The 245,978-nt window shown below is 42.1% G+C and overlaps 15 protein-coding genes, 1 long non-coding RNA gene and 1 pseudogene across 47 annotated transcripts; 6 read left to right on the top strand and 11 right to left on the bottom strand.

The window, feature by feature from the left end:
* Positions 1–47,717: 47,717 nt before the first annotated feature.
* On the bottom strand, positions 47,718–55,974 carry tsku (tsukushi small leucine rich proteoglycan homolog (Xenopus laevis)). Of its 2 annotated transcripts, none has more exons than XM_053423167.1 (3): positions 55,715–55,974; positions 50,639–50,950; positions 47,718–49,867 (listed from the first exon to the last, which is right to left on the bottom strand). In XM_053423167.1, exons 2-3 carry the CDS (start codon positions 50,942–50,944, stop codon positions 49,127–49,129), a joined length of 1,047 nt encoding a protein of 348 aa, XP_053279142.1. In that variant the 5' UTR covers positions 50,945–50,950; positions 55,715–55,974; the 3' UTR covers positions 47,718–49,126. The 2 variants fall into 2 exon arrangements, with proteins under 2 accessions (XP_053279142.1, XP_053279141.1); XM_053423166.1 differs by lacking the exon at positions 55,715–55,974 and adding an exon at positions 51,535–51,685.
* Positions 55,975–61,876: 5,902 nt separating this feature from the next.
* On the top strand, positions 61,877–72,244 carry gucy2f (guanylate cyclase 2F, retinal). The gene is made up of 18 exons (XM_053423136.1): positions 61,877–62,618; positions 63,942–64,243; positions 64,713–65,067; positions 65,156–65,240; positions 65,985–66,081; positions 66,201–66,326; positions 67,039–67,119; positions 67,586–67,762; positions 67,867–68,023; positions 68,425–68,574; positions 68,668–68,816; positions 68,905–69,068; positions 69,158–69,350; positions 69,624–69,798; positions 70,675–70,773; positions 71,232–71,326; positions 71,411–71,496; positions 72,163–72,244. Exons 1-18 carry the CDS (start codon positions 61,877–61,879, stop codon positions 72,242–72,244), a joined length of 3,315 nt encoding a protein of 1,104 aa, XP_053279111.1.
* Positions 72,245–74,363: 2,119 nt separating this feature from the next.
* On the bottom strand, positions 74,364–87,046 carry LOC128440438 (von Willebrand factor A domain-containing protein 5A). Of its 4 annotated transcripts, none has more exons than XM_053423145.1 (19): positions 86,754–87,046; positions 83,798–83,842; positions 83,398–83,600; positions 83,079–83,301; positions 81,827–81,993; positions 81,624–81,738; positions 81,348–81,523; positions 81,171–81,259; positions 80,919–81,063; positions 79,815–79,894; positions 79,620–79,734; positions 79,365–79,523; positions 78,842–78,945; positions 78,061–78,281; positions 77,796–77,864; positions 77,325–77,411; positions 76,230–76,393; positions 75,714–75,837; positions 74,364–75,576 (listed from the first exon to the last, which is right to left on the bottom strand). In XM_053423145.1, the coding sequence occupies exons 2-19, from the start codon at positions 83,835–83,837 to the stop codon at positions 75,497–75,499; spliced, it is 2,361 nt and encodes a 786-aa protein (XP_053279120.1). In that variant the 5' UTR covers positions 83,838–83,842; positions 86,754–87,046; the 3' UTR covers positions 74,364–75,496. The 4 variants fall into 4 exon arrangements, 3 of the variants coding, with proteins under 3 accessions (XP_053279120.1, XP_053279121.1, XP_053279122.1); XM_053423146.1 differs by having other exon boundaries at positions 77,325–77,390; XM_053423147.1 differs by having other exon boundaries at positions 77,325–77,387.
* A 250-nt stretch (positions 87,047–87,296) lies between these two features.
* Positions 87,297–105,965, bottom strand: LOC128440433 (von Willebrand factor A domain-containing protein 5A). 11 transcript variants are annotated; one of them, XR_008338524.1, is made up of 22 exons: positions 105,665–105,965; positions 105,391–105,443; positions 104,549–104,593; positions 104,149–104,351; positions 103,830–104,052; positions 101,835–102,001; positions 101,630–101,744; positions 101,354–101,529; positions 101,177–101,265; positions 100,925–101,069; positions 100,077–100,156; positions 99,882–99,996; positions 99,627–99,785; positions 99,098–99,201; positions 97,744–97,964; positions 97,495–97,563; positions 96,711–96,773; positions 95,928–95,990; positions 95,145–95,207; positions 88,487–88,627; positions 88,088–88,211; positions 87,297–87,980 (listed from the first exon to the last, which is right to left on the bottom strand). XR_008338524.1 is itself a non-coding variant. In XM_053423137.1 (22 exons), exons 2-22 carry the CDS (start codon positions 105,437–105,439, stop codon positions 91,583–91,585), a joined length of 2,517 nt encoding a protein of 838 aa, XP_053279112.1. In that variant the 5' UTR covers positions 105,440–105,443; positions 105,665–105,964; the 3' UTR covers positions 90,217–91,582. The 11 variants fall into 11 exon arrangements, 6 of the variants coding, with proteins under 6 accessions (XP_053279112.1, XP_053279113.1, XP_053279115.1 ...); XR_008338522.1 differs by having other exon boundaries at positions 88,487–88,616; XR_008338523.1 differs by having other exon boundaries at positions 87,297–87,977; positions 88,487–88,616.
* Positions 105,966–110,330: 4,365 nt separating this feature from the next.
* LOC128440437 (von Willebrand factor A domain-containing protein 5A) lies at positions 110,331–121,832 on the bottom strand. The gene is made up of 19 exons (XM_053423144.1): positions 121,764–121,832; positions 119,532–119,614; positions 119,087–119,289; positions 118,134–118,356; positions 117,331–117,497; positions 117,126–117,240; positions 116,850–117,025; positions 116,673–116,761; positions 116,421–116,565; positions 115,700–115,779; positions 115,505–115,619; positions 114,958–115,116; positions 114,760–114,863; positions 114,125–114,345; positions 112,230–112,268; positions 111,511–111,669; positions 110,997–111,151; positions 110,592–110,715; positions 110,331–110,482 (listed from the first exon to the last, which is right to left on the bottom strand). The coding sequence occupies exons 2-19, from the start codon at positions 119,575–119,577 to the stop codon at positions 110,409–110,411; spliced, it is 2,394 nt and encodes a 797-aa protein (XP_053279119.1). The 5' UTR covers positions 119,578–119,614; positions 121,764–121,832; the 3' UTR covers positions 110,331–110,408.
* A 1,433-nt stretch (positions 121,833–123,265) lies between these two features.
* vwa7 (von Willebrand factor A domain containing 7) lies at positions 123,266–139,092 on the top strand. 4 transcript variants are annotated; one of them, XM_053423133.1, is made up of 18 exons: positions 123,266–123,744; positions 125,810–125,928; positions 126,274–126,532; positions 126,970–127,203; positions 127,442–127,538; positions 129,847–129,981; positions 130,053–130,248; positions 130,683–130,852; positions 131,558–131,670; positions 131,781–131,897; positions 132,262–132,492; positions 134,882–135,014; positions 135,630–135,782; positions 135,894–135,986; positions 136,102–136,394; positions 137,284–137,420; positions 137,626–137,785; positions 137,862–139,092. In XM_053423133.1, exons 3-18 carry the CDS (start codon positions 126,311–126,313, stop codon positions 138,408–138,410), a joined length of 3,033 nt encoding a protein of 1,010 aa, XP_053279108.1. In that variant the 5' UTR covers positions 123,266–123,744; positions 125,810–125,928; positions 126,274–126,310; the 3' UTR covers positions 138,411–139,092. The 4 variants fall into 4 exon arrangements, with proteins under 4 accessions (XP_053279108.1, XP_053279109.1, XP_053279107.1 ...); XM_053423134.1 differs by lacking the exon at positions 125,810–125,928 and having other exon boundaries at positions 137,626–137,662; XM_053423132.1 differs by lacking the exon at positions 125,810–125,928.
* A 123-nt stretch (positions 139,093–139,215) lies between these two features.
* Positions 139,216–147,549, top strand: LOC128440441 (sodium- and chloride-dependent GABA transporter 2). Its single transcript, XM_053423152.1, has 14 exons — positions 139,216–139,547; positions 139,628–139,762; positions 141,080–141,220; positions 141,971–142,058; positions 142,194–142,326; positions 142,399–142,533; positions 142,615–142,718; positions 142,905–143,029; positions 145,140–145,252; positions 145,336–145,473; positions 145,597–145,699; positions 145,830–145,930; positions 146,034–146,204; positions 146,932–147,549. The coding sequence occupies exons 1-14, from the start codon at positions 139,292–139,294 to the stop codon at positions 147,037–147,039; spliced, it is 1,851 nt and encodes a 616-aa protein (XP_053279127.1). The 5' UTR covers positions 139,216–139,291; the 3' UTR covers positions 147,040–147,549.
* Positions 147,550–147,938: 389 nt separating this feature from the next.
* On the bottom strand, positions 147,939–152,542 carry LOC128440453 (uncharacterized). The gene is made up of 8 exons (XR_008338529.1): positions 152,431–152,542; positions 149,849–150,175; positions 149,492–149,559; positions 149,323–149,389; positions 149,037–149,193; positions 148,613–148,721; positions 148,431–148,480; positions 147,939–148,099 (listed from the first exon to the last, which is right to left on the bottom strand). It is a non-coding gene; the product is annotated as an uncharacterized LOC128440453 (long non-coding RNA).
* Positions 152,543–154,209: 1,667 nt separating this feature from the next.
* si:ch211-132b12.7 (uncharacterized protein LOC564531 homolog) lies at positions 154,210–162,178 on the bottom strand. Of its 4 annotated transcripts, none has more exons than XM_053423156.1 (6): positions 161,899–162,178; positions 160,388–160,612; positions 159,723–159,807; positions 159,167–159,349; positions 157,370–157,563; positions 154,210–156,748 (listed from the first exon to the last, which is right to left on the bottom strand). In XM_053423156.1, exons 3-6 carry the CDS (start codon positions 159,772–159,774, stop codon positions 155,744–155,746), a joined length of 1,434 nt encoding a protein of 477 aa, XP_053279131.1. In that variant the 5' UTR covers positions 159,775–159,807; positions 160,388–160,612; positions 161,899–162,178; the 3' UTR covers positions 154,210–155,743. The 4 variants fall into 4 exon arrangements, with proteins under 4 accessions (XP_053279131.1, XP_053279132.1, XP_053279133.1 ...); XM_053423157.1 differs by lacking the exon at positions 161,899–162,178 and adding an exon at positions 161,540–161,891; XM_053423158.1 differs by lacking the exon at positions 159,723–159,807.
* Positions 162,179–163,096: 918 nt separating this feature from the next.
* On the bottom strand, positions 163,097–168,606 carry ccnp (cyclin P). The gene is made up of 9 exons (XM_053422137.1): positions 168,553–168,606; positions 167,427–167,546; positions 167,189–167,264; positions 166,759–166,937; positions 166,057–166,155; positions 165,007–165,162; positions 164,766–164,924; positions 163,609–163,787; positions 163,097–163,425 (listed from the first exon to the last, which is right to left on the bottom strand). Exons 1-9 carry the CDS (start codon positions 168,604–168,606, stop codon positions 163,257–163,259), a joined length of 1,191 nt encoding a protein of 396 aa, XP_053278112.1. The 3' UTR covers positions 163,097–163,256.
* A 1,208-nt stretch (positions 168,607–169,814) lies between these two features.
* Positions 169,815–185,035, bottom strand: akt2 (v-akt murine thymoma viral oncogene homolog 2). 3 transcript variants are annotated; one of them, XM_053423153.1, is made up of 14 exons: positions 184,610–185,035; positions 182,593–182,760; positions 182,213–182,344; positions 181,995–182,106; positions 180,253–180,406; positions 178,685–178,816; positions 178,501–178,566; positions 178,350–178,418; positions 176,408–176,530; positions 176,056–176,184; positions 175,452–175,666; positions 174,232–174,319; positions 173,112–173,214; positions 169,815–172,989 (listed from the first exon to the last, which is right to left on the bottom strand). In XM_053423153.1, exons 2-14 carry the CDS (start codon positions 182,636–182,638, stop codon positions 172,910–172,912), a joined length of 1,449 nt encoding a protein of 482 aa, XP_053279128.1. In that variant the 5' UTR covers positions 182,639–182,760; positions 184,610–185,035; the 3' UTR covers positions 169,815–172,909. The 3 variants fall into 3 exon arrangements, with proteins under 3 accessions (XP_053279128.1, XP_053279129.1, XP_053279130.1); XM_053423154.1 differs by lacking the exon at positions 184,610–185,035 and adding an exon at positions 184,337–184,481; XM_053423155.1 differs by lacking the exon at positions 169,815–172,989 and having other exon boundaries at positions 173,104–173,214.
* A 1,203-nt stretch (positions 185,036–186,238) lies between these two features.
* On the bottom strand, positions 186,239–193,515 carry dhx40 (DEAH (Asp-Glu-Ala-His) box polypeptide 40). Its single transcript, XM_053423148.1, has 17 exons — positions 193,201–193,515; positions 192,224–192,369; positions 192,012–192,131; positions 191,689–191,925; positions 191,049–191,115; positions 190,368–190,499; positions 190,168–190,267; positions 189,961–190,047; positions 189,285–189,467; positions 189,104–189,184; positions 188,856–189,013; positions 187,759–187,873; positions 187,529–187,637; positions 187,199–187,293; positions 187,017–187,086; positions 186,662–186,890; positions 186,239–186,448 (listed from the first exon to the last, which is right to left on the bottom strand). Exons 1-17 carry the CDS (start codon positions 193,373–193,375, stop codon positions 186,327–186,329), a joined length of 2,226 nt encoding a protein of 741 aa, XP_053279123.1. The 5' UTR covers positions 193,376–193,515; the 3' UTR covers positions 186,239–186,326.
* Positions 193,516–194,138: 623 nt separating this feature from the next.
* Positions 194,139–199,269, bottom strand: LOC128440451 (zona pellucida sperm-binding protein 4). Its single transcript, XM_053423181.1, has 7 exons — positions 199,043–199,269; positions 197,144–197,232; positions 196,690–196,823; positions 196,274–196,430; positions 196,021–196,159; positions 195,884–195,947; positions 194,139–195,782 (listed from the first exon to the last, which is right to left on the bottom strand). The coding sequence occupies exons 1-7, from the start codon at positions 199,154–199,156 to the stop codon at positions 195,691–195,693; spliced, it is 789 nt and encodes a 262-aa protein (XP_053279156.1). The 5' UTR covers positions 199,157–199,269; the 3' UTR covers positions 194,139–195,690.
* Positions 199,270–200,314: 1,045 nt separating this feature from the next.
* LOC128440450 (uncharacterized) lies at positions 200,315–205,004 on the bottom strand. 10 transcript variants are annotated; one of them, XM_053423168.1, is made up of 11 exons: positions 204,868–205,004; positions 203,994–204,341; positions 203,735–203,818; positions 203,549–203,608; positions 202,668–202,721; positions 201,597–201,623; positions 201,286–201,465; positions 200,816–200,863; positions 200,687–200,749; positions 200,577–200,603; positions 200,315–200,495 (listed from the first exon to the last, which is right to left on the bottom strand). In XM_053423168.1, exons 1-11 carry the CDS (start codon positions 204,926–204,928, stop codon positions 200,440–200,442), a joined length of 1,008 nt encoding a protein of 335 aa, XP_053279143.1. In that variant the 5' UTR covers positions 204,929–205,004; the 3' UTR covers positions 200,315–200,439. The 10 variants fall into 10 exon arrangements, with proteins under 10 accessions (XP_053279143.1, XP_053279145.1, XP_053279146.1 ...); XM_053423170.1 differs by having other exon boundaries at positions 200,816–200,860; XM_053423171.1 differs by lacking the exon at positions 200,816–200,863.
* A 571-nt stretch (positions 205,005–205,575) lies between these two features.
* Positions 205,576–218,098, top strand: LOC128439747 (P2X purinoceptor 5-like; annotated as a pseudogene).
* Positions 218,099–218,622: 524 nt separating this feature from the next.
* Positions 218,623–229,567, top strand: LOC128440446 (P2X purinoceptor 5). The gene is made up of 12 exons (XM_053423162.1): positions 218,623–218,907; positions 220,478–220,628; positions 221,239–221,310; positions 224,740–224,815; positions 225,044–225,140; positions 226,347–226,427; positions 226,572–226,713; positions 227,165–227,301; positions 227,471–227,564; positions 227,693–227,758; positions 227,834–227,916; positions 228,876–229,567. The coding sequence occupies exons 1-12, from the start codon at positions 218,660–218,662 to the stop codon at positions 228,946–228,948; spliced, it is 1,320 nt and encodes a 439-aa protein (XP_053279137.1). The 5' UTR covers positions 218,623–218,659; the 3' UTR covers positions 228,949–229,567.
* Positions 229,568–234,296: 4,729 nt separating this feature from the next.
* ly6d (lymphocyte antigen 6 family member D) lies at positions 234,297–235,166 on the top strand. Its single transcript, XM_053423182.1, has 3 exons — positions 234,297–234,438; positions 234,685–234,789; positions 234,911–235,166. Exons 1-3 carry the CDS (start codon positions 234,387–234,389, stop codon positions 234,988–234,990), a joined length of 237 nt encoding a protein of 78 aa, XP_053279157.1. The 5' UTR covers positions 234,297–234,386; the 3' UTR covers positions 234,991–235,166.
* Positions 235,167–245,978: the final 10,812 nt, after the last annotated feature.

Here is a 245,978-nt window from a genome sequence, read left to right as displayed (position 1 = left end):
CAAAAAAAAAATGAATTGTGTCATTTATCATGATAATTCCTGATATATCACCTAGCCCTTGATCTTTAGTGGGCAAAGTCAAAAGACAAAGTTGGCAAATAGTACAGGGAGCTAGATACAAAAATGATATCAATAATTAACGTAATATAATTCTCATCAATAACTGAATAACTAAAGACATTCCCTTATATCTTTGTCTTCTGACACTGGGAAAAGATACGGTTTTGATGATGATGGTGGAAGAAAAGAAGCAGGAGGGAACTTACAGTTGGGTAAATTACCAGATGATGCGTCTGTCGTGACTGTAACAAACTTGTGGTTTGTGAGTAGATGTCCAGCAATGAGGGAGAGAAGGAATGACTACAAATAAACATCAAAGGAATAACATAGCACATTATAGGACAAAGAAAAATCTTCCTTTAAGCCGAGGCGCATCATGGACAAAGAAAAATCTGCCTTTAAGCCGAGGCGCATCTTGGACAAGCTGCAGTTCACTGGGTGGCCACTAGTGGCGGGCTCCAAGAAGGGGTCAATTCCCATGTTAATGAAAAGAAACTCACTGTAAAATAATGTTATGTGTTGTGTATGTTCCATCTGGTTCTTATAGTTTATTCTGTGTTCAGCAGGTGGAAGCACCACAGATTTTCAAACAGAACCGATGTACTGGGCTCTGGGTTTGTATCCTCATGGTTAAATGCACATATTGTAAGACACTTTGGATAAACGTATTGAAAGAAATAAAACATTGTACAAATAGATAAAATGTCTTTCTACCTCATCTGTAATAATCAAGGTGATAATCTCCCACAGAGCTGTTGATAACAGTCCACATCAAGTCTCTCCACTTCTCTCTGAAGACATAATTATACACTTAATATTAGAACGGTTTACAACACCGGTGTGTGCAGATTATAATCATATCTAAACTGTAAAAGTAAAGAGGGGGATGAGTGTGGCGGTGACAGGTCACATGTCAAAATCACGACTGTTTGCTGTCCTGGCTCCTAAATGGTGGAATGAGCTCCCCATCGACATCCGGACACCAGAAAGTTCACACATCTGCCGCAAACTAAAAACTTACCTCTTCTGACTATACCTTGAATAAAAATTTGAAACTAACAATTTAGTAGCACTTAAAATGCACTTACTTATAGCACTTTGTAGTTTTGCTGTATTTTTGAAGAAATTGTACTTTCTTGATTCTTGTTGTTCTAGGTTTGTACCCTCAGGGTTGAATGCACTTATTGTAAGTCTGTTTGGATAATAGCGTCAGCTAAATGTAATGTAATGTAATCTTGTGGAAATGCAACGCTGCGACCATGAGGAGCAGTCTGCAGTTATCCAGCAAAGGTAAGGATCATATAAACATATAAAAGTGATATCAAAGTGAAATATCGCTGTGTTCCGAGTTGACAAACTCGTTCTCTGGTTGAGACTCACTTTCTTCTCTGTGCCCTTTCCTTCCTTCTCCTCCCCGGCTTCATCATCGGCCTTCTGCTCTCCGTTATCTGTGGGCCCTGCATCGCCTGCCGCCGCCTTGCTGTCACCCTCCTTAATCTCTGCCTCCTTGGTTGAAGATGCCACCGGCTCCTCCTCAATGGCTTCGGGCTCTGAGGGGGAGACAAGAATGAGCTGCCCTCTTTTTTTAAACTTAAATTATAGTTAATAGTGAACAGAGGACCCTTTAAGTATTTTTGTATCCACTGGTAGAGATGTTCAGTTGTGACAAAATGAGATAATTAAAGACGTCATCCAGTGTTTTCACCGCTGTCAAATTACTCAAGAACAACTGCAAAGGGGGAGCAGCACACTAAGTGGAAAGAAGCAGATAAGAGAATATCAGAGAAGAACCAATTACATTTGGAGCAGATCTGATTTGGGGGGGGGGGGGCGTCTTCTCTCATGCATACTACTTTTACCACCTAGCCCATATTTTGCAACAAGAAGGGAGGCCACACACAAACCTCTCAAGCCAAAAGTAAATGTATTTAACTCCAAATAGATAGCTCTAACTACGTAGTGGGATGTGTAAAATATGTTACGTGTCAGTGGTGTTAACAGTGTTTGGATGTGTGAAAATAAGGTGTGATGTATGTTGTAAGGTGCAGAAGCAAAGAAAAACAAAGGCTGAGGGCCCCATGCCCCTGGAAGCAGCCTTTAGATCTGCAGCTGAAGCCCAGCCCAAAAGGGCAGGCCCAGGGTGACGCCCCTGCCAGCTCTACCTGGGTCTGGAAAACAACTCCTCAGGCTCTCACATGTCAAGTGGTCAACCTGAGAAGGACGTGGATACATTATAATGTCTCTAATCATCACAAATTAAGTATGATTTCAAAAAACATAAAAAATGATAAACTCACCAGACTAGAGGAGACTCAACAGACAAACTTTGGTACAGTGAAGGCAGAGAGTGGAGGCAGACAGAGAGCAAGTCCTCGAACATGGACAGAGGGGGAACAACTCCTCAGGCTCTCACATGTCAAGTGGTCAACCGGAGAAGGACATGGATACATTATAATGTCTGAAAAATAAAGAAAATGTTTTCCTCTGTCCTGCACCTAGAGTTGAGAACTTTTTGGATGTGTGTTTCTTTTAAAACCTTTTGAAAATTATTATAATTATGAAGTATGAATTTATACATTAAAAAATACATGATAAACTTACCAAATTCTAACAGTGGTCCCAAATGTCCACATATAAAACAGAGGGAGAATGACTCCTCAAATATATCACAACAACCTGTATTAATTGATCATTTAGTGTACATGATCACACCATTAAGGATCAACACATAACTCTCATCTCTATTTACAGCTCAGAAAGTTTACTGTTGCTATGGCAACAGTAAACGACGTTAGCAGCTCTTAGCTAGCTTAGCTAAATCATCTGAACAATAATAACCCATAATATCACATTTCGGCATATTAAAACAAAATCAAAAACGTTTTCTACTTTGTTTTGGACATGTCTCAAAAATGTTACTTACCATGTCGGCCTCCACTCGCTCATCATGGTCGAGTCCTCCTCGCTCGTCTCCCGGCACACCTGCTGCTGCTGGGCTGTTGAACCCGGCACCAAATAGGTCCGTCAGTTTGGCACATCGAGCAGCCTCCACCTCCAGAGACTTCAGCTTTTTTTTCCGATGCTTCTCAGCGCCACCCGGGCGTTTTTTACTCTTATCATCCATTTTAAGTTTCTGTCTCAGCAGCAGCCCGTCCCGCGACTCCCCCCGCCAATGCCGTGAGGTCCCGCCCCACCCTGGTTTGTGTTGTGATTGACAGCACTGTCAGGGCTCTCTGAGCCTGTCAGCCCATGACTGATTGACAATGACAAATAATAGACCAATAATATGTGTCGATGCTGCCAACACACTGCCAGCCCTCTGTAGCCAATTGGCCGGCCCAATGGGAGGGAATTTAGAGAGGAAGAAGTGAAAAATAACAAGAAAAAAAAAACATAGCGGACCAGACCGGCCCACATTGGGTCAACGGCCCACCGGGACGATGCCCGCTATGCCAGATGGCCAGTCCACCCCTGTCTGTATCTGTATAGTCGTTTTCTAGTCTTGATGACCTCTCAAAGTGCTTTAGTACTGTTCTTGCCATTCAACAATTCACACATAAACATGCAGCACTTTCTAGATGAGAAGGTGCAAATTTGGGGATTTAGCACCTAGCCCAAGGACACTTAGGCATGCAAATGAGGAAGACTGGGATTGTACTGGTAACCTTCTGGTCAGAGGACGACCAATCTAGCCCGAGATATTCATCTGTTGACAGTCTTAGTGTTTTCTCAGGGGATAACTCGTGGAAGTTGATGAAAGGAGGGCTCTGGAGCTCAGGTAATGGTCGACCCCGGGGGCCTCACCTTTCTCTGCGGCAGTGGAGGGGGCCTTCTCCTGGGTCGGAGGCGCTGCTGCTCGGCGTATCGGCATCACGCACACGGGATGAATCTGCATGGAGGAGAACAATCAATCAATCAATTAAATTTTATTTGTATAGCCCATATTCACAAATTACAATTTGTCTCATAGGGCTTTAACAGGGTGTGACATCCTCTGTCCTTAACCCACAGCAAGAGTAAGGAAAAACTACTAAAAACCCTTTTAACAGGGTAAAAATATGTAGAAACCTCAGAGAGAGCCACATGTGAAGGATCCCTCTCCCAGGACGGACAGAAGTGCAATAGATGCCACGTGTAGGAAAACATCATCAAGATTAAAGTTTTCAAGATTAAAGACTAAAGTCTCTAGCAGCATTTGATGAGGGTACACATCCCGAAGGACAACCCCAACATGACATGCCAAGCAGTTCCGCTGCGATCACAGTCCATGGTCAGCAACCAGCAGGACCACGATCCACCATCCAGACCAGAACGCCACTCCAGTCCTGTCACCGTCCACCGTCACCCACCACGAGCCGCCGCTGCGGTCCTGGTCCAATGCCCGTACCCGATGCCAACGCGACACAGGGTCCGCCACCAGCACCACGATCAGCCCACACGACACAGAATCCGCCACACTGGGTCCACCACCACAACCCCCGGTGCGCGATCAACAAACCGCAATCCATGGTGCGGCCACAGAGGCCCTGGATCTGCGGGTGATAAAGCAAAGGGATTCCGGGGAAGGGGGATAGGGATGAAGAAGAGGAAGGAGAAGCTGGAAAGAGAAGCTCCGTGTGTCATAAAATAGAACAAGTAATGTTCTGCCGCACTAATTAGCTCTAACTATAAGCTTTATCAAAAAGGAAGGTTTTGAGCCTACTCTTAAACGAACAGATGGTGTCTGCCTCCCGAACTGAAAGTGGTAGATTATTCCACAGCAGAGGGGCTTGATGGCTACTCTACTTTTAGAGACTTTAGGGATGACAAGTAGGCCTAAATTCTGGGAGCGGAGTGTTCTAGTGGGTTTATAAGGTACTAACAGCTATTTAAGGTAAAAAGGCGCTATATTATTAAGGGCCTTGAAGGTGAGGAGGAGAATTTTAAATTCTATTCTAGATTTAACTGGAAGCCAGTGTAGCGATGCTCATACTGGAGAAATGTGCTCTCTTTTCTTTGTTCTCGTTAGGACACGTGCTGCGGCATTTTGGACAAGCTGTAGAGTCTTTAACGACTTACTGCTGGAGCCTGATAATAATGAATTACAATAGTCCAGTCTCGATGTAACAAAGGCGTGGACTAGTTCTTCTGCATCTTTTTGCGAAAGGACATGTCTGATTTTTGAGATATTAAGCAAGTGGAAAAAGGCGGTTCTAGAAATTTGTTTTAAGTGACTATTAAAGGATAAATCAGGATCGAAGATCACTCCCAAGTTCCTGACTGTTTCGTTGGAAGCAAGGGCAATGTCGTCTAGCGCAGCTATATCATTAGATAATGTATCTCTAAGGTGTTTGGTGCCAAGTATTATAACCTCTGTTTTGTCTGAGTTTAATAAGAGAAAATTGTGGGTCATCCAGGTTTTTATGTCCTTGAGACATGCTCGAAGTTTAGTTAATTGATTACTTTGTTCAGGTTTTATTGATAAGTATAACTGGATAGCAGTGGAAATTGACCTTGTGTGTCCTGATAATGTTTCTGAGTGGAAGCATATATAATGAGAATAAAATTGGGCCGAGCACAGAGCCCTGGGGAACACCATGGTTTACTTTGGTGCGCACAGATGACTCATCATTAATTTGCACGAATTGGGAGCGATCAGAAAAATACGATTTAAACCAGATAACCCTTGTGTTGTCCCAGGGTCTGGTTGACCCAGCATGTGTTTGTGTGTGTGTGACAGTCTCCCGTCTTTGTGCGTGGCGTGCAGCAATACAAATTATTTTTAGAAAAAAACGTGTGCCACCTCATTTTCTTCTACTACTTCTTCTTCTTCTTCTTATAATTATAATTTTTATTATCACCGAGCAACAGCAGGGGCTCGGGTACGGCACGCTGGCAACCGGGGACGCTCGCGGTGCGTGCCCTCGGGTCACCGGGACCCCGGCCGACGTGTTACAGGCCCTACGTCTAAAAAGAATAAAAATGAGTTTCCTTCTTCCTTTATTATTATTATTATTATTATTATTATTATTATTATTATTATTATTATTATTATTATTATTATTATTATCATCATCAATGAGCAAGAGTCTTTTTCTTCTCCTTCTTCTCCTTCTTCTCCTTCTCATCACCGAGCAAGAACAGAGGGACGCCGATGGGAGAGATGGCGAGCAGCCGCGCAAGCCCCTCGTCGCGAGCCTTCGGGTCACAGAGACCCAGGGCGAAGAGATTCCCCGACCCGGGCATCCCAGGGGTCCCACGATTCACCGGCCCTACGTCTTTGCGTGTGTCATTCAGCTATAAGAGAAATAATAAAAAATAGTTTCCTTTTCCTCTTCTTCTCCTTCTTCTCCTTCTTCTCCTTCTTCTCCTTCTTCTCCTTCTTCTTCTTCTCATCACCGAGCAAGAACAGAGGGACGCCGATGGGAGAGATGGCCCTCAACGCGAGCAGCCGCGCAAGCCCCTCGTCGCGAGCCTTTGGGTCACAGAGACCCAGGGCGAAGAGATTCCCCGACCCGGGCATCCCAGGGGTCCCGCGTCACACCGGCCCTACGTCTTTGCGTGTGTCATTCAGCTATAAGAGAAATAATACAAATTAGTTTCCTTTTCTCCTTCTTCTCCTTCTTCTCCTTCTTCTCCTTCTTCTCCTTCTTCTCCTTCTTCTCCTTCTTCTCCTTCTTCTCATCACCGAGCAAGAACAGAGGGACGCCGATGGGAGAGATGGCCCTCAACGCGAGCAGCCGCGCAAGCCCCTCGTCGCGAGCCTTCGGGTCACAGAGACCCAGGGCGAAGAGATTCCCCGACCCGGGCATCCAAGGGGTCCCACGATTCACCGGCCCTACGTCTTTGCGTGTGTCATTCAGCTATAAGAGAAATAATAAAAATGAGTTTCCTTTTCTCCTTCTTCTCCTTCTTCTCCTTCTTCTCCTTCTTCTCCTTCTTCTCCTTCTTCTCCTTCTTCTCATCACCGAGCAAGAACAGAGGGACGCCGATGGGAGAGATGACCCTCAACGCGAGCAGCCGCGCAAGCCCCTCGTCGCGAGCCTTCGGGTCACAGAGACCCAGGGCGAAGAGATTCCCCGACCCGGGCATTCCAGGGGTCCCACGATTCACCGGCCCTACGTCTTTGCGTGTGGCATTCAGCTATAAGAGAAATAATAAAAATTAGTTTCCTTTTCTCCTTCTTCTCCTTCTTCTCCTTCTTCTCCTTCTTCTCCTTCTCATCACCGAGCAAGAACAGAGGGACGCCGATGGGAGAGATGGCCCTCAACGCGAGCAGCCGCGCAAGCCCCTCGTCGCGAGCCTTCGGGTCACAGAGACCCAGGGCGAAGAGATTCCCCGACCCGGGCATCCCAGGGGTCCCGCGTCACACCGGCGCGCAACTTGGAGCGTGGCGTGCGGAGAGTACCAAAAAAAGAGTCAGACGCTTTGCCACCGCATCGTAATTTTCTTTTTTTTTGCAACGCTCACCGAACAAGAACAGGCTCGGGTCCCCGTGACCCGAGCTGGTCCCTCGGGTCACGGGGACCAGCTCGGAGAGAAGGCTGTTACTAACAATGCATCCGTGGTACAAGTCGGTACAACACCATGCCGTTGTCCCTGACGAGGTCACGCGATGTCACGTCAAGAGCGTTTCACCAGAAAACAGGTTCTCGAACAGCTGTTCTCCTCGAGACAATCCTCTGAACAGGCAGAGGACCAAGACGAAGAAGACGAAGAAGAAGACGAGGCAGAAGACGAAGAAGACACCGACGACTGCGTCGACGAGGACTACGACCCGGTGCGTGACACCGCTGCTGCAGTGTCCTCATCGTGCACATCCTCGGCAGAAGAAGAAGAAGAAGAAGAAGAAGAAGGAGAAGAAGAAGTAGAAGTAGAAGAAGAAGGAGAAGAGGGAGAAGGAGGAGAAGGAGAAGGAGAAGAAGGAGGACACGTGGAAAGAGAGACCTTCCTGTCCAAAAACGGAGAAATATCATGGTCCTCGACGGCGTACCACCGAGAGGACCGCTCCGCCTCCGCCTCCTCATCTACGTCCTCCGCTACGCCCGTCGGGGTCCCTTACCCGGGTCCCACGACGCATGCGACTTCCGGCGTCAGCGACGCGGTCTCGACGTTCGGCCTGTTCGTCACGCCGACGGTAGAGAACATCGTCTTGGAGATGACTAATCTGGAGGGTCGTCGGAAATACGGCGACGGCTGGAAAGGGATGGACGCGACCGACCTGCGCGCCTACGTGGGGCTGCTGATCTTGGCGGGCGTGTACAGGTCCCGGGGCGAGGCCGTGCGATATTCCGCGCCTCGATGCCCCTGAAGGTCTTTCACACGTACTCCCGACTGCTGCGATTCGACGACCGCGAGACGAGACGTGAGAGACGCGCCTCCGACAAATTGGCGGCCGTGCGAGAGGTCTGGGACGCTTGGGCGGCGAGGCTGCCGCTCCTCTACAACCCGGGGCCCGAAGTGACCGTGGACGAGCAACTGGTTCCGTTCAGAGGTTATTCTTTTTGTTATTCTTTTCTTTACAATTCTTTTTTTGTTGTGTATTCCTGGTCACTGCCCGGTTATGTTACGTGGCCTCGTCGGTTGTCCGCCGGTATGCACCTGGCGACTCTGAGCTTCCTTCTTCTTCTTCTTCTTCTTCTTCTTCTTCTTCTTCCCTGAAGATATTGTCGATATTCATGTTTCGATATTCCCCCCCCCCCCCCCAACACGCTCACACACACGCGCCAGGCCGGTGTCCTTTCCGACAGTACATGCCCAGCAAGCCGGCGAAATACGGGATCAAGTCGTGGGTGGCGTGCGACGCCAGATCCAGCTACGCTTGGAAGATGCAAGTCTACACCGGAAAGCCGAGCGGCGGGCGTCCGGAGAGGAACCTGGGGCTGCGGGTCGTGCTCGACCTCACGGAGGGACTGAGCGGGCGCAACGTCACGTGCGACAATTACTTCACCTCCTACGAACTCGCGCGGCGTCTCCTGGAGAGGAACGTCACCGTGGTCGGCACAGTTCGGAAGAACAAGCCCGAGCTCCCGCCCCGGCTGCTCGCGGTCAAGGGACGAGCGGCGTTCTCCTCCGTGTTCGCCTTCACGCCCGCCGCCACTCTGGTGTCGTACGTCGCGAGGAAGAAAAACAGGAACGTGGTGCTCCTGAGCACGCGGCACTCGGAGGCCGACGTCAGCGACCGCGCGGACGGCAAACCGGTCGTCGTCCTGGACTACAACCGCAACAAAGGAGGCGTGGACAACCTGGACAAGGTGATCGGAAGGTACAGCTGCAGGAGGAAGACCGCGCGCTGGCCCCTGGTCGTCTTCCACAACATCCTCGACGTCTCTTCCTACAACGCCTTTGTGATATGGCGAGAGGTCAACCCCGACTGGATGGCGGGCAAGCGGAACAAGCGCAGGGTGTTCCTCGAGCGGCTGGGAAAGGCTCTCGTGGCGCCTTACATCGCGCGGCGGGAGCGTGTTCCCCGCACCGAGGCGTCCGACCCGAAGAGACTCCCCAACGCGGGCATCCAGGGGGGTCCTAGGTCACACCGGCGCGCAACTTGGAGCGTGGCGTGCTGAGATTACACGGGACCTACGTCTTTGCGTGTGTCGTTCAGCTATAAGAGAAATAATAAAAATGTGTTTCTTTTTTATTATTATTATTACTGCGAAGGAGTGGTTGTCGCGGCGGTGGCCGCAGCCTCCGTGGCAGCCCCGCTCGCCGCGAGCAAGAGGAAGAGGTGTCAGATATGCCCCAGGAACAAGGACTGTAAAACTCACACAAAGTGCCGCGGGTGTGACAAATACATCTGCAAGGGCTGTTCCCTTTTCTATTGCCCTTCTTGCGCGAGCTGATGTGTGGTGGGCTGTGAGTGTGCACGTGTGTGCATCTGGGTGTTTGTGCGTTTGTGTGTTCAGTACCCAAACGCTCACAGTCAACAATAAAGTAGCATGGGGAAGGAGGGACAACACGAGGGATAAGTGAAATAATAAAAATGAATTTCTTTTTTATTATTACTGCACAAGAGTCTTCTTTTTCTTCTCCTTCTCCTTCTCCTTCTCCTTCTCATCACCGAGCAGGAAAAGGCTCGAGTACGCGACACTGACAGCCGGGTCGGTCCAGCGTCGCGAGTCTAAGGGTCACAGGGACCCCGACCGACAGGCGACCCGGCCTCGTGTCACACCGGCCCTACGTCTTTGCGTGTGTCTTGCAGCTACAAGAGAAATAATTGAAATTAGTTTATATTTTATTATTATTACTGCGCGAGAGTCTTCTTTTTCTCCTCCTTCTCCTTCTCCTTCTCCTTCTCCTTCTCCTCATCACCGATCAAGAACAAGCTCAAAGACACGACGCGGGGAGCCGGACAGGCCCGGCTTCGCGAGTCTCAGGGTCAGAGGGACGCCCATGGGAGAGATGGCCCTCGTTGCGAGCAGCCGCGCAAGGCCCTCCTTTGCGAGCCTTGCGGTTTCAGAGACCCAGGACCCGAAGAGACTCCCCAACGCGGGCATCCAGGGGGGTCCTAGGTCACACCGGCGCGCAACTTGGAGCGTGGCGTGCTGAGATTACACGGGACCTACGTCTTTGCGTGTGTCGTTCAGCTATAAGAGAAATGAGAGATACAAATGTGTTTCTTTTTTATTATTATTACTGCGCAGGAGTGGTCGTCACGGCGGCGGCGGCGGAGGCGGTCGCAGCCTCCGTGGCAGCCCCGCTCGCCGCGAGCAAGAGGAAGTGGTGTCAGATATGCCCCAGGAACAAGGACTGTAAAACTCACAAAAAGTGCTGCGGGTGTGACAAATACATTTGCAAGGGCTGTTCCCTTTTCCATTGCCCTTCTTGCGCCTGCTGATGTGTGGTGGGCTGTGCGTGTGCACGTGTGCATTTGTGTGTGTGTGTGCGTTGTGTTCAGTACCAAAACGCTCACAGCCAACAGCATGGGGAAGGAGGCACAACACGAGGGATAAGGGAAATAATAAAAATGAATTTCTTTTTTATTATTATTACTGCACAAGAGTCTTTTTTTTCTCTTCCTTCTCCTTCTCCTGGGTCTCTGAAACCTGAAGGCTCGCGCCGAGAGGCTTGCGTGGCTGATCGCGTTGAGGGCCGTCTCTCCCATCGGCGTCCCTGTGACCCTGAGACTCGCAAAGCCGTGCCTGTCCGGCTCCCCTCGTCGTGTACTCGAGCCTGTTCTTGCTCGGTGATGAGAAGAAGAAGATGAAGAATGAGGAGAAGGAGAAGAAAAGAAGACTCGCAAAGCCGTGCCTGTACGGCTCCCCTTAACGTGTACTCGAGCCTGTTCTTGCTCTGTGATGAGAAGAAGAAGATGAAAAAATTAGGAGAAGGAGAAAAAGAAGACTTGTGCAGTAATAATAATAAAATAGAAACAAATTTGTATTATTTCTCTCACAGCTGAACGACACATGCAAAGACATAGGGTCGGTGTAATCTCAGCACCCTAAGCTCCAAGTTGCGTGCCGGTGTGACCTAGGACCCATGGGTTGCCCGCGTTGGCGAGTCTCTACGGGCTGGGTGTCTGAAACCCAAAGGCTCGCAACGGAGCCTTGCGCGGTTGCTCACGTTGAGGGCTGTGTACACGACGAGGGGAGCCGGAGAGGCACGGCTTCGCGAGTCTCAGGGTCAGAGGGAAGCCGATGGGTTTCACTTGCGTGGTTGCTCGCGTTGAGGGCTGAGTACACGACGAGGGGAGCCGGACAGGCACGGCTTCGCAGGTCTCAGGGTCACAGGGACGCCGATGGGTTTCGCTTGCGTGGTTGCTCGCGTTGAGGGCTGTGTACACGATGATGGGAGCCGGACATGCTCGGCTTCGCGAGTCTCAGGGTCACAGGGACGCCGAAGGGAAAGACATCCTTGTGACCCTGAGACTCGTGGAGCCGAGCCTGTTTGGCTCCCCGCGTCGTGTCCTCAAGCCTGATGTTGCTCAGTGATGAGAAGAAGAAGATGAAGAATGAGGAGAGGGCGAAAAAGAAGACTTGTGCAGTAATAATAATGAAATAGAAACAAATTTGTGTTATTTCTCTCACAGCTGAACGACACATGCAAAGACATAGGGTCGGTGTAATATCAGCACCCCAGGCTCAAAGTTGCGTGCCGGTGTGACCGAGGACCCATGGGATGCCTGCGTTGGCGAGTCTCTACGGGCTGGGTGTCTGAAACCCCGAAGGCTCGCAACGAGGGACTTGCGCGGTTGCTCACGTTGAGGGCTGAGTACACGACGAGGGGAGCCTGACAGGCACGGCTTCGCGAGTCTCAGGGTCACAGGGACGCCGATGGGTTTCGCTTGCGTGGTTGCTCGCGTTGAGGGCTGTGTACACGACGAGGGGAGCCGGACAGACACGGCTTCGCGAGTCTCAGGGTCACAGGGACGCCGATGGGAGAAACATCCCTGTGACCCTGAGACACGTGGAGCCGAGCCTGTTTGGTTCCCTGCGTCGTGTCCTCGACCCTGTTCTTGCTTGGTGATGAGAAAAAGAAGATGAAGAATGAGGAGTAGGCGAAAAAGAAGACTCGCTTAGCCGTGCCTGTCCGGCTCCCCTTGTCGTGTATTCGAGCCTGTTCTTGCTCGGTGATGAGAAGAAGAAGATGAAGAATGAGGAGAAGGAGAAAAAGAAGACTTGTGCAGTAATGATAATAAAATAGAAACAAATTTGTATTATTTCTCTCACAGCTGAACGACACATGCAAAGACGTAGGGTCGGTGTAATCTCAGCACCCCAGGCTCCAAGTTGCATGCCGGTGTGACCTAGGACCCATGGGATGCCCGCGTTGGCGAGTCTCTACGGGCTGGGTGTCTGAAACCCAGGGGCCCGCGCCGAGAGGCTTGCTTGGTTGCTCGCGTTGAGGGCTGAGTACACGACGAGGGGAGCCGGACAGGCACGGCTTCGCGAGTCTCAGGGTCACAGGGACACCGATGGGAGAGACATCCCTGTGACCCCTGAGACAAGTGGAGCCGAGCCTGTTTGGCTCCCCGCGTCGTGTCCTCGAGCCTGTTCTTGCTCGGTGATGAGAAAAAGAAGATGAAGAATGAGGGGAAGGCGAAAAAGAAGACTCGCGAAGCCGTGCATGTGTGGCTCCCCTTGTCGTGTACTCGAGCCTGTTCTTGCTCGGTGATGAAAAAAAGAAGATGAAAAATGAGGAGTAGGCGAAAAAGAAGACTCGCGAAGCCGTGCCTGTGCGGCTCCCCTTGTCGTGTACTCGAGCCTGTTCTTGCTTGGTGATGAGAAGAAGAAGAAGTAGAAGGAGGGGAAGGCGAAAAAGAAGACTCGCGAGGCCGTGCCTGTGCGGCTCCCCTTGTCGTGTACTCGAGACTGTTCTTGCTCGGTGATGAGAAAAAGAAGATGAAGAATGAGGGGAAGGCGAAAAAGAAGATTCGCGAAGCCGTGCCTGTGCGGCTCCCCTTGTCGTGTACTCGAGCCTGTTCTTGCTCGGTGATGAGAAAAAGAAGATGAAGAATGAGGAGAAGGCGAAAGAGAAGACTCGCGAAGCCGTGCCTGTGCGGCTCCCCTTGTCGTGTACTCGAGCCTGTTCTTGCTTGGTGATGAGAAGAAGAAGAAGTAGAAGGAGGAGAAGGAGAAAAAGAAGACTTGTGCAGTAATAATAATGAAATAGAAACAAATGTGTATTATTTCTCTTACAGCTGAACGACACGTGCAAAGACGTAGGGTTGGTGTAATCTCAGCACCCCAGGCTCCAAGTTGCGTGCCGGTGTGACCTAGGACGCATGGGATGCCCGCGTTGGCGAGTCTCTACGGGTCCTGGGTCTCTGAAACCCAAGGGCTCGCGCCGTGAGGCTTGCTTGGTTGCTGGCGTTGAGGGCTGAGTACACGACGAGGGGAGCCGGACAGGCACGGCTTCGCGAGTCTCAGGGTCACAGGGACGGCGATGGGAGAAACATCACTGTGACCCTGAGACACGTGGAGCCGTGCCTGTTTGGCTTCCCGCGTCGTGTACTCGAGCCTGTTCTTGCTCGGTGATGAAAAAAAGAAGATGAAAAATGAGGAGAAGGCGAAAAAGAAGACTCGCGAAGCCGAGCCTGTTTGGCTCCCCGCGTCGTGTCCTCGAGCCTGTTCTTGCTCGGTGATGAGAAAAAGAAGATGAAGAATGAGGAGAAGGCGAAAAAGAAGACTCGCGAAGCCGTGCCTGTGCGGCTCCCCTTGTCGTGTACTCGAGCCTGTTCTTGCTTGGTGATGAGAAGAAGGAGAAGTAGAAGGAGGAGAAGGAGAAAAAGAAGACTTGTGCAGTAATAATAATGAAATAGAAACAAATGTGTATTATTTCTCTTACAGCTGAACGACACGTGCAAAGACGTAGGGTCGGTGTAATCTCAGCACCCCAGGCTCCAAGTTGCGTGCCGGTGTGACCTAGGACCCATGGGATGCCCGCTTTGGCGAGTCTCTACGGGCTGGGTGTCTGAAACCCAGGGGCCCGCGCCGAGAGGCTTGCTTGGTTGCTGGCGTTGAGGGCTGAGTACACGACGAGGGGAGCCGGACAGGCACGGCTTCGCGAGTCTCAGGGTCACAGGGATGGCGATGGGAGAAACATCCCTGTGACCCTGAGACACGCGGAGCCGAGCCTGTTTGGCTCCCCGCGTCGTGTCCTCGAGCCTGTTCTTGCTCGGTGATGAGAAAAAGAAGATGAAGAATGAGGGGAAGGCGAAAAAGAAGACTCGCGAAGCCGTGCCTGTCCGGCTCCCCTTGTCGTGTACTCGAGCCTGTTCTTGCTCGGTGATGAAAAAAAGAAGATGAAAAATGAGGAGAAGGCGAAAAAGAAGACTCGCGAAGCCGTGCCTGTGCGGCTCCCCTTGTCGTGTACTCGAGCCTGTTCTTGCTTGGTGATGAGAAGAAGGAGAAGTAGAAGGAGGAGAAGGAGAAAAAGAAGACTCGCGAAGCCGTGCCTGTGCGGCTCCCCTTGTCGTGTACTCGAGCCTGTTCTTGCTTGGTGATGAGAAGAAGAAGAAGTAGAAGGAGGGGAAGGCGAAAAAGAAGACTCGCGAGGCCGTGCCTGTGCGGCTCCCCTTGTCGTGTACTCGAGCCTGTTCTTGCTTGGTGATGAGAAGAAGAAGAAGTAGAAGGAGGAGAAGTAGAAAAAGAAGACTTGTGCAGTAATAATAATGAAATAGAAACAAATGTGTATTATTTCTCTTACAGCTGAACGACACGTGCAAAGACGTAGGGTTGGTGTAATCTCAGCACCCCAGGCTCCAAGTTGCGTGCCGGTGTGACCTAGGACCCATGGGATGCCCGCGTTGGCGAGTCTCTACGGGTCCTGGGTCTCTGAAACCCAAGGGCCCGCGCCGAGAGGCTTGCTTGGTTGCTGGCGTTGAGGGCTGAGTACACGACGAAGGGAGCCAGACAGGCACGGCTTCGCGAGTCTCAGGGTAACAGGGACGGCGATGGGAGAGACATCCCTGTGGCCCCTGAGACACGCGGAGCCGAGCCTGTTACCCTGAGACTCGCGAAGCCGTGCCTGTTTGGCTCCCCGCGTCGTGTCCTCGAGCCTGTTCTTGCTCGGTGATGAGAAAAAGAAGATGAAGAATGAGGGGAAGGCGAAAAAGAAGACTCGCGAAGCCGTGCCTGTCCGGCTCCCCTTGTCGTGTACTCAAGCCTGTTCTTGCTCGGTGATGAAAAAAAGAAGATGAAAAATGAGGAGAAGGCGAAAAAAAAGACTCGCGAAGCCGTGCCTGTGCGGCTCCCCTTGTCGTGTACTCGAGGCTGTTCTTGCTCGGTGATGAAAAAAAGAAGATGAAAAATGAGGAGAAGGCGAAAAAGAAGACTCGCGAAGCCGTGCCTGTGCGGCTCCCATTGTCGTGTACTCGAGCCTGTTCTTGCTCGGTGATGAGAAGAAGAAGAAGTAGAAGGAGGGGAAGGCGAAAAAGAAGACTCGCGAGGCCGTGCCTGTGCGGCTCCCCTTGTCGTGTACTCAAGCCTGTTCTTGCTTGGTGATGAGAAGAAGGAGAAGTAGAAGGAGGAGAAGGAGAAAAAGAAGACTTGTGCAGTAATAATAATGAAATAGAAACAAATGTGTATTATTTCTCTTACAGCTGAACGACACGTGCAAAGACGTAGGGTTGGTGTAATCTCAGCACCCCAGGCTCCAAGTTGCGTGCCGGTGTTACCTAGGACCCATGGGATGCCCGCGTTGGCGAGTCTCTACGGGTCCTGGGTCTCTGAAACCCAAGGGCCCGCGCCGAGAGGCTTGCTTGGTTGCTGGCGTTGAGGGCTGAGTACACGACGAGGGGAGCCAGACAGGCACGGCTTCGCGAGTCTCAGGGTCACAGGGACGGCGATGGGAGAGACATCCCTGTGGCCCCTGAGACACGCGGAGCCGAGCCTGTTTGGCTCCCCGCGTCGTGTCCTCGAGCCTGTTCTTGCTCGGTTATGAGAAAAAGAAGATGAAGAATGAAGGGAAGGCGAAAAAGAAGACTCGCGAAGCCGTGCCTGTGCGGCTCCCCTTGTCGTGTACTCGAGCCTGTTCTTGCTTGGTGATGAAAAAAAGAAGATGAAAAATGAGGAGAAGGCGAAAAAGAAGACTCGCGAAGCCGTGCCTGTGCGGCTCCCCTTGTCGTGTACTCGAGCCTGTTCTTGCTTGGTGATAAGAAGAAGAAGAAGTAGAAGGAGGGGAAGGCGAAAAAGAAGACTCGCTTAGCCGTGCCTGTCCGGCTCCCCTTGTCGTGCCTGTTCTTGCTCGGTGATGAGAAGAAGAAGAAGAAGAAGAAGAAGAAGAAGAAGAAGAAGAAGAAGAAGAAGAAGGAGAAGGAGGAGCAGGAGAAGAAAAGAAGACTCTCTGCGAGACTCTCTGGGAGCCTTCGGGTCCCAGAGAGTCTTCTTCATCCAGGCACGGACAAAGCACACGGATTACAGATTACAAAGCTCAAACCAGCAGTGCTGATGTAGTGTCTGCATCTCTCCCAGAGGACGACGGCCAGGCAGCGACTCTTCTTCCTCCGCAGGCTGCCGAGGCTCCACGTGGACTCCAGGATTCTCCAGGCAACTTACACTTACAGGTGCACCACAGAGAGCATCCAGACTGGCTGCATCACCGACCGGTGCGGCAGTTGCACCTCCCTGAGCCGTAAGGCTCTACAGGGGGTGATGAAGTCCGCCCAGCACATCACCCCCTGTACGGTGCCACCATCCATAGAGGACTTCTAGAGACAGACCCCTTTCACCCCAGCCGTACACATTTTTGCTTGCTGCCATCTGGCCGACGATACCGCAGCATCAGGGCCCGCACCACCAGGCTCAGAGACAGTTTCATTCCCCAGGCCATGAGATTTTTAAACTCCTCTGAACTGCAATGACTCCCGAAAAACCAGCACCGTGACATATTTGCATATTTGCATCATCGCACAAACTTACCACTATTGATGTTTTATTTTCTCTTCAGCTGTTAACAATATATATTATATATATATATATATATACTTTATTTTCTATTTTAAATTTTGATATTCTATTTCATTCTATTTCAAAATATTTCTATTTTATATTTTAGGTTGTAATTACGTGAGCATTGCTAGAAGAGAGCCTGTGACTCAAGCATTTCACTGCCAGCGACTGCGACAATGTGATTGTTGTGCATTTGACAATACAAAATGTTGAACGTTGAATGTTGAATCTTGAAGAGACTCCCCGACACGGGCATCCCAAAGGCCCTAGGTCACACCGGCGCGCAACTTGGAGCGTGGTCTTTGCATGTGTCGTGCAGCTATAAGAGAAATAATGAAAATGAATTTCCTAAAAACATTACTTGAAAAAATGGACAATGACAAGTGTAGCATTGATAAAAACACACACGGTATGTATCATCTTTTCAACCTAACCCATAAACTGCTGGAGGACCTGCCTTTCTTTTGGTGCAGGTACGTCCTTATGAGTTCCTTATGAGTTATGGGGACCCCGACTTACAAGCGACCGGCATCATGTCACACCGGCCTACGTCTTTACATGTGTCGTGCAGCTGTTGGAGAAATAATTAAAATTCGCTTCTTTTTTTTATTATTACTGCCCAAGAGTCTTCTTCTTCTTCCTCTTCTTCTTCTTCTTCTTCTTCTTCGTTGGTGGAGGTGTAGTTGTGAAGACAGAGGAGGTGAAGGAAAGCGCGTTCAAACTTATTCAGATTTCTGTATGTTTATTGTATGTTCATTGTTGTGTAGTGTTTGTGTACGTTTAGTGTAGTTTGTCTGTGTGTTTGCCGTGTCTGTGGGGGGGATGGCGTCCGCAGGGACGCCGCCGATGTCCCTGAGACATGGCGTCAGGCTGGTGCCTCAGCTCAGCTCCACGGTGGAGCAGGTGCTGTTGGCTGTGGGGGAGCAGGTGGGACATGAGAACATCTCTTACGCTTCCAGGATGAACAAGGCGCTGGTGATCTTTTTTAAAGATCCAGACTCGGTCACTAAGCTAATTGAGAGCGGTTTAACTTTAGAGGAGGAGTTCATTCAAGTGTCCCCGCTAGCGGTAGCTTCCACCCGGATCACCGTGTCCGGTGTCCCCCCGTTCATCCCCAATGAAGCTCTGGAGAGAGAGCTGAGGAGGTTCGGGAAGTTCGCGAGTGGTTTCCGCGCGGTGGCTCTGGGGTGCAGAGACACGAAGCTGAAGCACGTCCAGTCTCTGAGGAGACAAGCCTTCATGTTTCTGGAGAATGAGTCTCAGACACTAGACGTGTCTTTCCGGGTTCGCTACGAGGAACAATTCTACATGGTTTATGCGAGCTCGGGGAGCATGAAGTGTTTTCAGTGTGGAGAAGTGGGACACAAGAAAGTGACGTGCCCGAACGGGAGACGGGCGGGGGGGGCCGCTGGAGCGGAAGGAGGGGAGGGCAGCGCTGGGGTGACTCGGCCTGCATGGGGCCGGTCGGCCGGTGCTGCTGCGTCCTCTGCGGCTACTGGTTCTGCTGCTGCGGCTCCCGGTGCCGCGGATGCGGTTCCGGGGGCGGCGGCTCCCGGTGCCGCGGATGTGGTTCCGGTGGCTGCGGCTCCCGGTGCTGCGGATGCGGTTCCGGGGGCGGCGGCTCCCGGTGCCGCGGATGCGGGTCCGGTGGCTGCGGCTCCCGGGTCGGCTCCGGTGGTACTGGTAGTGCCGGTGGCTGCGGTGAGGTCGAAGAAGAGATGTGAGAAACAGGTTGAAATAGAAAAGGTGGTTGTTGCCGAGCAACAACAGGAGATGCAGTGTGGTCCTGCACAGCAGGCAGAACCACAGGCTGAAGTAAACAACAGTCAGGTTAGTGAGATGGATGTGGAGGAAGATTATGAATCTGATAATGTGTCTCTAGCTGACAGCATCTCACTAAGCGCAGAGTTATATTCATTAAAAGAGGTCAATGAGTTTCTGGATGAATCATTTGGCAAAGCAGTGGAAGTAGGGGAGTACTTCCCAGACGTAGGAAAGTTCATTCAGACAGTCAGTACACTGCAGAAGGTGGTGGGGACGGATGTCCTGGATGAGAAAAGAAGGTATAGGCTCAGGAAACATGTCACTGCGGCTAAAAAAGGTCTACCATGTAATATACGGTCAAAGAGAAGAAAAAGTTGTAAATAAAATTGACCATGACCATTCATCACTGGGTGTTTTCTTTCTGCTGTGTGTACCTGTTTGTCTTTTTAAGCTGCATTTTTTATCCTCTCATGGCATTACGGGTAGCCTCATTAAACATTAACGGGGGTAGAAGTGCTCAGAAAAGGTTTTTAGTATCAGAACTTTTTAAAGTAAAAAAGCTGGATGTCCTTTTTTTACAGGAGACACACAGTGATTGCCTGAATGAGACAGACTGGGGAGTATGGTGGGGGGGGCAGCACATACTCAGCCATGGCTCTAACCTGAGCGCAGGAGTCGCTGTGTTATTTTCTCCCTCTTTAAACATGACAATTCTATCCAGCACAGAGAGCGTGGCAGGCAGGTTTCTGACTATAAGAGTAGAAATACACAGTATTATTTTTAATTTAATCAACGTGTATGCACACAACCAAGGTCCTGAACGGGTTACTCTTTTTAAATTATTAAAAAACATGTTGGGTAGTGTTGGTCAAGGGGAATGTATTGTAATGGGGGGGGGATTGGAACTGCTGCACGGATGTCAATCTGGACCGAACAGGACAGGAGCTCCATCCTCAGTCCTCCTCTTTCCTGGGCCAGACAGTCAAGGAGGCAGATCTAGTGGACCCGTGGAGGAGGCAACATCCTTCGGCCAGGCAGTACACCTGGATAAAGATAACAGACGGCAGGATCCATGGTGCCCGGCTGGACAGATTTTACATATCCGCTCCTTTTATTACCTGTGTGACAAACTGTCAAATTCACCCGGTTGGCTTCACAGACCATCATTTAGTTCTAGTAGATCTACTTTTATCTCCTGCTAGAAAGCCTGGATCCTTCTGGCATTTTAATGTTAAGCTTTTAAAGGATTTAAATTTCTGTGGGAATTTTAAGCTGTTCTGGGCCAACTGGGAATCAAAGAAAGAGTTGTTTCCCTCCCTGTGTCAGTGGTGGGAGGTTGGCAAGGGTCAAATTAAGGTGTTCTGCCAGCAATACACTGCGTACTTCTCAGGGAACATTAAAAGAGCAATGGAGCAGCTAGAGGCCGACATAAAGGAGCTGGAAAGTGTACCTACCAACACGGAGACATTAAAAACTAAAAAACAACAACTAAACTCCTTTCTCCAGGAGAAGGCCAAAGGAGCTCTGGTTCGGGCTCGGTTCCAGAAATTAAAAGACATAGACGCACCCACTTCTTTCTTTTTTAATCTGGAGAGATCCGTGGCCCAGGGGAAGCAGATGGTGGGTCTCCGGCTGCCGGATGGGAATATAACAGCAGAACCAGCCGAGATGAGGAGACACGCAGTGGAGTTTTATTCCGACCTGTTTGGGGCAGAGGAGTGTGACGCTGAAGCTGTGGCCGAGTTGCTGCAGGACCTCCCACAGCTGAGTCCAGGTGAGAGGGACATCCTGAGCTCGGACATCACTCTGGAGGAGCTGACCACTGCAGCTTCGCAGATGGCTGCAGGCAAGTCACCAGGTATGGATGGATTACCGGCAGATTTTTTAAAACATTTCTGGAACATTATGGGACAGGATCTGCTGGATGTCTTGAAGGAGTCGTTTGGGAAGGGGCTTCTTCCAGCCTCCTGCAGACGAGCTGTAATATCACTCCTGCCGAAGAAAGGGGATCTGACCCTGCTGAAAAACTGGAGACCCGTCTCTCTTTTATGTAGTGACTATAAAGTTTTATCTAAGGTTTTAGCAAATAGATTCAAGGTTTTTATGGAAGTGTTTATTGGTGCTGACCAATCCTATTGTGTACCAGGTAGGTCAATGCAAGACAATTTGTTTTTAATGAGAGACATTTTTGATCTGTGTACAACGTGTAATATTAATATTGGCATTATTTCCATTGACCAGGAAAAAGCATTTGATCGTGTCGATCGTTCATTCCTGTTTTCCACACTGCAGGCTTTCGGTGTTGGGGAGCATTTTCTGTCCTGGGTGAAACTATTATATAATGATACGTGTTGTGTTTTGAAGGTGGGGGGAGGGCTGAGCAGACCTGTACCAGTTGAAAGAGGGATAAGGCAGGGATGCCCCATCTCAGGCCAACTTTACAGTGTGGCAATCGAACCGCTCCTGTGTCGGCTCAGGACTCGGCTGAAAGGCCTGCGTCTGCCTGACCTGGCTCACAGCCCCCCAATAGTAATATCAGCTTATGCGGATGATGTGAACATCTTTGTCAAGGATCAGGCAGACATACAAGAATTAGAGGGCAGTCTGTCATTGTATGCGAAGGCTTCATCGGCAAAAGTTAACTGGGGTAAGAGTGAAGCCTGTGTGATTGGTCAGTGGGACGCAGGGAGAGTACCCCGTCTCCCTGGGAACCTGACATGGGGAATTAAAGGGTTAAAAGTCCTCGGCTTGCATATCGGCAGTGAAGAGATAGAGAGGCAGAACTGGGAGGGAGTGCTGGGAAAGGTGCAGGTCAAGTTGTCTAAATGGAAATGGTTGCTACCCCAGTTGTCCTACAGGGGAAGAAGTCTGATAGTCAATAACCTGGTTGCAGCATCCCTGTGGCACAGACTCTATGTGCTCACTCCTCCACCGGGACTCATGGAGCAACTACAGAGGCTCCTGGTCGACTTCTTCTGGTCGGGTCACCACTGGGTGCGGGCGTCCGTGCTGTACCTCCCTGTGGCAGAGGGGGGCCATGGATTAACCGACATCATCGCCAGGACTGCTGCCTTCAGACTGCAGGCAGCCCAGAGGCTCCTGTACGGCCCCACACTGTGCTGGTCGGCTGTGGCACGCCTGCTGCTCTGGAGAGCCGGGGGCCTTGGTTATGACAAACAGCTGTTCCTGTTGAACTCTCCGCAGCACAAACTAACTGGACTCACGCAGTTTTACACCTCTGTGATAGATGCCTGGAGGACACTCAACTTCACGAGACCTCCTGACCCCGCGCCTGGGATGTGGCTATTTGAGGAGCCACTGTTTGATAATGGTTTCCTGGTCGCTTCAGTCCTGACATCCACACCCACTTCAACAACGGTAAAAAACAAGTTCAGGGAGGCAGGAATAGTGAAGCTGGGCCACCTGACCCGGACGTCACTTGAGAGGCTGGCAGAGGTGACGGGAATTCGATCCACCAGAATGCTGCGGAGCCTCGTGGATGAGGTGTGGCAGGCACTGCCCCAGGCTCTGCGGACCTTCGCCCAGAACAAAAGTCAGGCGGACCAGTGGACCAAAACACAGGAATACGTGTTCCCTATCCTGAAGGTGAGTCCTGCAGTGGGGGAGTGGACAGAAGAGAGCGGCCAACTGCTAGCCCTCAGGACTCCAGCACTGGGCACCTTCAACAACTCTGGAGGGAAACAGCTCTACCATAGCTGCGTGAAGGTCCTGAACTGTCGCTCTCTTGAAGGAGTCAGGGAGTCGAAATGGATTGAGGTTTTTGGCTCAGACTATTCCCCTAGTGGCAGCTGGCGGGTCCTGTATAAACCTCCGGTGGAGAGACGGATGGCAGACATCCAGTGGAGAATTATACATGGAGCTCTAGCTACAAACAGATACAGAGCTCACCTGGACCCAAGCACTGAGGGGGGGTGTCCATTCTGTTCACTGCCTGAGACCCTGGAGCACTTAGTGGTGTCCTGTCCCAGGTTAGCTGAAATATTTAAACAGCTGCAGGAGTGGGTGGGGGGGTTAGGAGAGGTTTTCTCGTTGCCACTTTTTGTGTTTGGACCCAAGTACACAGCAAGAAAAAAACATACTATGGTTTTAATGAATTTTCTTTTTTCTAATGCAAAGATGGCAACCTGGATTAGTAGAAAAAACAAAATGGCTGGGGGAGGATGGACAGATCCACTGCGCTGTTTGAGGGGGTTTGTGGCAGCTCGGCTGAGCATTGAACATGCGTATTTTACACTTACTAGCAATTTGGAGGGTTTCAGGGCTGTGTGGGGGGTGGGACAGGTCCTATGCTCACTGGGGGAGAACCAGTCTCTGGTTTTAACTTTTTAGGGTTGGTTTATGATGTGTGCGTGTATATAATGTTTTCATCCCTTGTCTTTTTCCAAAAAAAAAAAAAAAATGTGAGTAATTAAGAGCTATTTTGATAATGTCTCTTAAATAAAGTTATTTAAAAGTCAAGTCTTCTTCTTCTTCTTCTTCTTCTTCTTCGTCTTCGTCTCATCATCTCCTCCACATGAATCCTGCCTCTTCACTCTCTCTGCCATCTAAAGATCTTTGTAGACAGCGGCCGTGTTGTTCTGCCTTCTCTGTAACATCGGCTCGAATGATCTTAGCTTGACAGCGTCAAGCAATCCTGCATTTTTATATATTGGCATTTTTATACATTGGCTATAGCAGTATACTTTACCTTTCGAATCATACACATACTCATTCCATACTCTTTTTTCGCAACACACAGCAAAATGCATGATTCATTATTACAGCGATCAGCTAATAAAACTGTACTTACTCACCATGTAAATATCTTATTTTGGATTAAAAAACAGAATAAATTATCACCCGGTGATACGGCGAAGGGGCAACAAACTTAACACCCTTGTGTTGTCCCAGGGTCTGGTTGACCCAGCATGTGTTTGTGTGCGTGCGCGTGCGCAAGAACAGGTTCAGTTCATTCCGGTCAATAGATACAGGCAGCCGGGCAGGCTCGCTGCGCGTGCCCTCGGGTCCCGCAGACCCCCGATTGGAGACACTGCCCTCAACGCGAGGGACCGTGCAAGCCCCGCGGTTCACATCCTCGGGTCGCTCAGGGAGACTCAGACCGGAGACACTCCCCAACGCGGGCTGCCGACCGGCCCCACGTCACACCGGGGCGCAGCTTGGAGTGTGGTGTGCGGAGATAAAAAAAAAGTCAGCTGGTGAAGTGTGTGTGTGTGTGTGTGTGTGTGTGTGTGTGTGTGTGTGACATGTGAACATCAGAAGCGGCTGATGATCCAAGAGCGCCATTCACACAGAGTGAGAGAGATGTGTGCTGCTGCAGTGTATTGTAATTTTGTTTTTTCAACGATCACTGAGCAAGAACAAAAGGTTGGATAAGTGATCATCGTAGCATCTATTTTCAAAAAACATAACGTAAAAAAAATTGACAATGACACGCTGGGAGCTGGACCGAGCCGGCATCGCGAGTCTCAGGGTCCCGGACCGACCCCCGATCGGGGATAAGGCCCTCAACACGAGCGGCCCCGCGGCTCACGTCTTCGGGTTGCTGAGACCCAGACTGGAGACATTCCCTACCGCGGGCGCAACTTGGAGTGTGTGGCGTGCGGAGATAAAAGTAAAAAAAAAGTAAAACACTCTGCCCCTGTATCGTAATTTAATTTTTTCAACGATCACTGAACAACAGCTGATTTTTACTCACCCTACGATGGCTTCTCTCCTTCGAAATGAATCCTGCCTTTTCACTCTCTCTGCCAAAGACAGCGGCCGTGTTGGTCTGTCTTCTCTGTAACTCTGAGCTCGAATGATCCTAGCTGACAGTGTCCAGCAATATAAAGTGTGTCTGATGGTGAAATACTGTAAGTCAGGTGGTGAAAGTGGGGGTGAGTGTGTGAAGTCTTATGACTCCTGAAAGAAGAAAGACTCCACAGTGAAGGCACATGACTGACATGTGACCACAGGCAGCTATGTTTTTCCTGAAGCTGAACTTTTATAAAATAGACAGTGATACTCTGCATAGCCTGGATTCAAATATGTGCACAGAGTAGATTTTAAAATTTGCCAAAAAGAAATCCACACACGCATTTATTATTTTGTATTTATCCTTCTTGTATTTCATCCTGATTTTTACCCACAAACTGAATGGACATCTGACAAAAAAAAAAACATATGAATCTAAGCCATGATCTTATAAAAAGGAACATAATATTAATGAAAATATAACTTTTCATTATATTGAAAAGCAATGATTCACCTTATAGATTTGCTGTACATGTAGTAAATACATCTCACCACCCACTTCAGTATCTGGTGTTCGGTTTATGCGGCATATGAACGTAACTGATAATGGCTAGACCAGTATACTTCCCCTGTATTATTTTATGTGCTGCTGCACTGTATTGTAATTTTGTTTTTTCAACGATCACTGAGCAATAAGAAAAGGTTGGATAAGTGATCATCGTAGCATCTATTTTCATAAAACATAACGTAAAAAGAATTGACAATGAGAGTGTAGCAGGGATAAAGACACACACTTTATTTATCATCTTTTCAGCCTAAACCATAAGCTGCTGGAGGGATTGTCTTTCTTTTTATGCATGAACGTCCTCATGACACAATGGTGTGATAAAGAGTTTTGCAACGCACCCATGTGGGGGCCGGAACAACCTCGTCCATGTCATCTAACTTCACACACATGACTCCAGAAGAAATAAAGGCCCTACAATGAAGCGAAAACACTGTCATGTGAACATAGTCAGCTGATGATCACAGAGCGGCCAGTCACACAGAGAGAGAGAGAGAGAAAGAGGGAGAGAGATATATATATATATAGAGAGAGAAGGAGATATATATATATATAGAGAGAGAGAGAGAGAGAGAGAGAGAGAGAGATTTGATTTTTCACAAGCACTTTATTTACATTTTTCTCATTTTACAAAACACTTTCCTGCAACATTATTCAAATAAATAGACAAAGGTGCTGCTGTTAAAAAACCTTAGTCTGTTAAAAAGTGTGGAAAGGACAGCTCATTGTTGGTGACGGTGCAGAGGATGTCATTAAAACACCAAATTCTTTTAAAAGACTCGAGATCAGATATCATTGTGTAAAAACTGAACTCGAGTCGGAGTCTGGCCCGGAGGTTTACCACCCACACCGCCGCCGCTTCCTGCCCGTCTCTGTTCTCGACCCTGCTCTTCCTACTAATGTAAATGGCCATCTTGGCCTCACCTGAGAGGTGGTTCAGGAGCTGCCACTTATCTTTATCTTTTTTGTTGTAGGCAGCTCCCATGATAAAAACCTTCTCAGTAAAAGTGACGTTAAAATCACTAAAAACCGCAGTTAAAAGAGCGAAGAAACTTGTCAGTCTCTTGCACTCAGTAAAAACGTGATAAATAGTCTCACGCATGTCGCAGAATGGACACTTGTTAAGAACGGTGGGATTAAGAATAGAAATAAAAGCGTTGGAAGCGACGGCGCCGTGTAAAATTCTCCACTGGAGGTCGCCTGTTCTTTTCTTAAGGGGAGGTTTGTATAAAATCCTCCACTGCGGGCAGGGTCCATGATCCCCCCACCTCCGTGACCACACAGTGGGGGGTCTGTTGCTCAGTCCGGTCTGGTGGATGCTTTTCACACAGTTTCTGTATATTGTCTCTTTGTCTATTTTGTGTATTGTCAGTTTGTGTGTGTTTCGGTTAGTAGGGGGCCGGTCTTTTCTCCCAGGCCTGGGCTCAGGATAATATCTGGATAGGGGTCTGCAGCCTCTGGTGTGGTTTCCCCCCTCTGGTAGGCCCTCAGGAGGTCCTTTTCCTGGATGGAGAGCCTCTGGGTCCAGAGCTCCAGGATCCTCTGGGCCATCCGGGAAGACTGCAGCCCCAGCAGGGAGCCCAGGGCCTGGGTGTTGTTGAGTGCCGGCCCCACTGCATCCACCAGCTGCTGTAAGGTCACCGTTCCAGACCGGGTCAGCGCCGCCATAAGGCCGGGTGTTGTTGTGCCGCTGACGTCCAGTCTGGCTCCATTCACGATTGGTTCTCTCAACAACCAGTACAGAGAAGCTGCTTTTTGACACCTTTTTTTGTTAAAAAGGGCCCATGATTTAAAAACACCTTGATAAAAAGGAGGCAACCCACTTAATTTTAATAATTTAGAATCTGTTAAAAACAGAGCATCATCCAACCCCAGGTTATTTGCACGCCTAAGGATGCTGCTGGCCACATCTCTCCACACCAGATCTGCTGGACCTGTGAGATATTTTTGGATGAATTGAATTCTAAAAGTTGCAGTCCGGCTGGCCAGGTGGACGAGGCCTTGTCCCCCCTCCTCCCTGGCTAAAAACAGCACCCCCTGTGGCACCCAGTGTAGACCCCCCCAGAAAAAATCCACCATTTTCTTTTGTACATTGGAAAGCAAGCCAGGGGGGGGTTCCACACACATCAGGTGGTGCCACAGTTGGGATGCCACAAGATTATTTAAAACCAGTACCCTCCCTCTAAGAGACATCTTTGGGAGCAGCCATTTCCATTTTAACAGTTTGTTTTCTATTTTTTCTGTTACGTTCTCCCAGTTCTTCTTATGTATATCGTCATTTCCTAAAAACACCCCGAGGTACTTTATGCCCTCCCTCTTCCATTTCAGGTTTTGGGGGAGAACTGGGAGACCTCCAGGCCACTCCCCGACCGCGAGGGCTTCGCTTTTTTTCCAATTGACCCTCGCGGCCGATGCCACGCTAAAATCATTTAAGATTTTGGCTAAAACATCTACATCCGTCTGGTCTTTAATAAAAACAATAAGATCGTCGGCGTAAGCTGATAAAATCATGTTGCCACTAAAACCAGGATAAAACACACCTTGCATGCTAGATCTTATTCTGCGGAGGAGAGGTTCCAAGGAGAGTGCGTAGAGCATCCCCGACAGAGCACAGCCCTGCCTGACACCTCTACCTACCCTGAAAGGAGCACTCAGACTGCCGTTGATCTTTAACACGCTCTCAACGTCACGGTACAGCACCTTGATCTTAGCTATGAAGCCAGCGCTGAACCCAAACTTCCCCATCACTTGCCACAGGAAGCTGTGTTCAACGCGGTCAAAAGCTTTTTCTTGGTCTAGGGAAATCAAGCCTATATCTACATCTAATGAACTGCAGACATCCAAAAGGTCTCGAATGAGGTGGACATTTTCCACCATGGACCTGCCGGGCACGCAGTAGGTCTGGTCCCTGTGAATGACCTGCTCCATAGCCTTCCCCAGCCTGGAGGCCAGTGCTTTGGACAGAAGTTTGTAATCCACACAGAGCAATGACACAGGGCGCCAGTTCTTGATGTCCTGCAGGTTGCCTTTTTTTGGGAGCAGTGTGAGGACCGCCCTCCTGCAGGACACTGGCATGGAGCCAGACGCCAGACACTCATTAAAAACCTGTAAAAGATCGTGCGATAAAATGCCCCAGTAAGCTTTATAAAACTCCGGTGTCAGTCCGTCAATGCCAGGAGCCCGCCGTCCCTGCATGCCTTGCAGGGCGGTCAGCAGCTCCTGCATCCGGAGGGGGGCAGCGAGCTGTGAGTTGGACTCTTCCGAGATCTGAGGTAGTTCTTCACAGAACTCCTCCCTGCCTGCGTGTTCTTCCTCGGAAGAGTACAGCGCTTGATAAAAACTCACAGCCCGCTCTCTGATCTGGCGTGGCTCCATCAGCTCTTCCCCTGTGTCTGAGAGCAGGGTGTGGATTACTCTCCTCTGCCCGTTCTTTTTCTCCAGACTGAAGAAGTAACTCGTTGGAGCATCCATTTCACTGATGTTCAGGAACCGAGACCTGACTAACGCGCCCTGTACTTTACGTTCTAACAGGTCGGCTAAAGCCATTTTTTTTTCTTTGAGGCTTTCAATATAACCTCGATTTCCGGTGGACTCACTTAAATGTTCTAGTTCCACTATGTCGGTCTCTAGATCTTTCATAGATCGGGTGGCGTCTCTTGTGACATTGAGGGTGTGTTGTTGACACAATAGGCGTATTTGTGTCTTACCGTGGTCCCACCACTGCCTAAGATTACTAAAATCGCCCTTCCTCTGTCTAAAAACACCCCAGAAATAAGTAAGAACATCTGTAAAACTCTTATCAAATGTTAAAACAGAATTAAAATGCCAATAGGCGCTCTTGGGTAAAACATTCCTGATAAACACATGACATAAAAGCAGGGAATGATCACTAAAACCAGCCGGCATGATGGCGCAGCTTTTAAAAATGTAAAAATGATGTTTAAAACAATAAATCCTGTCTAACCTGGCTGAGGAGATCCTACTCTCTCTGATGTGGGACCAGGTGTACTGTCTGCAGTCTGGGTGCATCCTCCTCCACACGTCCACCATGCCGTGAGAGCGGACCAGCTGCTTTAAGGCGTGCTGAGAGGCTGGATGAGGCTCTGCGTGGTTGCGGTCTAAAATCGCATCTTCAGTGCAGTTAAAATCCCCCCCCAAGAATAAAAAATCCTCCATGGCACAATCATTAAGAATCTCACTTATTTTTAGTAAAAAGGGCTTCCTCTCTGCACCGGTTGCTGGAGCATAAACGTTAATAAAAACAGCAGTGAAATGGTCGAACTGAGCTTTGGCTAAAAGAAGCCTCCCCTGGATTACATGTTTGACCTCCAGCGAGTTCGGTTTAAAAGCCGTGGAGAAGAGGAAGCCCACTCCTGCGCTCAGGGAAGTGTTGTGACTTAAAATGGCCTCCCCTCCCCACTCCCTCCTCCAGTCAGACTCATTATTAAAATCACTATGAGTTTCTTGTAAAAACATGACATCAATTCTTTTCATTTTCATAGTTTCATAAATACCGGTTCTTTTCTTTTGATCTCTTGCACCGTTCACGTTTAAAACCCCAACTTTAAAAACATCCATGTTGTTTAAAATGTTAGAGACAAAAACAGAAAACAATAAATTAATTAATACAACCATTGCTGTCCTTTCCATCACTGCTCAGTTGTCTCTTTGCTCTGAGCACAAGTTTTTTAAGTCTAAAAACTTCCTGGTCTGTGAGGCCAGACTCCTCCCTCTGGCTGACGTGGAGTCTGGCCGAGGAAATAAAAAGACCGAGATCTGGGAAGTGTTCTTCGAGTATGAGTTGCTGATTTTTTGTTTGATGTAAAAATGATTTAAATTTATCTACACTAAGGGTTTTCTTCTTTTGGCTGCTGTTAAAAGGCGGAAAGTCGCTGGTGTCAGACACACCCTCACACTCACTCACATCACTGTCCATTTGCACTTTACTCGTCTTTGCCTCATTTAAAACTGTCCTAGCTGACCTCCTACGTTTTACTGTTTTCTTTTCCTTTATTGATTCTTCCTCCATCTCCTCCTCCTCCACCTGCTCACTCCACACCATCCTGCCCTCAGCTGCTTCTCCTCCTCTCCTTCCACTGTCCCCTCCCTCCTGCTCAACACTTTTTTCTTCACCCGTCACCTCCTCCACCTGTTTGATAACTACACCACCCTCTTCCTCCCCTTTATCTCCCACCTCCTTTTCCTCTACCTCACCCACAACATCCTCCACCACAACATCCTCCACCCTCACACCCGGTGTATTAACAAAACTCACCCCTGGTGATGGCTCGGTCACAGCATCGCTCCTCCTCGGAGATGTTGGAGGAGAAAACCGTGGTGCAGCGACCGGGCGCCCAGATGTGACGGCCAGCCCCTCCGCGGCCGGCCCCCCGGAAGGACCGGCCAGCCCCCCGGAGGGACCGGCCAGCCCCCCGGAGGGACCGGCCAGCCCCGCGGCCACCGTCCCCCCAGGGGGGTCCGCCGGCGCGGCGGGTCCCCGCCGCTCCGGTACCGGAGGAGCTTCGGGGGCCCCCGCACCAGCGCTCGTAGCCGCATCAGGACCGGGCGGAGCCGGGTCACTCCGCTTCGGACAGGCTCTCACCGTGTGTCCCTCCTCCCCGCACCCGAAACACTTCATCACCGATGAAGTGGCGAAAATCACGTAGTCGTAATCATCTACTTTAACATGGAAGCGGAGGTTGAGCTCCTCGTTCTGGTTGTTAAGTATCATATACAACTGTCTGCGGTGGGACACTACGTGCTTCAGTAACGGAGACTTACATCCAGACAACAACTTCCGTATGGGGGACGCTACCTTCCCATGTCTGGACAGCTCTCTACTGAGAAACTCATCGGTGATGAACGGAGGGACATTGGACAGGACCACCTTGGTAGCGGGTTGGGACAAAGGCAGTACCTGTACAAAACAACCGTTCACGGTGATACCTGTCTCGACCACAGAGTGCACCTTCTCCACGCGGTCCAGGAACACGACCACGGCGCTGTTCATCCGAGCCGCCGACACCACGCAGCTGTGACCGACCTTCTCCCCCACAGCGAGCCCGATGCTTTCCACGCTGCAGGGGAAACTCACACATACCCTAACCCCGTGTTTGCGTGTAAGTGATTTAAAATTACAGCCGGCCATGGCCGCTGCCACGACACCAGCAAGAAGCTGGTGAAGTGAAAAACACCCACAGCCCAAACCACCAGAAAATAAACTACTGTGACTCTAATGTGATATGTGCTTGAAAAAAATATAACATTTAACTACAAACAAATAGAAAGTGAGAAACGAAAATCGCACTCGCTCCGACACTCGCTCACGCACCACACTCCCAGCATGCACCGAGAGAGAGAGAGAGAGAGAGAGAGAGAGAGAGAGAGAGAGAGAGAGAGAGAGAGAGAGAGAGAGAGATTTTGATTTTTCAAGTCACTTTTATTTTCTCAGTGAAGTTCCAGAGAGAGACAAGATACATGTATTGGTCCCACACACATGCACACACACACACACACACACACACACACACACACACATACACGACATGCAAATGGTGGAACATTTGTTCTCTGCTTTTGTCCCATCTGATGAACACAGGAGGACACAATGGTGGAGCAGTGGGCAGCCATGCACAGCAGAGAGAGAGAGAGAGAGAGAGAGAGAGAGATTTGATTTTTCACAAGCACTTTATTTACATTTTTCTCATTTTACAAAACACTTTCCTGCAACATTATTCAAATAAATAGACAAAGGTGCTGCTGTTAAAAAACCTTAGTCTGTTAAAAAGTGTGGAAAGGACAGCTCATTGTTGGTGACGGTGCAGAGGATGTCATTAAAACACCAAATTCTTTTAAAAGACTCGAGATCAGATATCATTGTGTAAAAACTGAACTCAAGTCGGAGTCTGGCCCGGAGGTTTACCACCCACACCGCCGCCGCTTCCTGCCCGTCTCTGTTCTCGACCCTGCTCTTCCTACTAATGTAAATGGCCATCTTGGCCTCACCTGAGAGGTGGTTCAGGAGCTGCCACTTATCTTTATCTTTTTTGTTGTAGGCAGCTCCCATGATAAAAACCTTCTCAGTAAAAGTGACGTTAAAATCACTAAAAACCGCAGTTAAAAGAGCGAAGAAACTTGTCAGTCTCTTGCACTCAGTAAAAACGTGATAAATAGTCTCACGCATGTCGCAGAATGGACACTTGTTAAGAACGGTGGGATTAAGAATAGAAATAAAAGCGTTGGAAGCGACGGCGCCGTGTAAAATTCTCCACTGGAGGTCGCCTGTTCTTTTCTTAAGGGGAGGTTTGTATAAAATCCTCCACTGCGGGCAGGGTCCATGATCCCCCCACCTCCGTGACCACACAGTGGGGGGTCTGTTGCTCAGTCCGGTCTGGTGGATGCTTTTCACACAGTTTCTGTATATTGTCTCTTTGTCTATTTTGTGTATTGTCAGTTTGTGTGTGTTTATCTCGGTTAGTAGGGGGCCGGTCTTTTCTCCCAGGCCTGGGCTCAGGATAATATCTGGATAGGGGTCTGCAGCCTCTGGTGTGGTTTCCCCCCTCTGGTAGGCCCTCAGGAGGTCCTTTTCCTGGATGGAGAGCCTCTGGGTCCAGAGCTCCAGGATCCTCTGGGCCATCCGGGAAGACTGCAGCCCCAGCAGGGAGCCCAGGGCCTGGGTGTTGTTGAGTGCCGGCCCCACTGCATCCACCAGCTGCTGTAAGGTCACCGTTCCAGACCGGGTCAGCGCCGCCATAAGGCCGGGTGTTGTTGTGCCGCTGACGTCCAGTCTGGCTCCATTCACGATTGGTTCTCTCAGCAACCAGTACAGAGAGTCTGCTTTTTGACACCTTGTTTTGTTAAAAAGGGCCCATGATTTAAAAACACCTTGATAAAAAGGAGGCAACCCACTTAATTTTAATAATTTAGAATCTGTTAAAAACAGAGCATCATCCAACCCCAGGTTATTTGCACGCCTAAGGATGCTGCTGGCCACATCTCTCCACACCAGATCTGCTGGACCTGTGAGGTACTTTTTAATGAACTGGAGTCTAAAAGTTGCAGTCCGGCTGGCCAGGTGGACGAGGCCTTGTCCCCCCTCCTCCCTGGCTAAAAACAGCACCCCCTGTGGCACCCAGTGTAGACCCCCCCAGAAAAAATCCACCATTTTCTTTTGTACATTGGAAAGCAAGCCAGGGGGGGGTTCCACACACATCAGGTGGTGCCACAGTTGGGATGCCACAAGATTATTTAAAACCAGTACCCTCCCTCTAAGAGACATCTTTGGGAGCAGCCATTTCCATTCTAACAGTTTGTTTTCTATTTTTTCTGTTACGTTCTCCCAGTTCTTCTTATGTATATCGTCATTTCCTAAAAACACCCCGAGGTACTTTATGCCCTCCCTCTTCCATTTCAGGTTTTGGGGGAGAACTGGGAGACCTCCAGGCCACTCCCCGACCGCGAGGGCTTCGCTTTTTTTCCAATTGACCCTCGCGGCCGATGCCACGCTAAAATCATTTAAGATTTTGGCTAAAACATCTACATCCGTCTGGTCTTTAATAAAAACAATAAGATCGTCGGCGTAAGCTGATAAAATCATGTTGCCACTAAAACCAGGATAAAACACACCTTGCATGCTAGATCTTATTCTGCGGAGGAGAGGTTCCAAGGAGAGTGCGTAGAGCATCCCCGACAGAGCACAGCCCTGCCTGACACCTCTACCTACCCTGAAAGGAGCACTCAGACTGCCGTTGACCTTTAACACGCTCTCAACGTCACAGTACAGCACCTTGATCTTAGCTATGAAGCCAGCGCTGAACCCAAACTTCCCCATCACTTGCCACAGGAAGCTGTGTTCAACGCGGTCAAAAGCTTTTTCTTGGTCTAGGGAAATCAAGCCTATATCTACATCTAATGAACTGGAGACATCCAAAAGGTCTCGAATGAGGTGGACATTGTCCACCATGGACCTGCCGGGCACGCAGTAGGTCTGGTCCCTGTGAATGACCTGCTCCATAGCCTTCCCCAGCCTGGAGGCCAGTGCTTTGGACAGAAGTTTGTAATCCACACAGAGCAATGACACAGGGCGCCAGTTCTTGATGTCCTGCAGGTTGCCTTTTTTTGGGAGCAGTGTGAGGACCGCCCTCCTGCAGGACACTGGCATGGAGCCAGACGCCAGACACTCATTAAAAACCTGTAAAAGATCGTGCGATAAAATGCCCCAGTAAGCTTTATAAAACTCCGGTGTCAGTCCGTCAATGCCAGGAGCCCGCCGTCCCTGCATGCCTTGCAGGGCGGTCAGCAGCTCCTGCATCCGGAGGGGGGCAGCGAGCTGTGAGTTGGACTCTTCCGAGATCTGAGGTAGTTCTTCACAGAACTCCTCCCTGCCTGCGTGTTCTTCCTCGGAAGAGTACAGCGCTTGATAAAAACTCACAGCCCGCTCTCTGATCTGGCGTGGCTCCATCAGCTCTTCCCCTGTGTCTGAGAGCAGGGTGTGGATTACTCTCCTCTGCCCGTTCTTTTTCTCCAGACTGAAGAAGTAACTCGTTGGAGCATCCATTTCACTGATGTTCAGGAACCGAGACCTGACTAACGCGCCCTGTACTTTACGTTCTAACAGGTCGGCTAAAGCCATTTTTTTTTCTTTGAGGCTTTCAATATAACCTCGATTTCCGGTGGACTCACTTAAATGTTCTAGTTCCACTATGTCGGTCTCTAGATCTTTCATAGATCGGGTGGCGTCTCTTGTGACATTGAGGGTGTGTTGTTGACACAATAGGCGTATTTGTGTCTTACCGTGGTCCCACCACTGCCTAAGATTACTAAAATCGCCCTTCCTCTGTCTAAAAACACCCCAGAAATAAGTAAGAACATCTGTAAAACTCTTATCAAATGTTAAAACAGAATTAAAATGCCAATAGGCGCTCTTGGGTAAAACATTCCTGATAAACACATGACATAAAAGCAGGGAATGATCACTAAAACCAGCCGGCATGATGGCGCAGCTTTTAAAAATGTTAAAATGATGTTTAAAACAATAAATCCTGTCTAACCTGGCTGAGGAGATCCTACTCTCTCTGATGTGGGACCAGGTGTACTGTCTGCAGTCTGGGTGCATCCTCCTCCACACGTCCACCATGCCGTGAGAGCGGACCAGCTGCTTTAAGGCGTGCTGAGAGGCTGGATGAGGCTCTGCGTGGTTGCGGTCTAAAATCGCATCTTCAGTGCAGTTAAAATCCCCCCCCAAGAATAAAAAATCCTCCATGGCACAATCATTAAGAATCTCACTTATTTTTAGTAAAAAGGGCTTCCTCTCTGCACCGGTTGCTGGAGCATAAACGTTAATAAAAACAGCAGTGAAATGGTCGAACTGAGCTTTGGCTAAAAGAAGCCTCCCCTGGATCACATGTTTGACCTCCAGCGAGTTCGGTTTAAAAGCCGTGGAGAAGAGGAAGCCCACTCCTGCGCTCAGGGAAGTGTTGTGACTTAAAATGGCCTCCCCTCCCCACTCCCTCCTCCAGTCAGACTCATTATTAAAATCACTATGAGTTTCTTGTAAAAACATGACATCAATTCTTTTCATTTTCATAGTTTCATAAATACCGGTTCTTTTCTTTTGATCTCTTGCACCGTTCACGTTTAAAACCCCAACTTTAAAAACATCCATGTTGTTTAAAATGTTAGAAATAAAAACAGAAAACAATAAATTAATTAATACAACCATTGCTGTCCTTTCCATCACTGCTCAGCTTTCTCTTTGCTCTGAGCACAAGTTTTTTAAGTCTAAAAACTTCCTGGTCTGTGAGGCCAGACTCCTCCCTCTGGCTCATGTGGAGTCTGGCCGAGGAAATAAAAAGACAGAGATCTGGGAAGTGTTCTTCGAGTATGAGTTGCTGATTTTTTGTTTGATGTAAAAATGATTTAAATTTATCTACACTAAGGGTTTTCTTCTTTTGGCTGCTGTTAAAAGGCGGAAAGTCGCTGCTGTCAGACACACCCTCACACTCACTCACATCACTGTCCATTTGCACTTTACTCGTCTTTGCCTCATTTAAAACTGCCCTAGCTGACCTCCTACGTTTTACTGTTTTCTTTTCCTTTACTGATTCTTCCTCCATCTCCTCCTCCTCCACCTGCTCACTCCACACCATCCTGCCCTCAGCTGCTTCTCCTCCTCTCCTTCCACTGTCCCCTCCCTCCTGCTCAACACTTTTTTCTTCACCTGTCCCCTCCTCCACCTGTTTGATAACTACACCACCCTCTTCCTCCCCTTTATCTCCCACCTCTTTTTCCTCTACCTCACCCACAACATCCTCCACCACAACATCCTCCACCAACACCTCCACCCCCACACCCGGTGTATTAACAAAACTCACCCCTGGTGATGGCTCGGTCACAGCATCGCTTCTCCTCGGAGATGTTGGAGGAGAAAACCGTGGCGCAGCGACCGGGCGCCCAGATGTGACGGCCAGCCCCTCCGCGGCCGGCCCCCCGGAGGGACCGGTCAGCCCCCCCGAGGGACCGGCCAGCCCCCCCGAGGGACCGGCCAGCCCCGCGGCCACCGTCCCCCCAGGGGGATCCGCCGGCACGGCGGGCGCAGCCCGCCGGGCAGCGGGTCCCCGCCGCTCCGGTACCGGAGGAGCCTCGGGGGCCCCCGCACCAGCGCTCGTAGCCGCATCAGGACCGGGCGGAGCCGGGTCACTCCGCTTCGGACAGGCTCTCACCGTGTGTCCCTCCTCCCCGCACCCGAAACACTTCATCACCGATGAAGTGGCGAAAATCACGTAGTCATAATCATCTACTTTAACATGGAAGCGGAGGTTGAGCTCCTCGTTCCGGTTGTTAAGTATCATGTAGAGCTGTCTGCGGTGGGACACTACGTGTTTCAGTAACGGAGACTTACATCCAGACAACAACTTCCGTATGGGGGACGCTCCCTTCCCATGTCTGGACAGCTCTCTACTGAGGAACTCATCGGTGATGAACGGAGGGACATTGGACAGGACCACCTTGGTAGCGGGTTGGGACAAAGGCAGTACCTGTACAAAACACCCGTTCACGGTGATACCTGTCTCCACCACGGAGTTCACCTTCTCCACGCGGTCCAAGAACACGACCACGGCGCTGTTCATCCGGGCCGCTGACACCACACAGCTGTGACCGACCTTCTCCCCCACAGCGAGACCGATGCTCTCCACACTGCAGGGGAAACTCACACAAATCTTAACCCCGTGTTTACGTGTAAGTGATTTAAAATTCCCACTGGCCATGACGGCCATCGCTACACCAGCAAGACGCTGGTGAGGGGAAAGACACCCAGAGAGAGACCCAAACCACCAGAAAATAAACTACTGTGACTCTAATGTGATATGTGATTCAAAAAATATAACATTAACAACAAATAAAGAGAAAATAAGAACGAAAAACGCACTCGCTCCGACACTCACTCACGCAACAATCTCCCAGCATGCACCGAGAGAGAGAGAGAGAGAGAGAGAGAGAGAGAGAGAGAGAGAGAGAGAGAGAGAGAGAGAGAGAGAGAGAGAGAGAGAGAGAGAGAGACAAAGAGGCCCCAGCATCCCCAAAGGCAGTCAGGGGATGTTCCCTCATTTTTCAGAAACGGGGGCACATTACATTTGAGCACCTTCTTGACCGGATCGGCCAGGGACAACAACAGGTGTGAAGGAGCCCTGAGTCACCACTCCCCTCTCAAGTAGCTGGTTAACTTTTTCTATGCTATCTACAAACACCACCACAGCACTGTTCATACGTGAGGCAGACTTCACACTGTCATACCCATCAAAACTTCACCCACAGCCGGCCTGTCCTCCTCCACCGAGCCGTCCACAGCTGGACACAGTTTGATGCCGTGTCGGCGTGTAAGCTTGTGGACGCCGGAGCCTCCACCTGCAGCAAACTTTCTTCAGCTCACTCACCACACTCACTCCCAACATGCACACTATAAGAAATAAACAAATAAAAAGTAATTTCTTTTGTTATTATTACGCAGCAAGTCTTCTACTTCTTCTTTTTCTTCTTTTCTTCTTCTTCTTCTTCTTTTTCTTCTTCTCTTCTTCTTCTCCTTCTTCATCTTCTTCTTCTTCTCATCACCGAGCAGGAGCAGGTTTCGATTACACAAACGGATGGAGCGTGTCAGTCAAGCGTTGCGAGTCTCAGGGTCACGGGGACCCCGATCAGAGTGACGGCCCTCAACGCGAGCGGCCGCGCAAGCCCCTCAGTGCGAGCCTTCGGGTCTCAGAGACCCAGGCTACCCAAACGCTCACAGCCAACAGAATGGGGAAGCAGGGACAACACAAGGGTTAATGGTTTTAAATAAGCCTGATTTATACTCTTACTTTATACTATTTTATGGCTAGATTTTGAGACAAAATGTAGTTAGGTACACTGTCCACTAGAGGGCCCTCTTGTCACCTTACAGAAAACATAAGTTCCAGGGCAGAGTGTTGAATTGATTATAATCCCGATCCTGACACGGGTATAGTTAAGTGTTATAATGAAATTATTTTCAAAACCATATGCTTCACACTCTGAACCATGAGGTGTCTGGCTCCATGTTTGGGAGGGAAGAAAATGTATGTGAGCTTCATTAGCACAACAAATGTTAAGGAAAATCTTTGGCGCTTGCCACATTAAACCTCAACATACCACACATTAAATAGACTTAGCACTGATCACATTAATAAAGGACCATTAAACAGAGTATCTGCATGCAGCCAGCAGCAAACTGCAGCAATACATAGCCACTTATCTGAGCAGGAAGTGAAAGGACGTGTGAGATGTTTTGTGAAAAATAATAATTGTTTGTTGTGTGCAGTCCAGTTTTGAAAAGGTCAGTAAAGTATCTGTAGCTGAGGTTTAGGAAACAGCATAGCTGGAGCCAAGCAACTTAATCCACAGGCCCAATCATGTGGGTGTAATTATAGTGCAGTGAAGCAGTCACCTCATTTGCTCATTTCCTAGATATTACGTGGAGGAGGCTGCTTCACCGGCAGCTCACTGAATCTGTTCAACCCCGATCTTAGTTCTGAGAGACTAAACTCTATAGTGCAAAAAACAGCAATATGCATTTTATTGTTATAGATATATATATATATAAATATATAAACACATCATATGTAAACATTATTAGATACATATAAACTCAGATTATCAGGACATTTGTATCTATCAGATATAATATTATATGTTTTTTATCTATTCAAGCTGTAATATGTAGGTCTGCAGTGAGAAAGAAAGAAAAAAGACAGGCTGAATGAATGAGGGAAGGAAGAATGGAAGAATGGACAGACAGACGGACGAAAGAAAGAAAGAAAGAAAGAAAGAAAGAAAGAAAGAAAGAAAGAAAGAAAGGCAGAAAGAAAAAAGAAAGAAAGAAAGAAAGAAAGATAGAAAGAAAGAAAGAAAGAAAGAAAGGAAGGAAGGAAGGAAGGAAGAAACAAATGAAGGACGGAAGGAGACATTTAATAAACAACACTCAAATAAGACAGACTAGAGGAAGGAAGGAAGGAAGGAAGGAAGGACGGAAGAAGGCGAGAAAGACAGAATAAAATGAAGGAAGGAGACATCTAATGAGCAGAGCTCAAACAGGACATGCTGAAGGAAGGAAGGCAAAAGAGAAAGAAAGAAAGGAGCTAACTAACCTAAGCTGCTCTGACATTTCTCGGATGTGCTGTATGTGTCAGACATTTTCCAGAGCTTTTTCTGCCAGCCCTCTAGTAAAATAAACGTTAAAACGGCAAATGTCTGTGGGAGCCCATGTGAGAATACAGACGTTTCTCACGGACGTGGAAGTGGAAGAATGGCTATAATGCCCTACAGGTAGAAGACGACAACGAAGATTTCAACTTGGAAAGAGAAGGAGATTCAAGAGCTTTTGGTGATCTGAAGCCAATGTTGATATGCTGTCAACAAAAAAATGTGATTTCCACAGTGGAACTTAAATATCATATCGTGCCTCCTGTTCTACCCAGGTGCCACACCTCGCCTGAATGTTCTGGACTGTTTCCTGTTGTTAATGTGACTGTAGCTGCGTTCTTCCTATGTGAAGGCAAACTCCAGAGATTGTCCAGACCCAATATTTTTTTACCGTGGGTTCATGTATGAAAACAGCATTTGCTTTCTTGCACTTATTCCTGTGTGATCTGCATATTTTGAGCAACTTTCCTTGCCGACTTGACCTTTGACCTCTGCAGAGGCAGTGCAGCTGAGGAACATAAAACACATTTAGCCCATGTGGATTTAGAGGTCAAGTGAGTCTCCTTTCATTTTTTATCCTTTTAGTCCAGTCACAATCGTGCACCTTTTCCCTGCTCCTGCACCAGTCGGGACTCATTAGCTGACTCTTTGAACTCATTGAGAATGCAGCAGGGAGGATTTGATGGTGCCAAACGAAAAGATCGTTAACCCTGCATTTTAATGCCCTTGTCTTTTTTTAATATCTGGTTACAAGGTTGTGAATTGATCTGAGCTGAGTCCTTGTTGGGCTACATTACAGGGCAGTTAAGATTCAGATCCTGCTGCCAAGACTTGGAATAAGGTGGTCGTGCTCCCATACTGGAAGGAGCTACTGGCAGCTACACCACAATATTGTTTTACCTCCTTTTATCTTTCTTAATGTTAAGATCACTTTATTTCTGTTGAAGCACTTTGAAGGCAAACAAATGTAGCGAGAGAAGTAGGGGTGAATGCCAAAAATGGAAGGATTGGAAGGAGAAAAAAAGATGGAGGCAAACCTTTGCAGGCTGCTAATGCAAACCAGATGGAGAAGAATGACGGGGCAGACAACAGGATCAGGATATATCCCCTTTTTCCTCTGGGAAACTCCCTCCTTACACCACCAGTATAAGACGGGGTGATGCAAGATCCCTGCTGCTCTTACACTGCTCTGAGGGAGAAGTTTACCAAACGAAAAGAACCAGCTTCTCCACTTTTATTCAACACAAATATTAAGTAACTTCAAACTGCTGAACTAAAGATATAACATGTAACAATTCTTCATTAAAATGTATAAAAACAACCAGATACAGTATGTTATATATTTTGTTGACATGCATCTAAAATGTTTCCAGCGATGTTGAAAAACAGAGGAATCCCCAATTTTATTCAAGGTAACAGAATGTTTAATTTAAGTTGCCTTTTATATATGTCACATCAAGTTTACCTGCAGATTTGCTCGTCTCTGCTACGACCTCTGGAGCAACACCGTATGTAACACACAATTCTAACCAGTCAGCAGTTTTTTCCTTCCACTGTAGGTATTGGTCCCTCGTAATGGATATCCCGATTACTCATCGTCCTTTGCTGCGTAATGTTATAAAAGCTTTAACACATCACCTCGTCAGTGAACATGGTTTTCATCTGAGGCGCGTCAGGTAGATGTTCATCGACAATGGTGGTGTTGACATCAACTCCCATCATCCCATGCTGCTTCACATGGTCATCAAACTAGGGCTTTTGCTATTTTTTTCAGTGAGAGACCCCTAGTGGTTACATATTGTACGTTTGAGTATTGGATCCGTTTATTTTATTCATCTCTTTCTCCTATTTTCTGTCTTGCTTTGTGCTCCCTAAAACACACACGCACACACACATAGATCAGCTTTTTAAATAGTGTGATAGTTTCTATATCCGTACGTATCTGTATCAGCTCAGGTTCCACATTGATCATTGTCCCTTGCCTTCCATGTACTGCTCGCTCTTATCTTGTTCTTCATATTCTTAGTTTTCCTCTGAGTAAAATAGAAAACAGCTGAAGTTTAAGTGTTTACATCTTTGCTAAAAAGCCATCCACTGTGTTCCTTCTTGCGAGATGCTGGAATGTGGAGAAGGTCTGCATCTGTTTTGTGTTGGCCCATACGTTTAGATAAATGAGACCAGATATGACCCCAGGCAGCGTCATAAAAGTGACCAATAAATTCATTAAGCCATGTTATCTCTGGAGTAGCAACGGAGCTTGTAGCAGCTTTCTGAGATTAGATAACATTATCAAAGGGCTACAGCTTGATGGCACGAACTTTAAACACATACTGGTACTTAGTAAACACAAGTATAAGCATGGCCTGAGGAGGAGGCAGAGTTTATGACCTATTCTGCAGTCAGCCACCAGGGGGAAATCAAGATGCTTTGGCTTCTCTTTTGGGGAGCTGTCATGTCCACCATCTATCTTTACAGTTCAGTCGGCCTTGAGTGGGACAGAGTCTCGATGCAAATTTCAGTGCACTTCTCTTAACAGTCATTGTCTAAGAGACGACACCTAAAAGCTAAATGTTATGTGTCGTGTGTTACATTTTTCCTGTCCTTCTTAACAGGCCTTCAGCCGGAGGGGACAACATGCTGAGGGACATTTTCTCTTCTTTTTGTTTGTATTATGTATTGTCTGAGTTGCTTCCTTATTATTTATGAGCTGTCTCACGTACACAGCCTGCAGGCCAGAGGTTCCCCACCCCTGTTTCATTATATCAGCTAGGGAAAAAAAACAAACTTAAAGCACAGTGGACCAGTTTAAAAGTCAAATTTATGAATGTGGACATAGTCTTAGCCCAGTGGGTGTTTTCATTTCATTTTGGATGATTATACTAAATCTCAGCCAAACTGAAGTGAACCATTTGTCAGTGAGTAACATGATCAGGAATTTGCTCCTTGACAAGCAAAGTCATGCTTTTCTCTCACATACCTGTGTCACATGCTATAGATTCAGCAGCTGATAACTTGAAACTGGGTCAGGGAACATGGTAGTTACTGTTGTACAGTGCAAAAGACATTACTTTGTGAAGAGAAATAATGACCCACATTATTTAGAACATAGCTACTGATATGTGGATGTGTCACAGTGTCGCTGGAAAAATGAAGAAGTGAAGAAGTATTTGTCATTAACAGTCCGGGTGAGTAAAATTCACATGAACACGTTTTAAAAACACATTAGTTCCTCCTACTCCTAGTAAGACAATGGTAGATCCTAGGTTGGTCAGGTTCAGTCTTTTTGGGAGCAGCGTTTGGAGTGGCTCAGCAGTCAGCAGGAAAAGTTTGGATAGTTTTGTCATGTACAAGTTCTTACCTTCAGTGTGAGGGGCTTCTTTTTACAAAAATACAAGAATCAGCAACAATCAAATCTGAAATAAATCAGCAGTACTGACTTCACATGCTGAGTCATGGTACAGTTGTTAAAATTGAAGGGTCAGTTTGTATTTATTCTGAAGTGTTTGAGGTTTAGCTGATTTGAGATTGTTCAGTCAGGCCGCAGTTATGCCAAGTTCGGTACGAAATACAGGGAGTTTCGTGGGGGGGGGGATCTGAGACCCCTTGAATGACACTTGGCACCCCCTGAAAGCCTCTACTGAAAAATGATGGGGGGGTCTCTAGAAAAAATCTTAAAAAAATTATTTGTCACTTGCAATGATCAATAAAATGTCTTTAAAAAGCAGTCCAGTATTAGTTGGGCAGGGTTTCCACTACGGTTTTCAGAGGATTGGCACACACTCCTGCAGATAGTCATTTCCGCATATTATAACGTGGCGTTTTAATGATATTGTTGCTAAAGAAGCAACACCCCGCTTATCCCAAAAAATAAATATGTTTTTTATAAAGATCAGTTCTACGTGTGAGTGATTAGAAAACATCAGAGGAGCAGAGAGACCTGTTGACCAGCGGGCCATCTGGATAGAGTTTTTCACCACAAAAATTGAAGTGCATTCATGTGGAGAGCATCAAAATAATCTAAATGTTATCATCACTGTTGATTTATTTATCATGTATTTATTTATTTACAGGTTATGATCCGGGAGTACTTCAGCATAATACTGGAGCACAAAGTAAGGGGACCCCCTGGGTGCACCTGGGTAAGTCCCACACTACCTACAAGGTTGTATTTCCATTTAAATTTGTCTGTCTGTTAGCAGGATTACACATAGAACCCATTACATGTTGGTATGGATCTGGATGAGGGGAGAATCCAGGATTGTTTTTTCTTTTCTTTGACATTGCAAGATCTTTTTTTGACATTTATTTTATTTTTCAGAATAATTCATGGGTCTTGATATTTTAAAAAAAACAGGCACATTAGGAGAACTGATATCTATCAGTTTGTGAAATTTGATACATCTTGAATATATCTAAGGTGACTGTTGGATCTTGGCAGAGGTAGGTGCAATTCTAGTTTGGACAGTGACCTCTAGAAACAAAGCCAAATTCCAATGAGGTTTTAGACTTTATATATAGATATAAAACTTGGGTGTTTGAAAACCTACATACATATGTAGCATTTTCATAATTCAAGCCAAAATCAAAGTGTGAACTCTGAGCAACAGCATTCAGATGTTGACAGAAGGCACAGCAAAGCCTTTAAAGTGGCACCACCTTCCGCAGCTTTTTAGTGCTCCGAGGAAAACAAACATATCTTTGTAGACTGTGGAAATTTGAGCTGATCTTTTGTTTGTCTGAAAAACAAAACCCCTGCATGTGCTGGGCTGCATTATGCTGACACGGTGCCTTGGCGCCTATTGTCACGAGGGCACGACGAAGCCAGAGGCCATTCGTCAATACGTTTCAATAATGCTGTCGTTAAAAACTAACCCTTATATTCTACCACAAAAGCTTTAGGGAATGGCTCCTAAAAGAACAAACACTTCAGTGTTCTAGGCATGTATTGTTTAGGTAGAGGGAATCAGTTGCTTGGATAGCCTGATCCTCCAGAGGATCTTATGCGGGAAGGTCAAATTACATTAGTTTGATAGTTGCTCAAGCAAGAACACAGCCCTTAATAAAGACACCGCGGTTCTGCTTGCCTGAATTAATTATACACAGTTCAAAGCTTCCCTCTGCTTTGAAGTAATTGCATCTCGGAGCCAGACCACTGCAGGGAAGCAAGTGATTACCTTTTGATTTCTTCACTCACACATTCCTAAACACCAGCTTTATATAAACAGCAGGCGCAAATTGTTGTTTTCGAAAGTAAAGATTAATTATGATTATATGAAAAGAAAACCATCAAAAGAACAAGAAAAACAAGCTGGTAGATCAGTAGAAATTGACACAAGAAATGAATCTTGTCATATCTTGTTCAGACTTGAATGAATTGGATTTATTTTTTGGTTCAGTGAAAACTGCACCACAAATATTTGCACAGACACATGGATATACTCAATAATCAGCTGAAAGCGTGACTGAAAACATGGGTCGATTTCCTAAAGTTTGTGTTGACCAAGTTTTAAACAGTTTTCTCTATAGTGTCAACCAGTTAGATCAAATGTCAATGGATCACGTTGTCAGTCCATCTGGGTTTTTTTCTCTCTCTCGGCATCGAACAGACATGTCCCCATCTCTGTCGAAATTTTCATGGACTCCCGGTCTGTGGAAAAACTTTTTATCGCTCTTTAAAATGTAGAGTACAAAACATGTTTTTAACTATCAGTCAACTATTTTATGTGAGTGCATGTTTCAGACCTGACAGAGAGACATTGGCAGGAGCAAAACTGAAGGTAAATAGATGGTGGCCCCTTTGTGTCCCTGATTCAGTAAAACCCTTGTTAGATGTCTTTTACTTTTTATTATTATGATTTGGTAACTTAATTTCTTCTTGCCCTAATTTCTGCTGAAATTCAGCAATATCTAAATACGTTAAACACATTTTTTCTATTTCTTCCTCACACTTGACTTTAAGAAGAAGATTTACAAAAGCAGGAAGCGAAACAAAATCCTTCACTTCTGATTTGTAACCTGATTTGTTGGGCTGCTGCATTCCCTGAATGTCTTTGCCTTTTCATGCTGTTGAGTGTTTGTCCCGGTGCAACTGAATGAAGCCCTTTCTGATGGATGTTTTACTTCCTTGGGTTTCAACATGCCAGCTTTTCAGGAGATGGACAAAAAAAGGACAAACATCTGTAAGTACTTTCTGCAATGGGGTCAATTCACCGAGGGCTCTCAGGCAGCCCCCCCCCCACAACCACTTGAAAAGAATAGAGTCATACAGACACATACATAAAGTCATGTACAAGACAACTGGAGGAGTTTAAGCTGGTTTTAAGTTCTACAATTGATTGTCTATATTCTCAAGCTCACTTTTCAGGATGTAACATGTACAGGCAAACCCTGATGCAATCTGGGAATACCCTGTTTATTCAGCTTTTTTTTCTCTCTATTAGCTGTTTCCATGCGTCTCTGGCATAATCTGACTGTTTTCTGTCTCAAAGGACAAACACTCAATGCTGGACACACACATACACACTAGACCAATAAGCAGCTGGGACCAAAACCCAGCTCTTTCTTCTTCCTTGTCCTTTCTCCTCTTCCCAGTCACCTCCTTGGCGGGTTACCAGCCCGGCGTAGCATGGTAACCCGCCAAACGCTGGCGTGTCTGCCCACACACAAGTGTTTATTGAGGACCATTCAAGACCACAGGCTTGTATGAGTCTGTGTATCCCGACACTCACAAGTAAACAGAGCAAACATAAAAGCTTTATAGATGGTTGAGTGGTAAAAAGTGAAGAAAAAGCTGTGGGGGTGAACTGCTTCTGAGAGTTTCCTCTTGTCCTGTAGAGTCACACCCTGCTGTGAGTCAGTCAGGATCAAATTAGTGAGTGCTATGAAAAACAGGGAATTTCAGTCAAATGGTAAATCCAGCCTCCACACCGACACGATCTTTTCTTGTATTTGGCTTTGTTACCTTGGCAATGGAGGGATTTTTTCTGAGAGTGTTTCTCTGATAGTCAGCAGCACTACACAAAAAGGATTACCATAACACTTGGGGAAGGTTGCATATGGGTCAGAAAGAGCTGGTTGATGGATTAGTGCCATTTCATGTAGATGAAAACATGAATCTGGATCTACTGAATTGTGGTTGGGTAACAAATAGGGGTAGAAATCTGTAACTACCACTTGGATGTAGTTGAGATGTAATGTGGCCTCAGACTTATTTGAATTGAAGGGGGCTGTTAAGGTTATGCCTTGGTGGAGGTATGCCCTCTACTGAGTGCAGTTGTAATGTTTCCAATCGCCATTTGTCTGTCTGTGTTAGCAGGATTTATCAAAAACTAATGAAACGTTTTCTCTGTTTGTGCGACAAAGTGGCTCCAGTTAAATTGGCAGATCCTGCAATATTTGTTTCTCTTTCTTTAGGGGGTTCACAATCCTTTTCTGTAATACCTTACAAATGTTGCCATCCTTACATCATAACACACGACATGAAACAATAATGTGAGAATAGTCAATGTATTACACATACGTGTCATATATTTGAAAAGTTATATACAATATAATTTCAAACAGTACATACACAATATAAACTCCTATAAAAAAGTCTGGGCTCATCTGGATTTCCATTAACCAACTGACGAAGGTGGATTTAATTTTAAAACCTCAAAAACACTCAAGCCTTTCAAAATGTCACAAATCCTAAAATGCAGTCTTGAGGCTGATCCTCTCAGAAATACCACAGGAATGTTTCGGTAGGGTTTACAGGCAACAGCACAGATAGTACGGCTTGGTGTTAAAACATCAACAGAGACCAGCATCAATCCATTACTAAATATCTCAGAGTTATGGCTCGCTGGTCACGTGTGTCTTGTTCATCTACTTTGACTGAAGGTCAAATTAAGTCAGCATGGTCAACAAGATCAGCGAGCACTTCATATTGCAAAGAATGTGCACCAAACCTTGTGTCAAATTGAAAAGAAACGGTCTAAACGCAGAAGACAAGTTGTTGGTTTCTAGCTCATATTTGTAAGAGAAATTATGAGCAGTAGAATAAAAAAATGTTGGCAGTGACAATGAAAGATCTTTCTCTTTTGCAGTTGTGTCAGTCTTACCGGATGTTTTCTGTTCAGACCACACTAGATCAATATGTACTGCTCTGTGGAAAGTACATGTTGACAATCTGAACATTTATTAACTTTTTTACTATAACCAAACAGTTGGTTTAGCTTAGCATAAAGAACCGTAACAGAAAGGAACGGCTAGCCTGGCTCAAAATTCAAATAATACACATTAAAAAGTCATTTCTTTCATTTTTACAAAAGCTGAACTCTTTGGACAGAGCCCAGCTTGCTGTTCGCGTCAATCGTCTTCTTGAACTTTCAACTAGAAAGCGAATATGTGCATTTCCCACAATATTGAAATATTCCTTTTAATCATTTCCATTAATCATCACATTCAAAGTCAAATGAAAATTATTAGTGGTCGACAGAAGGTTTTGTAAGCTTCAACACTGGATGGAATTTTGTCAATGTGCATTTTTATAAAAAAACATTATTGGAAAAAGGGCAAATCGCTCTTTACATGGTCCCGCTTTAAATGAAGAACATTAAGTTTGAATATTACTTAAAGTTTTGGTTTTTAGTGGAAGTTTCCTACCATTTCAAACTCTACTGTATGTGAAGATGTGAAAAAATTGTTCTGTGCCATGTAATATTCTGTAAAATATGCCACCGTTTTAAAAAGTCGTAGCATTTATGATACACGTGTGTGGAGTTCATGAAGCCTACATGAAACCTTTAAGACATATTTCAAGATGTATTTCAGAGAGTTGCAAAACAAAATGTTTGCATATCAAAAAAGAAGGCACAGCCTTGGCATCATGATTGTAAGGAATGGTCAATGACCAGTCTCACAGCACTATGCCCTCCACGTTACAGTTCAGAACTTCGTTGTGTTGGACCTGACCCAGCTGCGGGTGGAACTGTCCCTGTTTCTGGGTCCTCCAGCACTGGATGCCTCGACCCAGTGTAATACTCTTAATACTGGGCAAGTGGGCCAGCATGTTATTAGGCAAGGACACCACACCAGAGCCCGACAAATTCAGCTCTTGCAGGGAGTCGAGTCCGCTGAAAACTGCGGGGCTAAGAGCCTTCAGCTTGTGGTTGTTGGAGAGATCTAGAACCTGGAGGCTCTGCAGGCCCTTGAAGCTGTGAGACTCAATTTCCTGAAGCTCATGAAGGCCACTGATGGATAAATAGACCAGATCTTTCAGCAGAGCAAACGCTCCCTCCTTAATCTGCACGATGGGGTTACCATCCAGATTGAGATACCTCAGAGGAAGTCCTGCCAGCCTGGGAACATCCGACAGCCGGTTTGCTGAGAGATTTAAGGTTTGAATGTGTAAAACTTTTCCATGCAAAGTCGTGGACACTGATGAGAGCTTGTTATGAGAAAGATCCACACTGACAGGTTCACCATTGACTTTGGTAGCAAACACATTAATGTCAAACTCCTGGAAGCTGTTGTGGCTGAGGTCAACTTCAGCCAGAGGGAGGCCAGAGAAGCAGCTCGAGGTGAGGCTCGCCAGGTTGTTGTGGCTCAGATCCAGAGTCTCCAGGTAACGCAGCTTGGACAAAGCATTGGGGCTTAGCTGTAAATGTGTGAGAAAGGAAGAGATTGACACAGACAACCAATAAAGAAATACATCAAATAAGAAACATTTGTCATATATCTCTCAGTGTGGTCATTCACATATAAAAGAAGAAAGAAGTGTTGTTAAATATCTATTTATAAATCACCCCACTATTCTATTATTATATCTAATTATTCATCCTGCCTTGTGACCTATTGAACATTTGGGGTGACCAGCTAAGCTATCATATATGTAAAAAAAAAACATTAGCCTGTAGTAGCTAGCGGAGTAATAATAAAATGTGAGTATTCTAAGTGACACAAAATTCATGAATGTGTCTATTTCATTAAATGTGTCTTTAGTAAGTAGGTACGATCTCTCAGGAGAGGTACATAACTGAGTGATAGTCAACAGCTGTGATGAGACAACGGCATGTTCAAGAGTGCTGCAGTAGTTAACAGTAGTTTTAACAGTAGTTAATAAGGCTGATCTCACAACCGGCACAAAGTCTGATGCACGGGTCTTTTCTAGTTTCTCACTAACTCAGATTTTCCTGTCCATTGTGCGTTGTTTGTTTCATCTGAACTCCGATTGGTGTGTTACTCTTAAAATAAGAAATGTTTAGGAGTATAATTGGCAAAAGGCTATCTGAAGGTACAAAGCGATAAACCGATAACAATGACATGATTTTTTTAAGGGCACATAAATAGAGAAAGTAATATTAGTATTTTATTCATTAAAAAGTCACATTGTTTTGTGGCCTATTCGTGCCTTCCATTAACCACCAACCTTTGTAATATGGTTGCTGCTGAGGTCTAAGCTGATGAGGGTGGTGTAGCCTGGACCAGATAACATGGTGTCACTGAGTGGACCCATGGCATTGGAGGACAGGTCCAGGTGGGCAGTGTCCAGTGGGATGGTGATGGGCATGTCAGTGCTGGGTCCTAACCCTCGACAGTCCACCCTGGTCAGGCTGAAGCTGTCGAACAGGCCAAAGCTTTCCACCTCGCAGTGGCAACCAGGGTGGCAGTTCTTGATGGTGCTGGACTGGACAGCTGCCAGCAGTGACAAGCCAAAATACAGGAGGAGGACCATTATGCCCTGGGGAAACAACAGTTTATTTACTTTTCTTTTGAAACCTTTTCATCCACAGACACATATTGACGTTTGTTGAGCTGTCTCTTAACATAGATCACAACACCTTGTTTCTCAATGCAGAAATTAGAGCAGATGTCCTGGTTCATATACCATCTTTAAGGTATTTCTTGATCATTGGGAGAAGACTCTTTTTTTGTGCAACACGAGAAGCCCCAATTCCCTTCTTTCTCAGCTTCCCATTGAGTGTGACCTTATTTCTCAATCAAATAGTTAATTTTCCCTTTCTAAGTTTACTGACTGCAATGAGTATGCACGGCTGTAATAGCAATCTAAATTTAAGTAGTCCCTTAAAATGTCTCCCAAGCATGTTTTCTGAGCCTTGGTGCACTGCATGCAGACAAAACTAATTCAGAAACAACTTCTAACTCTGAAAATCCAACTTCCATATGCTCTCAGAGTAAGAAAACAAAACAGCTGAAATAACTTCAGTGAAACAAAATAAAAAATAAAAAAAGACACTTTCAAAAAAGCACAAAGACATTATTAAATAAAGCGCACACATGTGACCATGGAAAAAGCTTTCATACCTTTTTTTCCAGCAGGTGTAAGCTCCCTCTAAGTCAGGGTAAATGAACACTGAATGCAAAACTGTTCAACTTATGCAACGTGCGCAAACACACAAACACACACACAAAATAAGAATGGATATTGGACAGAGGTTAAGAGTTGGGTAACAGGCAAAAGTAAACAGTCATTTTCAAGTCACCCAGCCGTGACACAGCAAAGCATGTGGTAAAACACGAGCCACAGTTTTACAGCTTTACAGAAAGTGTTCCAAAGAAATGCAAAAAGCACTATGATTTTAGTTCTCTCTAATCTTTTAATTTGTTTTTAAATATGTTATGCAGTTAGGTTGCACTCAGCGACTCCTGTCACGGCTGCTTACACATATCTAACAGGGGTTAGTTATCTCAGCTTATGTAAGAGGATGAGGTGACAGAACTGCATAGTACTCGATATATGGAGGCTGATTACGACACCTCAAAGTCTGCTGAGACAGAGCTCTTCACCTCTGTGCCACTTTCTTTTGGTTTGACCCTCGAACTTCTCACTGCTGCAGCTTTCTTCAAGGCATCGACTGAACAATTTGATCTAGCGTCTCACCCTGTGTACTTTTTAGCTGTGATAACGTTCAGTACAAGTACACTGTTGACTGCCATGCATTTTTTAAACCTGATTAACATATTATTAAGGAAAGAACGACAACTACAACGACAGACTGATGAATGACTTAATGAAAGAATTTTGCGATAAGATAAGATGACAGTATTTTGTGAAAAGTGTTTTGGAACTGGTGCTCTATGTTTTAAATGTAAATTTAGAATTTCTGTCACTTGGAACAGAGTAGTTTATGCAAATGCGGCCTAGTGGGCTCAGACCTCATGTAACTTAAATATCTCTTTTAGACCCCAAGTAGCAGGTATACGAAGGTTTTTGTCAGATAAAACCATCAAAACTTGACAGATCTGTTTCCAGCTGTCAGTAGAGGAATTGCAGTTTTTGTTTACCCTGTGAGTCAGGTTTCAGCATCAAAAACATGCTAACATGCATTAAAAAACAATGCGTTGGAAGTGGGAAGACAGCACAATGGAGACCAGTGATAATGTTAGCTATATCTTTTACTTTAGTCTCTCTTTCAAACTCAACATCGACTGAATGCTTTTCGCTGTGTTGCCAGTGTTGCATCTTGCACAATACAAAGAAAAAGTCACTGTTGCAGGTTGTTACCAAGATTTACCAAAAAAAGAAGCATACAAACGTTCATGGCTGTTTAAGTCTCCATCGCCTTGAAGCTCAATGTATGTCATATCGTTGCACTGATGTTGGTGGGTTCATCCCTCCTTCTCCACCTGCATCCTCCCCTCCATCTGTTGCTTCAGCAAGGATCATGAACCCGTAGCACCAGGTGTTCCTCTCAACCTCTTACCAATAAACCTCCGTTAACACAAAACTGCTGCCGGCGCTGCCTTCAAATCAAGCACATTCTGACTACTGCAATTACCCAAAGGCAACAGCAGTTAGAGCCGTGAACTCCCCTGAGTGGACAATTGGCAAATGCCTGTGAAATCACGCCCTGACACCTTCTCACTTTCAGACACCGCTTCGCACCTTTCTATCCTGGGAAAGCAGCTCAACAGGCTCCACTGTCTGCTGAGGATCATCAGCCATGTTTATTTATTTACCCACCTACAGCTCATGTAAACAGCAGTGTTGAGAAATGAAATAATAACTTATCACTTTGCAACTACATACAGGCTTCATGATATGGGAAAATCCAATTACTGTAGTATGATAAGGGATGAAAGCAAAAATAAATAATGGAAAGGGGGGGTTTGATTACATATACTCACTGCTGCTTTAGTTAACTAGAACGTGAATGACAAAGATCTTGAAATCTTGAGTCAAAACAGGCCTGCATCAGGCCTGTTCTGACTCAAGATTTCATTTTATACATTAAAATATTAAATACTATGCCTTGGCTTTATACTTTATCATTATTATTGACTGACAGTTATGAAATTATGGAGTCAAATTAATCAACATTTTTTATTCAATATTGCATATTTGTAAACAATGTGATTTGTAATCAATGGGACCTGCCGGGGTTGGGCTAGCAGGGAAACGTACACAGAAAAAACGTTCATCTCCACTATTAGTGGGCCAACTACCAACAACACTAACCTTCAGTTATACTACAGAGCCCAACTGATTAATTGGTTGGCTGATAAAAATCGGCTGATATGAGCCTTTTACAGGCATATCGTGTTGGCATCTAAGTTTGCCGATGTGAAAATATTTAATTTAAGAATAATTGAATCTCTCCCAGTGAAAAAGCAGTGCCACACACGCAGAAGACACCGACGAAGATGTAGAGAGTTTGTGAAGATAAGAGTCATCACAGGTGTCTGTGCGTTGTAAAGAAAATCACATGATCTCCACAGCAGAGTTAATAGGTCACTTCCGGCCTCTGTGTGCTGCACCCAGCTGCTTCACCTCTTACCTGAATAATGCGGAGGATAAGATGCTGTTGTGAACTCTGTGCAGAGAACCTCCCGATGTGTTGTGCACGTGTGAAAGGCAAACTACAGGTAAACTCTGTAGCCAATTCTCCGGATATTACCCACAGGTCATGCCTATATTATTGTTAGAAAAACACCACTTTAATTGCTCAAAGCAATACTCACTTTTCCTCAGTCTTACAACAGATTTTTCCATCCAGCTTTACTTTATATAATCCAGAATATGCCTACACATAATATCTTTTTGTTCTCCCATCTAATCCTAGCTTCATTAAATATCTTCCAGTGCTCCGATGTAAATGGTCTGTATTTATATAGCACCTTTCTAGTCTTGATGATCACTCAAAGGGCTTTATAGTACAGTTTGCCATTCACCCATTCACACAGTGCATCTATGGGCAGCAACTTTTTCCATTAGGGACAAAAAGTCATTTCCATTAGGGACAATCTTCAGCATCTTGCCAAGGACACTTCGGCATGCAGATGGGTAAGACTGGGATCGAACCGCCGACCTCCTGGTAAGAAGACGACAACTCTACCCCTCAGCCACAGCCGCCCCCATTGCACTCTCTGTGTCGTATAGATCGCTCTGTCCCAAGTTATTCTTCCAGTTTGAAGGCTGAAAACTGTGTAATTTAAATTGGACGGATGCCACATTAATCCTTTTAAGCCGAATGAATGCATGACACTGAAGAGGAGGAGACGGTGAGCTTAAAGGAAAAGAGACGCTACTTAAGTGTTTTAAAACAATTAGGCGGTAGTTATGGAGAATGCATTTTTTCACAAGCACAGAGAATAATCAAACCCAGTGTCGCTTAATGGTGAGGTAACAAGAGACAGTATTTCAGAAAAAGCTAAAGTACATTAAGAGGTGAGGCTGAGTGCAAGCTGTGACTACAACACTAGTTTATACAGTATTGTATCAGTTGATTAATGTGCACTGTCCATATCATATAAATATACTGTCGGGCGACAACCAATGTCAAGGTGCATTACCGCCATCTACTGTGAAAGTGCACTGTTCGTGGAGTTACTGCAATACCAGGTGCCCCTATTTTTCTTCTTGCTTAGTTTGTTATGCACAAAACATCAAAGTAAATGCATTTGATCTTGAAAAGTTACTTGACAATAAACCTTAACCTGAATTTAAAACAGTTGTTATATTTTTAAAAAAAAAGGTCGGACCATCTGTTTCTGTGCATTAACCACAAAGTGAACCACCAAGTCATGCCCTGGGAAGACAGCACGAGTGTTCAGGCTGTGCACGGGCACCTCTGCAGATCAGATTTCCAGCAGCAGCCGTACGTGGCAGCGCGCGGAGCGCACACACACCTCCACTGGCTGGATTTACCACATAGAAACACATCCACAGCAGCGATCACATGTGGGAGCAGCGTTCAGGATCCACTCAACCTACACCCCGCCCCTCGCAGCTGTCAATCACTGTCCGCGCAAATCAGTCACAGGAGTTTTCAAAGTTTGTGTGCGTGCGCGCGCGCAAGAGCGTGGTCACTCTCCTTGTGGACACGAGGGGCGGAATCTCAATCACACCAGAAAACGTGAAACCTGATCTGTCCCACAGCTTCTGTGTCCGTCCCAGTTTCACCCGCAGCCTCTGACCAACTGGAAACTAGTCAAACACAACCACTTCTCCCACTTCTGATCACTTTCCTCCTCAGTAACTTACTTTGCTTTTTTCCTGTTTGCTCTTCGGGACGTCTCTCTCCTCACTTCACCGCTCCCATGTTTTAGTTCGCAGACCCCCGCAGCGTAGTCCGTGTCCCGGTGCCAGTTCCCGGCTGCTCTACATGAGCTCCGCGCCTCCGCAACAAACTGCCAACAGCTGGAAACACTGGGTCACAGTCGTCTGTTCCCATCCCGTAAAGTCCTGCCTGTCTGCCTGTCTGCCTGTCTGTCTGTCTGTCGTCCTGTCTCCCTTTCTGCCTGTCTGTCCGAGTGTCTGTGTGTGACGGCCGCTTTCGGCTCCTCTTACCACAGTCAAGTCCGCCGGCAGACAAACAAAGAGCTCTTCCTGTCGAGGATTTCCAAAACAAAATACTTCAAATGTAGATTTGTTTAGATCCACAGAAGATGTCCTAGCAGAGAGATGCTTTCATATCATAAATTCCTTGCCATACAGAAAAATCTGTTTGCCAGATCCGGGCCACAAGTAAGCCGAGGGGGCCATAGATGGTTTGTTTTGTTGTATTCGGGCCTTATTCACCATTTACCAATGGTCAACTTTAGGTCCACCTCAGATACACCTTGCTGAGAGAACAGCATGTGTCATGGCAATTTTTTTTATTCCTTCAATCCATAAATTGCCATTATACACAGGTGTAGACAGTCATCCTACGCAGACGCAAAACAAAATTGTCCAGAATGGATTATTGTTTGTTGGTTTGTTGTTTATGTAGTTAAAATAATAAAAGAATGATCATTACAGCTTTTGATACAGGGAGTTCTGCTGTAGCTAGTTTGTCAGGGGTTGTGATTCATGCTGCTAGTCTCTGATCTCCTATGAGAACTCTGTGCTCTCCCAGTCCCTTTCTGTTACCTATCCCCTTTTAATTTCACCCAGTGCTTCTCTAAGGACATCAAGTGTCAGAGAGAATTTATGACCAAAATATTTAGCCTGGATGCCAGACAAACTTAGCCCCGCCCACAACATTTGAGGTCGGGAAGTTCGTTCTGGAGTCGCTCCGTTGGGGAGAAATTATGCCCGGTACAAAATCGACCGGGCCAATCAGATTGTCAGGGCGGGCTTTATGCGATGATGGACAGATGATCAACGGTAACGTAATCAACCACGCCATCAAAGTGCGCTTAGGTTGAATGCCTGCCGCTGGAGAGCTGAGATGTGTAGATGCTGCATTTGAGTTTGTTTTAGAAGACATCGACAGCGCATTCATTTTGAAAGAGGAACATAGAACGCGGAGGCGACGCAAAAGCGCCGCGCCACGCTAATCCCTATCGCGCCGGAGCTTGGCTGTTCACACCGGACGCTGAAGCGACGCTGAACCCGTTGATCCAGTAGTATAAAAGCATATACTTACTTGTTGCTCCAACATTAAGTAACAGCGTCCCAACATTTGTCTTTCTTGGTGTTGTCTTCATACAACATGTTCCGAGGGTCATACAACTCACTGCACTTCTCCACTTCAATTATTAATTTAATGTCATCCATGTTGAAGAACTTCTCCGCTGTTTGCTCCGTTAAATGTCGGGTGTCGAGGGTAAATTACGTATTCTCCACTCAAGCCTATGTGGAGAATACGTAGCCCCCCCTCTCTCTCTCTTTATCTTTATCACTGCTTGTGTGGCTGTAATGGATGGGCATTTTTCAATGTGTTTCCTGTTGCGATACGCTCGCGTCAAGCGCAAAAAATAGACTCGACGCCGAAACTATCGCTGCACGGCGCTAGGCAGCCTTGTCGCAGCGCGGTGCTTCAGCCACCGGTGTGACCAGCACAAAGGTTTAACATGGGAGTGGATGGGAGCCAGCTGTTATTTAAGGCTTGGCGCTGCGCTTCAGCCTCCGGTGTGAACCCAGCGCTAGTAAATAACTCACAATGAGTCGCTTAACATACGTCACATACTACGTTGCTCTGATTGGTTGTAGGTCTATCCAATTGAGACAAGAGCCTTTTTTTTTTCTTGTTCGGTTGAAACATGCCCCATAATCACAGCCAAATGGAGCGGTCTCAGACTCACAATCTGACTTGAATTGTGAGTATGACAATGTCAGGCTACAAAATATTTCCAAAATGGTTGAAACTCAAAAATAACTAAAAATAATTTGACATGCCAATAATTTAACAGAAATGGTTCCAACAGCATGTTTTATTAAACTGTTAAATTATGATTTTTGAATACAACTGAATTAAGTGAATACAGTGTATTAAAAACGGTAAGCAAAGTTTGAAAACAATTTTGAAATAAAACTAATGTGAATAAAAACATAGAATTTTATGAATAGGAATACACAAAATAAATTACACCTTAAAATAGTATGCACCAAAAATGTTACAACATATATTGCAAGTCTGACAGTTATACTTGAAACAACAAAGTCTCGAGTTGCTCCCTTGACTATTAGTATTACATTTAAATATAGCTTTTTTTTTATTTTTAAAGGGTTGTACTGCTGACTTCCGGGCTCAGTCTGCTGTCTCAGGAGCGCCCTCTAGTGGCATCGCCCTAAACAATCCTACACCAAAACAAAAGTGTTGCGCAGCAAAGGCCGTGGTTTGTTTCATTTGGCCTGAAGTTGTCATCTTGATGAAAGAGATAATAAAATAAATAATGTGAACAGAAACCCAGATGTTTCCTGTTGCAACACACATCTCCCCGTTGGTTCTTTCCAACCCTGTAGAGACAGATCCTTCAGAATGAGGCCTATATAAAGTGATTTCATTAAATAGTTTACATAATACCAAAATCTGAAATAGGCCGTTAGTAGTTAAAAAGTCTGGATGAGTGTTACAAAGCTTGTAACAGGACAATAAGCAGACGGCCCGTGCCCTGTAACTGGTTTTCAAAAGACGGAGGTCAAGTGTGATGAATTATGGTAAACATCTGTTGCTGCTCACACAATGCTGAGGGGCCTCCACTCTTCAACTTTGCCCTCGACCATTGTTTCTCTCACGAGAGCATGACAGCATGAAAGCACACACCAATACAGTACAACTCAAACATGCACTCTCAAGAGTCCACACAATCGGAGGCCAGAGTTTAAATAAAGGGGATTATTGTTGTGGCAACAAACATACACACACAAACAACCATGTTGCAGTGTCTAGGAGTCCCCAGGACTGTGGAGATAAGATTGGTCAATATCCAACCCAAACCCAAAGCAACCATCACCAAGAAGGACATGTTTTATCATATTGTAATTATTTACACGCTCATATTTCATTTACATATATTTTTTAACTCTTCTAGTGAATATTTCATTGTCTCTTCAGTACCAGTCAGTCCCTGCACATTGACGCCATCATGTCTTAATCTAAGCTCTGTTGCAATCAGTGTTAGTGTCAGTCTTGCATTGAATGCAACTTAAAGTGTAGCCTACAGCATGTTATAGGGTGAGTTTATTTGCACAAGAGTTCTAACAGCAGAAATACGGTGTAGAATGGATTTCACTTTGTAAAATATTAACCATATCGTGGATATTTTTGCTGTTGAAAGATTAAAAATAACTGTTTCTTATTACAATGAACAAATCAACTCTTCCAAACTGATTTGTGGTCCCTTGGTAGACAAAAAAATAACCCCATTTAATCTAGATTGAAACCGGTACAATGCAATTTTAGCATTCAAACAAAAAATAATGACTCCCTGATACATAAAGTCAGTTCTTCTTTTCCCGCTGCAAAACACAGTAATCAACACTGTATACTCTATCTCCACCAGATGGCACCAGAGTGCAGCCAATTAATTCACAATCTGCAGTTGTGTCATGAGTCAATTCTAATGCACCAGTTCACTGTGAAAAACAAGAGAGCTTTCAGTGGCAGTAAAAGAAGAACGAAAAAAAGGACTCTCAAATCATGTAAAGACAAGGCCTGAGATTCGCACTGATCTTTATAAATACCCTTTATTAAATATTAAATTAAACAGGCCTTTCATTTTCTTCTCTTGTTTTTTACATGTTTTGAATCCTGAGAGCCCCTTCAACTATGCTCTGCTCTATTTTCATGCACCTAACCCCATAGTGTCAATTGAAAGGGACACTAAAATATTATGTTGCCTAGTTTCTCCTGGTGCATTTTTTTCCATGAATCTCCCTTTTGATCCTTTTAATTAGTCCAAGGAAATTTGAATGACCTATCTCCTTTTTTGATTAAGCAACATTTTCAATTTAACTCTAATCAATGCAGAAAGTGGAATGAGAGATGTGTGTGTGTGTGTGTGTGTGTGTGTGTGTGTGTGTGTGTGTGTCTGATACATCATCAGGTTATATTGTTTATCAAATATTTTTGTGTGTTTCTCTGTGTTCCTTACAGAGCAAGACCGGATGTGTTGTGTTCAATGCTCACTGGGAGAACATTGCGCTGAGTTGTCAGTTCTATCCCCTATTCCTGGATGCAGGACAGTGGTGTCAAGGTGTTACATTTAAGAGGCTCAACAGCTTATGTAGGATATGGGTCAACAAAGGTGGAATCACTTTCCAATTCTCTATGCATACAATGTAATGCGATACACCTGTAACTGCACTATATTATGTTGTGTAAAGTTAATGATTTTCCTCTAATACATAGTTGCCTTTAATATTCAGTTGTCGGGACTGAGTTTAAAAGTTCAAGACAAAATCATACACAGAGAAAGCGAGAGCGAGAGAGAGGGAGAGAGAGAGAGAGAGAGAGAGAGAGAGAGAGAGAGAGAGAGAGAGAGAGGGGGGGGGGGCAGAAGAGGGGACATGCACATACACGCATGCATGCACCACATATACACACACACAAACACACAAACTACACATCAGTCTATGTTGTATCTTTCTTTATTCATCATTTTAACCTTTAACGTATTTTGAATATCTTAAGACATTACACAAAAACACTTCAGGGTCTGACATGCTTCTTTGCTGTTCTCATCCATCCAGTCCAAACATTGTCTCTAACACTGTGATAGGGTTCATGTTGTGGCAACCAGCTGTTCTTGAAGTCAATTGCCAGGCAGGCTGTTTCACCAGTGGAGTCTGTTTACAGAAGAAAAAAACGAAAAGAGCTGAGAAGACTGACGCAGGCAAAACACAGCACAGCTCAGGGGACCTGCAGGGAGAGCCCTTCGTTATCTTTAATGACTCCCACCCCACCAGGGTTCAAATTGATTTAATCTTTGGGACCTGCTCTACTGTGGCCATATTAGACCAATTAAAGCACGGTTCAGGTGCCTGTGTGTAACATGGCTGAGGTGTCTCCATGGCAAGCAAAAATACATATTTATCTCTGTGTTCATGTAGAGGCTTTAGTTGTAAATTTCGTAATAAAGCATTGCCATATGTCTATGAGAATATAAAATAAAGTGCGATTACATTTGCAGAGGAGTATGTTGGGATGATGGGAAAAGGCCTTTCCATGCAGCATGCAGGATAACAAGGCTTTTAGAGCATAAGGCCTGTAGCCAATCCTCTTACACTGTGCCTCACTGAAAATGGATTAGTGAGTAACACCTACGTTTTGGCCACAGGTCACTTTGGAAGGATATGATTGAATGGGCCTGTAGCTGACACTGGGCCTAACCCTATAGCTATAAAACACACTTTTACTTAATTTTTTTAATTCGCAGAAACGCCCATTAAAGGAAAACCACCGTTTGGGATATTTGGATGCCTTCATTTTCAACACATGACCTGAGGGAAAGCTGCAGAGCCAGGGGCGGTTCTCCCTCGCTCAGATTGGGTGGCTGCAGGTGAACAGCTTGAGGAAACACGGCAGCCTTCAGAGGCGCTGCCTGCGGGGCGTAAGTAGCTCTCCAGGGTGCTGAAGACGCAGCGCCCGCAGCCCTGCCCGTCACTTCCAGCCCCTGTAATCCAAACACCATGACTCTGCCGCCGCTGCTGCGCCTGAGCCATCCCGTGCGTCCTCTGGCTTGAACTGGCGAGGCGTTGGAGTGGTCAGGTGAGGGGACACCCGAGAGCACACCTGTGAGACCGTCTCATCGGACCTTGACGCTGTCCCGATGGATTCAAAGAAATGGTGAGTTAATTAGTTGTTGTCACCCGGCAGTGTCTTAGTGTGCTAACATATAAAGTTTGTATTTTCCATATTCTGCAGGGGTCGATGGTGTGAATTATTATAACGAAGTGAACACAAAGATCCACTCCCTCGGACACCCTGGAAGGACAATGCAACATATTCCTCCAAACTTCAGAGGGGCGCAATGGGAGTCAAACCATCCATGTGTGCCTATCATTAAAAGTAGGCCCACTCTGACCACACTGCCCTGCTATAACTTCCTGCTATGGGTCTTCGTCGGAGTGTTGACGTTTCCTTGCTGTGTCCAGTGTTTGATATTCAAAGTGGGGATATTGGGGCCCTGGAACTGCGACCCTGTGTACTACAGGGCGCTGCCCGCCGCCGCCGCCCGGCTCGCTGTGAACCGAATAAACGGAGACCTGAAACTGGATCTGGGCCTGAAACTTGACTTCATCATCCTCCAGGAGCCCTGCGAAACCTCCAAGGCTCTCAACGCCTTTATTTATTACGAGCAGATTGCGGACGCATTTATCGGCCCAACAAACCCGGGATACTGCGTGGCGGCCTCCCTGCTGGCCAAGAACTGGGACAAGGCCATCTTCTCCTACGGATGCCTCAGCTACGAGCTGGAACGCGCCACGGGATACCCGACGTTTGCAAGGACGGTGCCGTTTCCAATTGACGTGTTGTTCATCGTGCTGAAGCACTTCAGGTGGGCCAATGCTGTGGTGGTTTCGTCCAATGAGGATATCTGGGTGAACACTGCCGGCAGAGTGGCCGCCGCTCTGAGGAACAAGGGTCTTCCCATCGGCCTTGTCACATCTATGGGTCTGAATGAGACGGAGGTCGAGAGCACGCTGTGGAAGATCCAGGATGCAGGAGAGGTCAGAGGTGAGACTGGGGAGATGGACATGGGAGCTGGGGGCAGTGATAAAGTGAATAAAGTACAGAAAATACTGATAAAAGGTAAGAATATACCAGGAGAGATAAAGAGATAGGTTTTACATAGAGAGCGCATTTCATACACAAAGGTATATTAAGTTTGCTGAGACAAAATAAAAATAAATCCATTAAAAAACTAAAAGCACAGTTTATAACAAATTGCAAGCAAAATGAAAGAGATTAAAAGAGCAGAATAAACGTCCATAAGACGACCATGTAGTTGAGTCCAGTGCTGTGCTGCTTAAATGCTGCTTCTCCTTGTTCAGACTTTGCCCTAAAAGCACATATAATTAGATGTAAATGTATTTTGAACTGAAATATGGGATTATATGTGTCTTGAATGCTTGGGAGCAGATATTACATCACAGGTGAACCAACGTCCAGGATATCACATCGCATCAGCTGTCCTGATTTGTCCCCACCCCCACCCCCCTTCACCCTCATCAGCAGACTTATTACTCAGCTGTCTGAACAGAAGGCCATTTTGACAATGCAACTTCCACCTAGTGGCTAATGTGAACAGGGACAACAATTTAATTTGTCATAGAATTATCAGAGGCCTTAATCCCACAAGGCTGCTCAATTTATAATTTTTCCAAATCAGTGGTTTAGTTTTACAAATTTGGTCAGTTCGAATCGAATTGAACTGAATTTATAAAAGAAAAAATTAATCTTCTAGATTAAGTGATAGATGATATGATGTGTTAAAAACGTCTGCCTGAGGCTCAGAGGACTTTAACTAAATACATTTTCTCTTGTTATTTATCACGTAGGTTTGTTGTAAATGTTTGGAGTTTAATGTACCTCCACCAAGGAGGGCATATGTTTTTGTTTGTATTTATTTGTGTGTTAGCAGGATTATGCAATCGATTTCCATGAAATACTGTAGAATGGTGGGGCATGAGCCAGAGAAGAAACTATCACATGTTGGTGCAGATAAAGATCAGGGAGCAGATTAAGGATTTTCTTTGACTTTCTTTAACATTGTGAGGACAATCATGGATCTTTATGAAAAAAATCAGGGATGTTTAGCGGACTAATGTTTATGAGTATGTCCAAATAACAAAAGGGATTTAGCTAATTTAATTGTGGTTCCATGTTGGGCCATAGTGGAGATATGCTCTAATGAGTGATGTAGTTGTAGTTGTACAACTACATCAGATGTAGTTGTAGTTGTAGATGTAGTTGTTTACACTATAGTCATCTACTGATAAATTGTGTTGTGTTATCACTCGACATAAGTCCGCAAAACAAATGTTTTTTCTGTTTCAGTCATAATCATGTGCATGCACTCAGTCCTGGTTGGAGGTGAGCAGCAGGCTACTTTTCTCCTCAAAGCACAGCAAATGGGCATGACTTCTGGGAGGTACGTGTTTGTGCCCTTCGACAGTCTCCTCTACAGTGTGCCCTACACCAACGTTTCCTACGTGCCTCTGCAAAACAACAGCAACCTGAGGGAGGCCTATGACGCCGTGCTCACAGTCACCATGGCCTCAGAGCCTCTGTCCTTCAACGAGGCGTTCGCCGCGGCCAAGAGGAGTGAGGAAGTGACGGTGGCCATGCAGCCAGAGCAGGTAGGAGTGGTTAGGATGACACAACATGGAATTGAAGCATTGGTCCTACTTTGTAATTAAAACTTCACATGTCCATATGCATATGGAGCAATACGTGCAAAAGCATGTATCAAAGTTGCAATCAAGTTTTTTTTGTACGAAATACCGTACTCTTGTTTATTTTCTTCCACTGCAAGGACAAACTGAAATAGTTACTTTTAACATTCAAACATCTTTTAAAAATTTGCTCATTATTTTTTCATTTCCTAGATATTTTGATTTGGCACACTTATCATACTAAAATAATTCGATATTTTGGATTTCTGACTCCGTTGTCAATTCCTAACTTTATGCATCAGCTCAACTTTGAAACAGCCATTTATTTGTTGCTATACTCTTCGAGAGAGAACATCTTTCAGATGGTTGTAGCAATATAATACATCACGTCTTTTCACGTTTCTCAACCAACAACCCTTCATCATCCTCACAGGTAAACCCACTATTTGGGACCATCTATAACAGCATCTACATCCTGGCCAAGTCCATGCACAGCGCCCGGAGAGCAGGTATGCAGCTGTCAGCCTCAAACCTGGCCTACTTCACTAGGAACACAACCTTCAGTGGTTTCAACCAGAGGGTCAAGTTGGACAATACTGGGGAAGTCAAGACCAACTATGTCATCCTGGATACTGACAACAGCGGGAGTCAGCTGTATCAGACGTATGTGGTGGATCTGACGAGCAGAGTGCTTCGTTTTGCAGGGAGGTCCATTAACTTTCCAGGAGGATCCCCTCCGTCCTCCGATTCCAAGTGCTGGTTTGAAAAGAACGCCGTTTGCACGGGAGGTAAGATATTTCACGTTTGTGTGTCAAAGTCTTATTCCTCAACTCTCATTTCCCTCACCTTCATGTTAACCTGTGATACCATCCTTAGGTGTGGAGGTCACCTACATCATAGTGGTGTTGGCTGTTATCTTGACTCTGGCTGTAGGAGGACTCGCCATAAGTCTTTATATCAGGTACAGACTGTAAATACAAAGAGTTTAATGTTATGTCAATTACACAAATTTAGACTTTGTTTTTCATTTTTTGCCCCAATCTCTTCTACCGTTTTAAGTTTTGGGATTTTTGTACCTGAAAAGATTTACTAACACAACGGATGTTGTGATGTGCAATATGTTTGCTGTGTAAATGCTTGAGAGGAGATGGTGGCATCATTGTGAAATCAAATTTCAACCACATTTTTTGAGTTTTGACAATTTGATTCTGGCTGACATGTCATAGTAGTTGGTGCTAGCAATAGAGAATTACTAATTATAAATGTTGATGATAATAAGAGCCTGCTCTATAGAATTAGAAAAAAAATAAAAAAAATAAAAAACAAACCACGGACCTAAAAATAATGCCAAACATTACTGTTCTGATCAAGTAAATGATTTAATAAACCATCAAGGCACTTAGCAAAGGGCTAACTCACAATGTTAAAGAAAGTTAAAATAATAGCTTTATTCGGGTTGCGTTCTCTCTTGGCCCATGTCACATTTTTCTACCAAGTTTCATCCTGAGTAAACATACAAATCCCAACAGTTATTATGCAGGTCTATCTTTTTCTTCTGTAGGCCCAACTACCATATCCTCACACCAGACTAAAAGTGATGAGCATTTCTTGTTCATAATCTGTTTTTGCTCACCAGTCAATCTCTAAGACAGTTTTAAAAATCCCTACGAGTGAATCCCTTAACGTTTCTAAATCTCTCTGGCAGGCGGCGACTCCAACAAATCCAGCTGGTCAAAGGTCCCAATCGGATCTTGCTTACCTTAGAGGATCTCACTTTTATCAACCCCCAGCTTAGCAGAAAGGTAATCTGCATCACCGTGTCTCAGTCATCAGTGTAAAACTTTAGCACTCGTGATTTTTTTTTAATGTGCACTGAATATTTCAGTATACAACTCATTTATTATCAAATCTTCTCAAACAGAAAATCACTTTAGAGGATCTGAGCGAGTCAAAGAGCGCTCTGGAGGAGAAATCTGGAGACTGCTCACACTCTGTAAACAGCATGCAGACTGCAACTCATGACTCCACCAATGTAGCCGTGTATGAGGTGGGTTTACGCTTCAGACTGTAGAGCATGTATACACAATTTGAAAAAATCCGTCAGCAGGTCAGTCAGGGTAAGTTGTTCTCGAGCATACGTCGGGAACATTAACTCTGAATGGTACTTTTATAAAGTTAAGTTAAATCTGTTTGTTCAGGGTGGAGTTGAGTCAATTGTTCTGGTTAAAGATTCAAAGATTCAAAAATGTATCGTTCGATAATGCAGGCATTAATGGAAATGTATCTTTCACTTATGTATGGAAAACAAAAGAATACAATACAATATATACAAAGACACAATACTTTACCCGATTAGAATTTCAGAAAAGTACAAAATACTGTATTTTAACAGGAATAAAAAATGAAGAATTAAGTAAAAGTCTTTTACAAACAGACAAGAGAGAGTTATCAGACAGTCGCGAGAAAGCAGAAAGCGCTGTCGTATAGTAAACGTTTGCTTATGTTTTATCTGTTTCTATTAAAATCACCTTCTTTGTACACACAACTAAGCTCAAGTACTTTGTAACATTGAAAGTCATATGTTATAAGGAATTTCTACAACACGAGCAGCAGTGAAATGGTGTGGTAAGGGTTGGATTTCTATCAGTTTTATACTTTTTTAAGTAAAACCTTCTGTTTTTCTTTTTGTAGTTGCTGTATGTGGAAGAAAATGTTCAAAACTAAGTTTGATCTCACTGTGACATCATGATTTCTTCCAGGGCGACTGGGTTTGGCTGAAGAAATTTCAGGGGGGGCAGTTCAAAGAGGTGAAGCAGAGCACAACAAAGATTTTCGCAAAGGTAGAGCAACAAGTCCTCACCCGTGTGTGAAAACATATAGAATTCGATTTTTCACTGGAATTAAGTAGTTTGCTAAAAGCTGTGCGAGGAGTTCCAGCAGTAACAAGAATGGCACTCAGGACAGTGTATACTATGAATTATGATATAATATATTATGAAAGCCAATTTCTTTTTCTTTTACCATTTCTTTTATTTGGATCTGCACCATATTGCCTATACTCAGATTTTTCAAATCAAAATCCCTGAATTATTCTCTTAAAACTCAATGGAAATGTTGTAAAAAATGCCATATTTATAAAGAACTAGAAAAAGGTTACTGGATCTCCCCTTTAATAGATAACCGCATAAAAATGTAATGGTTGCTTCCTTGACCCATACCACACCCTTGGCATCAAGTTTCATGGTAATCTATCCAGTTTTTTTGCGTACTTTTCCATCCTTGCATCATCCACCTATACTCTCCCAGATGAAGGACCTGAGAAACGAGAACGTCAACCCGTTCCTGGGCTTCTTTTCCCACTGCTCCATGTTCGCGGTGGTGACGGAGCACTGCTCACGGGGAAGTCTGCAGGACCTGCTGAAGAACGAGGACGTAAAATTAGACTGGATGTTCAAGTCCTCGCTCTTGCTCGACCTCATCAAAGTAAACACGAACATACCATCACTTTGAGGTTTTGTGACAACCCTCCTCATCATTTTGTTTTGCAAGGGTGATTTTTTACCTGAATGTGTTTTTGTTGATTCCAGGGTATGAAATACCTTCACCACAGAGAATTCCCCCACGGCAGACTAAAATCTCGTAACTGCGTGGTGGACGGGCGTTTTGTCCTCAAGATCACTGACCACGGCTTCAATGAGATGCTTGAATCTCAGAAAGCTCCTCTAGAGGATCTTCCACCTGAAGGTACAAGCAGGGGTTTCTCTGCATAATGATATTTGTTTGTGGGATTCTCCTCACCTTTCCGTGGCTTTTCTCCGGGTACTCAAGCTTCTTCCCTCAGTCCAAAGACATGCACATCAGGGTTAGTTTAATTGGACAATTTAATCAATCATTGGTGTGAATGGTTGTTTGTCTCTGAATGTTGGCCCTGCCATGGCAATCTGTCCAGGGTGTACCCCGCGTCTCATTCATAGTCAGCTCGGATTGGCTCCAGCTCTCCCCACGACCCTCAAGGGGATAAGCAGTATAGATAATTAATCCATAATAGTAGATCATTTTTTTTACTAGTAGGGTCCAGTGTTGCACACATACAAAGTCGCAGGTAAAATTTAGTACCATTGGCTGATTTTCTTTTTTCCACTCAGATCTATTCTGGACAGCTCCAGAGTTCCTGAGGGACCTGGCAAGCTCACGTAAAGGGACCTCTAAGGGAGATGTCTACAGCTTTTCTATTATCCTCCAAGAGGTTGTGGTTAGAGGGCTGCCCTACTGCATGCTGGGTCTATCTCCTGCGGGTATGTATCAATCGGAAAGGTGAAAACGCAAATAAATAGAACACAAATTAGAAAAGATACAAGTGAAATTCTAGCAAAATATCTATTCACCAGAGATCATCCGCAAGGTGAAAAAGCCTCCTCCAATGTGCCGCCCCACCGTGGCACCGGACCAGGCCCCACTGGAGTGTATCCAGCTGATGAAGCAGTGCTGGAGCGAGATGCCCGACCGCAGACCAAACTTTGAAGAGATCTTTGACAGGGTAACTATTTGGAGACACGCCTTATCGCTAAAAAAAATTCTAAACTCAACAAAATATAAATTATTCTTTATAAATTAATCTTAACTAGTTCAAGATCATCAACAAAGGCAAAAAGACCAACATTATCGACTCCATGCTGAGGATGCTGGAGCAGTACAGCTCCAACCTTGAGGACCTCATTAGAGAGAGAACAGAAGAGCTGGAGGTGGAAAAGCAGCGGACAGAAAAACTGCTCTCTGAGATGCTCCCGCCGTGAGTAAACCTGCAATAAAATAAAATCCATACTGCGAAGTTAGGGAAAGTGAGCTGGCTATCTGATTCTCACAACTTCCCTGCCTCAGCTCTGTTGCCGAGGCTCTGAAGACCGGCGCCACAGTGGAACCAGAGTACTTTGACCAGGTGACAATCTACTTCAGCGACATTGTAGGTTTCACCACCATCTCGTCGCTTAGTGATCCCATCGAGGTGGTCGACCTCCTCAATGACCTCTACACTCTGTTCGACGCTGTGCTCAGTAGCCACGATGTCTACAAGGTCAGAAAGAATGCTTGGTTTTTTTAAGTAACCCCCTGTTTTCAATCAGTGTTTCGACTTAATGGCGTATAAATTCATCCCTCCAGCATCTTAACAATATTCATTGAACTGTTGTGTCGTGCTGCTGCTGTGGAATGATCAAGAGGAGGATTAGTCAGTAAACAGCACATGAGCAACTTGTTATCCAGCAGCATCTGTCTACAGTACATGTACAGTAGCCAGTGACATGTACCGCTGACTCAATAACCCAGTAAATATGTTGACGTTGCCCAGGTGGAGACCATTGGTGATGCTTACATGGTAGCATCAGGTCTGCCAAAGAGAAACGGCAACAAGCACGCTGCTGAGATCGCACACATGTCTCTGAACATCCTCAGCTCAGTGGGAACCTTCCGTATGAGGCACATGCCAGACGTGCCCGTCAGGATACGAATAGGAATCCACTCAGGTGAGCTATTTATTTTCTTTAATTGTCACCAAATAGGTTATGTTTTTGTTTTATTTGTCTGTTAATTAGGTGGATTACGCAAAAACTACCAGATGAATTACCACGAAAAGAGAAGGGAATTTTGATTCCCTTCCTCCAGAGCGTTTCCCACAGATATCATTCAATCTATGGTGGTTCGTGGGGTGCAGGAGCATGCGCTCGAACATTGTTCTCATATGTCACTGATTCTGTTAGGGTACACAGACTAAAGAGAGAAAGTTCTCGTGTTAGAGCGAGAGAACTGCATCGCATCCACTTGTGGGTGCGCACATAACTGTAGCTGAAACTATGGGTCTGCAAGGATGGTAAACACTTTATGGATGATAGCGCAGGCAAACAAGCACTTAATAGCACTACACATAGCAATACAATGCATCAATAGAGCAAGAAAAAAATCAAATTCTTCTACATTTAATAGGGATAGGGGGAAAAATCGAATCAGTTACGAATCGCGATTCTTGTGAATGACCAAACATTTACAACTATACAATAATAGGGCACATTTTATTTATTTTCTCTATTGGCTGCCCGGCAGTCATTTTGTTAATGTTGATATTTGAAATAAAGCTTGTAAAGCTCTAAGTGAATTTGACTGTGTTGTATTGAATGTATGATTCAACTGGTTTCCATGGTCCAGTATTTAAAAAAAAAAATCGCAAGAAATTGTAATATCGAATCGCAATACTTACACAATTGCGAAACCCACAGAATCGCATTACATATCGTATCGTCACCTAAGTATCGTGATGGTATCGTATCGGGAGGTCCCTGCCGATTCCCGTCCCTAACATTTACATGTTTGTTTTTTGGCTTATAGTTTGGTCTTTGTGTTTGCAGGGTCCTGTGTTGCTGGAGTGGTAGGTCTGACCATGCCTCGGTACTGCCTTTTTGGGGACACTGTCAACACTGCCTCTCGTATGGAATCCACTGGGCTGCGTAAGTATACAGAAAACCTCTACCAACTTGTTTTGTTGTGTTATTTTGGTCTAAAGTCACTCTCCTCTCCTCTGCTCTTCTCTTCTCTTCTATTTGCTTCTTGTTTCTTCTCTTCTCTTTGCTTTTCTTCTGTTCGTTTATCATCCCCTCTCCTTTCTTCGCTTCTCTTCTTGTCTTGTCTCTTCTCCTTATTTCTCTTTGTTTTGATTCTTGTCTCTTCTTCCTACTTCTCTCCTTTTTACTTTGTTTCTCTTCACTCCTCTTCTATTTGCTTCTTGTCTCTATGCTTTTCTTCGCCTCTCTTCTTCTCTTGTTTCTTCGCTTCTCTTCTATTCAATTTTTGTCTCTTCGTTCTGCTACTCTCCTCTTCGCTTCTCTTTCTTCTCTTCTCGTCTCTTTTCGTCTCTTCTCTTCTCTTCGCTTCTACTCTTGTCTCGTCTCCTCTCCCCTGTCCTCAGCTTATAGAATCCATGTGAACATAAGCACGGTGAAGATCCTCCACTCTCTTAACGAAGGTTATAAAATAGAAGTCAGAGGCAAGACAGAGTTGAAGGTAACATTGAAAGTCAGTGTTTATTTCAATACTTAGACTTTTTCAGTGTCTATTGACTGCTTGTTTTGATTTTTGTTCTTGCAGGGTAAAGGTATTGAAGAGACATACTGGCTTGTGGGGAAAACAAACTTTACAAAGCCTTTGCCAAACCCACCAGAGATCAAACCAGGGTAAGAGCTTCAACTCACTGTGAATCTTTGCATTCTGTGATATTGAAAACATTGGATGAGGAGCACACTTGATGCTCATCTCCCATCTGATCTAAAATTGCATAAATGCCATTAACTTGTGATTCATGCAACCTGCAACCATCCGCATGTTACTTCAGGGAAGACAATCACGGCTTGAAACCTGAGGATATAGCTGCGTACAGGAGAAAGAAAGCTGAGAAAAAGGCTTGACCTTCTTAGTCCAAACACCAGAGGTAGAGACCTGCATGCCAGCTGGTGTTGTGTTGCAGAAATATTGTTGTGTTTGTCAGTTTGATGTGACCAAACTCATCCTTATGTGCAGACAGGGCTCCCTGTCATTGAGTTCTCATCCTTAGTGATTGCTTTGTGATTTACTAGTCTTATTAATCTCCTGATCTTATCCCCTTCCACATCATCTTAAGCAGATTGGGGAAAGCCCTCTTTGTTTATGTCATTTACCTTAGTTGTGCCTGGTATATTTTCAAAATTGACTTTTCACACTGTGTTTGTGGCAGCATTGATGTGTTTTATTATTTTTTTGTCTGTTCTTGTTGCACGCTTTCATTGTATTTTTGTGCATTCAAATCTCAGAGCTCTTGCTTGACCCTAACCCTCTTGGTTCTAACTCATCTGTGTCACTACTAGGGACAACTGGCAGGAGATGGTGACAGAGGAGATCAAGACACTTTTTCGTAAGGCCAACAGGCAGGTGGACAAAAAGATCTGAGTGAGAGAAAGAAGCAAAACCAGGAGAGAAGAGGAGAGGAGGACACATCCAGAGAGCTGGGCAGGGCAGGCAGGGGACAGAGGCCACCACCCAGCCTCTCACTGTGGCTTAATGCAGACTTGTTTAAGAGGATTGTCCGTCGACTGGCTAATCTGCCTGCGGCCAGCGCAGCAGAACACCAAGGCGCTAATGTAATGAGAGCTGTCGCATTACCCGCCGACGTATCTGCTGCCGAGAAGCACATGGAAGGTGCATCCACTCCTTAATGAAGGGTGCACACATTCACTCCTCTCTTCACACACTGGCCACTGAGTGGTCACCTATTTCAGGGCAAACAGAGCTTCACCCATTGGAGGATTGATTATCCCAAACGCCTATTTCAAAATGAAATCTTCTTTTCCTTTTCTGGGGAGGATGTCTGTTTTTAGTTTGTCATGAAAGCTCATCATAGAGTTGTGGAGCCGAGGCTGTTACTTAGATATGAGTGAATAATCTATTTACTAGCACTCCAAAGGTTGCAGGAGAAGGCTGCTATTGTGTGTAATAATCAAGAGAGAAGATGAGACATGTGTGTTTTAAGCTATCAGTCCTTTTTTGATCAACGTGAATGAGATAACACAGTGGTTAAAAAGTAAGGATAATGCAGTTGTAGCAGTAATAATGAGGATTCGCTCTCTTTTCTGTGATAGTCAATGATATTTGAAAGTCTTTCAGTAAATCCCATCACTGCTCTCGATGATGGATTTATTCCACTGAGACATGCTGCTGTAACACCTGATTTCAGCACCTATCATTCTGGTTGTTTGTGCTACGTCTCTGAAAGATACAAGACTCCTGCTATCAATAAAAGACAATACAAAAGTAAATATTTTATGACAAAGAGTGATGGCCATCAAGACTTTTGCAATTGAACAACTTCAAATTTTACTGGTTGAAGTAATGTTCATACATAGATCCATGAATGTTTACTTCTGAAAGCAAACTGTGTGTACAAAGTCAATAGTTTCCTTCCCAGAAGCATGATGTTATAAAAAGCACTGTCTATAGACTGTATATAACGATGGACAATATGACGGCGCCGCAAAAGTGAAGCCATAGCATCTCCAGTACCCCCTGGTCGTCCTCTATGTTAGTGAATAAACATAAAAATGTATTTCTGTCATTTCAGGATTCTGTCATTTCAGGTATAATTGTCAAAGGAAGTTCAAATGTTTCCAATAAATTTTGTTTCATTTAGTTATTTGCCATAAATACGAAGGTGAAACGTCCTGATTGTCAGCTGAGTCTGACTCGTGAATTGTCAAACGCGTGTTGCGTCAGGACCTTGATATTGTGGCTCCATTTCGCAATTGCTACTGCACAGACTCTGCCTCCGAATGAGATGATCGGCCAAGATGGCAGCATTCATATCAAGGATGTTTTGTGGGAGGTTCACAAGCTTAAGAGTGCTAGTGTTCCAATTTATACATTTGATAAAGCATATCCAAAATAAAGTTATCACAACTGCTGGGAGGTTATGTTTTCGTCACTGTCCATTAGTTTCTTTGTCAGCAGGAATGCACAAAAACGACTTAACAATGAAACTTGGTGCAAGGATGGGACATTAGGCATGAAAGAAACCATTACGTTTTGGCGTGGATCCAGACAAAGGGGTGGATCCAGACAGATTTTTCGGGAGGCTTGATTGAATCTAAGGGAACTGGTGGGCCTCTGCGGAGAAAAGTGCTTTACTGAGTGCCATTCTGGTTATTGAGTACTTTTTAATGAAAATTGTAAAGTGATAAATTGTAGATTTTAACTAAATGAATAATGATATCAAAATGTTTTAATCATTAGAAGCGTATAAGAGAAAGCTTTTACCTAAACCCCAAATCCAGTCATCTGCTACATCTGCACAAATACATTTTAACAGTCACCTGTTTTTATGTATGAACTTTATATATATACAGACATATATATTGGCTGAGGTCTGCTTTATAAGACAAATTCACTGGATTAAATCTAGAAGACTTGAGCAGCAGTGTGACTTTAGAGTGATTTTGAAATGCAATGCGCATATGTCTACCATGATGAACCTGTATATGGAATGTTGTATGATTCATAAATAATCAAAATCAAGTTTCAGGCCGTGAGATTCAACTTTAATAATACAGTATAAGAGTTTCTGATTTAAAAAAAGGTTAACATTAAAGGTGCAACAGATGAACAATTCTTTGTTATATGGTCAATTCGGATCAGATGAAGCATAGTGTGAATACAATTAGGCACACACTATTACTGAAGTGGATAGTGCAAATAATTATGTGCAATGTAAAGGTTATAAATATACCTTTATACCAGTCATGATTATGTGGACATATACATTTGAAATGCACTTTTGCCTGTTGTTGTAATATGTCAATGCGTCCGCCATATTGGACCAGGCAAGACTGCCCTGTTAACACATACCAGCCGCAGTCTGTCTGGGAAAAAAACACATTAAGGTTGAAATTCCAGCTGATTTCAATGAGCTGCTTTTTGTTTGATGAGCTCTTTTGTTTCACTCGATATAAAGCATTGCTGCAATTAATCAAACCTTGACTTTGTAGAAAAATAACTGAAAAGAAAGTGTTTCTATGAATATGAATGTTGTTGCCCAAGTGGAGATCAGCACCCACAACACCCGGGAACATTTGTGTCAGTCCAATTTTGTGAAATATAAATTATCAAATTATCAAAATGATCTGTTTGGAGGGATATTGAAACTGCTGCTGTCCGCTGACATAGATGAGTGAAGCCGATGAGATGAACAGTCCTAGAGATATGCATCCAACAGACAGACAGACAGACATCTGTGGAAGTCGTAGGTAGGTATATGCTGATTTTCATCCAATATTTTTAAGAAGAAAAGGAACCAAATCATTTACGTGTAACCCAAGATTTTTGTCCATATTCAAATAAATACTGATTCTTGCCTATACTACAAGTCAAACTATTGATTCTAAATAACTGGAGACAAAACCCACGTAGATCACAAACCCTTAAAAACAAATTCTTGACATCAGTTGAAATTAAAATGTAAAAGTATTTTTTATACAGCGGATGGAGCTCCCCCTAACTTGTGTGTGTTTACAGGCCACTCTTTCCCAGTCCAAAATGGTGGCGACGCTGGTATGAGCCAGTTGGCCAATGCGGCCTCTACATATACAGTATATGTCAATGGTCATTGCTTTTAATCCAGAAGAAGAAAAGGAAGGCAGTTTAATGAAATCCTCAGAGCCCCAGGACGTCTGTCTGCACACTGAAACCCAATAGTGTGTTTGCAGCTACCACAGATTCTGCCACAGTTGGTGCTAGGAATAAACACAACAAAAAACACATCACATAAGTAAGTCATATATGGTACACAATGGCTGACAGGCTATAAACCCTCACACATTGTTTACACTTGATTAATTATTTGATCTAACTATTATTTATTGATTGTTACCATTTTGAGCACGGAGCCAGGACACAGCCTTCATAGCCAGAAGCTCCCACTCTTCCTGAGCATCCATCTTGGATCCATGAAGCCAGATCAGAGCCAGAATGGTGGCCCACACTTCCTGGCTTACCTAATTAACACAAAATTAAAATAAAGGAAGAGATTTTCAGGGGAAATTGGATTAAATGTTATTAATACAACAGTATGCAAGCATTTTAAATTAACTAGAGAAAAGTTCAAAATCCTGCAAAAAAGTATTTATTACTCTCTATATTACTTAAAAACACTAGTATCTAATATTTAAGCCCTGGCGCAAATTAAAACTGTATCAAACTACACAGGGTGGATATTTCTGCTCCATTACACTCTATGCTAAATAAATCAGTAGAAAACACCCTCTGGGATTTTGAGGTAGGTTGTCTTGTTAATTGAGAAAAACTGCAGATTTTTTCCCACATGAAAACCACATGAAGAAATCTTTTTCAAAATAAAACAAATCAATAACTTAGTATTACGACTCACAGCTGAAGGCTTTGTGTTCTCCACCTCCTCGCTGGTCTTTCCCACAGCAGCAGCCAGAGCCGGATCAAGCAGCCAGCACCCAGAAGCCTTCTGCAGGGAGACCAGCTGCAGCAAAGGGTCTCTGGGTGGCTGCTGTGTAGGTTCAGTGACTTCGTCATTGAAGTCTGAGGGTGGGAAAAAAACTATGGTAGTTACTCTAATAAAAACCTACTGGTTAAACTTAGGATACTAATACGGTCCACACAGTGAGTATTTGCGTGGATATGAGCAAATCTATCTATATGTCTGTGTGTCCACCTAGCTATCTATGTCTTGCCTGTCTGTTCTTATGTGACAACTGTATTTCCTTGAGTAAAAGGAAACCTATGTTCTCAACTAAATAGCAGAACCCTTCAGTATGAAGCTGAGCATCTTCCGATCCTACAATAAAAACTAAAACCATGTTAATCCTAATGAATGGATTCCATCAACAGTAAAGCGTTAGAGTGCTCTTACTTTGAAACGGACGCAGGAGGTGTTGCAAATGTTTAGGTTTGTGACACAATCAACAGATAAACAGAGAAACTGTGGTGAAAGAACTTTTTGAGAAAGTAGGCAAGACCCCAACTCTTTAGAAGAGGAGCACAGCTCACACTGCTCTAACCTGATAACACCGGCACAAAAATAAATTCAAGATTCAAGATATCCTTTACTTTCATTATCTCATGTAAAAGCGCACAATCAAAAAAAAATGTTGTTCCACTTCTACCAACAGTTTTACATAAAAAAAAAGAGAATATGACTGTGGAAGCTAGAAAGATCAATATGTACAGTGCAAAAACCCTACACGTGCAAGATGTTCTCTGTTGCACATACACTGATATCCTCTCTGGCATCATCAAATATATTTTTATTTGTAACCATGCCATGCACTGACAGGCACATTTAAACTTGCAAAGACATACAGTAGTTACTGGTGCATTTCCAATTTCAAAAGAAACTACGCTAAACAGTAGAAATCTGAAAACACCCACCAATGACTACTTAGTCTTTGAATCATTATCAGTCTTTATAAATAGAATCAATATATGTTGTTAAGTCAGTGTGTGCGGATACCTTCGTCAAGGCAGATGTCATCACATTCTTCGAACGCTTCACTTTGGAGAGTCAGGCCACAGTCTCCTTTGTTTAAGGAGAAATTACCTGATACAATAGCAACAAGCATGTAATGGTTCTAAGAGAGAAACAATTTGTTAGAGCCCAGTTGTGGTTAATTTACTAGTTCTATGAGTTGTCGGATCTAACCAGCCTTCAGTGAAGTTTCAGTCTAGTTACTAAGATACAACATATCAGACTTATGTGAAGATAATTTGAGAAGAATATATGTTTAAAGTAAGGCACATAAGCCGTTATGCCAATTAATGTGCATACAAAATATAATGTTTCCTTATACAATACATTTCAGTGGTTTTCTCCTGGGTGAATGCCTGAACATGAAATATCAAGTGATGGACATTTATATTTGTGCTCAGCAGATGTAGAATGACACCAGTGTGTGTTCACTGACACCTTGAACCTCTTACTCACCTAAGGACATATAAGCAGGTGAAGACATTAAACAGCAACTACTGGCCATGGGTGCCATCAAATACATCCCTGAGACAAAAACAGTTGCAGATATTACATAAAGATCAACATATATAAAAATCCTGAAGGTTTGAGGCAAATTCAAGTAACATGACATGTGCTCAATAATATATATTGTATAAGCTTTTCTTTTTCACCAGCCACACTCATATATCACACATACATTTTAGGGTCTTAAACATGGCTCCTTGAAAAATACACTCACGTGGTGCTGGTATGGCTCTGCGCATCAGAGGTCCTTGAATCGGCTCATAGTTGCCTTTGTTGACAGCAATGAAGGCTGTGAAGGAACTGCTCACTCCTGATTGGACACTGAGCTCCACCACCTTCCCCTTCACCCCCTCATCATGCTGTCCCTCGCCATCTCTTTCGTCCATCTCAAGGGAACGAATCAGACTTCGAGCACCTAGCCTGTGGACTATTAATCTGCAGAAGAAGAAGAGGAGAGAGAGGAGTGTGGATACCCAGGGAAAACATCAGACTTAGGTCAGGTTTGGGCCCACAAAAACAGAATGTGACTGGTTCCCTTCACTTCACATCAAAAAGAGCAGAACCAGATAGATGCTTCACATTGTGGAAAACCAGCAGTTTCCAGAATTAAGCCTTGGAGCTGCTCTGGGATGAAGTGAGCTGCAAGTGCAACTTCTGCAACAGTGTTTGGACAAACTCTGGGAACACTATTTGATTTCCTTTGTATAAAGAACTCCATGAGGTTGCTTGTCATCAACTGCACTATCCCTGATTCAGAAAAATGCACATTTAGGACATTCATTGTTTTCTGTTAGCTCTATAGTTTTTTACCATTATTCATTATATAGTCAAATCTATATTTATTTGTTTGTAGCGTTAGTGGGCAACTAGTTTGTTAAGTCACCTGGCAGGACAGGGGCACTTTAGGGGCCAGTTCCCCCCTGACCCCACCATTGGATACATGTGATTGCACAGTAACGTCAGCATGTGATTCAAAGTGATGCTGCTTTTTTTACCCAGTGTCCTCAGCAGGTTTGAGAGAGAAGTGTAGCTTGTTCTCAGAGGGACGACCTGCCAGGCTGTACTTCACCGTCACACCGCCCTCTGCTGCCTTTGAACTCTGAGAAAACATCACAAAACATCCCATCTTCATAATTACTTTATAAAAATGCAACTTAATATTATTTTTTTCCCTACACCTAACCATGAAAGACCATGAAAGCATCCTTACATAACATCCTTAAAAATCACTATGCATAATTATTTTACATATGATATATAAGCATGAGATAGCAGTATGATATAAGTGTGCGTAATTATATATGGAATAGGGAGGAAACAGATTCAGTGTGTATCGTGGTAAAATTCCTGACTGAATTCTTAAATTATTTATTTTGATTCAATGGTGATTTGGTTTTAATTGTAACAGCATGAGCTGTTAATAATCTGGCAATAGCAATTTATATTTTGTCAGGACTCTAAGACGTTTGGGTTCGACGCCTGCAGAAAAAGACGACCTTTCCACTCTGCTGCTCCTACCTGTCCACTGAGCTGCGCATAAATCAGTGACCGCTGACCCTGGAAAATGGTTGTGATTGTTGGGGAGAGAACAGTGACAGACACTCCCTTTGGTAAATCCCAAGTGACTGAGATGTCCGCCACTGCTGGCTGGAGAGCAAATCTCAGAGACTGCATCACCTGGTAAGAGGAAAATATAAAGAATAAAGACATAAGAATGACACTAGTAACAGTAGATTTGTATTAAAAGCTTTCTGCCTGTGGCATTTGTCTTACTTTAGGTTGCATCCTATCAGCCCCTGTGATGAACTGAGCGTGACCTCCTCCTTCCTTGGCTAACCCATTGATAAGAGCAGAGCTGGCCCCTTCCCCGATCCCAAAAGAGAAACACCTACAACAGAGAAGTTAAGTGTTTAACACAGACTGCATTACAACATGGGACACACTGTGAGCAGGACTCTGTGGTTTCACCTGTGGGAACCTGAATTCTTCTTCACCAGATTGATCACTTCTTTGGTGTTGAACACTTCTCCGTCAGTGAAGACAAATAGCTGGGGGGGGAGTTACATAAGAGTTACATACCAGCACACCCAGTAACAGGTCATCCAGCTAAGTAAGAATAATGAGAAAGGTGTGGTAACTATGAGTTTCACACACACCATTGCAACATGCTCAAGACTGTTCTTGGACATAGATGCACGTAGATGCACTGTATGAATGTGTGCGAAAAGAACTGTAGTGTAATAATACTAAGATAAGTGCTATATAAATACAGGCGATTTAATCCTAACCTAATCTCTGAATAGGTCAGTGATACTATCCAGTATCACTGCACACACGTCACTCTTGCACGACTGAGCGATGCTAACGTTAATGGCATTGTAAAATGATAGATATAATTTCTGCCTAACAAAGTTTTAAACTTTTAGAGTGAGTATTCTCTATGAAATGATGAAGTTGTAGCCCAAAACCTCGAGTAATCCATAGCACAGCATCTGAACGTGTTCTGTGCCACATTCTAATCTAACAGAGTGAGGCAGGGCAAAGTAAGTAGGGACCACCAGTTGAGTTGCTTATGTGAATTTAGCCGAGCTTTAACTTTTTCAAATAAGGTGCAGCATGTCCATAATGAGAAAACTTTATATCCTTTATGTTGCCTCGTCGGTGTCTGTAATGTCCACTGGTTTTTAAGGCTAAGATGTGCTTGAACTACTCTATTTTTGGGACTGTCAGCTTAGTTCAAAAGTGTAAACTGTGAAGGTGAACTAGTTCATTTCTTTCTTTGAGCGAGCTCTTTTTAAGCATGAACTTGCATAACACCGATTGTTCTGGACCAGGAAATGGTAGAACTTTCCTTTTGAGCAAGTCACAGCCCCAAAGCTGTACCTGACTCTAATGGGGGAGATGTAGTGAGCCAATTTTAAGAGATATAGTTCTGTCACATAAACAGAGACAGTAGTGCGTTGACTCTGATAGTGATGATAGCATTGATTCTCGTACAACTTTTGCCCAATGTGTGTGTGTGTGTGTGTGTGTGTGTGTGTGTGTGTGTGTGTGTGTGTGTGTGGGTATTACTTGTCTAGGTTGATTAGGAATGCAGGGCTGGCTGTAAATGTGTTTGATAGGTTCAAGGATCTCTGTTCCTCCCAGATTCGCCTGCATCGCTTCGATTTTCTTCAGAGCCTCTTCTAAGTTCTTCTCACTGTACTCCACACTCTTACTGCCATCGCACACGTGCATGAACACATGTCAACACACATGCACAAACAAGCATTAACAACAAGGACCGGATGAGATATTTTGAATGGACTTGAGGTAGTGACTTACGGGAAGATGTGTTCAAAGCTGGAGCCAAAACTGTAGATGTTGAAGTAGCAACCCATTGGTAAGCTCTTCAACAGGAGCAGTAGAGTATCCTGAGGGAAGCAGAAACAAGATGGTGAAGGTAACTGTATTTGAGACACTATGAAAAGTTAAATGACAGAGTTTACACTCGCTGAATACCCTGGCACTGGCAATTCGAGATTCTTGCTGCTTGGTGTCACTCGTTGGACAATCCATACTCCCAGATCGATCCAGTAGGAGCACAAACTCTCCACGTGAGGCGAGTGAAGACATCACAGACTGGGGGAACTCAGGGTACAGGCTCAGCATCAGGACTGGATCGCCCATCAGACTCCCTGAAACATCATTTATTCCAACACGTGTAACTCAGTTGGACTAAGAAGATGATCGACTTTACTATTGTGCAAAGTAACAACCTGACTCGTTTTCACTCACCAGGTTTGGCAGACGCCTGTCCTGCCTCCACCACAGCAGTGGGCTTGTGAGCATCTCTGTAATAAATCAGCAGCTCAACATCTCTGTCAAACTTGTGTCCTGCAGCCAACTTGACCTGCAGTTCACAAAGCACACTCTTATATTTGTATCTCTCAGTGATGAGGAACAACCACACACAGTGGAGATGTGAGCAGTCTACCTACCGTGGCCTGGGTCTGCTCTGTGTTGACGTACTGGAGAGGCTCCAGAGAGCAGCTGGACTCCACTTTGGAGATTGGACGAGGAGACGACACTCGGACAGAAAACGACAGACTGTAGGGAACCAGAGAGGCTGGAACAGAGGTCACCTGCACACCAGCACCTTCAGAACCTGTATACAACACAAGAAAAGAGAATAATAAATAAAGGTTGATATCCTTCTCCATGCTGCTTTCTTCAGATCCTCTGATCCTGAGGTGTTCCCAGGCAAGATGGTGTACACACTCCAGCATGTTTTTGGTCTGCCGCTGGGTCTCCTCTTATTTTGGAGATCAGATGCCAAAAGTATCTCAATTGGCTCCTTTCATTGTGCTAAAGCACTGATTTTAAACTGATGTATGACATCCTCAGCTTGAAATGATACAATTATATTGTAAATAAAGATAAATACATTGAAAAATACATGACAGATGTCAGGTTTGATTGGTTCTCCACCTCTTACAGGTCACAAGTCATTTCACCGGTCATTTATTAGGATTTCAATATCAGGATTTGCGGGTAAAGGAAGGGTAAAGCCTGACTTGTTATTATTATTATTATTATTATTATTATTATTATTATTATAATATGACACTCAGAAGAGTGCTTACATCTGAGGCCCAACACTCAAATTTGTATTTAGACCGCGACAAATTATACTGACTCAAGAAAGTATTCTCTGCGAAATCAATGAAAAAAACAAAAAGGTCCAGTTTTGCAATGTAAAAGAAAGAAAAAAATGTATCCGATCAATATTGTTCTTTATTAACAATACCACATTCTGCCACCAAGTTTCATTGTAATTCACTCAGAGGTTTTTGAAACTAGATAAATATTGGTTGCAAGGTTAACATTAAATGTTATGTACGTCTACTGTCGCAATCTAAAAGCAATACAGCAGACTATAGAGCAGCTTCTTTCCTCAGGCTTTGAACCTTTATAATTTATACTGCTGTGAACCATTTTGTCTGACCTCGACGGTGGTCTGACTCGGCTACAGACATTGACAATAGTTTATAGAGAAGACCAATTTTGTGGGGGCAAATGAAAAGGCAGCATTAATTACAATGACCCCATCTCATAAACAGTTCGCTGGTTTGAGTGTGTTAAATTTCCGATGGAGCTTTCACTGAGCACTTGGTACTTGACACTACCCCAGTGACGGACAAGACAAAGTTTGGTGTGCATTGAACCACAAGTGCTGGCTGGGTTTCCTACCCTGAGGTTCATAGCGAGGGTTGAGCACAGCAGGCAGACAAAACCTCAGCCCGTCATCCGCCTGCACAGCCAGCTCAGTGACGTACTCCAGCCTGACGGAGGCGCTCTCTCCTGGAGGCAGACTGCCCACACTCAGAGTGAATATATCTGGACTCTGCTCGCTCTCCTCCAACAGGAAGGCCTGCTGACCGGAGCTCAGCGCATCATCATACTCCTCACGAGCCTGAAGACACAGACACAACACACCTGAGCTACACTCACTGTTTTACTGGTTCTTTAGGATCCATCACACTGAGTGAGACATCACTGTCCAGCTCACCTTCTGTTTCTCCTTCACCTCAGCTACAATCTGTGTCTGTCCAATCTGAGCACTGAAGTGACAGACAGCAGCGTCTCCAGGCAGAGGGAAGACGAAAATAGCCTCCAGAGGTTTGTCCTCCTTGTTCTCGTAGTTCAGAGTGGAGACCACTGTCGCCACATGGTCCCTCACCTCCAGCTCCACCTCAATGCTCTTCAGGGGAACTGAGCGAGAAACAAAAACAATATTAAGATGACGTGAGAACTGTTGTGTATTCTGTATTTGCTGTACTCTATTCTATACTTAAATTTATAGCCACATTAAACAAGCGTCTGTTTAATCAAGTTAAGAACAGGATTATATTATCTGACCCCCATTACATTACATTAATGTTGTGACTATTTTTCTAACAACTCTGTACCTGGTTCCTTCTGGGCAGTCAGTAGTCCACAGCATTCCATTTTACCTGTGAAACAATTAACAACACATTTAAGGACTTACTGTTGTAGGGATGAGTGTTATGACTGTTATTTTGCATTGCAGGTATTCAGCAGTACCAACAGTACATTGTAGTGTCCACTTTAAGGGACTTTCATATCTAACTCAGATGTGCCAGACAGAGAGACATCAATTTCAACTCTTTTGTGTGTTTTACCAGTGGCAAGACGTAATGACACGATGTGATTTAGGAATGCATACTTTAGACTTAACTATCCAATAGGATGCGAACACCGACATGTAACATAGAGAGTGACAGCAGTTCTAGCCTTTCATGGATGTGCTGTTGGAATGGATGACGCAAGCAGAGGGAGATACACAGTATTGGGATGCTGTGGGAGACATCTTCAAACTTGGGGGTGACAATTGCTCATGTTACTCTGTTTGTGTTTGTATACTGTTGCACCTTCTGGTCTCCTTGATGCATCAAGTCTAAATTAAAAAGTAGTGGGAAAAAACTAGGTTTGGTAGAAAACTATTTTGTAAATGAAAATTAACTTTTTCTATACATGTCTTAAAAATGTTATGACCTATCTATTACTTATTGACTGTCCAAGAACCTGATTTCCGTCTGCTTTATCTTCAAAGGAAACATATGCAAATCAGTTTCCTGTGTCTAAATTCCTGTCTTAAAAGTATCAGGTGTAAAAAGAAAAGTAACTATTTTTAAAAGGAATGTTAATCATAAGAATATATATATTGGCTAAAAGTGGTGTAAGGCATTTATGAGAGATGGAAATGCAGTTTGTAATAGACAAAATGAAAACATTTGACAAGGTCACATTAGAAGCTACTATTTAAAGCTAACAATCCCTTAGTTATGCTGCTACAGGCATAGACTCCTGGGGGAACTCCCATCATCTCCTGAGCAGTTCACTCCTTTCTCTGGTCAACATGTATTTTTCTCACATTACTACACTGTAACAATAACTGATGCTGTTATCATTGATACCATCGTTAAATCTATAAGTATCCCTATTATGATTTTCATTATAACAACCACTGTTATTAGGACTCTCTCTCTCTTGTGTCTCTCTCTTGTGTCTCTCCCCCCCATTTTTCTTCCCTTGCCCAACCGCTTGAGGCACACCAAATCTGGTTCTACTAGTTCACTTTTTTCTCTCCACAGTCACTGTGTGTTTTGTGATCTGTTGGGTTTGTCTATAAGATTGTAAGGTCTCCACCTTACAATGTGAAATGTTTCGGGAAAATGTATTGTAAAATAATGGTAATTGTTAATGGGTCTAAATGTGACAATGCCAGCAACTCATGTTCCAATATTTGAGTTGTTGTTCTACCACGGACTATTTGGGCCACTTAAAGGTGTACGAGGACTACCTACTACTGTTCTACCGTATTTCCTCAACTGCTTTTCAATAGAACAACTGACTTCTTCCTCTTCACTGAAATAGTGAACATGATCATTTCCGCTTTAACAGAAATATAGGTAACACTTAAAGGGATTGGTCACACAGAAATGAAAATTCATTCAGTATCTACTCACCCCTCTCGCGATGGGGGGGTGGGTGAGGAGTCTTTTGGATTTCAGGGGTAAAAAGTGTAGCTGATTAGTGACCTATCTTCTGACGTTATAAAACAACATAAAAAACACAACATGCCTCCATATTTCTCGTGTGGTTTTGTCCAAGTGTCCGCCAGCCCCGACATTCATATTCAACTTGAAACAAGGTCATTAACATTGTGTCTTAGGCCTAAAAGTCAGATGGTCCCTGAATGCATCTCGTCGGGAAGATATCAGAGGACATTTAGGCTTAAAACACATTGTAATGACATTGTTTGGAGTGGAATATGAATGCCTGGGTTTTCAGACCAATAAGATGACACAACAGGAGCAGTATGGAGGCAAGTTATGGTTTTCTGTTCTTTTATTATGTATGGAGAAGGACTTACCATTGACTTCAATTGAATTGGATCTGCTACAACAAAGTTTAGCCCTGAGACTCCAGAAGTGTTTTGTGGACTCAAACACTTCAGCCACCCCTCCATCGGCGTAGTGGTGGGTAGATAATGAGTGCATTTTCATTTTTGGGTGAAGTATCCCTTGGAAGGTGCATTGTGTAAGATTCACTAATGTGTAATAATCTAAAGTGTACGAATTGTTGTTTTCTTTACCCTTGAATGGGCCCTATTTGAATACTATATTTTCATGAGGAGCGATCGTATCTATGGAGGCATCATGTTTTTTACAGGAGTCCAAACTTAAAAAACGGAATAAAACATACTAAAACCATCCTGGGTTGGGTTCCCTCAGTTTCAGCAATAATCTAGTTTCGTCAAAATAAACCCTTATTACTTCGTGTTAGACTTTGAATTAAGTGCATTGACAAGGATTGAATTGCCACTTTTTTTAATGGACTTTGTTGGGGTTGGATTGCGCAACATAGCTTCCTGGTAAAAAAAGGACGGATCTGACTTATTAATATACGCGTCTATTCACACTACGGTCAGCTACAATAACTTTGCTGCGCACGTTAAGATCCTGTAACTGTTTCAACGTAAAACAAATACAACTGAATTCACAATTATACTTTGTGCATCGTCCATCGCGTCACACGCATACAGTCTATAGTCACACCCACCTTGTCCAGTTTGGTTACGTTAGATGGCGCAGTCACAGAAACATGAACGCACCATCAGTCTGATGGGAAATTACGGATTGTAAAAGAAACTGAAGAAGGCAGCGGGTTTTTGTGGACGCCATATTTTTTATCCACATTGCAGCGATGTATTTTACCACTGAGATTCGTCTCCAGCGCCAGTGTGACGTTAACAACGTTATTTCCAGTGTGTCTGGTGGAAACTTCTGGTGCGTCATTTTGTCCTACATGTATAAGTCCAGAGAAGAGGAAGCAGCTTACCTTTAACTGTGTGGGACGCTATCACTGCAGGTCGTTGTTAAATGTGCAGACCTGGTGCAGACACAACAGGGTGAAACGAGGAAGAGCCTGTCCCGTAAACACCGCGAGAAAAGTTCCTGTCACGCCTGCTGGTTTGTTCGATTTTATCAGTACAGAGAACCGGACGGGCGGAGCTTGAGGTTTGTTATTTGAGCCCTGTTGCACAAGCCTAGAATGAGAAGGCTATGTCTTTGCCTTATCAGGACAGACCAGTCAGTGACATGGCAGCATTTCACTTTCTGTTTCTCAGCCTCACACATGCACGCCATCACTTCCTAGTGGTGGAGGATAGGAATGAACACGTTTTCTGATTGGGCTGCCCATATCTGTTATGCTGAACTCTGGAGATCCTCCGGCCTTTCTCAACAGTGGCTGTTTGTGTGAACACATATCTGAGTGAGAGCCACACAAATAGTATGGAGGACGATACATGACTTAAGTGTAAATGAATGTATGAATAAATACATAAATAAATAAGTAAATAAAAACAGAAACGTAAAAATAAATGTTTGAAATATATTTCCACGTTTATTTATTTCCACATTTATTTATTTCTGTATCTTTGTGTCCGTATGCTAATGATGCAGCTGATCCCTGAGCAAATATAAAAACTAAAAATGCAAAGTCAATGTAATGGTAAAGAAAGAGAAAAAAAAGTCCTGGATCCACACCAACATTTAATGGGTTCTTCAATGACACATACTGTATGCTTCTGCCAAGTTTGGTTGAAATATTTCCAGTAGTTTTTGCACAATATGCTTACAAACACACCAACAGACAGGGATGAAATGATAACCTCCATGGCAGGGGTAACTTTCATTACATTAAATTTAGCTGACGCTTTTATCCAAAGCGACTTACAATTCGTGCATCAACATCTACGAGGGGCCATTTAAGGGGTTCAGTATCTTGCCCAAGGACACTTCTGCGTGCAGATGGGGAAGATTGAGGATTGAACTGCCGACCTTCTGTTTGGAGGACGACCACCCTACCCCTCAGCCACATTCACTTGAAACATAGCATCAAATGAAAATGGTAAACATGATATAAGCAGGACTTTAATGTTGAGACAAAATAAATGCTCTTAAATGGGCACCTATACGATACGAAATCCTCGGAGCCCCATGGCATCTTTCTGCACATGGCAACCCAACAGTGTGTTTCCAGCTTCCATGCCCTCTGATGCTACTGGAAAAAAATACAAAGAAAAATACAATACAAATCATCAGAAGCTGATGTTATCTGGTATACATTGTTAAAAACAACCTATCAGCTCTTAATATTGTGATTGTTACCATTCTGAGCACGGAGCCAGGACACAGCCTTCATAGCCAGAAGCTCCCAATCTCGCTTAGCATCCATCTTGAAGCCATGGAGCCAGATCAGAGCAAGAATGGTGGCCCACACTTCCTGGTTCACCTATTTCAGCAAATCAAAAAGAAAATCATACAGAAAAGGTACAACAGAAGAGAGAAAAACCAAAAGATCAAACATACATGAGAGTTTCAAATGGGAAAATAATGCAATCAGGGACCATCAGTCTGTTTCTGAACAACTTAATGCAACATCATGATAAGAGATTCAGATGTATAAAGTTAAATATACAGACGGGTGGTCACAATATAATATCACTGCATTATTTTAAAACAAGAACCCATTATTAATTTGTGTTATTATTTTTGACAGTAACTCACAGCTGAAGGCTTTGTGTTCTCGACCTCCTCGCTGGTCTTTCCCACAGCAGCAGCCAGAGCCGGATCAAGCAGCCAGCAGCCAGACGCCTTCTGCAGGGAAAGGGTCTCTGGGTGGCTGCTTTGATTGAGCCTGAATTGAGACTGAAGAAATTAGTATAAGAATATCTATCCATTCATCCCATAGCTACATCACTTAATAATTGAGGTTTTCATTCAATCAAGATGCATGAATTACTCTTTGGGAAATTTGCGAAAGTGTTGAAAAACGCCTCTTAATGTTAATGAAAGTGAAAAAGTCTTTTTGGATCCACTCCATGATCTGTATCGGCACCAAAATTTAACAGGTTCTTCCTAAGGTCATTCCTCAGCCCTCACATGCACTGAACTCTGCAGATCCTCCGTACTTTTCTCCAGAGGAGGTATAAAAATTGTCGATAAAAAATAATTACACAAACAAATGAATATATAATACTGTTTGGGATAAAAAGGCAATTTCTGTATTTCTGAAGAAGTGAATTGATTTACTTTAAAGGGCCCATATTATGAAAATTCCACTTTTGTAGTGCTTCTACATGTTATTTTGGGTATCTGGCATGTCTACCGTCCCAAAAACTCTGGAAAAAAACCACTTTCGCGATTTTCGTGAATCAGTGATCGGCTGCTTCATGTGAACGAGCTCTGATCTCACTGTGTCTCTGAGCGAGTGAGTGGGGGCGGGGGACGGAGCCCCGGGACCGGTGTGTGTGCCCTAGCTGGGAGCGCACACACACACTCGCCCGCCCGCTCCTGGTACTTCATGACGGCTTAATACGATGATGTTTTAGAAAATGAACGTGAACGTCACGATTCACATCACCGGGAGGAAGAGACAAACCAGAGATGTGTCTCTCTGCCATTCAGGTAACAGTAGAAGCTACTTCTTTTGCCCCAGGAGAAGTGATCAGGTATGAGTGATAACATGGATAGAGAGAGGAGAGGGTTCGTAATTTTAAATTTGTCTATGTTTACAGCTGGCACTCACTCGCAGTCCACCGCTGTCAGAGATCTTTGTATTAAAGTCAAATATTATTTCCCTAAAATAAAAGCTACACTATGTTCAGTATTGTACACATCCAGTTGAAATGATTTAGTTTCTTTGAAGGTGATCAGTAAACAGAAAAAAACTGGAAGGCCTACATCCAAGAACACAAGTCTGATGAGTTCAGATGTACATAGGAAGATGTTTTCATGTTTTAGAAACAGCTCAGATTACTTCAAAGTGGAGGAAAATGGTTTAATGTAACTTGCATCTACTGTGCATTTACTTGTGATATGAAATTGTGCCAGCAAGAGGACTGGAAATCAGTCAGGTGGTATTTTTAGCACATTTCTTTTCTGACCGGATATTCCCACCGGTGACATTCACACCGGAGGTCAGAGGGAGAAGCAGGAGGAGGAGTAGAAAAAGGAGAAAGAGGAGGATTGCGCAACCTTTGTCACCCAATCGTTTCTCTCTCTACTCTTCCCTCTCCTCTGTGTCAGGAGGATTGACCATACTCACCTCCAACTCTGACATCCACAGGGTTTCCACAATAGTGGAGGATAACACAGCTGCTGACAAGGTACAGCATGAAGATATTTGAATGAGGGTCAACATTAGATGTACTAAATCAAACAAGTTATGCAATCATGTCTACCATGATGAAACTGTATATGGAATGTTGTATGATTCATAAATAATTAAAATCAAGTTTCAGGCCGTAAGATTCAACTTTAATAATACAGTACAAGAGTTTCTGATCTAAAAAAAAAGGTTAAAATTAAAGGTGCAACAGATGAACAATTATTTGTTTTGTTATATGGTCAATTCTGAACAGATGAAGCATAGTGTGAATACAATTGGGCACACACTATTACTGAAGTGGATAGTGCAAATAATGATGTGCAATGTAAAGGTTATAAATATATCTTCATACCATTCATGATTATATGAAGATATACATTCATACGTGAAGTGCACTTTTGCCTGCTGCTGTAATATGTCAATGTGTCCGCCATATTGGACCAGGCAAGACTGGCCTGTTAACACATACCAGCCGCAGTCTGTCTGGGAAAAAAACACAATAAGGTTGAAATTCCAGCTGATTTCAATGAGCTGCTTTTTGTATTGATGAGTTTTGTGATCTACGTGGAAAACTAACAAAAAATTCTCAGTTAAAATGTCAATTGTTCAGATATCATCACTGCTAGACAGAGAGGAGTGTGTCCAAGTTGAATTTAATATAATGTGAATTACTGACGTTTTCAAAATTAAAGCTCTGTTGTTTCACTCGATATAAAGCATTGCTGAAATTAAACATACCTTGACTCTTTAGAAAAATAACTGAAAAGGAAGTGATTCTATGAATATGAATGTTGCTGCCCAAGTGGAGATCGGCACCCACAAAACCAGGAATATCTGTGTCAGTCATATATTGTGAAAAAATGTATTATCAAATTATCAAAAGGATCTGTTGTGAGGGATATTGACACTGCTGCTGTCTATAATCCGAAGACATAGATGAGGACAAGTTCAACTCGGTCCACAGACTGAATGGACAAGACATATGGCAAGTGTGAAGCCGATGAGATGAACGGTTCTAGAGATATGCATCCCACAGACACACAGACAGACAGACAGACAGCAGACAGACTTCTGTGGAAGTCATAGGTAGGTATATGCGTATTTTCATCCAATATTTTTAAGAAGAAAAGGAACCAAATCATTTACGTTTAACCCAAGATTTTTGTCCATATTCAAATAAATACAGATTCTTGCCTTTACTACAAGTCAAACTATTGATTCTAAATAACTGGAGACAAAACCCACGTAGATCACAAACCCTTGAAAACAAATTGTTGACATCAGTTGAAATTAAAATGTAAAAGTATTTTTTATACAGACAAATGGAGCTCCCCCTAACATGCGTGTGTTTACAGGCCACTCTTTCCCAGTCCAAAATGGTGGCGACGCTGGTATGAGCCAGTTGGCCAATGCAGCCTCTACATATACAGTATATGTCAATGGTCATTGCTTTTAATCCAGAAGAAGAAAAGGAAGGCAGTTTAATGAAATCCTCAGAGCCCCAGGACGTCTGTCTGCACACTGAAACCCAATAGTGTGTTTGCAGCTACCACAGATTCTGCCACAGTTGGTGCTGGGAATAAACACAACAAAAAACACATCACATAAGTCAGTAACAGATGATGCACAATGGCTGACAGGCTATAAACCCTCACACATTGTTTACACTTGATTAATTATTTGATCTAACTATTATTTATTGAATGTTACCGTTTTGAGCACGGAGCCAGGACACAGCCTTCATAGCCAGAAGCTCCCACTCTTCCTGAGCATCCATCTTGGATCCATGAAGCCAGATCAGAGCCAGAATGGTGGCCCACACTTCCTGGTTCACCTAATTAACACAAAATTAAAATAAAGGAAGAGATTTTCAGAGGAAATTGGATTAAATGCTATTAATACAACAGTATGCAAGCATTTTAAATTCACTAGAGAAAACTTCAACATTCTCAAAAGGCTTTATTACTCTCTATTTTACTTAAAAACACTAGTATCTAATATTTAAGCCCTGGCCCAAAATAAAACTGTATCAAACTACACAGGTGGGATATTTCTGCTCCATTACACTCTATGCTAAATAAATCAGTAGAAAACACCCTCTGGGATTTTCAGGTAGGTTGTCTTGTTAATTGAGAAAAAAATGCAGATTTTTTTCACATGAAGCAAGAAATTATCTCATTATTCAGAAAAAAAGGGCAGCCTTTTTTTGGGAGTAATGCCGTAAGCTTCTGTACAACAGTAATACTATTATATACTAAATGAAAAAGGTCAATGCCTTTCACAAGCAGCAGGTTAAGTTTCATACTTAGTTTCTGAATGTGGTTATGCTGAGCAGTCCTATCATCACTTTCACTCTCATATGTGCAGCTCATTAGGAACACAGCAGCTCTGTCACATTCCTATTATATAGCTCGTTCTCCTGCTGACTCATTTCCACTGCCGTTTCATAGCTTGACTGATAAGATATATATGTTTTTGAAATAGAGAATCCAACATTTTCTTATGCATGACATCACTGTTATGTTTCGCTTCATCCTATCTGCTTTTTAACAAAGTGGCATCACGTAAAACCACATGAAGAAATCTGTTTCAAAATAAAACAAATCAATAACTTAGTATTACGACTCACAGCTGAAGGCTTTGTGTTCTCCACCTCCTCACTGGTCTTTCCCACAGCAGCAGCCAGAGCCGGATCAAGCAGCCAGCACCCAGAAGCCTTCTGCAGAGAGACCAGCTGCAGCAAAGGGTCTCTGGGTGGCTGCTGTGTAGGTTCAGTGACTTCGTCATTGAAGTCTGAGGGTGGGAAAAAAACTATGGTAGTTACTCTAATAAAAACCTACTGGTTAGGTTACTAATATGGTCCACACTGTGAGTATTTAGTACACTAAATGAGCAAATCTATTTATATGTCTGTCTGTCCACCTATCTATCTCTTGCCTGTCTGTTCTTCTGTGACGACTGTAATTCCTTGAATAAAAGGAAACCTATGTTCTCAACTAAATAGCAGAACCCTACAGTATGAAGCCGAGCATCTTCCGATCCTACAATAAAAACTAAAACCATGTTAATCCTAATGAATGGATTCCATCAACAGTAAAGCGTTAGAGTGCTCTTACTTTGAAACGGACGCAGGAGGTGTTGCAAACGTTTAGGTTTGTGACACAATCAACAGATAAACAGAGAAACTGTGGTGAAAGAACTTTTTGAGAAAGTAGGCAAGACCCCAACTCTTTAGAAGAGGAGCACAGCTCACACTGCTCTAACATGATAACATCGGCACAAAATGAATTCAAGATTCAAGATTTCCCATACTTTCATTATCGCACAAAGCGCACAATCAAAATATAAATGTTGTTCCTCTTCTACCAACAGTTTTTTCTTTAATAAAAAGAGAATATGACGGAAGCTAGAAAGATCTAGCATGACGTTGTCATACTCACAATTCTAGTCAGAATGTGAGTCTGAGACCGCTCCATTGGGCTGTGATTATGGGGCGTGTTTCAACCGAACCAGGAAATAAAATGCCTCTTCGCTCTATTGGATAAACCTACAACCAATCAGAGCAACGTAGTATGTGACGTATGTTAAGCGACGCATTTTGAGTTATTTACTAACGCCGGGTTCACATACCGGATGCTGAAGCGACGTCAAAGCGACGCTTAAACGCAGCGCCAAGCCTTAAATAACAGCTGGCTCCCATCCACTCCAATGTTAAACCTTTGAGCGGGTCACACCGGAGGCTGAAGCGCCGCGCAGCGATCGTATATCGGCGTCAAGTCAATTTTTTCCGCTTGACGCAAGCGTATCGCAACAGGAAACACATTGAAAAATTATTTTAAACGATATTGATGACATTTTATATGATATAAATTATCAAATATGCATCCCATACTTTGAATTCCCCTTCTGTTGTCCTGGAGTTTTAATTTGACTAATGACATTATTAAATCTCCCCCTCTGCCATCCACTACAGCCACACAAGCAGTGATAAAGATAAAAAGAGAGAGAGAGGGGGGCTACGTATTCTCCACATAGGCTTGAGTGGAGAATACGTAATTTACCCTCGACACCCGACATTTAACGGAGCAAACAGCGGAGAAGTTCTTCAACATGGATGACATTAAATTAATAATTGAAGTGAAGAAGTACAGTGAGTTGTATGACCCTCGGAACATGTTGTATAAAGACAACACCAAAAAAGACAAATGTTGGGACGCTGTTGCTTAATGTTGCAGCAGCAAGTAAGTATATGCTTGAATACTACTGGATCAACGGGTGATATTATTAGCGCTGCCCGGCGGTTCAGCGTCGCTACACCGTCCGGTGTGAACAGCCAAGCGCCGGGGCGATAGGGATTAGCGCGGCGCTGCGCTTTGGCGTCGCCTAAGCATTCTCTGTTCCTCTTTCAAAATGAATGCGCTGTCGATGTCTTCTAAAACAGACTCAATGGCAGCATCTACACATCTCAGCTCTTCAGCGGCAGGCATGTTTGAGGAAAACAAAGTCAACCCAAGCGCTATTTGATGACGTAGTTGAATACGTAACTGCTGATCACATATCTATGGTTGATCATCTGTCCATCATCGTATAAGGCCCGCCCTGACAATGTGATTGGTCGGAACAGCTTCTGTTCGGAGCATAATTTTTCCCCAATGGAGCGACTCCAGACCGAGCTTCCCGACCGAAAATGTTGTGGGCAGGGCTAAGTTCGTCTGCCATTCAGGCTAAGAAAAATCACTATGTACAGTGCAAAAACATTACACGTGCAAGATGTTCTGTGTTACACACACACTATTTATTTGTAACCATGCCATGCACTGACAGGCACATTTAAACTTGCAAAGACATACAGTAGTTACTGGTGCATTTCCAATTTCAAAAGAAACTTCGCTAAACAGTAGAAGTCTGAAAACACCCACCAATGACTACTTAGTCTTTGATCATCATCAGTCTTTATAAATATAATCAATATATGTTCTTAAGTCAGTGTGTGCGGACACCTTCGTCAAGGCAGATGTCATCACAATCTTCAAACACTGCACTTTGGAGACTCACCAAAGGACATCTTAGCAGGTGCAGACTTTCGAGAGAGACCCATGGCTTTCTTCATATACATCCCTGAGACAAAAACAGTGGCAGATATCACATACAGATCAACAGATATAAATCCTGAAGGTTTGAGGCAAATTCAATTAACATGACAAGTGCTGAATAGTATATTGTATAAGTTTTTCATTTTCACCAGCCACACTCGTCTGTCACACATACATTTTAGGAATGTGATGAAAAGTCTTAGTTGAGTAATCTCATTTTTTTTTCCGTTTCGTTGATTTTGTTTTGGATTTGTTGATTGTACCGGCTGTGGTGAGCGGATCTTGAAATGGTTTGCGGGCCGTCAGAGCATTAAAAAAGCATATGGTTCCAATAGAGAAACAATTTGTTAGAGACCAGTTGTGGTTAACTCACTAGTTCTATGAGCTATAGGACCTAACCAGCCTTCAGTTAAGTATCAGTCTAGTTTCTAAGATACAAAATATCAGACTTATGTGAAGATAAATATGTGAAATCTTTAATAATGAAAAAATAAGTAAACGTTTGTCGAATATAAACTTTTGGAAGAATATATGTTTTAAGTAAGGCAGATATGCTGTTGCCAACTCTTGGCATACTCAATATAATGTTTCAAATGGCAGTTTCCTTATACAATACATTTCAGTGGTTTTCTCCTTGGTGAATGCCTGAACATGAAATATCAAGTGATGGACATGTATATTTGTGCTCAGCAGATGTAGAATGAAACCAGTGTGTGTTCACGGACCCCTTGAACCTCTTACTCACCTAAGGATCTTTTAGCAGGTGCAGACATGATTCCGCAAGCCATCGGTGCCATCGGATACATCCCTGAGACAAAAACAGTGGCAGATATTACATACAGATCAACAGATATTAATCCTGACGGTTTGAGGCAAATTCAATTAACATGACAAGTGCTGAATAGTATATTGTATAAGTTTTTCATTTTCACCAGCCACACTCGTCTGTCACACATACATTTTAGGAATGTGATGAAAAGTCTTAGTTGAGTAATCTCATTTTTTTTTCCGTTTCGTTGATTTTGTTTTGGATTTATTGATTGTACCGGCTGTGGTGAGCGGATCTTGAAATGGTTTGCGGGCCGTCAGAGCGTTAAAAAAGCATATGGTTCCAATAGAGAAACAATTTGTTAGAGACCAGTTGTGGTTAACTCACTAGTTCTATGAGCTATAGGACCTAACCAGCCTTCAGTTAAGTATCAGTCTAGTTTCTAAGATACAAAATATCAGACTTATGTGAAGATAAATATGTGAAATCTTTAATAATGAAAAAATAAGTAAACGTTTGTCGAATATAAACTTTTGGAAGAATATATGTTTTAAGTAAGGCAGATATGCTGTTGCCAACTCTTGGCATACTCAATATAATGTTTCAAATGGCAGTTTCCTTATACAATACATTTCAGTGGTTTTCTCCTTGTTGAATGCCTGAACATGAAATATCAAGTGATGGACATGTATATTTGTGCTCAGCAGATGTAGAATGACACCATTGTGTGTTCACGGACCCCTTGAACCTCTTACTCACCTAAGGATCTTTTAGCAGTTGCAGACTTTCGACAGAGACCCATGGCTTTCTTCATATACATCCCTGAGACAAAAACAGTGGCAGATATTACATAAAGATCAACAGATATAAATCCTGAAGGTTTGAGGCAAATTCAAGTAACATGACAAGTGCTGAATAATATATTGTATAAGTTTTTCTTTTTCACCAGCCACACTTGTCTGTCACACATACATTTTAGGAAATGCGATGAAAAGTCTTAGTTGAGTAATCTCAGTTTTTTATCCGTTCTGTTGATTTTGTTTTTGATTTGTTGATTGTACCGGCTGTGGTGAGCGGATCTTGAAATGGTTTGCGGGCCATCAGAGCGTTAAAAAAGCATTTAATGGTTCCAATAGAGAAACAATTTGTTAGAGCCCAGTTGTGGTTAACTTACCAATTCTATGAGCTGTAGGATCTAACCAGCCTCCAGTTAAGTATCAGTTTAGTTTCTAAGATACAAAATATCAGACTTATGTTAAGATAAATATGTGAAATCTTTAATAATGAAAAAATAAGTTTACGTTTGTCGATTATTAACTTCGGGAAGAACATATGTTTTAAGTAAGGCAGATAAGCTGTTGCCAACTAATGTGCATACTAAATATAATGTTTCAAATGGCAGTTTCCTTATACAATACATTGCAGTGGTTTTCTCCTGGGTGAATGCCTGCACAGGAAATATCAAGTGATGGACATATTTGTGCTCAGCAGATGTAGAATGACACCAGTGTGCGTTCACGGACCCCTTGAACCTCTTACTCACCAGATGGGCAATAACCAGTTGAAGGCATGAAACCGTGACACATGGGGGAATACATCCCTGAGACAAAAACAGTGGCAGATATTACATAAAGATCAACAAATATATATCCTGAAGGTTTGAGGGAAATTCAAGTAACATGACAAGTGCTGAATAATATATTGTATAAGTTTTTCTTTTTCACCAGCCACACTCATCTGTCACACATACATTTTAGGGTCTTAAACATGGCTCCTTGAAAAAGACACTCACTGGGTGCTGGTATAGCTCTGCGCATCAAAGGTCCTTGAATCGGCTCATTATTGCCTTTGTTGACAGCAATGAAGGCTGTGAAGGAACTGCTCACTCCTGATTGGACACTGAGCTCTACCACCTTCCCCTTCACCCCCTCATCATGCTGTCCCTCGCCATCTCTTTCGTCCATCTCCAGGGAACGAATCAGGCTTCGAGCACCTAGCCTGTGGAATGTTAATCTGCAGAAAAGAAAGAGGAGAGATAGGAGTGTGGATACCCAGGGAAAACATCAGACTTAGGTCAGGTTTGGGCCCACAAAAACAGAAAGTCTGTTGGGTTCGAGTCTGGATTGTTAGTTCTCTCTCGGATGTGAACGGGTCCGCACAGAGAGTTGTGGAATGAGTGCAGCTTACTTTATATATATATATAAATCCAAACATTTATTCAACCCTGTTTGGCTTAGAGCAGGTCTAGAACAACCTCATTTCACCATTGTTTTTTTATTTAAGAACAAGTAGTAAATTGCCCCAGGTGAAAGTCAGAGAGGTGAGAAACAGACTATTAACTGAGGAAGACAGACTGAGACCGGTTCCCTTCATTTCACATCAAAATTAGCAGAACCAGATAGATGCTTCACATTGTGGAAACCAGCAGTTTCCAGAGTTAAACCTTTGATCTGCTCTGGAATGAAGTGGGCTGCAAGTGCAACTTCTGCAACAATGTTTGGACAAACTCTGGGAACACTATTTGATTTCCTTTGTATAAAGAACTCCATGAGGTTGCTTGGCTGCTGGATGACTCAAGATCCCAGTATTCCTAGATTCTGAAACCCTCTACTGAGACATTCAACTAATTTAAATAAACAAGTTGGTTGAAAAACATTTGACAGGTAGTGGACAATGTGAGCTAGGCTTTAGTTTTCAAGTAATTTTACAGCATAGTGTCACTTTCTTTTCATTTACTTTATGAATATCATTGTCACATTAACTATAACATTTTTGGAAAGATGGTCATTGATTGACATCCTGCAGTGGCGGATCCAGGCTATTTCTAAATCAGGTTATTAAGGGGCCACAAAATTACACAGAGGAGGAAATTCTACATCTGTCATCCTTGCACTATTCCTGATTCAGAAAGCTGCACATTTAGGACATTCATTGTTTTCTGTTAGCTCTATAGTTTTTTACCGTTATTCATCATATAGTCAAATCTATATTTATTTGTTTGTAGCGTTAGTGGGCAACTAGTTTGTTAAGTCACCTGGCAGGACAGGGGCACTTTAGGGGCCAGTTCCCCCCTGACCCCACCATTGGATACATGTGATTGCACAGTAACGTCAGCATGTGATTCAAAGTGATGCTGCTTTTTTTACCCAGTGTCCTCAGCAGGTTTGAGAGAGAAGTGTAGCTTGTTCTCAGAGGGACGACCTGCCAGGCTGTACTTCACCGTCACACCACCCTCTGCTGCCTTTGAACTCTGAGAAAACATCACAAAACATCCCATCTTCATAATTACTTTATAAAAATGCAACTTAATATTATTTTTTTCCCTACACCTAACCATGAAAGACCATGAAAGCATCCTTACATAACATCCTAAAAAATCACTATGCATAATTATTTTACATTTGATATATAAGCATGAGATAGCAGTATGATATAAGTGTGTGTAATTATCAATTATATATGGAATAGGGAGGAAACAGATTCAGTGTGTATCGTGGTAAAATTCCTGACTGAATTCTTAAATTATTCATTTTGATTCAATGGTGATTTGGTTTAATTGTAACAGCATGAGCTGTTAATAATCTGGCAATAGCAATTTATATTTTGTCAGGACTCTAAGACGTTTGGGTTCGACGCCTGCAGAAAAAGACGACCTTTCCACTCTGCTGCTCCTACCTGTCCACTGAGCTGCGCATAAATCAGTGACCGCTGACCCTGGAAAATAGTTGTGATTGTTGGGGAGAGAACAGTGACAGACACTCCCTTTGGTAAATTCCACGTGACTGAGATGTCCGCCACTGCTGGCTGGAGAGCAAATCTCAGAGACTGCATCACCTGGTAAGAGGAAAATATAAAGAATAAAGACATAAGAATGACACTAGTAACAGTAGATTTGTATTAAAAGCTTTCTGCCTGTGGCATTTGTCTTACTTTAGGTTGCATCCTATCAGCCCCTGTGATGAACTGAGCGTGACCTCCTCCTTCCTTGGCTAACCCATTGATAAGAGCAGAGCTGGCCCCTTCCCCGATCCCAAAAGAGAAACACCTACAACAGAGAAGTTAAGTGTTTAACACAGACTGCATTACAACATGGGACACACTGTGAGCAGGACTCTGTGGTTTCACCTGTGGGAACCTGAATTCTTCTTCACCAGATCGATCACTTCTTTGGTGTTGAACACTTCTCCGTCAGTGAAGACAAATAGCTGGGGGGGGGGGGGAGTTACACAAGAGTTACATACCAGCACAACCAGTAACATGTCATCCAGCTAATTAAGAATAATGAGAAAGGTGTGGTAACTATGAGTTTCACACACACCATTGCAACATGCTCAAGACTGTTCTTGGACATAGATGCACGTAGATGCACTGTATGAATGTGTGCGAGAAGAACTGTAGTGTAATAATACTAAGATAAGTGCTATATAAATACAGGCGATTTAATCCTAACCTAATCTCTGAATAGGTCAGTGATACTATCCAGTATCACTGCACACACGTCACTCTTGCATGACTGAACGATGCTAACGTTTAATAGCATCGTAAAATGATAGATATAATTTCTGCCTGACAAAGTTTTAAACTTTTAGAGTGAGTATTCTCTATGAAATGATGCAGTTGTAGCCTAAAACCTCGAGTAATCCATAGCACAGCAACTGAACATGATCTGTGTCACATTCTATTCTAACAGAGTGAGGCAGGGCAAAGTAAGTAGGGACCACCAGTTGAATGCTTATGTGCATTTAGCCGAGCTTTTACTTTTTCAAATAAGGTGCAGCATGTCCATAATGAGAAAACTTTATATCCTTTATGTTGCCTCGTCGGTGTCCGTAATGTCCACTGGTTTTTTTTAGAGTTATATTTCTGTGACATAAACAGAGACAGTAGTGCGTTGACTCTGATAGTGATGATAGCATTGATTCTCGTACAACTTTTGCCCAATGTGTGTGTGTGTGTGTGTGTGTGTGTATTACTTGTCTAGGTTGATTAGGAATGCAGGGCTGGCTGTAAATGTGTTTGATAGGTTCAAGGATCTCTGTTCCTCCCAGATTCGCCTGCATCGCTTCGACTTTCTTCAGAGCCTCTTCTAAGTTCTTTTCACTGTACTCCACACTCTTACTGCCATCGCACACGTGCATGAACACATGTTAACACACATGCACAAACAAGCATTAACAACAAGGACAGGATGAGATATGTTGAATGGACTTGAGGGAGTGACTTACCGGAAGATGTGTTCAAAGCTGGAGCCGAAACTGTAGATGTTGAAGTAGCAGCCCATTGGTAAGCTCTTCAACAGGAGCAGTAGAGTATCCTGAGAGAAGCAGAAACAAGATGGTGAAGGTAACTGTGTGTGAGACACTATGAAAAGTTTAATGACAGAGTTTACACTCGCTGAATACCCTGGCACTGGCAATTCGAGTTTCTTGCTGCTTGCCATTACTCGTTGGACAACCCATACTCCCAGATCGATCCAGTAGGAGCACAAACTCTCCACGTGAGGCGAGTGAAGACATCACAGACTGGGGGAACTCAGGGTACAGGCTCAGCATCAGGACTGGATCGCCCATCAGACTCCCTGAAACATCATTTATTCCAACACGTGTAACTCAGTTGGACTAAGAAGATGATCGACTTTACTATTGTGCAAAGTAACAACCTGACTCGTTTTCACTCACCTGGTTTGGCAGACTCCTGTCCTGCCTCCACCACAGCAGTGGGCTTGTGAGCATCTCTGTAATAAATCAGCAGCTCAACATCTCTGTCAAACTTGTGTCCTGCAGCCAACTTGACCTGCAGTTCACAAAGCACACTCAGTTATATTTGTATCTCTCAGTTATGAGGAACAACCACACACAGTGGACATGTGAGCAGTCTACCTACCGTGGCCTGGGTCTGCTCTGTGTTGACGTACTGGAGAGGCTCCAGAGAGCAGCTGGACTCCACTTTGGAGATTGGACGAGGAGACGACACTCGGACAGAAAACGACAGACTGTAGGGAACCAGAGACGCTGGAACAGAGGTAACCTGCACACTAGCACCTTCAGAACCTGTATACAACACAAGAAAAGAGAATCATAAATAAAGGTAGATGTCCTTCTCCCTGCTGCTTTCTTCAGATCCTCTGATCCTGAGGTGTTCCCAGGCAAGATGGTGTACACACTCCAGCATGTTCTTGGTCTGCCGCTGGGTCTCGTCTTATTTGGGAGATCAGATGCCAAAAGTAGCTCAATTAGCTCCTTTCATTGTGCTAAAGCAGTGATTTTAAACTGATGTATGACCTCCTCACACTGCTTCTCAGGGTGAACTCAGCCTCCCTATGCTCAGGGGGATTATTCCACTCAAATCCCTACATCCCAGGGCTCAATGAGGTTTTTGTCTTTTTTAGGAGCCGCGTATCTGAGGTAATGCAACTAAACCGGGGAGAAAAGTTCAGGGATCAAGTTCAGTTACTGCGCCTTCTCTCATGGTCCACTCTTACTCTAACGCTTTCTTAAGAATTGCATTTTATGTCTGAGGTAAAAATAATTTTGAAAGATTACTCAAAAAAGCATGACAAATTGAGGTAAGGTGAAGGGAAACCACAATTCCTACAATCAGCAACCAGTGGGGGGGAAAGTCATGGCTGCTGCAAATTGTGGAATGTCAGCTTAAAATGATACAATTACATTGTAAAAAAAGATAAACAAAATAGAAAAATACATGACAGATGTCAGGTTTGATTGGTTCTTCACCTCAAACAGGTCACAAGTCATTTCACCGGTCATTTATTAGGATTTCAATATCAGGATTTGCGGGTAAAGGAAGGGTAAAGCCTGACTAGTTATTATTATTATTATTATTATTATTGTTATTATATGACACTCAGAGGGTGCATACTTCTGAGGCCCAACACTCGAAATTTGTAGTTAGATTGCGCCAAATTATACTAACTAAAAACATATTCTCAGCGAAATCAATGAAAAAAACAAAAAGGCCCTGTTTCGCAATGTGAAAGAAAGTGAAGAAAAATATAGATCCAGATCAACATTGTTCTTTTATCAACCATACCACATTCTGCCACCAAGTTTCATTGTAATCCACTCAGAAGTTTTTGACACCAGATAAATATTGGTTGCAAGGTAAAAGTTGATGTGAGTCTACTACAGCAATCTAACAAGCAATACAGCAGACTATACAGTTGAAGTAAAGATTAATTTGTTTAGAGCCTACTGCACCCCTCTCTATACAGCTCCACTCTGGGTGAATTACAAGAAGGAGAGCTTGCGTAAATTGAAAGTAGTCTATAATGACTGTTTGAGGATACTCCTGAGAAACCCAGGAGTACTAGAGCAAGTGAGCTGTTCTTCAAAATGGGTTTAACCACCTTCATGGCCTTGCTGAGGAACCTTACTTTTAAGTTTATGAGTCGGCTGGACCGCTCTACAAATTTTATAATTGATCTGAAGACAGACCCTGGTCGCAGCTCTGCTAAGTACACATCCAAGATCTGGGAACACTGGCATGAGTGCCTTTTTTAGCCTTTTTCCCTTGTATATTTTTATGTAATGTATTGTTTGTATGTATTGTTTTTTATTATGTGGGCCTTGAGCCTTTAATAAAGTTTATATATATATAGAGCAGCTTCTTTCCTCAGGCTTTGAACCTTTATAATTTATACTGCTGTGAACCATTTTGTCTGACCTCGCCGGTGGTCTGACTCGGCTACAGACATTGACAATAGTTTTTAGAGAAGGCTAGTTTTGTGGGGAGTAATGAAAAGGCAGCATTAATTACAATGAGCCTTTCACTGAGCACTTGGTACTTGACACTACACTAGTGACGGACAAGACACAGTTTGGTGTGCATTGAACCACAAGTGCTGGCTGGGTTTCCTACCCTGAGGTTCATAGCGAGGGTTGAGCACAGCAGGCAAACAAAACCTCAGCCCGTCATCCGCCTGCACAGCCAGCTCAGTGACGTACTCCAGCCTGATGGAGGCACTCTCTCCTGGAGGCAGACTGCCCACACTCAGAGTGAATATATCTGGACTCTGCTCGCTCTCCTCCAACAGGAAGGCCTGCTGACCGGAGCTCAGCGAATCATCATACTCCTCACGAGCCTGAAGACACAGACACAACACACCTGAGCTACACTCACTGTTTTACTGGTTCTTTAGGATCCATCACACTGAGTGAGACATCACTGTCCAGCTCACCTTCTGTTTCTCCTTCACCTCAGCTACAATCTGTGTCTGTCCAATCTGAGCACTGAAGTGACAGACAGCAGCGTCTCCAGGCAGAGGGAAGACGAAAATAGCCTCCAGAGGTTTGTCCTCCTTGTTCTCGTAGTTCAGAGTGGAGACCACTGTCGCCACATGGTCCCTCACCTCCAGCTCCACCTCAATGCTCTTCAGGGGAACTGAGCGAGAAACAAAAACAATATTAAGATGATGTGAGAACTGTTGTGTAATCTGTATTTGCTGTACTCTATTCTATACTTAAATTTATAGCCACATTAAACAAGCGTCTGTCTAATAAAGTTAAGAACAGGATTATATTATCTGACCCCCATTACATTACATTAATGTTGTGACTGTTTTTCTAACAGCGCTGTACCTTGTTCCTTCTGGGCAGTAAGTAGTCCACAGCATTCCATTTTACCTGTGAAACAATTAACAACACATTTAAGGACTTACTGTTGTAGGGATGAGTGTTATGACTGTTATTTTGCATTGCAGGTATTCAGCAGTACCAACAGTACATTGTAGTGTCCACTTTAAGGGACTTTCATATCTAACTCAGATGTGCCAGACAGAGAGACATCAGTTTCAACTCTTTTGTGTGTTTTGCCAGTGGCAAGACTTAATGACACGATGGGATTTAGGAATGCATACTTTAGACTTAACTATCCAATAGGATGCGAACACCGACATGTAACATAGAGAGTTACAGCAGTTCTAGCCTTTCATGGATGTGCTGTACTTTTTTATATATGTCTTAAAAATTGTATGACCTTTCTATTACTTATAGACTGTCCAAGAACTTAATTTCTTTTTTCTTTATCTTCAAAGGAAACATATGGAAATCAGTTTCCTGTGTCTAAATTCTTGTCTGAAAAGTGTCAGGTGTAAAAGGGATATAAACTATTTAAAAAATAAACCCTTATTACTTCGTGTTAGACTTTGATTTAAATGCATTGACAAGGATTGAATTGCCACTTTTTTTAAATGGACTTTGTTGGGTTTGGATTGCGCAACAGGGGCTTTTCCCGGTAAAAAAGGACGGATCTGACTTATTAATATACGCGTCTACTCACACTTCGGTCAGCTACAATAACTTTGCTGCGCACGTTAAGATCCTGTAACTGTTTTAACGTAAAACAAATACAACTGAATTGACAATCATACTTTGTGCATATTCCATCGCATCACACCCATACAGTCTATAATCACACCCACCTTGTTTGTTTACGTTAGGGGCGCAGTCACAGAAACTTGAACGCACCATCAGTCTGATGGGAAGTAACGGATCGTAAAAGAAACTGAAGAAGGCAGCGGGTTTTTGTAGACGCCATATTTTTTATCCACATTGCAGCGATGTATTTTACCACTGAGATTCGTCTCCAGCGCCAGTGGGACGTTAAACAACGTTATTTCCAGTGTGTCTGGTGGAAACTTCTGGTGCGTCATTTTGTCCTACATGTGTAAGTCCAGAGAAGAAGAAGCAATTTACCTCTAGCTCTGTGGGACGCTGTCACTGCAGGTCGTGATTAGATGTGCAGACCTGGTGCAGACACAACAGGGTGAAACGAGGAAGAACCTGTCCTGTAAACACTGCGAGAAAAGTTCCCGTTACGCCTGCTGGTTTGTTCGATTTTATCCCTACAGAGAACCGGACGGGCGGAGCTTGATGTGGATATTTGAGCCCTGTTGCACAAGCCCAGTCTGAGAAGGTTGTGTCTGTGCCTTATCAGGACAGACCAGTCAGTGACATGGCAGTAGTGTTGCCAACTCCTCAGCAAGGAAAGTAGCTATTGGCTGTCCTAAAAGTCGCTAGATGTCGCTAAATGACGTCATCGCCTAATTTGCATAATGTAATGGTCGCTAGAGGACGTACAGAAAGTGAGAAAAAAACACCCTAAATATGTTTAGAACTTAAAATAAGCTTTCTTCTATAGAAGCGTATTAAATTCACTTAAAAAAATTATTCTGTTTTTCTAGGATAATTATCTGGGATATTCCGAGTAAAATGGCCCAAAAAATAAAAGTGAATGCAATACACCTCCGTATTCTTCTGTTGATTCTTTTTTTTTTTATCTTGCAATTGAAATAGGCCATCACTTCTCAAAATAACTTCATGACTTTAATGCCTCATACATAAATCGATTTTGACTTGGATTGTTAAATGTTAAAATATCAAATTTAATCAAAAGGCTGTTATGTGGGGTGGAACTTCTAGCTCTAGGTCCAACCCTCCTCCTTCGATGTGCACCGCAGGATGATTTGTGCCGCAGGACGATGTGCGCTGCAGGACGATGTGCGCCGCAGGATGATGTGCGCCACACAATGATGTGCGGTGATGATGATATGTGTAGCAAGATGATGTGCGGTGATGATGATATGCGCCGCAGGATGATGTGCGCTGCACGATGATGTGCGGTGATGATGTGCGCCGCAGGATGATGTGCGCCGAAAGATGATGTAAAATAAAAAATAAAAGTGAATGCAGGATGATGTGCGCCCCACGATGATGTACGCCGCAGGATGATGTGCGCAACACTGTTAAGTGGGGCGGCATTGCTAGCTCTACGTCCAGCCCTCCTCTTTTATCCGGGCTTGGGACCAGTAAAATGAGCCAAGTTTTTTTTTTTTCAGGGTCCTGAAAGGGTTCAGTTTCACCACGTTCCACACTAGGTCTGGAAATGTCTCGATTCTTAGATTTATCGCGATGTGGACTCTGCATCGATGAAGAGACTGAACTCAATGACTCATTAGGTGCTATCATTTGCCAGCACCTCGGCACACAAAACACACTGAGGACGTTGCACAGTCGTGCCATTGACGGTGAAACCAATGTTGTGCAATAGTAGGGGGACTCGACGTTGGCTAATTATCAATAATCATGGAATATGATTATTGAAACAATAAAGATTATTTATTAAACAAAATAATTAGATTATTAATTGAAGATGATCAGTAATCAAATAACAATAAAACCATTAATGAGTAAATAAGGAAGTTCAACAATTAAGAATTATTAAATCACTAATTTGAGAATGATAAAGTTTATTGATTAAGAATAATTAAATAATGAATGTAAACTTTAAGAATAATCAATCAATGAATAACAACTACTAATGAAAAACAAGTAATTATCAATTTAGAAAGTACAAGCTATCAATTAATAATGATAAGGTTATCAACCAAGAATAATGAAATAATTAGTCACAACAATAAAATCGTCAATTTAAGAATGCTACTATCTATATTAATACTCGAGAAGGGGCACCACCCTGGTTACAGGGGCCAACGAGTCAGTCTATAAGTATCAGTCTCATCTGATAAAGTTAAATTAATAATCTCAATAGTTAATATTAGGGATTATATAATAAACGATGAAGGGTTTGAGTTCAAGCACTGGCTATCGTTATCCAACTGTGTTCACATAAACATGTACCAATAATCACAAGATTCAAATACTTTAAGTATAAAAGGGGTTTATTAAAAAGATATAAAAGTCAAAGTTGTTCCAAATGATTCTTCATTTAACACAATCCGCTATCTCCAATACAGTCGCAGCACATTTAGCACAATTGATCACACTGCAATCCTTCTGATAGGGCTGTGTGTGTGTTCGTGTGTGTGTGTGTGTGTGTGAGTGGGGGGAAGTGTGTGTGTGTGTGTGAGAGAGGGAAAGGGGGGTCGATGACTCACGAAGTTTAAGAGGGCCGGCTTAACCCTGGGGGTTTGACTACAAAATTGGTGATGTAATATACACCAGGACTACAACTCAAAATGGCGGAGTCGCCTAAGGAATTTAGAGTCCGAATGGAGGGCGGGCCTCGATGTGTATTGCAATCAATGGTCGAAGGACCACGTAACTTAGAGTCAAGATGGTCAAAGATGGCCGACTTAAACACACGTGGGACAAAGGTCGAGGGAGGACAAAGGGGTTCTTTGTCTTAGCTTAGCTTAGCTTTAGCGCCGAATGGCGTCGAGGTGCGTTCAGGCCCTCCTTGATATCAGAATGACTATATGTAATGCGACTATGTGTGTGTGCGTGGGCGAGGATGTGTATGTCGGCGGATGTGAGAGAATACAATAGAGAGAAAGAGAGAAACATATAGTAACACAGATCGGAGATGATCTTAAAAACGCCGTCAGAGGCGATCACACAGTGAGGCCGGCAATCCAGCTACGTAAGAGGTGTCTTTTAACAGATGCACGTCTTCTGTGAGATCGGCCTGACGGAAACACGAATCAAACAGGAAGCGCCGGATCGTCACCGCGCGCTTTTCACAATAAGATCGACACGGCGGTCTTTCTATAAAAGTACAATCATATACAAAACACGCTAATTATTAAACTAGACTCTGCCCAGACATATGTCTCTTACTTCGTGTTGCTTCGCGGGGTTTCGTGCACGACCGGAGTAGCGCGAATCCCGGAAGGAGGAAGTGGATGATGTCCTGGCCTCGGGCCGCTGATCGCGGAGCCGCTGGGGGCGACGGCGAGATTGCGCTGGGCCGAATCGGAGAGGATTCTTCTCGTTCTCCTTGGCAAGGTCTTTGCCCGTCTCGGAGAGAATGCTTCTCGTTCTCCTTGGCAAGGTCTTTGCCCGTCTGCAGGAAGGAACAACCGTCGCCGGATTGTCCGTGGATGGCGGGGAAAGTGTCTCTGTTCTCGGCCAGCGAGTGATGGAGAGCTTCTGCCGCGCGCTATTCAGATTAAAAGCTTTAAGTAAAAATAGGATAAAATAAGCTTACGATGTACTAAAAAAGGATAAGTTAAGCTTAAACTGGATTAGAAAAAATAGCTTTAAACTAAAAGTGAAACTACGAAAAGATAAGTTTAAAATAAACTTATGAAAAATCAAACAGCTGTTAAGTTTGTTTCCTTTGTGTCCTGTGAATCACTGAGAACTAAACTGGAGATGCTAGCTCTAATGTGAGTGGAACTGGAAAGAAATATTTTCGGTGTGTTTGCCCTTAAATAGCACCTTAGAGGTAACTCCCGCCTTCTAGCAGGGTTAAGGGTCTTAGGCCAATAGGAGGGTCAGAGTTCAAAATCTGAGGCGCGGCTAGAGACACAGCAGGGGTCATTGACAGTTTCAACTGTAGCCTGCTCCCCCCCGTACTTTAGGCTGGGGTGGAATGTTCCACCAGTCCTCATTTTATGGTTCTCTGTGGCTGTAGGTCCCAACACCAAACTGCAAATAGCTCTCGTCATATTTGCAAAGCTTTGGCTTCTTTGCAACTGGCGCATCGGTTGCCTGACTTTTACGAATCAGAAACTTGTCCATGGTTGTGTTTGTTTGCTGATACAGTTTGTGTGATGTGAATAAAGTTGTAATTGCAACGTGGTGGTCTTGTGAGTGTGTTTGTATGCGTGGCTGGGAGCGACTTGCTCACGAATAATGAATAAGGCTCAGTGTTGCCAACTCCTCAGTAAGGAAAACAGCTATTGGCTGTCCTAAAGTCGCTAGATGTCGCTAAACACGTCATCGCCTAATTTGCATAATCTAATGGTCGCTATAGGACGTACAGAAAGTGAGAAAAAAACACCCTAAATATGTTTAGAACTTAAAATAAGCTTTCTTCTACAGAAGCGTATTACATTCACTTCACAAAAAATGATTCTGTTTTTCTGTGATAATTATCACGGAAATTCCGAGACAAATGCCCCAAAAAATAAGAAAATTAAAGTGAATGCAATACGCCTCTGTATTCTTCTGTTGATTTTATTTTTTATTTTTATCTTGCCATTGAAATACCCCATCACTTCTCAAAATAACTTCATGACTTAAATGCTGTATCTATCGATCGAATCGATTTTGTCCTGTATTGTTAAATGTTAGAATATCAAATTTAATCAAAAGGCTGTTATGGTTTTTGCACAATATGCTTACAACCAAACAAACCAACAGACAGGAGTGAAAACATAACCTCCATGGCAGGGGTAACATTCATTACATTAAATTTAGCTGACGCTTTTATCCGAAGCGATTTACAATTCATGCATCTACGAGGGGCCATTGGAGGGGTTCAGTATCTTGCCCAAGGACACTTCGGCATTCAGATGGGGAAGATTGAGGATGGAACTGCCGACCTTGTGGTTGGAGGATGACCACCCTACCCCTCAGCCACATTCACGTGAAACATAGCATAAAATGAAAATGGTAAACATGACATAGGACTTTATTGTTGGGTTAAAGTGAGACAAAATAAATGCTCTAAAATGGGCACCTAAACGATTCCTCAGAGCCCCATGGCGTCTTTCTGCACATGGCAACCCAACAGTGTGTTTCCAGCTTCCATGCCCTCTGATGGTACTTGAAAAAAATACAAAGAAAAACACAATACAAATCATCCGAAGCTTATCTGTTATCCGGTATACATTGTTAAAAACAACATATCAGCCCTTAATATTGTGATTGTTACCATTCTGAGCACGGAGCCAGGACACAGCCTTCATAGCCAGAAGCTCCCACTCTGGCTTAGCATCCATCTTGAAGCCATGAAGCCAGATCAGAGCAAGAATGGTGGCCCACATTTCCTGGTTCACCTATTTCGGCAAATCAAAAAGAAATTCATACAGAAAAGGTACAACAGAAGAGAGAAAAACCAAAAGATCAAACATACATGAGAGTTTCAAATGGGAAAATAAGGCCATCAGAGACCATCAGGCTGTTTCTGAACAACTTAATGCAACATCATGATAAGAGATTCAGATGTATAAAGTTAAATGTCTCTTTGCAGACGGGTGGTAACAATACAATATCACTGCATTATTTTAAAACAAGAATCCATTCTTAATTTGTGTTATTATTTTTGACAGTAACTCACAGCTGAAGGCTTTGTGTTCTCCACCTCCTCGCTGGTCTTTCCCACAGCAGCAGCCAGAGCCAGATCAAGCAGCCAGCAGCCAGACGCCTTCTGCAAGGAGACCAGCTGCAGCAAAGGGTCTCTGGGTGGCTGCTTCGATCGAGCCTGAATTGAAACTGGAGAAAGAACATACACTGAACTCTGCAGATCCTCCGTATTTTCACCAGAGGAGGTGTATATGTGAACGCAAATGTTCAAGTGAGAGGCTCCATAGTTTCTGTGGACTTCCCCACCTGGCCTCTTACTATAATGTCTGTAGAAATCCAGGAGAAGACATAACCCCCTTGCTGTAATGATTCACATGTTTCTGTCTGATCAAAAAGGCCCACAAAAGACTACAAGGGGCATTAGTCTACTCACTAGAGGCTACTACAGGGATACAGTCTGATGAAGGTGTCTTTCAAGAAAAAGAGTAAATATGAACAAATAGTATCATAAATGGATGTTTGGCAGGTATGTGCAGTGTTCTACTTACAAGTAGATTCACACATGACGGGGGACATCTCATGTAGTCCCTTGGAAACTATCATTTCCTTCGGAGATGTTTTTTGTCTCCACATACTTTTGAGCTTCTTGTTCATACCAGTAAACACGCTGCCAGACTTTACTTTAGGCATTGCTGCCATTGCACAAACTGATGGGAGAGCAGAGTAGTGTGAGAATAAATCCACTGGTAATGGTTTGTGATCACACCCAGCATAATGGTATAGCTCTTTAAAGGGATATTGCACAGAAAATGAAAAATCACTCATTATCTAGTCATCACTATGACGATGGAAGGGTGAGTAAAGTGTTTGACTCCACAAAACACTGGAGTCTGAGGGGTAAACTTTGTTGCAACCAAATCCAATTCAATTGAAGTCACGAGTGACATCTTCTTTAGATGTAATAAAACAAATGAGAAATCGTAACGTGCCTCCATTCTGCTCCTGTGGTGTCATCCAAGTGTCTGTCAGACATATATCTATATATATAAAAATAGAACTACCACCTCGCCAATTGTTATGGCCAAAACAATTTTTGACCATCAAATTCTAATCAGGTCTTTTAGTCCAAGTGAACCTTTGTAGCTAATTTGACTTTATTTTCTCAGTGTTCCTGAGATACTATGTTTATGAGAGTGAAGAGACAAGCAGCAATACAAGCTTTACATAGATTTACTGTAATAAAAATGTCAATGTGAGTGGTACTTACACTTTTTCGCCCTGAAATGACATGAGAGCTGCTTGAGAGCTGTGAGAAATAATAAGTTTGAGGTTAAGTGAACAGCATGATAATTAGTGAACAATAAATAGTGAGTAAACTACTGGTTTCTGTTCTCATTTATAACTCACAATAACAACTTAATGAATACTTAAAATAGTCAAGTTGTTCAAATATATTCAATATAACATAATATAATAATTGCATCTATTTACATACATATAAAAATACATCACTAATGAACATATCAGCAAATGCGCACATACAAACACACTGAGCACAGTTGGAAATGTAGTACTTATGTACAAATTAAAACCAATAAGATTTAATTGTATTAGGGATGGGCATACCTAATTGACGATCGATTATTGATCATTAAGAATTTCGTCGATGACATTATTTTTTCATCGACGAAAAAACTGGATTTCGTTATGTGGCAGGAGGTCGGAATATCCGAGTTGCCCTGAACGCAGCACAGTAAGGATTTTAGCAGCTAAGGAAGAAGCCCGGAGCTAGCCTCCACTGTTCGGCTTCATGTCCGCACACGGACCCTCAGTCCACGGGGAAGGGAACCCGGACAGACCTGGGTCCGGTTGAGGGGTTCCGGGAGTGAGGGCGTGACAACAACCGGACTGAGAGGTCGAGAACCGTCAAATCCAGCTAGCTCTCAGCGGCTAGATGGTCTCTCTCCGTTGGCCAGCTGCTCTCTCATCGGGGTTTAAGAATACAGCAGCGCATATTTTCAAGTGTAACCAGTGAACGGATCCCCTTTAACTGCTACAAGAGTTATTCATCTTGTAATACAGATCTCAATGAGGAAACACGCTGTGCTTTTTATATTTTCACTGCATTTTAATATAGCCTATAAATAGTGAATTTTTATATAAAAATATTAATGATTAATCGAAAATCGATCATTTGTTCTGCCGACGATCGATAAAGACAATTTAATCGAATGCCCATCCCTAAGTTGTATATTAGGAGTAATGACACTTAGTGGAAGTTGAGAACAGAAGACTGTTACCACATGCCTCAGAGGTCACATGCACAGTTCCTGCTATCTTGAGACTCCACATATTGATTCTCTCCTTTCATCCAATCACACACCTTGACCAACCACCTGTAAGCGATCAAAGTTGAGCATGTTCTCACTTCTCATTCAGCCGTCAGTTCACTACTAGATCAATGAGTGACACACACCACCTTTACACAACCTCAACTAAGGATTCTGGGTCATCTTCCTTCAGTTGGCCAATCAGAAGCCTTCCTCCGACATCCGTCATTACCACCAACATTGCCTATCCAACATATCATTTATTTTTCCTCCATGGTGTTCAACCTCTCGCTTGGGTGTAAACGTTCCTTTTGCACACAATATGTTCAATTTACTTTGCCTGTTCTTATTTTTTTCTCTTTAAGTCTCTGTGAAAGAGCCAATGAGCCAAAACATTATGACCACTCACAGATCAAGCAAATGAATCACAACAACAGGTCATGACAGGGATACAGTCACAGGGAGAGAACAGTCAGGTCTTATAGTCAGTATGTTGGATGCAGGAGAAATAGGCAGGTATCAAAAACCTGAGAGACTGTGGCCAGCACCAAATTTGTAATGACCAGACGACTGGTTCAAGCTACCTGAGGCTTGAGGGGTCACAGTGTGTGGGGGGAGCCAGTCAGCGGTGGTTAGAAACTACCGACAGTGATACAAGGATGGAAAAATCACAAACCAATGGCAGGGGATGTGCGAGAACAAGTTCGACCTACATGGGCTCCACCACAGAAGGATGGAGATGTTATGTGAAACAGCATAGTAGGCAGAGGTGTTCAAAAGCTCTTGGATCTTCAGACTCTTGGTATCTGTTTGTCCTTTGCTATTTGCTTACCAGGTGTTGGAACAGGTCTCCGCACTAGAGGTCCTGTAATCGGCTCGCCATTGCCTTTGTTGACGGCAATGAAGGCCGTGGAGGAGCTGCTCACTCCTGATTGGACACTGAGCTGCACCACCTTCTCCTTCACTCCTCCATCTTGCTGTCCTCTGTGTTCTTTCTCCTCTGTCTCTAGGGAGCGGATCAGAGTCCGAGCACCCAACCTGTGGACTTTTAGTCTGCATACAGGAGAGTGAACACAGAACTAAAACATCTTATGAGGTCTAAAAACATCAGATTACTACTCCGTATATATACATGACAGTTATATCATTACTGCTACACTAATGAGCTACAAAAAGCCAGTGGTGAACATCAACTCGAGATTTTATTACTCTAATATTAAGAGTTTGATTCCTATGGTAAGATAAATAAGCATCTTTATTGATAGAAATGTGTCGCTCACTGTGATGAAACAAGTCAAATTGGTAGATGAATAATACTATCAAGTATTTTTGTTTGTGTGTCTATCAGTAAATGTAACAGTGCATTTTTCTTGTATTAAAAACAATCCTGTTTTGTACAGCTTGCTGCAATTTCTAATTATTCGAGTCAGTTTATTCTATATTAATGATTAAACTCAAACGTTGTACCCATTGTCCTCTGGAGGTTTGAGAGAGAAGTGAAGCTGGTTCTGAGAGAGATGACCTGCCAGGCTGTACTTCACCATCACACAGCCTTCTGCTGCCTCTGAACTCTGAATTATATAAAGAATTGAATATAATACATGATGTTTCCACTTATACATTTTTTTTATTTAGTATTTCATGTTAGGAGTGTGCTGCACCCACCTGTCCGGTGAGTTGGGCATAAATCAGTGACCTTTGACCCTGGAAAAGGGCTGTGATTGGTGGCGAAAGAACAGTCACAGACACTCCTGTTGGTAAATCCCATGTGACTGAGATGTCCACCACAGCTGGCTGCAGAGCAAATCTCAGCGACTGCATCACCTGATGGGGAAAATAGAGTTTTTCAAAAGTAGGAACAGAAACTGAAGCTGCTTTCACACATTCGCTGAACTCCAGAGATCCTCCAGATATTCTACGGTTCTCTCAGTCCCCTAGAAAAAGTCTGCAGACAACAGAAGATCCTCTGCAGGATTCACCGCAAGCTATTGGGTTGACAGATACATAAATTAAAGAAAACACATAATTTGGGATGAAAAAGCAGAGCAACATATACAAAGATGTCAGGAGAGCTTTTGGTGATAAGGACCTACACCAGTGTTGATGTGCTGATTAATACATCACGTCCTGACCTTACTGAAGCCATGATTTGTATTGAGTTGTTTAAGCAGTGTGTAACGCAACAGTTTGCCATGTTCAATGTCTTTCTTACTTTAGGTTGCATCCTTTCAGCCCCTGTGATGAACTGAGCGTGACCTCCTCCTTCCTTGGCTAACCCATTGATAAGAGCAGAGCTGGCCCCTTCCCCGATCCCAAAAGAGAAACACCTACAACACAGTAGTTAAGTGTTTAACACAGACTGCATTACAACATGGGACACACTGTGAGCAGGACTCTGTGGTTTCACCTGTGGGAACCTGAATTCTTCTTAACCAGATTGATCACTTCTTTGGTGTTTGACACTTCTCCGTCAGTGAAGACAAAAACCTGAGGTGGAGAGTGTACAGAGGAGTTACATACCAGCACACCCAGTAACATGCTGAGTCATTTAAGTAGTTCTATGAGAGCACTGTTAAGATGCCTCTGTAGTAACACAACTGTTTTTTAGGGCGGAGTCAAATACAATGATCATAAGTATGAGCATCAAACACACAGTCCGGTTGGTTCAGATTTGTATGTGCCATTTAATAAAATATTGGGAATCCTGTTCTGATGGTATGCTATAGTCTTACGCTATGTTGATGACATGCATCCTAAACACAATGAAGGACAACAAATTTACCAAAAAATAATGATATATAATACTGTTTGTGATGAAAAGGCAATTTCTGTATTTCTGAAGAAGTGAATTGATTTACTTTAACATTTATTTATTGATGTATTTCTACATTTATAAAAACAAATCGATATTTATTTGTCTAAATGATAATTATTAGGGCGGGGTTAACTCAGTTTACAGACGGATTGGTTAAAACAGTGTGATCATCAGATCTACAACATCTGTCTTGAGTGTTCCAGTATAGGCTGGAACAAACATAGAAATACAGAAATAGCCTTTTCATTTATACGTTTGACATTTTTTTTCATTCGTTGGTGTGTTTGTGTGTGTGTATGTGTGAGTGAGTTACTTGTCTAGGTTGATTAGAAATGCAGGTCTGGCTTAAAATATGTGTGAGGGGCTTGAGAATCTCTGTTCCTCCCAGATTTGCCTGCATCGATTCGACTTTCTTCAGAGCCTCTTCTAAGTTCTTTTCACTGTACTCCACACTCTTTCTGCGATCAAACACGTGCATGAACACATGTAAACACACATTCACAAACAAGCATTAACAACAAGAACCGGATGAGATATGTTGAATGGACTTGAGGGAGTGACTTACCGGAAGATGTGTTCAAAGCTGGAGCCGAAACTGTAGATGTTGAAGTAGCAGCCCATTGGTAAGCTTTTCAACAGGAGCAGTAGAGTATCCTGAGGGAAGCAGAAACAAGATGGTGAAGGTAACTGTGTGTGAGACACTATGAAAAGTTTAAAGACAGAGTTTACACTCGCTGAATACCCTGGCACTGGCAATTCGAGATTCTTGCTGCTTGCCATTACTCGTTGGACAACCCATACTCCCAGATCGATCCAGTAGGAGCACAAACTCTCCACGTGAGGCGAGTGAAGACATCAAGGACTGGGGGAACTCAGGGTACAGGCTCAGCATCAGGACTGGATCGCCCATCAGACTCCCTGAAACATCATTTATTCCAACACGTGTAACTCAGTTGGATTAAGAAGATGATCGACTTTACTATTGTGCAAAGTAACAACCTGACTCGTTTTCACTCACCAGGTTTGGCAGACTCCTGTCCTGCCTCCACCACAGCAGTGGGCTTGTGAGCATCTCTGTAATAAATCAGCAGCTCAACATCTCTGTCAAACTTGTGTCCTGCAGCCAACTTGACCTGTAGTTCACAAAGCACACTCAGTTATATTTGTAGCTCTCAGTGCTGAGGAACAACCACACACAGCGGACATGTGAGCAGTCTACCTACCGTGGCCTGGGTCTGCTCTGTGTTGACGTACTGGAGAGGCTCCAGAGAGCAGCTGGACTCCACTTTGGAGATTGGACGAGGAGACGACACTCGGACAGAAAACGACAGACTGTAGGGAACCAGAGAGGCTGGAACAGAGGTCACCTGCACACCAGCACCTTCAGAACCTTAAGTTAGAAATGATCAAAATATCATTGCATTACAATGCAATTACAACATTACATTTAAGCAAAACCTCAGTAATAAGCACTGGGCAAACTATAACAAGATGCTGGTGGCTATTTGAGGATGGACATGTATAGCCATTAAAGGGATAGTTCTCCGGAAAATTTAATTTCACTTATTATCTACTCACCACTCTGCAGATGGAGAGGTGGGTGAAGGGTTTGAGTCCATTTAACCAAATCCCAAGCTATGTAAAAACACAGCGCCACACACTACACTATATCAGGCCTCTTTTATAGTACTACTGGGGAAGCTGTGGCTGAGGAGGTAGAGAAGGTTGGTGGTTCGATTCCTGGCTCCTCAATTGAGCATTCCACCGTGTCCTTATGCAATATACTAAAGCCAAAATAGCATGAACGGTTTGCCTAAAGAGTTGCTGAGTGCATGAATAGGTGAATGCAACTTATGCTAAACAACGCATTTAGTGGTTGAAAAGACTGGAATAGAGCTCTGTAAATACAGGCCATTTGCATTAATGCAGACAACCATGTCACATGGAAAAATATAACTGTTGCAGTAAATCCCAGGTTTAGTGTGATGATGTTTAAAGGGTTCAAAGTGCTGGCTGGGTTTCCTACCCTGAGGTTCATAGCGAGGGTTGAGCACAGCAGGCAGACAAAACCTCAGCCCGTCATCCGCCTGCACAGCCAGCTCAATGACGTACTCCAGCCTGATGGAGGCGCTCTCTCCTGGAGGCAGACTGCCCACACTCAGAGTGAATATATCTGGACTCTGCTCGCTCTCCTCCAACAGGAAGGCCTGCTGACCGGAGCTCAGTGCATCATCATACTCCTCACGAGCCTGAAGACACAGTAGTGATGGGAAGTTCTGATCATTTTACCGACTCGGTTCTTTGAATCTCGTTCAGTAAAATGAATTGCATTCCTGCATTAAAATAATGTATCATGACAGTTTGGATGTTTTGAAATGGTCATTTATTATCACACTAGCATTTAATTATCACGGCAAACAATTACGCTGCACTGAACTCCAAGTAAAGTACAAAAAAGTTAAAATAACGAAACCTGTAATTAATACTTGTGAACGAATATCATTTACGTCTCACTAAACCTAGTCACGCGAAAGTGAACGAGGTCAACAAATCCTTTCTGTTTCGTCTTCTGAGCCTATGCATGTCACATGGAAAATGATCCAAAGACTCGTACCCGGCAGATGAACGAATCGTTCACCTCCTGACCGTGTCTTCGGATCAACGATTCGTTCATTTGCTAACAGAGTCTTGGGATCAATGATTTGTTCATCTGCCGGATACGAGTCTTTGGATCCTTTTTCACGTTACCTGCATCAGCCTATGCAACAGTCTCGATGCGCGGCCACAAGAAAATTAACGAATCTCTCTTTGAGAGGACTCGTTACTCCCGAGTCCTTGTAAGGATTCGTTCAAAATGAACGAATTGTTCACGAATGACACATCACTAAAACACCGACACAACACACGTGAGCTACACTCACTGTTTTACTGATTCTTTAGGATTCATCACACTGAGTGAGACGTCACTGTCCAGCTCACCTTCTGTTTCTCCTTCACCTCAGCTACAATCTGTGTCTGTCCAATCTGAGCACTGAAGTGACAGACAGCAGCGTCTCCAGGCAGAGGGAAGACGAAAACAGCCTCCAGAGGTTTGTCCTCCTTGTTCTCGTAGTTCAGAGTGGAGACCACTGTCGCCACATGGTCCCTCACCTCCAGCTCCACCTCAATGCTCTTCAGGGGAACTGAGCGAGAAATACAAGTAAGCACAGTGAACTTGAACAGAAAACAATAAAGTTATGTGACACAAAGTTAAGCTTCCTGAATTGCTGAATTCCCTAAAGCATTAAACTGTATATTATACTGTCATGTTTAAAGATTCAAAAAGTTTGAAAAGCCCTTTTCTGCCACCCTCAAGCCCCAAACACACTTGCATTGACCGTTTGCATAAAGTAAACATGAGTTGTGTTGTATGACAGCTGTGTACCTGGCTCATTGTTGGTATTAAGTAGACCACAGCAGTTCACCATCATGTCAGTTCAGAACGTAACACAATCAAGGTAGTTATTCCTGTATAAAATGAAATGTTGCAAGAGTAACAGACAGACAACAAGATACATTTAAGATACAGTGGACAAGAGATAATCTGAATTATATATACAGTGCCTTGCATAAGTATTCACCCCCCTTGGACTTTTTCCCATTATGTACTGTTACTAACTGGAATTCAAATAGACTTAAATAAACTTTTTCCCGTTTGATCAACAAAACATGCATAGTACTTTGGAGGTGCAAAATAAATTTTATTGTGACACAAACAATAATGAGAACAAAAAAGTTGACATCTGTTGGGTGCATAAGTATTCACCCCCTGTGTCAATACTTGGTAGAACCCCCTTTCGCTGCAATTACAGCTGCAAGTCTTTTGGGGTATGTCTCTACCAGCTTTGCACATCTAGAGATGGAAAGGTTTGTCCATTCTTCTTGGCAAAAAAGATGAAGCTCAGTCAGATTGGATGGAGACCGTCTGTGAACCGCAATCTTCAAGTCTTGCCATAGATTCTCTATTGGATTGAGGTCTGGGCTTTGACTGGGCCATTTTAAGACATTAACATTCTTTAATCCAAACCATTCCTTTGTAGCTCTGGCTGTATGTTTAGGGTCATTGTCCTGCTGGAAGATGAACCTCCGCCCCAGTCTCAAGTCTTTTGCAGACTGCATCAGATTTTCTTCAAGGATTTCCCTGTATTTGGCTCCATCCATCTTTCCCTCTATTCTGACCAGTTTCCCTGTACCTGCTGAAGAGAAGCATCCCCACAGCATGATGCTACCACCACCATGTTTCACTGTTGGGATGGTGTGCTCAGGGTGATGGGCAGTGTTGGGTTTTCGCCACACATAGCGTTTTGCATTGAGGCCAAAAAGTTCAATTTTGGTCTCATCTGACCAGAGCACCTTCTTCCACATGTTTGCTGTGTCTCCCACATGGCTTCTGGCAAACTCCAAACGGGATTTTTTATGGATCCCTTTCAACAATGGCTTTCTTCTTGCCACTCTTCCATAAAGGCCAGATTTGTGGAGTAGACAACTAATAGTTGTCCTGTGGACAGATTCTCCCACCTCAGCTGTGGATCTCTGCAACTCCTCCAGAGTAACCATGGGCCTCCTGGTTGCTTCTCTGATTAATTTTCTCCTTGTCCGACTCTTCAGTTTGGGTGGACGGCCTCCTCTTGGTAGGTTTGCGGTTGTGCCATATTCTTTCCATTTTCTTATGATGGATTTTATGGTGCTCAGAGAGATGTTCAAAGCTCTGGATATTTTTTTATAACCTAACCCTGCTTCATATTTCTCCACAACTTTATCCCTGACCTGTTTGGTGAGCTCCTTGGTCTTCATGATGCTGTTTGTTCAGTAATGATCTCCAACAAACTCTGAGTCCGTCACAGAACAGGTGTATTTATACTGAGATTAAATTGCAGACAGGTGGACCCTATTTACTAATTATGTGACTTGCAAATGTGACTTGTGAATGCAATTGGTCGCACCAGATCTTTGTTAGGGGTTTCACAGTAAAGGGGGTGAATACATATGCACTCAACACTTTTCAGATTTTTATTTGTAAATAATTGTGAAATCCATGTAATATTTCCCCCCACTTCCAAATGATGCACTATTTTGTGTTGGTCCATTACATAAACTCACGATGAAATAAATTTTAATCTGTGGTTATACCATGACAAAATGTAGAAAAGTCCAAAGGGGGTGACTACTTATGCAAGGCACTGTATGCATTATATATCATACAATTATAAAAGTTTTTTTGCTTTTCATTTGGCATCATATGAAATGATTATAAATGATATAACAAGTTGGGCTTTCTGATTGGGGTTCTGCCTCTAACATTGTAACATCTCCACCTTACTCACCATAGAAGTAGTAGAACTGAATAAAAAAGACTAACAACAGCAACCTGTAATTTACATAAGTACTTGTGTATGTAGGCGGACATGATGGAACACTAAAGTGTGTTTTGAGAGTCAGTATGACACTGTCCTGTGTAAAGGTGGCACTGTTCACCTGGTGTATAATACACCTGAAGTACATCATACAGTGGGTTTACTAAACTGTACGTAACATCCTGACCTATAAGTACAGTAGGCTATAGACAGTCAATAAAGACTATTATATTTAACTTGTAAAAACTGAACCAGATGCCTACCTTTACAGAGACCTTGTATCCTGTGCAGTCGGTGGCCACAGTAAAACACGCAAGAATGCTGCTTGAATATAGCTATCAAAACAAATACACACCCACTGCATACTGTCAGACGGAGTGAACATGTGACAGGTGGAGTTTCACTGTTTCCCTCACTGATCCTTTTCTAAATCTAGTTCCCACCCATCTATCCATCTACCAACACACACACAACACACACACACATGCACACACAGTCCAATGACGCAATGGACTTCCTGAGCTCCACCAAGTCTGACCCGGTGTATCACTTTGATTCAGAGCGCTTGGACAGCGCCACAGTGATGTTACAGCAGTTCTGGGCTCAGACTCTGCTCTAAGTGAGAGCCAAACAGTACCAAAGTGCCCGTCACAGCTTGGGCCAGCTATTTGACTCCCTAAGGTACTCAGCAGCTACGAAATTAGGATAACAAAATTGTGTATAACGTGCAATGCAGTGTTAATTTTGGCAGCTAAATTTTATTTAGTCAGAGTCTTAGTCTTTAGACGAAAATGCGTATTAGTTTTAGTCACATATAGTCATTTTTATCCTTCTTAGTTTTAGTCTAGTTTTCGTCGACGAAAACGAATTACATGTATGCATACTGTCAGACTGAGTGAACATCTGACAGGTGGAGTTTCACTGTTTCCCTCACCCTGAACCTTTTCTAAATCTAGATCCTACCCATCTATCCATCTACACACACACACACACACCTTCATCCTTATTAGGACTTTGTATTGACTTCCATTCACTGTGTGAAGCCTAACCAAAACCTTATCTCTAACCTTAACCATGACAAATTAATAAAATGCCTAAGTTGACTGAACTTGACATCATGTGAAAATCTTCTACATTTTTTACAGCTTAATTTTTTATTTAGAATTATGGATAGTCTGTGCATTCAATTCGAACAAGTGAAAAGAAGTGGTTGTTACTGTAAACCTGGTGATGGTTACACTGGCCTGTGAGGATTTTCTGCAAGTGAACAGGAAACCTGCAAAAACCTCACCGCCCACCTTCTTCCAGTTAACTGAAGAGGTTCAGTAAAAAATAGTGAAATCTCTTGCTTCTCTTTCTGGAAATATGTGGGGGGTGTAACATACATCGCACAATGTCTAAATGTTTTTACTCGTCTTTCCTGGTTCTGTAGGTGTCCTGGTTCACAACAACTACCTCAACGTAACTTACTTCTTGTGTATTATTTCTGCTCTGGAAAATTTTATTATTTGGAATGTCGTTGAGAAACAGCCAAAGCTCAGAAACAACAGAAACCAAAGCTTGAGAATGCTCAGTTCATTTCACCACATTCAAACCCTCAAAGTTCAACACTGTCCTCTGCGTTGGCTGGCAACTGATGCCCTTCTTTGCATTGCCATTAAAAGAGTGGGTAACTAGGTAGTGAGGAAGGGGCTGTGGTGTTAGCAGTTGTGAAAAGCAGCAGTGTTTTTTTTGGTGTCATTATGAAAGCAAGAGTGATGGACACAGAAAGGGCATGGGGGGGTTGGGGTAGGCCTGAGTCAAACACCCTGGCTGATAATGTATGCAGCCCTTTTGTGGTAAATCAATGCACCATGCAATAATGGGGGGTAAGGAGGGGCAAGAGGCTGTAAGGGAGCTATGACGGGACGTCTTCTGTCTCACGGTGTGCCCCCCTCAATAGGAAACACACCCAAGACCGCGCAGTGTCAACCAGACCCTCATGCTTCTTCCATTCGTAACTTGGATGTTATTTTTCTTACTGAGGAGCCGGCCTGAGATGAGACCCCAAGGACGGACAAATGTTGAGATAACATCATTTTAATACACAAACTAGAAAGCTGTGATAGCAGACACAGCTCCTTCTGCTCACAGGTTATATAAATCTACATGTGCGGCGTTCCTGTGCACTGTAACGGAGACGTCTCTGCAAAATGCACATCTGAGCAAAGTCTAAAGAGAAGGAGTCTGACCAGATGAACTGAGGTGAGAGAGCGCTTTTAATTTGTGTAACTTCTTAGACTGTATGTGCAATTTTGTGGAAATGTTTGTAGTTGCATTTTTAATAGAAAACATTATTTAAAAAGTAAAACAATACATGCATACTCTTTATTACATTATAGCAGCATTATGAAAGAGCATTTTTGGTGCAAAACTAAGCTCTAGTTAATTTACCATTTTACTACCTTAGTAATGATGGACAAACTAAGCAAAAGATGATGCACTGTTGTTTAATGTGAACCACAACCCATGAGCTATAAAGATTGAAGGTGTTAAAAACCAAAACTTTGCTTAATAATCTGTGTACAAGTATCTAAAACTGTGTCATTCCGGCAGAATGAATGAATAAGTACTTGCACTCTCCCTTTGGGACAGCAATCAATCAATCAATCAAATTTTATTTGTATAGCCCATATTCACAAATTACAATTCATCTCAAAGGGCTTTAACAGGGTGTGACATCCTCTGTCCTTAACCCTCAGCAAGAGTAAGGAAAAACTACTAAAAACCCTTTTAACAGGGTAAAAATATGTAGAAACCTCAGAGAGAGCCACATGTGAGGGATCCCTCTCCCAGGACGGACAGAAGTGCAATAGATGCCACGTGCAGTAGAACATCATCAATAATCAAAGTCTCTAGCAGCATTTGATGAGGGTAGACATCCCGAAGGACAACCCCAACATGACATGCCAAGCAGTCCCGCTGCAAGCACAGTCCATTCTCAGCAACCATCCAGACCACGATCCACCATCCAGACCAGACGCCACTCCAGTCCTCAGTCACCGTCCACCGCCGCCCACCAGGACCCATCACAAGCCACCACCGCGGTCCTGGTCCACCGCCCGTGCCCAATGCCAACGCGACACAGGGTCCGCCACCAGCACCACGATCAGCCCACATGACTCAGAATCCGCCACACTGGATCCAACACCGCGACCCCCGGTGCGCGATCCACAAACCGCAATCCATGGTGCGGCCACAGAGGCCCTGGATCTGCGGGTGATAAAGCAAAGGGATTCCGGGGAAGGGGGATAGGGATGGAGAAGAGGAAGGAGAAGCTGGAAAGAGAAGCTCTGTGTGTCATGTGTCATAAAATAGAACAAGTAACGTTCTGGCGCACTAATTAGCTCTAACTATAAGCTTTATCAAAAAGGAAGGTTTTGAGCCTACTTTTAAACGAAAAGATGGTGACTGCCTCCCGAACTGAAAGTGGTAGATTATTCCACAGCCGAGGGGCTTGATGGCTAAAAGCTCTGGCTCCTACTCTACTTTTAGAGAATTTAGGGACGACAAGTAGGCTTGAATTCTGGGAGTGGAGTGCTCTAGCGGGTTTATAAGGTACTAACAGCTCTTTAAGGTAAAAAGGCGCCATATTATTAAGGGCCTTGAAGGTGAGGAGGAGGATTTTAAATTCTATTCTAGATTTAACTGGAAGCCAGTGTAGCGATGCTAATACTGGAGAAATGTGCTCTCTTCTCTTTGTTCTTGTCAGGACACGTGCTGCGGCATTTTGGACAAGCTGTAGAGTCTTTAACGACTTACTGCTGGAGCCTGATATTAATGAATTACAATAGTCCAGTCTCGATGTAACAAAGGCATGGACTAGTTTTTCTGCATCTTTTTGGGAAAGGACATGTCTAATTTTTGAAATATTACGCAAGTGGAAAAAAGCGGTCCTAGAAATTTGTTTTAAGTGACTATTAAAGGATAAATCAGGATCGAAGATCACTCCCAAGTTCCTGACTGTTTCATTGGAAGCAAGGGCAATGTCGTCTAGCGCAGCTATATCATTAGATAATGCATCTCTAAGGTGTTTGGGGCCAAGTATTATAACCTCTGTTTTGTCTGAGTTTAATAAGAGAAAATTGCGGGTCATCCAGGTTTTTATGTCCTTGAGACATGTTCGAAGTTTAGTTAATTGATTACTTTGTTCAGGTTTTATTGACAAATATAACTGGGTGTCATCCGCATAGCAGTGGAAATTTACCGAGTGTGTCCTGATAATGTTTCCTAGTGGAAGCACATATAATGAGAATAAAATTGGGCCGAGCACACCAATCAATTGATACGGATTGGCTGACTGGAGGCTGAGGCAGAGAGGAAGGAGCTGTTGTTTAACGGTGCTTTGTTTCGGTGTCTACCAGCACACAATGAGGGAACAAAACCAAGGTATTGTATCCGAATAAAGTGGGCAAAGAACAATAGGGGCCTCTGTACAAACATAGTTGACAAAAATGGGAGGAGGTTTTGGGGTGGGGGGGATTGTTAAGAAGTGGGTGATGACAGAAAAGGACACATGGATGAGCGGAATAGGCTGTTCAAATCAGCACAAATCTCTTCTGTACAATGGGGGACAGGTCACTTCATATTCCACTTAGTAAGAGGGAACTACTTTTCATGTTACAAAATCATGAATAAGTAAAACACTTGCCTGGAGATGTTGAGTCAACTCAGCTGAATTTGAAATGTGTGTTTGTGTTGCGACTGACTGCAAAGGCCTTCTATTTCATGCAGGTAGGATGTGACCTGCTCAGCCCATCTCCACTGCATAATGTCAATGAGCAGAATCTGGGAAGGAAGTGGGAAGCTAATGTGCTGGTTTGTTTTCGCTTACCTTCTCCTCTTGGCTTTACCATGCATGGGCTTCCTCCCCAACTTCTGGTCCCGAGTGTTAACGCTGTCCTGGGACTCACACACGCACCAATATATCACAGAGCAGGCCATCCTCAATGTCACCCTGGAGACGCTGAAGGGAAACCCTGAAGAGGAACAGGTGAGCTGTGTCAGGATGATTACTGCACATACAGTTTAGAACACATGATTGAGACCTTCTTTTGGTTTGTAGACTTCATTCAATCACATCAAATATCAGTATTGAGGTCATCACTACCATGGCCCAGAGAAAACAAGCAATTAGACCAATCACATTCAAATGGAGGCAACATCCTTGCAACACAGCCAGGTTTTCGTGACGCAGCCAAATACTTGTGACTCCCCCACATTCGCACAAAACATCAAAGTGTTTCCAGGGGACACTAAAACGTGTTGAACATTGCTGGGACACTTTAGTCTGAGCTCTCAGGGCTACCCTACATGACTGAAGTGAGCCAACATCGATGATTTCATAAGAGCTTTGAGAACTATTAAAGTTCATATATGCACCCCAACTACATCTCATTCCAAAGATTGTAACAAATGCGTACCTCCCAGACCAGACTAGGCCGTGGCTTCTGGAGAGCTTTGGGAGAGGTGGTGAAGTCCAATGCCGCCATGGACTTCCTGAGCTCCACCAGGTCTGACCCGGTGTACCACTTTGATTCAGAGCGCGTGGACAGCGCCACGCTGATGTTACGGCAGTTCTGGGCTCAGACTCTGCTCTCAGTGAGGGCCAAACAGTACCAAAGTGCCCGTCACAGCTTGGGCCAGCTATTTCACTCCCTGCAGGTACTAAGTAGCTACGAAATTAGGATAACAAAAGATGTTTATACCGCTTATATCATATAGGCTACATTACAATGGTAATGAAACCTGCATTACTTCTAGACACCAGTCAAATGTAGCATGTGAAATGTTTAAGACTTGTTTATTAACAAAGATTGGACAGGATCAAGAGAACTATGAAGGATTTTCTTTAGATATGTGCGTGAAAGGCCTCAACTCTTTTTAACATGTGTTAAACCAGGACTTCTACAGCCACAGTAACTGGGTGGAGATGGGCCGACACTCCATATACCTCCACCTGCTGCAGCCAGAGGAGCCAGTCATCCCTGTGGCTAAAGGTAACTCATATCTAGAATAGATTTGTTCCTAATGAGCATCGATTGAGGATGTTGTCTGATCTCATGATAAGTATTTGATCTCCAAGCACTAAAGGACACATTTTTACATTTGGGTTGATTTTAAGAATTATATTTAGCTAAGGAAGTTTCATAACTGAGTGAAGTGAGCCAGAAGTATTTCAGCAGCCGCCATACTAAGAGCTGTGATTCTCCTTCACAGCTTTCCATGATCTTAGGACGTTATCCATTAGGTTCAAGGAATAGTGTTCAGGAGAGGAGATTATTTTAACTTTCCTATCCCAACCAGGAATTTGTTAAGTAGGCATATCATGATGTCAATCAACTTAGATGAGTGCCTCGACAACAGTAATGTTTTATTTTTCATCCGGTTGCTTTTTATTAACTTGTAATAAGCCTAAACTGCAACACGGTAAATCGAACATCTTCATTGAAAAATATGAAAAAGCTTATTTTAATTGCTACTATGGCCCAAATCTGCAGTTTCAGCAAAAAATGTAAACGATCCGACCAGAATAACATGACTGTACGCAGTTTTATGTATCTCTAAAATCAATAGTCATCACCAGTACTTCCAGACAGGTAGTAGGGATACATTTGTTTAATAAACAATAAATAAGTCGTACAGAATTATTTTGGGGAAAATCCCAACATAAAGAAAGGTAAAAACTAGCAAAAACACTGGGAGAATCATCAAGCTGACTGAAGCAAGGACACAGGGGAGATGAACAGAACTGGAGACATCAAAAGAAGGAGAACAGATCCAAGAGACTACTTATGCAAGAGGACAGGTGCAGACAATCACAAGCACAACAAAAAGTGAACAATGATTAGACACAGGCGGAAAATTAATTGAGGTAAATATCAAAATAAAACAGGAAATCAACAAACATGAGGGACCACATGAAAGTAACAACTAAAGGAGAGACATGTAGAAGATTAAGTAGGGCAGGGTTTTCAACCAGGGGTCCGCGACCCCCTGGTGGTCCGCGACGGCATTGAAGGGGGTCCGCGAAATTCGCTTTGATATTTCAACACATTTCCAGATTACTCTTGACTATCGTGAAAAATATTTAAAATAAGAAAAATTATTTCTAAAATAATATAAAGGTGATGAGGGAAACCTTAAAACTGGCTTGGGGCTAGAAACTGCCAGTAGTTTTCCCCTGTGCATGTGTGTTAAAGGTAGATGTAGAAGAGCGGTTGAGCTAGGTAGAAAAACTCTCAGGAGGTCTTGGAGATATAATTTGTATGATGGGAATTTGTATTCTCCCAAAAAGAAGGCCCAAAAGGGCAGAATTAATAATGAAAATATTAAATAAAACAAAAGAGCGAAAAACAAATACTTTGTAAAAAGAAAAATAAATTGACATAATAGCCAAAACAATTAATTGCAATAACAGTCAACTTTACCACGTTCGCTGGTTAAGAAACAATTTCTTAGGAGAGCTCTAGACACACACACACAGCAGTACTACTCTTGCATAGGTGGGATTTGCTGCTGGTGATCATGAGGTTAAATTTAAGTAGGCCTCAATTGTTTCTGTGATATTGTATGATTATCATTTGTGACATATTCTGTATTACTTTGTCATCTTCCCTATTCAGTTGTAGCCCCAGTTTATGTTGATTGTTATTGATCACCGTTACTTAAACGTTCTCTCAACATGTCAGCTACATGTCTGTACATTTAATTCATGAACGTTATTGACGTACATATGGTTCTGAGAGGCTGTACAACTACAAACTGCATTTTAATTTAGTTTTCAATTCTTAAGCACTGAAAATCAACCGTTTTTGTTGTTTTTTACACATCTTTGTAGATTTGTTTGAGGTTTTTAAATAAAACCAACATGGAAAGCCAAATGTTAAAACTTCCTTCCATCAACATGCACGCGCGCGTGGCACACACACACACGCGCTTAGGCACATCAGTGGGCCGCGGATTACTTTCTAGTCAGAATGGTGGTCCCTGGGACAAAACCAGTCGAAAACCCCTGGCGTAGAGGGTAATAGAACAAAACAAAGGTACACCAGGGAGTCAAAAGTACCCAAAGAGTTTCTCAAGATTTCTTAGTAACGCACACAGTCCTAAAATGGGAGAATCATGAAATGTTTATATCTATATCTTGTCAGATTAACTGCAATGAAATATAGATGTTGCATACTGGATCACATCTTCACTAAGTGAATGTGACATTGAAGAAAAGACATTCCATCCATAGGTGGTAGAGGTGGTAGAGGCATGGTGGTGTTAAAGGCATGTAACCCCAACCCTGCAACCCCACAGAGGACATTCCTACCTGTATGGAGTGCTTCAGTGCCACCTGTCGAAACAACTTAATGCCAAGACTGACTAATGCACAGCAGCACTCCCAGTTGCTCACCACTGGCTACTTCAGCACTTTCCCTCCGAAACCACAAGGTATGATGGCCCAACTCTGAAGTCAAAATCATTTTCTGTATCAAGTGTTTTAACGGCTGTTAAATTTCCAGGTAAATGTAGTCATGGAGGAATTCTGGACAGTAGCCGCTATATGGGGGCTAAAGGCGGCATCAACAAAGACAGCACCTCACCTCTCTTCTCCCCTCACTATTACCTCCATGTGGAAGCTGCTGCTTTGGCGACTGAGGCCACCCAGACTGTACTGAGAGACCTCAGAGACAACGTGGGTGACAAAGCCTTCCTTCGGTAAGATTCAATAACAATAAAAACAATCAGCTGAATACTGAAGATTTAATAATTTGTTGGCCCATCCCTTCCTGAATATACCATGTTACGAATTTCAGCTGCTGAGTATATGTACTTGTGGTGGTAATTTGCATATAACCCCTCATTTGGAATTAAACAATTACACTGAATGATTGAATCAAGTTTCAAGGTATTAAATACTGGTCGAGATGCAGAATTACAAAGAGTTTATTGAACACAAACAAAGTTACAGGGTTTACTAGAGAAAGACAAATGTCTATTATGACGAGCAGGCTTTTAAACACAAGGTTTGGAACACAGCTGTCCTCAGTCACATGCCATTGATCTGTCACAACAGTCCTGCACTCTGCTGCACCGGTTCGTAGTACACAAACAATTCCATTTAATCACTATGTCTTCATATCCCTCGACAGGCTCTTCAGCGTGAAGCAGGCCCCTGCCTTGGTATTTGTTATGGACACCACAGGCAGCATGTTTGAGGAGATCACTGCTGCTCGCCTCCGGGCTCACTCCATCATCCAGAGCCGAGCCAGAAGCCCGGCGCAGACAGGCACCTTCCTACTCGTGCCCTTCCATGACCCAGGTGAAGTATGAAGTTCTTGAGTCCACAAAACACTTTGAGGGTTTCAGTGGTGAACCGCATTGCAGCCATATCCATTACGCTTGAATTAAATGGAGACCAATTTTTCAAAAACACATAAAATGCCTCCGTACTGCTCTTGTGGTGTCAAACTGTCCATAAGCCCTGACTTTCAAATTTGACTCAAAACAAAATAATTTATAACACGTTTTTATCCTAAATGTACGTTGTGATCCAAGCGGCTCCGGAGGAGGATAACATATAATGGGTGAAATTAAGTTTGTGGGTGAACTATCCCTTTAAGAACTTTCTACCATACAACTGTTATCCATGACTCACATAATGAGGACATGACAGCCCCTCAAAAGTGAAGCCAAAACATCTCGATCACCCCCTAGTTTTTCATTGCAGTGTAGGTAATAAATCTCCTTTGTTAATAAGACATGGACCAAACTAAAAGGTCAAAGTGCACATCACATAATGTTTCTAAATTCTTCTGTCATTTGGCAAAATTTTCCCAAAAGAATGAAAGAAACATGATCTTATCTTATTTTATAATCCGAATCTTGGCAAAAATAGTCGTTGTAAGGCCACTGAATTTTCGCCTTGATCAATTAATAAACCTTTAATACTTTAAAAGGTTAAATTTAACAATTATAAATTGATTCATGTTTGCTCAAAAAACGATCGAGCTAATATTTTCTTCAGCCGTAGGACCGGTGTATGAGACCGATGACCCAAACCAGTTCATGCAGCAAATGGAGAACCTGATGGCGCTGGGAGGGGGAGACGAACCAGAGATGTGTCTCTCTGCTATTCAGGTAACAGTAGAAGCTAATTCTTTTGCCCCAGGAGAAGTGATCAGGTATGAGTGATCACATGGATAGGGAGAAAGTTGCCGTAGTAATTTTAAATTTTTCTGTGTTTACAGCTGGCACTCACTCACAGTCCACCGCTGTCAGAGATCTTTGTATTCACTGATGCTTCCCCTAAAGACGCCCACTTGTTTGACGCAGTGAAGGCACTTGCACTTGACAAACAGAGCAGGGTGGGTTTTAAAGTCAAATATTATTTCCCTAAAATAAAAGCTACTCTATGTTCCGTATTGTACACATTCAGTTGAAATGATTTAGTTAGGGTTAGTTTAGTTTCTTTCAAGGTGATCAGTATACAGAAAAAAACTGGAAGGCCTACATCCAAGCACACAAGTCTGATGAGTTCAGATGTAAATAGGAAGATGTTTTCATGTTTTACAAACAGCTCAGGTTACTTCAAAGTGGAGGAAAATGGTTTAATGTAACTTGCGTCTACTGTGCATTTACTTGTGATATGAAATTGTGCCACCAAGAGGACTGGAAATCAGTCAGGTGGTATTTTTAGCACATTTCTATTCTGACCGGATATTCCCACAGGTGACATTTCTCTTAACCGAGGATCCCAACCACACACCGGAGGTCAGAGGGAGACGCAGGAGGAGGAGTAGAAGAAGGACAAAGAGGAGGATTATGCAACCTTTGTCACCCGATCGTTTCTCTCTCTACTCTTCCCTCTCCTCCGTGTCAGGAGGATTGACCATATTCACCTCCAACTTTGACATTCACAGGGTTTCCGCCATAGTGGAGGATAACACAGCTGCTGACAAGGTAGGGGAGAACGGGGTAATGTGGGACATTTTTTACATTTGCTCCCCTCTAGGCGAGTTAAATGATATATCAGTAAAATGTACACATTTCCCATTAATTCAGGATGTTTCCTAGCAATGGAAATGATCAGAATGTCTTCAGGACAAAGGGCAGTTAATATATGATTGTTTTAAAAAAAATTGGTATTGTGTCCCACTTTACCCCAGCTACAGGGTAAAGTGGTCCACTTACTTTTTCCACTTTAAAACTACCATAACAACACATGTTGTAATAGTTAAAATCCTGAAAGCTAGATTGACAACCACTAATATCGGACTAGTAACAGAATCATGGGGATTGGTCAATTAAGCACATTTATGATTATTTTGATTCTTGCACACCCTAGCTTACCTGCACATTGTTTCTCTGTCCAACTGGCAGGGACAGGGATATTGTTTTTCTCTGCGTATTCAAATGCCAGTTCACGGTACTTAACTGGAGCAAGGCCATGGAACTGGTCAGCTAGTTGTTTCAAGTGTTTGGCAAGCTCCTCCTCCATCTCATCTGTGAATATTCTCTTTACCTCAGCTACTGCACCCCAGGCTACTGATTTTACTTTCCCTTTCTCTTTTTTCTTTATGAATCTTTTGAGGGTTGTCTTATCAATATTTCTATCCCTTCCAGCTTTTCTTAAGGACTCCTTTCCTTGCATGACCTCAGCGGCTACAATCTCCATGTCTGCGAGGGGTGTTTGGCCCCAGGTTGTCTTCCTGGTGTATAACTTCTTGGCATGATGGCTTTTCTAAAATGTTTATGACATTAAAAATAAAACATATATAATGTAATATAACACTAAAATATGTTTAAGACTAAACCTAAATTGTGCTTCATGGTGGCACAGTGAGACAGTGTCCCACTTTACCCCACAGCATTTGTCCCAATTTACCCCACAGCCACCGTTTTAGAAAAAACAACATCTCTTAGCAATTCAGGCTAATCTTCAGCTAGCATCAATCACATGGTTTTATATGTTGAAAGTTCACCAACTTCCAACATATATTGGAATTCTTAAAAAGAGTCTACTAAATAAAACATATATATGTATAATATACGTTTTTGTACCTGATTCAGTTTGTTTTGACACAACAGTTGATTAAGTTCAAAGCAATAAAATTTACTTTTACATGCAAAAAAATTTTTTGGGTGAAAAAACATACTTTCCACAGCACCAGCACCAGCACCAACTTCTCCTTCATGGCAAGGGGGGAATGGGAGGGGCTTGAAAACATAATGGTCACATGACCACAAATGTGTTCCGTTGCCTAGATACAGGGGGTGTCTCGCATTACCCGATGTCCCACATTACCCCGCTCTCCCCTACAGCAGGAAGATCTTTGAATGAGGGTCATTAGATGTACTACAAGTTATGCAATTAAAATGGTCACATGGTAAGATTAAAGATTGAAAATTTAACACTTCTGACTTAGTGGGGGTCTAATTATCCTTGTCAACACAAACAACACCTTTCACATCCTGATTGTATTTTATTATAGAAATCGTGACTATAGACACGTTAAATTTAGTCTTTAAAGGGCCCACATTGTGTAAAATACATTTTCTGGGCTTTTACTGTCCATTATTACTTGAAGTGGTTCAGTAGGGATCCTCAAAGTATGAAAAAAGTCACTCCATGGACTTTTAGACCAGTCCATTCTAAGAAATATGTTATGGAGACGTCTAGTTTCGTACTTCCTCCCCCGTATGAGTCATATGGGATCACTCGTCTTTACGCCCCACCCAGCCAGTTCCAGTCCAGCCTCCGGAGCCACCACCCCAGCTCCCCGTCACCTCCACCACCACCACTCCACACCGAACGTGACATCAAGCAGACTTGTTTCTGAGCTAGGAGCTTGTTAGCTAAACTCTAGGTTACTCTGTATTGAAACTCCATACTGTAACTCGGGAGGTTACTCCTTCATTGGCCGACTGTCCTGCTAAAACTTGAACAAACATGAGGACGATGTAACTTCACGTTCAGAAATATCCTGTTGTAACCGACTCTAAATATGTAGCTGGTCTTCTATAGTTACAAACATAACAACGGGACTTTCAGCTGTGTTAACCAGAAAGAGTCAATAAGCCAGAATAAGATCAGTGATAGGCCTAGTCGTATGTCCATCAAAGTACAGTCAGCCAATCAGAGGTGGGGCTCAAGCGGCAGGCGAAAACAGCCTGTTCTGTCGGCAGCTCCAGAGAGAGTTTTTTTTTACTTTAAACCCCTGATATATCATTTTAGGGTACCAATACCTCAGATTAAATCCCAGAAAGGTGTAAAATATGGGCCCTTTAAGGTGGAAACAAGTTTTTCTCATTCAGATTTATACAGCACATCTGCATCCTTCCTCCTCAGGTGACCCTGCTCCATGTGGAGAGTGACCAGGAGCTGATGTTCGCTCATTCCTTCAGAGTTGATAGTTCATTGAAGAATGTTACCATACATGTCGTTGGCGTCCTATTTGAGTGTATCCTAACCAATCCTTCAGGTAAATGTTACACAGTTATAGTCTGCAAAATCTAGACGCAATATATATAGACACTATTGTTCAATGTCTGTCCATCCCATTCTTATGAACTACTTTATGAAATGTCCTCAAATGTGGTAGAAATATTCACTTAGATGCACTGATTAACTGAACAGATTTGGGCAGTCAAAGTCACCTGGACACAAGAACAAACTGATTTGGTGGTCAATGGTCCATGGTTAAGGTTGCTGTGACCTTAGAGGACTTAAAAACCACAACAGCTCAGAAATATTTTGAGGGAATTTCTTCAAATGTGGTTTGAGGATGAACTGATCAGAATGTAAATGTCAAAGGTTAAGGTCAATGGGACCTCACCTTTTGTCTCGTGAACACGTTATCTAAAGAATGACTTGAGAGACAAATGTCATCAAATTTGGTACAAATATTCACTTAGATGCACTGATCACCTGAGCAGATTTGGGCAGTCAAAGGTTAAGGTCACAGTGACCTCAAATGAAGTTATATAGACTGAAACTGCACTTTGTACTTGCTTAGAATAAATATTTTACAACCCAGACCTGTCTTTGCATCTGACAATGAAAAAATGCTGTTGTTCCTGTTTTAACTCCTTGTCAGGCCAAAGCCAGTCTCTGCTGAGTGAAAAAGGTTCCCTGGCAGACTTGGAGCACTTTCAGGGTCTGTACCGCATCAGCCTACTTTTTCCCATACAACAAGGCCAGTGGAAAGTCCACGCCAAGAGTGACGGACACCTCACATTCAACGTGATAGGTACAGAAAAAACATCTTAGACATTGATGAAATCCATTAATAGATTACTTCCAGTACGTTAGATACTATATAACTGAATGTAAGATTTTTGCTTTTGATCTGCACCTCCAGGTGACAGCCGTGTAGATTTCCTGTATTACTTTGCCACTGTAACCAATGAGACACACCCAGGTCTGGCCAGAGTGGAGGGTAGTCCCGTAGCAGGTAATTGTAATTGTGATTCTCAAATAATAAGTGACGTATGAGTCACAGCGCACAGTAATAACCATGCCCTGGAATGTGGCTTTCCTTTAACAAACCTGCTTTGTACTTTTCCCAGGTGTCCCTGCCTTTCTGGTGCTGGCTGTTACAGGCCTGGCTCCAGAAGAGGAAGCGTCTTTCAGTCACGTGACACTGTTGGGAGCCCAAGGGGACACCCTGCATCAGATGAAGCTGAACTCCTCCTCTTCCCCCTCTCTCTCGTCATCCTTCTCTGTGGACGAGATGGTGGGATATGTGGAGGCTGTTCCCAGAGTTCCCTTCTGTGTTCGACTCACAGGCCGAGACAGAAGAGGAGACAAGCTGGAGAGGGTTTCCACTGAGATGGTGCAGCCCACTCATGTTCAGATACAGGTACTCAACAGAGGTGCTAAAGCATTGTGATGTTAGACATAATTTAAGTATCTAATAAAAATTGTAACAAGGAGCTCAGTACACTTACTCGGTTTTAAAAAAGCTAGTGCAGAGCCTGTTCTAACGCTGCATGTATGGTATGGCCTGTTCTCTTGTTCTGTGTTCATGCTCTGGAGCTACTTCCGAATTCGTCTTTGTCATTAGTAAGTCCTCCTCAAACAATTAATTTTTTGTTTGAGTGCTGGACAATGTGTACAAGGCTTTTTATAAACAGTCTGGTGCACAGTGAAATTAGCAAATCTACCTGGTTTATCTGCAGTGAAGATTTTATATTCAATGTTTTTCATAAAATGAATCTATATTTGCTTAGTTACTGTTCACATGTGTGGTTTATATGTAAGGAATGATTTAATGTGTGGACTTCACACCTCACACATAAGATGTCAGTAGACTCTGGAGTGTTGTGCTTTTACTTTTGTAAAAACTGAAGTTGCTTAACATGAAGTGAATCTCTGAATGATGTTGTCATAACAGACAACTCCTGTGAATGTCTGTGTCATCCTGATATGGTAAAAAAAAATGATCTATCCATCCAGATATATTATTTGTCAAAGGCTGCCAGTCGCTGACCACTCCTACCTGAGAAAGTAGAACAAGTTCCATTTGGTCTTCAGAATGAAGCCACACTGCCCCCCCCCCGTACTGCTACAGAGCGCTGGTCATTAACAATACACATGCAAAGTGTGAAGCCGACAAGATGAATGGTTGCACTCCACATATGCAGGTTCCCTTCATTCTATGGAGTGTTTAACGGTCCTTTAGATCATTTTTTTGTTTTGTGGTCTGTAACCTTCCCTTTACCAAATTTCAATACAACTCTGTACCTCAGGTTTTGTCTGTCCCTCGCCTGGTACCTGGCCACAGCACAATGGTGAACTTTGAGATCCTAAACCGCGGCCCGGCTCGACTCTTCAGTCTGAGCATGGATGACGACTGTGGATATCTTCATAAGAGAGGACCTCACAGGTAGGGCAAAAATCAATAGCCAGCCGGGTCCCTCTGACTATTGCCTTTGAGGGTTGCCTTTACGTTAAGTAGGAAAGTAAAATTTAATATGGTATGCTTTATTAGAATCCTTATTACCATCATAATCATATGTGTACTGATTGAAATAAATAAAGCTTATTATAAACTATTTCTTATATAATTACTTTGAGTTTTTGTTTTTCAGGTTCCATGTTGCGGAGCAAGGGTCTTTCCACGATCAGGTGAACCTCCACACTCCTGCCACAGCTCAGGCAGGAGCCACTGTCACACTCACCCTCACTGTGCGGGCTTTCGACTCCGCAGACTCAAATTACGCTGTCACTTACTTGACTGTTGTTCCCCCGGTGAGCATTAACTGAAAAACTAAGAGGATATTGTCCACTTTCTTCATCACTCTAACACTCTCTGTTTCTCCTGTAGGATCCTGACACGTTCCCACCAACCTGCTCCACTGCAGGAGGGCAGTCCACCTGTCCTTCTATTTGCAATGAGTCCATCTGGAGTGTATCTCTGGTTGTGTCAGACAGAGGGCGCTCTGGCCTTGCTGCCCTACAACTACAGAGGGGTGAAGGCATTCTGACTTTATTTCTTAGCCCTCCAACCACCGAGGACAGTATGGGAGATACCCAGCTTGACCTCGACCAGCAGCAGTCACTCAGGGATCAGACAACCAGCGGAGACCACCACTACGAAGCCATATTGGAGAAGGGAGACTCCCCTTTGAATGTGTCTGAATGGGTCCAGGGTTCCTCTCAGCCACTGTGGGCAAGGTACACGGCCAGCTGCTGCTCTGCTCAGGCAGAGCTGCTGGTGTGGGATACTGCCGGAAACATGAAGCGTTGCAACCTAACGCCTGATCAACAGAGGCAGCAGAGAGACAGGAGCACAGAAACCAGTGGAACTGGGCGGATAAATCGGCCAGATGTCTTTTTCTTGCTCTTCGTCCTGCTGTGGTCTCCTTTGCTTTAGCGCCAATTGATTAAAACTGTTTTGCAGGTCAAACTCATCTTTGTGTTGATCACTGTATCCCGTTTTTCCAGATCAGGAGTTAACAAAAGTTCACTCAATGCAAAAAACAACAAGTGTTGTAGTGTAATTCTTAAAAAGACTCTACTAAATAAAAACAAATTAATAATTAGAATATCACTGTCAATAGCATAACTTTTGCTATTGTAACTTCTATACTCTACCAGTTTATAAGATCTGATATCACACAGAATATAATACTGCCATACAGTGATTGATTTGGACACCACTTCTTCGTCCAGGAAATAATGGGGATGTATGAATATACAGAGATGTAACGTTTTGGAGGGTTGTTCTAGATCAAAATGCAGATACTAAGAGCTGCAGAGGCGGATAAGAGACTTTAAACATTAAACCCAAAGGCGAAGCTTGATTGCGAGTCCATCAACAAAGAAAAAAAACTAGTGACTGGAGCCAAGGTCAAAAACACAGAAACTGACCTGACGAATCCTGAACTAAGCAGTCGAACTGACACAGAAGTCTGGAAGCACAGAGACTATGACTTTTATGTTTAAGTAATCCAGATCAGGGGGCAGATCCAGGATTTACCTTTTAATTTCTTTAAAGTTGCAAGATAGGGCATTTTTTTCATGATGAATAAAATCGGCTATATTTAGAGGAGCGATATTTATAAGTGTGTGCAGTTCGGTGCAGATCCAACAAAAAATCTGTTGAATTTAAATGTGGTTTCATAAGGGGACTGTTGGCAGAGGTATGAACTCTACTGGAATCCCTGTAGTTTAGAGATTGAAATTTATGCTCAGCAGGAGATAATTTACATTTCCGCTGAGAACTGATTAACTGGACAGAAAGTTGCTGATTACATGACAGAATTAGAAGTGAATATAAAGGTGGAGACAACCTGGACGACAAAGTACCAGGGTCACAAAGACGACTGGGTCCAGACGGAGGTTTTTGGTATGTTGAATAAAAAATTTACTGCACAAAACAAGAAGGAGGATGTGGAGGAGAGAGGACACTGGGGCAGTAAGGTGGAGTTTCTACTGGCCGTGGCGGGAAATGTTGTCGGCCTGGGCAACGTATGGAGGTTTCCTTACCTCTGCTACAAAAACGGAGGGGGTAAACAAATATGATGCTCACTACATAGATTATCACTAAAACAATTGTATGGTAGCAATGTTGTTTTTTGGGGAATTTAGGTGCATTCCTGGTGCCGTATGTGGTATTCGTGGTGACATGTGGTGTACCCCTGTTCCTGCTGGAAACCACCATAGGCCAGTACACCCAGGAGGGCAGCGTGACCTGCTGGAGGAAACTTTGCCCACTGGCAGAAGGTATACACTACATGCAGTATTGTGTCAGCGCCAGACGAAAAAACATGATTCACTGGAGACGATTTTGAAATGATGATTGATGCAGGACTGGCTGTTAGTTTAATGTTTGACCAAACCTTAACCAACAGTGGTAAAACGTCTTTCTTCAGTTAAGACGGTTCAATGTTTCATGTTTCACAAAGGGAGAATATGTGAGGCAGTAACCCACTCTGAAATTACATGGAGCCAACACAAACTAATATAAAAAATGGAAGGGCACTGACTAATCATCAAAAACATGGACTTTATGAGCAGGCAAAACAGCATTTGTATGTAAGGAATCGAGATTTTTTTAAGGAGCACACTACTGATTGAACACATCAAAGTCCACTTAAAGGTGGATAGTTATATTGCATATGTGGAAAATAAGGGCTATATAGCCTTTGATAAAGTTCCCGAACTGATTTCATCAGAGTCAGTGTTGGTTTAGGCAGAAGAGGTAAAAGATGCACGCCCTCGATCAATCATTCAGATCTATCATCTCAAAACTAACTAAAACCAAACTTACCAGAAGATCTTGGACAAACATTAATGTTTTTTTAAGCCTTGAGTTTGGCATTTTGTCCTGCGCCATCTTGTCTTTTTTGAAGAAGTGACGATATGGGGTGGAGTAGGGGGTTGGAGCCTGAGAGCTTGAGGACACTGCACACCTACCTACACCTGAGAGCTGCATCTATGCGTGCTTTATTTTCAATATTAAATTGGACCATCATTTATGAAATGAACATCATGCTAAATTGAAGAAGACTTCTTTTAATTGAGACCATAAACTCTATTTTGGGTCATTTTGTCATCGACTTCTGTAGAAACAGAGTTTTTTTCGCAACCTGTGGAGTCGCCCTCTGCTGCTCATTTAAGAGAACACTTCCGCATTAGCTCCGGAGTCTGTGTTCATTTTAACATACGGTCGATAAGCTTCTGACACCTGAATCTCTCATTAAAATGTCATACTGTAAGTTTTGACAATTCATATTTTGGAAAACCATGATAAGTCCAACAGTATCACAAAAGGCTAAATTGAAGGAGATATATATATTATTTAATATATTTATAAAGACTGGTAATGAAACATTAAATGCTATATATACATTCCATTAGGTGACATCTTGAGTAAACCTGTTTTATTTGGATTGGTATTATTTTTATATTTAGATAACTTTCAGGGTTTCAGTGAGTGAGCAGTTTTAATGGTAGGTTTTGTTTGCAAAAAGAGTTTAGGGTACAAGATAAATGGAGGAAGTCAGGTTTTTGTAATGTAGGTAATGTCTTTTCATGCAGGAATCGGCTATGGTGGACTGCTGATTGTCCTCTACAGCTGTATGACCTACATCATCATTCTTGCCTGGGCTTTGCTCTACCTGGTGTTCTCCTTCAGCTCCCAGCTGCCCTGGTCCAGCTGCAGCAACGACTGGAACACAGGTACAAAGGTTAACTTGTGTCACAGAGTGGACAATAATATATGATTGATTTACTGATGTTATTATATAAGACAAATGACTGGATCATTGCCATAAACAGTGGCCGTTATTGCTAACTACAGATCATTTTCATTGCTTACATTTTGAAAAAGCACAGGTCTAAAAATGAACTTACCAGCACAACAACCAGGAGCCATAAGCTAAAGCAGTGAAATGGAAAACATCCATGGATTGCTTGAATTTGGGCAGAGATATTCACTTAGACTCATGGGTTAACATTAAACGTTGTGGGTCAAAGGTCACAGTGACCTCATTAGTCATGAGTTTGGCCTCTTGAACAATACTCAAATTTACCTTTAAGGATCTTCTTCAAGCTTTGAATAGCTGTCTCTCAGAAATTGTTATTATATTTCAAGGGTCAAAGTGTGACCTCATACAGAAAAATGTATGCAGATGGAAACTGCACTGATGGCAGGTGCACAAAACTGCAGCGCTGCAATTCTGGTTATTTTATTAGGTGCTTTCCTAACTCACATTTATCAATACAGATTTTTTCTCTTTCTCAGATATACGGTATGAAAACAATAGCAATGATTTAAGTGTTGTTTTAAACCCACACGATGCATCAAGAAACATTTCCTGCATCTCAAACCGCCGTGGAAATGAAAGAAAGTTGCATAAAGGTTCACAAAACTGTGAAAAAAACGTTAGACTGTATAAACAATTTTTTTCCCTTTCATCTCCTTTATAGATGACTGTGTGGACTTCTCAACAAGAAATAACACCATTCAATGGCCCAATCAGACGAACTCATCCTCTGCTGCCACAGAATTCTGGGAGTATGACTGTCATTAACAAACTCAGCCTCCATGCTATTCCTCATCTTCTAAATAACCATTATGATGGTGTCTTATGCAAGACAAAATAATAATGAATAAAATATTTTGTAACTTGTTGATCATTTGTCTTTCTAGACGACGAGTGCTGGCTATTTCAGGGGGGATTGAGGAGATAGGCAGCATCAGGTGGGAGGTGCTGTTGTGTCTTATTGCCGTGTGGGTCACCTGCTACTTTTGTATCTGGAAAGGAGTCCGATCTACAGGCAAGGTATTTATATCGGCTCCAGACTGTGCCACATTAAAAGCTTACAATACATGTTTATAAATGTCTTTTCCCCAGGTGGTGTATTTCACTGCTACCTTCCCTTATGTGATGTTATTCATTCTTCTGATCCGTGGACTCTCTCTTCCTGGTGCTTTGCAAGGAGTGTTGTTTTATCTGCTGCCTGAACCCTCACGACTCACAGACCCTCAGGTGGGCGACATATAGGTAGTAAAATTGTCATCGGAGTAAGTGGACAAATCCTCAAAGCTCAGCACTGCTCTGTTGAACCAGGTGTGGATGGAGGCTGGGGCTCAGATCTTCTTCTCGTACAGTGTGGGTGTGGGCTCTTTAACTGTGCTCGGCAGCTACAACACCTACAACAACAACTGCTATAAGTAAGTGTTTGTCACTGTGTCCCTGGGTGTGACTCTCCAGCAAGGTTCGGCCTTTTTAATTACCAAAACATAGTTTAAGAAATGATTTATAGTTCTTTCATTTTTCGACCTGATCAATAGATAAGCAACAGTGTATTAAAACGATCAACAATGACTATACGCTCATGGATCATAATCTTTTTGCAGAGACTGTCTGTGGCTGTGTTTGCTGAACAGTGCTACCAGTGTGGTAGCTGGGTTCGCAGTCTTCTCTGTGCTTGGGTTCATGGCTCATGAGCAAGGCATTCCCATTTCAGAAGTGGCAGAGTCAGGTAAAGCCATCCACCAGGAGCATTCAGACAGATAAACCTTTTTCATTAGAATAACTGAACTCTGGCAACTTGTCACAACTATGACTCTGCAGGGGAGGCCTCTACTCATTTTCATTTGGAGTGTCATCTTGTTACTCTTACTTTAAACTTTAACTTCAATTACTGAAGACTGTTTTTTTTTTTTAACTGACTTCACCTTCTTCATTTCCTGACACTATTAAGCTCAAACACGAACGCTGCCATCCTGTGCATTTGGAGTCAGAGTCTGTGCAGTAGCGATGTGGGGATAGCCAATCACAAGCTTACAATCATGACATTTCACCCTGTTTCGAAATCATCAAAAGCAAACTTATAGGAAAAAATAACGCTTAGACAAACATCAGTGTGATAAGAACTTTCTAAAATCAGAGAAACTGTCTTTGGGGGGGAAATATTTGACATTTACTTTAATATCTAGTCTAGACATCTACCCATCCATTAACACAGAGGAGGCAGCCTGCCACCGGGTGGTGATGGAGAGGCTTTGGCTTAAGTTTTGAGGAGCAGTCCTATTGTTAATCATCATATACAATCAAAGTCAAAACCTCAGAATTAGAACACAATCGTCCTCCTCATTTTACACATGAAACATAAACTTGGCATTGACTGTGCAACACATCAAACTTAAAGCACTTCCCTGCACTGTTGACATCATTTACCACAAAGGGAGATAAGTGAAACGCTTTGTGTGCAGACAGGAACAGAGGATTACATTCATCAGAGATAGAAAGAAAAGGTCGAGCCTCTGCAGACATTATACACAAAAGCTTGTGTCTAAGGATATAATACAATGGACAGTAAAACAATAAGTATGGTTGACGTAGAGCTCTGGATTCACTTCAAACTGTGCGTTCTAACAATTATGTTCAAAATATAAGTTTAAACTATTTCTATTACATGTATAGTTAGTAGTTACTGAACAGATTGAAAATCTACATAAACACTTTGCTGCCATCTTGAGGACATGATAAGCAGAGCAACAGTCGTTTGGGCCCATACCAGTTTAGCAGCATTGTGCACCTGACAGCACACCCACGCATCACATCTGACTGCTTTCAGTCGTTGTCAGGTCTTACTCATGCTCGTGTTGCCTCTCTCTCTCATCTACCCATATATAAAACACGATCAGGCGGCAGACTCCACATCAGCCACAGCAGAGGTTCCCAAACTTTTCAGCCCATGCCCCCCATAATAACCGTGCCACAGACTTGTGAACCCCGTCGTCCCAAAGGATTTTGATTTGAGCGAGTTCAGAAAAGATTCCCCATACATGCACATGTGGCAGTGTTTCCTGTGGTGCTGCAAACTTAGAACTCCGAAAGTAGTGTAATAGAATATTTGCAACTATTACCAATTGTTTTTTTAATTGTATTTCATTTCTGAAAACCATACCTCCTTCTGTGCATCATTCAGGCTTACAGTGCCTGTTCTAATCCTGCCTACATGGAATGGGCTGTTTGCCTTACCTCTGTTAATACTCCAGAATTACTTCAGTTATTCCTTGTCATTACTGATCCTCTTCAAACTCTTCTGGAATATACAGTAAAATAAAAATTGTGCAGAGCTTTTTTATAAACAGTCTATGGTTTGTGGGTCAGGAAAGTTGCTTTTATTCTACCTGGTTTATCGGCAATAAAGCGATTTTACAACGCTTTTCTTGAAATGAAACAATCTTTTTCATTACCATTCACACTTGTGGCCTCTATAAGTTTGAATGATTGACACAACTGCTGTTTGAGCCACTTGCCGACTGCTGCTGTTAGTTTATCTGAGGACGAAGCAGAAGAGTCACTCAACCCACAGACTGAAGGCACAATGCCCCACCTCAACTGACTGTTACAGAGCACTGGACGCCTGTTTATTAAATTTTCACTGCACTTCTCTGAGCCCTTAACAGTGCACATGTCAAATGTGAAGCCGATAAGATGACATGTGCATTCCACAGACAGACATACAGACAGAACTTTGTGGAATTAGATAGATCTCAAACCTATTTGATATTTCCAGTAAGTTACACAGAGGCAGACAGTAGGAGACCAGTCGATGATCCATTCTGCTGTTGTCTCTCCAGGTCCAGGACTGGCCTTCATTGCTTACCCTCAGGCTGTGGCCATGATGCCTCTGCCTCAGCTGTGGTCCATCTGTTTCTTTATTATGCTCCTTCTCTTGGGTCTGGACACACAAGTAAGACACACGCATGGACTCTAAAGGAGAGGCAATTCCATTTGGACATGTGCTCATTTCTGTCTTGTTTGATGTCTCTACAGTTTGTCGCAATGGAGGTAGCGATAACGTCCATCATAGACATGTTTCCTGCTGTAATGCGCAAAGCAGGCCGACGGGAACGTTTCCTCCTTCTCTTCTGCCTCACGTGCTTCTTTTGTCAGCTCATCATGATCACTGAGGTAAGTACTCGGGTGTTGTGTTTTGTAATTGATGAATTATAATTTAAAAAAGTTTCTCTAACGGGCTTTCATACATGTGAGGTTGACAGTAAATATAAAGTAAAATGACTGTCTCTGCTTCAGGGAGGGATGTATGTGTTCCAAATGTTTGACTACTACGCTTGTAACGGAGCCTGCATCCTCTTTCTGTGTGTGTTTGAAACCCTGGCACTGGGATGGGTATTTGGTAAGTGTGGTATCTTAATAATATATCCCATAATATCTATCGTGTCTTGAGTAAAGTTCTGGAGTCATTTGCACACATTTTTTTCATCTGATTTTTGTGTGACATTAATCCATCCTTATCTCCCATTAAGGGGTCGAGCGGTTGTATGACATCATAGAGGATATGACGGGTGTGCGTGCCAATACATTCTTTAAAATCTGCTGGCTCTATCTCACACCGCTGGTCTCACTGGTGAGTCAGGCCCTTACTGTTGGGATACGAAATGATTATGAATATCCACACAGCCCCATTTTTAATGCTAGATTGGTTACTTTCTTTCATTTTGCTTCCTCAGGTCTCTTTTATAAGTTCCTTGGTGGTGTACCAGCCTCTGACCTTCAATCGCTGGTATGTGTACCCATTCTGGGCATATGTGGTGGGCTGGGTACTGGCCCTGTCCTCCATTGTACTTGTGCCAGGTTGGGCATTATATAAACTGGGAACTGGGACTGGAACCCTCAGTCAGGTATGGACAATGATGAAATCGATTCATGTGAAAACTGTACTATTGTGACATGAACCTTATTCTTAATGTTTGCTCAGGAATATATGGACCTTTTAAGCAATGGAAAGGTTTCTTAACAATGTGATTAGTTTAGCACGATAAGTAAATATAGAGTAACTGACTTGATGGCATGAGTCCTTTCTGCTTCTTATGACTATATGAAACAGAAACCAACATCCAGTTCATTCGCTTCATGATCCCTGGCTAACCTCTTAAAACTCTGATGCAAAACATTATGAACACATAAAACACATAAAATGCTGTGATAAAAAGCTAAAGTCTAATGAATACTTGGAGTCAGTACACTCAACAAGCATGAGGAAGCTTGGCACAATGACGCTCAAGCTTCCAATGTAGTGTCAGGAAGTTTAGATCCACATCAAAATACTAAATAAGCTGTGAATTTTAGAATAAGTATTTATTATTGTTATTGTGTCGGCAGGAAGATCTTTTAAAGTTCTACATGCCTAAATTTGAAGTACAAATATTACATACTAGTACAAACTACATTCTCTATAGTATTGCAGTATTCTTGATAGTAATTACTGCGAATACCACTGCAACAACAATAAACTAATTATCCAACTTACTCACAACTTGTTTAGTTTTACATAAGCAAGTTGTCCGTCAACTATGACAGTTCACCTATGTACGAAATAATTGTCGACTTTTTTTATCTATTTCATAGCGTTGCCTTCGGCTGTGCCGACCTGACCCTGACTTCTCACTGACCAAAGGCAGAGAGCATGAGCTGCAGCACATTGGAGGGGAAGAAGTGCAGAATTCAGCTGGCTGATGTGAAAGATTCACCTGATCCTCAGCTGTTTGGCATCTGCATCTATAGGCCCTACATGTACGAGCTGGTACCAAGCGGCCTGGTTGCTGACTACGATATGTTTTTCTCTGCTTAACAGGTTTTTCATAGCTGTGTGTATGTCTGTTAGCAGACGAAAGAACTACTGAATAGATGTTCAGAAACTTGTTGGAAAGGTGGGGTACAGGGTATTTTATAGCAAAGGGGTGGATTTGTTTTTTTATCCCTTTCTTTAATATTGTGAGAGAGGATGTTATTTCGATTTTTTGGACTTCCTCAAGAAATAATGCCAAGACCTTTATGAAAAATGTCAGGCATGGGTATAACTAATATTAAGAGAGGGGAGATTTGTAGCTGTTCCAGATTTGGGAAAGTATTTCAGTATCAAATAGTGCTAGGTGTGTAAAGCATCTACCAATGTGTAGATAATGAAGACATAATATTTCTATGTAGATGGTAAATCCATCTGATCTCAATAAATGTATATGCAATAAGGTGGTAAAGTGGCCAATCGGAGGTATGCTCTATCCAAATGCAAGGAATGTAGAATGTAAAAAAAACAAGGATCCATTGCACTGTTGCACCTCGACACTACCATCAGGATCTGCACACTTAATTTGGCCCCCGCCCAATCATCTCGGTTTCTGAGCACATGAATGTTGGCGTCAATAACAAACTGAGATTAATTGATTTCTTAAGGCTAAAATAAACTCAGTCCATGGAGTTATAATGGAGCTATAATTCTTTCAACCTCAAGATGCCTCTCTCAGACTCACACAGACTCATACATGATTGTGTAACATAAATGCTGTCAAGTATTTATAATTTAACTTGTTATAGTAGCTTTAGCAGGGGAGACAGAACAAGATGAGACAAAAGGAATAATTTAATTTTTTATTAAGATGCACAGAGATATACAATATGACATTAAAAGGTAAAAAAAGAAGACGAGTCATCAGGGGAATATGTGCAGTGAGGGGAGGAGGGCTCAAACTGTTCAGTTAGAAGTGTCCTATGGACTCATCATGCAGTGAGGAACATGCTTCCAGGAGAGAGGGGAAAGAAATTGATAAGGTCACTGAGACTTTATGAAAATACTTTAAAGTTGCTTCTCAAACTTGTAGTGGGTAATACTTTATACACTAAGATAAAATAAAATTTTACAAAAGTTCTGACCTCTTCCAATAAGATTGAGAGAAAAGCAACTTTGGAACCTCATTGTTTGTTTATTATGTTTTATATTCTATATTTCTAAATGTACTATTATTAAATGATTTATTGAACTTCATTTTAAAAGTTAGATATATCCCAAGTGGTCACTTGTCGTATAATTTAGTCACATTTCACATGAAACCACATAATCATTACCGTACCTTCAGTCGTCCCTGGGGCCGCTCTGCCTGACCCTTTTCCGCATTTGGCCCTGGGCACAAAAACAAACACGTCAGACGTTCAATCCGACATCAGCTGATCTAAACTCGTATCAGTGCCCGTGTTGCACGATGTAATGTAATGATGTGAACATGCATGAGTTGTATGTGAGCACTATACTTACATAATTTTTACTTTTCTGACCAATCCGGGTAGAGCTGGATGTGAAGCTGCTTCAGCCTCTTTGCTTCTTTATAATATTTATCCCGCTTGTTTTCTGACAGCGCCCTCCACTGTGAAGACACAGCAACACACTGTCAGCGCACTCAGCAACACACAACTACATGTAACCACAGGCTGACTAGTGCACAAACAGGCATAATCCACATAGATCTGCATGAGTCAGTATAGGTCCTGTATTGAAACCTCCCACAGTGAATTTAAATCTGTTCTCTTGTAAAGTGAAAGTAAGTAACAAATCATGCACAGGAATAAAACTTACTGTCAAGATTAAAGCTAGAGGAAGATTTTAGAAGTGTGGTCTCAGACACTGTCTGATGAAGTTTGTGTGACACCGAGTCTCAAACCTACAGAGCAAAGACACATACCTTCTTTCCAATGATCATGCTGACAGTTGCAGAGTCAAGGGATTTGTGGGTGGCCAGAACATACGGCCTCTGCTCCTTCATGAAAAGCATGAAGGCATTGGGTGGCTTCGGGATGTAAGGCCTCTCATCATCCTGCTGGCTCTCATGTTTCCTCTTTCTGTGGGAAAACATAAAAAACAGACAGAGATCATAAATTAACAATGTGTACAACTGTGAGAGCATCTTGTACACAAATAAATATAAATATATGACATGAGGTGACTGTTAACTAGACAGACAGACTTACTGAGTTGTGGACGTTCACTGGAGAAGGAACTCTGTCTCCTGAAGCTCCGTAAATCATCTTTCCTTTGCTACATAAACACAATTAGACACATTAGAAGACGTAAAAAACGTGTTTGAAGATACAAAGGCTCAGAGGTGTGTGTGTCTAAATGTATGTGTGTGATACGTACAATAATCCAACAGGAGCCAGCCTCACGTCCAGGTGACTGGTGTGCATCGCTGTTGGCACATTGTTGAACTGAAAACAAGAACACACACAAAACAGTGCCTCCTCTGTGTCATCTGTCCCCCTGGTGTCAGAGAGTTAAACACACGACCTGCACATATGTATACCCCACCCAGCCTTGTATAATCTCTGTCCTGATCTTAATATTGTCCTCCCAAACATGATGAACCAAAGATTAATAATATCTGTAACCTGTGGTTGTTCATGAATTACCACTTCCTCCATTAATAAGTATCTTTCTTGATACAGGTATTGATAAAGTTCCTCTGAATCTCTCTCTAACCTATAGTTAGTGCCTTACCTGTGTGTGGTTGTCAGGCTCTGCCTGGTGGAACTTGAGGCCTGACTGCAGGACACTTTGCTGCTGGTGGTTTATGGGAGCAGCCAGTTCGACATGGGGTTCAATTGGATGCTGCTACGCGTGAAATCCAGTCCAGTTTACCAACAGAGACCATTCTCGAGCAGGGACATCATGAGGAGGTGTATGGTTGTTTGTGTCCTCTAACTGGTCCTGTGACACTCCCCAGGCCACTTCCCGCATCTCTCTGTTATGTGTCTCATCCAACATTACTGACCACACGTTCATTACCCATGCAGGTGGATCGTTGTCTCCTTCAGTGTCGCTGTCCTGTGAAATTGATAAGAAACTGGGATTGAGATACTTTAAAAGTATAAAGCATCAGGGATAAAAACACCATGTACAAACTATTTCTACTACTTCACTACAATCCAGAGGGAAATCCTGTGCATTTCACTGCTCTATATTTATCTGACTGATAAATGATAACTATTCTACCTCAGCGTGCAACCAGTTTATGTGCTGATAAATACATAGAAAATGCTGATAAATACATATTATTTATCAAATATGGTAATTTACTGAGATATTTAAAAATATTATTTTGTTTTATTTACAACAATCAGTCCACCCATTTTACCACAATTGATATGGTTCCTTGGGGTCTTAATGAAATGTCTGTAACATTTTTTGGTCAATATACCACAAGGATCATTTAAAACGGTACCATTTTTACCCTGTCTAAAACAGCCCTCCTCAGATTGACCGGTTTTGAGTGCCCGCACCCCCCTCAGAGTTTACGGTTACATTTTGACTGTCACAAGTTAACCTGGGCGTGTTCCCTGAAACCATAACTCTTGGTAAGATGTGCACAGGCTTCACAGTCATCACAACATACAGGTAAATCTATTTACAACCCCGATCAGTGGCGTAGTGGGCAGTGCCATTGTCACCACGTTTGTTTTTATGTGGACCGCAGCGCATCGATTCCCGTGGTGGAATTTTTTCACATTTATATTTAGTCTGAAGATGATCCTGACACAAATTGCATTTTATTTTTAATGATGTTTCATGAAGTGTCCACAATTGACCACACCACATTGTTTGTGAAAATACAACGAAATATAAATAGTTTTATTATTTTTATTTATCACCATCATAATTTGCCAGAGTTGTCATAGTTACACAGTGAACTTTATTTACTCCTTCGACTGACACAGCTCCAACAAAGCACGCAGCCATCTGACAGAAGACAAGAAATACACAACACGTTGTTCGACAATGGAGACGTTAAGTTAGTTTTCCAGATTTGCCTCGAAGCACATGGTTCATGTTGACAACACACTCGACACACTTCGGACAGATCATCTGTTGATTTCACACAGATAAACAGCACTTGCATTACAGAAACTAGGAAAAACAAACACACCCGTTCTGTGATGAGCATCTGGGTTGTTTTCATTCTCCGATGAATGAACCTGATCATCGACAACAACGAGAACATCTTTTAAAATCCCGTCCACTGACTTTAACCAGCAGCGACAGGAGGACACGTGAAGCTCCACACATCCATTAGAAGCACGTTCACCAACTTTACTCATAAAAACACAGCTCGAGCTTCCGCCTTGTTGATGTGAGGGATGTTTACATGTAGCACTGGTTTGGTGTGTGCGCGTTATAATGATCACCAGCGTCAAACAAAAGCACTTTGCGTGGAGTTGGTGACGCGTGTGTGTTCTTCAATGCTCCCTGTGTCTCCTATGAAGAGGAGCGTCAGATTTGTAAAGCCTGGTATTACGTTTATAGCGTTTATTCTGTGTTCGGACTATCACCAGATGATCTGGGTGTTACCTTAAAGCACATCTGGTGTTGTACATCTGACAAAGCAAAAAACAAGACATTTATCTGACGCGCGATGCATGGTTTCGGCGGCTCGGTGGCGTAGTGAGATTGTCATCAGGCTAGAAGCTTATAGTGTTTCAGCTCGTTGTTTCGAATACCTTTCAAGGTTTTTGTACTATTTATTTTTTTACCATTTAAATGTATATTGCGGTCTCAACGTGATGCTGACACGGACACATGAACTCGTGAAGGGGTTTTTGTAGGATTTTTTATTTCAGCGAGACCTTCAGTATATCACCGCACTTCACACACAGGCGCTTTGTGAAAATGACAAATCTGCCACCGGCTCTGAAAAAGAGCGTCAACATCTGGAATGTCGCCAGTTGATCTGCGCGCCAGTTAAACTGGAACACCTCCACGGGAGGGGTGCCACATATCCCTGCAATACTGCTGTTAATACATGCACAAGCCACCATTCCAGAAAGTGCTGCAACTTTAAACACAAACTAGCAGCAAGCTAGCGTTAGCTTCCAACAAACAGCTGTTTTCTTTTTATACATGCTGCTTCTACCGGGGCGAAACACACACTCAGAAGCTAGCGTTAGCTCGCTGATGCTACCCGTAAACAAACACCGACACGTCCCCGGAAAAAACAACAACACGTCCACCAGAAGCGAGCCAGCATCCCGCGGACATCACCCAGCGAGCCCGAGCTGAGGAGGGACCTGTAGCTCGTAACTTACCCCGACAGCAGGCTCTGTTTCCTCTGCCTCTCACCCCGCTCCCCGGCTGGTTAGAGTCCCCCCTCGGCTAGCTCACCAGCTAACACCCGCCGCCTCGAGTTGAGGAGGGTGCTGTGGCTGGTAATTTACCCTGGTCTCCTCCTCCGCCAGATCTCCGCCTCCAGACGGGGCTATGCCATGTAGACCGACTGTGACGTCAATTCTGGTCGTCTTCCCATTCGACGCATTCTAGCGTATAGTTTCTGAAATAGAGGAACCACAACAAATCGCGGGAGTTTTTTTTTTTCAAGAGTTTTTGGGACGGTAGACACGGGCCTGTGTGTGTGTGTGTGTGTGTGTAGCTCAGTTGACCAATCCTGCTCGAGACTGCGGTTAGGCCCGCCTTTCTCATTAGCTAAGGACACTGAAATCGAAAAATAAATAAGTCAGGGAATAAATACAAGTTCGAATAAATGTGGAAATAAATAAATGTGGAAATAAGTTTATGACATTGATTCATTTAATTCTGCATTTATTTATTGAGTGAAAGTCAATATTTTAGACTGAAATGTAGATTTTCTCTCCTGGCGTCTCTCTCTCTGAGGTACACTAGTGGAAATGAGCAAATTGACAAACTGTTCTGAATATATAGAGTTCAACATCAAAGTCAATACTCATCAAAGTCAATCCTTGATGTGGCTTTGATCATGATCATCCCACTGTACAGAAAATATAGTGTGAGCTGGTACATGCACACTAGACATAAAAAGGGGGCCTTAGCCCCTACCTTTTTTTTTTCAAGAGAGAAAGTGCCCTTTTTTTATATATATATATATATTCCTGTGTGGAACGTGAATACAGTCAAATTTGTATCTAATGTCAACTTACTAATTATAATGTTCTAATTTGCATACATTTGCCAATTGGCACTGCAGATGAATATATCATTTTTTACTAAAACATTTCTCCATAGAAGTTCGTTATGTCATAATTTACGTCAATACATTATTTTCCCATGAAATACTCTGATATAAACAGACAGAAACACCATCTAAATGTGTATTTTTTGAATTTTTATTTTCATTACTGTGAAAGAACATACTGAAGCAAAATAGACCAGTACACGAAACAACCAAATCTTTGGGCCACACCCATTTCATATTACTCAAGAATACGTACATTTTCACCACGTTCTAATTTTCTGCAAAGTTTGGTAAGAAGTTCAGTATGTTAAAGCCCTTAAAAAGCCAATTCATTTGGGTTAGAATAATAATGCCTACAGTTTCAATAGGGCGTCCCACCGTGTTCGGTGCTCGGGCCCTAATAATAATAATAATTACAATTTCAATAACTGTCAATGCTCGGGCTATAATAATTTCAGTCTCCAATGCTGAAGGACAATCAGACAGTGCATACCTCCACCAAGGCCAATCACTCCATTCACCATATTAAAGAAAATGAAGAAACTCCTGGATCTGCAGATTATTCTGGATCTGCTCCTAAACTGAACAGGTTCTTCGTTGGGTCAGGCCTCACCGCTCTACAACATTTTATGGAAATGACTTTGGTCGTTTGTGCGTAATCATGGCAACAGAGAAAATAAACGCGGTGAAAACATACCCTCTTATGGAATGAAATCATGTCACTTTTAAATAAATATTTTGATCAATATAGATATAAAAAGCTGCATTGAAAAATACACTAAAGAATATATAATTGAAATTAATGTTAAACGCCATTTCAAAGTCTGAAATTTATATAAAATGTCATATAACAAACAGAAGCAGTCACATTCTGATGTCATTTTTTATATTGCTTTATTTGAATACCTTAAAATTATGAAAAAATGCACTGCATAAACCACTTTCAGTTTCAGAAATGTGTAATATGAATGAGCCAAAAGTAGTGGAAGAATAATTCACGCATATCACATGCATATAAATCACTGAGTCAACATAATTTTATACAAAAATACTGCCACACTCCCTCAGGCTCATGATGCAAACGGTGCTACATCTATGAATAAAAAAAAAGGTAGGACCACAAGACAAAGTTAGTGGCTCTGTGCAAACAAAAAGAAAATCATCGAACTGGAGAGAGCTGCTGCATGAGAGGAAATGGTGTAACGGATCATCTGAGCAATCTCGGCATCCAGTCTGTGGTTAAATTGCCTCCATTATAACAAGGCATGTGCTGTTAAATGAATTGAGTTCACTGAGTGTCACAGCCTGTAGCGGTTATGCATCTTCGTAGAGAGTAAAATATCACTCGAGTCTTTAAGGCTTTGTTGGAGAAGCGTATGAAAACAAGTCCCTGAAGCAGTCCAGTGTGATGCAGTCTGTGACGTTACAGGAGGAGTTTCTCTGCAACATTAGGCTCCCTGTTGTGCCTCAAATGCGATCAGTTTCCTTAAAGTGCAATTTTTCTGAGGACTCTTTCGTAGGCACCAATCTTAGCGACTGCTCTTGGTCAGGGAAATACATTTATAATAATCTATAGTTGCGTCTAATTCAGTGGCTGCAGCCTTAAGAGGCTGCATTTCAAGACCAATCGCATCACAGTGGTGCGACTGGACTGTCCCATTTCAATGGCTCCTTTAAATGCGGCCAACAAATGCATCCTTCCATCCCAGAGAAACGAAGGCTCCAGCAGGTGGATCCTTTCCGACCCAAGTATTGCAGGATTCGTTGTGCTTTAAATGACTAACTGTTTTTAAAAAGAGGTAATTGCACTGGCAAAACCACGAGATGTGCAATGCTTGAGTATCACGCCTCAGCTCAGCCGAAGAATGCGGATGCAGCCACTGAATTGGGACACAACTCACTTTTTCATTCAAAAATGATCTTCAAGAAATTGGATCTATTCCCATTTTCACTTAATAAAGTCCAACAGTTGTGAAGGCAAAATGACAAACTGACCTGGTATTGCACACGGAAGTTGTCATAACTGCATTAAGTGCCACTTGATTTTTAGCAAATTACCTCTTCCTTGTAAGGAAACACATTTTATTTTCACATAATCAATCAAAAGGCTCATGGTCAGACAGCGTCTCCTCCTGCGTGTGGTTCTGTAACGTCTGCAGTAGTGATAGGTGATGGTGCCATTGCAATTAGTTGCACTTAAGCACATTAATTATTAAATCAAATTTTAGATGTCAAAAACGTAATTCCAGTGAAATTAATAAATCAACTGGGAACACTGACATATTGTACAGTACGTTCTGAAATAAGCAGAGATAAAACATTAAAAAAAAAAAATCAAGAAACATCATATCCAAACATTACTACCGGTTCTCCACTGGCAGGATCTCCTCCTCAAGGCACAGCAGATTGTGCTAACCGGTAGAACTATCAGGAGGCGTAAAGGTCACTTTCCCACCGGTGACAAGCTCCCTGCTTTGTTCCGACTGATGCGGTGATACAGGACAGTTCTGGTTTGGGTCCAGTAAGACTGGTGGACAATGAGCTGGTGACACATCCGAGCTGTCAGTGGCTGGTTGCTCACTGTCACCTGTGTTAATACTCTCTGGTTGACCAGAAGAATCTGGATGAGGTGGGGTTTGTAAATTGTGCAGGAGTTCGAGGTTGGGGTAGCTGCAGGACTCGGACATGGCTCTGTGGAGAGGTTCCCAGGCTGTGACACCATTCAGGCCGCGGCTGAGGTTGCTGGCGGTCTGACACAGCAGCTCTGTGTGCTGGCGCAGTTGGGAAATGTCCTGCTCGATAGCATTGCTTTGTCGCAGCAGCTCCTTGGTGCGCAGTGCAATGTCTAACAAACCTGATTGTCTTAGGATTTCTAATGTGTTGAGGAAACGGCGGTGGCTAATATTAGAGGTGCCCTTCCTGTGATGTCCTCTGGATGCAAGGAGGGAGGAGGAGCCGGTGGTGTGCACAGTGGACGCAGATGGAGAGCCCTGGCTCGAGCAAGCAATAGTGGAAGTGGAGGAAGATACAGTATCTCTGGGTGAAGAAGAGCATGAGAATGCTTTGGGTTGCTTATTAAGGTGCTGATCTAGTAGACTCCTGTTCCCTGGTGTAATGTCACTCTTATGGTTTGTGCACATATTCTCGCTCAGATTCTGGAGCTTCTCGTTTGATGAAGATATATCTGAGGGCTTCTTGCATGGGTGTGGTGCAATCCTGGAACAGGAGTTGAAAATAGGCAGGTATGTGCCGTTTCTTTTCTTGCCCGTGATGTTGGGCTTCCGGGACAAGGGCTTGTGTGGCTGCCGGGTGGTCGGCAACACGATCAAAGGGGGAGCACCGGAACTGCCAGTTTCCCAGCTTTTATCTCTCCAGAGTAGCTGACCTTTTTTCTGGATTGTGTCCGGCTTGGGGATCTAGGAGGAAGAAAAAAGCAAGTATGATACACTGAGGCAAAAAAACCCAAGCTGAAAAACTTCTGTGCACGAGCTTGTGTGCCCCCATTTCTACAACACATTGAATTAATTCTATGGGAAACGCTTACACTCAAACCCAGGGCATGTGACATTAAGCAGTTGGTAACTGACACGTTTATGAAGGAGATTTTATAATGTAATACAAATGTATACATGTCTACATAATGAATTTATTATTCTGAGCTTAATCCGACATGGCAGTGTCTTATTCAGACTATTGGCTTGATAACAGAAAGTTGGTGTCCTCATAAATTTCCTTGCAAGGCTGTTAACTTTCAACATCAAAATACATTTTACAAAAGCTCTGGCTATAACGAGGAAAGTTAGAATGTATTTTTGTGAAAACTCAAAACAGGCCATTCCAACAGTGGGAGCCAGTCACACTGATCCATCTCTGACAATTTGGAGCTTCACTTTGCAACCCTGCTCTTGTTGTGCTGTGACTATGTCCACTGCCCTGAGAATATAGCTTAGTGTAAACGTTAAGTTTAGAATCCTTATTAGCACAGGATTATAGGTATCCCTTCCCTACCTCAGTGTCTGTACCTACACCAGCCTTACCTGCTTCATGTTGTTGATTATGTAGTTGGGTGGGAGCTCACGTCCTGCAAGCATCAGGGTGGAATTCTCAGAATGTCTTGGCCCTGGTTCTCTGCTCTGGCCAGGTTGGGAGGTTTCTGCACACTCGCTACCTCCGGACTGGCTTTTGTCACTATGCTGGTCCTCCACATCCATATGCTGCCAGTCTGAGCAATCTGCCGAGAAGACAAGACCGAAATGAGGAAATCTGACTTACGCAGGAGCTGTACAAAGGGAAAGTTGAGCTTGTGACACAAGTTGGAAGTGATACTGTTGCATTTTTTTCCTATACCATCTGGCAAAGGGGGGAGAAGAGTGACAAAACATGCTGTCATAAATTCCTAAACGGGTGTGCACATAGAGCCTCATAGCATAGAACTACTAAATACTCCTACATGGGTAAGCAGGGGAGGCAGTCGTAGAACGGGATGCTATGCTGCTGAACATACTGATGAGGAAAGCCTTCTCCATGATTGGCGTGATACTTGACATACTCATGACAGTAAAAGGGGAAAACGACAAACAAACCAGCTGTCTATTGGGGACAAGTCCTGGCACCCACTGCAAAACACCTTCACAACACAGGTGTCCGTTCAGTCACAGTTCTGTTCCACTGCCCGACTGAGGAAGTGTTTTCCCCATCCAGGCCTATCGCTATGGCCCTGTTCAGACTTGGTATTAAAATGTGTCCTGAACACGTCTCCTATGACTACTTTTTATCAGATCTCACTCTTCTCACTATATGCAAATAGTCATGATCGGCATTTGTGATCATGAGGACCAAATTGTGGTTTTTACCCAGTCTGAGTTTAAAGAGGTCTCAGATGTCGCCATTTAAAAAATGTATTAATCATTATGTGTTGATATTTTGCCACGAACAAATCAACGTATGGACACGGAGAACCGTGAAAATACATTTTATTAATGTGAAGCTGTAGCAGCTCAGAGGCAACAGCTGAGAAGGCAGTCTTTCATATGTGGCCCAGGATGCATTTGTGTTCACACACAGAAACAACATGGCTATATGCGTCCCAGACCACCTCCCAATGAGGTGGGAGAGATTGGATCCAAGAACACATTTGGGTACATTAAGATCTGAACTTAGCTCAGACCTCGATGTTAACGGGTCTGAAATGCCACCCAGCAGGGGCAGAGAGATTGTGAGCTCAGTCAGTTAATGCCTCTCTTAGCCTTAATTTGGACTACTTCAGTTGATTTAAGAGTTTTAGGACAATGCACCAGGAGAATGGTCTTTTAACAGCCACAGGGGCTGAGGAGATTTTATGATCCACTAGTGAGATATTCTCTACTGGGAAAGTCAGTCAGCTGAACTCAGTCAACCTGGGCAGGTTTAGTGTTTCAGTGTCTGCGTCATCTTTATGGGTCGTTGTGTATGGGTCCCAGTCTTCCAACATTCAGTCATTGGCAGCCAAGAAATTGACACAAAACTTGAACTATGACAACCTCATTAAAGTGTCTGTGACTTTCTTTCAAGTAATATCTGTCTCCTACGATTGAGGAACCAAGTCGAAAAACTGCTATATTTCTTTCAGTCTCCATCTGATCAAATCAAAACCTTGACATGATTTGATCATGTCAAGGTTTTGACATGATTTGATCATGTCAAGGTTTTGACATGTAGGATGTTGTTTAAACATCCTACACTTTACATATGGCACTTTGTACATCCAGCTTTAATACAAGATACAACAGAGAATCCAACATATGGAAAATTGTAAATTCTCTAGTTACATTTCTGCCACATTTACATAAACTGACCAGAGTAGCCTGAGTCTTTCTCTGAGCTGCTGAGGGAGCCCCTTCCACTGGAGTCATCTGCATCTTTAGTTTCACACATGGCTAGCAGAGTCGTACTGTTTCGCTCATCTTTGACGTTCTTGCTGGATGTGGCACAGGGGCTGTGCTCGCTCAGGCAAGGTTGTTCCTTTGGCATACTGTACCCTAATGAGAAAAAAAAACATGATACAGAGACAGTTAGTAACAGCTAGAAAATGCCGGCATTGAAACCCAACTTCAGACCTGTGAGGCTGTACCCTGTCTGTGCCCGTCAGCCACTGCATGCTAAGACAGACTCATGACCATCGGGATAGATAGCATTTTATTTGTTTGGATTTTAGATGCAAAACCCTAAAACCTACAAATTAATATTCCTGCTGAATTTGTATAATCTAAAACTGTTATTACAGTTGCATTTGTAGAATTGAATACACACTTTGAATGCAGCCCATTTGGAATGACTTCGATGACAATAAAATTCACACCCCTGTTCAGCAGCAACAGTTTCATTCCTAACAGTTCTGTTAATACTACATACCTCCTAAACAAGTATTATGTTGCTCCTCTTCTCTTTGATAGGCTGGATACATGATTTGCCTAAATTCGGTCTTGATTTGTGCCGTCTATTGGACAAAAGATTTACACAATTCAGGAGTATTTCCAATGTTTTTTCTCCACTAGATCTACACTTGCACATGCTGTTGGTTGTGTGTCTGCCTTTCGGGGATGTAACAGTGGCAACTGATGCAATGACCGCATGTGCACACCATCTTTTAACACCAGACAGAATACAGAGCATAAAACTCAGCATAACCTAATAAAATGCTGTAATTCCAGCTAACCGCTAAAGACAATGGAGCACAGTCAATAAATGTTTTTACAAGATTGCTACAGCCGGTCCCAAAATAACACTGTAGGGGAAACTTCAGTCCTACTTTGTCTACCACACAAACCTGCATGACAGTTATCAAAAAGACTTGAGAATTGATGAAAATCCTGATAACGGGCATGGAAAATAAACAAATATATGATGGTTAAACTTGTATAAAACAAACTAACATTAGCACATGATTATAAGGCTGTTAAAACAGGATTACATACTAATCTGCCAACACATTGCTCAAGTAACTAAAATCCCATTGTTCTACAAATCCAACCACAAAGACTTAGTGGTATGCAAACAAGAAAGTGACAAGCAATTACCTATGACGCATTCAGGTAAAGCTGTCCTCAGGTGTAGATGCAACTTGTCAAACAACCAGGGGATTGTAGCTTTCTCAATAAGAACAGCCTTTCATACGCATTCTTGTGCTGTCCATTACTGGCTGAGTCAGTCTGGGGAATTAACAGCCAGACTCCCCCCTATAGATATCCTCGCATGACACCAGATGCTCCGCTGCAGTGCGCGCTCTGCTTCGAGTTATTTGTCTGGAAGAGAAGTAGGTGAGAAGAGGACAAAATAACTGACAGTGCAGTGGATATCCACATTTCAATCTATGCTGAGCAGAGAATGATTAAGTTATTATCATATAAATAAATTAGTTTATCTTGATGAAAACAAAGTGTGTTTGAGGGCATGAAATGTATCAGCTTGTGAAATTTGGTGCAGATTGAAATAAAAACCCAGATCGAGTGAATGTTGGTGTGGTTTCATAAGGGGACTGTAGGACTGGCATTTAGCATAATAATGCTAAATATACCTGACAGGTTTCCATGAAACTGGGTGGACGGACGGGGTATGGGTCTGGAAAGAACCCTTAACTTTTGAGAAGGATTTCCCCAGGGAGTGTTTCATGGATCCAGATGAAAATCAGGCTCATTTAGATAACTGATCTGAGTGGGTGAAATTTGATGCAGCTTGAGTCTTTTTGGCCTTGAGGGAGGTATGTGCTATTCTAGGTGACGTTGTTTTGATCGTTCAGCCCTCCAAACGACCACCACCTTTGATAAACAGCACATCTTCCTGTTTACACACACTTCCATCTATAGATGAGGCATTTCAAACAAGCTGCAGAGGTTTCCGGGGGTGAACGTTTCCGTGACGGGATCACCCCCTGTCCTTAGGTGCCCTCTCCACCCGCCACATGTTATGCAACACAGCACTTCTTAGTCCAGCCCTCTGTCTGTCTGTCCCCTACACTCACGCGGCTAGTAAACTTACACAAACATACATTAACAACCAGGAACGGGTTGAAATCGATCGATACATGACACATTGTTCTTCACACATGTTTGCAGTCGCGAACAAGCCAACAGACACATGAAATGACGGGAGAAGTAAGGAACAGAAAGTGGCGAGATCTGACGTAACAGAGGCAATGTTATATATGATGTGTCATGTATACAAAAACCTACCTCAAAGTGTGTTAAAAGAAAATTATATACAATCAAAAAAGGTAGTTACACACTCAAGTTCAGGGCGTGGAGAAATGTTAATATAGCAAGCAGGAGCATGCTGTAGCGTCTATCAACCAGAACTACAGTAATCTATCATTACTTTTCTTCTTTTGTCAAATCAGCTATATTTCCCCACTACAATGAAAAGCAATGTGGCTCAAGCTAGTCACAATAACTCAACAGCACATCCGGTTTGTTTCAACAAAAAAATAAACAGCGTTAAACAAAAAAAAGACAGTTTTCAGCAAGGTCACCTACTCCCATCACGTTCAGCACTATACAATGGTTTGATTTTATATTCCTGAAGCAGAACTTACCTGAGCATTTATCCAGCAGGCGTCACTTTCACGCTTTTGTTTTGAAATCCCGGCGACTAACCCTAGCTAGCTTGACGCCGCTGTTTTAAGGTGGCAGGGCGTTTTAGAAACAAAAAGAGTGAGGGGCGAAAAAGACAATAATGACAGGCTGTGTCATTAAAGCGGGTGCGGGGGAGCAGCAGCTCAAAGTTACCACCAGCACACACGGCACTTCGCGCGGTGTTTGCCTGCTTTACCTCGGCTGAACCCGGGGCCGCCTCCCGGGCCGCGGACCACCTACCAGACACAATGAGAGCCGTCTGTGCGGAAGCTCAACGCCCATTGGTCCGCCGGGAGGCCAATCAGAGAGCAGCGCACGTGTAGCAGGCACACAGCTGTAGTGGAGGAAAAGAACACAAAGAACAGCAGCAGCAGACTGACGAAGAGTCACGTTTAGATCAAGAAAACGATAGGCGGACAAATGAGGACACAGCTCATTCCACCAGTAACACCACCAGCTACATTCATGTTGCCTGTGATCAGAAAACAGTTGCAATGGAAAGCCTGCACATGACTGAGCTCATTTTTATAGAGCAAGTGTAGGAGAGGATTGATGTTCCAGTTTGTGTGCATTTGTTTGCCTTACAAGTGAAAAAAGTACTATTCTTCACGTGAAGATGTACTGCAGCTGTCCCACGTCATTTTATTTCACAGCCAATCAGCTGTGTCAGCATGCTTACACATGTGACTCTGAAGCTTGTTTTAAAAGAAGAAAAAAAATAGTTAAGATGAAATCAGGCCCTCTTCCGTATTACTTAGTTTGAGAAACAAGGCTTTGGTCGGTCGAGGCTTTCATCATGCAGTTGTGGGTGTTATTTAATCTAAACTGGGTTTGGAACTGGGAGTGGCCAACTTTACAGTTATGCAGTGGGAAGGTGACTCTGAAGTCATTCTGTTTGATCAGTAGAAATCAATGTAGAAAGGCAGAAACTTCAAAATGTTGAGAAATTACTTGCTGAAGTAAGATACCTTTGCAGCAGATACTTTATTTTTACATTAAAATTTTCAAATATAGATATTATAGACAGCCCACAACCATTCCACAAATGAAAAGACAAGGACAAATCATTACAATTCAAATATATATATATATTTTTAAATCGGCTGCAATATAAGATCATAAAACATGTGCGGCTAGCCTTGCTAAATTACATGCATGCAGTTCTCTATCAAACAATTTGCAATAAATCTTTCAAACTTCTTCCTCACCCTTTTCCATGGTAAGGCCTCAGGATCCAGAGGTGTGGAACAAACAGAAGTCAAGTACTCAAGTCAAGTACCTCTACCTTGAAGTTCCGGGATTCTGTGAGTCAGATATGTCAAGTCCGTACACCCAACAGAGCCGAGGCCTTCTTCAGACCCGGGTGTCTGCTGACATGCAAGGTCTCTGGGGAAGAGAATTTAATAAAAGTTGTACAGGTCTCTCGTGTGTGGGCTTTGGCTGCAGCGTTGGCCAGAATGTGCATGATCGTCAGTAGGGCAGTCTCACTGAAACGCACAAAACAGTGAGGATTGATAGTGGATAATACATTTCAAAATCAGAAACAGGGCTATATGACTGCAGAGCTAACAATGTCGGAACTAAGGCTCGTAAAAAAGGGCATTGTGGTAAGAGGTCTTTGTTCAGCATCAAGTAATAGCAGACAGTCAGTTGATAAGGTGAGTGCACACCTGCCAACATGGATACTGGTGGCCAGGCACCATGCGGCCTCTCCCTCCGGGGTTTGGGGCTCTTGCAGGACTTGGCGGGACAAGCAGAGGGCGGCTCCAGCCAGCTGTGAAGGGAGGAACACCACACACTGGCCCTCCAGCAGAGAGAGCTCCAGCAGGTACCGAGCCATCAACACCACCTGGTGGCGCAAGAAGACAGTTTGGAATTAAACTTCAGACTTCAATTGCTGAGGATGCTTCCATTGAAAAAAAAAAAAGACACCATGACTCTTCATATTTACATGCACATTTCTGATAAAAGTGCTATGGAGGAAGTGGTTGTTGACAGCCAATTGCACTGAATCACAACTCTCAAACCAGAGTTAAGAGCAGCTCAACATGTAAAGGACAGTCTGCTGCGCGCCACCGCCTTCAATCTTAAGCATAGGTCTGTGCATTGTCAGAATTTATTGTCACAGGCAGGGAATTAAAACAACTTTTAAAAATGCACTGCAGTCCATACATTTTCCAGAGGGGCCGTTTGTGGAAAAGCAAACGTTGAGTCAGTTTTTGCCAGACATTTACTGAAACTTTTCCAACCAGGCCCCTGGTAACGTCAGATTAAGCCCATGTTAAAATGCAGTTAGAAAATTCCCAGAAAGTGCAGTACGAACAAGTGGATGTGTTAGTGAAGATCATAACACCTAACAGCATAAACAAATATACCAATATCTCAGAATAAAAGACATCAAGATTCAAGAGCTTTTGGTGATAAGGTCAAACGCTGGTGTTATGAGATTTCCAGAGCATAATTTACATGTCATGTTCTGCCTCCGACATCTAACCAGGTGCCTAATCTCACTTGATGTTGTGAATGCATATGTCCGGGAGAATCTTCTGCTGCTTTCTTCATAAGTAAAAGACAAAGTCTAGGAAATGTCTGAACATTATTTCCAGACATTTTTCGTTCTGAACATTCAACGAAATCCCATCCACCCAAAATTTGTTAACATTGCAGAGCACAGTGCAGGAAGATTCAGACAGTTCAAACTGTTATACAGGAAGAAAAAAAAAAAATCAGGCATTTTGATTATACATTTTTTTGTAATATATTTAGCATTTAACAAGATGAACAATTAACACAGGGTTAAAGCTGACAAAATATTTTTCAGATCTACCTTTAAACTGCAGCGAGCAATGGAGGCAAAAAGGAGAAGGAAGTACAGAGGGGGACAGTAGGTCAAATCAAACTTGAGCCCGTAGAGGACTTTGCGCTCCATTCGCAGTAGCTGATTCTTTGTGTAGGTGTGGTCCATTAAGTAGCAGAGTCCAGACACCTGCAGGAAGAAACAGACATAAGAACGAGGCTTTGGGAAATCTGTCTGCTGCATTAAGATGTCATTTGTGGAAGCAGCGTACCTCAGGGAGGAGACACTCTTCTTGCTTTGCAGCAATGAAGAGGCAAACCATGCCGAGGAGCTGCAGATTGGCTGTGGTCACCTTAATCTGACGCAATGAGCAGTTGACGAGGTGTATGGCCAGATAGAGGGTCTCTTCCTGGAAATGGATCATTTCCTGGTAGGAAATAGATACAATTTAATTCCACTTGTGAAAAAATAAATAAAAAACTGTTTGATTATTTTATTGTATTCTTTGGTTGGGTTAGGAAGTCACTGTATCTACACAGCAGCCTTGTAAAGATAAAACAAATGAGATGTGTCATTTAGAGAGCGTTCGGTGCACCGACTTTGCTGCTGTTAGTTAAAGGCAGGCTGGTCGTTTCCCCTGGTTTCCTTGTGTTTGTGCAATGAAAACTGGCTTAGTGTTTACCACACACGCATTTAAGTGTTATTGATTTACTCTTAACTCTCAGTAACAGAATGAATGAAAGCTGCTGTAATAAATCCTGTTTGGCCATCGATTTACTGTCAAAAACATCATGAACTACAATGGTACTCAGTAAAGCGCATAACTTTACCAAAAGTTTCCTTAAAGCCAATCAAGCTGCACCAAATTGTATCATTTCCATAAATATGCCAGATTTCCCCGTGATAATCAGTAAACATTTTGAAAAAAACTCAACTCATAATGTTGAATTAAGTGATACAATAGTTCCTGGATCCTACCCCTGTTGGGGACCAAAATTTAATGGGTTCTTCACTGAACCATATCGCATCCTTCCACAGTTACGTGGAGATCAGTGTTTTTAGAGTAATCTTACTTACAAACGTCGGTCAGGGATGACAACATTAGCTCTTGGAGGAGGTTACCACTTACAGCACATTTCATGTCAAACTATTCCTTTAATGTAGCCTGATCGCAACATAACATGGATGCTTTTTTAAAATGAAATGAAAGTATTACAACTTTGCATAGAAAGTCAAGACAGAGCCGAACAACAAGCACATGAATGAATATTATACAAGCTTTGCTTTGAGGATGAAGTAACCCATTACTAGTGACACTCACATGAACATGAATGAGCCAGTCTACCAGCACAGCTCGAGTGGCATCAGTGAAATGCCGTGGCAGGTCAGCGTTGGGAAAAGAGCTCCGTGTTTGAGTTCTCTGTAGGATGAAAGCAGGAAATAAGGAGCACATGGTAAAAGCTTGAGCTGTGTCTCAATTCAGGGGCTGCATCTTTTAGAGACTGCATTTGTAAACAATACAGTTCCATTTAAAAAAAAACACAAATGAGCCCTTCCATCCCCTAGAAATGAAGGCTCCAACAGTTAGATCCTTCCCAGCCCGACCTATCCCAGGAGCCATTCTTCCAAAGAGGAAATGGAGCTGGCAGGCGATGAGACGTCCAGTGCATGAGTATCAAAGTTTAACTCAACACATAAAAGACAGAGGGGCATTCAAATTTGCTCTTCATGTCTAACTTTAGCTCTGTTGCTAGGCAACAGCAATAAGGGCAGGACGAGCTGGTGTTGCCAATCACTAAAAGCCTCTGTAGACCAGACAGTCCTAGTTGGGTTCAGCCTTCACGGGCTGTGCGGCCCGCAAAAGGAGGCTGTCTCCATGGGCCGGACAGTCCGTGTCCTCTGAAGGATGCTGCCGCTGAATTGAGACAGCTTTAGTGTTAGTTTTCTGTGTTGTCCGTTGTAAAACGAGTCCTGCATACTCATACATGAAGCACTTTAGCAACCTCTCTTCATGTCGTCTTACCAAAAACATGACCAAAAACATTTCCCAGCCGTATGTTCGGTCCCATATGAGGCCTAGTTTCTCCAGGGCCGTCTCGACTTCATGGCGCAGCAGGCTGGGTACCAGCGCCTGAGGGCTGTGGAGACTCGGCAGGCCACCAGGGTAAAGAAGCATGTGCTCCTCCACACACCCGTCGACATCTACACAAGATAGAAAGGACAACAAGATAGTGTAACACAACATGCAACCAGATTGGTTTCAGCTTTACAAAAAAAAACATTGCTAAGAAACCAAATTTCCATGAAGAAAATGGCTGCTTAAATTTCATTATGCAATTTTACTGTTATACAGCAACTGTCATTCTAATAATTTCATGATAAATGTTGAAAAGTAGTTATCTGCATAATAAGGTACATTTCTCTGGGGAAATCATTGGTACTGATTGCACTACCGTCTGAGTGCGTCAGACTGTCTTCATGGAAACCCATGATGATGCCTTCACTGGTTTGCGTTAATAACCTCCTTTCCTGTAAACAGACAAACACCTTACACACGTGCAAATCACATCTGCTAGAAGAATTGTAAGAAGCATGACAGAGAAAATAGGAGACACCAAGACCATATATGTGCTGGGGAAACTAAGATGAGAAGATGCACGTTTCAGGTTATCATCAGGACAGACTGCGCACCCATCTGCATTCTGGCTCCACTTTGACAGGCACCTTCCTGGACTCTTCTACAGGCTGCCAGCGGTCTATAGGTCCACAGGCATTAGCCAAAGCTCTTAACGGGGCCCGCCTTTCATCCACCTGGAGGGACAAGAAGATCTTTTACTGTTGCAAACCTAGCGACCGAAAATAAAAATGTGCAGCCATTCTTTATGACCTCAACTGATACCAAAATGTCTCTGCACCTGTGACGCCTCCAATTTAGCTGCAAGAGTTTCTAGTCTAAAGAGTAAAAGAGACTGCATCACCCCTGTCCTTAAATCTGTACACTGGCTGCCAGTATAAACCACAGGATTGTTTTACTGCTCGCTTTTCAATCTCTTAACGGAGCTTGGTGGTCTGCCTGTGGTACCCAGGCTAAAATCTAAACATGGAGAAGCAGCTTATAGTCATTATGTAGCACAGCGCTGGAACAAACTACCTGATTATATTAGGAATGATGCATTCAGTGCACCTTTTAAAACCAGGTTAAAAACCTGGTGCCTTTAACTTAAATATTTTACAAGGACAAACCATCATTGCATTTTATTCAACCTGTATTTAAACAGTTCCATCAATAAGCCTTAATTCTTATTGAGATTTATCCTATTGATTTTATCCCTTTCCCACGTATTCTATTTAATCCACTTTATTTAGCTTGAAAACAAATTGTGGCTTCAGATTATTTAATAGTTTAAATTTGTTATGGTTTTTTATGACCCTGAACAGCACTTTGGATCTACCTGCGTATAAAAGGGGCTTTTTAAATCGGACTGCCTTGCGGCCGCAGGTCAGCCGGTGTATGTCGGTATGTTTTTCATGGACAGAAAACAACTTGATCAAATAGTGATTCAATTGTGATCGTCAACACTGATCATCCAATCAGAGACTCCCCGACAACGCATGGCAGCTGAATATAATTACATACATGTTGGATTAATATCCATTGGAATTTATTCAAACAAAACAATCCTACACGACTTGCTTATAAAACGTTAACCATGAAATGCTTAATTTCCGCCATCCCTCAGACACTGTTCAGTAATGCATCTTGGTGAGACATAATGGTTGTGACACATGTATGGAGCGCGCTGGTCCTCAGGCTCACCCTCTTGTGTAAGTCCAGCAGGGGCTTGGGGTCGGAGACGCCGGTCTTGGCCATGGTTACAGCCGGAGACAGAGTTTCCGTTCCGGGCCGCTGCAGCTACTTATCCACAGGTGTCGACGGAGGCCTGGAGCAGAGAGAGCGGCCATGCTGCCCGCAGAGAGCCGCTCATATAGACAGGTGAGGCAGGTGGACCCCACTGATTGGCACCCACCCTCCATGAACCAGCACTTCCTGTCCACGCTTTAAAAAATGCGTGTGTGTTTATGTTTTGTACAATGTGCCTATGACTTCCTTCACATATCGTTTTTATTATTGTACACTGAACATGGCGACAATGTTAACTTCTGATTTCATTCAATATATTCAAACTTTCATTCTAGATATTCGACCTCCTAATCCAGATATTCAAACTCGTTCAATATATTCAAACTTTTATTCAATATTTCCAAGTTTCATTCCAACTCTGTCAATATATAGTATTCATTTTCTTAACAGCATGCCATGATATATATATATTTATAAATATGTATATACATTATTAATATAGGCTACTTATTAAACTAATTTGATATATTTAATTTGTTTGTGTGTGTGCATATAAGTATGTTTTTATTCATTGTTTTGTTTGTATGGGCGTATAAAGATGCTACTTTGGCTGGTCAGTTTGAACCATCTTGACATGTACCATCATGTATCACTATTCTGTTTAATCAATATTCAAGAAGCATTGATCCCAACACACTACAAACTGCTCTTGTGCTGTTGTGGACCGTCATTTATTGGCTGCAATGCAATGTGTCTCAATGTGTGCAATCCATCATCCTTTCAATACATCCTGGTGTGGTGGGTTGTTTTGTCCACCCTCGTTCGTATATTTGAGGCGACAGAATAATGCAAACACTTTTGAACAATGCTGGTTACATTCATGGTCATAATACATCAAACTTCACCAAAGATTACTGTTACAGTATGGCTGGGCATTAAAACAATTTCAACAATCATTGCAATATAATTTGTGTTTAATAAGTGTTGGCCAGAGTTTCAACCCACAATTATCACTCAGGAGCAAAAATGTGTCTTTATACTTGACAGAAAGAATAATTATCATTTACATTTCTCATCATGATAATCAACATTAAGTGATTTCAAAGTTTTTATCTTGAAATACCTTTTGGCCATATTGTATGTTGCAGTGAACATAGGGGAAGCAGGTGGAGATTGTATACTGTAAAACTGCATAATAAGAGAAACACACACAGAGGTTATTCAGTAAAAATGTTTACTGGCACATTATAGTTGCAAATGTTATAAGCTACCATATTGTAGCAGGTATCACCCGTTACGTTGTAAAGTCTTGCAAAGGGGGGTTGAGACTGTCTACCAGGACAATGTCCTCCCCTTAAAGATTGCTTTTTTTTCTCATTGTCCTCTGAGCCTCAGCTAACAGCAACAAGCAAAGGAAAATCTTGTTACACCAGCATCAGTTGTGACAATCGTGACTGTTGATCACATTCAAATATACAGAGAAGCAAGGTAACCATAATAAAGCTGCAAATCAAACACTACAAAGCTGCAGGCCTCCCCTTCTACTAATTCTGCATTCATCAAGCTTTTTTTGGTATTTACACAATAGTGAAGAGGCACTTGTTGTGCCCGTGTATGCCTACAGGAGAGGTCAGGGTTTTAACTTGCATGTTTAACTGTGAAGCATTGCTTAAAGCGTGGCCAGCAGCAAGATTCAGTGTATGGCTTTACAACCAATATTAAAAAAGTTCAGCAGCACCCCCTATGGCCGTGATAGCAATGAAGGCAAATCCACAGTGGTGTCCCAACAGTACAGTGGTTGTGATATCCAGTCTTGCTGCTTCCTTAGCAGGACGCTAGGCTAGAGTATGATGGCTGTGCCTGAGCCAAGTGAGAAGAGGTGCTGGAGTTGTTAACTGTAAATCAAAGCCATTCCATCACATTATCGTCTGCAGGAGCTGGGGCAACGATCAGTCAAACATCTGGTGCTTTTTTGTTCCTGTGTCTTCTTCATCATGTTCACTCAAACATCTCTCAGTCACCCTCCATCACTCACACAAACTTAAATAGAAGCAAATCAATATGTGGCATGAGGTGTGTCCCAGCAAACGCTTTAGCTAAACCTTGCAAAAAATGGCTGTTTGGGTAAGTGCTCTGAAGAGATCATATCGAATTTACCTCTAGCTTGACCAATCTAGGGTTGTGTATTTTACACACGCTGAGCTAAAACAAACTTAATTATGCTAATTATAAACAGTGATTTCAATTACTCCCCATATAAATATCAAATTACTGATCATTAGCTAAACTAGCAATCTTCGGCCAGTAACCCCGTTGAAAGGAAGAACTTAATCAAAAAGAAAGCAGTTTAAAAAAACTTTTAATATATTTTTATATAATGTATACTTAAACAAGAAGTGTCTTCCAAAATTGAGAAATAGATGGACAAAAAAGGAGAAACACACAGAAGAAAAAAAAAACAATGACAAACAAAAAAGGTCTTGATGTTCCTTTAGTGAAGCGCAACCAACATCTCTTCCAGCAATATGGAATTGTACAACACTTGTCGACATGCGAACATTTCAATATGATCGCTTCTCTCGATCATGTGCTGTCAAAACCCCAAAACACACAAAGCATGAGCGGATCTTTTTAATTCGTGCCCCCTGTCTGCAGGTTGATGGTTGGTCGACCAGCCCGTGCAGCATGTAGCTGGACTGCAAAGCTACAGACTGTTGCTCCAGACATAGACCTACATAAATTTAAGTGCTTTGATACAGCATTAAAGAAAACGCTTAACCCAAAGTAACTAAACATCAACTGTGGAATCATTTGAAGTGTGAAAAATCCACCAAGTCAGTCAAGTTTTCAGCCTCATCATGAAGGCTTGACAACGATTGAACTTTTTCCATTCTTTAAATACAGGAACATTCAAAGGCTTATTTTTTTAAAACACATACATTGATATTAAAAAATTGAAAATGAACAAAAGATTGGTTCCTAACTCCTTGACTAGGGAGTGACAATCACTGGACCGAGGACAGCATTCGGCTGTGTTCGTCTACATTTGTCTCTCAAGACGGGTTGGGGGAAAAACTGTGATTAAGCGTACAGTCTCTCGTTCCCTCTTTCCTTCTATGAATCCTTTCTTTAACACGTAGCAAGACTGGCCTTAATGAAAACATACGCCTCCGACCAGCAGCGAGTTGGTCGGCCAGTCAGTCGGTCTGGACACAGCAAGGTGGACTCGAAAGAGCCGACTTTTCTTTCACTCTAAATTAAATTAATGCAGCATTTAAAGCAAAGATAAGCCATGCATGAGATCTTAGATCTCAGTTTATAATCCTGACTGAGTAAATTTTAGCGCCAAGCCAATCAAAGCCATCATAAATTACATGCTTGTTCCCTTTAAAAAAAAGGCCATTGATTGTGCCATGTAGTGTCTTCTCCTCAATATACCAGAAACAGTTTTGAGTTTTTTTTAAACATGCATAAAGCAGACAAATGGATGGTTGAGAATCAAAAAAATAAAAATTGTTCATACATTCTCCTGCACTCATATGCACACACCCATACACCCACGCATCCGCTCATGTACAAACGCAGTGCAAACACAGAAATGGCAACCCTCCTCCTCGCCCTCCCCCCATTTCCCCCCTCCCCACATACCAACGGTAGGAACTGTCCCACACTTGATTTGTAACAGCAAGTTCCAGAAAGAGCACTTGTTAAAAAAATGAAAGAAAAAAAAGCAGAAATATGGCTTTACATTTAAAACTGTAACAACTGATGAATCTTTCCTAATTTTGTTAAAATTCTATCAAGTACATTTGTGTCTATATATGTAGTCTATGCATGGGTTGTGTGTGTGTGTGTGTGTGTGTGTGTGTGTGTGTGTGTGTGTGTGTGTGTGTGTGTGTGTGTGTGTGTGTAGCAAGGGTACAGCTGGTAAAGAGGTGGGACTTGCTGGCATAACCTGGTTTTCAAAGTATCAAGGCTCTGATGTGTTGCCCAGTGTAGTGCAGCAGAGGTCCTGCAGGGAAGCCTAACGCCAGCCCTGAGAGGACGTACAGAGACAAAGCTGCCAGTCTATGCACACAAACCTGCTGAGGTCAGTCATTCACAGCCTGTGTGTTCACTTCATACATGATGATCTTGTCTGAATTGCCAATATGTGTATGTGGATATGTGCGCGTAAATTTAAGACCAAATGAAAATGTGTCTTGTGCCAGTTTTGGTTTGAGTCGTTCAGATTCCCCCCAGCAGTGCGAGTGTGTTATGTGGGATTGTGATTGTGTGTTAAGTCTGCCTGCTTGTTCAAGAGTCTGATTGATCATTCCCGTATGCTGGCAGAGTAGGAGAACTGTGGGAAGTGCGTACGCTGATCTGAATCCTCTGCATCTAAACTGTCATCTGGAGTATGCACAATGGGAGAGAGAAAAAATTCAAAATGTTGTTAAAACCCAGTTCACCAGAAACATGTGAATCAAATATTCAACCACAAATAGAAGGTGGACTGGAGCAGATCTACTTACACTTATCTGGAGGAGTTATCGTGATAGTTTGTGCTGTGAACTCATCATCAAAGTAGCGTGTATCCGTCTCTGATGTTACCTGGGGCTTAAATGGTGGAATAAGCTGAGGAGAAGAAGAAAATCACAAATTTTAAACTCAGATCATCATCTAGCTATCATACAATTCCAGAAATCTATCTGTTTGTACTTGGAATACACATCCCAAGAACCATTCAGCTTACTTGAATCACGCTTGGCATGTGTGTTTTTACAGGCCCATGGAAGTGCAGTGCTAAATTTGGTACATTTTGGATGCGTTTAATATTAATAAAGGCTGAATTAACAGGCAGCCAGCATTCTGATTACCAAGGTCTGCGTACTGAATCGAGCTTCAGACTTTGGATCAACAGGTGAAACAACTCTTTTTTTCAGCAGCGGTGACGCAGTTTCGGGGATCTGCAGTCAAGCAGCCGGCCTTTGGCTACTTCCAGCCCTATTACGCTTTCCTTTGAAAACTCATGAAGTCAGCAATGGATACGCTTGACTTCCATACTACTCTGGGAGCTGCTAAAACAAAGAAGTTTAGAAATGCTGCTGGCCCTGTGTGCATTTAAGTCAGGAGGGGCAGAAACAGAAATGTTGGGAAACGATGACGTAGACACTAGTATGGACAATGCCTCCATCATTCATGCTGCGCGCTGCCAACCGAATCGAGCCAGGCTGAGGTAGAGCAATTACTTAGGAAAACAACTGGCACCGGCCTCAGCTACCTCTGGTGAACGCAACATGGTTAGTCAATTACAATCGTGCTGACCCTGTTGTCTCTCCGTTTAAACCGGTAGACGTGTGCCTTACTATTAACTACGGCACATGTTCAGTGTACGTGAGTGATCACTTAAAATGTGTTTTCAGGCATATTAGTATGGACGGGAATTAAAACTGATACAGAGCCAAAACGCTTGAAATGCCAGTTTCAAGCGTTTTCAGTGTAGTAGGATAGTTGTCGCTTGAACTTGCTGCAGCTCAATTACTGCACCTCACGTTTACAGTTTAAGAAAGAAAGCTGTCACCATCATTACCAATGTGCAAGCAAACAGCTTGTTGTTAAAATATCACATCATATGTTTTACACCAGTGTCACCTTTCTTTCAGTGACATCCAGCCAGTTGATTGAGGTGAAAAACTTGTGGCTCATCACATCTTTGGCATCGTCTGGTCCACCTCCGAGCCTTTAAACAAAACAAAAACACCATCATTATCACACACTGATCAGCCACCTTTTCTTTAAACACATTATTGTGCAAACCTGTTCATTAGGAGTTTGACAACAAGCACTGATGATGTGTTGTTCTCCTCCCGACTTGTTTTTACTTATTTCTAGATACCTTCATTTCCTGACCACTTATAGGTGCACATGTTTGTAAGCCTGCAGGCAGGGCTCAATGTGCTAATTTTAGCAGTTGTTTGACTGTTACAGGAAACACAAGGTTCTACAACTAAACAACAACAATTATGTGCTTGTGAGGCCATTATCCCGGACCAAAACTGATCAAGCAGGAACACAGGCTTAAATAACATGGTTACTTATTTTGTAACTGAATATGTTGCGCCCACAATGAAAGATTCAGAAGAGTTATCAAGTGCAGCAGACGAGCCATAACATCCCAGGAAGAAAATGTTTTTTCCTCGAGCTGTTTGGATGCACCTTCACGAAGCAGACATTCAGCTGGGCAGCTGTTGTTTACACAATGAAATGGTACACAACCAGTAACCACCATTTATTTCCTATATTGCCGCCACATGGCTGATAAAAAAATAAAAAAGACACTGCACTATAGGAACACATAAATATGTTTGATGTAATTCACACAGTAATCTATAGTAATATCATAGGCAGAAGGTATTCAAGTTATTTTTTTTACTGAGAAATGTCTTGAACTGTACATCACATTTCTTTAATAATCCAATTTAAGGACTCATGGACAAAAACATTTGATTATGTTTGAGTTTATTTCAAAATATCAATACCGCTCCTTCGGAGGTAAGAAACGAAAAGGCCAAGGTTTTTGACCAGCGTTGGTGGAAATGAGGTGGTTACGTTGTTTCCCTCTTCTCAACTAACGCTTTACTAAAGTGGCTCACACACTGAAAAATTGACTCACGAGAGGAGATTTAGGTTAGGAAACAGTGACATTATGAAACCACTCTTACGGTAAAATCGGTTAGTCACAACATCTCTACATACCACTGTATCATCCTTATATGACTGTAATAAGAAGAGCTCATTCTATATCCTGATTAAGAGGATGATACTCCAGCTCCCCATGATTCACCTCCTAAAAGCCATTACAGTACACACACCTTTGTTTAGGATCCTTTTTGAGCAGGCCAGCCAGCAGGGCCTTGGCTTCAGGGGCTAGGTTCTTGGGGAAGCGGATTTCCTCCATGAGGATGAGCTCAAAGAGACGTTCGTGGTCCTGGTTGTAGAAGGGCAACCGACCACACATCATTTCATACATGACCACGCCCAGTCCCCACCAGTCCACAGCTCGTCCGTAGTCATTGTCCTCAAGCACCTGACGAGGTAGAAATGAATAGTTTAGAGAGAAATAAAGAGACTGACATTCAGTTAACTCAGAGGCAAGTGAGGGTGCAGAACTACCTTTTCATGTCATTGCACTCAAAATAACAATCAGTACACATTAAGCAGCACTCAATCAAACTGCAGAGTTTATTACTCTCTTCGAAAATAAAAAGTGAAACAGAAAACAAACTTTAAACCTTAGTTTTAGATTATTAAAATTATAGGTTCACCAGCTTAGTAACTCTCCCATCATCAACGTTGCTCCAAAAATTCCAGCATGATCACATCAAACATCCTGATCAACTTCACTTACAGCCCTGTGGCATCAGTGCGTCTTTACATAACCCAGGTCACTGAAGTCCACAGCTATTGTGATATTACCTCTGGTGCCAGGTACTCCGGGGTTCCACAGAAGGTTTTCATGGTGGCGCCATCTGTGATCCCCTCTTTACATAACCCAAAGTCAGTTATCTTTATGTGGCCATCCTTGTCTAGCATGAGGTTCTCCAGCTGTACAGGGAATGAGTTAAAGAGTTAAATTAGTTGACAACTGGAACCGGAAGAAGTATTAAAAAGATGAGTTAACTGGCAAGAGCTCATGGGTACAGAGCAAAAAAAAGTTAGTTGTTCAAAATGTTGATCATGACAATTTAACATTACAGCATATTCAGAATAACCCTATAGATACTTTAACAATATAGTGCCAGATTATGAGAGCAAGCAGATATCTTACTTTCAAATCCCTGTAAACGACATTGCGTGAGTGTAGGTACTCCAGTGCTGATACTATTTCTGCACCGTAGAATCGTGCTCTGTCTTCTGTGAACACCCTGTCCCGCGATAAGTGAAAGAATAGCTGTAAGAGAATAAAAATGAACAGATGAAGGAACAGTTCCTCATTTCCCCACAGATATTAAATCAAAATTCTTCCTTCTAATTGATTTCTTGTTCCTTGCAGATCATCTAATGTGTGCTTTTAAAACAAATTAACTTTTTTAATCTAAATCTTTTGGATTATCAACCAGCCCACAACATATTTATTTCTTCTGCTAAGGACTCTTTTTTTTTTATGGTGTTTGTTAGTTAGCAGGATCACTCCAAAACTACATGGAACATGAGCAAAGAGGCAAGAAACCATTACATTTTGTAATAGATCCACATTAACAGGCAATTCCAGGATTTTTCCCCACCTTCTTTGACATGGCAAGATAGTGCCCTTAAAGTTTATTTAAGTGACAATAGACATTAACATTTGTACTTTAGCCCAAAATGTAAATGTGCCAGATTTAGCCATACAGCTTGGTTTCATCTGCAGTCTCTAGTAGGTTGATTGTTAAAAAAAAAAGAAAAACATAGGGCTGGACGAAATGGAAAAAAATCTCATCATGATAAATTTCTTCCCATCAGTCGATATATATATATTGTGATATAAACCCAATAGCCTGAAAATAAAATGTTTGCACATTTGTGTTTATGTACAATCTTCTTATGTACAAATGTTTTTTCTTATGCACAAAACAGATTGAAAAACAGAGTCGCTCCTTCTGCATCGCGTTCCGTCATAATCTGCAGGAAGAACTTCTGTCTGCAGGAGTCTGTGTGTGTCTGCTTCTCTCTGAGGTCTGATAATCACATGTGTTTAGCTATTAATCGATGACGTCGGTCCATGTCTCTGGATCATTTCAGTCACTTTACCCCTTATGTCCTGTGTGCGTCACGTTACATCACGTGTTGTCTAAAGCCTGAAACATGCTTCTGCGTTTTCACGGCCCGTAAGCGCAAGAGCCCTTCCGGGTCCCTTACGTGCTTATGTATCCCTTCTTACGTGCTGACGGGTGTCGCCCCACTTTTCTAAAATTTACGGCAAAGCTCCGCAAGCTCACTCAGCCCGCAAGGCTGTGATTGGTCTGCTCTACATCCCTTCTGGAGCTGCATTTCCGGTTTCATGCCCCATAATACAGGCAGAAACAACGGGAGATTTAGAAGAATGAATATGGACCAAATAGAAGAGCGTTTGGCAGAAGAGATCCGAAAGTATGTCCACTTGTATAACCCGTCACTGACTGGCGTATTTGTCCGCCTGAAAAAGGCTACAAGGAGCCGCAGTAGCTATGTAAATAAACAATCGATGAAGAAGAAAGAAGGCATCTCTCAGGTCGTCTTCGACAAAAAGCATTACTCTGCCTAGTGTTCTGGCGCGGAATTGCTTTGTAAGACGTGCAACGGTTGGGGAAGCATGAATGACAACGAGTCTTGCGCCACAGCGGCGTGAAAAGACGCAGACGCAGTCGCAGAAGCATGTTTCAGGCTTAACAGGTTTAAACATGTGTCTCATAAACTCTGGATCGAAACCCGCTGAAACTATGAATGTAGATGAAACATAATTATGTCCAGCGACTGTATCGATGCAGAGTAGTCCACCTCTGTGTGGGAAAAATGGATAGAATGAGTTCTATCAACATTTTACCGACCTGCCATACATTTCTACGGAGGAAAGTTATATCCAGCCAAGCCCTACAACAACACAGACTTGTGTACTAAAACACTAAAGCATATAGACATACAGTAACCAAGCAATCCCTACAACATATTAACAAGTCAGCTCAAAACTGTTCTTTTATCATAAAATCAATAGCACACACACAGGTATAAAAAAAAAAAATTGTAAAACTTACTTCTCCTCCATTTGCATACTCCATCACAAAGCATAGCCGGTCATGTGTTTGAAATGCATATTTTAGTGTCTGCCAAGGAAGAAACAAAAATATTTGTTTGTATTACACTAAATAAACAGTCCCTTAATTTTAACAGACACTAGTAACTTACCGTTAGAAAGGGGTGCCGTGTATTTTGGAGAACTCTGCTTTCAGTAACTGTGTGTGCGACTTCATCCTAGAGGAAAAATAACCACACAAAGACTTAATTAGAGCATTAGCACAAGATCATGTAGCAACAGATAGCTCGAGCAGTTTAGAGAGAAGATTTGACCATGATTGTGATCAGCACTAACTTTAGCAATGATGACTTCTTTACGGAGGATTTTCATGGCGTAGTACATCCCTGTGGCCTTTTCTTTCACCAGAATGACTTTACCAAACGTCCCTTTGCCCAGCAGCTTCAGGTAGTCGAAATCACTCATGGTCTGTAAGAGCAAAGGTCAAAGATAAGCAATGATAAAGAACTGCTGATGCACTTACACCACATTGAGCTTATACCCAGTTTTCATTAAAGACACCATTCCTTTATCTCAATTCAGGGGCTGCATCGTTAAGAGGCTGCATTTGAAGACCATTTGCGTCACAGCGGCGCGCCCAGGCTGTCCTATTTTGAAGGCTCCTCTAAATGCATCCGTCAATCCCCCAAGCAATGAAGTCTGTAACAGGTAGATCCTTCCCGACTCAACCTATTGATTCATTGCATGCAGAGGTTTATGTTTAAAAAAAAGGGGTTAATGGCAGCCCCCAAGAAAACATCAGAAGAACACACTTTTCCGAAAGGAATGTGAAAAAAGCAAGGGGCATTCAAACTTTCTCGTAGTGTCCAAGGGCTGCTCAGTTATTAGGCGACAGTAGTAAGAGTAGGACAAACCAGTGATGCAGATTGTTAAAATCCTCCACAGACCAGACTGTCTCATTTTGGTATGTCGCTTGTGGTCTATGCTGCCTATGAAGACCACATCCTTCGTAGAAGCAGCCCGTGAATTGAGACACAGCTAATGAAGGTTACATCTGTGAGTTTCGATTGGGACTGTGTGTAATGTAAAATAAAAAGAGCCTCTCTGAAATGTACAGAGAGCATTTTGATGTGTCAATGGATTCCCGTTGTACTGTCCCTACTGCTGAAGTTTTTGCACTACATCTGATGTATCCTAACACACGAGACATGACATGACTTTCTAAAATAAATGTGAGTATAAATTTGAAAACTGTGCCTCCTGATAAGGATTTGGAAAAAAACCACAAGGAAGACATTTTTAAAATCTGAAAAAATTACTTCAATGACTTATAGTTAAGCAGGCACTGGTCACTATTTTACTAATGATATAAAAGAGTACAAAAGTATTAAGATTTCCACACATAAGGATTTAAATAAATACTCCTCAGCGGCTGTGACTGAGAGGGTATTCCTCTAACCAGAAGGTCAGGGGTTCAATCCCAGTCTTTCCTTCAGGCCCAAAGTGTCTTGGGCAATATAATGAACCCTGAATTGCCTCTTATAGAAGTGTCGCCCATAAATGCACTTTATGAACATTTTTGTGAATGTCCTGTAAAGTGCTTGGAGTGTTCGTCAAGTTTAGAAAAGAGCTATATAACACAGACTATTTATATAAGTACAGACCATATAACATGTGTACATACATTTCACACCTCATAACAAAGTCAATAGGCCAAACATTCAGTTCACTTCATGTAAATCACATCAACAAATTTTCCCCTCCAATCATATTAAGGTTGCTTCACAAAAAAAAGCCTTGAGAAAGAGGCTTAACGTTTTAACAACTTGCTCAATAAAGATGAGCTTAGCTTGACAAACATAGCAAACACTCAGCTGCCAGGCACTGCTTGTGCAAATACTGACCACTTTTTTGTTGGACTTGGACATAGCAATCTCCATCTCGTCTGTGCCGCTGCTGTCAGTTGGAGAGCCAAATTTGATCTCCATGGGCTCCTCATCATGCTGCTGACTCTTCAGGCTATTTGCCACCGCCTGGATCGAACGCATCCATTCCTCCCTGAACCAGAAGGAAACACACACCACCCTTATCAATTTTAGCCTATTCCTTTTCACATTACTCAGACTTTACTCTCACAAATATGAAATGTAAAAACAAAAGAGCCATAACTACAAATTGTATTCATGTGTTCACAGAGATGATATAGGAGCACCAAAAATATATCTTAAAAGAAAAGGAGAAAGCTCAGTTTAGAAGGTGGAGGATAATCTGTACTATTCAGTGAGGGGGATGCTGGGATTTAGTACTTGGCAGAGCCAACGTAAACAAACTCAATGACGATTGCTTAGGTTAGGGGTGAATAATCAGGACTAATCTGGCAGTAAATTCTATTTTGAGCATGATGGTCTTTCCTACTGCTCTCACACACAAATTAATTCCATTGCCTGTAGTGAACAATGGACCATTTGGACCTTCTGTGTTTCATGAAAAAGGTCCTTGTCTCTTTGGCTCCATCCACCCAACAATGTTTGAGTTTTAAAACATATTACTGCTAAGTTTACGCCTGCCATCCACACTACAGAGTTTTCAAGGACCTAAAACGGACTACACTTTTACTTTGAAAAACGCCAGGCTGTATTGCAGTCTGAACAAGCAAAAACTGATAAGTTTGTAAACGATGATGCTATCACCCACCTTCATTCACTGATTGGTTATTATCAGTCATGACTTGAATACCAACAGTGAATGCAAAATGTTGTGACAACTTAATGTCAGAGACAGAGCCACCTTGGTTTGTTTCTCTATTGAAACATTTTCTGTAACTAAGCAACCAACCCAACTGCAGAGTAAACTGTTTACACCAGTATGCAAATGAAAAGGGTGTGTTAGCAAGGATAGGGAATATTACTGATGCTGAGCTCGAATACTTGTTGGGACGGAGATCGTATTATATTGAAAATGGTGTTTTAAAAATAAAACATTACAATGGATGTAACATTCTATACCATTTTTCACACAAAATGTTGTATGTATGGCAGTAACAGGCGCACACATGCACAAAGGTCACCGTCACACACAACAGATTAAGAGGGACAAGTACACTGACTTAAGAGTGAAAGATAAGTTCTGTCAAGATAGAAAGAACTGCATTGATGCCACACCTGCAGTTGAAACTGTGATATTTTACTGTCTGTGTGGATGGTAAAAACTGTATGGATTATGGCGCAAGCACGTGGTAGCTTGAGGTAAAGCAACCGAGTGAGTGAAGGTGCTGCAAATAGGGCTGCAGACACCAAGTTAGAGATCGTATATGTCACTATGAGAGGTGTTAAAGGTGTTTTGGTTCATTATGAATCTGTAGTGGGACTAATTGGAGTATGGCACACCGCTACAGTCTAAATAGAGAAACACTATCCTGTAGAGCTCGACTCTCATTCTAACTTTTCGTAATTAACGACACAGTAAAACTTGTTTTGCTCCACAGCAGAAATCTTTTTCTAGAATTATTTATTATTAGTTTGTGTTGTGTTTAAACATGAGGCAGAGGATTTTACTGCACAGCAAGTAAAATCATGAGCATCAAAGCATCTCCTTCCACAAGGTCAGAAAATATGACTTTAGACCAAATAAAATCCTTGTCTCTTACCTCTCTTCGTTGGTATCCACATGGAAGGTGCGTTCGATAACCGAAGTCCACTGCAGGCAACGAATGACAAACGTGTTGGGCCTAGGACGCTCTGTTTTCATCAGCTGGCATTCTACAAAACAGACATGTCAGGTTATGCTGAAAATTTCAAAGCATCCTCAACCAAACATAACCTGGCAATTTCATTGAAATGTGACAGCCAGATCTGGAAAACTGACCTGCGACAGAGAAATTGTTGAGCGGCGGGAGGCTGTGGTCACTGGACACCTCAGGCTTCTCTTTGTAGCCAATGAAGGAGCCATCACTCTTTAATATGAAGTAGCGAGGCCGCCAAGTTTTAATGTATTCACCTGGAAAACACAGAAGGGTGAAGATTTTTGAGCCAAAAAAATTATGTTTGAGCACTTGCTTAAATTACTAGCCTTAAATTAACTGAAAAAAACTGAGCACTGTGGTTCTCAATCAGTGAAGGAGTTCCAAACTTAACAGAAACATTACAGGGGAGGTTTTGTTATCAAAAGATAGTTATATCTATAGGTAGAGACAGTCACATCAATGTAGACGCAAAATGATGGACAGCGAAAAGGGCCCCCCTTACCTCTCTTGTGGAGCCATCCCTCTCTCACAACACTGACTTCATTCATGCTGGGGCAGAAGACTGTCTGGGTTGGGAGGGGGCTTCAGACAAGCTGGTGGAAATGTGCAAACTGTTCCTATTGGTCGCGTGCCTGACAGTGGCTCAGATACAAAAATACCTCAATAATACCTGGAGGAAGGGAACAGAAAGAGATCTCATTAATAGATAGATAGAAAAATACAGAAACAAAGCTCACTGAAATAGCTTAAACATGTAGTTACAACATTCATTCATGTGGCAAGAGCTATAAACCAACCACATCGGAAAAAACGTCAGAAGAATTACAACATGTCCAGTTAATACTTTAACACATCAGTGCACTTTCACTCTTTGTTAAAAATTAAAAACCTCTGCTAACTTGTTATGGTGTGAACAAAAAAGTGGTGTGACTTCTGACTATTTATAATGAAATTTCTCACATAGCTTTGCGCAATTTCTTTTTTACACTCAGTCTTTTTTTTTTTGATGTAGAGGAACATTGAAACATAAATTTGAACAGACGACGTGTCTAAAGGAAGTAGCAATACAGCAAGGGAGGTGAATACAAAGAGTAAAACTTATAACTGTCTCACCACGGCAGTATGAATACATTCTTCTTGTGAGCAACTGTGCTGCCTTGAAACACAACTCCCCAACAAACAAAACTGCTGAAAGCTGCATGTCTGCTCGGCCCTCATACGTGACCATCTAATGATTTTGACAGTGACATCCACACTGGGACGAGTACAACGACTATCATGAACCAACTGGAAATTAAAGGGCAAAATAAGATACTCTCCCTAGCCTCCACTGCCAGATTGTATCTTAACACATGTAGATTCATAGTGATGGTGTTATACTGATACCAGACTAAGATCAGAGAATTTGGCATTGATGCTACTAAACAGGAAAATGGAACTAAAAGCTATTTTTTTGACAAATGCAATAACCTCCAATGGATCTCGCTGAATGTTGAAAGGAGGCCTTGGTGATCAGGGTCAGCCCTGAAAGAACAGCTTACGTTAGATAATAGGTTTAACAGAATTTCACAGCCCTTGTTCGAAAGTGATGTGGTTGAATGTAACAGTGCATACAATACAGTGAGCACGACACAAATAGTTTTTAAATGGCTTTGTTCACTCTTATTATTGTTATTATTACTACCATTATTATATCTGTAATTATTCAAGATTCAAATATCTTTATTGTCATCACACTCAGGTACAATGACATTGTAAGGGGATAATATATATATATATATGTGTGTACATACATTTTAAATGTATAAAAAAATCATATTAAAAAAAAAATAGCAAAAGTATCAGCATCAACCAATAACTACGTGCTGAAAGATAGAAAATATAGCACTTTGCTGGACAGATACTTTCAGAGTGCCAAACGAATTTAAAAAAATCTGATAAATACGATGAAATAAATGGAAAAAAACAATTGAGTTTGTTTTTAAACACAGGACATTAGTACTGTAGAAGTAACCAGGTATGTGGTTTACATGTAGCCCCATTTGAAACAAGAAAAATAGGTATAAATACAACTTTATTCAGATTAAACTTGTAATATAATTCTGTGTAACTGATGATTAAAATAACAGGCTGTATTCAACACGGCCACAAGCCACCCTAAAGTAAACACGACTCGTAGCGTGAACACATCCTCATCTCGGAGTAGCGGCTAGCTAGCTATCTGAGGCAAAGTCAACAGACGTTACCTTCAAAGTTCAGCACGGGTCGTTAGATTCTATCTCGGAGCTCAACAAGAAACAAGTTGCCTCGACACTTAAGCCGAAGCTTATGGACAATCTGGGGCCGAGCGTCGCGCCAGACAGACCAACAGCAGCGCGGACACTGACCGTGACCGCATTACGGCCAAACAAGGCAGCTAGCCAACGTAGCAGGCTTCGAGCTAATGGCTAGGTAGCATGTCAGTTAGCCACTTGCGCTACTTCTCGTTAACCCTCCTCCTCTCCCCGGCTTCTACTTACCGAGACTTTAGAGAGACGAAATTAAGCCAAACCACGCAGTCGATCTGTCCCCGGAGGAAGAGGCTCAGAAGTCCGCGGCACAAAGCTCCTAGCTGTTATCACGCAAAGCCCGTGTGTATTGAACTCTGTCAATGATCACACAGCTTCAGCGGACAGAGCTTGTATTCTCCCCTCACAGCGGCGGCGTGTTCAGTCTGTTGCTGCTGCAGTGGCTCAGCGAAGCGAACGTGAACCGCACCGAGAATACAGTCCACCGCGCTCCAACCTTATGCCTTAGTACAAAATAATGATTGAAATCCCGGTTAGACGGAGCACAGAGCTGCTGCTGCTGCTTCTGCCAGGGTTCAGTGTGGACGGTCGCCTGCTCTTCGCGTGGAAGCCCTCCTCCTCGTCCCGGCCAGACAGCGCACAAGCCCCGCAGACTCACTCAGAGACGGGAAGTGACGTACGAGGCCAGAGGGTCCACCACGCACTGCACCTGAGCGGTCGATGTGAAAGTACACCGAGTACTGCGCTGAAACCTTAACCCCGGTCCAGCTGCACACCGTTGGATTACAGATTGTCCCAGGGATTAAAAATTCACGCGAAGCGTGTCTTCATTTAAAACCAGCGTCCCCGCCTCCTTGGTGAACCAATAACTTTCTGCCCAGAGGAAAGCACCTGTTTTCTTTGGTTGCCAAACACCCAAACCACAAGCGCCTGCCAGTCCCCTATGAAATCACATTTAAATGTAACTAGATGAATCTCAATTCAATTTGAATCTTCGCCAAATTGCATTCACTTAAAAACATAAATTCCTTAAACATGGTAGATTGTTTACCCCCCACATCAAGATCCATGAAGTACTCCCTGAGAAATCACTGGAAATGTTGAAAAACATCCTATCATGCAACTCTCCTATCAAGAGCAAAGACAATTCCTGTATCTGGACCAAAATCCGATGACTTAGTTCTTGGGTCTTACCTGACCTCTTCACAAAGATTCATTGAAATCAGTGTAGTAGTTTTTGCGTAAGCCTGCTAACTAATAAAAAAAACAGACACAAACATAGCCTCCTTGGTACAGGGTAAGATGATTAGCATGTTCTAAACAACAGCAGCAACAATAATACTATACTAAAACCAATCAGAATTTAAAAGATTACTTCCTCTTGTGAAATATTCCCAGTAAACAGCACATGTCCACCTGTCCCCAGTATTTCTGCATAGGAGAGCTGTATCGATAATCAATTTCATAATAAAAGTAAGAAATAAAATGGGCCACTACTACCAAGTGTCAAATTATTGATTGATGTGTTTCAAGTAGGAGAATAAATATGAGTCCCCTAACAGTCCTGAAAACTTTTAGCAATGTTCATGAATTATTCTCTGAGAAATCAACTAATATGTTGCAAAAGTGTCCAATTTCTCCAGGGAAATGTGGGAGAAAGTGGAAAAGCTATTCTGGATCTGTCCCCTGATCCAGACAGATCTTAATAAGTTCTTTCCTGACACAAGTCCGTACAGTATTTTTGCTAAATCTTACTTACAAACGAACAAACCGATTGAAAACACGATCTCCTTGGCAGTGCAAACTAATGCTACAGTATTTTGAGTGAAGCAGGGAATAAACAAGAAAGAGGCAATGGTATAAATGTAAAAAAATGTTTATTATTCATTTGTTATTTTCAAAAGTATTAATTTGAATGAATCCTGTCATCAAGAGGAGGTGTTTTCTGTCAGAGAGTTTTATTTTGTTGTCTCTGTTGCTTTCGCTGCAGGTAGCGAGCACGGGCATCACTGACAGAGGCTTCGTTGTTTCGCTTCTCGTGCTTATTCAGGACATCCTCAGTAGAAACCTCTGAAAGAAGCACAGGGGTAATTTATTAACTTGTCATACATGTCTTGGTATAGATTATCAATTCATTCATCCAGCAAAACACTTCAGATCATCATTTTCTTTTTGGCTTTTTAATCCACCCAGTGCTTTAGGTGGGTAGTCTCTGGCACCACTTTCGACCAACCATAAAACTGTAGCACAATTTCACAAATAATAAGTAGATATTCATAAAACCTGGTGGTCTTTTGGCTGCTTCCTTGGTCTCCCATTTTATCATCTCTTCGTCAGTCACTTCTTCTCTTGCCACATTGCTCAGCTCATAGACGTCCACCTCATGGAGTTTAGGTAACAAGTCCTTCACCCACTCATACCGAACTGGACACACTGTCCTGATGTACACCCGTGAAGTCACCAGCATGTCGTGGAAGATGACCCAGTTCAGCTTCCCCTCCTGGTCACACAGCTGCGAGGATTCACGATGGCGACAGAAATAAAAAAATTTCATTTTTGATTTGGGTTCAAAACACGATGCATCTTCAAACTGTGTTTTTCAATACAATTATTTTTAATGTCTTAAAAAAAACTTTACCGATGATGACGGATGAATGTGAACCATGGATCCATGTCCATCCATAGTGCAAAACACATTTCCCATAGACCTATAGAATGTGGGATGGAAAGGAATTAACCAAAAATTATTTTCAACCACAAAATAATCCCAAAACACCAAATGCGTTAAATGTGGGTAAATGAAATGAGCCCTGGTGATACCTTCTGGCAACGTTGGTGAAATATCCTGCGCACAGGCATCGTCTGAAGAGTTCATTCTTGTCGCCATCAAATGTTTCTACGGGGAAATCTCTCCTCTGGGAGACAATACAAATAATAATGACAATTAAACTAATTAGCTCTGCAGTGTTTGGGCAAACACCAAATTAACAAAAGACAGTATATTTGAGTTGAATATCTGACAACACAGATCTGCTCAGAGGTTTCATTCAAGTACGTTAATAATGTGGGGAGCAACTAATGTTTACATCAACAGAGAATAGATACACATCATGCTGCAGTCAGCGATGTGAAAACAACACACTGCTGTACCTTCTGGAGGCGGAGGAGGATCTCTCGCAGCTGAGTCTCCACACTAAAGGCTGACTTCAGCGCCCTCCAGTGGATCCAGTTCTCTTTACACCATGAAGAAGGCCTGTCACTGCAGAACAGAACAAATATGACAGCTGTGATAATACAAGTGAGACACAGTCATTCATTTATACAAGCAACTAGAAATAGTACAGGTTGAACTTGCAGCAGTAATGTATTCTGTACTCTACCTGGATTTGCACGACTGAAACACACTCAGAAGTGTGGCAAAATCGTTCATGCTGCCGCTTTTGTTAGCCAGCCCTCTGTGCTTCTTATCTGCCTCTTTCAGCTTCTCAGGGTGTCCTGAAGAGAGCATGAGATCAGTTACACTGAAATTCACTGACAGACTGTTTTTTTTATATGGGCTAACCCGCTAAACTAGAAATACCACAGTGGGGTTGTCTGCTCTCAACAACCAGTGCAGTTTCAGTACACATATATTTCCCCCCAGATTCATATGAGGCCACCGTGACCTTTGACCACCTTGGGTATGGACATATTGAAGGACAACCTGAAAATATGATGCCGTCGCCAGTTGAGATGCATAAAAAGGCAAATGACTCCTTTCCCATAGCTTGTAGAGGAGTGTCATGAAGGGGTTATTGATATGTTATCAGAGTCCAGGGCCAGCACTATTTGCATAGTGGGGATTAGATAGAGTCGTGGTCAGGGTGTGTATGACCCTAGCCAGGTAAGGACGTACCCCCACATTGGTCATGCTGTAATGTAGCATTTTGGTTCTAGCAATAAAACCAGTTCAATAGAAGTTTATGTTTCTGCATCTGATAATTGATATCCGAGGATATCACAAGGAGTTTGCCCTTCTATAATTTTTTAACGTCACACAACGGTAACTGAGAAGCTCTCAGTTTGCTGTCTTGTCTGAGTTGCATCATGCATCATATGAAGATGAAAAAATGCTATAACACACATAAACTAAAAAACATTCATGGCTATTTATGTGCCGACACCGGCACAATCATAACGTGCCTTTGATTGTCATCGGCGGCGAAAGAGACGATAAAAACTTGGGTCCACTGCAGAGTCGTTTGACCCAAGAGCATATGCCAATTGTATCCATACTATTGCGGACAAAAGCCAGATGTTGGTGGTTTTTTTGACCCATGGAAAAAGGGGCTTCATCTTCACACGCCATTTCCTGTCACAAGGACTGACGGACGAGTCAGAATAGATAAGTATATAGATAAGACAAGTGTGTTCTTCGCCCTTGTAGTCTTTACTTAGAAGCAAATCCCCAGATAAACCCAAAAGGTAAACTACTGACCTGGCCTGATGAGGATGTTCTCCACTGACAGCATGGCGGCCACAGGAAGAAGCAGATCCTGGCAGCCGAGGGAGGCGGCTTTGAGCACAGCCCTGGTGAGGCCTGGTTGCAGCGGGAACTCCACCATCAGCTCCCCCAGCTGGGTCACTCTACCCCTCCTGCAGTCCAAGCATCAGACACACAGAGCTCAGGAAACTTCAACAAGAACTACTGAACCAAACATTTAGTGACAACGTGAAACCACTCACCTGTCAATAGCATCGAATTGATAGAGCTGTTTTAGTGCTTCTAGAATAAACCTCTCCTCTGGACAGTCCAGATAAGGGAATCTTAAAAAAAATCAACTTATTATTTTAGACATTAAAGTCTTAATAAATACATTTTTAGGAATTAGGAAAGCAAAACGATACAGAATGGGGACCAGTGTACCTGATGACATCATGGACGCCCAGGCACTTGAGTGTGAGTACGACTGCTGTCAGACTTGTCCTCTGGATTTCTGGAACCGTGTATTCAGGCATGATCTTTTCCCAAAATTCCTTGGAATAGATCCGGAAGCATTTTCCCGCTGAGGTTCTTCCAGCTCGGCCTGCTCTCTGCTGAGCCTCGCTCCTAATCACAGACGAAAATCCTTTTTCCTTACTGCCATTACCGTTGGCAGGAAAATGTTTTAAAGACATATTATGCTTTCAGTTTTTTTTCCCTTTTAGTGTTTTGTTTTGTTCATGTAATGGACAGCAAAGTTAAAAAGCACAAAGAGCTCCTCTTCACCACAGAAAACACTGTTCATGAAGCTCCTGAAAAGCCTTGTCAGTAATCCGGTCAATATTTCAACACCATCTTGATGTCCCACGTTTGCATAATGCAAGCCAAGTCATGTCTGAATGAGGAAAGTGATGTGTATTCTGAACATTAGAGCATGTTTATTTAACACTTATTTAACCAGGTAAATATCTGTTGACTTTAAAAATCTCTGTGTCCATGTAAGCTTTTTTAAAGTAATAACCCAAATTAAAATTATGAACCTGAATACGAGCAGAATATGTCTCCTTTAATACAAAACTATATGCAGGTCTGAAAAAATTCTACATTCGGCACGACTCACTTTGAAATAGGCACCACCTCCAAGATATCCATGCCCACCTGTGAGTTGTGGCTGAGTTGCTTCACAAACCCGCTGTCTATGATGTACCTATAGAAGAAAGTGATGTTAGCTTTTCAGTGGCTTAACTGAAACATTTCAGTGATGTTGATTTAATGTCTCAATTTCATGGTTACATATGATAAAGCACTGACCACAGGCCTCACTTACTTTATACCATTGATAGTGAGAGATGTTGCTGCAATGTTAGTGGCCACTACACACTTTCTTATTCCCGGAGGCGGGGGCTGAAAGATCTGCCTCTGTTGCTCTATGACAAGAACACAAAAACAAAAAAGCAGACACTAACTTCAACTTGTAAAAATCTATCTCGCAGTCAGGTGTAACAACCGTAGCAGTTGTGTGTTTACCAGTAGGCATGGATCCATAAAGCGGCAATATGAGAAGACCCTCCACCGTCTGGTCCTCCACATCATAGCGATAGTCTATAGACTCTGCTTTTTCAAATAGCAAGTCACAGGCGCGTTCGATCTCTGACTGACCTGTCAAACATAAAGAGAAAACATGTGGCTGATTTTGTCTGCATTAAAGTTTGAGTCCGTATTTATCAATTGTCGCACGTTTATAAATGTATAAATACGACCTCACATCACGTTTTCAGACAGACTCCAAAACTTGAATCTGTCATTCAATTTTCGAATCAGGTTCCGATATGCTGTTTTTTTTTTCATTTAACAGGTGTTTCAAAAAGTAATTTGAGAAGCTATCACATCTCACAAATGAGTTTTCTTATTTTCAATATACGGTATCAGTGCTGGTAACATATCAAACTGGACCACTTACATCCTGAAATAGACCAAAATAATTTCACAGCTCCTCTATCAGAAAACGAAATTGTCCTTGTTCCTGGCGGCTTATCAGGTTTGGATGGACCCGATGTTTTGTTTTTAGTTTTTTAGAGAAATATAGAAATCATCTTTCTTGTGCAAAGTTACTGTGTGTGATGATTTTTATTGGATGACAAGTACGAAAAAATACGGACAGACCTTTAAGGTTTAATGTGATCTCAGGGCCTGATTATGGGAACTCACCAGTTAAGAATACAAGAATGTCCCCACACATCTCACTGGTGTGCACATCCAGGGCCACTTTCACCACCTGGGGAACAAAGGCAGTCAAATGCAACCAACTTCAACAATCAATGTTAAAGTAATAGCCTTTCCCTGTAAGAATCTTAAAATAAAAAGACTTAAATATAGTATATAATAGGGATGAAACAGTGTGCAACTTAAAGACTTACACACTGAGCTGAAGTGAACTGAGTAGCCCTCAGCATTATCACGATGTTCTAAAATTACTCCAAGACTTTTGAAAAACTAATATATCATTTTATTAACTTATTTAAGGTTGTGAATAGTTAAAACTGCATTACTGGAATTTTTTATTGTAAACAAAAATCAAACAAAAAAACTACTTACATACCAAAGCCTTCTTCCTTTAGTATTAGTGTTACACATTTGGTGTTGGTTATATTACTATTTTTACTATAAAGAATTATATTTATATTATTTCATTATTATACCTCATTTAATTACTTTAGCTTGTGAATCTGTACTTCCTGAAAATGTTCAGGACATTTTAATAATACCACAACTATACTGATACTCGTGAAAACTGTGGTCACTATAATGTTCACACTATTTCCTCACTACTCCAAACATAACTCAGTACCTCTTTTAAATAACCAGTGCTTTCTACATCTTTTGGTCCCACGGCAGAACCGAATGTGCAGACCACAGGAAACGTCCTCCCAGGAATAACAAAGACGGGACAATCGCCGAGAAAGGCTGAAAGCTTGTCAGTTTCCAATGTAGCGGACATCACCACCACCTTCAGCGGAAAGGATCGACCCTTTGTGGCCTCAACGGGGTCGGAGAAGACTTTCTTTAATAAGCCCAGGAGGATATCCTGCAGCAAATACAAACAAATACAAACACATGCTCAGTGCAGGATTCACATGCGTTGATGTACATTCTGTGAATATGTTGACTCACTGTGTTGAGGCTGCGTTCATGGACCTCATCCAAGATCACAACACTGTACTGAGACAGTCCAGGGTCTGCCAGAATCTCTCTGAGCAAACATCCGTCCGTCAGGTACTTCACAACCGTGTCCTGGCTCAAACACAGACCCACCTCCAAGTTATCAGACGTTCACAATAAAGATGCTGGATTTTCTGCAGGGTCGTCCCATCTCTGCCTCTCACCTGTGATGTGCAATCATCAAAGCGCACTTGGTAGCCGACTTCTCTTCCCAGATTGCATTGCATCTCCTGGGCTACCCTTTGGGCCACTGTGATGGCAGCCACCCGGCGGGGCTGGGTGATAGCGATTTTGCCATCTTTACAAAAACCTATATGGAAGAGAAGAGGGAACATGAAGTGGTTGATTTCTTTAGGTCAAATTGTATTTAGATTTTGTCTTTTAACGTAATAAATAATACTTATGTGTTTAGCAGTAGTGGTAACTCATACAATACCAAATTATCAGGGATGGGGCTGCAGAATTGGTTCTTTACGGATCAAATCATCAAAAATTGTTGGGTCGCACCATCAGTTTCAAATGAAATTGGCCGTTCAGATTGTTTTCTGCAGGTACACTGGCTTCCTCTCTCTTTCGGTCCTGGGATACATCGGCAACCTTTGCAGGGTGTACACCACCTCTTTCACAATGTCACCTGGGATTGGCTCCAGGTCCGCCTATGACCCCCAGAGGAAGGGGTATAGATAATGGATGGATGGACAGACTGATGGAAGGTACGTGTCTCCGATCTTAGTTAAGGGAGATATTGGCTCATGAAGCTTTTTAGGTGATTTTAATTGGTCATAACTCCTTTTATACATGTCACATAGAAATGGTTCTCATGTCGTTTTGAAGCTCCTTTCAAGCTCCATGTTTATCTAAACATTTTTTAATCTCAGTATACAAAAATAATCCTCATGGACCATCTCCAAAGTACACATTCCCATACCACCATGATACAATTGTGATGCACCACCAGGACGTCCCAGAAGTCCCCAAGATGTCATTAGCCTGCGTCTAACATCCTTGTTATCCGACACACGTGATATTGGTTGCATGTGTTTGTCAGGAGACCAAATCAACATGACAAGTTCAGATCTGTGATGGTGCGGCCCAGATGTGTGAGGATGTTGACACGGACTGACCACAAGTGACTTCTCACCAGCTTGATGCAGGAACTGTGGAAGCTGTGTGGTTTTCCCGCTGCCGGTCTCCCCGGTTACAAGCAGAAAAGAGCTGTTTTTTACAGCCTCGATCAGTTTGGTTTTGTGCCGATGGATCGGCAGGTTTGTTAACTCGGTATCGTCCTTCCGGTCCCGTCTGGTTGATGTGGACATAACTGAACGATTTTACTGTGTGAGGAGAAAAGCAGTGAGCCCCACATACACTATTACACTTCAAACAACAACTATTTCTTTAGCATTTATCATTTCAGAGGACACAAGTTCTGCAACTTCCGCAAACTAACCCGCTCTGCTCTCCTATTGGTCTAAAAATGAGCACGTGACTCAAACTCCTCTACCAAAATAAAAGTCTAGCAGATTTATTAAACTCACGTAAAAAAAAATCATAAAAAAGATCATACAAGATGAACATTACAAGTAATTAATACATCAGTTAATGCAAATTACATCAGTCTATTAATTATTATTATTGACTTGACTTTCACGAGCCAATTGACTTGAAGCAGGGCTTTTGTTTGAGAAGGAACATTTATAAAAGTTTTGTTTCTCATAAATATGTTAAAACCTACATTAATAAACACTGTTCACTCATAAAATGATCATATCACAAAAACCACAGACACCATATAAAGATGGATGACAAGGACGGCTCCCAAAAAATGAAGCCCAAGGACCTCCAGTGCCACCTGATGGCTCTCTGCAGTGCAGGTCATGACTCCTGCCTCATCCATTATAGTCCATGGGACATGGATCAAACTAAAAGATCAAAGTACACGTCAAATTTTTCGTAAAGGAAGTTGTCTGTCATTTTAGCTAGTTCTTGTTTTGTGGTATGTTTGGTTTTAATTAGTTCATTAATACTAAAACACAGTGAAACATCGTGATTGACAGCCGAGACTGACACACGATTGGTTAAGTGTGTATAGCGGCAGAACCTCACTGCGCAGACTCTGGCTCTCAATGTGTTCATATCGAATATTTTGGCCTCATTTTTGAATAGTGGGAGGACGTTGGGATGTGTCATCCATCTTTATTTACAGATTTGGTAAAAGCACATGGTCTCATGCCAATACAGTGTGCACATACAAACCATGCTCAGCGTATGCAAGAATACAAATATGGCTCAATGTAGAGGAGAACATCTTTCATGTGGGAGTTTGTTTATTTTAGACTAAGCTCACAAACAATAGTCCTAAACTGATGTAAACGTTCATGCACTTCTTCAATATCGTGACCTTCCCAAAATAATGGCCCAAGTCATTTTTTGACAAAAAGGATTTATTTTTGCCTAAAACATCTCCTCATGATGCTGGCCACCTCTGGTAAAATCGTATACATCCTCAGTTGAAAAGATCATGGGATTCTATCCCTGTAGAATAATGGCCTATGTCAAGAGCGTGACTTACAATTTTACAAGCTTTTCAAGACGGCGTCTGCATCAAATAGAACGAAAATCTACTTAGCCGCAGAAGTTATGTCCATTATTCATGGTTCGTCCCCTATTTGGAAATGATGAGGGTTACTATAATATAGGCTAGGCTATAATCATTACATAGCTATTTAGTCTTTTTAGTCAGTCTTTATAGTCAGCATTTTAGTCAGCAAAATAGCTAGGTCCATGAAGCTAGCATTTAGCAAAGAGTGGAAAAGCTCCGTAAGGATGTTTCCAGGTGCTCTGCCAATCAAGGAGAGGAAGTTCCAGGACCTCCAGTCAATGAAAAACGTCATGCCCGTTGAGTGTCATCACTTCTTTGACAATTTGCCACATTTATTGGCATCAGTCAAGAACCCAGCAAAAACATGCCTCCTAAGCATTATTTTTATTTGTTTGTTAGTTATGCATTATTGTTGACAGAGTTGAAGGTTTAAAATTGCTTAAGTCACAAAGGCATGTTAAAAAAATTGGCCTAGGTCATTTATTCCTCTTATGTTACATAATTGACAAACATAGTTATAAGTTTGTCAATTGTCATAACCTTTTTGAGTGAAATTAATAAATATCATATATTTAACATTTGGTGAATTTGATTGTGTTTTCTGAAAAACCTGACAAAACGACTTGGGCCATTAGTTTAGGAGGGTGACGGTATGTGAGTCATCGTGATCCACTGATAAACTGTACAAACATTTGAAAGGTGTTCACACTGTGAAAAGAAAATGACCCAAACCAACAGAAAGAAGACCTCGCATAGGGAGACTGCCTTGCTTCCTCTGATAAATGGGTTATCATGTAGGAAAACTGCTCCACCAGTTCGAGTTTTGGGACAAGACTTTCTGACAACTTGCATTATTAGATACAATCAACAGATGAGTTGAGTCGATCAAGAAAAAGTTACCTAATGGGACCCTATCGAAGACCAATATAGCAAAGTGTCGATTTATTTTTATCACAAATCAAGGACATGTCTGTTATAAATCTTGGGGCCTCCAAATACGACTTCAGGTAGCAGGTTTCTTTTTCTGGATATTTAAAGTCGATAAAGAAGGGGTCCACCAGAGACCACACTGGGAAGAATCCTCTGTCCTGGCTCTGGTGTAATTCTTCTTAGTTTACGCATTTCTGAAAGAAATAGAAAGACGTATCATTCACTTGGTGTTGCATGCATGCAAGACTGTCAATCAACCAGAATCATTGAACAAAAAAGTGACGTCTTGACTTACCGTTGCTACAGGACTGTAAGCAGCCTGGTCTTTTACAGATCTCTATATTGCAGTGAAAATATACCTGAAATAGTAGATCTGCACAATAAATTAAAAGCATCAAGACTTAAAATGAGCAAAGACAGCACCATACATACCTGGTTTTCAGATGTTGTGGGCTTCACAAATGAGAACATCCTGACCACAAACCATTTGTGAAGAGAGGGACACGTCAGCTCCTTACTGGGGACGACTGGCAACAAAACGGTTCTGTGACTATCGCCAGTAGAAGGGCACCTGGGCCGGATACAAACACAGTATACGCTCCGTTTAAAGTACAGATCGCTTAAATTTTGTTTTGATAATTTCTGAAAAGATCACATCTGCCAAATAGTTTTTACGGCTGCTAACCCGTTGACAAGCAGGTTCCATCGTTGCGGGTCATACAGGTTTTCTGTCGGTGTGGCCCAGCAGTCATCCAGCAGCAACACCAGGTCCTTATCCTCGTGTTTGAGAAGAGACACCTCCACGTACACAGGCCGGCCAAGCTCAATCACTGCTGGAGGGTCTTGAGGGGAGTAGAAAAAACTGTAAGAAGAATCTATAAGAGATTAAAAAAAAAGTTGTCTTATACAGAGTTGGCAACGGCAACGTTTCACTGTGCACTCAAATAGCCAGAGTAAAAATTATGCATTTAAATTCTGAAGACGTTTTCTTTGGTTATGAAGAAAGATGATTACTAAAAAAATACATAGACATTAAATTATGAAAGAATACACTTTGTGGACAATCAAATAAAAAGCAGGAGTGATAAAAAAAAAACTGACCTTTGGCGAACCTCATTTCAGTCCTGAGTATTCCTGTGTTTCTCAAAGTTGACGGGAACTCAGATTGTTCTCCCTGAACTTTGATCCATGCTTGTGTTATTTTGACCAGCTCAAACCTACAACTCACAGTGAGACTGAAACAAAACAAGAAAACTAAATTGGACTGTGAGCTTTGAAAATGAGACGTAATCAACTTTGTTCATGTAGCTAGATGCAGTGAAGAATTTGACCCCTTCTGATGTCTTGTTAAAATCAGTATGTTGTACCACAGATGTGAACATTGTGAATTTGTTTGTCAGAGACAGACACATCCTTGCATCATATAGTCAATTAAAACTATGGGAGCTCCATATTCAACGCATATTAAGGATGTGGACCTTGCCCTGCAAGTTGAAAGAACCAACAATATTAAAATCTCTCAAGCAGCAACGTGTATATATGATCATATTCTTACTTGAAAGGAGTGTCACGAAATATAGAGCCTCTTTGTGGACGTTGTTTTGCCTCCATGTTGACCCAGTAAGTTATAACTCCATCTTCCACCTGCGAAACACAAAACAAACCTGTTCTTTTTAGTAAATGATCTATGTTCTGTATTTATATGGCACTTCTCTAGTCTTGATGACCACTCTGAGTTCGTTAAAATACATTATTTTTGCCATTCACCCATTCACACACAAATTCCTTGCATCTATGTGCTCTACCTCCTGAGCCACAGCCGGCCCCAGTCACATACACTCCTGATCAAAATCTTAAGACCAGTTATAAAATTGCATGAATTTGCATTTTGCATTGTTGGATCTTAGGAAGGTTCTAAGTAGAGCTTCAAAATGCAAAAAGAGTTAATGGGAACAAGAGACCAAAAGTTGTGAGCAGGCAATTTATTGAAAACAACAATTTAACTGAAGTAGGCTGTTCATCAGCTGATCAAAAGTTTAAGACCACAGCCTTTAAAAGCCAAAATCTGTGAAAAAATTTGGATTCCATGTCATTTCCTGTCAAGTAATCACACTGTGAAGATCTCTTGATGGCAAAGGCATTAAAGCTCACCGTCTTTGGACGTGGTAGGATTGTTGAACTGCATAAACAAGGCCTCTCACAACGTGCCATCGCTGCTGAGGTTGGACGCAGTAAGACAGTCATTTTGCATTTCTTAAAAGATACTCAGGGTTATGGAACAAAAAAATCAAGTGGTAGACCCAAAAAAATCTCACCGGCGCTGAGCCGGAGGATCCGAATGGCTGTCCGTCAAGACACGGGACGTTCCTCGTCCCAAATTAAGGCCATTACTGGTGCTGACTGCAGCCCAATAACCATCAGACGGCATCTGCAAAGGAAGGGCTTCAAAAACAAGAAACGTCTTCAAAGGCCACGTCTCCTTCAACGCCACAAAATTGCCCGTTTAGACTTTGCAAGGGAGCACCAAACATGGGACATTCAAAAGGTGGAAGAAAGTTTTATTCTCAAAATTCAAAAATGTAACCTTGATGGTCCTGATGGCTTCCAACGTTACTGGCATGACAAGGAGATGCCACCTGAGATGTTTTCTACGCGGCACAGTGGAGGGGGCGCCATCATGATCTGGGGTGCTTTTTCCTTCAATGGAACAATGGAGCTCCAGGTTGTGCAGGGGCGTCAAACAGCAGCTGGCTATGTGGAGATGTTGCAGCGGGCATCCCTCATGACTGAGGGCCCTCGTCTGTGTGGTAACGACTGTGTTTTTCAGCAGGACAACGCTCCAATTCACAATGCCCGTCTGACCAAGACTTTTTTCCAGGAGAATAACATCACTCTTTTGGACCATCCTGCGTGTTCCCCTGATCTTAATCCAATTGAGAACATTTGGGGATGGATGGCAAGGGAAGTTTACAAAAATGGACTTCAGTTCCAGACAGTGGATGCCCTTCGTGAAGCCATCTTCACCACTTGGCGCAAAATTCGCACTAGCCTTTTGGAAACACTTGCATCAAGCATGCCAAAACAAATTTTTGAAGCGATCAACAATAATGGTGGAGCTACTCATTACTGAGTCAGTTTTTGACACTTTAATTTCTGTTTTGGGAGTTTTTTTTTTTTTTTTTTAGCTGTGGTCTTAAACTTTTGATCAGCTGATGAACAACCTACTTCAGTGAATTGTTGTTTTCAATAAATTGCCTGCTCACAACTTTTGGGCTCTTGTTCCCATATCTTCTTTTTGCATTTTGAAACTCTCCTTAGAACCTTCCTAAGATTCAACAGTGCAAAATGCAAATTCATGCAATTTTATAACTGGTCTTAAGATTTTGATCAGGAGTGTATATAACTATCTGACCCATCAGAGAGAGTATAAGGGAAGAAACCGATTGACATTTACCATGGACTGAGCACCACAATCAGTGAATGGAAAGTGGAAAGTCACAGCATCTGTGGATCTTTTTCTGGGTTCACAGATGTGGCTTTGACCGGAGGGGATCCAGACATCGTTCATGTTCAGAGGCGGGACTGTGGCATTCTGGTTGATGGTGATGTTAAACCCATCCTTGCTGCAGAACAGCTGTCTCGGCACTGGTGGATAGCGCTCTTTGTTTGCCTCTGCAGAAAACAAACAGATAATTACAAACACAAACAATAGAAATAATCATAATTTTACAATATTTATCTGTTGGAATTACCTTTAATTCTCCATTCACACATGAGAGGTATTGATTCGAACACCTCAAATCCTCCTCTGTCTACTAGTGTCATGATAACAACTGTCAGACTAGTGGTGTATTTCTAATAAACAAAATTGTAAAAGAAAATTGGATTATAGTAAAAAATATATAGAGATCTGCATTAAAAATAAACACAAAGGTTTAAAAGGCTATTTTACTCACTTACTTGTCTTTTCACAAAACAGCCATGGGAAGCAATTGTTAAGATCATGAAAGTATCACTTTCACCTAGGAAGTAGTGGCAGTGTTTTGCTATTGCGACGGCTTGGTAATATCCACTGTGTTCATCTGAGTGCAAATGTGAACACAAACAACAGAGCAAACACAACCACTTCAGAGCTGTACTGTTACCACGCAAGGTATGTTTTTTTAATTGTCTGACTTACCACGGACGTAAATGGCATGAGGAAGATCAGCGAATTGCACCTTTGATATCTTAACAGACATGAACCCGTCAAGGCAGAGCAAGCTGTTATTATTACTCACGGTGTTATAGGCTGCTGCTTGATATAGTTCTGAAGCAGTGTGGGCTTTGTATTTCAAAAGAAGCAGAGGTAAAGATATAAATGTCACCCAGACAGCAGTTGATGAGTAAGTCTCCATCTTTGTTTGCTGACACAGGTGGAGCAGGTGGTTCACATCTGGCTTAATTGACATGATTCCATCCAGAGTGAGAGCAGCTCAAAGAGCAATGCCCGTCAGTAGAGAGCACAACCCCACCGAGGCCCAACAGGCCACACACTCACAGATATCAGTTCCTAAAACACTCCAGATTTTTTTTCTCATCAAAAACCATTTATGGTAAAACATGGAAAATTCTGGAATCAGTCCCCTGATCTTAATCCCCTCCAAAATTACATTTTATTGTTTATTGTGAATCTGTCCAGTATTGTGTAATAAGATGAGATTGGATAGGATCAAATAAGATAAGCTTTGTTTGGGTTTGAAGATCTTTATTTGTGAACTTAACAAGAGAAAAAGCAAACAGGAAATGACTGATGAGGGACTGTAATCATGACAGGATGCTGATTCTGAAAACATCACGACAGCTGGCTCTCTATTTGTTGAGCTGCTCTTGGCTTCTGTTGTATATCGGGTTGTTGTATTCACGATCTGAGCAGAAAAGTGGCAGAGAAGCTTAGTGCACAGAATAATTTAATCAGAAACATGTGCACATATGAAGTCAGCACTCACTCGCTTTGGCTTTCTTCTTCCTGAAACCTGTCGTAATATAGAATGCAACAGTAAGGACATTATTATTTTTTAATTCTGATGGATGATAAAAGACAAAAATGTCAAAATACCTCTCTCATGATTCTCAACTGTAGCTGACATGGTTGGTTGATTGCTGATTTCGTCTTGGTTAACTGTGAAAAAAAAGAAATTAGTGAAATTCCTGACAGAATGGAAATCATGAAAAGTATTAAAATTACCATAATCATGTTGAGTGAAACAGGATTTTCCTGATCTGTCGTAGACTTCTAGGGAGGCCAGATAAAACCTAGTTACTCAGTAGGTAGGTAGGTGGGTCGGTGGGTAGATAGGTAGGTAGGTAGGTAGGTATTTAGGTAGGTAGATATGTCGGTAGGAAGGTAGTTAGTTAGTTAGTTAGGTAGGTAGGTAGGTAGGTAGGTAGGTACGTAGTTAGGTAGGTAGGTAGGTAGTTAGGTAGGTAGGTAGGTAGGTAGGTAGGTATTTAGGTGGGTAGATACTGTAGGTAACAGGCAGGCAGGTAGTTAGCTAGTTAGTTAGTTGGGTAGGTAGTTAGGTAGGTAGGCAGGCAGGTATGCAGGTAGATAGGTAGGTAGATACTGTCAGTAGGTAGGTAGTTAGGTAGGCAGGCAGGCAGGCAGGCAGGTAGGCAGTAAGGTAGGTCAGTCAGTAAGAAGGTATGTATATGCACCTCTTTGGAATCTGTGTGTAGTTCTCTGACTCTCCACCATCTCAAAATTAAACTGGTTCAAGTTTGCATAAACGGTGCTCTGAGTTGTCTGAGCTCTGTATAGATCAGGGAGACCTACAGTACTACAATAGTTTATTTTGAGGCCCCCCTGCTGGTTGGCTGGGTCCTGGTCGTCGTTCTCTAATTTAAAAAAAATTTGATAAGTTAAGAAATACTGACACTGAAATTAGTGTTGTGTTAAGAGGGATAGAGTGACATTAGCTTTTTAAAAAGGTGAATCCAAATGTGGACATAGAGCTGTGTGAACGCACCGTAAACAAGACTATGGTTGTCTGCTCCTATAGAGAAAGTAAAAGAAAAAGAAACAAATTGTGGATCGAGATCACATGGATGGGGGTGGTTGATTAGTGGATTTCAACAGCGAGACCAGCATTAGGGGAAATCTGAGCTTGACACTTCACAGTGTCAGTTTTTTTTATTTATTTATGGAAGGAATGGGCCGTGTCATCCTTTAACAGCCCCTTCTTTCCACTAATACATTTTTTTTTACATTGAAGACATAGTTACGTAGTTGATGAACAAAGCATGTGTAGACAAACATTATCCCATGCGAATACTTATCATTATGTTTCTTTCAAGTAACCTAAAGGCCGAATTATACTCGTGTTGCACGGACGCACGCATGCACGCAAGACACGCAACACGCCCCTTTCGTGCCCTCTGCGGGCTTGCGTGCGTCCGCCAATTTTTCTAACTACACGACAAAACGACGCGAGCCCCACGCAGCCCGCAAGGCTTGTGATTGGTCTGCTTACTACATCCCGTCCGGAGTCTAGTTTCCGGTTTCATGCCCCACAATACGCGGAAATCACGGAAGATTTAGAAGAACGAATATGGACCAAATAGAAGAGCACTTGGCAGAAGAGATCCGAAAGTATGACCACTTGTATAACCCGTCACTGACTGGCCGATTTGTCCGCCAGAAATAGGCTATGAGGAGCCGGAGTGGCGATGTAAATAAAGATTCGACGAAGAAGAAGACGTCTCTTCTTTGTGTGTTTTGTTTTCAAAACAAAACGTTACTCCGCCTAGGGTTCTGGCGGTGAATTGCGTTGCAACATGCGCAACACGTGAGTGAAGCATAAACCAAAACGAGTCCGTCGATGCAGCTGCGTGGCCTTCCGCGGTTGCAGTCGCAGGAGTATAATTAGGCCTTAAGTTTCATACACCCTCCCCTCGCCACCCCACAATGTAAGCCCTACATAACCTGCCTGGAAACCAACTGATGGACAATCAATGCAGATGCCAAGAACTGTAATCCATGAATTATGATTGTTGATTGAAAGACTTTGTATTTGTATGTGTGTGTAGCTGCGGATTACCTCCGAGTTCTTCATGTTGTGGCCCTCGGTCTGTGGGTGCAGGTTGGTCACTGACTAATGCATTATACATATGAATCAATAGTTTGACTCTCAATAGCATTTTGTCTTTCATACTGAGTTTGCAGATTATTAATACCAATCTCATGTTATTATGGTAAATATGTGTTGTAACCTTTAAATATTTGAATTGATACTAATCCTAACCCTATCCCTCCTATATTTTTTTATTTCTACTGTTACTCTTTGAGCTTTGAGGCGCAAAGGTGTTGAATAGAGAATGAAGTTGTCAAACAGGAAATAGAGTCCCGTCTGTTTAAGGATGATACACATGTAGAAGTCCTGAAGACATAGTAAGACACATTAACAAAATTTGTATTTCCGAATGTTTTTCATCCTCTTGTCAGAATATGTTAATTTCCATTACCTCCCCCAAGGAGTTTATGTTTCTGTCTGTTTTTCACAATTACAAAAGCCACTCAACCGAAAGAAGATGTTTTTCAACATTTAAATTTGTGAGAAAATAATTCATGAATCTTGAAAAATGTTGCATGTTCAGGGGACTGGTATTTGTGTGTGCAACTTTTAGCAGATACAAATAAAAATCCAGATCCAGTAAATGCTGTTCATAAAGAAAATGTTGCTACTGAGATCTAGTTTTTCCTATGTTCTCTGTTACGTATCATTTTCTTTCTAATTTAAGTTTTAACAAATCCAGCAGCTCATAACAATCTTAGCTGGTCATATATCAAATGATTGATAAAACATCAATGTGTCCCTCAACCATAAAGAAAGGATGTGACCTCATCTGTGGCAACTCAGAATCAAGATAAATAGTGTAGACTGTATAAACATTATCTTTTGTAGTGTAAATTATTGCTTACCCTCAATATCTACGCCTACAAGATTGGTGGTATTGTCCTGCGTCATCTTTTTGTGGAGGACTGAAATAAAAACAGTTGTTTTAAATAACCAGCAACCAACAAATTAATACATCCATCCCTCAATCACATGTTCTACACGTCTTTAACTTCAGAGGAATGAAAGAGTAGGACTGGACAGGTACTCACAGTAGCTGCCGACGCCCAGCAGGATGAACGTTACCACACCAACACAGATGTAGATCAGACGCCATGTCTCTTCACTCAGTGTGTCTGCATAAAGAAGTTATGGTTTTACAAAGACACGTCCACAGGAAACTCTTGCTCATCTTGTCCGCTCTCAAGCGTGTGGTCTACACGGTTTATGAATTGGAAAGGAAACGGTTGCAGGTCTCTCTCTCACAGACCTGCTGCACTCACTACCACATTCACAGAGAAACCTACATACCTGTTGTGACATGCAAGTCCACCTGATGACACTTATTCCCCTGCAAGCAGCAGTAACACCCTAGGTCAGATTCCTGAAGGTCATCGATCCTGATGGGGTAGTTCCCCCTTGAGCCCTGGTTTGGGAACACTTTCACACGGCCCTCTTTGGGGAGCATGAACTGCACGTGGCCATCAGACATGAGATGGAGAAGGTTTTCCCCGGAAGCGCGGACCCACGACACCCACCTGAGGCCACTGGTTGTAAAGTTGCATGGAAGAAGCACAGACGAGCCAAGTGGAGTGCTGACTGTGTGCATCTCACACAGATACGGATTCTGCCCGCACAATTTCTCAAAGTGCTGCTCATCTTGATGGGAAGAGAGGTACTCGAGAATTATTTTCTGGTTCATATGAGCTTCATTTATTCAAGTGCATCAACAATAGAAATGATTCCTCCTGTTTTCATTGCTATGATATCTCAGCATTAACAATCAGCATTGAGAATAAATGTTGTGTCACTGGATAACAATTAAAGAGACCGTTTGAGCAGAATAAGAAAATGATAATGTAAGCTACAATTTTAACTAATGTTGTATTATACTAAATCAAAAAAATGTAATCTATATATTTACAACATTAAACATATCTAAATATAAGTAAGTAAATTACACTGCAGTCAGATTCATGTAAATCTAAATAGCCAACCACAATAACTAAAAGAAAACTAAGATAAAGATTAAAAAAAGATTAAAAATAAAAGTACTGAAAAACTGGACCAATGGATCAAACAATGATATTAGCCAATAATTATTACAATTTTGATCAACACCACTATCCCAGATGAAAAAGCTTTTGATTTATTCAAAGTTTTAAACTAAATATCTCATTCTTACCGTTTGAAGATGCACAAAGGAAACACAGGGCTAAAGGGAAAATCCACTTGTCTGCATTCATTGTTAACAGCTATGTGAACAGCAGTGAGATGGTGTGTCAAACCTAACGCCTCTAAGCATCATGGGACAAAACCACAAGACGACCACTGTTCATTTTGATACACATGCAACAGAAACTCTCTGCTGTGGGTTCACTTTCACATTAACAGCAGCCAAATGTTTACAGCTACAGCTACAGCGGTTTATTTTAACTTTATGGTGATCATGTAGCACATTAATAACATCAAACTCAGATCAATAAATATAATGATGTATGATTTTAGATGGCGGGTTTCAGCAGGAAATGCTCTGTCTCTTAAAAACGGCCTTGACAGTAGCGACTTTCTTTATTTAATTTAGCAGTAAACTAAAAATGTAAGTGTATTCAATGTTTTCGAATGTTGTTGTGAATGTTTTTTGTTTTTTTAAGAGTTTAGCCATACAAGGATTGCAAAGTGTCTGTCTACCACTTTGGTTCTTATTGAGATATCTCAACAACTATTGAATAGGCTTCCATGACATTTTGTGAAGACATACTATACTGTAGTTAAAGACTGGCATTGTGTCTCCACTTCCATGAATTTAGCCAAAACATCCCACACACAAACACTGCTGTCTAGCACCAATGATGACATTTGCTGCCTGAGGCTGTTCAGTAGCAATCGGGGAATGGAGCTGCAGAACCGAGGTTCCACGAATACGTGGGTTTAACAGATTGCGAGTCAGTCTCAGCTGTCAATCATGACGTTTCACCCGGTTTATATAGCATTACATTACTCATCAAGCTAGACGTATCAGAAACACGAACACTTCAATCAAGTAATATAATAACTACCTATATATGACAGCAAACATCTTATAGACAAAAAAAATATTTTGTATATGACTTATTAGTTTGGTTACTAGGTTGCAGTTGAGATGCGTTGGCGTCATTTTTGGGGAGCCTTCATGTTTTCCAAACATATGATTGTGTATAAACCAATCATACATATTTTGACCATATCTGGCCATTAATTACCACTTAAAACATCTTTGACAGATTTGATCCAGCTTGGACCTCAATGGGGTCTGAGAAAGTACACCCCAGAGGGCCTGTGTTGGGAGCAAGATGAAATGTAAACTTTGTCGTAAAACAAAAGCAAAGACATCATCGTAAAGTCTTGACCTCGGGAGTAACATTATGTCAGAGGGAAAATTGTGGATGGCTCCTGCTCCTCAGGAATGACCTTGCCCCTGAGTCAGTTTTGATGCTTACAGGAGGGAAACTTAATATGCAACAGACATGGTATGAACTGTTTTGGAAAGGTCTTGAACTCCACTACCATAACCCAATACAAACTTATGGGGGGCGCCACTGAGTAGGGACAAAACCTTGAAAAAACTAGATTTTACCGTTTAATAGTAAGAAAAACTAAATCTGATTAACAGGTGGTTTTCTCACACCAAAAAAACTTAAAAAAGCATGAAAGGTTCCCGGTCGCAATCTCACATAATAGTGAAAACACTTTAGAACTACAAAAGATGGGAACATATTAGCAGTTTGCTTTTTAACCATGAATGAAAATATTGAAACTGAAACTAACATATCTCGCAATAAATATCATCAAAACGCATTTTTATTAAGAAACATTGCTAAAATATAGTGTTTTCAATCTTCATCTTGCTTGATCAGAGCGCTGCAGAGGTTTTGCAAAGGCGCTGTGCAATTCGTAGAATTCTCTACTAAAATGTGTACATAACTTTTCGTAAGATATCTTACGAACCGTTTCATGAGACCACGTTGCACACTAATACGTAATATAGGGTGCTCCTGTGCTTTGTTTAGTGCTCTGAATAAAACATTGACCTTGTAAATAAACTGTGCTTATATAGAATTTGTAGAACTGAAGTCACAAAGCAACAGACATGTAACATAGACCAAAATAACAAAACAAATAAATTATGAACTACTATATAGTACAGTGTTATAACAGTACTACATCCAGCATATTATATCAATACTTATTTTTTCATTTTATATGCCTGTATCCATACTGCAAACAACTTTTCTATGTTGAGTTTCTTGTTTGTACGTTTTACACAAACAATCTAGTATTAAAAAGGGGGTTTTAAATCTTAATCTTAAAGCCAATTTTTTTTGGGATTTCCATTTTTGATTTCAACTGCTGGTGGGTCGAGACCTGTTCATGTTGATAGCTGCTCTCACCCACAGGTGGGTTTTTGTAAGCAAGAAAGGCTACCAGGAAACAGACGAGGCCGTACAGAGCTCCATCATAACTAAACTGAAGGGAGTGTCAGTGACAAACACCTCCGAGTCTGGGCTGCTGGTTTGGGGACTGGAGGACTATGTCATCCCACCGCAGGTGAAAATGTTTAGCCCACAGCACCATTGTGTGGGCTATTACTCCACAAACACACGTATATGTTTTAACAAGTGGTGTTTTTTAGCATGCTTCTGGTAACAAACACATTTTTTGTATGCTTTGCATGTGTGCTTAAATTCATGGACGTAGAGCAGAGGTCTTCAACGTTTTTCAGGCCAAGGACCCCAAACTGATGGAGAGATGGAGCAGGGACCTCCTACTATATATATTGTATAAAATTGTGTTTTATATTAAACTGGGCCTAGTGCCATATATAAACATAGCTACCCTGTTATTGTGCATTCAATACTAAGCTATTCAAATAGAACAAGGGTTCATATATTCATGTTTTTAATTTAAACATGTGCACGGTACAGGGTGTCCATGCCACTGCCATTTATAAACATACATCTTGCATACAACACTGAGCTATTAAAGTAATTCACAGATTCATGTTTTTATTTTTAACATACATGCAGAAGAGACAGTGAATCCTCAAGCAATCTGTGGATGGCACACATACTCCCACATTAGTGAGATTTCGGACCCTGATGGGTAGCACACAACTTATCTAACCCTGGACGGATGGAGGTTGTTAGGCAGAGGGTCAAATCAGCCTCTCAATATGTTGGATGCATGTTAATGTGTATTTAAAGACATTTCAATTTGTGGAAAAAAATTGGTTAGAAAATAAATAAAAAAATATAAAAAATTAAAAAAATTGTCTAATCAACCAAACATTTTGTGACCCCCCTGCAGTACCTCCGCGGACCCCCTAGGGGTCACGGACCCCCTGTTGAAGACCTCTGACGTAGAGCATAAGAGAACTGCAGTGATAATAGGCAGGCTGACAAGTTTTACTGGTCAGGCAGTGACGACGAGGATCCAAATATTACTGACTGAGTGAAGCGGGATGAGTTAATACATTTTTGGAGCATCACAGGCGTTGCAACAGGCTGGACAAAGCAGACGTTTGCCTGGAGACCACAACTAATAAAAGGGTCACAGAGAACGGCAGATTACGTTAGTCCAGCTATGAAAATATTTAGTGAGAACCCCCTGAAATGTATGATTGATATGTACAGGAGATTGCAACTAACAAGGCCTCATCCTGAAATCTTCGATCTGCGAATAGCTTTATGATTTTAGAGGTTTGGTTAGAGGCTGATTTTGTTACCTTTGTTCAGAGCTGAGTTCAGGCTGTGTTCAGACTAAAGGCTGAAATATGCTACTCCGAATCCGTTACGGACGGGCGGACCCACGGATCCGACGGACTCTTTTTCATTTATGGTTCTCCGAAAGGCTGTAGGTGCTGAAAACAATTCACCGCCAGAACAGTAGGTGGCGCAACGGAAGACAAGCTTAGAGAAGCCTACCTGATTTTTTGTATGTAGAAGTCGTTGTTTATTTACCTCCTCCTGGCCTTCCTCACACACAGTGAACGATGGCAACTAACAGAACTAAATAAAGTGACACCCAGCGGGTCAAAATGCGTTTCTTAGGGCAGCGGTTCCCCGGTCTTGTTTCCAAACTGCGCTGCTAATTCCACGGCTTGAAGCTACACAGAGGCAGCTTGATTCCCCTCCAGCTTCCACATACAGTCAGAAGGGACTCCCTATACTAACTGCTACCAAGTGTGCTTCTGACGGTATTTGAGAAACAGTGTCATGATAGCCGTGGAATTAAAGTCGTGACAGCGGGTTTTTGCGCTGTTACCACCGAAGTTAGCATGGTGGCTAGCACGCTAGCGCCGTTATGACAGGGCGTTATAACCGTATGTGACAGTACACACATGTCGTTAGTGCTCTAACCAGCCACCCTCAGCCGGACAACTCCGCTGGCTTAACACACTTGTCACATTAATCGTAGAATTGTAGAATCGTAGTTGTGTTTGGGTTTCTTGTGATATAGGGAATGAAACAGGAAGTTTTAGGATTCGGAAATGCTGTCGTTAGCGGACCAATCACATCCAAGGGCTATCCCTAGGCTCTCCGCCATGCCGACGTGTAGTTAGAAAAATCGGAGGTGCACGAAGAGCTCTCCGCGGTGCCGGGGGGCGTTCCCATGTGTCCGAATGCGTCAAAACGGAGTAGCATATATCGGCCTTAACAGTAACGCTGTGTGAAAACAGTGCAGCACTATTTCACACTTCAAGATAAAGGGTCTGAGGCGGCAGAGTGGTCATCATGACATGATGTCTATATTATGACCACTTTACAGTGTGTGTTTCCTCTACATGTAGGGGGAAGCTGTGCTGTTCATTGTAACCAATTTCTTAGAGACACCGAACCAGAAGCTGGGACACTGTGCAGAGGTAAGAATATAAGTTGTGCGATATGGTGCCCAGATAGCATACAAATGTCCGTCAATTCAGGGAGTGATGCAGCACTTCTGACCTCCCTGTGGCCCAAATATCCACAAATGTGGCCCCTTTTTGGCAAACATGCAGTGCTCTCTGCAAGATATAGTCCAGATGTGGCAAACGTTGAACATGGCCCAAATAGCACAAAACAAATTTGGGCCATTTTGGCACTTGGTTGACATGCAGTATTGCTATGGCTTACTTGTTGTGGAACAGATCTGGCAAACAGTAGCAGACCACCATTATTCATTGAGGTATGTGGGCCAAATCTGGGCCAAAACAATCTTGCTCTGTACAGATTTAAATAAATACATTTTATAGAATAACAGTAGTTTGTGGGGTTAGGGTTACTCCTACCAACTAAAAAAAGTGGAAGGAATCTGAGATCCTATATTTTGGCTGAACTCGACCTACTAATTCCACAAACGTCCGTCTGTCTGTCTGTATGTATGGGAAACACATATCTCCAGTTAAAATCATCTTATCGGCTGTGTAAATTGCCTGACTATGTAAAGCACCGATTTAAGCGCAATAATGCTATGTATTAAATATTTATTACAATTGAATGACCTGGCAACCAGCACCCCGTAACACTCAGTGAGGGGGCAGTGTGTTACATGTCTTCTTCGCTACAGATATATTATCGGCACGATCGCAGTTTTCTAACTTCACTCTGTAGTGGACAGTGGATGGCCAAATGGGTAAATTTAATTATGCGGTGGAAAAAATCAGGGAAATTGAAACTCCATACAGAAACAGCAGGAATTGAAAAGTATGGGATTCATATTTGATCATTTATATCATATATAATATATAATTTCTATCATTTAAAATCGATTTTCATGTGTTTACTGGCCCAATTCTCTCGTGGCGAGCAGAAAAAATTTGAAGAGATGCCGAAACCATCGCTGCAGATCGCGCAATTAATTAACATTGGCGCGGAATGGAAGCTTACAGCATTTCAACACTTCTGTCTCCCATGTTCCTAATTGTATTTGTTACTCAGGTGTTCCTGAATTTTGTTGTATTTATTTTTTTTAAACAAGTAGCTACAAGTTTTTAAAAGTGGTGGCTGAAATAAAATGCTAGCATTCTCAACCAATCAGGTATATTAGGACAGTGAAAGCCCCACCCCAAAGATTTCAGTACTTTTGAAAAGCAATACCTCCCAACCAGGGACTTTTTTGGGGAGAAAAACATTTTATTTATTTATACCCTGGCCCCTGCAGTGGAAATTTAAAGTTCCCCTTCATGTCAAGATGAAAGTGTTGAAAAATGCCCCCTGATCTGGATCCAAGTCAAAATTTAATGGGTTCTTCCCTGACACATAAATCATCCTCACAGCAGGTTTCATGGTAATTCACCCAGTAGTTTGTGCATACTCCCTACGATCGTACAAAGACACATTAAAACATAAACTCCTTGGTGAAGGTAATCAACATACACAGACTTTAAATTCCAATGTACCACGTTATGATCAGTATCATTGTTTCAGTAAGTTAACATTTCTTGAGTTTCGTACTATTGTCTTATGCAGTATCGTCACCTTTGAGACAAACCTACTTGTTTGATGTAAGGAAACAGGTTCACTGGTGCAAACTGAGTGAAATGGAGGGCATGGTGTGCCATATAAAACGGGTTTCTCTCTACATTATAAGTCACAGTGACTTATAATGTTTATTTAAAATTTACTTTATTTACTCTGCACTAATTAACATCTGATCATCTGGAAGGTATTCCTGCCAGGCATGTCTCATATAGATGCAGTAGTAGGCCATGTGTGGAAGAGCTGGAAATGAACTGCTCCGTCATAAAACTGAATGAAAAGCATAAAAAAATTGAAGCTTCGTCATTCATCTCTTCCAATAAGCTTCCAGGAACACCTTAAAAAATCCAGGATGGTGAACAGACATTAAACTAAAATCGTATAAATGACCTACAATCAATGAAATGGCAGCTTTATTGATTTTAATCTAAGTGTGTTTTGAGTTTGTAGAAGATAAGAAAGCAACAGATTACAGGCACTTTGGAATTTAGAAAGACTTCACTTCCTTCCACTATCCAGAAATGAAGCTATAATGAAATGTTGGGTCTCAGCCTTAATATTTAGCTTAAAGTGCCTTTAGGTAATTGAGGTTGGGATTTGGCTCTACACGAATACAATTTAATTGAAATAGTTGTGACTGTGTGCACAACAAGCAGAGAAATAGGCTGTAAAATAGACTTTAGCTGATCTGCAGAGAACATTGGCACAGTCAGACGAGCACTCGTCTGTATTTTCTTCAGTCTTCATCATAACTTACAGGTTATAACAAAGTCAGACGCCTCCTTCTACTATAAGTGAATGTGTGTGTCAGTTATTCTGTGCATCATTTCTCTCAGCTCTGTCTTTAGTGAGACATTTACAGAGACTCCCTGGAATGTAAACTCAGCCTGTCTTGGTCTCCTGTCCCACTGCCCAGAAGAGTTGCCTATATAAGCAGTGCAGCCATAAAACACTGCTCTGTATATCTTACCAGTTCCCATTCACAGTTACTCTCTTTCAACCACCACATTTTAACTTTCATATTAATGTTGAGGCAAGAAAATAAAAAGCTTTTCATTTGAAAGTCCTCCTAAGGGGACTGTTTCAAACCATGCACTATAGGCATTTAAAACCGGACCCCGGTAAAAAGTGAAGCCAACGAGGAAGGGCCTAAAACCCTGCATTCTTTTGAATTGCCACCAGTTGGCGACTTCACTCAAGGCAAAAAATCTGTTTCTATAAAACATGCTGATGCAAAGTTAAAGTAGGAATTGCTCACTTAAATGATGAGCTTCCAATTTAAAATTATATGAAAATGAAAAATTAAGTTATTTAATTAGAGTTTCAGGACCCAGGAGAAGAACTCAAGAGACATGCACATCTCTAAAGTGAGAAGGTCGAGGAGAACCTTAAGTAAAGAGCATGGTTTAAATTCTGCAGGAGCTTGTTGAGGGGATGAAGTGAAGTGGTGCAGGTAAACAGGAAGAGGAGGGAACTGGACAACCACACCCAGACAATCAAACCAAGAGGGAGACAAACAGGAGACCAACAACCACAACAAGGGAGGGGGGGAGGGGGAACAGCAGGAACACCAGAGGCTCTGATTGTTTTACCTAAGCACTTGGTGTAAGGAGCATGGTGCAGTGATTCCAAGGCTCAGTCAGGAAGTGAAAAAAAATCTCGATTACAACCACTCATCCTTGACCCGAAGCCATAAAGAGTTAGGAAAGGTGAACCATGGCGTGAAAAACTTACACTGTTTTCAAACTTTATTTATGACAGAAGATTTACACGCAGTAAAGTGACACTCTGATTGGCCACAGGCCTACAGTTATAGTTAAGTTTCCTGTTTGAAACACAATGACACGCTCTAAAAAAATATGTTTTCAGTTTACACAACATTTAACCTTTATTTACTCACAGAAGATAACATCAAACTAGATGTGATTGAAAATAAAAACCAAACAAACAGGAATGAAATGTTGAAATATTACTACAATATAAGAAATATACAAGTACAGTTAGTTGAGAAAGATATTTAGACATAAGTATAAAGAGGTTCCATAGGTTACTTTTTATGTTATGTGTTGAGTGGAGAATGTTTGTGCATTCTTCAATCATGGGATTCAACAGACTTTATTTTATTTTATATTCAGGTCTGATGATGATAGTGTGAACTATAATTTCAATCCGCTTGTTGCTGGACATGTGTGACAGAAAAAATCAGGAGCCCAGATGATCATGTGAGGAATCACATCAGTAGAATCACCTCATGATTCAAGCTTTTTTAGGTTTATTTGAGATTTTTGTCTTTTTCTGTGGCGTTTGTTTCCAGAGTTCAAAAGTGCTGGATGGCCACTGTCGAGATGACAAGGACTGTGCAGAGGGAAAGATGATAGTGGCTGGTAATGGTAAGTGAGTCACATTCATTTATTGATTCTGCTGTATTGTTAAGTCTGTGTTAGTTTCTGTCTGTCCAAGGCTATGTGCTAAATGTAAGTTAAATTAATTTGTAAATGAAGTCAGGATTCCTGTTCGAACCAGTTCTATAAGTCTGTCTATATCTTTGCAGCAGGAACTTAGACATTGTGCCTTTTCATATGTGATGAGGTGGATAACGTCACACGGTTTATTCTGCTCTTTTTCTGAAGGGATTATGAGTGGCCGGTGCCTAAGAGAAGATGTGAACTCCACTGGAACCTGTGAAATCTATGGCTGGTGTCCCATCGAAAGAAAATTCAAACCACAGTAAGAAGGAACGGAGTCACATCATATAAACTTTAACATTGATCTACCTTCAATAATTGAATGGAGTTGATCACATAGGTCAATCCTTGCACATTCAATGTTTTTTTGTGTTTGTTTATCTTTTATTATACAGTATGGTTGAACGTTTATGTGTATAAACAACCAGTAAGTTTTCTTTGATGCAAGATTCCCACCTGACAGTTTTTAGATCGATGAGCTTTGGCTTTCACAATGCTTTGGATTACGTTAAAGAAAATTAATCCAAGAGACAGACATAAAAGAACTTTACAACAAGTCAAAACACTAGTAGAATAAGTGCTTATGAAAAGTACTACCATAGATAAAATATAAAAGCTGCCATCTCGCAGCGATGATCATTTGCAGCCAGAGTCGGTGCCTTAGTCATGGGGGGTTAGAGCCCTGGTATGCACACACTTGGAAAATATCGAGTCAGTCTCTTTGCTGTTAATCATGACGTTTAATTAAAACCAAACTTACTGCCAAAAATGAGCACTGAACAAGAGAGTGATAAATATGGAGCAACGCCTGCGAGCTAGTTCAGGCAGCAAACCCTAGCTGCGCTGCTCCAATCATGTGACATACATCATGTGACATACCTCACTCTCCACAACCATCTATAATACACACCCACCTTATCAGGTGGTCTTTTTAAGCAGAGAAAAATTTCCCATCATCCCCCTTGCTCGCATTGCTACTGCAGTATTGCTACCAGTTGCTGCAGCCCCTCCACCAGCCCAGCATTCACCTGTAGGCTCCAACGGGGGGTTACAAGTATTTGCTCATCACTCCCATCATTCCTGTGGAATCATATCTTGGAGTGATTAAGTTGGAGACTGGACTCCAAACACTAAACCTCTTCTACTGCTGCAATAAATGTTTGAACGTGAGTTGTCTGACTGAACTACCTTAAAAGACAGAAACCATCTTAGATAAATCTATTTGATTTGCATTTTGACCTTTTAGTTTGGTCCATGTCCCATCCACTGACTTGGAGGAGGCAGGGTGTATAACCTGTTCTGCAGTCAGCCAACACATTGTGATCGAGAAGCGTTGGCTTCTCTTCAGCCATTTTGTCATCCATCTATAGATACACTGTATGATAGCAACTACATATCCTGACCTGCAACAGCACATTTTCTTACCAATGTACAGAATATGTGGCTTTTTGTTCAGTTCATCGTTGTTGTTTTTTAAACAGAGGGCCTCTGCTGACAAACGCAGAAAACTTCACCATCTACATCAAGAATTTCATCCAATTTCCGAAGTTCGAATTTTCAAAGTAAGTCCTCTTCTCTCTCTCTCTCTCTCTCTCTCTCTCGACTGTAGAGACTTTGATAAAACAGTCTTGGAATTTTGTCCAAGCTAAATTCAGTTGGGTTAAATAATTATTAAAATGCGTTTGATTACCACACATGTTCAAATGTGTTGTGTTTTACAGGGCGGCTTCATTGGCATTATGATACATTGGGATTGTGACCTTGACAAAGGTTACTCTCACTGCCACCCACAATACTTTTTCACTCGTCTGGACATCAGCATCTCAAACAAGACCATCGCAGAAGGATTTAACTTCAGGTGAGCCCCACGACAGACACACTGCCATTGTCCATGTAGCCATATTGTCTAGGCAAATATCACCCTTTCTTTTCATACATTTAATTAACTTAATTTATCATGAATGAAATATAAGTTAAACCTGCATTCTTTTTTTTATTCTTTCCAACAGACATACTCGGTATTTTAAAAATGCAGCTGGTGAGGGATTTCGATCTCTATTCAAAGTCTATGGGGTCCGAGTTAACATCATGGTGCATGGGTTTTTATTTAAGTGAAATATAGGAATTATTTGAGATTAGGATTCAGGAGTTTCGACACACATTCTTATATTTCTGCTGTCGTTCGTAGGCCGGGAAGTTCAGCATCATCCCAACAGCAATCAATGTTGCATCAGGTCTGGCTTTAATGGGAGCTGTAAGTACCATGAATAATGTCCTCTGATTGTTTTCCCTGTTACGACAGCCTAATCACTGAATAACACTTCATTTAACAGGGAGCTTTCTTCTGTGACATAGTCCTTCTCTACTTAATGAAGGAAGGTGATTCTTACCGAGAAAGGAAGTTTGAAGGATACAGGTATGATAACAATACAGAAATCCATTTTTTGTGATTCCATGACAGCCACTCACAGATTAATTAAATAGAAGTCAATAGTGGTCAAAGATCAAGACCTTAAAAATCTTGTTTCAAACTCTTGGACGTATGTAAAATCGGCCTTTAGGAAATTTCTTAAAATTTTGAATGTTGTCACTGGGAATAAAGTTTAACTGATTATAGTCCAGCCTCTGTCATATTCCAGAGGTCAAGCCTACAAACATTGATGTAGGTGGAAACTGCCCTGGTTAGTGAAGGCATAGAGCCATGTGGTGGTAATTCTAGGTCTATATTGTTGAGATCATAAGATGTATTGTATATCTGTAAGTCTAGAACACAACTTACTGTGATGGAAAATCTTTAAACGGGAGTATTTATTCTTCAGATGTCTTCTCAGACTGGGTAGCCTGAGCAAATACTTTTTCTGAACATTTGATCTGAAGCCCAAAAGAGGTAGACACATTGGTTGAGGTTGAAGGCAATTCATTTGAGCGTTTCAACATTGTTACGACACTGTTTTTTCTGTCATCTTGCTGCTGGCCACTAGAGGACACTGCTTTTTTATTTAAATAAATAAACCCAGTCAAATTGTAAGAGTTCTTTGTGATTATGGACAAGACCTTAAAACAACCTAGTTTTAATCATGTTACACAAGCAGTTGAATGGTGCATCACTCGTTGCATGATATGAATAAAAATATCCTGTAATTATTTCAATAATAATAATAATAATAAGTAAATATTAATGTATAGGTCTCATATGCACACATACTCACACAATGACATTACTGTAGCATATGAACGTTTTTATTTTATTTGGACTATGTGAAAATAAGATATTGGACTTTGACTGCAGTTTCCGGGTTAGTGTGGTAATAAACTGGATGATATGTAGTTCAACAAATGTAGATTTTTAACTAATCTAAATCGTCCACAGAGGAGATAAATCAACATCTGAAAACCACAGTGTGAAGGGGGCCGCCACGGAGGAGGAGAATCTGACCTTGTAGTGAAAACACTGACCTGTCCTTGTTGTTGGTTCTGATCGAACAATGAATATAACAATATGAAAAAGTACTGTAGCAGTTCAGTATGACTTGTGCTTGACGGGAGAGGAGCTCATGTAAGACAAAACATCATCTTAAATTATTGTTTTTTTTGGTATATTTTAGAGATTTTAGAGCTTCAAAGTGATGATTACTTACTTATACTTAATATATATTCAGATGGATATTCTATAAGGATATTCCACATTTAGTACGATTCATTCAGATTGACTGAAACTGAAGTGATTGATTTTCTAAACAACAACAACACACTGTGCATTTGAATGTATCTACAAAATTTTCGACATCACATACTTTTTTGTATTGATAATTGTAATAATTGTGACTCATGGGAATTTATATTAATTTCCGCATGTAAACTGTCAAATTTTCTGAAATGATAACACTTGTTGGTAGAAGCTTCAAAATGAGCCCGCACGGTTTTCTGCCTCTCCCTGCACTCTATTTAATATTTGTAAGTTTTCACACAAAAACTTGCATCAAATCTACTGTAAATTTTTTTTATATATGGAAGCGTCAATAATCTGTTGAGGTGTACTGTAAATGTTTTTTTGTGAAAGATATTGATGTTGACCTCAGGCTTTTTAGTTTTAGCGAATGGATTGGCCCAGTACTTTCTCTGCACTTGAACCGCATTCAGTTCATATCACAAGAGCAGGGAAACATTGATACACAGACTAGAGTTTGATAACGTGTTTGTTATTTTTAGGCATTAGCAGCTTGTCTCTTTTGCCTGTGTTTTTTTTCTAATACCGAGATATAGAGATCAAATAAGCAGGAAACAACAGAACCCAAACAAAACCCACACATACACAGTATTAATCTGTGTGTAACGCTTTCCTTTTCTTATTATTCATCCACTTTTTACTGCATGTTTTCTCAACTAACAATAATTTCTAATATTGAAATATACCTCATACCTGCATTGAGTGCCAAGTTTCCCTCAACATGTATCAATCTTCGTAGTGGTGCATCAGTTACCAGTTAATGCATTTTAATCATTAATTGATGCAGAAGAGACCCCTGCCTGTGACCTAGTAAAGTAAATGTGCCAATAAAGATGTTAATAATAAACAAAAAGTGTATCATGACTTTTGTGTTGATAATAATACTAGCAACACTAGTCAGTGGACTTCATCCAACAACATCACATACAATATGATTATGAGCCCGTTTGAGGTGTTGTTATTCAACTGGGTGAACACTGACATCTGGTGGACAGTCGAAGATAATGCACGTTAACTTTGGAGTTTTTGTCACAGCACAAGCGCCAACCTGAAATTGTTGAATTTTACTGAAATATCTTCCCAAGTATTCTACTGGATGGATTGTGGTGAAGTGACGCCATTCATAACTGGTGGGCTGATGTATTATTCTACTGAATGTATTGACTTTCGCTCCAGAGCCTGAGATTGACACTTGCTGTTTTTCCAGTGGAATTTCTCAGCTCTCTTCCACAAGCTATTTGGTCTCCGCCCCTCAAGGAGTTCAACCAACCCCGAACAGACCCCGACCTGATGAGGGTGGATCCCAGACGCCTGCAGGTGGTTGGTGGTCCCTCTGCCGTACTGACGGTGAGAGGACCGTCCCTGTCCACTGACAGCCTTCTGTCCGCTACCTGCTGCAGGATGGCCGGAGGTTTACTACAAGCACGTTTCCTCTCCCTCTTCGACTACAAGACGGAAAAATACATTGTTGCCAAAAATAAGAGAGTTGGAGTTTTGTACAGACTTATTCAGTTGTCGATCATCGGTTACATCATTGGGTAAGCGATTTAATTTTGTATTCTTTTACCAACATGCATTACCTCCAATCATATGATAACTTTAAACTGGTTTGACAAGGAAAAAATAATTATCTGCTGAGATGAGATAAGATAAGTTAAGAAGGAAGGAAATTATTGTGCCAGCGTACATAAAACAAAACAATGGAGTATTTAGTCAAACAAATTTGAATAAAAATGAAATTTTGAATATACGTAACAGTATATATACATCATTCATGACGAATACATTCCCTTCCAGAGACCAACAATGAGCGTCTGCTATCTTTGATGAGGGATAACAAGTGTTTTGAGTGATATAGTTGGACTTACTAGTTAGACTACTGACATAAATACTATGAAGTACTTATACTGTGTCCCTTTTTACTAATCCTCTGTCAAGATTGAGCTTTTTCTGCTAACTTTGCTGATGGATAAAAGTGTTTTTGCCATAAGTTCTTCATGAGAATGTTATTGTTTTACTAGTTACTTGTTAGATTATTGTCACAAATACTATGCAGTATTCATCCAGTGTACTTTTGGAGTTATCATCTGTCAAAAAACAAGAATGAACTTCTGCCATCTTTGATGATGGAAAGAAAGTCAGTCAACAGTCTCATGAAGAACGTATGAAGAATTTATGGCATCAATATTTGTTATCACTCATCAAAGATAGCAGAGGAAGCTAATTATTGTTCTCTGTAAGGGAGTTTATTCACCGTGAATTATGTTTATATACTGTTACATATATCTACCACAATTTAACAGATTATGTACCTTGGGCCTGTACGGTATCTCATATGTTAAATAAACGGAGTAATAAAGTCTTTATCAATAAGTCAATACAAGTTAAGATAAGATAAGATAATGATGTTTTATTAATTCTGATTCCTGCTTGGTCCAGGCTTTAGTAAAATAATATATAGAACAGAGAATAAAACTGAGAATTAAGTCTAAACAATACAAGTGAAAATAACAATAAACTTGACTCTAGATAAATGTTTTGGTGGCTGGTTAATAAACTGCATCTTCCTAAGTTAGTTTACCCATTGAACTTTGAGATATTTTCAGGGCTTTATAAAGTAAACAGACTATAAATGTTTTGTCTGTGCTTTTATAGGCTTAGTGACAGGAGCAGTTTCTCATTGTTAGTCTTATATCTGTGTTTTATAGGCTAATTTAGATTACCAATACGTAATATAGGGTGCTTCTGTGGCTTCTAAGGCCCGACATCGAAAGTAAACTGTGCCTATATAGGCTTTGTAGAACTGAAGTCACAAAGCATCAGAAATGTAACATAGTAACAATTATTAACTAATAGATAGTACAGTGTTATAACAGTACGACATCCAACATATCTTATCAATACTTTAGATTTTTTTTCATTTTAAATGACTGTATTCATACCACAAACAACTTGTCTATGTGGAGTTTCATGTTTGTTCGTTTTACACAAACAATCAGAGTATTAAAAAAGGGTTTTTAAACCTTAATCTTTAAGCCGATTCTTTTTTTGATTTCAACTGCTCGTGGGTCGAGACCTGTTCATGTTGATAGCTGCTCTCACCCACAGGTGGGTTTTTGTAAGCAAGAAAGGCTACCAGGAAACAGACGAGGCCGTACAGAGCTCCATCATAACTAAACTGAAGGGAGTGTCAGTGACAAACACTTCCGAGTCTGGGCTGCTGGTTTGGGGACCGGAGGACTATGTCATCCCACCGCAGGTGAAAACGTTTAGCCCACAGCACCAGTGTGTGTACAGACTATGTGACTATTACTCCACACACACACGTATAAGTTTTAACAAGTGGTGTTATTTAGCATGCTTCTGGTAGCAAATTTTTTTTTTGTATGCTTTGCTTGTGTGCTTATGGATGTAGGGCATAAGAAGATGCATTCAGTGATAATAGGCAGGCTGACAAGTTTTACTGGTCAGGCGGCGACGATTAGGAAAGCAGATGTTTGCCTGCCCAGAACTGATAAGAGGGTCTCAGAGAACGACAGATTACATTAGTCAAGCTCGGAAATTTATTTGGTGAGAACCCCCTGAAATGTTCTGATCGATTATGTACAGGACATTGCAACTAACAAGGCCCCATCCTAAAATCTTCCTGCCATTGCTTTATGATTTTAAAGGTTTGGTGAGAGGCTGATTTTGTTACCGTTTGTTCAGAGCTGAGTTCAGGCTGTGTTCAGAATAACAGTATCGCTGTGTGAAAACAGTGCAGCACTATTTCACACTTCAAGATAAAGAGTCTGAAGCGGCAGAGTGGTCATCATGACATAATGTCTATATTAAGACCACTTCACAGTGTGTGTTTCCTCTACATGTAGGGGGAAGCTGTGCTGTTCATTGTAACCAATTTCTTAGAGACACCGAACCAGAAGCTGGGACACTGTGCAGAGGTAAGAATATTGTGTGCTCTTGATTCAAATGTAAATGAATAATTCTATGGTAGACCACCATGGTACTTTGAGTGACTATAACAGGAGCTGTCAGTGTGGATCAGATTTTAGATTGAATTCATTGTTAATTTTAAATACATTATAATAGTTGTGCAATATGGTGGCCAGATGGCATACAAATGTACTTCAGGCAGTGATGCAGCACTTCTGACATCCTAGTGGCCTTAACAAAATTCATCAACAGTAGCAGACCACAATTATTCGTTGAGGTATGTGGGCCAAAACATAGTAGTTTGGACATGTGTTAACACTCCTACTGAGAATCTGAGATCCTAAATTATAGCAGAAAAAATAGAAGAGATGCAGGAACCATCGCTGCACATTTTATTTATTTATTTATACTCTGGCCCCTGCAGTGTAAATTTAGAGTTCCCCTACATATGTCAAGATGAAAGTATTGAAAAATGCCCACTGATCTGGATCCGAGTCCAAATTTAATGGGTTCTTCCCTGACACATATATCATCCTCACAGCTAGTTTCATGGTAATTCATCCAGTAGTTTGTGTGTACTCCTGCCTACGATCATACAAAGACACATTCAAACATAAACTCTTTGGTGAAGGTAATCAACATACACAGACTTTAAATTCCAACGTATCACATTATGATCAGTATTGTTGTTTCAGTAAATTAAAAAATTTTGAGTTTCGTACTGTTTCCTTATGCAGTATCGTCACCTTTGGATTTTGAGACAAACCTACTTGTTTGATGTAAGGAAACAGGTTCACTGGTGCAAACTGAGTGAGCTGGAGGGCATGGTGTGTTGTTGAAAAACGGTTTTCTCTCTGCAAGACCCCCTCACTCTGTGACTTATAATGTTTATTTAAAATTTACTTTATTTACTCTGCACTCTTTAACGTCTGATCATCTGAAAAGTATTCCTGCCAGGCATGTCTCATATAGATGCAGTAGTAGGCCATGTGTGGAAGAGCTGGAAATGAACTGCTCCGTCATAAAACTGAATGAAAAGCATAAAAAAATTGAAGCTACGTCATTCATCTCTTCCAATAAGCTTCCAGGAACACCTCCCACTTAAAAATTAGGATGGTGAACATACATAGAACAAAAATCGTATAATTGACCTCACTTCAATGAAATGGCAGCTTTATTGATTTTAATCTACGTGTGTTTTGAGTATATAGAAGAAAAGAAAGCAACAGATTACAGGCACTTTGGAATTTAGAAATACTTCACTTCCTTCCACTATCCAGAAATGAAGCTATAATGAACTGTTGGATCTCAGCCTTAATATTTAGCTTAAAGTGCCTTTAGGTAATGTAGGTTGGGATTTGGCTCTAAACGAATACAATTTAATTGAAATAGTTGTGACCGTGTGCACAATAAGCAGAGAAATAGGCTGTAAAATAGACTTTAGCTGATCTGCAGAGAACATTGGCACAGTCAGACGAGCACTCGTCTGTATTTTCTTCAGTCTTCATCATAACTTACAGGTTATAACAAAGTCAGACGCATCCTTCTACTTTCAGTGAATGTGTGTGTGTCAGTTATTCTGTGCATCATTTCTCTCAGCTCTGTCTTTAGTGAGACATTTACAGAGACTCCCTGGAATGTAAACTCAGCCTGTCTTGGTCTCCTGTCCCACTGCCCAGAAGAGTTGCCTATATAAGCAGTGCAGCCATAAAACACTGCTCTGTATATCTTACCAGTTCCCATTCACAGTTACTCTCTTCAACAACTACATTTTAACTTTCATATTAATGTTGAGCCAAGAAAATAAAAAGCTATTATTTGAATGTCCTCCCACCTACTAAGGGGACTATTTCAAACCATGCACTACAGGCATTTAAAAGTGGACCCCTGTGAATTACCACTAGAGGGCGACTTCACTGAAGGCAAAAAGTCAGTTTCTATAGAGAAAATTATCATAATTCTCACTTGATTTATAATGTCAGTGAACATTTTCCTAAGGATTCATGGTCTCAATTACTAGATTCACGTTTACTTACATGATATACATTTTTAGGGTGTAGGGTTTATTTGAGTAAAATAGACGAAAAAGCACTGTTTGCATTTGGGCATGGAGGCCATGTAATTGACAGCCGATACCGTCCAATGGGTGATAGTCCCAGGTGAAGTTGGGCCTGCAGTGTCGTCAAGCTCTGACTTGCTTGTTATAAAATCTGTAAATATTTCACCCCGTTTCTATGATATTTATACTCAGAATGTTTTTAAAAGATATGAGCCAGTAAATTGGATACATAAACAGAAATCAATAGAACGTAAACATGCTAACGTAAAGTTAAAGTAGGAATTGCTCAGTTAAATGATGAGCTTCCAATTGAAAATGATATGAAAATGATGTTATGATTTAATTAGAGTTTCAGGACCCAGGAGAAGAACTCAAGGCACATCTCTAAAGTGAGGAGGTCGAGGAGAACCACGTTGGCAAAGTGACGATCTGCCAAAGAGCAGAGTAAAGAGCATGGTTTAAATTCTGCAGGAGCTTGTTGGGGGGTTGAAGTGAATTGGTGCAGGTAAACAGGAGGAGGAGGGAACTGGACAACCACACCCAGACAATCAAACAAAGAGAGAGACAAACAGGAGACCAACAACAAACACAAGGGAGGGGGGGAAACAGCAGGAACACCAGAGGCTCTAATTGTTTTACCTCAGCACTTGGTGTAAGGAGCATGGTGCAGTGATTCTACGGCTCAGTCGAAAAGTGAAAAAAAATCTTGATTCCTACCACTCGTCCTTGACCCGAAGCCATAAGGAGTTAGGAAAGGTGAACCATGGCGTGAAAAAAATTGGACTCCACTTACACTGCTTTCAAACTTTATTTACAACAGAAGATATTTACACGCAGTAAAGTGATACACTCGGATTGGCCACAGGCCTACAGTTATAGTTAGGTTTCCTGTTTGAAACACAATGGCACACTCTAATAAAATATGTTTTCAGTTCATACAAAGGGAACATTTAACCATCATTTAGTCACAGGAGGTAACATCAAACTAGATTTGATTGAAAATAAAAACAAAACAAACGGAAATGTTGAAATATTACTACAATATAAAAAATATACAAGTACAGTAAGTTGAGCCAGATATTTAGGCATAAGTATAAAGAGGTTCCATAGGTGACTTTTTATGTTATGTGTTGAGTGGAGAATGTTTGTGTATTTTTCAATCATGGGATTCAACGGACTTTATTTTATTTTATATTCAGGTCTGATGATGATAGTGTGAACTATAATTTCAATCCGCTTGTTGCTGGACATGTTTGACAGAAAAAATCAGGAGCTCAGATGATCATGTGAGGAATCACATCAGTAGAATCTCCTCATGATTCAAGCTTTTTTAGGTTTATTTGAGATTTTTGTCTTTTTCTGTGGCGTTTGTTTCCAGAGTTCAAAAGTGCTGGATGGCCACTGTCGAGATGACAAGGACTGTGCAGAGGGAAAGATGGTAGTGGCTGGTAATGGTAAGTGAGTCACATTCTTTTATTGATTCTACTGTATATTTAAGTCTGTGTTAGTTTCTATCTGTCCAAAGCTATGTGCTAAATTAATTTGTAAATAAAGTCAGGTTTCCTGTTCGAACCAGTTCTATAGTCTGTCTATATCTTTGCAGAAGGAACTTAGATATTGTGCCTTTTCATATGTGATGAGGTGGATAACGTCACATGGTTTATATTGCTCTTTTCCTGAAGGGATTATGAGTGGCCGGTGCCTAAGAGAAGATGTGAACTCCACTGGAACCTGTGAAATCTATGGCTGGTGTCCCATCGAAAGAAAATTCAAACCACAGTAAGAAGCAACCGAGTCACACCATATAAACTCAAACACTGAAATTATTTATCTGTTTTCAATAATTGAATGGAGTTGATCACATAGGTAAATCCTTGCACATCCAGGGTTTTTTTGTTTATTTTTTATTATACAGTATGTTTAAACGTTTATTTGTGTATAAACAACCAGTAAGTTTTCTTTGATGCAAGATTCCCACCTGACAGTTTTCAGATCGATGAGCTTTGGCTTTCACAATGCTTTGGATTACGTTAAAGAAAATTAATACAAGAGACAGACATAAAAACACATTACAACAAGTCAAAACAATAGTAGAATAAGTGCTTATGAATAGTAACCATAGATAAAATATAAAAGCTGCCATCTCGCAGCGATGTTCATTTGCAGCCAGAGTCGGTGCCTTAGTCATGGGGGGTTAGAGCCCTGGTATTGAGGTCCTGCCAATACACACACTTGGCAAATATCGAGTCAGTCTCTTAAACTTACTGCCAAAAATGAGCACTGAACATGAGAGTGATAAATATGGAGCAACGCCTGCGAGCTAGTTCAGGCAGCAAACCCTAGCTGCGCTGCTCCAATCATGTGACATACATCATGTGACATGCCTCACTCTCCACAACCATCTATAATACACACCCACCTTATCAGGTGGTCTTTTTAAGCATAGATAAATTTCCCATCATCCCCTTTGTTCGCACTGCTACTGCATTATTGCTACCAGTTGCTGCAGCCCCTCCACCAGCCCAGCATTCACCTGTGGGCTCCAACGGGGGGTTACAAGTATTTGCTCATCACTCCCATCATTCCTGTGGAATCATATCTTGGAGTGATTAAGTTGGAGCCTGGACTCCAAACACTAAACCTTTTCTACTGCTGCAATAAACGTTGAACGTGAGTTGTCTGACTGAACTACCTTAAAAGACAGAAACCATCTTAGATAAATCTATTTGATTTGCATTTTGACCTTTTAGTTTGGTCCATGTCCCATCCACTGACTTGGAGGAGGCAGGGTGTATAACCTGTTCTGCAGTCAGCCAACACATTGTGATCCAGAAGCGTTGGCTTCTCTTCAGCCATTTTGTCATCCATCTATAGATACACTGTATGATAGCAACTACATATCCTGACCTGCAACAGCACATTTTCTTACCAATGTACAGAATATGTGGATTTTTGTTCAGTTCATCGTTGTTGTTTTTTAAACAGAGGGCCTCTGCTGACAAACGCAGAAAACTTCACCATCTACATCAAGAATTTCATCCAATTTCCGAAGTTCGAATTTTCAAAGTAAGTCCTCTTCTCGATGTTACGTCACAATGTGCTACTTTGTCACTGCTCACTCATTTATACACTCTGCACTGCTGTGTGTGTCTGTGTATGTGTGTGTGTGTGTGTGTGTGTGTGTGTGTGTGTGCATTTCTCAACTCTGAGGTCCAATGTACTTGAAACAACTGATGACTCCTATTTGAAGAAATGCAGATATGATGAGGAGCTCCACCCGTACTGCCCCATCTTCCGTCTGGGAGACATCACCCAGCGAGCCGGATACGCGTTCAACGACATGGCAACATATGTTAGTATTTTTACTGCATATCGTCAAGAGTCATTGTTACAAATCTTAAACTTTACCTTCAGCTATTCAAAATCACGACAAGTCACAGGTGCAGCCAGAATCAGATCTAAGATACAAATGAACTTCATCACTGCTTTTTCTGATGGATATTATATTGCCTACGAATTTTTTCAAGAATCAGTTGCAACGCAGGGGGACAACACATTTTTATATAATTTCATTAATGAATCAAATCAATACATCCTCTCTCTCTCTCTCTCTCTCTCTCTCTCTCTCTCTCTCTCTCTCTCTCTCTCTCTCTCTCTCTCTCTCTCTCTCTCTCTCTCTCTCATGACTGTAGAAACTTTGATAAAACAGTCTTAGAATTTGGTCCAGCCTAAATTAAGTTGGTTTGAATAATAATGGACATGCGCTTGATTCCACACATGTTCAAATGTGTTGTGTTTTACAGGGCGGCTCTATTGGCATTATGATACATTGGGACTGTGACCTTGACAAAGGTTACTCTCACTGCCACCCACAATACGTTTTCACTCGTCTGGACATCAGCATCTCAAACAAGACCATCGCATCAGGATTTAACTTCAGGTGAGCCCCACGACAGACATACTGCCATTGTCCATGTAGCCATATTGTCCTGGCAAATATCACCCTTTCTTTTCATACATTTATTAACTTTATTTATCATTTATGAAATATACATTTCTCCAACAACAAGTTATACCTGCATATTCTTTTTTTTTATTCTTTCCAAAAGACACACTCGGTATTTTAAAAATGCAGCTGGTGAGGGATTTCGATCTCTATTCAAAGTCTATGGGGTCCGATTTAACATCATGGTGCATGGGAAGGTACGGAAGATGCATTTTTCATGGTCTTTCATCTGTGGGTTTTTATTCAAGTGGAATATAGGATTTTATTTGAGATTAGGATTCAGGAGTTTCGACACACATTCTTATATTTCTGCTGTCGTTCGTAGGCCGGGAAGTTCAGCATCATCCCAACAACAATCAATGTTGCATCAGGTCTGGCTTTAATGGGAGCTGTAAGTACCATGAATAATGTTCTCTGTGTGTTTTCCCTTTTACGCCTAATCACTGAATAACACTTCATTTAACAGGGAGCTTTCTTCTGTGACATGGTCCTTCTCTACTTAATGAAGAAAGGAGATTCGTACCGAGAAAGAAAGTTTGAAGGATTCAGGTATGATAACGATACAGAAATGTAATCCATTTTTTGTGATTCCATGACAGCCACTCACAGATTAATTAAATAGAAGTCAATAGTGGTCAAAGATCAAGGAGACCTTAAAAATCTTGTTTCAAACTTTTGGACGTATCTAAAATCGGCCTTTAGGAAATTTCTTTCAATTTTGAATGTTGTCACTGGGAATAAAGTTCAACTGATTATATGCCAGAGATCATATTCCAGAGGTCAAGCCTACAAACATTGATGTAGGTGGAAACTGCCCTGGTTAGTGAAGGCATAGAGCCATGTGGTGGTAATTCTAGGTCTATATTGTTAAGATCATAAGATGTATTGTATATCTGTAAGTCTAGAACACAACTTACTGTGATGGAAAATCTTTAAACGGGAGTATTTATTCTTCAGATGTCTTCTCAGACTGGGTAGCCTGAGCAAATACTTTTTCTGAACATTTGATCTGAAGCCCAAAAGAGGTAAACACATTGGTTGAGGTTGAAGGCAATTCATTTGAGCGTTTCAACATTGTTACGACACTGTTTTTTCTGTCATCTTGCTGCTGGCCACTAGAGGACACTGCTTTTTTATTTAAATAAATAAACCCAGTCAAATTGTAAGAGTTCTTTGTGATTATGGACAAGACCTTAAAACAACCTAGTTTTAATCATGTTACACAAGCAGTTGAATGGTGCATCACTCGTTGCATGATATGAATAAAAATATCCTGTAATTATTTCAATAATAATAATAATAATAAGTAAATATTAATGTATAGGTCTCATATGCACACATACTCACACAATGACATTACTGTAGTATATGAACGTTTTTATTTCATTTGGACTTTGTGGAAATAAGATATTGGACTTTTATGGCAGTTTCCGGGTTAGTGTGGTAATAAACTGGATGATATGTAGTTCAACAAATGTAGATTTTTAACTAATCTAAATCGTCCACAGAGGAGATAAATCAACATCTGAAAACCACAGTGTGAAGGGGGCCGCCACGGAGGAGGAGAATCTGACCTTGTAGTGAAAACACTGACCTGTCCTTGTTGTTGGTTCTGATCGAACAATGAATATAACAATATGAAAAAGTACTGTAGCAGTTCAGTATGACTTGTGCTTGATGGGAGAGGAGCTCATGTAAGACAAAACATAATCTTAAATGATTGTGTTGTTTTTGTCAATTTTAAGATTTTAGAGCTTCAAAGTGATGATTACATACATATACTTAATATATATTCAGATGGATATTCTATTACGTTATTCCAATTTGGTACGATTCATTCAGATTGACTGAAACTGAAGTGATTGATTTTCTAAACAACAATACACTGTGCATTTGAATGTATCTGCAAACTTTTCGACCTCACATACTTCTTTGTATTGATATTGTAATAATTGTGATTCTCATGGGTATTTATATCAATTTCTGCATGTAAACTGTACATTGTCTAATTTTGTGAAAAGATAACAACACTTGTTGGTAGAAGCTTAAAAATGAGCCCACACGGTTTTCTGCCTCTCCGTTCACTCTATTTAATATTTGTAAGTTTCACACAAAAAACTAAAATCGCCATCAAATCTATGGAAAAAAAATTAATAATTAATATATGGAAGCTTGAATAAACTTTGAGTTGTACTGTAAATGTTTTTTGTGAAAGATATTGATGTTGACCTCAGGCTTTTTAGTTTTAGCGAATGGATTGGCCCAGTCCTTTCTCTGCACTTGTATCGCATTCAGTTCATATCACAAGAGCAGGGAAACATTGATACATATACTAGTGTTTGATAGCGTGTGTGTGTTATTTTTAGGCATTAGCAGCTTGTCTCTTTTGCCTTTGTTAATTTTCTAATACCGAGAAATAGAGATCAAATAAACAGGAAACAACAGAACCCAAACAAAACCCACACATACACAATATTAATCTGTGTGTAACGCTTTCCTTTTCTTATTATTCGTGCACTTTTTGCTGCATGTTTTTTCCACTAATAATCATTTCTAATATTGAAATATACCTCATACCTGCATTGAGTGCCAAGTTTCCCTCAACATGTATCAATCTTCATAGTGGTGCATCAGTTACCAGTTAATGCATTTTAATTATTAATTGATGCCGAGGAGACCCCTGCCTGTGACCTAGTAAAGTAAATGTGCTAATAAAGATTTTAATAATAAACAAAAAGTGTATCATGCATTTTTTGCCAATAGATCCCTTTCGCTTAAATATTACACACTGAACCATTGATCCACAGCTTTTTATGCCTCAACAATGTCGCGAGCCAGTGGCCGGAGGGATAATGTTTTTGGGTTGGCCATCCATACGTCCCATTCTTGTGAACTCAATATCGATTTCTAGAAATTTGGTAAACATATTCACTTGGACTCAAGGATGATGAGATTAGAATTTGGTGGTCAAGGTCAAGGACTCTGTGATGGCACAAAGCACATGTTTTGCCTTGTGAATTCACTATCTTCAAAACACCTTGAGGGAATCATTCACTTGTTAACTGATCCAACTGATTGACTGATTAGATTTTAGTGATGAAAGGTCAGAGTCACTTTGACCGCACAAAACATGATGCGATATCTCCAGCTTGAAGGGAATTACCACAAATGTTGTTGTTGGACGCAAAGATGAATTGATTATATTTAAATAATTAAAGGTCACAGTGACCTTATATGAATCTGGAAAAAAAGATATACAGAAACTGCTTCTGTTGATTGAGAGATACAACCGCAGGGTGGTATTATAGTTTATCATCCGAGGCTGACATGCAACAAAGCATACAGGACCTACCTGTTAAAAACACAGTGTCCCCAAAATGACACAGTATGATGACAAAGTGGTGCTGAGCTGACCTCTGTCTGACCACAGTTCAGTTGATAATTTATCGGGGACCTCAGGGAGCAACGTAAGAGCATTGCTTTCAAAGGATACTCGGAAAAATTATTTAATCTGTTGTTTCGTTCCTCCTAAGGGTCAAGTCAGATCCTAAACTAAAATGTATTTAACTTGGTCTGTCCTTGTCTGTCCTTGCCTTAAAACAAAGGATAGTTACAGTTACTCTGACATTATTTATATATCTGTATACATTTTTTTCTCTTGCTTTCCTTGCTATTTGAAATGACTGCAAGGAAAATGTTTGCAGGGATGAATCAGTCGACTCTTCATCACAAACCTGGTCCTTTGACAAATATCTTCTTTGGGGACAAGAAGATTTTAAATTAAAAAATAAAAAGCATAATGTTTCTACAGAGTGGATGCTCTACTGGTGTGATCAGTGGATTGTCTGGCGTGTTTTGGGACATTGTTCGCGGGGAAATGCATTGCTGTATTTTCCGTCTCACGCTTTTCAAGTGACCGACAGTTGAAGTTGCTTTGTGATGAACAACAGTGACAACAATGAAAGCACAGAAGACACATAAAGCATCCTGAAGGGCTGTTATGGCTCAGCTTGGGCTCTATGATGTATTTCAGATTTCTTGTAAATGGCACTATCTCTGTTAATGCAGATATTTACAGACATTTATCTAACAGTTGCCACATGAACGTTTTTTTTAATAAATACAGAAGTAGCAGCTTCTTTTAAGGGGTGTATCACTGAAAACCAGATGAATCATGAAAAAAAACTTCCTCATGCACACACTGTCTTGCATGGCCCCATGGCTGCCTGCAGAGGTCATTAAAGGACAGCTCCATGAGCTAATCAGGTTCAACAGTACTGTGGCCATTTAACAACACATCCAAATGATAATTGTTTATCTAATATATATTCTCATCCGAGACTTTTAAGTGCTGAGATGATTCAGAAACTGTACTGGTTAAATTGCTCAATACCTTCCCAATTATTAAATTAAAAACTGCAATTTTTCTTGAAATATTAAAATATATTTAATATAAAAATTTAAAAAATATAACATGTTTCACAGTCAGGATGACATTTTTGTGTCTCTGTGAAAGCTCAGAATTTGTTTGTATGTTTGTATTTATCAGATTTAAATGAAACTTGGTGGAGGATGGTATATGGACCAAGACAGAACACATTAGAGATTCACACAGATATGTTTAAAAGGGCTGATCCAGGAATTTTCTTTTTCTTTTTTAACATTGCACTATCAGATGTTCTTTGATATTTTCACAGATTTCCCAGGGAATGGTTTATAGATGTTATTGAAAACATGGGGCATGTAAGGGAACTGTTTCAGCTTGATTGGATTTAAGGAGACTGTTTGGCCTTGCTGACAGTATATGCTTTGTTTTTACTATTAGTGCACAATTCTTTGTGGTTTGATAGAATTTAAGAGGAAAAATCGTGGTGATAATCACTCTACTAAGTGCTATTCTAGTTTCCTCCGTGAACCCAAAGCTGGTTTGAATCACCCAAAAAAATCAATCTTCTGGACGCATTGTGGCTTGTCGATGTGTATGTTAGCAAACTCTGCTCAGTTCTTTTTCGACCATTCAAACAATCCTTCTGTTCAGGCTTGTGACAACAACCAGGCAGGTTGGCTACAGTCCCATGAATCTATTATGTTTCATAAGCTCTAAATCAGGTCTATGAAAAGCAGGATGTTTAGCTTATTTACAAATGTTAGCATGCAAGGATGCAACATTGGCTACATTTATACTCACTATACATCAGGATATTGACATTAACATTATTAGCATGTTCGCATTCTGATTTTAGAATTTTATGGTTAAACCACAGCATTTCCCAACTATTGACAAAGCAACTGACACAGGACACAACAAAGACTACATGGTCCCCAAAGAACGCCTCCTTCGTTGGACGGATAAATTGCAAAGGCCAAACCGAAATGAGACGTCTGGTCTACCTTGGATTTCTGTGAGTGGCGTCACCAGCTCGTCCTGTCCTTATTGCTGTTGCCTAGCAACAGAGCAATATTGGACATGATAAGTCAATTTTAATGCCCCCCCTTTTTTTTTAAACATATAAGATAAGATATATTTATAAATCCCAAACACATGCACAGTCACACGACATGCAGATGAGGGAAATTTGTCTTCTGCTTTTGACCCATCTGGTGAACATCACAGGACACACAGAGCACCGGGCAGCCATGCACGGCGCCCGGGGAGCAGATATTGGGGGAGTAAGGTGCCTTGCTCAGGGGCACTTAGACAGTGGGGGTAGGGAGAGTGCTCTTTGGACTTTGGAACAGATCCAGGTGTTGTCCATCAAGGTATGTTGTATTATCACTGCGAGGAGTCGAACCAGAGACCCTCCAGTCCAATGTCCGTAACTTTTTGCCCATAGTCTAAATTTTTTGACACTAGTCCACCGTCTCTCCCACAGCTATGTACCCTTATCTGTTCATTTGAGTTGAATTGTGATACACAATAACTTGACGTCTGCTCCCTTGTTGGCTCCATTACTTCGTCTTAAAAAAGTTCATCACTGAAGTGCAATGAATTCTGGGATAGGTTGGTCGTCTGGGAAGGATCCAGCCGTAGCAGCCTCTGTTTTTCTGGGATGGAATCATTTGTGGGCCGCATTTGAAGGAGCCTTCCAAATGGAACAGCCCTAGCCCTGCTGGCTGTGACACAAAATCAGTATTCAAATGCAGGCTTTGTAGGATGCAGCCCCTGAATTAAGACAAATCGAAGAAATAATGAGTTCAAAGTGCAAACAAATCCCCAAATCCAAGTAGAATGTGGCTTACAAACCAACTAACAAACAAATGGACTGTGGAAAACATATTAACCTCCTTGGTGTAGATAATGAACTGGAAATGCAAACAGAGATATGAATCCCAAAATACAAATATAATCAAAAGCAAGGGATCCAAATCCAACCATAAGGAGAAATAAGTACAGAGAGTTTCCTCTAAAGTTCCAATAACAAATCTAACAAGTCTTTCAAAAGTTCAACACAGGGGTGGAATCATGATAGTTTTAGTTCAACCAATCACACAAATATGGCCGAGGTGGCACTGTGACTTCTTGAAACAGGTGCAGTTTTGTAAAAAGTCCCTTCAGATGATAACAACACAGGCGACTGCAGAAACAATTATTGAAAATGTTCTTGTCCTGTTTCGGGAAGCATGTTGTCTGACCGGTCAGACGTGCCGAGCCCCAGTGAGGCTCCAAGTGCTTCTGCAGAGCCAAAGAATGCAAAAATATTAACTTAAGTTAAAAGATAAAATCTGTGCACAATCAAATTAATAGAAGATTTTTTGTCTGGCCCACATCGATAACCCACAGGAGTGAGTTAGAAACAGTCTAAGGTGATCTATCCTCCTGCGAAATGTAACACGAAACCCCAAATTAAGTTCATCATTGTTTTCTCAGGTGTTGTCTTTCCTTTACAGGAAGGAACATTTACTGGAATATCTTATATAAGGAAGTGCACGACTCAGTAATTGAATGGTATGTGGGGTGTGTGACAACAATATGACTGTATAAAAGAGCGTGAGGTTCGTACACAAAAGCATTCGTCAACATGAAGGTCCTGTGTATTACACTGCTGCTCCTGCTGGTGTGTAGCACTCAAGGTGAGAGAACTTTGGTCTATTTTATATTATATTCTATATGATTAATATAATTTTATTAAAAAGCTGAAAATCTTTCAAGTAGAATAATTAACAATGATAGTCCAAGTCCAAAAGATTTTTACACTAATGTAAACTTGTTTGAGGACATTGTTTTCTGTTAAATATTTAAATTCTAATTGTTAATTTAACAATATTGGAAGTGGTCAACAAAAAACATGTCTCTAATTTTGATTCTCTAATCATCAGTGCTCACACTCACATGCAACACCTGCACCAGTGGCGCAGATATCCAATGCAAGACTCCAGTCGAGTGCGAGCCGACAGAGGTTTACTGCAAAACTGTCATGGATGGTACATTTATGACTTGTTTTGTTGAATTCACTTTTCCCATGATGTCCATGATTGACCGTGTGTAACTGTTTTATTGCAGTTACTTTATGTTTTGTTCATTGTTGTATTTCTTTATCGATAGGCGATCAGATGGATCGTACCTGTGAGCAATTCTGTGATCCGGACGATTTCACAACCTGCTGCCAGGAGGACGAGTGCTAAGCCCAAGGCCTCGCTCGAAGAGCACTTTCACTTTCTGATGGTTCACGGTCGTGTGGAAAAATGAACCTCACAAAGAATATGAAAGACTATTTGTTGGTTTATCAAATGTTAAGCTTTCAATAATCCTGCTAATTTGTTTAGTCTTTGAATAAAAGAATGAACGCATTAACAAAAAACTTGCCTTGCTTGTTTTTCCTATTCGATCATCCCACTTTTCGGAAACTGCGCAACACAAAAGTTATAACAGAAAATGATTTATTTTCTTTTTTGTAATGCACTAGAGCTGGAAGCAGAGCGACCACGTACACACACACACACACACAGACACAGACACACACACACACATGCCCACACATACACAAACACACACAAGCACACACACACGCACACACACACACACACACACACACACATAATCCCTCTATGATGTCACTTTTAGTGGGTCACTGCACCAGCCCGACGTCTAGAGTATGTGGATTGTTGTCTGTCACTGCTGAACTGTAAATCTGGAGTCATTTGTTCCATACTTAATAAATAGAATAATAAAAAATTGATCAAATGAAAACAAGATAACGCTCATGAGGGATCACAAACAATTAACTTAACTGAGGCACAAGGAAGGTTAAGGAAATATTGCGCTGCAGTTGTTTTCGCCAAGCGATGCAGTTTGCATCCTCCCTCCCCTCCCGGATTCATAAAAGGTCAGTAAATGAGTTAATCTGTGAGTCCAAGTGAACATGTTTGTCAAAATTGAAAGAATTTCTTTGGGATGGTCCTGAGATATTACATTCATAAGGAAAAAACAGGTGCTTTTAGAGGTCACAGTGGCCTTGACTTTTGACCTTAGAATTGCTGCTTTTAAAAACAGTGATTATGACGTTTTCAGACATTCTCTCCTGGACTCATTAACAGTGACACACAGAGGACAACCAAGCCCAAGTCTCGGGTGTTCACAGTTTGTTCATTTACTAAAGCAAACCGGGCTGTTGAACCTGTTTTGTACCATATTTCAAATTTATAACATATTCATCATAACAAAATATCTAGAATGTTGTGTTTACTGGCAGTGTCGTGCATTCGCAGCTTTCTTACTGGAACCTGCATGTGTGTTTATGTGCAGGCATAAAACTATTTGGTGGCAATTGTGTTTGGATGGCACATGTAGGAAAATGATAGTAAAATAATAATACAAATTTTTATTATAATTGTTATTCTTATACTTATTATACCACATCTTGGTTGAACTACCTATTGTGAAGCATTCTTTAAACATTTGAAAAAAACTCCACACTAAGTCTACTTTTTGAAAAGGTGCCCACCCCAGATCCTATCTAATTGCACCCCAACCTGAGCAGCCTAGATCCAGGCCTGCCTCCAAGGACTTTACAGTAACATTCTGACATCACCCCTGTGGGTACACTCCTTCATCCAAACAACAACTGTTACTGAATCCACCTGAACTCCTTTCCAGTGCAAACATGCATCGGTCACTTTTTGTAATCATTTCATCTGCTGTCATTTTAACATTAAATGCTGTTATTTTTCATCTGATGCTATTTGTAATATAAACATTACTTTTCATTAACTAACAATACATTATATTTATGGAAAGCTTTCATGACACTCAAGGACACCTGACATGTACAAATAATACAAATAGATAAACAACAATAAAAATGGACCAAATATGATTTTAGCTCAAAAGGTAAGTTAGAAATTGGTCAAAACTTTTTGAGGTTGGTTGGGGTTTGCACTGGGTTTTTTGAGAATAGGGGTTATTGCTAGGGATGCACCGATTTATCGGCCGAACATCGGTAGCGGCCGATATTCGCCTCGTTTACTGATATCGGCTTATCGGTAATAAACTTGACTTTCACCGATATCATTGGCCGATGTTCATATTTGTGGTAAAACCGCTGGGCACGTGCCGCGGCTGGGGGAGCAGTCCCTCCGTCGCCGCCGGAGGCTCAGTGTGCGGCACCGGGAGGTCCTCATCCGGTGGCACCTCACGGCCACACTGGTGGGGGGGCTTTCTTTCTCTTGTACCGCGGGGCGGTGTCCATCGCCGGCGCGGAAGGCGGGCCGTTGGAGGGGACCGGGTACGCGGTCAGCGGCGGCCACTCTGGACGCGTGTCGGGCCCTTCTCGCGGATCACCTCAGCTACGGCGACCGCTGGGGGAACCCTCCGGCTGGCGCCTAGCAGCTGACTGAGAACTGGTGCGGACCAGGGGAATCTGACTGTTTAATTAAAACAAGCATCGCGAAGGGCCACGGTGGGTGTTGACGCGATGTGATTTCTGCCCGACACTAAAAACAGGTAAAACTGAGGAGGGCTTGTTAAGTTATCTTGACTCACGCAGTGTAACTTGGTGTAAAAAGTATGAGCGTAGCGTCTGTACTTATTTAAATACTTTATTATCATGTGCATCGGCTCTATTCATCCGTCTCATGCACAGGTAACAAGGGAATTGACAACATATGTCATACACACAGAAGCCGTAACACATCTAATAAACGGGCAATACTGCTACCGTAAATCAATGAGAAGAGCGTTCTCTATAATGATACTTTAACAGGGCTGTTTTAGACAGGGTAAAAAGGTACTGTTTTAAATTACCCTTGTGGTATTTTGACCAAAATATGTTACAGACATTTCATTAAGATCCCAAGGAACCATTTCAACTTGCGGTAAAATGGGCATAATATGTCTCTGTTAAATAAAGTTTATTAAATCAAAGATTGTTTCATAAATCTGATTCAATCTGTGCTCATTAAAAGATAAGAGTGATGAAGGGCTGAAATTTTTTTAAATAGTGCTTTCTAAATAATGATTTAATTATTTTTCTGGCACAAAAGGGTGAATGAATAACAACAAAAAGAAAATAAACAAATATCGGTATCGGTATCGGCTATCGGCCAGATTGTTATTTTAAATATCGGTATCGGTATCGGCCAAGAATTTCCATATCGGTGCATCCCTAGTTATTGCAGCTGTTTGGAGAGATGGTGGAATAAGACCAGAGGAGAGAGAGGAGTGATTTATTTCAGTTATTAGGGAAGACAAAGAGGGTGAATAAGTTTTGACCAGTTGAGTAGGAAGTGGATCAAGCTGAGAGGTCGATTATTTGTATTTATGAATGAGACCTAATATTCCCGCAACAGATGGAAGTTGAAAGCTGGAGAAAGGAGAGAAGTAAGGATCGTAGGAGAATGGATGAAGTGGACCAGAAGAGGTGTGTTTCACAGAGGACAGCTGCTGATGGATTGTTTCAATCTTACAGTTAGGTCCATACATATTTGGACATTGACAAAATTGTCATCCTTTTGGCTCTGTACACCACCATAATGGATTTTAAATGAAACACTCAAGATGTGCTTTAAGTGCAGACTTTCAGCTTTAATTTGAGGGTATTTACATCCCAATCAGGTGAACGGTGTAGGAATTACAACACATTTCATATGTGGCACCCCCCTTTTTAAGGGACCAAAAGTAATTGGACAATTGGCTGCTCAGCTGTTCCATGGCCAGGTGTGTGTTATTCCCTAGTTATTTCATTGACAAGGAGCAGATAAAAGGTCTAGAGTTCATTTCAAGTGAAGTATTTGTGTTTGGAATCTGTTGCTGTCAACTCTAATTATGAAGTCCAAAGAGCTGTCACTATCAATGAAGCAAGCCATCATTAGGCTGAAAAATCAAAACAAATCTATCGGAGAGATAGCAAAAACTTTAGGTTTGGCCAAAATCAACTGTTTGGTACATTCTTAAAAAGAAAGAACGCACTGGTGAGCTCAGCAACACCAAAAGACCCGGAAGACCACGGAAAACATCTGTGGTGGATGACAGAATAATTATTTCCCTGGTGAAGAAAAACCCCTTCACAACAGTTGGCCAGATCAAGAACACTCTCCAGGAGGTATGCGTTTCTGTGTCAAAGTCAACAATCAAGAGAAGACTTCACAAGAGCAAATACAGAGGGTTCACCACAAGATGTAAACCATTGGTGAGCCTCAAAAACAGGAAGACCAGATTAGAGTTTGCCAAAAAACATCTAAAAGAGCCTGTACAGTTCTGGAACAACATCCAGATACAGATGAGCGAAAAATCAACTTGTACCAGAATGATGGGATAAGAAGTGTATGGAGAAGGGAAGTAACTGCTCATGATCCAAAGCATACCATCTCATCAGTGAAGCATGGTAGAGGTAGTGTTATGGCGTGGGCATGTATGGCTGCCAATGGAACTGGTTCCCTTGTATTTATTGATGATGTGACTGCTGACAAAAGCAGTAGGATGAATTCTGAAGTGTTTCGGGAAAATATTATCTGCTCATATTAAGCCAAATGCTTCAGAACTCATTGGACTGCGCTTCACAGTGCAGATGGACAATGACCCGAAGCATACTGCGACCAAAGAGTTTTTAAGGCAAAGAAGTGGAATGTTCTGCCGTGCCCAAGTCAATCTCCTGACTTGAATCCAATTGAGCATGCATTTCACTTGCTGAAGACAAAACTGAAGGGAAAATGCCCAAAGAACAAGCAGGAACTGAAGACAGTTGCATTAGAGGCCTGGCAGAGCATCACCAGGGACGAAACCCATTGTCTGGTGATGTCTATGGGTTCCAGACTTCAGGCTGTCATTGACTGCAAAGGATTTGCAACCAAATATTAAAAGTGACAATTACATTTATGATTATGTTACTTTGTCCAATTACTTTTGGTCCCTTAAAAAGAAAGGGCCACATATAAAATGTGTTGTAATTCCTACACCGTTCACCTGATTCGGATGTAAATATCCTCAAATTAAAGCTGAAAGTCTGCACTTAACGCACATCTTGATTGTTTCATTTCAAATCCAATGTGGTGGTGTACAGAGCCAAAATGATAGAAATTGTGTCAATGTCCAAATATTTATGGACCTAACTGTAGTATTGAAAAAGTACATGAAGTTGTTGCAGTAATCGGTGATGAGCATGTGAGGTGCAAGAGTTTCTGGAGACGCACGATGGTATTAACAGTAGAAAAAAGTGTTCTTGTTTTCCCGATCGCCACACCAAATTAGGTTGGCATAATAGTCTGATCTGGCTTTGGAGAGAGAATCTTTGTCGTATATAATGTGATCATAGTGCATGTTTTTATGGATAGTGAGACCAGCTTTTCTATGAAGGTGTTCCAGGAGACGATGATTTAGTCATTTTGTACTGCACAATCTAATTTTGCACTATACCACTCTCAACTCCTTATATCCTAACTACTCTGTGTCTTTTGACTGTTTACTGTGTTGTGTTCTTATATGGTGAGTGTTTGTGCGTCTTCCTCAAACCAATGCTATTTCAATCCTGTCAATGTCTTGTACATTTGAAAGAATTGACAATTAAGTTGACTTTGACTTTGAAGTATTCAGGAATCTTTTTTGTTTATTATTATGATTCATGTTGCTTAAAAGCACAAAAGCCTCCACATCTGGCTCCACATCACAATATGTTAAAACATAAAATATGACAATGAAGCGACTGAGGTTGTGTGTTCAAAATACCTTTCGACCACCATGCTGTCTCTAACACCAGCATGAAAATATAGGTCATAAGTGTTAATCTCTCCAGCTGTTTCTTCCCTAGATGAGCGATTCAGACATCAGAGATGGATGATTGGTGGATTAACCTCTACACTTTATGTGTGACTGCTTAATACATACACATATTGTCCACATATACACAGACGGACCAAATGACTAAATGCATCACATTCAGGTGATTTGTCCCCAAACCAAAAACTTTCCATCATTTGGAGGAATTTAAAGGGATTGTTCACCAAACAATGAAACTTCACTCCTTATCTACTCACTGCTATGCCCACGGAGGGGTGGGTGAAGTGGTTGAGTCCACAAAACACTGTTGGAGAATAAGGGGTAAACAGCATTGCTGCCAAATCCAATAAAACTGAAGTAACTGGTGACCGATTTTTGATAAGGTAAAAACCAACAGAAAAAAACCCTCAAATGCCTCGATACTGCTCTTATGGTGTCATCTAAGTGTCCATAAGCCCAAACATTCAAATTTAACTACATAATTTACAGCCTGTTATTAACCTAAATGTCCTCTGTTATTCTCCTGCTAGTTACTGCTGCAGTAACTGCAGCTATCACGAGTTTTCGCAATGCTCACCAGTTCTAACGAGAATTTCAGGAGCAACAAATACAATCACTGTTTTGTTTTTCCATTTCAAGATGTTACATAAAAAAGCATTATAGTCATAAAATGAGTATCACAGATTACTTTCTATGTACTTTGGAATTCTCTGGACAACGATTTAAAATTTTCCTCAAAGAATATTCAACTTGAGTTAAAACAATTTATAGTTACATTTGTGTTGTGATGTTGGCTATTGTTTGATAAATATTTAATTTGTTATGATATTTCCGAAAGAACGGAAATAAAAAAATGTGACTTTTCTTCAAGATCCATTAATTATTCCCTCTGTAAAAAAAGGTAAAATGTTTTACAACCTCCAAACGTTAAAGTGATACAAGATATTAGTTTGATAGACAGAATTTTTCTTATTTTCTTTTTTTCTCATGAATTCTTTCACGACCGTAATGTTTATTCTATGATCTTTTGCAGAGGCCGGACTCCAATAGGTTTATGCAACCATCATGATTAGATTACCTGACTGAAAATAAAGATGTAAAAAATAAAAGTTAGCATAGCAATATAAATACAGAAAATTTACCATTTAATAATATATCAGTCTCAGATATTTTACAGAGAAAGTATTTTAATTTGAATGCAGGACGTAATACTTCTGTCACCTCACAGGTTAAAAAGAGCACGGTTGCAGGAAAAAGCTCGTCTGCCAAAAAAACAAAACAAAACAAAGACTCAATCTGTTGCTCCACCACTGGCCAATGGTGGGCTTGTTGTCAAGAGTGAGTTCAGCCTCAGCTGGTAGAGAAATGGTGGTCCATCTATTGGATTAGTGTGGGGATTTCACTGTGGTATTAATCTGAGAAGACAGCAGGCGACCCAGGGCTCACACTGAGCTGTTGTCTCTCTCTCTCTCTCTCTCTCTCTCTCTCTCTCTCTCTCTCTCTCTCTCTCTCTCTCTCTCTCTCTCTCTCTCTCTCGCTCTCTCTCAATCTCTGGCTGCCACTCAGCCCGTTGTCTCACCACCCGTTAGATGCACAGACGTGAACAGGAGACCCTGTCCACCACCATGAATCTTTTCTGCTTCTCACTGGTAGGACACTCACTTTTTAGCTTTCTGTCTGTACCTTTTCACCAAGCTGTGTGTGTGTGTGTGTGTGTGTGTGTGTGTGTGTGTGTGAGAGAGAGAGAGAGAGAGAGAGAGAGAGAGAGAGAAAGAACTTTGCATTGTGATGGAAATATTAACTTGACAACACAAGGAATAAATAAAATAGTGGATATTACAGAGCAAGACTTATGTTTATCATAGTGTGCCTCGAAATAAGCTAAATATTATTCTAAAGACAAATTACTGTATCACGAAGGAGACACCTACTGTTAATTCTTGTTGTAGTTACATCATAAACTCACTGACTATTAATTATAAGAAATATCCTCCTGACACTGAGTTGCTCCTTTTGCACAATTCACATCTCACTTTTTCTGAAAATGAAAAAAACCTGCTTCATTTTGACCACTGGCTGCTGCCGTAGAAAATGTGACACAGTGGCACTATAATATGTGAATTTTATTCCATAGTTAATTTAATTTGCTGATGTGTTCATACACACTGATAATGCAAAAGAAAGCACAAAGAAAGTCTTGATTGGTGGGGGGAAAGGAGTTACTGAAACCGTGACAGACGCACACAAACACACATATGGTCCGTCAGATGCTGCTGCAGCTGTCATTCTACACGTGGACACGGGGGCACATATACAGCTCGTCTTCTGCACAGATGTCGAAGGATGTTGACCAATAATCAGGATGATTAACTGACGTCTTGCTTCAGCCAACATAGGCTTGAACTGTGGTTGCAGTGATCGTCCTCTATATTGTCAATATTCCATATTTCTTTTTCTTTTCTGCCCGATCATGTTCATGAGGCATTTGGGAAATTATTATCAGTGCTTGTAATTTGCTTATACGTATTCATTGGGCACAAAGGTTAAATACAAAGCACTGTAAAAAATTCATGAAATCACAGGTTTATATTGAAGGTGACATGTTACAATTAAAAACACAGATAAAAGGAGTTATTTTTCAAAGTTTCCTGTTTTTTCACAATCCAGACAACATGAACAAATTATGAAATCAAACAATATCCGTCTGTCCTGTGCCCTTATAAGATGTCATTGTACACACAAGATGAAACGGATGAGAACAGAAAATGGATATTTGTTCCTCAAAGGAACCTTAATATGTCCAACAAGATTTAATCCACACTGAGATGTGAGAGGAATCTCAATCCTCCCTTACATCCAACATCAACAAGCTGTCATATCAAATCCTCATACCTCAACTTCAATGCTTTGCATGTGATGCGTTTCATAAGTTTTAGGCCCAGGGATCAACCATTGAAATGAGTGATGATGTTTGTGTTTGCAATAGAGGAGGATTTTCTGCTTGATTCCTGAAATGTAGCAGTGTGAGGTTTGATTTAACAGTCCCTTTATAGCACAACATTTCCTCATCATGAGAGTGGTACCAACAAAAGCTGCATGATTCGTGCACACGATCACAATCAGACTAAATTCAAATAGAACACTTCATAAATGAAACCTGCTTCCAGAGTTCTACTGTCTAACAGCTCTGTGTCTGTCTGTTTGTCAGGAGGGGTCTATGGACAGCCTGTATGAGGCGGTGCAGAGCTCCAGCGACGGGCCCCCCAAGCCCATTCCCAGTCGCTCATCCAGCCGCTCCTGCAGCCGCTCCTGCAGCCCAGCGGTCCTGCTGGACAACAACACAAAGTGGCGAGGCTCCGGGAGATCAATATCCATGGTGAGAGGGAAAAGACAGCATGCTATACTGAAAACAACATGACAAATTTAAGGCCAAACTGCCCTGATATAAGCCGAATTTTACTCAAAACAAGCACATTTGGCAGCTGGTGCAGTAAGGGATTTCACTTGTTAAGATCGTCAGGTTGTCAACAATGCTTTGTACTGGGTGAAATTCCAGAGCACAGGTTGTGACTGGTGGATTCTTGTGAACAATCATGACCATCAACCAAAATATACCTGTGACCTAAAACTGATAGACTTTTCACATTTTAAAATTTGAAATTAAGCAAAGTGTAGTGCCTATTCTGAACCTGCCTGTTTGGAATGGACTGTGTTAATGCTCTGGAGCTTCAGAATAATTCCTTGTCATTAGTGAGTCCTCCACAGTTCTATGTATAATGTCACATTTTACTTTTTGTGTGCTGGCCGTTGTGGGCAGAGATTTTTATAAATAGTTATTTGTGCAAACTCAAAATTTGTGTTCATCAGACCTGGTTTACTTGCAATGAATGATTTACTGATCTAGTTATTTTTTCCTACATTGCATCTTGGCTATTCAGAGGTTTGTTAAACAATCAACACAATCTTCAGTCCCTACGGCTCACAAAGTTTCAAAATAAAAGCTCTGTAAATTCAGCTTGATTACAGCAACAAAACAAACGTTGTGCTTTTACATTGAATACAACAATGAGGAAGGTAGATTGAAAGAAAATTGGACGATTGGAGGTATTGCGTGCCCAAATGGTACTCAAATCTGCACTACACTTCCCTGGGCCATTAAGATGTCAGATGTTTGTTGAATATGTAGATGTCCTTGATGTATCAGTGAATGAGTAAAACAGTGATTTATTTATCAAATCCATTTAATTGCTACAAAAAAAACCACACATGAACATCGAACTGAAAAAGCTTTGTTTTTTTCCAGCAGGAGATGCCTCAAACACAGGCGACCAACTCCAATAAAAAGATAAGAAGGTGAGCTCAGCAGGGAATTAGACACAATCAAGCCTACATTGTATTAGAGGAACTAGAGTACATTGGTTTTTATCTCTTGCAAATCCATTTTACATGTTTGTAGGTTGTTCCTATATTATTATTGTCATTCGACTGTAAACAGGCAATGAAAATGTATTAAAGACATTGTAATCCTGTCAGCATGCAGGCCTGTGTATATCTGCTGTATACTGTAGCTTTAGTTCTGTTTCGTTTTCCTGGATTTGCGTGCAAAGCAGAGTAAAAAGCCGCCCTGCAAGTGAAAGGGTTTTCCCATAGAGTAATAATATGGCTTGAAAGTCTCCCTGTTTATTTTCTCTGTGGGTTAATTCTGTAAATCCTTCGTGCAGCAGAGCAAACAGGCTCTTCCACATTTCTCCTCGTCTTAACCTTACATCAACTTCATGTGGCCTGTTTGAGACAATGCTTTGATTTTAGAAGAAGGAGTGGCACGCCCATTAGAAACAATTGAAACGAAAGCTTTGTACGCATTGTCCAGTTTGTCTTATAGTGAATGTTTTTTTGAGAAGCAGGGCTCTGTGGAGTGTTGGGCCAGCAGAAGGCAGATTATAGCTTTGGGCAAGTTGGACTAAGCGGATTCAAGGCCCACCTACTTATAGTCCCCAGTTGCCACAACACCTTTACTCAACTGGTGTTCCGTTGAAAGAATCAACATTTATGTCGAAGTTCAGTGTAGACTAGATCTCGTCGGTACATCGCACAGACTTTACTTCCTCAATATGAGATGATAGTTTTTGCTCCCATCTTCATCATGTGCTGTGGTTGTCCTTTTTGCCGAGTGTCTTTGTTATATATCTTTCAAGGAGGTCACTGTTTTTGTCTGTGTTTGTTTGTTAGTTAAAAAGATTTCACAAAAACTGCCAAATCAATTTACATTCAATCTTGTGGATGTACTGAGTGCCTTTTAGCTTGTTGCTGTGTCGATGACTGTACATAACACAAAACATCATATCAGTGTGTTTTTTTCTGTTGTGTAGTTTATCTAATGGGCCACAAGATACTACTCAAATGC

The sequence above is a fragment of the Pleuronectes platessa genome, chromosome 5 (assembly GCF_947347685.1).
Source record: "Pleuronectes platessa chromosome 5, fPlePla1.1, whole genome shotgun sequence".
In the NCBI taxonomy this organism is placed as follows: Eukaryota; Metazoa; Chordata; class Actinopteri; order Pleuronectiformes; family Pleuronectidae; genus Pleuronectes; species Pleuronectes platessa.
The sequence above is the reverse complement of the archived record's forward strand: the minus strand, read 5'-3'. Positions and strand labels throughout refer to the sequence as shown.

Bases quoted from the DNA above. Each gene is read 5' to 3' on its own strand.
- tsku (XM_053423167.1), bottom strand. From the start codon at position 50,944: ATGGTCCTCCTCCTGTATTTTGGCTTGTCACTGCTGGCAGCTGTCCAG. The intron at 49,868-50,638 runs GTTGGTGGTTAA...ACACATTTACAG, and splicing joins GCAGCAACCATATTACAAAG to CTAAGCCCCAATGCTTTGTC.
- gucy2f (XM_053423136.1), top strand. From the start codon at position 61,877: ATGCAACATATTCCTCCAAACTTCAGAGGGGCGCAATGGGAGTCAAAC. The intron at 69,069-69,157 runs GTGAGTAAACCT...TCCCTGCCTCAG, and splicing joins CTCTCTGAGATGCTCCCGCC to CTCTGTTGCCGAGGCTCTGA. The intron at 71,327-71,410 runs GTAACATTGAAA...TTGTTCTTGCAG, and splicing joins GAGGCAAGACAGAGTTGAAG to GGTAAAGGTATTGAAGAGAC.
- LOC128440438 (XM_053423145.1), bottom strand. From the start codon at position 83,837: ATGGAATGCTGTGGACTACTGACTGCCCAGAAGGAACCAG. The intron at 83,601-83,797 runs GTACAGAGTTGT...TTTCTCGCTCAG, and splicing joins GACTGCCCAGAAGGAACCAG to TTCCCCTGAAGAGCATTGAG. The intron at 79,735-79,814 runs GTGAAACCACAG...TCTCTGTTGTAG, and splicing joins AAGAATTCAGGTTCCCACAG to GTGTTTCTCTTTTGGGATCG.
- LOC128440433 (XM_053423137.1), bottom strand. From the start codon at position 105,439: ATGGTGCGTTCAAGTTTCTGTGACTGCGCCCCTAACGTAAACAAACAA. The intron at 104,594-105,390 runs GTGGGTGTGATT...ATTGTTTCACAG, and splicing joins CCCTAACGTAAACAAACAAG to GTAAAATGGAATGCTGTGGA. The intron at 92,883-95,144 runs GTGAGTCTCCAA...TCCCACCCTCAG, and splicing joins ACCTGCTAAGATGTCCTTTG to ACTTCAATGACGAAGTCACT.
- LOC128440437 (XM_053423144.1), bottom strand. From the start codon at position 119,577: ATGATGGTGAACTGCTGTGGTCTACTTAATACCAACAATGAGCCAG. The intron at 117,241-117,330 runs GTAGGTAGACTG...TGTGAACTACAG, and splicing joins CAGAGCAGACCCAGGCCACG to GTCAAGTTGGCTGCAGGACA. The intron at 114,346-114,759 runs GTACAACGTTTG...TCCTGTATGCAG, and splicing joins AAACCTCCAGAGGACAATGG to ACTAAAAGTCCACAGGTTGG.
- vwa7 (XM_053423132.1), top strand. From the start codon at position 126,311: ATGTCAATGAGCAGAATCTGGGAAGGAAGTGGGAAGCTAATGTGCTGG. The intron at 130,249-130,682 runs GTAAGATTCAAT...ATCCCTCGACAG, and splicing joins GGTGACAAAGCCTTCCTTCG to GCTCTTCAGCGTGAAGCAGG. The intron at 132,493-134,881 runs GTAGGGGAGAAC...CTTCCTCCTCAG, and splicing joins ATAACACAGCTGCTGACAAG to GTGACCCTGCTCCATGTGGA.
- LOC128440441 (XM_053423152.1), top strand. From the start codon at position 139,292: ATGACAGAATTAGAAGTGAATATAAAGGTGGAGACAACCTGGACGACA. The intron at 141,221-141,970 runs GTACAAAGGTTA...TCTCCTTTATAG, and splicing joins CAGCAACGACTGGAACACAG to ATGACTGTGTGGACTTCTCA. The intron at 142,534-142,614 runs GTGGGCGACATA...CTGTTGAACCAG, and splicing joins CACGACTCACAGACCCTCAG to GTGTGGATGGAGGCTGGGGC.
- si:ch211-132b12.7 (XM_053423156.1), bottom strand. From the start codon at position 159,774: ATGTATCCAGCCTATCAAAGAGAAGAGGAGCAACATAATACTTGTTTA. The intron at 157,564-159,166 runs GTCAGTTTATGT...TCTTCTCGGCAG, and splicing joins GAAAGACTCAGGCTACTCTG to ATTGCTCAGACTGGCAGCAT. The intron at 156,749-157,369 runs GTAAGGCTGGTG...TCTTCCTCCTAG, and splicing joins TAATCAACAACATGAAGCAG to ATCCCCAAGCCGGACACAAT.
- ccnp (XM_053422137.1), bottom strand. From the start codon at position 168,606: ATGGCCAAGACCGGCGTCTCCGACCCCAAGCCCCTGCTGGACTTACAC. The intron at 166,156-166,758 runs GTAAGACGACAT...TTCATCCTACAG, and splicing joins TGTTTTTGGTCATGTTTTTG to AGAACTCAAACACGGAGCTC. The intron at 164,925-165,006 runs GTACGCTGCTTC...TTCTTCCTGCAG, and splicing joins AAGAGTGTCTCCTCCCTGAG to GTGTCTGGACTCTGCTACTT.
- akt2 (XM_053423153.1), bottom strand. From the start codon at position 182,638: ATGAATGAAGTCAGTGTTGTGAGAGAGGGATGGCTCCACAAGAGAG. The intron at 182,107-182,212 runs GTCAGTTTTCCA...TCTGTTTTGTAG, and splicing joins CAACAATTTCTCTGTCGCAG to AATGCCAGCTGATGAAAACA. The intron at 178,817-180,252 runs GTCAGTATTTGC...TTGCTCTTACAG, and splicing joins CCAAGTCCAACAAAAAAGTG to ACCATGAGTGATTTCGACTA.
- dhx40 (XM_053423148.1), bottom strand. From the start codon at position 193,375: ATGTCCACATCAACCAGACGGGACCGGAAGGACGATACCGAGTTAACA. The intron at 191,926-192,011 runs GTGAGTCAACAT...TATTTGCTGCAG, and splicing joins ATGAACGCAGCCTCAACACA to GATATCCTCCTGGGCTTATT. The intron at 189,468-189,960 runs GTGAGTCGTGCC...GTCTGTGATTAG, and splicing joins GAGGTGGTGCCTATTTCAAA to GAGCGAGGCTCAGCAGAGAG.
- LOC128440451 (XM_053423181.1), bottom strand. From the start codon at position 199,156: ATGAACGATGTCTGGATCCCCTCCGGTCAAAGCCACATCTGTGAACCC. The intron at 197,233-199,042 runs GTAAATGTCAAT...TGTGTTTCGCAG, and splicing joins ATTGTGGTGCTCAGTCCATG to GTGGAAGATGGAGTTATAAC. The intron at 196,824-197,143 runs GTAAGAATATGA...GTTTTGTTTCAG, and splicing joins TTTCGTGACACTCCTTTCAA to TCTCACTGTGAGTTGTAGGT.
- LOC128440450 (XM_053423168.1), bottom strand. From the start codon at position 204,928: ATGAATGCAGACAAGTGGATTTTCCCTTTAGCCCTGTGTTTCCTTTGT. The intron at 203,609-203,734 runs GTGAGTACCTGT...TTTTTATTTCAG, and splicing joins GCTGGGCGTCGGCAGCTACT to TCCTCCACAAAAAGATGACG. The intron at 201,624-202,667 runs GTAATCCGCAGC...CTTTCTCTATAG, and splicing joins ACAACATGAAGAACTCGGAG to GAGCAGACAACCATAGTCTT.
- LOC128440446 (XM_053423162.1), top strand. From the start codon at position 218,660: ATGAGGGTGGATCCCAGACGCCTGCAGGTGGTTGGTGGTCCCTCTGCC. The intron at 226,428-226,571 runs GTAAGTCCTCTT...CTCAACTCTGAG, and splicing joins CCGAAGTTCGAATTTTCAAA to GTCCAATGTACTTGAAACAA. The intron at 227,759-227,833 runs GTAAGTACCATG...TTCATTTAACAG, and splicing joins GTCTGGCTTTAATGGGAGCT to GGAGCTTTCTTCTGTGACAT.
- ly6d (XM_053423182.1), top strand. From the start codon at position 234,387: ATGAAGGTCCTGTGTATTACACTGCTGCTCCTGCTGGTGTGTAGCACT. The intron at 234,439-234,684 runs GTGAGAGAACTT...TCTAATCATCAG, and splicing joins GCTGGTGTGTAGCACTCAAG to TGCTCACACTCACATGCAAC. The intron at 234,790-234,910 runs GTACATTTATGA...CTTTATCGATAG, and splicing joins CTGCAAAACTGTCATGGATG to GCGATCAGATGGATCGTACC.